Raw genomic sequence first — 273,196 nt, forward strand, 5'->3', positions numbered from 1 at the left:
TGGGTGTGTGCGTATGAAGGGGATAAGTCCATACCTGCCTGTTCCCAAGAGGGGAGTAGGCTTCACATAGGTGTAGGGAAAAGGGGAAGAAGCTGCCTTGTGAAATGCGGCTGGTGTGTAAGTTGTTTTGTGGAAGCGTTCCCATGTTAGACATCCCCACCCCCGTGACCCCAGTGGATAGTGTCCTTCCCTCAGATGGTGGCCTGGCCCTCATTTTTCTTCTTTACAGGATACCAATACATCTCTAAATGATGTATGGTTTTCCTGATTTTCTTTCATTTGTTTAGTTTTTGAGGAGTGGGATGGGGGGAGCGGTGAAGGGAGAGCAGGGTTTCTCTGTGTAGCCCTGGCTGTGCTGGGTCTTGCTCTGTAGACCAAGCTGGCCTCTAATTCACAGGAATCCACCTGCCTGTACCTTCTGAGTGCTGGGATTAAAGGTCTCAGGACTAACAGAGTGGTGGTTGTCCACGCCTTCAATCCCAGCATGTATCCCTAACCACAATGGGATGGATCCTCCTGCCATCAATTAGTCTTGCCTGCCTACAGGTACATCTAGTGGAGGCACAGTCTCCATGGGCCCCTCCTCTCAGATGACTAGCTGTGTCAAACTGACATCACACTAGCCAGCACAGCCTTGTTCTGGAGAGGGCTTCTTTCACTCACACTGTGGTTTTGAGAGTAAGCCCTGTGGACATTGAAGGTGTCACTCACATGTCTCAGCGTTAGACTTTCTGTTCTGTGAGTATTCAAAATGGACAACGGGCTTGGAGCTGTTGTCTGGACAGTATGTTGAGAACAGAATTTCCGGCCACAGCACAGGTCTGTGTCAAACTTCACTAAATGCAGAGTGTTGCTTCAAGACAATTACAGCCTGCTGGCAGGCCTGAGTGTCGCTGATTGCTTTCCTCACTCTGACTTCGAGTCCACACTTGGCTTGAGCAATCACTAGATTTTAGGGAGCCACTGGGGCATTTTCTATCCTCTCTTCTGTGAGGCGCCAACTGTAGCCTTCGATCTTCTTTTTAGGAATGGTTTGTCCTGGCCTTCCTGACTTGCCGTGTGGCCTAGGTACCAGGAGCTTTGGTGGCAAGTTATTGAAGCTCCCAGGGTATCTGCAGTCTATTCCAGGCTTGCTCGGTTGGGCTTATGTCTGTAAGTACAGTGAACTCATGGGATAGTCCCTAAAGGCCTGTGGTTGGCTGATAGCAAACCTTGCATCCATCTGGATAATGCTTGTGTGGGGGATGGGAGGGAACAGCTCTAGCTCATGTTTTCCTGTGTGAAAACTGGTGTTCCAGCATGGCTTTCAGGCTGGCCTGTGTGTACTGAGTGCTCTGTCCCCATCCCCCATCTCTGCCTGAGTCGATCTCAAATGTGACATCTGCTTTGGAGTCTCTAGGACCCTTTCACTCAGCCCATGGAATCCATCCCCAGTGCTTTCAGACAGGTCTTGACTTGAGGGAAGAAACACCCTCTCCCTACTACTTCCTTTTTTGATTTGTATTTTTTACATGATTGGTTACTTTGGTTGGAGACAGGGCCTCATCCTGTTGCCAAGACTAACCTCAAACTCACAATCTTATTTCACCCTCTTGGGTAATTAGAATTACAAGTGAGGCCTACTATGTTGTACTTTGAAAATAAAATGGGAGAGGGCAGCAGCTGGAGAGATGGTTCAGTAGTTAAGAGTGTGTACTGTAATCCCAGCACTCGGGAGGCAGAGGCAGGCGGATTTCTGAGTTCGAGGCCAGCCTGGTCTACAAAGTGAGTTCCAGGACAGCCAGGGCTATACAGAGAAACCCTGTCTTGAAAAACAAAAAAAAAAAAAAAGAGTGTGTACTGTACTGTTCTTCCAGTCAATCAGAGTTCCCATCATCCCTGTGAGGGGGCTCACAGCCTGCTATCACTCCAACTCTGAGGTGTCTGATATCCCCTATGGCCTCTGAAGGCACTCATTTCACACGCACAAACCCATACACAGACATACATAATTAAAAATAAAAAAAATTAAATTCTAAATTAAAAAAAAATAAAAACTTCTCGGAAGCCTTATTATAGGAGCTAGAGAGATGACTCGGTAGTTAAAAACACATACCAACTGGAGGAATGGTGCACACCTTTAATCCCAGCACTCAGGAGGCAGAGACAGATGGATCTCTGTGAGCTCAAGGACAGCCTGGTATTCAGAGTGAATTCCAGGACATCCAGGGCTACATAGACAAACCTTGCCTCAAAAAACAAAACAAACAAACAACCCCCAAATCCACATATGGCTCTTGCAGGGGACCCATGTTCAATTCCCACGGGCCACACCATGACTCCCACTGCCTGTAACTCTAGTTCCAGGAACCTAATACCCTCTTCTGACCTCTGCAGACTCCTGCACACATTGTTCACATATGTGCACTCACATATGTGTGTGTGTGAAATCAGAGAACAGACTTATGGAGCCAGCTCTGTCCTTGTATTGTGGCACAGAGGACTAGAAGTCAGGCCATCAGGCTTGGACAGTGTGGGGGACAACTCATGAGTTGTCTCATTGGCCCAACTCTCAGATATTTTTTTCAACACAATAATTTTATTGGGCTGGAGAGATGACTCAGCCTGTAAGAGCACTGACTGCTCCTCCAAAGGTCCTGAGTTCAAATCGCAGCAACCACATGGTGGCTCACAACCACCCGTAATGAGATCTGACGCCCTCTTCTGGTGCATCTGAAATCAGCTACAGTGTACGTATGTATAATAATAAATAAATCTTTTAAATAAATTTTTGGGCCGGAGCAAGCAGGAACTGAGCGAGCAGAGTTGACTGGAGCGAGAGGAGCCAACCAGAGCGAGCAGAGGTCCTAAAAATTCAATTCCCAACAACCACATGAAGGCTCACAACCATCTGTACAGCTACAGTGTACTCACATACATAAATAAATCTTTTAAAAATTAATAATAGGCCGGGCGTGGTGGTGCACACCTTTAATTCCAGCACTTGGGAGGCAGAGGCAGGAGAATTTCTGAGTTTGAAGCCAGCCTGGTCTACCGAGTGAGTTCCAGGACAGCCAGGGCTACACAGAGAAACCCTGTCTCAAAAAAACAAACAGACAAAAATTAATAATAATAATTTTATTTCACACTATGTGGTACACCTAAGGAGTGTTCACCTTGCACGTTATTGAAATGGTTTCCAAATCACAACCACTTTGATGTGTGTGAGAGTTTATAAATGCTCGGGCCAGGGAGTGGCAGTATTAGGAGGTATGGCCTTGTTGGAGTAGGTGTGTCACTGTGGGTGTAGGCTTTAAGACCTTCATCCTAGCTGCCTGGAAGTCAGTACTCTATTAGCAGCTTTCAGATGAAGATGTAGAACTCTCAGCTCTGCTTGCACTATGCCTGCCTGGATGCTGCCATCCTCCTACCTTGATGATAATGGATAACCTCTGAACCTATAAGCCAGCCCCAATTAAATGTTCCTTTATAAGACTTGCCTTGGTCACAGCATCTTTTCAGCAGTAAAACTCTAATTAAGACAATGTTCAAGGGGGCTGGGGAGGCTGGGCAAGGTGGCGCATGCCTTTAATCCCAGCACTTGGGAGGCAGAGGCAGGCAGATTTCTGAGTTGAGGCCAGCCTGGTCTACAGAGTGAGTTCCAGGACAGCTAGGGCTACACAGAAAAATGCTGTCTCAAAAAAAAAAAAAAAAAAACAAAAAAAAAAAAAACAAAAACAAAAACAAAAACAAAAAAACCCCAAAAAACAAAAAACCTGTCTCAAGGCAAACAATCAAACAAAAACAATTTTGAATGAGCAACTCCTAGAAAGGTGGAACCAGGGGAGTTGGGCAGGGAAGTTGCTTCCACAACTTGGGACATGTGCCCTATTGCTAGAGGCTTTCCCAGATGAGCGGGAGTGAAGTCCTGAGTTAAAGGGTCTGTCTGCAGGCATTCAGAAGGGTCTCTCAGTGTGTTTAGAAAGTACAGGCAGCAGTTAACAGGTGGGCTGTTCTCAGTGGCTACATTTGTTTCAGTGACACCCAGGAGTTTGGGAAGGTGAGCAGGTGTAGGCATAGAGAACAGGCAAATGAGTTGGCAGAGTGGGGAGGCATCCTAAGGATCTCCCTGGTCTCCAGGGGGTGCTCCTCACCAGCCCTGAGACAGGCTTCTGGGTTAAGAATGCAGCAACAGGGATTGGAGAGATGGCTCAGTGGTTAAGAGCATGGACTGCTCTTCCAAAGGTCCTGAGTTCAAATCCCAGCAGCCACATAGTGGCTCACAACCATCGGTAATGAGATCTGGCGCCCTCTTCTGGTGCATCTGAAAACAGCTACAGTGCACTTATTTATAATAATAAATAAATCAATAAATCTTAAAAAGGAAAAAAAAAGACAATGTTCAAGCACACACTATTCTTGGGGGCTGGTGAGATGGCTCTCAAATTTCTGGCCTCAACTGATCCTTTGTCCTCATCTGGGGTCACATGGAGTAGTCCCCCAACGCTCGACTTACTAACAATGATTGTTAAATGTCACCTTGTTAGAGCCTTAATGCTTCTGTTTTATGTGTTTGACTGTTTTTCCTACATGGTTTTATGCGCACTGATGGTATACAGTACCCTTGGAGTCGAGAAGATGACCTTGGAACCCTGGAACTGGTTAGGAGCCACCGTGTGGGAGGTAAGGTCCTAGTGAGAACTTAGGGAAGTGGGAGGCAGGGAGGGTTTAAGGTGCGAGCTGTGGATGAGCTGGTGTACTTGGACCCACACCCTGTAAATAGCCGTGTCCCTCTCACCCGATTGTATTATAGGGTGGACACTGCTTCTGACTGGGGACTCTTACCTGGCACTGGAAACCAGGAGGCATGCAAATTGCCCTTCAGATAAAATTAACTGAGCCGAGCATGGTGGCACACGCCTTTAATCCCAGCACTCGGGAGGCAGAGGCAGTAGGATTTCTGAGTTCGAGGCCAGCCTGGTCTACAAAGTGAGTTCCAGGACAGCCAGGGCTATACAGAGAAACCCTGTCTCAAAAACCAACCAACCAAACAAACAAATTATCTGGACTTGCTGCGCAGGCCCTGGGGATTCCCGGTAGCCCACAGTACAGAGCAGAAGCTGCAGAGGACAGACTCTCCATGGGACACCCCTCAGTGGAAGAGTTGTTGGACTTCATGACGAGCTAGCCTGTGGAGGCCAGCAGCAATTTTGGGAACTTTTCTTGGAACTGAGATGCACTGAATGAAGGCTGTGGTAATCCTGAAACTGGAGCGGGATGGACTAAATAATTTCTTTTTTTTTTTTTTTTTTTTTTTTTTTTTTTTTTTTTGGTTTTTCAAGACAGGGTTTCTCTGTGTAGCCTTGGCTGTCCTGGAACTCACTTTGTAGACCAGGCTGGCCTCGAACACAGAAATCCCGCTGCCTCTGCCTCCTGAGTGCTGGGATTAAAGGCGTGCACCACCATGCCAGGTTTGGACCAAATTTCTTGAGGGAGGCCATGGGAACTCTGAGGAAACACCCATGCCCACAGGAGTTCCATGCAAAAGGGAAATAAATACCTGTGATTTGGGCTTTGTCAGCCAAAGAAGCCTTCTCCTCCCCGGGTTGCTTTTGTGCGCTATGTATAATAACCCTAGCTAAAGCAGCAAATTCTTTTTTTTTTTTTTTTTTTTGGTTTTTCGAGACAGGGTTTCTCTGTGTAGCCCTGGCTGTCCTGGCACTCACTTTGTAGACCAGGCTGGCCTCGAACTCAGAAATCCGCCTGCCTCTGCCTCCCCGAGTGCTGGGATTAAAGGCGTGCGCCACCACGCCCGGCTAAAGCAGCAAATTCTTGATTTAAAATTTTTCTTTTAAAAATTAGCAAACAACAACCCTGGGTGGTAGTGGGAGACACCTTTCATCCCAGCACTTGGGAAGCAAAAGCAAGCAGATCTCTGTGAGTTCAAGGCTAGCCTTGTCTACAAAGCGAGTTCCAGGATAACAAGGACTACACAGTGAAGCTGTCTCAGGGAAAAAATAAATAAGACAAAATGATAAATAAGCAAACAAGTTGGATGTAGTGGCGATACTCCTGGAATCCCAGATCTCAAGGGCAGGTGGAAGGTTCAGGAACTCAAAGCCAGACTCACCCAAGTAGGAGCCAGGCTGGGATACGGGAGGCCTTTTTTACACGTAAGGAAAGAACATGTAATGGACTGACCTGGAAGTGGTTTTCTGGAGTTTGATTTATTTTGTGGGCCTGGACACGTAAGGACCCTCTGCGCTTCACTGTCAGTTGCCTCTTGGAATTCTGTAAATAGGAGTGAATATAAAAAGTAAGCAGAGCCTGAGAGCTAGGAGTAAGGTTCAGGGCTAGCACAGAGGAGGTTCCAGGAGACAGGAGAGAAGGGTCTGAGAGCAGAGTGAGAAGACAACTGATTACTGCTAAGCCAGGAGACACTGGACTGAGCTACAGAAGAACCCAGACAAAGGGAAAAGGAAAAAATAAAACAGAAAAGCTACAGTTCTCTGTCTCTGTCTCTCTCTCTCTCCCCCTCTTTCTCTCCTTTTTGACATTTTTTAAAAAGTAAGTAGCAATATTAAGAAGACACAGAATTCCAGGCAATGATGTCCTTTAATCGGGACCTTTAATCTCAGCACTCACGTGGCATTGAAAGGTTGATCTCTGAATTTGAGGCCAGCCTGGTCTACAGAGTTCCAGGACAACCAGGGCTACACAGAGAAACCTTGTCTGAAAAACCAAACCAAACCAAACAAACAAACAAAAAATCAGAGGCACATGGTCACCACTAAATGTGCATCAACACACCATCATGCAGGGCCACCACCACACTTGGCTATCTCTTGTGTGTGCTTGCACACCCGTACAGTGACATGGGTTCATTGACTCTGTCTCATACATGAGCGGTCTCAGCTCCTTAAAGATTCCCTGGGTTCCAACTGCTGGCACCGTGTGAGGCCCCAGCACCCGTGACCTTCTTCCTGTTTCCATAGTTTTGCCTTTTGCACAATGGTGAAGGGAACCATTCAACACACAGCCTGTTCAGGGGGTTTCTTGCACCTTGACATATATATTTGAATTTCCTCGACACCATATCTTTGAATTGTCTACTAGCTCATTTATTTTCAAATTTATTCATTTGTTTATGTGCGTGCCTCAGAGCCAGCTCTCTGGAGTTGCCTCTCTCTGCCCACCATCATGTGGGTACCAGGCTCTGAGTTTGACTTTATGTTTTCATGCATGTTTTGAGGCAGCAGTAGATTTTCTTTGTCAATCAATAATGTAATTCACTGGAAAAAAATATTAGAACAGCCTTGTGTTCTTCATGACTAAGCAAAGTTGAATGTGGTCGGAGTGGCTACAGGACAGGGACAGGTGCTTTCTTTCCTCGAAGAAGAAGAAAACCCTGTTTGGTTTTTATCAGGATTAGGCTACCTTCTTACAGTTACTTTCTGGGAAAAGTGTGCTTAGTATTGGGATCTCTAGTACTTGGATTTATGGTATGAATGCCAGTAAAAATATGTGCAGGCCTGACATAAAATTCTTGGCACAAAATTTTAACTATTAAATAATAGTTTATTATTAAATAATAATTTATCCTTTCAGTTTCTTTGGTGGTTATATGGCTAGCTAGGTGCTCAATTTCTTCTTGAGCATTGATTTTATATTTTTAAGAAATTATCCTCTTTTTTAAAAGATTTATTTTTTTTTAATGTATATGAGTACACTGTAGCTGTCTTCAGACACACCAGAAGAGGGCATTGGATCCCATTACAGATGGTTGTGAGCCACCATGTGGTTGCTGGGAATTGAACTTAGGACCTCTTGAAGAGCGTTCAGTGCTCTTAACCACTGAGCCATCTCTCCAGCCAAGAAATTATCCTTTTGAAATGGATTGTTACTTGCCTGGTGCCTAAGGAGGCTAGAGGGCTTTTGGAGCCCTTGAGATTGCTGTGCTGGACAGTTGTGAGCCACCATGTGGTTCTTTGGACGTTGCTAGTGCTCTTAACTGCTGAGCCATCTCTCCAGGTCCCCTCTTTCATTTTCAAATGATCCCGTACGCATGGGTTCCAGAGACAATGCCTCTTGGCCCTCTGATGCCTCACTGGTGCGGGTATCTCATGCAATGAGAGGACAAGCGTGACCAAGAGACTAAGGAGGAGCTTGTTTGTCACCAGTCATGACAAGTGCGTGCACAGCTCTTATCACAGGACAGCCTTGTATAAGCATTGCCTGCCTCACTGTGACAGTCAAGCACCCCGTGACTAAAAGGCCTCTCTCACCAACCTTTCTGGCTAAGCCCAGGCCATCTCCTGCTCTTAACTCCTGATGCCTTTATGTCTATGGTATTTCATGATGGCTGCATAAATGGAGTAATGCTTATAACAGTAACCAATACTGTGCTGGATAGATTTAGGTCAACGTGACACTAACTATAGTCAACTGAGACGAGGAAACTTCTATTGAGAAAATACCTTCATTAAGATTGGGCTGTGGGAGCCGGGCGTTGGTGGCGCACGCCTTTAATCCCAGCACTCGGGAGGCAGAGGCAGGCGGATTTCTGAGTTCGAGGCCAGCCTGGTCTACAGAGTGAGTTCCAGGACAGCCAGGGCTACACAGAGAAACCCTGTCTCGAAAAACAAAAAAACAAACAAAAAAAAAAGATTGGGCTGTGGGTGCCGGGCGTGGTGGCGCACGCCTTTAATCCCAGCACTCGGGAGGCAGAGGCAGGCAGATTTCTGAGTTCGAGGCCAGCCTGGTCTACAAAGTGAGTTCCAGGACAGCCAGGGCTATACAGAGAAACCCTGTCTCGGAAAAAAAAAAAGATTGGGCTGTGGGCAACCAGGGCAAGATAGCAAATTCCTTTAGTCCCAGAAATCTGGAGTCAGATCTCTGAGTTCAAGGCCATCCTGATCTACAGAGTAAGTTACAAGACAGCCAGGGCTACAAAGAGAAACCCAATCTCAAAAACCAACCAACCAAAACAAAACAAACAACAAAACAAAACCCCCAACAACAAGGAGACACTCTCCAGAACAGCTGGACCACCTTATGGAGGAAACTATTTGTCAGAGCCTCACAAAGGCAGAGAAAGGCGACAAATGTAACCTCCCCAAAGCAGGTCTACAGCTGGGCAAGATAATGTTGCAACTTTGAGCTCAGAGGCCATGTAGAAGCAAGGCTTGTTCCCCTCTGGGAATCTTATCTTTTAAGACCATGGTCCTAGTAGATGACAGTCACTTACTCATGTGATAGAGGACACTGTGCTTTACCTAGAGCCCACTGATTTAAATATTAATTTGGTATTAATATTAAAGCAGTATTTGACCAAATAACTGGAAACCCTAATATAGTCAAGTTGACAAGCAATTAAAACCATCATATATAGAATATGAAGTTTAGTGAGTTTATTTTTTTAATTACTTTATTGCTATTACTATTATTATTAATTGTGTGTATATATAACAGGGGACACGTGTGCCACAGTGCATTTGTGGAGGTCAGAGGACAACTTGGTGAACTTGGTTCTTTTACACCTTACACAGGTTCTGGTGTTGAAGCTAAGGCAGTTCGGTGTGAGAAGCAAGCAAGAATCAGGTCAACAGGCTTGCACAAAAAATACCCTCAACCACGGAGCTGAATTTTAGTCTTTAAAGCAATTACCAAACTATTCTGCATGGTTGCAGCTGGCTCTGGGAACTGAGGATTTCTGAAAAGTGATGCCACGTGCACAGCTGCGTGTGAATGACAGAGCTGCTCTGCTTCCTGACCAGCGTGCCACCTGACCAGCGTGCCACCTGACCAGCGTGCCACCTGACCAGCGTGCCACCTGACCAGCGTGCCACCTGACCAGCGTGCCACCTGACCAGGGTGCTTTGGTTTTGCTAGTCTCAGTCAGGGCTTTGTGTGGCTCACTTCTTCCCAAGCACAAGTGTCTGTCTGCACATCCTCCTTGGAGGGACAGCTATGCCCACTGAGTGCCCCAAGAGAGATTCCAAGTTATCTTCCTAGAGAATCGCTCCTTGTTTTTTTTTGTTTTTGTTTTGTTGGTTTTTTTTTTTTTTGGTTTTTTTGAGACAGGATTTCTCTGTATAGCCCTGGCTGTCCTGGAACTCACTTTGTAGACCAGGCTGGCCTCGAACTCAGAAATGTGCCTGCTTTTGCCTCCCGAGTGCTGTGATTGGCTTTTGCCTCCCGAGTGCTGTGATTGCCGGGCTTTTTGGTTTTTTTGTTTGTTTGTTTGAGAATCGCTCCTTATTATTAGGTAGCTGCCATGTGTTATGATTGGTAATACCTCTTGCCTAAAAACCTATTTGTTTACCCAGCATGATGGTGGATGCCTACAGTCCCAGCACTGAGGAGGCCTGGGATTCAGCCTCTGCTCCTGCTTGTGTGGAATTACACTAGGCCCACTCTGATTTCTCTTCCTCCCATTTCATCCTTTGGAAAACATACACCACGTGATTACTTGCCTAGTTATCTCAACAGACATACTTTGTGCAGCAAGTGTGACCAGGGAGGACAGTCCTGGAACAAGAGTGAGGCAGAGAAGCATCTAAATCCCAAAAGTCTCATTTTGAGGCCAGCAGGGTAATTCCTCCATATTCTCCGCCTGCATGCCCCACGGCATGTAGCATCGTGACCTCCCACCTGCTTAAGGAAGGCAGTAGCCTCTTAGCCAAATTACAAGTTGAAACACCTGGAGTCCCCCTTCATACAAAGGAAGTATTCCTAGCACCTCAGTCCCAGCCAATAATGTACTCTCTCCCTGAACCCCCCCCCCCCGCCTACTCCCCAAGGTTTATAAAGCCCTTGTTACTCCTGAGTAAAGAGAGCTGCTGTTTTACAGACTGTCATCTAAGACAGCTGTTACCTTCCATCTCACATCTGTGGAGATGTAGCCTTAACTGGCACACCATCTTGTTTATAACAACTTGAACACCTGAAGGACCTGTCCCTAGTCGTTCCTCCTTGCCACACCTTGCTTGGCACTGTAGAGATCACATTAGTTTCATCTTGCATTTTCCCACAAGCTAGCACTGCTGCTATTAGGCAGTGCTCAATAAGATGTCCCTACTTTAACTACTCTTGTGTGCAAGTTTTAACTTTATGCATATATGTGGTATAAGTACATGTTTATGTGTATGTTGCACATGTGTCAAGAGATTTACTTCAGGTGTCTCCTACTGACTTAGAACTTACTAGTTAGGCTAGGCTAGCTTATCACCAAGCCCCAAGGTCATTCCTGTCTCCATCTTCCCAGCACTGGGATCACAAGCCTGCACCACCACTCACAACGTTTTATGTGGGTGGTGGGGATTGAACTCAGGTCCTTGTAACATGCACCTTACCAACCGAGTCATCTCCTTGTCCTGTGTGCAGGTTTTCAAACATGTCCATAATATTAGATGCCTGGCAAGGGTGTAGCATGATTTATTTTCTGTGCCTGGCCCTTTAAAGGTTCCCCAGTGGCTAGTCAACTGACTCTTTGGGAATGCTTAGCTGTTAGAACTTCTAGACCTTATGACCTTCAGGGACTCCTGGGAGCTGGAGTAAGGTCCAGGAGACAGAGGAGGAGGAGGGTCCAGGAGACAGGATGAAGATCTAGGGTCAGAAAGTAGGGTTAGAGAATATAGCTGAGGAAGAAAGAAGATCGAGTAAGGCTAAGGAAAAGGAAGAGGAGAAGAGAGGGGAGGAGAAGGGAGGAGCCCAGAGGGGAGGGGAGAGCGGAGGATGGAGCAGAGCAACAATGGGAGAGGGTGAGCCAGGATAAGAAGCTCAGCCAAGCCAGAGAAGATACTGTTAGGAAACAGAAGAACCCACACAAAGTAGCAAAGAAAAAAAAAATACAGAAAAGCTACATGGCCCCACCTTGGGGGGCTGGGGTCTAGGACAGCCTACCTGATGATATAGGAAAGACTGGCAAAAATAAATAAATAAATAAATAAATAAAGCTACAATGGAGTCCAACCCCCCCTAAGTCCTTAATGAAAAGGGCTAGGCTTTGGGACTCAGTTCCCATTAATGTCTGTTATAGTGCCCTGCAGTTTCCTTGGCTAGACTAGCAAACAATTCCAAGTCTGAATCCTCAGGCCCTCCACCCACAGACACCATATAAAGTTTTTCATAGCTGGGTGTGGTGGTATATGACTTTAATCCCAGCACTTGGGAGACAGAGGAAGGCAGATCTCATGAGTTCAAGGCCATCCTGTTCTACAGGATGGGTTCCAGGACAACTGTGGCTGTTACAGAGAAACCCTGTCTCAACACATAGGTACATACATACAAAAATGGTGTTTTTTTTAAACCACAGGGGTTCATGTGTTCTACAACCCTCTGGTTTTTTGTTTGTTTTTTTTTGTTTGTTTGTTTGTTTTTGTTTTTCTAGACAGGGTTTCTCTGTGTAGCCCTGGCTGTCCTAGAACTCACTCTGTAGACCAGGATGGCCTCAAACTCAGAAATCTGCCTGCCTCTGCCTCCCGAGTGCTGGGATCAAAGGTGTGCGCCACCACGCTCGGCGCAACCCAGTTTTTATCAATTAATCTTTCCTGAGTTTTACCTTCCTCCTGACCCAGCCACAGATTCCCTTTACTGATAGCCTTTAGGTGGTAAACTTCCAATTTTGTTTGAAAATGTTTTGGGTCACTGTGCTGTAAAGATAGCATCTCTTGGTACACTTTGAAGTGAATACTTACATTGTTTTGGCTTTTGAGTTTTTAAAGTTAATTTTACATTGCTATCTAAAAATAATGGGTTTTGTTTGCTTTGCTTTTGAGACAGAATCTGGCTATGTAGCTCTGACTGGCCTAGAACTTAGTGACATCCATTTGCCTCTGCCTCCCAAGTGCAGGTACCCTACTGTGCCCTTTAGTTTGTTTTTTATGTATATTAGTGTTATTCCTGCTTGCATGTGGGTACTAGGAACTGAATCCGTGTGCTCTCAATAGGCCAGAATCCAGCCCAAATAATGGATTCTTAATGGCATTTCTATACATATGCGTCATTATTCTGTTTGTTCTCAACGTCCCCTGTCCCGGCACACACTGCCAGCACTACCCCCCCATACCTGCCCCCAACACTGCCCTCCTAGAGGTCCCTGCTCCTTCTGGCTAGTTCTCTTTCTTCCTTTAGATACGTCTCTTCTGCTTTCATTCCAGTCTGGTGGGTTTTTGATGGGTGATTTATCTTTGGTCATTGTATTCCTTTTGTGACCTTGTAAAAGCAAGATCGGGTTTCTCCTTCTCCAGTTACTGCTGGTGTTCTTGATGGTCAGAGCTGATGATGGGCTGGCAAGTCTAACCTTCTTGACATCAGAACGTGATGTCATCTACAAGATGCCACTCGAGATTGAGTTCTAGAAGGGGGGGGGAGGGTAATAAGAAATCCCACCAGATGAGACCAGGCATGTTCAGAGAGATACAGCCATGGACAAAACACCAAAAACTTAGGCTTAAAGTAAGCTCACAGTTTCATCTTGAGTGGTATTCAGAACTATCCATGCCTCCACACAGCCCACGATACTCACAGGGCTGCAGACACACGGAATACTTCTGTCTCCGATACCCAGCCTCACCCATCAGCCAAGGTCCTGTACCTCCCCCGGCTCCCCCTCTGTCCTTGCCTAGGGTTGTCTTCTGAACAGCTTCCTAGCCTTTCTGGAAACGTAGTTCTTTTCTGGCTGGAATGAAGGGTTTTGTCTGATGCTTACTTCATTTGGGGAGACTTTCACTTGCAGTGTTTTTCATTTCTAGAAGTTCTATTTGATTCACATTGTCTGACATCCTTCTACTCTGTTGAAAGGTAACACCTTTTGCATCCGCTATTCCTTATTCACATGTTTAAGAATCCCTTTATCACTTTAGCTAAAGTGTCGTTACTGTTTACTGTGCCCACTCTAGTGCCCCAGCGTCCCCCCTCAGATCTTGTCTTTTGTTGGTTTCTGTGACCTGTGATGTTTTGTTTTTTAAGCCTAGAAAAGCTCATCTCCTTAGAACTTACTGCACACAAAATGCTTGAAACCTGTTTGTTGTATCTGTGTTCCTCTCAACTAGGGCAGTTTCCCCTGAGAACAGTGAAAGATGTCTCTATAGACAGTTGGTGTTGTCACAGCTGGGAGTATATGTGCATGACCAACACCCAAGGGTCAAGTATGCAGTTCCCCTTAGAAAAGACAGGTGAGCCTGCAGGAGAGACTTTCCTATTCTATACTACTCTGTCTGGGGCTCCATGAGGATCTGCACTGGCCTCTGGCAGTGCCCCTCAGCCTATCAGGACCACTTAAAACACTGCCTTGATAGTGGTGGCAAAAACCTTTAATCCTTACTCTTGCTGGGCAGAGGCAGGTGGATCTCTGAGACAAGGCTGGTCTATAGAGTGAGTTCCAGGACAGCTAGGATTACACAGAGAAACCCCGTGTCTGGAAATAAAAATAAATTCTCCCTTGAGGACTCTAGGGCCTCCCAGGCAGTCTGGCTACAGGCCACAGACTTCCAAGAAACGACAGTATTATAGAAAGCACAAGCATGTGGCTTTCACCTCCTTGGGATATCAAGGCTGTGAGGCTATGTTTGCTGAATCCCCATCTGTGTCATCTTGTTTCAATATACCTCCTGGCACGTGAGAGGTCTCCCAAGGAATGTCACCCTGGAGCAAAGGCTATGTTGTTCCATCTCTTCTTACCTCTGACCCTGTAATGATGTCAGGAGGGAAGGCAGCTCTTCAAGGTGTGACAGACACTTCAGAGGACGAGCTGCCCATCCAACTGTATGTGAGGGCTTGAGACAGGGTTTCTCCGTGCAGCCCTGGCTGTCCTGGCACTTACTCTGTTGAGTAGGCTGGCCTCAAACTCAAAAGATCCTCCTGCCTCTCTGCCACCCCAGCCACCACCTTTGTCTTTCTGCTGTGTCACGTGACATGAGCAAATTTAAATAGGGTCTAGCGTGCAGAGAAAGGATTCTATTTTGTAGATGGAATAGCTAGCTTGGGCAAAGCCAAGTACGTGAAGCTGTGAATCTGAGGTGGCCTGGCCATCTGAAGAGCCTGGCAAGGCCTAGACCTTGCTGAGACCTATCTCTATGGGATAGGCAGAGTCAGCCCCAGTCTGGAGACTAGCCAAGTGTCTCTAGGACCTGAGGGACAGGAGTGCCAAGCCATGGAATGGAAGGGTACAGAGGTAAAACAAGGAACACAAAAAAGGCCATGGGGGTGGAGGGGCAGACCCAACCTGTTGCCATGGAGACCTGTCTCTAGAGGCACTGGTCTAAGGCAAGTCCACCTGGGTAAACTGAGCTTGCAGAATACAACCACCTTTTAGAACTAGCTTTCTTCCATGCCCAGAAACCACTCCAGTTCCTGAAGAAGATGGTCTGGGTGTTGGACTAACTTGTACTTCATCAGGTCCCTTTGCTAGCCAAACACAATGGGTTCATATTCCACAGTGGAGTCTTCAGGCCACAGAACTCACCTGTGATGACTCAGTGCTCCACCAGAACAGGCTAAATAGGTTCTCCTCACCCAATCTGTGCCCACCCAAGCTGCCAATGGGAGGCATAAGCAGAGAAAGAGTCACATTCTCAGGCTCAGCTTCTTCCCATCCGCCTGGGTTGCTTTCCTGTGGATAAGTCAACGATGGCACTGCCGAGCCAAGTAGGGCATTAAAAGATGCAGACGTGCTGGGTGTGGTGGCACACGCCTTTAATCCCAGTACCAGAGAGGCAGATCTCTGAGAGTTTGAGACCAGCCTGCTCTACAGAGAGAGTTCCAGGACAGTCAGGGCTACACAGAGAAACTCTGTCTTTAAAATAAATAATAATAAATGATGTATTCTGCCCACAGTGTACTGCATGACTTGGCTGGGAGGCCCAAACTTATCTATTTGCGGGGATAGGACCTCCTTAGGGGGATGGCCACAACCTGAGCTAACTTGATGCCATCTTTCCCCAGACAGTTAGTTTTGGTAAGGTGGGTAAACCAAGTTATTGGCTTCCTTCTAGGAACCACACTAGCCTGGTCCAGCTGCAGCCAGATTTTTCTTCTCAGCCTGTTACACACAACCCCTGACTTTGTGGCTCTTCCAACAGGCATAGAGCCCTCTATTAGATAGCCCCATCCTGCTCCCATTCCATGTCTCCCTTCTGCTCCTATCTGAGCCAGAACCACCTTTCTATAGTGCCCCTGGTGGACAGAAGGAACCCCTAACCTCCTAGTCTCTGGGCCTCCTAGCCCACCCTCAGCTCAAAAATCTATTTGCTCACTCACTCAGTAATAATACCATGGTGAGACAGGGCAGAGGAACTAAGCTCAACTAGCGGCCCCTGCTGGGCATTATGAGAAATACAGCCCAGTGTGACCAGTACTTTTTACTAAACACCAGTGATCCCAGGAATCCCTGCCGGAGGGATCAGGACAGATGTAAACATGCCCCCTTCTCTGTAAGGGCTGCCTGAAATCAGGTAAATATGAGGATGATCCTCCGCCACCCACTGACAGTGGCAAGTGGCAGCTTCCGGCAGAGTACATCTCTAGCAGCACCCAAGTCTGGAGGCAGCTGCCTCCTTGAGGGCTCTGAGGTCTAAGCCCTGGTGGTCTTCAGTCAGAAGACAGGCTCCCGGCAGTGTCATGGAGCTGAAGCTAAGTCTGTGTGCACTTGTCCTAGAGAGGTACAACCAACTAGATGAAAGTGGAGTCCAGAGGTCCCGAATCCTGCTGGCTGAGCGCTCGGGCCTCAAACAGCTGCTTGATGAGTGCAGACTTCTCCTGCTCCAGCTGCGTGATGCGCTCACTCTTATCAGTCACCTCCTGGGCAGGCGAGCAGGCAGGCAGGCGGTCAGGGTTTGCTGGGCCTCCAGCCCCAGCCCCATCTTCCCACACCTCACCTGAGTGAGAAGCCGGTTTTGTTCTTTCAGCATGAGGATGGTCTGTTGCTGCCAGACTGGAGTTGAGGGTGAGGGAGGGCCCAGGGGCCCTAAAGAGGACGAAGGCAGAGCCTGTGGAAGTACACAGTGAGCCAGACCTTTCCTGGCATAGCATCCAGAACAAGGACAAGGGATGCCAGGCAGCCTCCAGAGCACTCACTCTGCCAGAGCAGGCTGCAGTCAACAGCTCCCCCAGGCACCGGGCCACCTCCTGTACTTTGGGCAGCAACCTCCCCAGTGGGCGGGGGCTTCCTTCAGCCCCAAAGTCCTGGAAAAGAAACGGGACCATGGGGAAGTCCCCGAACCTGGCACACCTGTTCATCTCAAGTCTCAGCTCAGAGCCTCAAGGGAGCCCACCCCAGGGCAACTTGGGTCCTGTTGTCAGGGCTGGCCTGGCACTCACTGCAGCAGCTCTGCTCTGGCTCAGGCGGCGCTGACATTCCTGCACACGCTGCAGCTGCTGCTGGTACCAGTCTCGGCCCCGTGCCATCATCTCCAGGCCCTGCAGAAGCACCTCTTGTTCCTGGTCTAACTCCTTCATCTGCTTCAACTATAACACACATGTAAGCATGGAAATGTACTCAGGACAGCAAGCAGACTGGCTCTATGCACACCTGCACATACCTGTGTGCTCCAGGAGCTGCGGGTGTGGAAGCTGAGACCTGTGCACAGGCAGACTAGCACACAGATACAATGACATCAGCACCTGTGTAGTCTGCCAATGCACACACGACGGAAAGCACCCAGCTTATCCAGGGAAGGTTCCAATGTATGCCTTGGAGAACATAGCCTAGTTTCTCCTCTTTGGATGATGGTGATACTGGAGACTGGCCTCTCAGCCCCTCTACTGAGGCTTCCCCAGGGCAGCGGAGTGACTGAACAGACTCAGCACTCTAGCTTAAAGTAATCATACTCTTTGTGCACTAAGCTGGCCTGCAGACGTGAGCCTACCTGGTAGGCAGAGCAGGGTCTCACACTCTGTCTCCAGGCATCTCTAAGGAGCCTCTTCTCCCTCTGCCTGACTTTGTCTGTCTTCCCTTAAGCCCAGGAAGGGAAAAAAAAAAAGATTCATAGCTGACCAGTTCTACAGGGATTCCCCAAGTAACCAGGCCCATGGGTTCTCCCTGGTTTCCAACCTTCTGGATAACACAGAGTCCCTCAGAGTCCTGGCCCCTCTTACCAGGCTGCAGTCCACACCATTGGTGATGGTATGCCTTCGGCGCTCGCCTCGGGCCCGTGGAGCCTGCCGGGCTTCACCTGTGCCCTTGCCCAGGGTCTTACAGGCTGCTGCACCTGTAACAGACAGTCGGGGACATAGCTTAACTCTGGGCAAGCCTAATGGCCTCATAATCTCATCCTGGTTCCCCAGCCCTTCCAGAATCCTCCAGCTAACTGTGACAGTACAAACCCCAGGGACCAGGCCTGTAAGGGAACTTCAGTCAGTACTAATTCCTGAGTGTGCTTTTGCTTTCTCTGTTGACTTTGTGCCTAGCTAGGACTTGGAATCCTCTTGCCTGCCCTGAGAGGTTAGGGATGGGGGTGGGGGAGCAGGAAGCAGGGGCAGGGAGTCACCCAGTGCCCGACAAAACATATCAGATACCTATATCAAGAATATCAAAGAGTGAAGGGCAAAAGACGAAATGGATAGGCCCTGGTGTGGTGACCCACAGCTTTTGAACTTCTCTTGGGCTCTCCAACCCTATCCATGGCATCAGGGTCACACACACACACCCCCCCCCCGAGGCTAAGCCATCTGAGTGAGTGACAGAGATACAATAATTGGCTCAGATGCCCATGACAGAGACTCTAGCTCCAAGCAGGCCCCAAAGTTCCTGTCCCATCCTGCTGTGCTGAGTGGCCTGCAGGTTCAGGGTGAGGCAATGAGAGCTACAAAGGAGGCTGCCTTCAGAGGGTGGGGCCAGAGCAGGTACTGGCACTGAGTTTCTAGGAAGGACCTGGGACGTTTGCACAGAAAAGAGGCATATATCATAGGATTGGGCATTTGAGGTCATATGTGTTCATAGGGAGCTAAAGAGGTTCAGCAAGTATAGCAACATCCTTATCTGGACCTTGGCTGACCTATAAAGAAGTTAGAGCTAGAGCCTGGCTTTAGGCTTACAGAGCAATGGCTAAATATTGCCCAGTCATGGGCCCTGAGCACATGGCTTTCAGAGGGGTAACTGACTCAGGGCCACACAAGGTAAAACAGAGCTCTACCACAGACAAACCCGGAGCCTGTCCATTATATACAGTCCCATGCCAGGGCTGACTTCACTCTCACAGCCACCAAGATAACCAGCTATGCCTAGAAGCTTCCCCTTCCACAAGAACAGGGAGTCAAGGCTTGAACCGCAAGTAGAGTCGAGTCTCTCTCTGTCTCTGTCTCTCTGTGTACTAAAATGAACTGGCAGCTGCCATGAGTGGGCAGCCCTGACGGGGTAGTACACAGGATAAATGGGGAACAGGGTTGGAAGAGGGGCTTAGATTCCTGAGAACCTGCCTCCAGGCTCAGGCATAATGCAGGTCCTGTTCTCAAGGCAGACAGGGGGCTATTCAACAGTCTCCTGTCCCTGCCAACTAGACCGGAAGGAGGGAGAGGAGCCTGCTGGATTCCCCAGAGACTGTGGTCTGTGTCTGGCAGTGTATCTGCAGCAGCACAGCACAGCAGGTGCTGTGGGAGACACACACACACAAACACACACACACACATACACACACACACACACCATCATACATACACCCAACCTTCTTCAGCACTTGTGCCAGGTGCTCCTGTGCTGCCTCCTCTGCCTCCTGGGTGGAGAAGCAGGCCGGGTTGTCTCTGCAGGGTGTCACACTGAGAAGAGCCTTCAGAACAGGTTAGGACATGAGAGCATGAGCACTTTTAAGAAGAAACGTTCACAAGCAGCCACGCAGAAATGAGGATGAAGACCCAGATGTCCCCAGGTCTAGAGCAGGTACAGCAGGCAGATGCCTTCTCTCACGGCCACAGACGGCTCCAATGCCTAGCTCAGGTTTGAGACAGATTGGGCTTCTCCTGAGTTACCCCGTACCTCAGCACTCAGGCACAGGCCAAAGCCCCTTTCCACCCAGGTGGCTCCAACCTCCCTTAAGGGGCTGCTCACAGTCGTCCCCATCTCCATCCCTCTGACAAGACCCTGTGGGTCTCCAGATTCTAGCACAAGTCCCTGGAATTACGAGGTATGACTAGGGACCCAAACTCACCTAAATCCGCGCTGGGGATTTGCTCCAGCGCCTTGCTCAGGGGCCGCTCGGGCTCTGTGGGGCAGGACGCCGCCTCCACTGGGACACATAACAGCTCAGGGTTCCGGGAGGTGCCACTGGGGCCACCAGAAGCAGGGCACGCACTCAGAGGCAGAGGCTTCCTCTCCAGGACAGTCCGCGGCTCATCGGCCGGTGCGAACATCAGGCGCTGCTGCAGGGACGACTGGTCCCCAGGCCGGGCCGCGACGCGTGCCTGATCCCGCGGGCCGCCATCGGCTTTCAGCAGCGAGGTGCGCAAGCCCGCTACGAAACGCTCGAAGGTCAGGTAGCCATTGGCCGGGGCCACCTGGCGCAGGCCCTCGAGCACGCCGCACGGCAGCTCGCGTGCGTCTGCACCTTGCCAGCGGGACTCGATCTCCCGCAGGTGCACGTAGCCGCGTTGCCGGTCGTCCAGGATGTCGAAGAGGGTGCGCAGGCTCTGGAGAAAGGCTCGCGGTAGGCCCTCTGTACTAGGAGCGGGTGCAGCGTGCGATAGGCGGCCACGCTCGGCCATCGCAGCCACGGCCATGGGCGCCCAGCTTCCACTCGCGTCGGTCCCCGCAAGACCAGATGGCAGAACCTGCAAGGCGACGCGCGCTCCCCACGGCGACAATAGCTGCTGTTTTTGAATGAAGAGCTGCTCGCCGCCGCGTCAGCTTTCATTAATATTCTCAGCGGTTATTGGTCGAAACTGGCCCATCTGCTCCGGGATTGGCTCCGCAGCTACCAGTCCCAGTTTGATTTCTCCTGCACTAGGGGCGGGCGCCCACACCATCCGGCCCCGGGAGACTTAACGAGAAACGGGTAGAACCAGCCAGAGTTCTTACGGCTGCTGCCTACGATCCCCCTGTCTTCACGTCCACCATCCCTCCTGCCTCCGTAGAGCCTTTTCTCTGGTTCATATGCGCTCCGCCTTCCCAGCCACTTCTCTGAGGGGCGGAGCTTGGGGCCCTTCACGGATCTTGTACCCCAAGTAGCCTCACAAGTAAGGATAGAATGTCTAGCCCCTCCTGTTCTCTTCGGTCCTTTACACTGAGGGTCCCCTGGGGCCAGGCGCCAATTGACTCTGGGGCTACCTTCTCTTGCATTAAGAACGCCCCAAGAGGATTATAGGCTCCAGACAGTTGGGCGCTCTCCTTCACTGAGGCCTCTGTCCCTACAACTGCCAACTCTACCTTTGGTCCTTTGGGACAGACTGTCTTATCCTGCCAACTATAGGACAAAGCCAAGTTGTCTTCTGTCCCCAGATGCCCATCCGGTGACCAGCTCCATTGGTGCCCTGGTCCTGGTCCCCTGCTCTGCCCCCCACCCCTTTTTTTTTTCTTTCGAGACAGGGTTTCTCTGTGTAGCCCTGGCTGTCCTGGAACTCACTCTGTTGACCAGGCTGGCCTTGAACTCAGAGATCCACCTGCCTCTGCCTCCCAAATGCTGGAATTAAAGGCGTGCGCCACCATGCCCAGCTATCTGGCCCTTTTAAGGGACATCTCTAGCTGTCAATCTGGCCCTCACAGCCCTGGCCTAGCTCTACAGTGGGACCACTCGGCCCTTCTATCTAGGCTTTAGCCTGCTGCATTCTTAACCCAGAAGCCTGTCTCAGGGCTGGCGAGGAGCACCCCCTGGAGACCAGGGAGATCCTTAGGATGCCTCCCCACTCTGCCAACTCATTTGCCTGTTCTCTATGCCTACACCTGCTCACCTTCCCAAACTCCTGGGTGTCACTGAAACAAATGTAGCCACTGAGAACAGCCCACCTGTTAACTGCTGCCTGTACTTTCTAAACACACTGAGGGACCCTTCTGAATGCCTGCAGACAGACCCTTTAACTCAGGACTTCACTCCCGCTCATCTGGGAAAGCCTCTAGCAATAGGGCACATGTCCCAAGTTGTGGAAGCAACTTCCCTGCCCAACTCCCCTGGTTCCACCTTTCTAGGAGTTGCTCATTCAAAATTGGTTTTGTTTGTTTGTTTGTTTGTTTGTCTTGAGACAGGTTTTTTGTTTTTTTGAGACAGCATTTTTCTGTGTAGCCCTAGCTCTCCTGGAACTCACTCTGTAGACCAGGCTGGCCTCGAACTCAGAAATCTGCCTGCCTCTGCCCCCCAAGTGCTGGGACTAAAGGTGTACTCTACCACACCCATCTCACCCAAAGTTGTGGTTCATTCATAGTAAGGTATTTTTAGTGGGCCCAGAGTTCCATGGACCTTAGCTACCTACCCTTTTGGGGACAGACCTGGTCAAAGACCCTCTGATGTCTCATATTTTAATTACTTCTTGTCTTGCCTAGTCCTCGGGGTGTCCATCCATGCTCCCTTTCTTCCAGGCCCTGGGCTACATGAAGAGGGCTAACCTCTGTATTGATTATGTATTGATTGATTGCTACGAACCCTTCAGACTTAGCCCAGGCACCTGCTTCCTCTGCCCCTGCCCCCAAATCTTAGATGTTTTTACCTTACATGTCTGGCTGTAGTGACTGCTTACCTTGAATTACTGCGATGTTTGTGAATAAAACTGAGCCATCCCAAGGCCTAGCATTGGTCTGAAGTATAGGCACTCAGTGGAACAAATGCATAGCTAGGTACAGGAGTAACCACCTACATAAATGAAACCAGCACTGCTCAGCACAGCAAAACGAATAAGACTCAGCCCAGGGCCCTGGTCAATTGAGGCAACTCGCAAAGAAGATAAGAGCTGGTGGGTGCTGGGGAGGCCCATGAGGCCCAGCCTCTGCCTAGGTAGTGATAGGCAGCTAATAGTGTCTGGGGGAAGAGAGTCTTAGTCCTTAGCAGTGAAGCTTTGCCTCCAACTGACCTTCATGCTGACAGTTCTGATTAAATGCAGTGGGACACACACACACAGACAATGACATCAGAGTGTGAGGGGCCTTGTTAAGAAGAAAGGATTTGAGAAGAGGGAATGAGGGAAGATGGTGGGGGAATATGATCAAGGGACATTATATACGTATGAAGTTGTGAAAGGATTCATTTCAAAAAATAAAAAATAAAAAAAGGGAGCCAGGCGCGGTAGCGCATGCCTTTAATCCCAGCACTTGGGAGGCAGAGGCAGGTGGATCTCTGAGTTCAAGGCCAGCCTGGTCTACAGAGTGAGTTACAGGACAGCCAGGGCTACACAGAGAAACCTTGTCTCGAAAAATAGATAGATAAATAAATAAATAAATAAATAAAAGGGCATAAGGGCCTCTCATTGTCCAGAGCCCAGGAGAAAGTAGCTGAGGCTAGCCATGGGTCTCTGGGCTTCCCTATGACTGAGAGTGGAATCAGTGCTTGGCTCGGAGCTCAGGACAAAAGTAGGCAACCCCATGTCTTTTCTGGCCCTGTGGCTTTCAGTTTTGCTGCCACCCCAGGGAACTTGCAGAATTCCACCAGGGATTATGTTCTCACTGTTCTACGTGCCTTGGAGAGAAGTGTGAAGGAGTGCACACAGGTTAGCAAGACTCCAAGGCTCTTGATGCGGCTCACACTGCTCTGGAAAGCCAGCCCTGTTGCCTAGTCCAGGCCTGCCCTAGGTTTTTCTGGTCTCTGCTCTGGCCTCTGGCCTCAGTCCTCAGCCCTTGACCACAAAATGTCAAAGGGGAAGACCCTCCTGGCAGGTGGGACAGGAATGGGTCTAGCGGAACTTCGCCAACCTCAGCCATCTGTACCCTCGTCTTCCCTGGAAGGCACAGTCTTCTGATCCTGGAGATGCTTTCAGACATTCAAACCCGGGGGATCTGACCAAGGCTCTTGATCCTCACTGTCTGAGTCAGGGTTTCTATTCCTGCACAAACATCATGACCAAGAAGCAAGTTGGGGAGGAAAAGATTTATTCAGCTTACACTTTCCACATTGCTGTTCATCATTAAAGGATGTCAGGACTGGAACTCAAGCAGGTCAGGAAGCAGGAGCTGATGCAGAGGCCATGGAGGGATGTTCCTTACTGGCTTGCTTCCCCTGGCTTGCTCAGCCTGCTCTCTTATAGAACCAAGATTACCAGCCCAGGGATGGCACCACCCACAAGGGGCCCTGCCGCAACCCCACCCCTACCCCACCCCCGCCTTGATCACTAATTGAGAAAATGCCTTACAGCTGGATCTCATGGAGGCATTTCCTCAACTGAAGCTCCTTTCTCGGTGATAACTCCAGCTTGTGTCAAGTTGGCACACAAAACCAGGTATACACCCACTCACACCTTGAGGCTGAATTTAGGGGCCCATAGGGCATGCCTGACCTGTCTTCCTAGAGGCTTCCTTACCTGCCTAGCCCCAAAGCGATAATAGCTGTTGTGGAGTGGACTATGGCCTGTGATATGGAGTTTTTGCTGCTCACCTGACTGCCCTCACCTTCCACATGCATGGAAGGGCAGCCTATTTGCTTATTCATTCAGCCATCACTCTCTAAACATTTTGCTGTGACCCAGTCACAGTGGCTTGGGATCTAACACTCATTTGCTCAGCAGACAAACATGTTCCCGTGTGTCTGCTATTCGTGGCAGGTGACAGAGGAAGAGCAATGGACCAAACAGTACCCTGCCTCCCAAGTTTACTTCTCATGGAGTAGTGAGGCAGAGAATGTAAGAAAGTGCTGTGATTGAGGAAGGGAGTTCGGATGGGAGAAAAGCCATCCATTGCAAAGTCTAAGAGATCCAAGAGAATTTCCATCTGAGGTGTTTGTGGAGGAGGCTGTGTGCTGAAGTTGCCTGCCGAAACACATCAGATCTTAATACGAGTTAGCCTCTGTCGACCTGAGAAAGGTGGTACTTTTTATTTTGGATCTTAAAGCATCATTTAAACTTTGTTTTCCCTTCAGATTTATGCACCTTGTTTTCCATGTATGAGTATCGACACATCACACTCATGCCTGGGGAGATTGAGAAGAGGGTGTCGGCCTCTCCTGGAGCTGGAGCTATGGATGGTTGAGAGCCATCACCTGGCTGCAGAGCACAAGAGTTCCTATGATGATCTTACCCTAACTCTCCAGCCTCACCTTTGAACTTTTTTTCCTGTTTTCCTGTTTGTTGTTGGTGATGATTTGAGACAGGGTTTCTCTGTGTAGCCCTGGCTGTCGGCTGTCTTGCAACTCAAAGATCCACCTGCCTATGCCTCCCTAGTGCCGGGATTAAAGACCTTTGCCACCATACACTTTATCTTCAAACTTTTAGAAATGGCTTTTGTAAATTTTTTAAAAGACTTACTTATTTTATGTGTAAATACACTGTAGCTGTCTTCAGACACACCAGAAGAGGACATCGAATCCCATTACAGATGGTTGTGAGCCACCATGTAGTTACTGGGAATTGAACTCAGAACCTCTGGAAGGGTAGGCAGTGCTCTTGACCACTAAACCATCTCTCTAGCCCTGCTTTTATACTTTTTACAAGAGGTTTTATCTATACCAGGTGATGATGGTGCTCACCTTTAATCCCAACACTCAGAGGCAGAGGCAGGCAGATCTCTGAGTTTGAGGCCCATCTGGTCCACAGAATGAGTTTCAGGACAGCCAGGACTACACAGAGAAATCTCATCTCAAAAATAAAAAACCACACACACAAAACAACAACAACAAAAACAAACCAGAGGCTTTATGAAAAAGCAAATTAAAGCGGTAAGGGGATACAAAGCCAGTCTGGAACAACTGAGTTCCTAAAGGTAGGCAGGTGAGGGGAGGTGGGCGCAGGTTGAAGCTAGCCTGGCTCTGCCTGCTGCCCCCAGGCTAGCAGTGGGGGTTCTAGGTGAATGCTTCCAGGATCAAGCCGACTCCTCTCAGGCTCAGCTTCTAAGGAGAGAGGCTCCCAGGCCACTGTCTTGGTTCGGGGTTGCTCAGAGGATTAGTCAGAAGAAAGAGAGACACTGACACGTGACAGTAATCAGCCTCTCTCTCGTGGGTTGGAGGCTAGCTGCTTCCCAGAAGTAACTTTTCCCAGTTTCACAAAAGGCACCTTTAACAAGTCAATTTCCACACACCAAAACCTTTTTATCTGATCTAGGGGCTGTCTGAAGGAACCATCATCTAAGCGATTCTCAGCCATTCGAGACTTCCTGGTTTGTCAGGTATGTCTTGGGACTAAGTTATGCTAAGGCTACTTCAAAGCGTAAGTGCCATCACTCCGGAATTCATGCCACAAACAACTTCTCTGCAAAAAGTCTGCTGCAGACAACCCTTCTGGCTGTGGACAGGCAGGAGGCTGGGTTATGTCTGGTCAGCCCAGTGAAGGTACTTCTTTCTTCCCCGGGGCAAGGACAGAACAGCTTTATTCACGTGGTGGGAGTTACTTAGGAGAGAAATGCCTAGATCTTGGGGTACTAGGAAGCCCGATCTGGACCGTACACCTTGAATGCTGGGAGGCCAGATCCTAGGATTCAAGTCCGGGAACGCGCAGGGGAAACTGTATTAAAAGGGTTAAAGATAGGAGAAGCCAAAGAGGACAGAACAGCAGCCCGAGAGGAAAAAGGGGCGGGGTCCTGGGTGGAGGTGCTGCACCCTGGGCCCGCCCCCTGGGATCTCAGCCCCGGGCCTGGTCTCGTGACACTGGTCAGAAAGTCACGAGTACAGGCTGAGACTGCCGCTGCAGTTGCAGTATGGACTCGGAGAGGGATGTACGCGCACAGCTGCAGCGTGCGGGCCAGGATCATCTCCTGCGCTTCTGTGCCGACCTGGCTCCGGAGGCCCGAGCCGCGCTGCTGGCGGAGCTCGCCTCATTGGAGGCGGACGCGCTGCGTGAGCACTGCCAGCGCGCCGCAGCTGCGGGAGCGCTAGCCCCAGGTCCTCTGCCGGACCTGGCCGCGCGCCTGCAGCCCCTGCCCCCAGAACGCGTGGGCAGCGCGATCCACTGCGACCAAGAGACACGCCTGCGGTGGGAAGAGGAAGGTAGGCAGCGCCGTGCCAGGCTGGGGTTGGGCAGGTCCGGCCCGTTGAGGCCGGAAGAGTTAGAGCCTACGGGGGTGGGGGCGGAGTGGAGGACACGGACTCGGGAAGTGCAGCAGAGAGTTATTTGCCTTGCAACTCCTTCCTCCTGTGCCTAGTAGTCCCCGAAGTCGTGCTCACTTGTGGTTCTCCAAAGTGAAAGAGGCCTTATCTCACGATGCACCTCTCCTCCAGGTTTCCGACAGATTTCTCTGAACAAGGTAGCTGTCCTGCTGCTGGCCGGTGGGCAGGGCACTCGCCTGGGCGTCACCTACCCAAAGGGCATGTATCAAGTTGGGCTGCCCAGCCAGAAGACCCTGTATCAACTGCAAGCAGAGCGGATCCGGCGTGTCCAACAGTTGGCTGACCAGCGACAGGGGACCCACTGCACTGTGCCCTGGTGTGTCCTCCATGCCAGCCTCCCCAAAAGGCCACCCCTAAATTGACCCAGGCCTACCCCACACGAAGACCTTAGACCCAATCTTAGCACGGCCCTAGACAGAGCCCAGTACTTGCCATTACTGAACCCCTTCTAGACTTGCCAGATTGAGCTGGACTCCCCTGGAAGCAGCTCACTGCTAGGACATTTACAGGTACATCATGACCAGTGAGTTTACCCTGGGACCCACAATCAAGTTCTTCAAGGAGCATGACTTCTTCCACCTGGACCCCACTAATGTGGTGCTGTTTGAGCAGCGCATGCTACCTGCTGTGACCTTTGAGGGCAAGGCCATCCTGGAACGGAAAGACAAAGTTGCCATGGCCCCAGGTATGGCCCACACCTTGGACAGGAACAGGTTGCCCGACCTGGGCCACAGAGTACAGCTGTGGATCAGGAGGCCTGACTCCCAGGGAAGATGTACTCTGGCAGGCTATGTGGCTCTGGCCAGTCTGGAGTCACAGGCTCTTGGTTTGTGCACCTGCAGCACTTACTAAACCGAGCAGGCGATCAGGCCGCAGTCCATGGGTAACCTACTCCTTTCTCCTTTCTAGATGGCAATGGGGGTTTGTACTGTGCACTGGCTGACCACCAGATCCTGGAGGACATGAAGCAGCGGGGTGTAGAGTTTGTGCATGTGTACTGTGTAGACAACATCTTGGTGCGGCTGGCTGACCCAGTCTTCATTGGCTTCTGTGTGCTTCAGGGAGCAGACTGTGGGGCTAAGGTGAGCCCCAGGCTTTTATTTTCCTTGGCACTTGGCTCTGCTCTTGCTAAATCCCATCCCTCCTACTTCCGGCCCTCTAAGTCGATGCCCGGTGGCTGCAGGTGGTGGAGAAAGCATACCCTGAGGAGCCAGTGGGTGTGGTGTGCCAGGTGGATGGTGTCCCCCAGGTGGTGGAATACAGCGAGATCAGCCCTGAGATTGCTGGGCAGCTCGGGGCTGATGGGGGCTTGCTCTACAACGCAGGCAACATCTGCAACCATTTCTTCACCAGAGGCTTCCTGGATGTGGTTACCAGGTATGTGACAACAGGTGGCTGTGATATCCCAGACTAAGCTGAATTTAAAAATGCCATAGTAACTGGAGCTGCCCTAGCCTGAGCCAGGCCACTGCTGCTCCCAGTGGCAAAGGCTTGGGTCTAGAGAATTCCTGTGTTACTGTAAACAAGTCAGCTGCAATGAGTCATGCTCTGTGCAGACTGTCTGAGGCCCTGGTCACAGGTCTCGTATGTGTGTCGGCCCCACCTCTGCCCTGTCATTAGCTGGGAGGAGGGGTAGGGGGTGGGGGTATTGTGTCTGGTGGGTCCCAGGAAGCGCAGAGAAAGCCTGTGTCCTTCCCAGGGATATAGCCAGGTCCTTGTGCTCCTGCACCTGGCTAGGTATACAGAAGTGCGGACAGGTGTGCCTGGGTGTACCCTATCTGAGCCACACGCCCTTTGTCCTCTTGCTGCCAGGGAGTTTGAGCCCTTGCTGAGGCTGCATGTGGCCATGAAGAAGGTGCCATACGTGGATGAGGAGGGAAATCTGGTAAAGCCGCTAAGACCGAATGGGATAAAGATGGAGAAGTTTGTGTTTGATGTGTTCCAGTTTGCTAAGTTAGTGGTGGAAGTCACTTATTTTCTCTTCTTCCCTCTCTCTCTCTCTGTTCTGGGATGAGCTTAGAGGTCCAGCAGGACAGCAGGGAAATGACAGCTTGTGAGGAGCAGGTGGGCTGGGGAAAGCTCAGGTCAGGTTTTGGAGTTGCTGGGTGGGTCTGTCCTCTTCCTCTGGACATGTGGTAAGTGAGAGTTGGAGGATAAGGTTTCCTAGGACCTCAGAGGGAAAGTAAAGGTGCTTTTTGTGCCTTCAGGGACCTAGATCACCAGGTCACTGAACTCGGGAACAGACTCCCAGTTAGGGAAGTGTGGTCTCTCCGCGGCTGTCTGAGCAGGGCAGCTGGCTGGCATGTATGTGGGGTGGAGGGGAGATCATGAGCCCTTCTTCCCACCAGGAACTTTGTTGCCTTTGAAGTGTGTCGGGAAGAGGAGTTCTCCCCTCTGAAGAATGATGACACAGCCGACAGGGACAACCCCTCCACCTGCAGGAGAGCCTTGCTGGCTCAGCACTACCGCTGGGCTCTACAGGCCGGAGCCCACTTCCTGGATGTACACGGGGTCCAGCTAACAGAGCAGTCTGGGTGAGGGGCTCAGGTTAGCCTGGGCGGCAGTATTCTCATCCCAGGGTCCTATTGACACTGTCACTGTCCCAGCTGGTTTCTGACCCAGTGCCACCCCAAATGCAGACAGCTATCTCCCCAGCCAGTGATCGTTGGCTCAGCTTCTTAGACTTGGGCTCTGCTCAGGGAACCAGGAGGGCAGGGTCTCAAATGACCCCCAAACACACTCTCATAAGCTTTGAAGATGAGACCTAGGCCTAACCCTCAAGAGCTTTAGGACAGGACCTTTGGTGTCTGTCTTCCCTATTGTCTGTCTTCCTGAGGTCTGTGCAGGGTCCCTGTGTAATGATTTATTTAGCTAGGCCAGAGCCTGGCAGATGGCCTCATGGGCTTAGGCTGTACACAGGGAAGACTTTGCGGTGGAGGTGTGACTGGTGCCTGGCATTCCTTCATGCTAGGCAGACACCAGTTCATGTCCTGAGGGAGCTGGGAGGGTCCCTGCATTCACCTGAGAGGTAGGTGCTGATCATTGCTCTCCCCTAGCTTGCTCCCAAATGGAGACCCTCCAGCCATCTGTGAGATCTCGCCCTTGGTGTCTTACTCTGGAGAGGTGAGCGTGTAGTTCCTGTCCAGGATTTCATGACGTCTGGTTTGTGTGTGTACTGGGGTAGCAGGTTACAGCCCTGCTTCAGTTGGCCAGTGAAGTGTGAACTGAGAGGTCTGGAGGCCTTTGCCAATCTTCGAGGGTGTGGGGTACAGGAAAGAATCAAGGCTGAGACCAAGACTTTGGGGAGTCTTCCTGAGGGAGACACTAACCCTGTTAGTGCTGTCCTTTCCTGACAGGGCAACACTGGAATGCTGTTTCAGGGTGACTAGAGGGGGTATGGGCAGACAAAGTGGACACTTAACCACTGTCACCCCTTGTTTATAGGGGTTGGAAATGTACCTGCAAGGCCGACAACTCCAGTCTCCATTCATTCTGGATGAGGACCAAGCCAGGCTGCTGCGGCCACAGGACTGCTAACCTGCCAGCTCCCAGGGTTTTTGGCCATGGGGTTCTATAGGGTGGTGATGTGGTTCTGAGTGGCCATGCTAGCCTTCAGGACACTGAAGCAAGTGTGCTAATTGCTCTGAAAGGTTGGGACCTCTTGGATCCCCCCCATGGACTCTGATTGTCTGTCTATTTTTTGTTTTGTTTTTGCCTTCTTGCTGGCTCTGGGGCTGAGCTGAGAACGTTGGAAAATGGGGCTAAAAGAGGCTACTGGGTAGAGGGAGGAGGTGATGTCTAAGAAGGCAGCACAGGAGATGCCCTTTAGCATCTGTCCTCCCAGCACACAGGCCAGCCACATGCTCAACTGACAGTGAGCTGGGCCTTATGGAGATGTAGTTAAAAGACCCACCCCTAGGTAGCAGAACCGTAACTGGAGTAAGGCTGAGCATGTCACCCCACGTGCCAGACAGGACCAGCAGTTGAAGTCTGATGCCAGTGGTTAAGAATCAGTTGGAGAACTCTGATTGGCATAGCTGAGACAAAAGGTGAAGTCTCCCTGCCTTCCCTAGACCTCGCCCACAGCCTGAGTCTCCCAGTCACACCTGCAAGTGGGCCTGGCTGCTGTGTCCTGAGTAATTTCCTCCCAGAATGAGAGATCACACTGGTTGCCTTCTGCAACTCATTTTGACCCAGTCAGAAAGATCTTGGTAATCTGCTTTTCCCAGCTTAGAGCAGATGCTCTGGGATGGAGATGCAGCTTCTGTGTGAAACTCGGCTCTGCTGCCCAGCCTTGGTCTGTCACTGACACAGCCGACAGCTGTTGATCCACAGCTGTTTTCCCGTGATACTGGCCCTTCCCCTGTAATTAGTGGTCAGGACAGGCAACCTCTGCAGCCGCCTACCCCCAGATATATGGGCCCCTGCTCATTCCCATTGACTTTCCACAGAGGAGGTCAGTGGAAGCAGTGGACACAGGTCTGGGGAAGATGCGGGGGCAAGTCTACAGCTGCCATTGTTAGGCCAGCTGAGCAGAAAAGCAACCATAGAACTTAGAGCAGGGGTGGACAGTTAGAAAGGAGGACAGGACCCAATACCACTTCTAAATCTTTAGGGGATCATATGATAACCAGATGGTAAGTATCAGTCAAGACAATTATGACAGTAGTGACCTCTGGATCTACACAAGTGCAGAAGCTGGTGACACTATTTGGAAACATGACAGTGTGTGATAGTGCAAGCCCTGGTGTAACACTAGACTGTATAAACCATAAACGTTTTAGAGGACTTCACAGTGGAGCAGAGTGAGAACAAGTAGAGCCATGAAAAGATTCTATCTACACTTCAGGAAGTTGTGTTACCCACTGGCAAACACTGCACACAGTGGTCATGATTAGCAAGCAAACCCACGAGTGCCCAGTCTTGCCTATATTCCCAGCATGTGGAGGAGGCAAGAGGACTGTGAATCAAGTATATTTTGTTGTTTGAGGCAGGCTCTCTGTCTGTAGCCCTGGCTGGCCTGAGACTTACTGTGTAGGCCAGGCTGGCTGTAAACTCACAGAGCCAACTGCCTCACCTGAGTGCTGGGATGAAAGGGCACATTACCACACGTGGCTCTTCACATTTATTTGAGAAATACCTTTGACCAGTGTATGGGTTATGAAAGCATATAGGATTTCTGTCTGGCAAGAGACCTAGTACAGCTAGTGATGTAATGTGTTTGCTTCCCTAGATAAAATTGAGTCCCAAAGAATGGAAGGAGTCCAAGTGGTGAGAGATGTGTTACTTGATAGGATATGTAGCAGTGGCACGGGCTTCAGTGTCAAGCAGGGATCCTCACATATACTTGCTATCATTAATTCTGAGAGCAGAACATACCCTTTGCCAAAGCGAGGTCTGTGTGGGCCTAGCACTTCTGAGTGAAGAACACCAGCCTCAAGAGCCTTGGACAATGTGGACTTTGTTGGGCAAGGTGCTCACTCTGCACAAGATGCAAATCTCAAGACAGAGGTCATCACAGTCAGAAAAATCCATGACTTAAAAAGTTAGACTCAGCCGGGCGTGGTGGCGCACGCCTTTAATCCCAGCACTCGGGAGGCAGAGGCAGGCGGATTTCTGAGTTCGAGGCCAGCCTGGTCTACAAAGTGAGTTCCAGGACAGCCAGAGCTATACAGAGAAACCCTGTCTTGAAAAACCAAAAAAAAAAAAAAAAAAAAAAAAAAAAAAAGTTAGACTCATGATATACGAGTGGCAAAACCTCATGGTCACACAAACGGGCACAGAATATAAAGTAACGGCAAAGACCAGAGGTCACACCAACATCGGAAACAATTACAAGACCCCCCCCCCAAAAAAAGCCAACATCAAAGTCACAGGTATCCATCTATCCAAAGGATAATTTAGAAACAACTAAATACAACCATCTGTAATATAGCTTGATGGAAGAGTGCTTGCCTAGGTTGAAGCCTCAGCATTCCACCAGTGTGGTGGTGCATGCACGTAATTCCAGGATGTGAGAGGCACAGACAGGATTGCTGCAGGTCCAGGTCAGTCTGCTCGACATAAAAATACCTGATATAAGCCGGGCGTGGTGATGCATGCCTTTAATCCCAGCACTTGGGAGGCAGAGGCAGGCAGATTTCTGAGTTCGAGGCCAGCCTGGTCTACAGAGTGAGTTCCAGGACTGCCAGGTCTACACAGAGAAACCCTGTCTCAAAAAACACAGAAAACCTGATATAAGTAAATCAGTGGTTAAGAGCTTTGGCTGGTTTTCCAGAGTACCTGTGTTCAAATCCCAGCCCCACAGGTGGCTCATAACTATCTAACACTAGAGATCTAAGGATATGAAGCACCCATTTCTGGCCTCCACGAGCACTGCATATACATGGTGCACAGATATACACACAGGTAAAACAGCCATTTCATAAAATGAACAAACTCTAACATTTCAAACTTAAAAGTATGCAAGTAGATGTGCACTATTAAGAAGTATGAAGGTGGGCTGGTGAGATGGCTCAGTGGGTAAGAGCACCCGACTGCTCTTCTGAAGGTCGGAAGCTCAAATCCCAGCAACCACATGGTGGTTCACAACCACCCCTAATGAGATCTGATGCCCTCTTCTGGTGCGTCTGAAGACAGCTACAGTGTATTACATGTAAAAAATAAATAAATCTTTAAAAAAAAAAAAAAAGTATGAATCGAGGGGCTGGAGAGATGGCTCAGTGGTTAAGAACACTGACTGTTCTTCCAGAGATCCTGAGTTCAAATCCCAGCAACCACATGGTGGCTCACAACCATGTGTAATGGGATTTGATGCCCTCTTTTGGTGTGTGAAGAAAGCAATGGTATACTCATATATACATAAAACAAATTAATTAAATAAAAGAAGTATGAAGGGAAAGGGTAAGCTGCCTAACTCAAAGACGCTGATAACCGAATACACCTTAACACCTTACAACACTTGAAGGGAGGGTCGGCTCAGTGGTTAGAAGTGACCGCCTGTGACTAGTTCCAGAGGTTTCAGAACCCATTTCTGGACCCCACGGAAACCAAACATGTATGTGGCAATACATATACACGGGCAAACACATAAAATAAATATGACTAATTCCTTTAATTAAAAAGAGGAAGATGACTTACAGAAAATTCCCAAGATGCCAAACCCTAAAATAAAAAAGGAGAAATGCGTGATTACAAAGACCTGTGTGTAATACCATAGGAAATGCCATTTCTGCATTCAAAGGACATATGGGGGTGGGCTGCATAAACAGGTGACAGGCAGGAACCACAAAGTGACATGGCATGAAATTCAAAAGGAGATTCAAGGACAGGAAGAGTGTGAACATTCCTTGACAATGTTTAAACGCCAGCAGATACACAAGCCACATAGAGGTCACGCCACAGGTAGGTCTTACTGAACAACACAACAGTGACACCCTCCAAAATATGCAATAGAACACGAAGACATCTGTCTTAGTCAGGGGTTTCTATTCCTGCACAAACATCATGACCAAGAAGCAAGTTGGGGAGGAAAGGGTTTATTCAGCTTACACTTCCACATTGCTGTTCATCACCAAGGAAGTCAGGACTGGAACCCAAACAGGTCAGAAAGCAGGAGCTGATACAGAGGCCATGGAGAGATGTTACTTACTGGCTTGCTTCCCCTGGCTTGCTCAGCCTGCTCTCTTATAGAACCCAAGACTACCAGCCCAGAGACGGTCCCACCCACAAGGGGTCTTTCCCCCTTGATCACTAATTGAGAAAATGCCTTACAGCTGGATCTCATGTAGGCATTTCCTCAACTGAAGCTCCTTTCTCTGTGATAACTCCAGCCTGTATCAAGTTGACACAAAACTAGCCAGACAACATCGAAACAGCATTAGGAGTTCCCTAATCTGTGGCACAGCATTCCACAGCTCTAGGCTGTGTGTCCCACTGGACTGTGGCCATGCTGGATGGACATGTTCCACTCACGGCCAGCCAGTCCAAGTCACCAACTTCCGTGGATGTCTCTCCTCTTCCAGACCTGGGACTAGGTGCCAGAGAGAAAACTGGTTCTTTCTTCTCTCTGCAATGAGACACTCTGTGCCAATGAGGTGGAGGGTAGCTTCCCACAGAAGCCCCGCCCCTCCATCTCCCCCATTCTGTTTGGGCTGTGGGCACAGTGCCAGCAGTGGGGAGAACCGAGCAGCTCAGAGATTCCCAGAAAGTCCAAGGTCCTCTCTCAGAGACACTGTCCCTCTGCAACAACCCCCCCCCCCCTTCCTGAGGCCACTGTCTGAGGGCAGACAAATGTTCCAGTTTCCCTGGCTCTGTAATTATGGGCCTGTCTGGTGATGACCAGAACTGAGGACTGGGAGCAGAGAGGTCATTTTGGCCGAGTACCTGATGGTGATGCCCAGGGCTGATTGAGTAGGTAGCTCTAGCAGCCAGTGGAACATGTGGGGCCTGCAACCCCTAGGGACTTTAACATCCTGCGGTATCCTTCCGTGGGAGGACCCTCCCACCCATCACCTTGTGGTACTCAGTAGCTGGACACTTGGGAGATCATACAGTCCTGATGAGCCTTAGCCACCTCTCTGCTTCCTGGACCTCCACAGTATCCATCTCTGTGGAAACAAGAAGCCCAGAAGTTTGGAGGGACCGGGAAACTGAAGCAAGAAGAGTAAGCTGATCCTCCAACCAGAATCCAGCCACAGTAGGACAGCCCCCGCCAGGCTATCACGTGATGCCGCCCCGCCCATCGTGTCAGTCATGTGACCAAATCACATGACAGTCAGCGCCCGGCTCAGAATCAAGCATGAACTTCCAGCCTTGTTACCCTGTGGACCATGGTGTCCCCTCCTGGATCCTGGTCCTGCTGCTGTCACTGGGACTGTGCAACCTCCAGGCCAGAGGTGAGTACAGACTGGCTGCCCTTCCTCCTGACCCGCCTAGATCCCTGATGATCCCAACCAGCTCCTGAGTCTCTGCACCTGCCCTCAGCCGACAGAGTTCTAGACCCTGACTTTCATGAGAATTATTTTGAGCAATACATGGACCATTTCAACTTTGAGAGTTTCGGCAACAAAACCTTTGGCCAGCGGTTCCTAGTGTCAGGTGAGTGCTGGCTCGACCACATGGGTTCCTACCTGCGTTTCCCTGGCTTTACGGAAACTCATTTACTTCCCACAGATAAATTCTGGAAGATGGGCGAAGGTCCCATCTTTTTCTACACAGGGAATGAGGGGGATATCTGGTCCTTCGCTAACAACTCTGGCTTCATGGTGGAACTGGCAGCCCAGCAGGAGGCCCTGCTTGTCTTTGCTGAGCACGTGGGTACCTGTACAGTGCCTGGCAGTCCCTGAGTTGAAGGAGGTGGGGAGCACCGAGGAGTGGTTAGCCATCCCTTCCTGCTTCCTGCAGCGGTACTATGGGAAATCACTTCCATTCGGTGTCCAGTCCACACAGCGGGGATATACGCAGCTGCTGACTGTGGAGCAGGCGCTGGCCGACTTTGCTGTGCTGCTCCAGGCCCTGCGGCAGGATCTTGGGGCCCAGGATGCCCCCACCATAGCCTTTGGAGGGAGGTGGGTCCTTGACCTCCCTTCATGACAGATCTGGACCCATGAGAGAACCTAGAGTCCTAATCTTACCCTACTCTAAGGCTCCACCCTGTTGTGCGAGTGACACCCTATATGAGGAGGGCCAAAGAGATGTCTCTTACATTCTCAACATCCTCTGCCTACCCCCATATGCCTACCCTACATGTGGAAGGGCGGGGTCTAGCTTTACCTCCTTCTGGAAGCCCTCCTTGAATGCACCTCATAGGCAGTGTATGCTATGTTGTTCACACTAGTGGGACAATTTCTTCTGATTTTGTCTCAGCAATGTTTTCATTGCTGGGTCAGGCAGGGCACCCACAGGTGCCTTCTCCCAGTGAAGCCTGTTATCTGCCTTGGCCCTGGGATCAGGGTGTGTGGGCCTGACAGTTTCAGGTCCTTCTTTCCCACGCTTGGGACTTCTGAGCAGGGAAAGAGCAGCCTAGGCGCCTCAGCCTGGAGGACAGTGAGGCTGCTCGCCTGAGTTGTGGGCAGCTTCCCATAACCATAATCCTGTGCCCTGTACCCCCAGTTATGGGGGGATGCTGAGTGCCTACATGAGGATGAAGTACCCCCACCTGGTGGCTGGGGCACTGGCAGCCAGCGCTCCTGTTGTAGCTGTCGCAGGCCTTGGGGACTCCTACCAGTTCTTCCGAGATGTCACAGCGGTGAGTGAGGGGACTTGGGTACCCCAGGCCAGTGCAAGAGTGGCAGCAGCAGCAGCAGCCTTGGTCTCTTCTCCAGGACTTTTATGGCCAGGGTCCCAAGTGCGCCCAGGCTGTGCGGGATGCCTTTCAGCAAATCAAAGACTTGTTCCTCCGGGGAGGTGAGGGAATCTTTCCTCACCTGCTGCCCACCTTGGGCATTCATTCTTGCCCTTCACATTTGCCAGCAGTTTCCTCAGCCTTTTCTCCTGGCCACTCTCTTCCCAGCCTATGACACCATCAGCCAGAACTTTGGTACCTGTCAATCACTTTCCAGCCCAAAGGACCTGACTCAGCTCTTTGGGTTTGCCCGAAATGCATTTACTGTGCTCGCCATGATGGACTACCCGTATCCTACTGACTTTCTAGGGCCCCTTCCTGCCAACCCTGTCAAGGTGAGGTGGCTCTCCTGGGGTGCAGGACCCAGTGCTAGCCTGGTCCAAGAGCCTTGTAGCTATCTGCTTTCATGCCATCAGACACTATTAGGCTGTTGTGTCCTGGAAGCTAGCAGCCCTGACCCATGCTTTGTGAAAGGGGTCTCTACTGAGATATTCTGCTGCCTTTCTCTAGGTGGGCTGTCAACGGCTGTTGAATGAGGGCCAGAGGATCATGGGTCTACGGGCACTGGCAGGTGGGTCTACTTCTTGGCCTTCATAGGGCAAGGGTAGTGACTCCTAACAGTGACACAGGGCTGAATGAGGAAAGGACCATGTCCCTGACCTGGGACTTGGTCTGGTATGCTATTTGAGATGCAGTAGGGGACCCACTATAGCTTTTGAAATTATAGGACCTGTGTTTTGGGAACTGGGCATAAGCTGAAGTGGGTAACATGACTTTCCAGTCATCCTAGGAACAGGCATAGCTACCCGAGGGTTGCTATGGGGCCTTTGGAGTCCCTAGCCACAAAGCTCTGCATGCCTGTTCTGCCCTGTTGTGGGGTAGGGTACTGGGGATAATAACATAGTGTCTCTGGGCTGTTGAAACAGCCAGGCCAGCTGGTGGCACATGCTCCAAAGCCTCCCAGTGCTCACTTTTCTGTGGCATGCCTATCTTAGCCTTCCTTCCAAGGTGGATGGGTAGTGGCTGGAGCTCGTACTGGCTGGCTGGCTGCTGGTCCCAGCACTAATCCCATCCAGGGCTGGTCTACAACTCCACTGGCACGGAACCCTGTTATGACATCTACCGGTTGTACCAAAGCTGTGCTGACCCCACTGGCTGTGGCACTGGCTCTGACGCTAGGGCCTGGGACTACCAGGTTTGTGGACAGAGAGGAGCTAAATTGCCAAGCATAGGGGTTGGGTGTGTGGCTTGCCTGTCTGACTTATTTTACTATGGGACACCTACAGGCCTGTACGGAGATCAATCTGACCTTTGACAGCAACAATGTGACAGACATGTTCCCTGAAATCCCATTCTCTGAAGAACTCCGCCAGCAATACTGTCTGGATACATGGGGCGTGTGGCCTCGGCAAGACTGGCTGCAGACCAGCTTCTGGGGTGGTGGTAAAGGCCTGGGCTGGTGTTTGAGAGTTGGATGCTGGGAAGGATCCTGTCCTCTGTCCTGAGCTGGTTCTGCAGCGCCCAGATGCAGCTCACATTTGCTGTGTTCCTTTTAGACCTTAAAGCGGCCAGCAACATCATTTTCTCCAACGGTGACCTAGACCCCTGGGCAGGGGGTGGGGTAAGTCCAGGCCTGGCAGCTGCTGGCCCCATGTGGGTATTCTGGGCAGTGCTTGAACTGCATTGCTAGGCTCCTCATACAACTTTGCCTTTGCAGACTGACACTCAGGTTCACCTGGCCCGATTCATCTGTTGCTCCAGTCCTCATTATTTCCTCTTCTCTTTTGGGTTGCTTTTTTTCCCTACATCACTTGATGTAGTCTAACATCTGACCCATCACATTCAACCTTTTCTTTCCAATGGAGCTATCTGAAACTGTGCAGAAAGCTCATTATTGCTTCAGTTGCATCCCAAAGACAGTATTGGCATCTATGTCAGGGTGCAAGGGTGGGACAGGGCTTGCCTACCTGTGGCTTAAAGCACAGACTACATGCCTTAGATTCTTCCAACAGATCCAGAGCAACCTGAGTACATCAGTCATTGCTGTCACCATCCGGGGGGGAGCACATCACCTAGATCTCAGGTACAGTGTAGTGCAGCCCACCTCGGACCACTGTTGGGCTGTGGATTAGATGGGCATGATGCTGACCCTGTATGCTTGCCAGCTGAGTATCTTATCTGTCTGCTTCTTAGAGCATCTAACTCAGAAGACCCCCCATCTGTCGTAGAGGTGCGTAAGCTGGAATCTACCCTCATTCGTGAGTGGGTAGAAGCAGCCAGACTAAAGCAACCAGCAATGCCACGGTGGCCTGGGCCTAAGAAGCAGCACCCTTCCAGCTAAGATGCAGCAAACCCCAGACATCCCTTGTTTTATGTGATCTACAGTGGTGTGACAACTTGCCTTACATCTGATGGACTGTCCCGACTCATGGTAGATGGAAGAAACTGAATAAACACATGTTGATGTGTCCTTGTCTAGTAGGATCCATGCGTGGAAGGATGAGTAATTGGAGATATGCTCTACACAAAGTAACACTGCACACAGCCTACTGAGACCATTTAGACATTTAATTAAGCAAGGACTCTAGCTCTCAGGTTTCCTGCTTTGGAGGAGGAGGGAAACCAGCCTCTACTGGGCACCAGCCTCCCCTCCCAGCTTTGTGGACATTACCCAGTAATTACTCTGATCCACAGTACCTCTTCAGAGGGCCACGGGGCAGTTGCTGTCCCTTGACACCAACCATAGTTTGGCAGGAGATGGAGAATACACTTCTCAATGCTTCGGCCCTGGCTGCCACCTGAACCTGTCCATTCACAAGCCTATGGGGCTCCAGTACAGGAGGACAGCATAGGGAGAAGCTAACATCAACCAAAGGGCTACAACTGATGGGGGGGGGGGGGGGGGCGCCAGCGGCAGCTTCTACCCATAAACTCGAGGCCTAAGGATATGTGACCAGCCAAGTCCTTCTTTGTAAACACCTTTGGTGTTAGAACTGGCTTGGGAGCCAGGCATGGTGGTGCACACCTTTAATCCCAGCACTCGGGAGGCAGAGGCAGGCGGATTTCTGAGTTCGAGGCCAGCCTGGTCTACAAAGTGAGTGCCAGGACAGCCAGGGCTACACAGAGAAACCCTGTCTCGAAAAACCAAAAAAAAAAAAAAAAAAAAAGAACTGGCTTGGGGTCCACATGTTTGACAGGAAATCCCCAGCGTAGCTACTGTACCTCAGAGGCACAAGGTGGCTGCCACTGAGATGCTCTGAGCTGCAGATGAGTTAGCATGTCAAATCTCCAGATCTTGGGATATACAGGGAACACAGGCCCAGAGCCTTGAGGTCCTTTCTATTCTGTCCAGTTTGCCCTATGCTGTGCTGCATGGAATTGGATAGGAGAATCCTAGCCAAGGCCCAAACTACCACAAACCTATCAGCCGGCAGCAGCATGTGATCTTCACAGGCTCTTCTGAGACGGCACAACCAAGCATCCTAGCCTGTTTGTATAATGGCCCCAAAGCCTGCCCTTCCCAGCTCTTCCTACCTGAAGTGGACAGGAGCTCTGACTTTAGAGGGTAGTTAGAGATGTTATCCAGAGAACCTGCTGTCCCCTTAAGGTCAGTCTAGATAGACACCACCCCTTCCCTCCTCTCCACAAGAACCATTACAGTGGGACCAAGTCCACTTTCTTCTCAGCTGAGAGATCACATTATACCAGGGTATCCTGGGAATAAGACAAATTTACTGTTCTAACCCCCGCCAGCCCAGTAGGGTAGCCAGGAGGATCCCTGAGTCCAACCCGTAAACACTAGAGCCACAAAGACCTTCAAGGTCACACTGGCCCAGTGGACCCATGGGTCAGTCAGGAGTCAGGGCTTTCACAGGCCATGCCCAGCACCTCACTGGTTTGGGCTATCACTCTGAACTCAATACAGGCACTGGGGTCCTGGGTGGTCCCAGGAGGTGATAAGAAGTCTTGGGACTACCATGGGGCTGCGGGTAGCCAGCCAACAGGGTCATTCAGGTTTGGGAATCAGGAGCCATGATATGAGGTTTCGAGGAAGTCAAAGGCTTGGTAGACTCTCCAGCCTAAACCCCAGAACCCATACCTGCTAGTCTGACTCCTGCCCCTCCCACCACCTTCATGAAAAGCTGAAACTGGCGGGACCTACAACTGGGCAGGAACATCACACTTGACAGCTGCCCAAAACTATGTGGGCCTTGTGAAGGCCCAGCTCAGCCTCCATCAGTGCCCAGAGCAGGCGCTCTTCTCCTACACAGGAGCCCAGATGGGGAGGGGATGGGCTTCTGTGTTGAACACACAGCTGTCCAGACTGAGCAGCTCCAGGTCATCAGAAAAGAGCAAGTACAAGTACTTCAGGGTTTCCCCCACAAAGAAGCTCTCCATCTTGTCCCTGGGCTCAGGCTTGTGGGAATTCTGGACGTTGTTGATAGAAGAATAGCCACCTGAGGGGACCTGCATAAGAGCCAAAGCCTCAATGACACAGGTTGAGCCAAGCCTTGTGAAGAACTTCTAGCTAGACGTGTCACTCAGGCTACTTGTTCAACCCCATATATATGGCCCCAGGGTAGGCTCCATCCTAGCAACAACCTAGGTAATGTCCAAGGTCAACCACAGTTCTACAGAGGACCCTGTAAAATGCCAATAACCCCTGAGTGGCCAGAAAATACCTCCAAAAAGGGTACAGCTACAGGACATGACCAGGGTCTAGCTTGTTAAACACAACCCAGGGCAGGCACAGGCAAGAAGCTGGAGTTGTTGAAGTCTGGAGCAAAGAGCTAGGTGTCACACTTAGACCACATCTAGCTCTATAACCTTTTCTGGCCATGTCACAGTAAGAGAGAAGGCAAGGTAGGCCATGGACCGCGGCTGGGGAGGGGTAATGTGTGAGGTCAGTACTCTGCTCACTGTGAGTGTTTCATAAGCCAAGGGTATGACAGGGCAAGAGAACAAAGACCCCTCTCAGAAAAGCTTGGGTCCTGAGAATGAGCCTGCAAACACTGGGCATCTCTAAGTCTGTAAAGACAACAGGGCCTTGACACCGCCAAGCTCAGTAGGATGGCTACACTATCAAGGTCACAGACAACTAGGGAGCAGCTAACTGGAGGCTTCAGAAAACTGACTCTTCACAGTCTGTGCCACAGCAGTCTCAAGGGTAGGTCCAGCTACAGCTTTGCAGGGACCTAGCTGTGTCTGTCACCAGCCAAGACCACAGAGAGGCATCTAACAGCTCACCCGTGTGTACTTATTGAAGCTCTGCAGGATTTCCCAGCCCCAGTCCTGGTACTTGCGGTCCCTTGTGACACGGTACAGATAGAATAGGCTTTCCACCGTCTCTGGCCGCAGCAGGTTGTGCCTGTCAGCTGGCTAGGGGTAGAGCAAGAGGCTCAGGGAGGATCCACCCTTGCTGGTATCACCCCTGTCCAAGTCCAGCCCATGCCCAGGCTCACCTTGACCTCCACATCTTTATGATCTGCCCGAGGGTACATGTTGAAATGTGCAATTTCAGGGCTCAGACCTGTCTCCATCTGTTGGTTCATCTGGTAGCAGGTCTCCATGAGGGCCCGAGCTAGATCCATGTGGTCAGCTGGCAGGCCATGGTGGACACCCAAAGCCAGCGTCCCCGGCAGGAAGCACACTAAGTGGTCCTGAAATCAAAGTATCTCCTCACATTTGGGCCTAGGCCCATGCTGCTTGGCCAGTATCAAGACCAGTCAACCTAACTGGAGGAAAGAAGCCCCAGGGGCAGTGCAGCTCAGCAGCACTTGTCACATGCAGACTCAGGGCCAGGCAAGGCACTCTGTGCCCTAGAGTCCAGGGAAAAAAACTACAGTGCAGGTTCTTACTGGGGCCTTAACGACCCAGCTTTCTGGGTCCCCTCAACCTGCCTACAAACACCTTCAGAGATCTGCTGCACTTCAGGAGCCACAGAGAGGACAATAAGGAAGGCAGCTGTACCAGCTACTTTAGGGTATGTGGGGCCTCTGCTTGGGCTGTCATGAGAATAGGTCAAGCCAGGCAGCAAAGGTCAATGGCACCCAGCTGATGACTAGATTTCCTTGTTACTGGCAAACAAAAGCTAAGATCCTGAAAGTCACACAGAGAGAAGCAGTTTCCCAAAGGCTCTGCCAGTCCACACAGCTTACCATCTTGGCACTGAAGCGGCCGTGGGCAAGTTCTCCCACGAAGGTGAGCTTTCTGGGCTGAGACTGCCGAAGCAGATGTGCTTTTATCCCCTCAATGGCTTTAACATAGTCTTCCAGCAACCTGTGAAGAGCACATGTCAGCTTACTCTGAGCTCTGCCACGGTTCTGTCTTCCTCAGAGCTACAGGACCAGGAGCTTCATTCACTAAGCTTGACCCACACACAAGCTCTACAGACCTGGCCCTGCTCAGGAAGCACATAGTGCACACAGCCCAAGTCAGCTCAGGCCCTGAGCACTGCCAACACAAAACACCGCTACAAGGCAGGCCGTGCTGACTGAACGGCCCCCGCCACCTGGGAGGTGAGTTCCTGTAGAGGAGCCAAACCACCTGCATGACTAGTGCTTCTAGCCAAGGGTGGGGACAGAAGCTGGGGGCCCTGCATCAAGACAGTGGTCAGGCCTCACTGTGTCTCCTTCTTGCCACCCTGGATCCACTGTTTCAGCAGGTATTCGTAGTAGCTGTCAGCCCTGGCACCCAAGGTGAACACTCCTGGGTGGGTGAAGAGGCCGCTGTTCGTGTTGATGAACATAGGCACCAGCCCGTCTTTCTTCCCAGACAGGGAGTGGATGTGCTTTGTCACTTCCTCCACGGCCTCCTGTGGCAGACAAGGGGAAAGTGGGCTTACTCCAGTCAATTCTTCTCAAACTTCAGGAAGTGGAAGGGAACACATTCTGACCTGTCCCATGAAGCCAGCAATATCCTAGTGCCAAAGCCACAGGAGAGCACCCACAGGAAGGACGCTAAACCAGTTTCTTTACCAAATGGATGCAGGGATCCTCCCTGGCATGCTAACAAGGCAAGTCAGCAGTATGTGAAGCTGTCTGCTTCATGACTCAAAATGCAATGATGTTCAGCACGTGAAAATCACTAAACGTCACACATATCCACAGAATGAGCATCTCAATTGGCTAAACAGTATCAGATCAACCAATGAATAACAGCCCAGGCCACAGACTAAGTCCCTGTCTCAGAGAAACATACAAACAAATGAACAAACAAAAACCCCAGAATCATTAGAAGGAAAAAGATTCTTCCCCTTTCCTGATAAAAATATTCAACACCACCACCACACTCAACCAATGAGAAACAAAAAGGACCAACTTCAGGTTTGACTGTGGCTTGGTGGTAACTAATATGCATGGGGCCTTAGATTTACCAATCTTTAACAGCACAAAAAGACCAAATAAACCAAAAAAGGGGGACCATCTGCACATAACAAAAGCTGTGAGAAAAATCACAGATAAAGAATAAATGGAGTATTGAGAAACCAGCTGCTCCCATTAGAGCAGATGAAGTTGGAAGACTTACTATCCTTACCCAAAACAACCAAAGCAAAGCGGGCTGAGAGGCAATGCAGGGACAGCTTCAATGCTGGGGGCACGGAGCAGAGGTGTGCAGGGCCCAGAGTTTAATTCTAGAACCTAACACAAAAAGAACTCAAATAGATCTTTCTCCAGAGCAGTAACATAAGCACAGGGAAAGATGCTCATCGTCGGGAACACTGAGAAACACAGGTCAAATCACAATGAGATGCTGCCTCACTCCAGCCACACTGACCGTTCGTTCATAGACAGTCTGATCAAACAAAAGTGTGCTGTTGAGGATGGAGAGAAACTGGGGTCTTGTGACTACTGATGGGAAAGTAAAACGGTGCTGTCCCAATGGGAAGCGTTATGCTGCTCCTCTCAAACAGTAAGCACAGAATTACCATGTGACCCAGCAGGTTCAGTTCAAGTGAAGAAGTTCAAGGATTCAAAGTGCATCTCAAACACCTCTCTGTATGCCACATGCAGAGCAACGTCCCTCAGAGAGCTAAGACCTAGAAGCAACCAAATGTGTACATCAGCAGCACAGCAGTCAGACCACAGTGAAGTCACCCATGTGTGGGCTGATTATAGCAGGAAAAAATAGGAACCCCAACAACTGCAGCAGGAGAGAGGAGGCTGAGTATAAGATGCCACCAGGAGATGGCAGAATATGGCCTCTACTCACATGAGTCCCTTGTACATACCCCTTCCCAGAGACAGAAGCCTGGAGCTGTCAGGGGCTGAGACTAGAAGCAGAGTTTTTAACTGGCACAAGTTTGCACTGCACAAGATGAGGAAGGCTATTAATAGATGGTTGTATATAACAGACATATTGAAAATCAGTAAGGAACAATCAGGTGGCCCAGCAGGTGGAAGCATTTGCCATGCAACCTAGAGATCTGCAGTTGATCCCTGAGCCCAGTTATATAAAGGTAGAGAGACAGGACAGAGTCCACCTTAGTTTTAGTTGTCCACACACACACACACACACACACACAAGTACAGCCCCGTACAAATAATTTAAAAATGTTTAATTAAATTAAAAAAAATAGGCCGGCAGTGGTGGCACTCGCCTTTAATCCTAGCACTTGGGAGGCAGAGGCAGGCAGATTTCTGAATTCGAGGCCAGCCTGGTCTACAAAGTGAGTTCCAGGACAGCCAGGGCTACACAGAGAAACCCTGTCTCGAAAAACAAAACAAAACAAAACAAAACAAAACAAAACAAAAGAAAGAAATGTACACAGCAAAACAGTATCGCAATTATCCTCATGGAAGCACTCAGACCCAGGGAAACCATGTCTAGCTAGAACCTGCCCTTCTTACCTAAAATTGTTTTTTTTTTGTTTTTCCTCTCTGAGCCTCTCTGAGATTTTATTCTTGTTTTATGTGTATGAGTGTTTGTCTACATGTATGTGCACCACATGCATGCCTAGTGCATATGGAGGCCAGAAGAGGGTGTTAGACCCTCTGGAACTGGAGTTACAGAAGTTGTAAGACAACTGTGTGTGGTGGGTAACAACACTGTAATTCCAGTGCTCTGGAGGCAGACAGGTGGATTTCTATGGTCTATGTATTGAGTTTTAGTCCAGCTAGGGCGATATAATGAAACTCTGCCTCAAATCCAATAAACAACAACAAAAAAGGCACAAAACAGAGGGCTGTGAGCGAGCCACCACGTAGTTTCTGGGTACTGAGCCTGGCTCATCTCACAAAAGCAGCAAGTGCTCTTAACCTCTAGCCCCTACCTGGAATTTCTTTATTCCAGTAAGACGAGAGAGCTCCCGGAACTCCAACTGAATGCTCGTCACTTCTGCCACCGTGCTGTCTGAAGTCCACTGGGGTGAGTGGGCAAATCCAGTGCCAATGTTCACATCAGAGTATGGGATCTTGGAGGGCGTAGTGAAGGCAGGCATCAGCCTTTTTCCAAAATCTTCCTAGCGTAAAAGCACCAGAGATCCAAGTTAGAGTGGTTTTCCACATTTCCCCATCTGCACCCAACCAAGTAGTGAAGCATATTTTGGTGGCACAACTATTACACAGCAAAACTAGGCAAAGCATCAGCATCAAGAACTTCCCTATACATCACAGCAGCAAAAAACAGTACGACGGCAGCTCATACACACCAATGCAGAAGAAACTCGAATGCACTGGAAGAGGAAAGCAGAAATAATTTCTCCAATTGCACACACCAGGTCCCAGGAAGTCTAGCCACGAACACTCACAGCTTTGGTCAGGAAGAGGCTGTCCCCCGACAGGTGGTAGGTGCTCAGCAGGCCCCCTAAGATGCGAATGGTGCTCTCAAACAGGTTGACATCAACATTCTTCTGAAAGTCTAAGTTCTCGGCTACCCATTTCCTGGCTTGCTTAAATTCTGTGGAATGAAGAGTGAGAGCAAGAGAGCAAAGTCCACACCTGTCACTCTGTGGTGGAGCAAAGTGCAGGGGCACAGGCCTGTAATCTTAGCGCTTGGGAGGCTGAAGCAGGAGGACTGCCTGAAGTTCAAGGCCAGGGGCTACAGAGTACCGTTTGGGACACCACCTAAGATCCTATTTCTTTCTTTATTTTTTTGTATTTGGGTGTTTTGTGCATGTATGAATGCGTGTATGTATACAACGTCTGTACAATGCCTCCAGAGACCAGAAGAAGGTGTCGGATTCCCCTTGGAAATGGGGTTACAGATGGGTGCTGGGAACCAAACCTGGGCTCTCTGGAAGAGCAACCACTACTCTTAACTCTTAAGCCATTTCTTCAGTCCTCCTGTTTAAAGTATATTTTGTCATTTTATTTTTATTTTATATGTATGGATGTTTTGCATGTATGAATGTCTGTGTGTGCGCATCAGGTTCTGTTAGCTGCCCTGTGGGTGCTGGCAACAGAAACCTGGTCCTCTGAAAAGCAGCCAGTGCTCTTAAACCCTGAGCTACCCCTAAGACACTGGGTTTTTAGAACCAAAACAACAAAAAAAAAATAGTCAGGTATAGTGTAGCATGCCATGGAAGCAGGTATTTTCAGCTATACATCGAGCTCAGGGTCAATCTAGGCTATCTGAGACCTGCCTTTAAACAACAAACAGGGCAGGAGATGGTCAGTGAATAAAGGCACTTACCGCCAAAGTCTGACAACCTGCGTTCAGTGCCCAGAACCCACAAGTTGGCCTCTGATCCCTGCAAGTGTGCCATAATACACTCAAGTGCACACACACGTACACATACAAAAGAAAGGAATTTAACAAACAACCCCTAAACAAAATGCCTTCTGCAGGAAGGGTCTCCTGCGGAGCAGCCCTGGTGAGCACAGTCCCTCCAGGGCCACAACACAAGCAGCACTGAATGGCTCATGGGCAGCCATCAAGCTGCTTAAGCAATCAAGTAAGCTAAGCCTGGGGCAGGAGTAAGAGCTTGTAGGATTGCTGTCAGCACCATAAAGACTCATAACCACGTGTAACTCCAGACTGAGAGGATCTGATGCCTCTGGCTTTGCAAGGGCACCTGTGCTCATATCATGCACATACCTACATGCAGGTATCCCTACACATGATCAAAAATAATTATGTCTTTTAAAATAATAAAAATTAAAATAAAAACAATTATCAATTTAGAAATTACTAAGGGGGCTGGTGAGATGGCTCAGTGGGTAAGAGCACCCGAATGCTCTTCCGAAGGTCCAGAGTTCAAATCCCAGCAACCACATGGTGGCTCACAACCATCCGCAACGAGATCTGGCACCCTCTTCTGGAGTGTCTGAAGACAGCTACAGTGTACTTACATATAATAAATAAATCTTTAAAAAAAAAAAAAAAAAAAGAAATTACTAAGGCCCCACACTACCAAGCTAAACGGAACCTGAATAACCTCAGTAGGGTATCTTGGAGCTCCACAGTCAGAGCAAGCCCTGCCCTCTTAACTGCATCAGAGCAGTCCACGGCCACACTCAGTTCTTCAGGAGGTAATGGACAGCTGCTCTGAGCAAGTGCCTGGATGAGAAACAGGCCGTGAGCACACCAAGCACACATTTTCCCATATCTAGGACAAGAGAAACCAAAGTCCAATGGAGCAGCATTCTTGGCCCACATGGAGGGAACTTTCACATGCTGCTTTGGCTTACGTGTCACACATGGAAACCCAGTCCAATCAAAAAAGGAGTCCTGAGCTGGAGAGATGGCTCAGTGGTTAAGAGCACCCGACTGTTCTTCCGAAGGTCCAGAGTTCAAATACCAGCAACCACATGGTGGCTCACAACCATCCTTAATGAGATCTGATTCCCTCTTCTGGAGTGTCTGAAGACAGCTACAGTGTACTTACATATAATAAATAAATAAATAAATAAATAAATAAATAAATTTAAATTAAAAAATGGAGTCCTGTACTTACATATAATAAATAAATAAATAAATAAATAAATAAAATAAAATAAAATAAAATAAAATAAAATAAAATAAAATAAAATAAAAAAATGGAGTCCTTACCTTGCTTCAGACCCAAAATCCACATGGTATCCAAGGCATCGATCAGGGTGAGGCCCAGGCCAAACCACTCACTGAAGGTTTTGGACACAGGTTTTAGTTCATCATGGCCCCAAGCAAACTTTTGGTAACCCTTCCAAGCATGGAGAAAGGCTTCAATCACTCCCTTCTGGCGCTCATTCGGGGGGGCTAGAGAAGAGAAAACATGAGTGGCAGGAACAGTCCCACTCTTGGGGCAGGCAAGGCTCTCAAAGGCCAGCCTTCAGTTAATGTAGCAAGACTGACTCTGGCCAGAAGCAGGAGTTACAGTGAAGCAGGGAAGGCAGGAGGCCAAAGCACAGGTTAGACCCTCAGTGATACAGTGACAAGGAGGCATGTCACCTGGAAGCCACACTCAACAGTACTAGGACCTCAAGGGGAAGAGGGTAGCATTCCTATGGCCCGCAACTACACTGCAGACAATGAATGTGGGACCTGGCCACCAATGTCTAATGTGAACTTAGGGATAAGCAGGGACCAGTGACTGGGCAGACTGTGGTAGATACACCCTAAGTGTACATGTTCTTCAACCAAATGAGCTTCCAGAGTCCCACGGGAATAACATCTGCACTTATGTGGCCTCCTTGAGAGTGCCTCAACCCCTCGTGGAGCTTTCTTCTCCTAAATTAGGCAGCACATAGCAATCTGTGGGGTGTCACACCATACACCTCTTCCCAGTAGGTTCTAAGGTTCAATGTGCGAACATCTCTTACCTCAAAGATTATATAATAAAAGAAGCAGGCCAAGCACACAGAACGCAAGGCCAGGATCAAGCACATCTCAGTAAACAGTGCTACATGGCCCAGAGACCTGTGAGGTCTAGAAATAAGCTGACACATCAAGGGACATTGTGCCTCTTCTGTCCATTAACAAGACTTTTTTTAATTGATGCTGGCGGTGGTGGTGCACACCTTTAATCCCAGCACTTGAAAGGCAGAGGCACACAGATCTGCCTCTACAGAGACCAGCCTGGTCTACAACAGATCAAGTTGCAAGACAGCCAGGGCTACAAAGGAAAAAAAAAAAACCCTGTCAGAAAAAAAAGAAAAGAAAAGACCCAAAAAGAATGATTAAAAAAATACTTGGATTGAATCTTTATTATCAAAGTGTATAACTTTAATTTTGTGTATATTCCCATGCTTAGGCACAACCTGGACCAGGAGCAGAACGGCAAAAGCAACCTCTCTAACAGAGCACCCTCTATGGCTGCTCAGTGCTCTGACATTCATGATGCTGTAAGAGGTATGTGGACAGAGCATAGATGCTGAAGGGTGAGCGGCAGAGGGATCAGGCAGGAGGTCATGACCTGGATGCATAGTGCCAACCCCCAGGCTCTTGGGCACAGGTTCTGGTGAGGTAAGGGGGCAGGAAAACTCACCTGGCTCTTTCCATATCTTGGATGCCAAAAACAGAGGTTTGATGGAGGCTTCAGCTCTTTTGTAAGGAAGTTCAGTGGCCTGTTCAGGCTCAATCACAGCTCCCCGCCAGCTTGAGGGGGAGAGGAGAAAGCAGTCAGCTAGATCAACCCTCCAAACCCCACACTATGCCTAGGACAAGGCCTTCCTGGAGAGGAAATCATCTGGTAGGAGCAGGGCATTTAGAATGACAGAAAAACAACCGGGCAAGTCAGGTAGTGTTGGCACATGCCTTTGATCCCAGCACTTTGAATGCAGAGGCATGTGGATTTCTGAGTTCAAGGCCAGCCTGGTCTACAGAGTGAGTTCTAGGACAGCCAGGGCTATACAGAGAAACCCTGTCGAGAAGAGAAGAGAAGAGAAGAGAAGAGAAGAGAAGAGAAGAGAAGAGAAGAGAAGAGAAGAGAAGAGAAGAGAAGAGAAGAGAAGAGACCAAACAACAACCAGGCAGTCCTGACACACACCACACTATTTTTGAGACATAGTACTCTTTCTGGATACAGCCATCTGGGTGTGGAGGAGATAACTCCAGGGCTGCTCTAAGAAAAAGCCTTGATCAGAGAGACCTAGCAAGAGGAGTTCCTGAGGTCTGTAGGGAATCTCGTGGAGCAACCCTGAGGAAGGATGCAGCTGCCAGAGGCTGAGGCTTCTACAGCAGTACTGTAATTGACTGAATAAACCCAAAGTGAAGTAGGTAGGTGCAGGAGTCAGGGTATCCTCCTAGACTGGCACTGTAGATGCGACAACTAGGGAGTCTACCTAAGGTTCTGTGTGATGACAAGCACACCAGGAACAGGCAGAGGTTTGCCACATGACACAAATAAGCATGGACCTAAAGGTATTCTTTTTTGGTATTGCTATAGTCTATCTTTCTCTTCTTGGCTGTCCTGGAACTTCCTCTGTAGACCAGGCTGGCCTTAAACTCACAGAAATCCCATAGACATCTCTCCAGTGCTGGAATTAAAAGTGTGCACCACCACCTCTCAGGAGCATAGTGCATCTCTTTTAATTTTTCATTTGTATGTTATGTATATTGAGTGTTTACCTGCATGTATGTGTACTACCTGTATGCCTGGTGCCCTCAAAGGTCAGAGAGGAGGTCAGGTCCCCAGCAGCTGTGGTTATGGATTATGGGAGGAGCTCTGTGGGTGCTGAGAACTGAATCTGGGTCCTTTGTAAGAACAAATGTTCTCAACCTCTTATCTATCTCTCTAGCTCCCCACTTGTTTCTTGCTTTTGTTTTGTTTTGAGTAACCATGGCTAGCCTGGAGCTTCCTATGTAGACAGACTCTACTCTCTACTTTTTTTGGGGGGGGAGTGAGGGGGGATGGGGAGTGAGGAAGATGGGATGGGTTCAAGACAGCATTTCTCTGTATAGCCCAGGCTGGCCTTGAATTTAGAAATCCGCCTGCCTCTGCCTAGCAAGTGCTGGGATTAAAGGTGTGCAGCACCACTGCCCAGCTCTTTTTTTTTCTTCTTTTAAAGATTTATTTATTTATTTATTTAATGTGTCCCCTCCTTCAGACACACCAGAAGAGGGCATCAGATCCCATTACAGATGGTTGTGAGTCACCATGTGGTTTCTGGGAATTGAACTCAGGACCTCTGGAAGACTAGTCAGTGCTCTTAACAGTTGAACCATCTCTCCAGCCTCTACCTCTTAAGTGCTGGGATTGAAGGTATGCACTAGCACAACTGGCTTTTTTCTTTATTTTCTATAATATAGGCTGCTTCACAGATTTGCATGTCACAGGGGTCAGGTTAGTCTTCTGTGTCATTCCAACTTTAGTACATGCTGCTGAAGCAAGAACACAAAGGATTGCTTCAAAAACCTGAGCAGAGGACTGTAGGGATGGCTCTTGGGTTAAGGAGCACTGACTGCTCTTCCAGAAGTTCTGAATTCAATCCCAGCAACCACATGGTGGCTCACAGCCATCTGCAATGGAGTCTGGCCCCCTCTTCTGGTGTGTCTAAAGAGAGCAATAATGAATACCTAAAATTAAAAATAAAAAAGCTTTAAAAATACCTGAGCAGAAGTGGGCTCAGCTACTGCCCCTCTATTCTAAGAGCTTCTGTCCTTAAGAGCATATCATAAGCAACCCCAAGCTGGCTTGGGAAGCACCCTTTCCTCCTGCACACGTGATCAAGAGCTTCTCCCTAGATCTTTTTTCTACACTGCTACTTCCACCCTGTCTCCTCGTGTGCTTATGGATCTAAAACGTCCGGTTCCGCATCCTCAGAATAGCTGTGCAGGCTTAGAGCTTAGGCCACTCCTGATGCTTTCTGTCTTCTTTTCTTCTTCTTCTTCCTCCTTCCTTCTTCTTTCCTCCTCCTCCTTCTTCATCTTCTTCTTTTTTCTGAGACAGGGTTTCTCTGTGTAGCCCTGGCTGTCCTGGAACTCATTCTGTAGACCAGGCTGGCCTTGAACTCAGAAATCTGCCTGCCTCTGCCTCCCAAGTGCTGGGATTAAAGGTGTGCGCCACCACGCCCGGCTTCCTGATGCTTTCAAGTGTGGCACTGAGAAGGAAATAAAGCTGAAAGCCATCTAGGCTGAGGTGTCGGTAGGTACTGCAAGCAAGAAACGTGCTGGGCTGACAAGTGCCAGCTCAGTCATGGGGTCCAGGCCACACCCTCTCATTCTGCTCACTGCCAAGCCAAAAATAGCTAGAAAAGGAGGGGCCTGTCAACCATTGGTCACTGCCACACCTGCCTCACAGAGGAAGGCTGAGTCTCTCTTTCCTCCTTACTCCACTCCCTCTTGAAACTCTACCCTCAAGTTCCTTAAAACAGCTTTGCTTTCAGACAGACCGGCACACCATGAGAACAGGCCATGGGCCAAATGTGGCTCTGAAATCTGACAGTATAATGGAACTCACTGAAGCTATCTTTAGAACACTGTCTGTTTCAAATGGGAAATATGACATAGACAAAAATGAGTTTTCATTAAAACCAAACCAAACCAAACAAGCTGGCATCAGATACTGCACATTCAGACCCATCTCCTGCTAGCGGTACCTGATGACGGTTCTCTGTGTGTTTTCTTCCTGCTGAGCCTTCCCCAGGGCTGCTTCTCTCTCCTTAGCATCATCCTGCATCCCATCCTTGGAGACTGTGTTGGGGGGTCTAATCTGCAGATGGGGAGGGCCCCGCCGAAAATGCCTTTGCCGCTTCTAAACCAAAATCAGAGTCACATGTGAAAATATATCACCTGTCACAGCCTGGGCTTCTCTATATGTGTAAGATTCTGTCCCTCAAGTGTGTATCCATACCCAAAGAGTGCAGTGGAGTACTGTGCTAGCCTTGAGGAGAATTGGTTTCATGTTTTAGCAGTCTGAAGTTTTGAGAGATGAGCTGCTTAAGAACTTGGAGAAATACCAAATAACTAGTACAGGTCTGGATAAAGAGTTGAGAGCCCTCATGGGGATATTTTAAGACTGAAACAGTCCCAGAAATAATTTAAGAATGGCAAAGATAAGGATGCTGTGGATGACAACTCTCTGACAGGGTTATGCACTCTCCATCTGAGAAAGTGTAGAAAGCCTTGGGTTCTCATTAACATATCAACAGGGTTGAAAATGACAAAGTTGGATGCCCCCTGCCACCCTCACACGCAGGGCAGGCCAGTCAATAGGATGACGGGTACTTCCCAGATTCCTAAGTTTCCATAGCAACAAGCACAGAAATTCACTCTTAGCTTTATTTATATCCTCAATAAATAACTTGATAAATTATGGCAAAACATACATGCAGTGGATGACCCAGCTGTAAGAACTAACATGAGAGAAGATACCAAAAATTCAGGATAAAAATACACATGATGGAGGGGCAGGGTGATGGTGGCACATGGCTTTAATCCCAGCACTTGGGAGGCAGAGGCAGGAAGATCTCTGTGAGTTTGAAGCCAGCCTGGTCTACAGTGAGTTCCAGGACAGCCAGAGCTACATAGAAGAACCCTGTCTTGAAAAAAACAAAACAAAACAAAACAAAAAAACAGAGCACATAGCATATACCTAATGCCAGCACTCTGGAGGCAGGGTCAGGTGAATCTCTGAGTTGGAGTCCAGCTTGGTCTACAAAGTGAGTTCATGATAGGCAGGGATACACAGAGAAACCCTGTCTCAAAAACTTAATCAACTAACTAACTAGGTCCACATGACAGCTATCCTCAATTGTGTTCAAATGTGCATATGCAACTAAATCTACAAAAGTACAACAAGTATTTAGAAAGCTGTCTTGAGGCCAGGCAGTGATGATACATACCTTTAATTCTAGCTCTTGGGAGGCAAAGGCAGGCAGATTTTTGAGTTCAAGGCCATCCTGGTCTATAGAGTGAGTTCCAAGACAGCCAGGCTATACAGAGAAACCCTGTCTAAATAAATCAAGCAAGCAAGCTGTCTTGAGTAGGGTGACAATGGTGCCTTCAACTGACACCTGTCCTAGCATTCCAATTACCTCCTTAAACAGGTGACATTCAAGTCAGTTAAAGCCTAGACATTTCAAAGCTCTTTTCTCCTTGTAGACAAAAGCCAGAGGCTGAGCACCTGACAAAGGCATAAGGCTGTGGAGGGCAGCACACTGAACCACTGGAGAAACTCACAGTCCCCCCTCCCACCTGGCAGCCCCACCACTGAGGGGAAACTCCACAGACTGAAATATTCCATCCTGCAGGAAGATCCTTGAGCAGAAAAACCCCTAAAACTGACCAAATTCACTAGGATCCTCACTGTCAGAGTAAGCATAGGCTGAAAGTCCCTCTGAAAGGGCTTAGCTGCAATGAAGACCTTCAGACAAGCCAAGCTACAAAGACTGAGACCAGACCAGCTGCCTGAAAGAGCAGAACACAGCCGAGCTTCCTGGAAGAGGGTTAGACCACCTGGAAAGGACACTCTTTGACCTGTTGAGCTGCCTGCAGACTATTCAGTAGCTTCAGGTTTCCAGCTCTGTGAGCCCACACTGGGTAGGCTTCGGTCATACAGCTGTCTTTGAGTCACTTCTCACACATATTCCTGTAAGTAACTCCAATAAAAGTCACTGGTTCACCAAGTTGGACTTTGGTGATATTCATACTTTGGTCTGTCATGGGTTTCCTATCTTGGGGTGAGTAAACGTGTGTTATGCCTCTCCAGAAAAAGTTTTATCACACAAGACCCCTGAATTCTTTCTCTTAGGATAGTTCATGAGCTAGAGGCAAAAGAACACAAGGAAACAGGAAGCAGCATCCATCCCCATGGGGAAACCAGCCTGTGCACAGGCCCTGTCTCTAGAGGCAAGTGTGCCAGCCAAGCTATAGGAACAGCTCCACAGGGATGGGACACTCACTGTCCTTTTGCAAATTCTCCCCTCTCCCCATTATGGCCTGACCAAGACACTTGCCTGTCTTTCTTGTACTTTCTAGTGAGCATCTAGCAACTTAGAAACAAGCTTTTTGAAGAAGAAAAAGTACAACACTCCCTGATTAGAATGAAGGCACTCCTAAATTCACCAGGACTGACATCCCATGCTTAGATCCCAGGCCAACCTTCATCCATTGTTGACCTGGAACCAGTATTGAGGAGACATTTTTCTAGAGTGGCAATCTGCAGAGGTTTCCTGTTTGTATGATACCCTATAGTCTTCAGGGATATGAAACCTCCACCTCTGCCCAAGACTACCCATAGAAGAAGTTGAAGACTTGCAACATCTGCTAGTCTGGCCCTATCACAAGTCAGCTCTCAGCAACTGGCTCTTTTATTGCCTCTGACCTACCTCTGGGCTCCACTCCATCTGCCCCATTTCCACAACCCTAAGCTTCTCAGACGGAGTACTCCAGGATGAGGCCTGCCTGTTCCAACCCCTTCTAGACAAACTACACTACCTCTCTACGCAGGATTCCCCAGAACTGCCTCCTCTAGCAGGTGATTCTAATACCACCCACCCATAACGGCCCCACGATGCCTGTTAGGTACAACACAGCATCAGATGGAGCTGCTCAGTGTTCCTTGGCTCTTACTCATTTCTCAAAGGTGCCTCTGTATGGGGACCCTCACTCTTTTCCACACCGCAACTTCCCTGGACAGCATCTTGCTCCATCCACTGTGCAGTACCTCTGCCTGGGCAGTCTCCTCTCCCTCCTCAGCTCTTCCTGAGCACACTGTCCCTCAGGCACGACAAGAACCACAAATGGACAGATCCCAGTTCCGACACCCCAGCCTGGCTCCACCAGGTCACGTTACAAAGGTCTATTTCCTTCAGCCTTGCCCTGCCCACTTAGAGACAGGAGCTTCTTAAATGGAGGCAGGGGTGGTTCCACCTCTCAACACTGATCTGTACTCTGACACATGCCAACCAACTAACTGTCTCATCTATTTACTGCTGGCCTCTCACCTGCCCTTCCTATCAGCTTCTGTGGTTCCTCCAAAGAGGAAAGTCTCTTTTCTCATCAGTGGGCAGCCAACACCTGCCTGACACAGGAGCTGAATCATGTCATGGTGGCGTTCAAAGGGAATGAAGCAAATGTCTACCTCTTCCTTCCCCAACTTCATACATACAGCCTCACCTGAGCTAGTGTGAGGCTGACTGTGACAGGGAAGAGAGGGTAGCATTTACCAACCTAGAGTGCTCTAAAATAGACCCCAGTGACAACCCAGAGCCTTTACGGGAAATACCTGAGAGAGTATGTCTGCAAACCCTTCTGGTTCAGCACGTTCCTTCTGAGGCGCTGGTAAGACAGGCAGGACTTCTAGCTTCATCTTCTCTACTTCTGCAGGTCTGCCACTCAGAGCTGTGGAAGCAAACCTTTTCACCTTAAGGCCCATACAGGCTCCAGAATAGATGTCTAAACAGGTGCTATTTGTTTCAGGTAGTGAGACCTCCAAGAAGCACTGAACTCACCCAGAGGAATCAAATCTGGTATTAGTGTTATTGTATTTTGGAGAGAGTTTGTCTGTGGAGCCCTGGCTGTCCCAGAACTCACTTTGTAAACCAGGCTGACCTCAAACTCAGAGAGTCACCTGCTTCTCCCTCCCAAGTGCTGGGATTAAAAGCGCCACCAGCTCCCAGCTTGAGCAGGGCTTTATGTAGCCCAAGCTGGCTTCAACTCCTGTTCCTCCTACCTCTATTTCCCAAGTGTGAAGACCACAGTCTTTGCCAGGCTGACTTCTTTTACAAGCATTTGGCAGAGTGTGTCCTTAAGCACAACATACAACAACCCCCTCAGCCCCGCAACATATCAATTTAACAGTGCCTAAACAGGCAGCTTGACTTGAGCAATCTGAAGCAATGTTTGGGTTTCCAACCTTAAAGCAGCCCAGAAGGAATCCTAGGATCCTCTCAGGATATCCACTGGTCCTAGGCAAACACACTGTACCACGTGGTAGGGACATGTGATTAGTGCTGATCTGCCACTATTGACTGATGGGGAGGGGAGGGGCAGCACTGTTGGCCCAAAGGCCTACACACACGGTCACCTGTACACCAGATGGTCATACTGGGTTCCACATTTCTCCCTCTGCTGTATTTCTTGTCAATCTGTCACCACATGCCGTGTGGTACTGTTTTATCCGGATTGCAATAATGTATCTGACCTCAGCCTGCATCTCCTCTGCCCGAGCACCACTGATATTTCATACCTTTCCACTGGTCAGCCGTCTGAAGAGAATACAGTAATCCACAAAGAATCAGAAAGCCCACGACGAAGAGAATCACATTCCGCTGTAGCCTCGAAAGCTGCTTCCATTTCTAAGAAAGAGCCGGGAAAATGACACTTGTCACAGATTAGGTTAAGAGAGCAATTCAGAGAGACCCTTACGTAAGGCATGTCCTTACTTGAGGGCAGGTAAGTTCCCTCCCAGCAAAGTTTACATTGACAGGACAGTGCTAGAAGTGACAGAGCACACCATCCCATACATGGCACAAGATCTGTACACCATGTGTCCAGCTGCACGTGCACTGGAGAAAAACTCCTGAAATCCCCATGACTTGGCTCAGGCGTCGTCGGGCCAGACGTGCTGTGCTCATGCCCCCTCAGCTCAGGATCCCCAGGGCACCTGGCATTAGGCAGGGGAAGCAACAACACCGAAACCCAAGCTGCGAGAACCAGACGCAGCACAGAAACTTCTGGACGCTGGAAGTGACACGAACGCTCCAGCTAGGCACTTCCCTCGGTAAGACTTCTCCAGCCCGGACCCCGCCTCACCCTCCAGCATGAGCGCCGCCGCCGGCTCTTGCTGTTGTCGTAGCTCTCGCCCAGGCTCAGCGTCACCGAGATGAAGTCCCGGTGAGGCGCCGGCGGCGGCGCCGGCGGTGGGTACATAACTGCGAAGTCGGCCCAAGAGACCTCGCTTGCTGGAGGCGTCAGGAAGCCCAAGACTGAGAAAGACCGCGGGCTGCCATAACGAAGGCATCCACACCCCGCCCATCGCCCTAAACACCAGTGCGCACGCGCCGCGTCTTATCGGTCGTTGCGCAAGCTCAGAACCCTAGTCTAAGCACCGCGCCTGCGTACACCGTTGGGCTGGTATTTCCTGGCGGGTCGCTGGCGTCAGGATACCCGCCCCTGTACTGTTGACGTTATTTCATCGCGTCCTTACGTCACTAAGTCGCGCGCATCCGCTCCATTGCAGGCGTCCTGTAGACTCCCTGTCGGGGGCGGACTGACTAAGGTTTGGAGACGTGTTCCTTGTTGCAGTTACGTCTGGCTTAAGTTGCGGACTATCACCCTTGCCGGAGTCCTGCGCTCGATCTCGGGGAGCAGGCGTCACCCTGGCGCGCCTGGAGGTGAAACACAAAACTCCTGACCGGAGGAAGGGACGGCCCTGCTGAGGCTGAGTCCTGGGGTGGCTCTGCGCCCTGAGGCCGCGGCCTGGCCTTTCTAGTCGCTCCGGCCTGGGAGCGACCCTTTCTACGACCATTCTGCTCCGAGCCCTACCTACGTACTCGGCAACGGGTTTAAAACAACCGCACTTTTCCGGGCGCGTGGTTCCCTCGAGGAAAACATACAAAACGACAAAACTGCCCACTGTCCGGTGGGTGAAACTGCTGCTTCCCAACAACTTACTCGTGGTATTTCTGAGCATGTGGAGAGTTCCTACGTTGCGATCATTTAGTTTGAATCTCCTACAGAAGACGTACCTGATCCCGCGCCCCTTCCCTACTTTTTTGGGGGGGAGGGGGAGTCGAGACAGGGTTTCTCTGTATAGCCCTGGCTGTCCTAGAACTCACTCTGTAGACCAGGCTGGCCTCAAACTCAGAAATCCGCCTGCCTCTGCCTCCCGAGTGCTGGGATTAAACCACAGCCCCTTCCCTATTTTTAAGTCCTCACTGATCGCTATTACAATAGTGCTCTCAAATGTAGGTTTTCAGAACCACGGCAATACAATGACTTTGAGATCTGCATATCTTCCAAAATGAAGGCGGAGTTCTTGTTGGCTATTCACGCCAACTCAAGCCAGGTCTACACATTCCCAAGTTCTGCTACTGCTTATGATCATGAGGTGGCAGTTGGCATACCAAAGGGCTAGTTAGAGCTCTACGTTAAAAAATAAACCTTTGAGGGAAGAAATAGGAAGGGTTTGTTAGACCAAAACAAAATCTGGAGCTGAAAATCTTCCAATTCAAGCCAGGCAAGAATGATAAGCCACTGTGGGACAAACCCTTGTCAAGGTTCAGAATCTATTGACCTTGAAGGGGTTGAAAGAGGAAAACCAAGTCAGCCACAGAGAGCAATGATAAAGTAACCAAGCAATGCAACACCTGTCTGTGCCCATATACAGAATCTTATCACTGCAGAGGTAAGGAAGTTAACATAGTTCCAAGCCAGCCTGTGCCCCAGAGTGAGTGAAGTCTTGTCTAACGGTACTCAAACAATGGGAAGCTATACCTTTAAACACACAGAAATTCATCATAGGCCATATATAAGACCTAAAAGAAGTCTAAATAAATCTGGAAAGATTTTGGTCACACAACATTTTTAGCCATATTTGGACTAAAAAAGTGAGAAATCAATAAATATTTGAGGGCTGGTGAGATGGCTCAGTGGGTAAGAGCACCCGACTGCTCTTCCAAAGGTCCAGAGTTCAAATCCCAGCAACCACATGGTGGCTAACAACCATCCTAACGAGATCTGGCGCCCTCTTCTGGAGTGTCTGAAGACAGCTACAGTGTACTTACATATAATAAATAAATAAATCTTAAAAAATAAATAAATATTTGAAAAGCGTAAACACCATTTTAAATAAGAGGGTTTTTTTAAAAAAAAATCACAAACTAAATTAGAAAATAATGTTGAATCAAATGAAAAGGGGTGGCTCATTGGTTTGAAGGAGTGTACTATTGTAGAGGACAAGGGTTCCCACATCAGGCACCTTACAACCACCTGTAACTCTAGACCAAGGGTGCCTCTGTGAGCATCTTTATGCAAATGTACATACACACATACATACATACAATTAAAAGTAATATATTTTTGAAAAATTTGAAACTTTGATTATAAACTTTCACACTAAAAGTGATGGAAAGCCTTAACTGTTTCCACATTAGCAGACTTGAGGAGCTAGCTGTAACCTCACCTGTGCTTTCAATACTCAGGGGGCTGACACTGGAGGATGTCAAGTTCAAAGTCAGAACTGAATGAGACCCTGTAGGGGAGGATGGAGGCAAAAGGAGGAAAAGAGGAAGAAAGGGGGAGGAAGAGAGAAATAGATTGTAAGAGACATAAGTCTTTTATATATCAGATCTTTTTTTTTTTTTAAAGATTTATTTATTATAAGTACACTGTAGCTGTCTTCAGACACTCCAGAAGAGGGCGCCAGATCTCGTTACAGATGGTTGTGAGCCACCATATGGTTGCTGGGATTTGAACTCTGGACCTTCAGAAGAGCAGTCGGGTGCTCTTACCCACTGAGCCATCTCACCAGCCCTATATGTCAGATCTTATATGAGGCCTATGATGAACATTTGTGCGTTTGAAGGTATAGCTTCCTGTTGTTTGAGTGCTGTGTGATAGTTTCAGTTAGGCCACATGGTTGCCAGCACTGAACAGCGAGATACAAGACATAGTGTGCTCATAAATCAAGAAGCTGAGGTAAAATAGAAAAATTCTTAAGGTACAAGGTGGTAAAACCAACTCAAGAAGTGGGAAATGGAGAAAGACCTATAAAGAAATTTACTTTAGAATCTGTGGCACACCCTACAGTCCCAACACAGTGGAGGTTAAGGCAGAGGGATTTCACGGTCAGAATTGGTGGTTGAGTTGGGAGAATTTTTGTGAGCTTGAGGTTAATCTAAACTACACAGTGAGTTTAAGGCCAGTTTGAAATGTATAGGAAAGCACCCTCTCAAACAAAACCACCCACCCACCAACAAAAGGGTCTGAACCGGCCGGGCATGGTGGCGCAGCCTTTAATCCCAGCGCTCAGGAGGCAGAGGCAGGCGGATTTTTGAGTTCGAGGCCAGCCTGGTCTACAGAGTGAGTTCCAGGACAGCCAGGGCTACATAGAGAAACCCCGTTTCAAAAAACCAAAAAAGGAAAAAAAAAAAAAAGGTCTGAACTCTATATGTCTGCCTTCTCATAAGGCCATACCAGCATTCGTCCAGCTACTTGAGCCTATGAACTTTGGAGTTATTCTTGGGCCCTCATCTTTCTTTTAGGACAGGGCTCCTCTGTCCCTGGCTGTCCTGGAACTACAGAGCAGGCCAGCCTCAAACTCAGGGAAATCTACCTGCCTTTGCCTCTTGAGTGCTGGGATTAAAAAGGTGTGGAGTTTTATCTAAACAACAAAAGTAACTAATACTGAGCCATGGTCCTTAACACTTCTTTAGACTGGATTTAACATTAGAGAATTTATCTTGTGTAAAACCCTAGGACTATAAAGAACATGGTGAGGTCTTTAAACCTCAATCCTTAGTCAGGATAAATGAATTCATATTTGTAGGAACTACATGTAATTACTCTGAATGGGTAAGATATGTATTCTCTTTATAAATGTAAAAAGTAGAATAAAGCCTTTGCTCAGACCTCAATCTCCCTCTCCCTCTCCTTCTCCCTCTCCCTCTCCCTCTCCCTCTCCCTCTCCCTCTCTCTCTCCCTCTCGACTTGTGGAAGTCAGAAGTCAACGAAGGTCTTCAAAGGTTTAACCTGGAGCTTGCTGTTTCTGCTACAGTGGTTGGTTGGTGAACCCCCCGTCTGCCTGTCTCCACTCAGCTCTGTAATGACAGATATGTGCTGTCATGCCTGGGTTTTATATAGGTCTGTGTTATGGAGTTCCTGATCCCTGAAAAAAGCTCAGAGACTGAATCCAATTGTAATTAAAAGATTGATTGATTATGGCTGGCAGAACAACAATCTCTTGAGCCAAACCTGAGACTAACATGAGAAGGATTAAGAAAGGATCATTTTTTGTTTTTTGGTTTTTTTTTTGAGATTTTTATTTTATGTGTATCGGTGTTTTGCAGGCGTGTATGCATACCTTTTGTATTAAGTGTTCATGAAGGCCAGAAGACGGCACTGTTGCCCCTGGGACTAGAGTGACCAATTGTTAACCATGTAGTGTTCGTACTGGGATTAGAACCTGGAAGAGCAGTGTTAATCACGCAGCCATCTCTTCAGCCCCTGAGGGAAGGACTTTTAAAGATGAAAGCCTGAAAAACTGCAGGAAACCCTCCAGTGTCTGCATAAGCAACTCAAGAGCTGTTTTGCTCTGCTGCATAAGCAAGTTACAGCAGCAAACAAGTAGTTGGTCATAACACGTAGCTGGTCACTGCCGTAGGTGTGTGTGGGGTTTCGGGGATGTCACTGAGTCCAGGTGACTGGGAATTTATCTTCTAGGGACTGGAGTCAGAAACAAAGACAAAGAGCTAGTGGGTGCCAAGCTGGATCCTAGCATAAAATGGAGTTAAAGTAGCCATCACGTTGGGGACCCTTCAGATGCACAGTGCTGGCTCTTTACCGCTGAACCCCTCACACCTCAATCATAATATACAAAAAGGATTTTTATTTTTGTTGAGACACGGTCCTGTTGCATGGATCTCTTGATTTTTGTTTCTTTGAAGGAAAATATTTAGCTGAACCCAGGTGTAGTGGTGCACACCTTTAATCCCAGCACTTGAGAGGCAGAGACCAGGTGGATCTCAGTGAGTTCTAGGCCTGCCTGGTCTAAAGAAAGAGTTCCAAACCCAGCCAGAACTACAGCTCTGTCTCCAAAAAAGAAAATTCGATTGAAAGACACAAATTTAAGTATACGTTTATTTAACAAATGGAAAATCAAAGCAGGAAATCCAAAGAGGGTAGAGTAGGTTCCACAAGCTGGAGAGGGGAGCAACAAAGTCCTGTTGGGTGGATTTTTAAAAGACTTTATGAGGTAGGTAGCGGTAGGGTAAGGTGACCCTTTATAAGTGTGTTAGGGAAGTCCCTCACCCCTTCAAGTCTCAGCCAGTTTTTAGGAGAGTAAAGAATAAAACTTGAGCAGTGCTATCTTTGCAAGCACTGGGTCAAAGTCTTCCGGAGACTGACCTCATGGTTAAATACAATAGAATTTGTGACCTTTGTTACAAAAAGAATGAATTCTATTGACTGATAAACAGAGCTTGGGGCCTAGAGCAGTGATTCTCAACCCTGAAGAAGACTTGGGGCTACATTGGGATCACAAATACCCAGTGTAGTCCACAGCTGGCTAATAAAGACTTTCTATTGGCTTAAATCCATGTTTGGGCAGTCTTCTCTGCTAAATACCCCGCAACAGTACATGCAGGCAAAGCACTTATCCACATAAAAAAAATTTTAAAAAGACCCGTAAGTAAACAACCTCAAAACCTAGTGGCTAAAATATAGCAAAGGGCCAGGGTATAGTTCAGTGGGAGAGCACTTGTTCAGCGTGTGCAAATCCCTGGCTCAATCTACAGCACCATCAAAAATTGTTATGAAAACCAAAAACTAGGCATAATGTATATCTATAATATGAAGGTGGGGAGGACCAGGAGCTCAAGGTCATCTTGCTATATAGCAAATTAGAGGTCATCCTGGGCTCATTGTGACTGTTTCAAAACAAAAAACAGCAAGACGGCCTTGCTTTACCACTGAACATTCCAGCAGACCCAGTGGAAAACGCACCTCTTGCTGCCAGGCTGCTATGAATCAGCCTTATCCCTAAGCCAGCCTCGACCTGTGTCGTTTGGTGTTTCCTGTGTGATATATCCAGTGAGGGTTCCTCTCTTGCAGCCCTAGGCTTCCACCCATGCTCAGCGGCTCCAACAGTGAAGATGATTGGCCCTAGACTTCCCAAGGAGTATCTGCCCTCCATCGCAGGGCCACGGCTAGTGGTGAGGGATTGATTTCCTATTTAACCCTGAGGAGGACTTACTGCTCCCAGGGAAAAGGAGGCTTGCAAACTCTCCCTAAGAGACCAAGAAGTTCATGTGACTCGCAGGACTGCTTCACTCACCTGAGCATTATCTCTGAGTTGCAGGGATAAGCATACATTTTTACATGAGAGGTGGAGCTGAATGCAGTGGTTGTAAAACACTTATCAGGCCTGAAGGGTTTCTAAAAATAAATTTGCTGGGCGTGGTGGCGCACACCTTTAATCCCAGCACTCGGGAGGCAGAGGCAGGCGGATTTCTGAGTTTGAGGCCAGCCTGGTCTACAGAGTGAGTTCCAGGACAGCCAGGGCTATACAGAGAAACCCCATCTTGGAAGATAAATAAATATTCAAAATCAAATACATAATAAATGTGGGTATTTCTGGTAATGTTCATCCAGGTTACACAGTGTAAATTCACTGAAGCCTTAGGTAACAAACAACCTGTGTGCTTTATACTTCACATGGTGTCACAAATATTAACAGGCTACCTGCAAAATGTTGGCTCGGAGTTGGGCAGTGGTGGTGCACCAGCCTGGTCTACAAAGTGAGTTCCAGGACAGCCAGGGCTATACAGAGAAACCCTTTCTTAAAACAAAACAAAACAAAACAAAACAAAACAAAACAGTTGGCTCAGACATGAGTTCGGATTCCAGGGTTTGCACTGTGTATACCAAGCTCTCTCCCTCACAGGCACAGAATGGTCTAATTGTATAAAACAAACACTTTATTGTTTTACTACCATTATTCCTAAACATGTGTCAAGTTACTATATCTTTTGATTGTATCATGTAAAAAAAATTCTGTTTTTTAAAGTTTCATTTGAATTTCTTTTCTTTTTCTTTCCTTGAGACAGGGTTTCTCTGTATATCCCTGGCTGTGCTGGAACTCACTCTGAAGACCGGGCTGGCCTTGAACTCAAAAATCCGCCTGCCTCTGCCTGCTGAGCACTGGATTTAAAAAGGGTCACTATGCCTGGCCCTTCATCTGAGTTTCTTGAGTTTCAAAACAATTGTTAAGTGGAATTTGCCTTGGAATCAGAACTGTGTGTGTGATTTTTTTTTTTTTTTTTGGTTTTTCGAGACAGGGTTTCTCTGTATAGCCCTGGCTGTCCTGGAACTCACTTTGTAGACCAGGCTGGCCTCGAACTCAGAAATCCGCCTGCCTCTGCCTCCCAAGTGCTGGGATTAAAGGCGTGCGCCACCACCGCCCCGCGTGTGTGATTTTTTTTTTAAAGATTTATTGATTTGTTTTATGTGTATGAACACACAGTAGCTGTGCAGATGGTTGTAAGCCTTCATGTGGTTGCTGGGAATTGAACTCAGGACTTCTGCTCACTCTGACCCAGAGATTTATTTATTAAAATATGTAATTACACTGTTCTTATATGTAAGTAGCTGTCTTCTGATACACCAGAAGAGGGCGTCAGATCTCATTATGGTTGCTGGGATTTCTGAAACTCAGGACTTTTAGAAGAACAGTCAATGCTCTTTTTTTTTTTTTAATTTATTTCTTGTTATATGTAAGTACACTGTAGCTATCTTCAGACACACCAGAAAAGGGTGTCAGATCTCATTACGGATGGTTGTGAGCCACCATGTGGTTGCTGGGGTTTGAACTGAGGACCTTCAGAAGAGCAGTCAGTGCTCTTAACCGCTGAGCCAGCGCAACAGCCCAGTGTCTGACTATTTTTAAAGTGGTCCTAAATATATGAAGCAGTAATCTTAGCACCAGTGATGGTACAATCAAAATGCCAGTCAACTCTAAAAAACATTAAAGATGTTCTGCAAACTGCAGAATCTGATAATTCAACCAAGACATAATTCCTTTTTTGTTGTTGTTGAAGATTTTAGAGTGACATGATTTGTTGACAGAGATCAGTATGGACTCCTGTCATGACACACGTGTAGTGGGCACAGGATAACCCACTGTATGGATCTCAGGGGTTACACTCAGGCTATCAGGCTTGACAAAAGCACCCTCACTTGCCAAGCCCTCTCACTGACCCGGGATTTAATTGATGTAAAAATTGACATTGTCCTCACAGTGCCACACACGTTTAATCTCAGCTCTCATAAGGCAGAGTGCAGATTGAGCTCTGTGAGTTCAAGGCCAGACACGGCTACATAGAAAGACCCTGTCTCGAATGTTGTATTTATTTTATTTGTATGAGTTTTGCTTGTACGTGTGTATGAGCATCACATGCATGCCTAGGGTCTGTGACAACCAGGAGAGGGCTGGGACTGGGGTTAGAGATGGTTATGAACCACTACATGAGTTCAGGGAACGGAACCAGTCTCTTCTAAAAGAGCAATAAGAGCTCTTAAGCACCATCTTAAGGTTTCTATTGCTGAAATGAAGCACCATGGAAAGGGTTTACCTGGCTTCCACTTCCACATCACTGTTCATCACTGGAGGAAGTCAGGGCAGGAACTTGCTCTGTACCTCTGCCACCACACCAGTTCTGCTCCTCTCCATAGCACCTCTTTGTTCCTGTCTGTCACCTATTCTTTCCTGCAGGGGGCGGCTTATCTTCTGGAGCTGGCGGGGGGGGGGGGGGACACACATTTGTGGCTAGTCAGCCACAGGCATTTTCTTTTTTCTTTTTTTTATTTTGGTTTTGGTTTTTTTGAGACAGGGTTTCTCTGTATAGCCCTGGCTGTCCTGAAACTCACTCTGTAGACCAGGCTGGCCTCAAACTCAGAAATCTGCCTGCCTCAGCCTCCCAAGTGCTGGGATTAAAGGCATGTGCCACCACGCCCGGCTGACAGGCATTTTCTTAATTGAGGTTTCCTCCTCTCAGATGACTCCAGCTTGTATCAAGTTGACATTAAACTATCCAGCACAACCACTGAGCAATGTTTTCATCCCTAGAGGAGGAGAGAGCCCCTGGAAAACTCCAGGAATTATGGGAGGAGCAAAAGGACTTTAAGAGCTTATACACTAGGAGCACAGAGTAACATTGGGTCATAATCAAAAGTGTGGTTGGTTTTCGTGGGAGTCCTGGCAGTTTCTTCTAAAGCTGGGCCTGAGCACCACTTGTAAGTAAACCTAATGCCCAGCTGTGCAGCATAACAGTGGACCCTTGCTCCTGGCTCTAGGGGAACCCCACCCATACCCCTTTCAAAGAGAAAGAGGTTGTTGGAAAATTTTCCCTTAATCAGCATCTTTTCCCAGAACCTAGATGCCAGGCATTAAAGCACAAACATTTGTTTATACAGATTGCAACTAAACTCAAAACATCGATGCTCCTGACCTACTTATAAGAACAGCTAGAGGCTAGGGATCTAACTCAGCCAGCCAAGAGCTGGCTCAGTTTGGATTCCAGAACCACATAACAAATAAGGCCATGCTAGCCTGTAACCCCAGAGTAGGAATGCTCGGTTCAGGAAGATACAGAGACTTGCTGGTCAGCTGGTCTGCTCAAACTGTGAGGCAAAGTGACTTGCTGGGTACAAGTCCTTGTTGCCAAGCCAATCCCGATAACCTGGGTTCTATCCCTGGGGTTCACACAGTGGAAGGATAGAATCAATTTGCACAAGTTGTCCTCTCACCTCCACATGCTTACAAAGGATATATATACACAAATAAAAAAATAATGTGGAGAGTGGTTGAGGAAGACACCATATGTTGACCCTGACCCATATGCACTCACACACACACTTTTGTATTCATATACATGAATACATATACAACACACTACACGTGCACCCTACATATAAATACTGTGTGTGTATATGTGTGTATGTGTGCATTTGTGTATGTGCACGTGTGCATGCATACATGCAAGTGTGCTGGGAAAAAAGTGGCCTTGATATCTTTGTCTTTTATTTGGTAGTCTTAACCAGAGAGGAGAGGGGTTCCAGGCAACCCTTAGTAGGACATTCTTGTCTAGCTGGATGATTTGACATGAGACATGAGGAAGGCAGCCCAAACCACAAGTCTGCAGTAGCAGAGAGCCTCACATGAGACCTAAAGACTGAATCCTAGCCGGGCGTGGTGGTGCACGCCTTTAATCCCAGCACTCGGGAGGCAGAGGCAGGTGAATTTCTGAGTTCAAGCCAGCCTGGTCTACAAAGTGAGTTCCAGGACAGCCAGGGCTACACAGAGAAACCCTGTCTCAAAAAACAAACAAACAAACAAACAACAACAAAAGACTGAATCCTTTGCTCTACATTTCCTTCAAAGTGTGTGGTAACTATAAGCTTGACATCTGGAGCACTTAAAGTTCTGGAACTTTCTTCTCCACATTCAGTGCCAGGGAGGACAGCAATGGGGACGGGGAAGAGGGGTGGTGGTGGAGGCAGGTGGTGGGACAGTGGATAATACTGTAGGTCAGGAGGTGATATAGGCTGCCTTAGAATTTCTGCTGGTGACTGGCTGTTCTCTGTGAGGCCCTTGGCTACCCTAGGTCAAGCATAGAAGCCCTGACCCAGTCACTTTACCTGGTGGCTAGGCCTAATGCTGGCCAGTCCCACTCCCCAGACTAAGCAGAATCAGCACCTATCAGTTGAACACTAGGTAAAAGCCTGTCATCTGACCATGGGGCCAGTATATAGAGAGAATCTGCACACGACCTACCTCTCCTCTCTTTTCCAGTTTCCTCCTTTCAAACAGCTTCCACTTGGTGAGAATGCACTCATTAGGCCAACCCTGAGCCTGGGTCACAAGGATTCATTCACCTCTAGAGAGGATGCAGAGTCCAGTTCTTTCCCAACTTCTGATCTGAGATATGAGGGCAAAGCCTCATGTGTCAAAGCCAATGTGCCAGCCTGGGTGGGTTAGCAATCCATATTTCACCAGGCAGTGGTGGCACACACCTTTAATCCCAGCACTTGGGAGGCAGAAGCAGGCAGAGCTGTGAGTTTGAGGCCAGCCTGATTTACAGAGTGAGTTCCAGGACATCCAGGGCTACACAGAGAAACCCTGTTTTTAAAAAACAAAATAAAAACAAAAAACAAAGCAACAAAACAAAACAAAACAAAAAAACCAAAAAAACAAAACAAAAAAAAGCCACATTTGTCCATGAACTGAGGTCAACGAGTCCTGTCTTAACCTAGGAGTTGGAGAGGGCAAACCCCTTCACAGTTGGGCTGCAATTGCTAGAGCAGTGGAGGAGCATGGGTAGACGCATAAGCATCCACAGTCTCCTTTGTTGATGCTCTTTACACAGCAGAGCTCCCTATACTGGCTTGGGGGCAGAACTGGGCCTCAATCCCATCCAGGGGTCCCACCACAGGACAACTCTGAGCATCTTTGGTCATGTTCCCAGCCTTTGCCTCCCCAGGACCCAGGGAGGTCTCAACCCAAGACAGTGTGTCAGTCAGTCTGTTACTGCAGCAGGCAGAAACAAGATTGGTAGCTTGTATGACTGTAGCCAACCAAGCCCCTGAGGAATAAGAGGGAACAGAGTCAAAAGAGATGGTGGGTCGAAGAGGCTCTGCCTCCTCCTTGCCCTCACTATTAGACCCTTTCCAAGGAATTTAGACCTAAAGATTGAGGACCCACAGCCCAAGAAGAGCCTAAGAATTGCTGGCAAATGGGCTCCCAGGAAGGGAAACTGTGTTGCGTGACAAATCTTCCTTTGTATAAATAAGTAGCTCTACCATGGTCAATTTCAGATTCCTACATAGGAACAATTGCCTACTGATCATTGAATATTCAGCAAAAAGATCTAACATGTCAGTAGGAACAGTCTTTGGTTCATGGGGTGGATGGGTGGTTCCTGCCCTATCATGGAGTGACAGAGCCCAGGCCCACCCCTATACAGCCTTCAGGCCCTGACTTGTCAGAAATCACAGATGTCTGGAGATGGCCCCAACAGGTGTGCAGATGGTGCCAGCTCTGGGCCTCCTGAAAGCTGTTAGAGCATCGAAGCCATGAGGCTGAGCTCTTTCCTCTGTGTTCTTCAATGCCAGAACAGAGAGTGTGCAGACATGGAACCTCCGGGCAGCAGAGAAAAGAAAGGGAGCCAAGACAGGGGTCTTAGACAGTGCCACAGGCCTGCCTGTCCTCTGCTCTGGAAGACAGCTTTAGCAAGAGGACTCAGGAGTGTGAACGTGTGGGTCCAGGATTCTCCCCTGCACTGCTCAGCACATAGGTGTGAAGACCTCCTCCTTTGTCCCCTAGGAAGCATTTACAGGGGAGCCTGCAAAATCCTGGTTGCTATTGGAAATACTGATGTCACTGGCAGGGGTGGAGCTTCAGCTTTCAGCTTTTTTTTTTTTTTTTTTTTTTTTTTTTTTTTTTTTTTTTAATTTGGGAAAGGCTGTACTTTATATGGCAGGAGGGGGACAAAGAATTAGGATTGCCAGACTGAGAAACAAGGAGAGCTCTGGGAAATGACTGCTGGGAGCAAGATCCAGCTCACACTGGTGAACAGCCAAAGAGAGGAAGCAGGGAATACAAAATAATCTAACTCAGAGAGTGCTGCCTGATGTCTAACCTTGCTTTAGCTGCTATAAACAGCTTCCTCTGTCCTTGGTCTCCTTTAGGTCTCCTAGAAGGTACCACTCTATAGTAGGGGAGCCAATTTCACACCTATTTCTTTTTCTTCTTTTTTTATTTTCTTTCTTTTCTTTTCTTTCTTTTTTTTTTTTTCTTTTTGAGACAGGGTTTCTCTGTATAGCCCTGGCTGTCCTGGAACACACTTTGTAGACCAGGCTGGCCTCGAACTCAGAAATCTGCCTGCCTCTGCCTTCAGAGTGCTGGGATTAAAGTCGTGCACCACCACTGCCCGGCCGTCACACCTATTCTTAACCTCCAGAAGGGAGTCTAAGTCACGGATCCAAGGTGTGGTGTTCCCCTCCCTCCAATTTGGTTTTATTTATTTATAGACAGATCCTGTTACTCACTATGTAGCCCAGGCTGGCCTTGAACTCTAGCAATCCCATCTCACCCTCTAGAGTGTATCCAACTCTCTCCTATAATACTGAGCTCTATCAGAAGGAAATCACCAATATCTTTCCCCCAGCGGTATAGAGGGACAGGGCCTCTTCCTGACCTTGGAAGAATCAAGTCCCAAAATATTACAAACTGTAGGTAAGAACTTCTACTTGAGCGCGGATACTCAAGCATTCACAACGCATTCCCTCCTGTTTAAAAACACTTAAGAGTGCAGGTGCACGTGGTGATAAGAAACCCGGCTCAGCTATCGCAGGTCGGGACCACACGGATGACTGTCCCTGGTTCTCTGTATGCTAACGCGCGTGCACATGCCCACGTGGGCGCGTCTCACTCGCGCGCTCCAAGCATTTACGCCAACGCAGGCGCGCGTCGGGAGGCGCGCGCTCGACTCCGCGTCAGGAAGCGGGGGCGGTGGGAGGGGTAGAACGCGTAGGTCCCGCTCACGACTCCGCAGCTGCTGCAGTCGCCGCAGCATCAGGACCAGTCGCACAGTCCAGGCAGCTGTCTTTTTCGCCTTTTCCGCGCGGGTGTTCGAGCGGCGCCCAATACGCTTCAGCACCTCGGACAGCGCCCGCCGCGCTCGCCCTGGGCTCCTGAAGAATCCGCGGGTGCTTGACCGCGCGGGGGCCCGGGGGTCCGTACATCGCGAGGTGGTCGCGCTCGCGCAACCCAGAACCAGGCCCGCTGTGCCCGAGGCTCATGAGCACCATGCACCTGCTGACATTCGCCCTGCTTTTCTCCTGCTCCTTCGCCCGCGCTGCCTGCGACCCCAAGATTGTCAACATCGGCGCGGTGCTGAGCACGCGCAAGCACGAGCAGATGTTCCGCGAGGCAGTAAACCAGGCCAATAAGCGGCACGGCTCTTGGAAGATACAGCTCAACGCCACTTCTGTCACCCACAAGCCCAACGCCATACAGATGGCCCTGTCAGTGTGTGAGGACCTCATCTCCAGCCAGGTGACCACTACTTCCTCTCTCCCCTGCTCCTCCACCATCCTCCACTGCCCCAGTTTCATTCCATCCTTCCCTGGTCCTTCTCAGTCTCCTTACCAGATCACCCCAAGCCAACTGGTCCCTGGAAAGGCCTGGGACAAATGTCTGTGTCTGGTGGTTCCCCCTGGACTGGTCCTCAGAGGACCATGTGTGCTGTCATGTGACTATCATTGGTGATCTGTTCCATCTAGTCAGTGTGGTTCTAGACATTTTGAGCACAAGATGGAGGAGCACTTCAGGGAACTGGCTGGATGAGGCCTGGGGCTATCTTTGTTTCGTTCCTTACCTCTCTTCCCTTCCCCCATTCATGGGTCTGCATAGATGGTCCAGGTGCCAGAGCAAACAGGCTCTCCTCTGCAGGGGTTGGAGTGAGGACTGCGCATGCCAGAGACACCAAGGCACAGAGTGGGAGCTGAGTGCAGTGTGCTGCAGGGAGGACATGCTGCTGGTGAAGCTGTCCTCCCCTAGCTGAACTGGCTGCTGAATTCCAATGAAGCCATGAGAGTCACTGCAATGCACCATCTTATGTAAAATGAGGACAGGGACAGAGACTGTGCCAAGTCTATTCATACTTGCTCTTCAAAGGACATCTACATCCATGAACATATCTGCTCACACACATGTTCATGCACATGGCACTAGCACACACTGCATCTGAAAATAACACAGTCAACTGCACATGCTCACTCACACACATCTGCATATCCATGGACACCCTGCTTGATATGGTCAGTGCACATAGCAACGCTGCTTCCATCATGAGAGTCCTATATAAACATAGACACACTGGTGTGTACAGTGCAAACATGCTCCAGCCGTTGCTCACGAATACCTACATACCTTCATACACATGCATACCTACATACAATGTGACCTAAAGGGTGCAGGCTGGGGATCATGGTGAGGGTAGTGAGAAGCAGTCCTCACATCGCAGAGTGTAGAGGCCATGCCAGAGTTTTGTGTCCCCCTTCCCACCCTGCCTCACTTTATAAGAGGTGAGCCCTGGTCAGAAGAGAGGATCTACCAACTGCATGTGCCTCTGTGTGGGTGTCTGTGTGTTGTGGTGTATGTGTGTGGTATGTGTGGTGTGTGTCATGTTGTGTGTGTGTGTGTTGTGTGATGTCTTGTGTATGGTGTGTGTGTGTGTGGCATGGTGCGTGTGTGGTGTGTGTGTTTGTGTGTTGTGTTGTATGTGTGGTGTGTATGTGTGTGTCATGGTGCATGTGTGTTGTGTGTGTATATGTGTGTTTGTGTGTGTGTTGTGTGTGTGTTGTGGTGTGTGTGTGGTGTGTATGTATGCGGCATGGTGCATGTGTGTTGTGTGTGTATATGTGTGTTTGTGTTTGTGTTTGTGTGTGTGGTGTGTGTGTGTGGTGTGTATGTGGTGTGTATGTGTATGGCATGGTGCATGTGTGTAGTGTGTATATATGTGTGTTGTGTGTGTGTTGTTTGTGTGGTGTGTTGTGGGGAGTTGGGGGGTGGTCTACATCCCTAGATCTTGCTCAGTGCTGCACCTTCTCTACAATGGGTGGCTCATTCTCTTGTGTCTTGGATGTGTGGGACTTTGAGCACAAATGGCATCACCTGGGCCCCTGGCATGCTGCTCCAGCTCTGGCTACTTGGGATCTCAAATCCTAATACAGTGTTCCTCCTACGCCACAGAGCTGACTCTGTCTCCTGTATCCACAGGTCTACGCTATCCTAGTTAGTCACCCGCCTACTCCCAACGACCACTTCACTCCCACCCCTGTCTCCTACACAGCTGGCTTCTACAGAATCCCCGTCCTGGGGCTGACTACCCGAATGTCCATCTACTCTGACAAGGTAAGCCGTCAGAACCAATTATCTTCCTCACCCTGTGGCCAGCTCCAGGCAGCACATAAGTCACACGCTCACTCAGAAGCACACAGACATACCTCACACGAGGTCTCACAGACATACCTCACACGAGGTCTCACAGACATACCTCACATGAGGTCTCACAGGTACTGGTATAGAAGTTATCCATACTCAATCACACTGATATCCATCCAGGCCTGTGAGAAGTTAGTCACATACATGTTTATGTGTGTTCACACTCGGTCACCACACATTAGCATTCACACTCAAATCCCAGTGCTCATGCTCTCACACAGTCCCACACACTCTTTCATGCAACACCTGCATTCTCACAGATACTCATACAGTCGCATGCACTCAGGATGGTTCCTAATGACAGGCAAAAAGAAACAGTAACACCCCCTTTGGGGAGAAGAGGGCTTTGTGGGCTAAACAAGGGGCGACAGGGAACTTCCTAGGACAAGTAGGCTTTGTATGCAGTAGCAAAAGAGTTGGAGAGAAGTTTCTAAGAGCAGAAGGTGCCTGGGTGGAGAAGTACTCAGGTAGACAGGGATGCTGTGGACCCCAGTCTTGCCAACTGAAGTGCACATAGGAGATGGAACACAGGGTAGACAGAAGAGGCAGCTTGTGGCAGGAGACTGCAGGTCTCAGGGACTAAAGGATCTCAGATCAGCATTCTGGAGAGCTCTTGTGGCCTAAAGGCTGGGCTAGCCTCCATTCAGTTGGGTCCAAAAGCAGAAGAATAGCTACTGAGTTATAGGAAACCACGACCCAGAGACACAGAAAACTTGCTCTAGATCATATGATTTTTAATTTTTCATGATGTTGTAAGACCCTATCAACTGGGATGCAATCCAGCTACCCTTTTGTGGTATGCGTTTTGGGGTCCAGCTGTGGTTCCAAGTCTTCTGCTTCCTCCTTCTCAGGGTGTCCAGATGTTGCTTCACACTGGGCTGGAAGGATAACATAGAACCCCAAGTGAAAGGAGTTCTGCAGGATCCCAGTCTGACTGGGAGGGAATGGGGGGCGTTGAGAGGGTGTGGGAGTGGGGGGAGAGAGAAGTCTTTTCTGTGGATCTTAGTGTTACAGCTCTTTTAGGAGAGGGACTTCTTCCACGATCATCAATGAAATAGCTCTCTAAGATGATCTTAGCTTGTGTATAAAGCCCACCTTTATTCAGGATGGGCTTGTATGCATACACTTTATTTGGGGGGAAGGGAATGAGAATATCCAGGATGGGTGTAGATCACTGAATGAAGGCTAAGGTACTGAGATACTTCATTAGCTTGGGAAGGCGCTCCAGGAATCTCAAAACATTTCTACCTAACCTTTGTCAGGTAAGTGGTAGGGTCCTGTGTCCCCCGAGTAGAGAAGAGGAAGTACCGCTAATCTAGTAATGTCAGACTTCAACCTCTAGCATCAGGGTTTCTGGATACCCAGTGGACTAATAAACACCATAGACTTCTCCCTGTAACCTGTAGACTTGGACAGCCTACAGCTATCCGGGAGCCACAAGGAGACAACCAGCCAGTGCCTGGGATCAGCCAGAGGGCTGTGGGCTGCGCAGAAATCCCCAGGCCCTCCAGAGTCTTCCTGTCCAGAGCCCACAGTTCTTGAAAAATCTGTCTTAAGGAAGGGAGTCTGGCCATTCAGACCCAAGCATGTGGTGGGTTTGCCATTTGGTGACAAAAGGGACTCAGAGAGGGCTGGAGAGATGGCTCAGAGGATAAGAGCACTGACTGCTCTTCCGAAGATCCTGAGTTCAATTCCCAGCAACCACATGATGGCTCACAACCATCTGTAATGGAATCTGATGTCCTCTTCTGGTGTGTCTGAAGACAGCTACAGTGTACGAATGTATGTTAAATAACTAATTGTTTTAAAGAGCCTCAGAGGGAGGACTTGTAGGAGGGCCTGTTGGGAGAGGATCAGACTGAGGTCAAGAGCCTCACATACCTAGGCACCTCAGCCACTCTTTGTATGCCAATGAGGAACATGCTCTCAACCTATGTCTCTTGGCCATTTGTCCTCTGGAACACTTCTGCCCTCGTGTATAAAAGAAAGTATTGACCATAAGAAGTGAAGTAGCCAGGACAAACAATAAACCAGGAGGTCCCATAACACAGCTGGACCACAGGCCAACCCACTGGGCCTGTGCAGGGCCAGAGGTGGGGCCAAAGATCACAGGTACACTCCAGCCCCTGATGGCTCCAACTCAAAGTCAGCCCTCTGCCCATCACACAGGCCAGAAAGAGCGAGTCACAGCACCAAAGGTAATGCAAGCCGCCTGCAGCCAGCTGCAGAGGCAGTGAACATTCTATCCCTCCAAAGCACTGCCCCAGACCACCAAGAGGGAACTGGTAAAAAAAAAAAAAATAACCTAGAAGCATCAGAGAACCAAGAACAGTGTAAGTCACGAGAGCATAGAAGGAGCTGAGCTCACTCAGACAGACATAGACAGGCCCTGGCAGCTAGGGTCATTTGAGCAGCAAGGCACTAGTAAGCCACAGCCTCTGGCTCAAGGGAAGAAAGGCAACATTTGACCCCAAGGCAGAAAACTTACAGATAAATGTAGTTGTTATTTTCTTTTTTTAAATTTATCTATTATTACAAGTAATACATTGTTGCTGTCTGTGGACACACCAGAAAAAGGCATCAGATCTCATTACAGATGGTTGTGAGCCACCATATGGTTGCTGGGATTTGAACTCAGAACCTTCAGAAGAGAAGTCAGTGCTCTTACCCACTGAGCCATCTCGCCAGCCCCAGTTGTAATTTTCTTACCAGCTCCTTGGACGGAACCCAGAGCCTTGTTTGCACTAGGCAAATGCTGTACTACTGAGCTATACCCCCAGCCCAAAATACAGTTATTGAAACTGGGGAGAGCACCATGTGAGACCTGTTGAGGTCTTGGGGGTGGGGGGAAGCCTCTATGTCAGCCTTTCTAAGGGAGTGCTGGTTGTAAAGTGGCAACCACCCTAAGAACTGAGACTTCATTCACCTCAGGGTGCTACTGAAAATGCCAAGGATCTCCTCTCACAGGAAATGCTACAGGGGAGGAGGAAGGGCAGGTGGGAGGAAGTGACCCCATCAGTGGGAGAGGGGAAAGCAGACTTAGCCTGGTCCTGCCTCAGCCTCTCGGTCGCACCCACAGAGCATCCACCTGAGCTTCCTTCGCACCGTACCACCCTACTCCCACCAGTCCAGCGTCTGGTTTGAGATGATGCGCGTCTACAACTGGAACCATATCATCCTGCTGGTCAGCGATGACCACGAGGGCCGGGCAGCGCAGAAGCGTCTGGAGACATTGCTGGAGGAGCGTGAGTCCAAGGTGAGGCCCTAGCCCTGAAGAGGTCCTTGTCCAGCAGGAGCAGGCGGGCCATGCCATGTCTGTGGCTCCTTGTGAACACTCTCTTTCCATCTTGCATGCTCAGCACCACTGCGTCTGGCGGCGCCCGCCCCGGCCTGTCCTCGGCTCATTTCACTTGCTTTTGCCATTAGTCGAAATCTCCTTCGTGTCAGTCCCTGCTGCGCGAGGGCTGGACCACCTGGAGCTCTGCAAACACCCCTGTCCCGCCCCCCCACCAGCCTCAGGCCTCCCTGGCCCCAGCTGATGCCCCAGTTAGACTCAGCTCAGGACCATCCCAGCCCCTCTCTGCCAGATGCCAAGTCCCATCTACCTTTCAGGAACACTGTCTACAGTCTCCTCCCCAGAGCACTGGGATACAATCCATGTCCTCACAGAATCCATATCCTCTAAAAGCCTTCTGTCTCATGGCTGTCCATGGCCCTAATTGAAGCCCCACTCATCTGCAGCCCCATCTCCACCTTGGCTACTCAGGCTCACACCGTGTCCCTACCTCCCTCCCACCTCAGGGCTTAGCTCTGCATCCCTCAAGGGACTATGTAGACACCGATCTCAGGATACACATACACTTCCATCTCAGCCTGGCCCCCAGTGTGTGGAACTGCCAGAGACCAGAGCTAGGATTTGAGGTAGAGGGGGTCAAAGTGACCCCTATGCCCTTCCTTGCCAACACCCATGTCGGCCTAATAAGGACCTGGCCCATGACCCCCCTCAGTCCCAGGACACAGAGCACCAAGAAGCAGCTGGTTGGTGCTTTTCAGGTAGCAGAGAGGAGGAGGCTCAGGCTGGGGAGGGGCCCCAAAAGACAGATGGGGGAGGGGATGGGAGGGAGCATGTTCTGCCTGCAAAATCATAGCTGGCCTCATCATACTTAGCACCAACCATTGTCCCCACACCCAAGGTGCCATAGGTCTCTGGGGAGGAGTAGAGGGCATGGGTCGGGGTGGGAGTTGAGGATAGAGACAGGCCCAGGGTGAATCTTTTAGGGTGATCCATTGAGTCTGGGAAGGAGGGCTGGTTATTGGCACCAAGGGCTCCGCCTCTCTGCAGATAGTTCCACTCTCAGCATCTGGCAGGTTCCTTCATACTTCTGCTGTGCCTGTCAAAGCCACACATACTATCAACCTACCCACATGTTCATCAGCCTGACCCCTGCACACTCAACCACCTGCTCACAGACCCACAAGCACACACGCACGCACACACACACACACACACACACACACACACACACACAGAGTTATTCGGTTCTTGGATATTTTAGTGGCACACCACACCTTTTGGAAAGACAGACCTCAGTCATCTCCGTGCATTTCTGAGCTGCACAAGAGGATCATATACAAGTGCTTCCTCTGTGACCCAGCTCACCCTCACTTGTAACCACAAGCTTAAACACATATTCACGTACACGTGCACACACATATGCTTACACTATACTGCCTGCCCTTGCGTCACTGACTGCCATAGATTTACCTTCTGTGCAGGAGCATATCACCTCTGTAGGCATACAGATACACAACCAGTCTCAGACACTATTGTGTGCATTTGGGTGTGAGCATTCGGGTCAGTGAGATGAGAGCAGGAGGGCGGAGAAGGGGAAGGAGTGGGAGGGTCATAGAGACAGGGCCCTGCAAGCTGCTCCTCTTTCACTAAGAACTGATGCGGGTGTGGGTGGGTACTGCTGGGGCCACACAGCAGGTGCATGACAGGGGTGGGGGTGGCTTGCGGGAACCTCAAGGGTGGTGTGGACAGGGCTGCCCTCTCTTCTGAAAAAGACTTTCCAAGAGTATAGCTCCAAGGCAGGGAGCCTCTGTGGCCCTTGCCCCTGTGTCCCCTCCCCCCTCAGCTCCACCTCTGTCCCTAGCCCCACCCCGGGTCTCGGTGTTTGCGAGCTCCAGGTACGTGCCCGTCTGCAGACGTGCCGAGGAGGTGGTGTGATTGCTTTAGCGCCGTCATTTTCAACCGTTTATAATCTTCTTCTGTGTCTGCATATTTTCTCTGTGCACATTATTCATCAGAGTAAAAAAAGGAACTATGAAAACCTCGACCAACTGTCCTATGACAACAAGCGCGGACCCAAGGTATATATGCATGGACGTGCACGCCACCCACCGACTAGCGAGCCCCGGCCTGCGGTGCCTCAGCCACTGGGTGCTTTCTGGCCCCACCGCGCCGAGCCGAGCCGCAGGCCTGAGCAGTGAGGAGAGACAGGTGGTGAGGCAGGCAACAGGCAGGCAGGAGAGGGCAGGGGTGGGCGGTGTGGGTGCCCATGGCCCACCCGCCGTGACCCTGGCCCGCATCCTCAAGACAAGCACGGTCACAGGAAGCGCTGCTCTGGGAAGTGCATGAATCTTCAGGTCCGCCAGGGTTTCCTAGCGGAACCCAGGGAGGGAGCCTGCCCACCTGGTCACTTCAGAGTCTGGGCCGCTCCTATAGGAGCACGAGGAATCAGGTCTGAGCTGAGATCTCCCAAGGTTTTGGAAAAGTCAGCCCCATCTCTGTTCCTAGTTGCATTCCAAAACTTTTCTATTTCCTGTTCGCTGCACGTCTCTTTCTAAGTCTCCGTCCACTTCAGCTTGCATGCTCAGAGCAAAAAATAAATAAATAAATAAATAAAATTAAATGAAAAATAAAAAAGAAACAAAAAACAAAAAAACTGAGGACAGGAGTGAGATGGAAACAGACCTGGAGAAAGCAGACTGAGAGAAGAGCAGAGCTTGAGTGAGCACAGGACGTCCAGCAAGCTGAAGAAGAGACAGGCAGCAAGGACAGGCCACACAGAGTGAGGAGAGTGAGGAGGCAGGCGCAGAGTGCAGGTGGCAAGGACAGGCCACTGCGGCTCTAGCTAAGCTGCCTCGGGGTTTCTAGCAGCTTTGGCCCAACTCTTGCCACTGAGGCACAATGTTCCCTTTCCCAACTACTTGCTAATGCTCCTGCTCATACCACAGGCAGAGAAGGTGCTGCAGTTTGACCCAGGAACCAAGAATGTGACGGCTCTGCTGATGGAAGCCCGGGACCTGGAAGCCCGGGTTATCATCCTTTCTGCAAGGTGAGTAGGGCTGGCTCCCTCATCTCATCCTTTCTGCAAGGTGAGTAGGGCTGGGCTCCCTCATCTCATCCTTGTGATTCTGCCAGGGAGCCAAGGCCGCCATCTGGTCTAGGTTTGGGGCACTATTGAGCAAAACAAGTTTCAATTCAAAAAAACAAAAACAAAACAAAACTTCACTTGGGAATGGCGAGATGGCTCATTGGGTAAGAGCACCGGCTGATGATTAGGGTTGACTTTCCAGCACTCACATATCGGGAACTGTCTGTAGCTTCGCTTCCAGGGAATATGGCACCCTCACATAGATATACACACAGGCAAAACACCAATGATGTAAAATAAAAATCTTTTAAAATATAAAGATTGGGTTGGAGAGATGACTCAGTGGTTAAGAGCACTGACTGCTCTTCCAGAGGTCCTGAGTTCAATTCCCAGCAACCACATGATGTCTCACAACCATCTATAATGGGATCTGACAGATGCCCTCTTCTGGTGTCTGAAGACACCTACAGAGTCCTCATATATGTGAAATAAATAAATAAATAAATAAATAAATAGTTCTTAAAAAAAAAATAAGATCTTTACCAAGGAGAGCTGTACCCTATCCCACATTTTTTCTTTCTCTCCTGGAACCTAGCCAACTCCCCATCCTCTGTTCATTCCTTCCTAGGTTCTCCCCCTTTTACTGTACAATATCACCATTTGCCATTTGCCCTAAACTCAGCTTTAGGGGTTGGAGCTACAGTGCTAAGAAGCCCATAGACTGGGAGACATAGCTATATAAATATTCTAAGGACTGAGGACAGACAAGGAGCTCCGCAAAAGTCACATGCAGGTGAACAGTTGAGCCAAAACCACTAATGAGAACTCATGAAAAACAAGCTGGTCCTGGACAGGGCCTGCCTCCCAGCCCATTTCAATATTGTGAAAGTGTAGACAGTAAAATCTCCCTATTGGCAAACAACTAGGATTTCTGGTAAAGGGGAAGACTAGAGCCTAACACCCACGGAAAGGAAAAATGGGAGCATAGCATGGCAGTCCTAGGGACAGCAGAGAGGTCTAGGTGGGTCCAGTCCATAGTCTGCCCAGCTCTGCTGTGCTCCAATAGGAAAAACAGCATACATCATCCAGCTTTGGGAAAATACCCCAAATCCTGCTGTCCTGCTGGCAGGAAAGGTACAACCGTGTTCAGGTTCAGGATAGATACCTATTTGCAGATTTAATCAACAGACTGTCTCTCTATACATAACCAGATGTACACTGCCCATTGTTCACAGATTGCTGGGTAGGGCAGCCAGGATCCAGTCTGGAAAGCAGACCATGTCTTCACTCAGATGGCAAGGCTGGAACTAGCTGCCCCACTCTGAGGATGATAGTGGTCAGATGTGGTGTTGAATAATATCCTCAACTTCATCACCTCCCCCCTGGAGCATCAGAAAGCAGGTGCCAATTGTCCCATTACCAGTACACACACGCTGTGGCAGGCACGCAGTAACGCACAGCCACGCAGCAGAGCCACACCGCAGAGCCACACGGGCTGTGGCAGGCATGCAGTAATGCACAGCCACGCTGCAGAGTCATGGACCACTTGTCTTTGCTATTCCTCTAACTCGGTGCTTCTTAACCTGCCTAATGTCAAGACCCTTTAATACAGTTCTTTATGTTGTAATGATGTCCACTGGAAAATTAGTTCATTGCTACCTCATGACTGTAATTTTGCTACTGTTATATAAACTGTAATGTAAATATCTGATATGCAGGGTATCTGATATGCGACCCTGAGGGTGGTATTAACCCACAGGTTGAGAACCACTCATTCTAACTGCATACTTCGAGTGAGAATGGTCCAGGGCTCCTAGAGAATGGATTAGAGTGTGTCCGATGAACTACGGATGCTGCTGGGTTGCTCAGAGCACCTACCTTGCCTTAACAATGCCCTAGGTCCAATCCTCAGCACCACATAGAACCAGGTATGATGGTGCATACCTGTAATCCCAGCCCTCCAGAGGGAGAAGGGTCAAGAGTTTAAGATCATTCTCAACTACCTGGCAAGTTCAAGGCCAGCTTTGTCCACATGAGACCCAATCCGAGGTAGGGAGAGAGGGAGGGGAGGAGTGAGGGAGGGAGAAATATGTCCAGAAAAGAGAGCAGGGCCGAGAAGGCTCTTGGAAAGCAAGCTCAGCCCTGGTTGACCAAGGAAAGCCGTGCTCAGGAAAAGCCCCCACCACGCCCCCCATTTCTGATTGATTATACTTCTATTAGAGGGCTCGAGGGTGATTTGTTCAGTTTGGAAAAGACTGTTTGGGATGGTGGGCAGATGAGGAAATAAAGCAATCCAGCCAGGAGACTTTCCTGAGCCATCCTCTTAAAACCTACCTACTCTCAGGCCCTTCCATAAGGGGCAAAGCCAAGTACCACTGCTTGACTTCCGTCTTACAGTGAGGGCGAATAAGTCACAAGGCAGAGGACAACCATTCACAGAACCCCACCACACCCAGGCTCCAGCAGAAGAGTGGACACCTGCCACTTTCTGGCTAGTAGTTCCCAGTACTAACCACTACAGCTGGAAGGAGTCTCCCCTTTCTTGGGACATTGGGCAAGAAGGGCCTCCTCCATGTTGACAACCCAAGGAAGGGTTAAAGACAGGCTTGCCAAACATGGCTCTATCAAAAGAAGTCATCGGAAGAAGGGTCATGGTGGTTAGAGATACTAACATGAATTTGAGCTGCCTGGATACCACCCACAGCACAAACATGCACACACCAGCATTCACCAAATTCCTACCATTATAGCCCACGTGAATATACTGTATGATACATGCATATTGAGTTATAGCCACAAGTCACACTGCTTTTTAAATCTCAAAGAGCCCGTGAAACCTCAAACGTATGCATGCCAAGAGTGTAAGGCCCCCATTGCTGAGTGCCCTAGCCCTCCCCACACTTCAGCCCCTTCCTCACCATAGAGTTTGTTTTCCAGACTTCATTTGTCTACAGAATGCACAAAACTCATCTGCAAAGCTTTTTGTCTTTATTTTCCTCACCCTGTCTTCACTCGTGTCACTATCTCTGTAAAATGGCCCGATGAGGTTTGATGGATTGATAAGACCTTTTGTCTATAACCATTTCATTGATCACAGTCATTCCACCAAGTGACATTGTATAGGTCTGAGTTGTGTTGGGAAGATGGGGTTCTCTGTCAGATATGTGGGTACAGCTGATGTCAGATATGTTCCTGGGCGTGTGTGCTGCTGGGTGATCCCTTTCATGCTCAGCGCACAGCACCTCTGTCACATATTATCTTTGGTTCATTTGTTTGTTTTTGAGAAAGATCCCCTCTATCCCTCTATGACCTTGAGCTTGTTGTGTAGACCAGGCTGGCCTTGAACTTGTGGAGAGTTGCCTGGCTCTACCTCCCATGTGGTGGGATTAAAGTCATTGCTACCACATTTGGTTCTGTTGAAGTACTACCTAGGTTTGTGTGTGTGTGTGTGTGTGTGTATCTGTGGTGTATGTGTGTGTGTGTATCTGTGGTGTATGTATGTGTGTGTGTATCTGTGGTGTATGTGTGTGTGTGTGTATCTGTGGTGTATGTATGTGTGTGTGTATCTGTGGTGTATGTGTGTGTGTGTGTGTATCTGTGTGTGTGTGTGTTGCTTACATCACCAACAGCATAGTCATTTAGAGCATTTGTTTTGGTTAATTAATCATTCAGAAAGTTTCAAGCAGGCTTCTCAGGGAACTGGAGATTGTCTTGGTTAGGAATCAACTGGTATAAAAAGAAGCCAGTAGGGCTGGAAAGGTGGCCTTGTGCTCACAGCGGACCTGAGCTCCGTTCTCAGCACCCACAGTGACTCCCTTCGTAACTCCAGTTCTAGGAGATGTGACACTTTCGTCTGACTGCCACAGGCACTAGGCACATAAATGCACGGAGGCATCACTAGGACACATAAAATAAATTCCCTCGAGATAACATTTTTAACAAGAAAAAATAACCCAATACCAGGTAATCCACCTGGCTTCACCGTAGCTTTCAAATATGCACTGTAGAACCAAAGTGCCAGTCGTGGTTGAGCCTTGAACAGAAGAGTCTGACAAGTGCAGGGTAAGAACGGAATCCTCGCTAGCTAAGGGAGATGAGTGAAACCCCAGAATCATGGCTATGACCTGACAGCTCCATTCTCAGGCAACTAGGTCCCTTCTTTCACTGTCCAGAGGAATTACTTATGAGGACACCTCACGCACTTAGGCCATGTTCCTGTAAAGTGAGGCTTGTGCTGGTGGCCCTGGCCTTGGGTGTCAAAGGCTTATACCTACCTGAGGAGCAGTCTCTCTTCTGCCCACTAGTCTCTTCAAGATGCTCAGCTTAGCAACTAGAGCACTGGGTCCTACTCAGCCCAGAGCCCCACCTTGTCGTTTCACAGCCTCAAACATAGAGGTCCACAAGGCCTGTGGTTTGCCTAGAGCTTACTGGGTCGCAGGTGCTAGAGTGGACTACCCAGGCACTACCCTGCCACTTACCGCTATGTAACCTGACCTTTTAAACGTCTTCCGGTAAGGATGCTGAGAAGGTTCCAGCATAGTATCTGGAGCACAGAGCATGTGCCCAACAATGAGCCATCAAGAGTTCGGGATGTCATCTTGTACCTTATTCCTGCCTCCTAAAGGCAGGAGCCCAGCAACTTAAGACTGGAAAGGCCCTGGGTCCAATCCGTTCTCCTGTACAGACCTCCTGGTCTGGCCGCAGGAAGGGTTGTGGGCATAGGCACCCAGAGAACACGAGAGGGAGAAACTATGGTTGGGATAGGGAGACCTGGAGTCCTGGAGTCACTCGGGTCTGCCCCACAGTGAGGACGACGCTGCCACCGTATACCGCGCAGCCGCGATGCTGAACATGACTGGCTCTGGGTACGTGTGGCTCGTCGGGGAGCGCGAGATCTCTGGGAACGCTCTGCGCTACGCTCCTGATGGTGAGTGCTGGGCTGTGTGGGGTTGCCTGGGACTGTAGGCCCGTCCAGTCTCTAAGCTGCAGGGTTCCGCGCAGGCATCATCGGACTTCAGCTAATCAATGGCAAGAACGAGTCGGCCCACATCAGTGACGCTGTGGGCGTGGTGGCACAGGCAGTCCACGAGCTCCTAGAAAAGGAGAACATCACTGATCCGCCTCGGGGTTGCGTGGGCAACACCAACATCTGGAAGACAGGACCACTGTTCAAGAGGTGGGCGGGGTTGCTCTCAGTAGGTGGGTGGAGTCATCGTTTAGCTGCCTTAAGGGGGGGGGGGAGGCGGGAACGGGGGCGGGGCTCACTCTTCCAGGGGTGGTCCAGCCGGTCTTATCTGGGACAAGCTATATGGTTAGTCACCTCCATCACAAATCCATATTCCTAGCACCTCATTTTCTGTCTTTACTGTGATAATCATCCCCTTTCTCACCACTGCCCTTACCTCTTCCGCTGTCACTGAAGTTGTGGCTGCCTCCACTTCTCCACGCCTTCCTGTCCATACTGCAGATTTTATTTCACTCCCCACCATGCTTGGTGCTCCAAAAGGAAGTTCTTGCTGCAGGTGCTGCCTGGGATGTTCTAGGAACACAGAAATTCAGAGTAGGCATCCAAGGACAATAGAGATTCAAGGCTGATCAAGGGAATGGCTGCCAGAATTCCAGAGTCACTGTCAACAGTTTCCCATGTGTCTGTGCAGTTACAGGCTGAATCCACATGCCATTGAATGCACAGAAGCATGACATATGTATGCCACAAGCACACTCATAGGGGTAACTCTATACTTCAGTTGCATGCACACTGGCTCACTGATATGCTCCACTGAGCAAACATACAGCCAGGCAAGCCACCCAGAGGCTAGAGCTAGGTACAGGCTCCATCTACTTCCCCCATTTGATGGCAAATGGGCCTGAAGTTCTCTGGGCTTCTGCCTTCCCTGTAAAACGAGGGTGGCAGCTATGACAACCACTTGTCCTAATCCAGAGATGTCTTTGACGTAGCTTCGGATGCAGTGGCTGTGCTGTCCATCTGGTGCTGGCAGGCAGACACCATGGCCTCCACTCTGGCTGAGGAGCTACCATCTGCTAATCTTTCCTTTCTTGAGACTAGGGCAGAGGAATGAGAGCTTGGGCCACTTGGAAGCCAGTAAGAACAGGTGTTCTTGATAAGTTTAAGCTATCCTCTCTTCCCAGGGTGCTGATGTCTTCCAAGTATGCAGATGGAGTGACTGGTCGTGTGGAATTCAATGAGGATGGGGACCGGAAGTTTGCCAACTATAGTATCATGAACCTGCAGAACCGCAAGCTGGTGCAAGTGGGCATCTACAATGGTACCCATGTAGGTGGGGGTCATGAGGGGGTGGGGGCTGGGGCCTTAGGGTCCTGGGGCCAAGACCCCTGCGTGGCCACCCTCCATCTCATACTCCCACCCCCAGGTCATCCCAAATGACAGGAAGATCATCTGGCCAGGAGGAGAGACAGAGAAGCCTCGAGGATACCAGATGTCCACCAGACTAAAGGTGGGACCCCACACTCCCCAACATTGCCATCTGTGATGTTTCATCTATTCCTTCAGGCTAGGAGGAAAGGGGATGAAGTCACAGAGCACAGATAGATGAGGTGGAGGCTGTGCCAGCACCTGGCTCTGGCGCACATGGCAGAGGAAGCAGGTGTGGAGGTGGGGGAAGGAGGAGCAGCAGTTTCTGCCCAACAGGATCTTTGCAGTACTCTATCCTGGCCCAGCTCTAGTCCAAGGAAGAACTGGCAGAGGCAGAGGGACAGTGAGTGGGTGCTCTGGGTCCCAGTGCAGAGTTTAGCTTAGAACTTGCTGTCTCAAGTGTCCCATTTCTCCTTGGGCACCCAGGAACCCCTTCTTAAGCTGGCTTCTTCCTGTATAGTCTCTTTTCCTCAACCTGATTTACACTTTCCTTGGGTTCATCCATGGACCCCTCCCTCTGCCTAAGGGCTATTCTGAGAATTCCTCTTTACGATGAGCCACAGTGTTCCCAGCTCTGATACTGTAGATCACCAAAGGCAGCCTCTGCAGTGCCAAGTGCCTAGCCAACCTTCTCTTAGTGCCTTTATCAAATGTCTCAGCCCTGCTAACTCTCTGAGCTCACCCCTGCAGTGGTGGCTCATTCTCCAGTGAGTACCTGCCTGCAGTTCTCACAGAACAGTGAGAGTGTCGCCTTGCAAGGCCTATGTTGTAACTGTTTGCAGTTCAGGCACCTTGTGTTGAAAAGTGTGAGAGTGCAGGGAGGTGGTGGCATGTCCCTTTAATCCCAGAGGCAGCGGCACCACAGATCTCTATGGGTTTGAGGCCAGCTTGGTCTACACAGCTTATTCCAGGACAGCCAGGGCTACACAAAGAAACCCTGTCTTGAAAAGCCAAGGGGGAGGGCTGGAGAGATGGCTCAGCACTTAGGAGCATTGGCTGCTTTTCCAGAGGTCATGAGTTCAATTCCCAACAACCACATGGTGGCTCACAGCCATCTGTAATGGGATCCAATGCCCTCTTCTGGTGTGTCAGCGATAGCATGTTCATATATATAAAATAAATAAGCCTTTAGAAAGAAAGAAAGAAAGAAAGAAAGAAAGAAAGAAAGAAAGAAAGAAAGAAAGAAAGAAAGAAAGGAAGGAAGGAAGGAAGGAAGGAAGGAAGGAAGAAAAGAAAGAAAGAAAAGAAAGAAAAGAAAGAAAAGAAAAGTCTAGGGGGATAGGGGGTCTGAAGGCTGTAGTCAAACATCGATAACCAGAAGCATCCATCACGATGCCAGTGGCTGTTAGGAATGTTTCTGGCCTCACTGGTTTGTTCAATTTGATTTTATATGTATGAGTGTTTTGCCTACCTGTATGTGTAGATACCATGTGCTCTCCTGGTGCCCACAGAATTCAGGATATTGGATGGCCTGTAACTGGAATGGATGGTTGTAAGTCACCGTGTGGGCGGTAAGAACAGAAACCGGGTCTCCTGTAAGACCTCCGGGTGCTCATAACTGCTCACCCACTTGTCTAACCCCATCACTAATTTTTTTTATAGCACTAGCAAAAACACATAATAGAAAAATATGGTCCTGCCTCCTTCTCTCTTTCTTCTCAAGACTCCCAGTGAGGGCCCCTCCTCCAGTGCCTGTCACCATGCCTTGACTTGCTGTCCACTCCTGCCTGGGCTGCCTACCCCTCTGTTTTTTGCATTTGATATAGACCGTCAGAAACCAACTGTGTTCCACTCTGGCATCCCCCAGACTTCTACCTGTCCCTCAACTATGAAACTGTAGACCCTAGAGAACAGGGAGGGAGAATGTCAAAGCTGAAGAGGCAGCCTTGAAAGAGAAACATTAACTAGGCATGGTGGAGCATGCCTTTAAACCCAGCACTTTGGAAGTAGATGAACAAGAATCAGAAGTTCAAGGTCCTCCTCAGCTAAAAGCAAGCAGGGACAGCCTTGACTCTATGAGGCTCTTTCTTTTTTGTGGGGGGACATCAAGAAGAGTTCATTTGGCTTAGACTTTCATATTGTGTTCCATCATTGAAGGAAGTCAGGACAGGAACTTAAACAGGGCAGAAGCCTGGAAGCAGGAGCTGATGCAGAGGCCCTGGAGGGTTACTGCTGATGCAAAGGCCCTGGAGGGGTGCTGCTCACTGGCTTGCTCCTTATGGCTTGCTTGGCTTGCTTTCTTGTAAAACCCAGAACCACCAGCCCAGGGTAGCTCCACCTACCATGGGTTTGCCCCTCTCTCGTTCAATGGCTATTTAAGAAAATGCTTTACAGGCTGGCCTATAGCCTAATCTTATGGAGGAATTTTTTTCTATTTTTTAAAATTAATTTATTACTCTCTAGTGTATTACATCCTAAATGTACTCTCCCTTCCATCAGTGAGGCCCTGTCTTAAAAAAAAAGAAAAGAAAAGAAAAGAAGAGAAGAGAAAGAAAAGAAAAGCATGCCAGGCAATGGTGACACACACTTTAATTCTGTCACTCAGGAGGCAGAGGCAGGAACAGATAAATCTCTGTGAGTTCAAGGACAGCTTGGTCTACAGAGCAAATTTCAGGACAGCCAGGGCTACACAGAGAAACCTTTTCTTGGAAAAAAACAAACAAACACAAAACAAAAAAACAACAAACAGGAGCTGGAGAGATGGCTCAGTGATTAAGAGCACTGACTGCTCTTCCAGAGGTCCTGAGTTCAATTCCTAGCAACCACATGGTGACTCACAACCATCTATAATGAGATCTGACGCCCTCTTCTGGTGTGTCTGAAGACAGCCACAGTGTACTCACATACATAAAATAAATAACTCTCTAAAAAACAAACAGAATGCTGAGTTGGTAGGACATACCTTTAATCCTTGTATTCAGTAGGGAGAGAGGGGTGGAGCTCTGTCAGTTCAAGGCCAGCATGGTCTACAAAACAAGTTCCAGAGCTACAAGGCAAAGATATAAGACCCTGACTCAAAACAAAAACAAAAACAAAAAAACCAAAAAACAAAACACCATATGGGGACTGGTAACCAGCCCAGTGGGTCGCATGAATGTGGATCCCAGCACCCATGTAAAAGTCTGGACATGGCTGCACACTGTGCCCATCATAACCCTGTCCTTGGTAGAAGGAGTGGGCAGAGACAGGTTGGTCACTAAAGCTGGCTGACTAACCAATGCAGCCAGTTACTGTGCTCCAGGCTTAGAAAAAAACTTGTCAAAAATAATATTAGTGATAATGATAACAATAATAAAAAACAGTGGGACTGAAGAGATGGTTCAGTGGTTTAGAGCCCTGGCTATTCTCCCATAGGACCCAGGTTCAAGTCCCAGTACCCACACAGCAGCTCACAACCATCTGTATCTATAGTTCCAGGGGATCTAATGTTCTTTCTGGCCTCTGTGGGCACTGTATGCACCTGGAGTACAAACATGTATGCTGGCAAAACACCCATACACTTAAAATAGAAATAAGGGGCTGGTGAGATGGCTCAGTGGGTAAGAGCACCCGACTGCTCTTCTGAAGGTCCAGAGTTCAAATCCCAGCAACCACATGGTGGCTCACAACCATCCGTAACGAGATCTGGCGCCCTCTTCTGGAGTGTCTGAAGACAGCTATAGTGTACTTACATATAATAAATAAATAAATCTTTAAAAAAAATAGAAATAAATAAATCTTTAAAGGAAAATAAAATAGGGGCTAGGAAGATATTCTCTCAGAGGTTAAGAGTACTTGTTGCTCTTCCAAAAAAACTGGGCTCAGTTCCCAGCACCTACATGGTAGTTTACAACTATGTGTAGCTTCAGTTCTAGGGGGTCTGACACCTCCTTCTGGTTTCTGTGGACCCCTGCATGTATGTGATACACATACATACACTGAGGCGCACACACACACACAAAATAAAACAAAAGATAAATATAAAAGTAATAAAAGTGATAGAGAAAGACATGGGGCATTATCCTCTGTCCTCTGTGTGCATTTGCTCATATAAATGAATACACGGGAACACATACATACATACATACATGCCTCAAAGGTAGTTTTTTAAAAGATGGGGATCAAAGACTGAAGGCTACATGCCAGTGGAGGCCAGGGTGGCTTTGGAAAGGACACAGCCTTTCTGCTCCCTGATTGGTCCGAGAGAGCGCCTGGTGCACACTTCCTGCACAGTAGCACTATGATAGAATAATGTATAAGGGGGGTGGAGAGATGGCTCAGCGGTTAAGAGCACTGACTGCTCTTCCGAAGGTCCTGAGTTCAATTCCTGGCAACCACATGATGGCTCACAACCATCCGTAATGAGATCTGGCGCCCTCTTCTGGAGTGTCAAAGTGTACTTACATATAATAAATAAATTTTTTTTTAAATCTGGAAAAAAAGAAAGAATAACGTATAAGATGCAGCCTGAGAGGAAGGGGCCACAGGAGAGGACGCAGTACTGCAGGATACATTTTTGATGAATCAGGGCAGGTGGCTGTAGATGTCTGAGCCCCGCCTCAGCATCACCACAACTCCAGACCTGGATCTGTCCCCCAGGGTAGCAGGCAGGCAATACTAGCCATGTCAGAAGGATGTGGACTGACTGAAAATCAGAGGGAGGCTTTAGGCTTGGGATTTACTGCAGCACTGGAAAACATGAAGAAGAAGAAGATCACTGCACGCTGAGAAGCCAGCACCTGGAAATGACCAAGGCCAGGTGGCCCCGGCTAGTTCTTATCTTTCCGTGCAGATAGTGACAATCCACCAAGAGCCCTTCGTGTATGTCAAGCCCACAATGAGTGATGGCACATGCAAAGAGGAGTTCACAGTCAATGGTGACCCTGTCAAGAAGGTGATCTGTACGGGGCCTAATGACACATCCCCAGGAAGCCGTGAGTACTAGGCAAAGTGTGGCAGGGTGAAGGGACTCCAAGTCAGGAACCCACAGTTAATATCCCCTAACTGCTCACAGCACGTCACACAGTGCCCCAGTGCTGCTATGGCTTCTGCATTGACCTGCTCATCAAGCTGGCACGGACCATGAATTTTACCTACGAGGTGCACCTTGTGGCAGATGGCAAGTTTGGCACACAGGAGCGGGTATGGAGTAAAGGGGCTAATGGGAGAGTCCTGTGAATTGAGAGGGGAAAGTCTATGGGCTGGGTGGAGCCTTTTTAGCGGGGGGGGGGGGGTCTGGTGGTTTGGGCTGGGCTTTAGATGTGAGGTAGACCTGGAGCAGGAGACAAACGCCCCATGTGCTAAGTCTACTATGGTCCATGAGTTCTTTTTCAAGGAGTTGTGATCATTCCATCTGCAGCCCCACCGGTTCTGTCTCATTGCAGGTAAACAACAGCAACAAAAAGGAGTGGAACGGAATGATGGGAGAGCTGCTCAGTGGTCAAGCAGACATGATCGTGGCTCCACTGACCATTAACAATGAGCGTGCGCAGTACATAGAGTTCTCCAAGCCCTTCAAGTACCAGGGCCTGACCATTCTGGTCAAGAAGGTAGGCAGGGACCAGGTGGGGATGGGACGGGGCATGGAAGGCCCAGGTGACACCGACCATTGGTCACCTGCAGGAGATCCCTCGGAGCACACTGGACTCATTCATGCAGCCCTTTCAGAGCACACTGTGGCTGCTGGTGGGGCTGTCAGTTCATGTGGTGGCCGTGATGCTGTACCTACTGGACCGCTTCAGGTGAGCACATGCAGAGAGCCCGACCCCTGCATGTGTAGGGGGGCAGAACTAAGCAGGGCTGGGCAGAGCTGCCTCTCCTGCCCTCTCTCCCGCCTTCTCTTTGCCCTCCGCAGTCCCTTTGGCCGATTCAAGGTGAACAGTGAGGAGGAGGAGGAGGATGCCCTGACACTGTCCTCTGCCATGTGGTTTTCCTGGGGCGTCCTGCTCAACTCTGGCATTGGGGAAGGTGAGGTTAAGCCCAGGGCCTGCATGGCTGCATCCCCAGCTTTCCAGGAACTGACCCAAGTCTCTGCCCACAGGTGCCCCCCGGAGTTTCTCTGCTCGTATCCTAGGCATGGTGTGGGCTGGTTTTGCCATGATCATCGTGGCTTCCTACACTGCCAACCTGGCAGCCTTCCTGGTGCTGGATAGGCCTGAGGAGCGCATCACAGGCATCAATGACCCCAGGGTGAGGCCTCTGGACTGCAGGTTGTGTGTGGGGGTGTCAAGAGGTTAAGAGGGAGTGTCTGTTTCTTGTGGTGCTTGGGGAGCAGCCACAAGTTGAGGTCTCTGTCCCTGCAGCTCAGAAACCCCTCAGACAAGTTCATCTATGCAACTGTAAAACAGAGCTCTGTGGATATCTACTTCCGGAGGCAGGTGGAGTTGAGCACCATGTACCGGCACATGGAGAAGCACAATTATGAAAGTGCAGCTGAGGCCATCCAGGCTGTGCGGGACAAGTGAGCAGGCAGACCAAGGGCCGCCCTGGCTGGGGGGACAGTAAAGGGACAGGCAAAAGGGAGCCCTCTCACCCAGCAAACACAAGTGAAGACTGTCTTCTGCAGTGTGAGCAGGGTGGGGTGAACAGGCTACGTGGGGCTCCTTTGACCCTGACTCTGCCGGCAGCAAGCTCCATGCCTTCATCTGGGACTCAGCTGTGCTGGAGTTTGAGGCTTCACAGAAGTGTGATCTGGTGACCACGGGTGAGCTGTTCTTCCGCTCTGGCTTTGGCATCGGCATGCGCAAGGACAGCCCCTGGAAGCAAAATGTTTCCCTGTCTATACTCAAGTGAGTCTGCCCCATGCTGGAAACCTCCTCTCCCTTCTCCACTTTGCTCCAAGAGCCTCCCACAAAGTTGGGAGTCCCCAGTGCTCTAGCCACAGCACACCAAACTACTCCACCCCTGGCCTGGCTGACAGCTGCTAACTAGATACTGTATAGTGTGGTGCAACAGCCTTAAAGGATCCACTCCACACAAACCAGGCATCAACCCCATGGGGAAGCCTTCCTATTACCAGCCCAGCCCAGGCTACTGACCTCCCCAACTCTAAAAGCCTCATTTGGACTGCAAGTCCTGGTCCACAGTGTTGCCTCCCCTGTGAGTCCTGCCCACTCCCAGTCCTTCCCCCCTGAATGACCCACCTATTCCCAGCCCCACACCTGCTTCCAGCTTTGCCTTTCCTGTTCCTTTCCTTACATAGGTCCCATGAGAATGGCTTCATGGAAGACCTGGATAAGACATGGGTTCGGTATCAAGAATGTGACTCCCGCAGCAACGCCCCTGCCACCCTCACTTTTGAGAACATGGCAGGTGCGCCTTCCATGCTGCTGTGATCCTGGGATGGATTCTCTTGGGGCTCTAGCCTCTGGGCAGGCTGCTGAGGGTCCCTTCACACAGGGGTCTTCATGCTGGTGGCTGGAGGCATCGTAGCTGGGATCTTCCTCATTTTCATCGAGATCGCCTACAAGCGACACAAGGATGCCCGTAGGAAGCAGATGCAGCTGGCTTTTGCAGCCGTGAACGTGTGGAGGAAGAACCTGCAGGTAGGACAGGCCACCCTCCGAGGCCTGGCGTCCAGGGCCCCGCCAGGCCACGGCCCTACTCTATCCCTACAGGCCGTGGCACTGGCTCTGGCTCATGGGCAGGACTGGTGCTAGGAGCCATGGCCAGGGGCAGTGGTGAGTGTTCCCAAGGCACAGGGGCAGCACAGGCAGGGGCTGCCTGCAGGTGGCCACCCACTGTCAAGCTGGGCCAAGGGAAGCCATGCACCCTGCTTCAAGCCTCTGCCTGGCCCCTCTGTCTCCAAGGTCAGCTACTGGCACCCAATCCATAGGAAGGCAAGCAGGCAGGGTAAGACAAGGGCCCTCCTGTGTATATATAGCACGTGAACCTGAGATGCATTATCTTCTATCATCCAAGCACCTCTGACACCGTCTGGGGACCCCTTTTCATGCTGTGTCTTGCTTTGTGACTCCAAATCTAAATGCAGCTGATCTGCCTCAGGCCACATCCATGTGGATTTGTGGTTAGCAGGGATGAGGCTGCATGTGGGATGGTCAGAGTCCACCAGGGAAAGGGACAGGGTGGGCAGTGAGGCTCACACAGGCCTGAAGACTAGTAGCCAATGGTCAGGTTCCGATTCACTTGTCTCTTCTCTTTCTCTGGGTGTCTTCCTGGAGCTGTGTCCTGAGCTGGCATTAACATTGCAATGAGGGCTATGGGCGGACAGGGCTATTGGAGCCCCCATACCTCTCATCCACCCATTCTTGCTTTTGGCCCTACAGGTCCCCTGGGGACCTGGCCACAACTGTCCAGGGCCATGCTGGCCATCAGACTCCAGGCCAGCGTCCCCGGATCTGCCTCTGTCTATCACTCCAACTCCAACAGGACACTTCCTCGGGTCCTTGGCCTTTTCCTGGTGTGTGCCCTTTGGGGTCAGCAGCCTCTGAACAGAAAGGCTGGTGTGGCCTGAGGGGAAGCTCTTCCTGTCCTCAGAGGCTCCTCCTCCTCAGGATGCCTCTAAGCCAGGGCCACCCAGGAGCCAGGGAGCCAGGCGGACATCCCAGGAAGAGTGCCGTCAGGACCCCCAAGCCCAGACCCAGCACAAGCAAGGACAGGCCCAACCCCGGGCAGAAGAGGCCACTCTTGAAAGTCTGGCTGTTGGTCCGTCTTTTCAGCACAGTGAGGCAGGCAGGAGTCAGGGCCTGAATGACCTGCCAGGCCTGGCAGCGGCCCCAAGGAGCAGGCAAGGGCAGGTGTGGCCGCCACCCTTAGTTGTCTAATCGCTTATACATATTCATTTTAGGATAGAAAGAGTGGTAGAGCAGAGCCCGACCCTAAAAAGAAAGCCACATTTAGGGCTATCACCTCCACCCTGGCCTCCAGCTTCAAGAGACGTAGGTCCTCCAAAGACACGGTAAGGGGAAGCACCCCAGTCCCGCGTCTCTGACTCCTCCCTTGCCCCATGTCTGTCTCCCTCTCCCTTACCATCCCACCCCTGCCCCCATCTTCAACCCTGGCCATCTGTGCCAAGTCAGTCCTTCACCCACCCTCCACCCATTAAAGGGTGCTGTCCTTTAGAACGCTCCAGACCTCTCCTCAAGCCCTCACTTGCCCTCAGCTTCCCCATGTGTCTCCACGTTAGTCTGCCCACCTCTCTCCCCATGCCATGACCCACACACCATCTGGAAGCTGTGTCATGTTGTTGGTCAGTCAGTCAGCCTCACTGCCTCTCTGGGCTACCCGGACCCTGGGAACCAGAGTAGCCCTGTCCCAGGCTGCCCCTGCCAGGAGGCCACACCACGTCTGTTTCATCCCTGTTTCTCCACACGGGGCTTGATGCTTTCATTCTTGCCCTGCAACAGCCCTGCAGGGTGTAGCTGTGATGTCCCATCCGTCCGTCTGTCTGGCCACTGGCCCCGCCCCCCAGACACCTGTCTCACCTGTCTCACCAGAGCCATGCGTGTTGCATCTTCCATGTGGTCTCTGTGTGGGCCGGGGGCTGGGGGCCGGGCCTGGGTCCATCTGGGTGGACGACTGGGGCCTAGCATTGGCATTGACCCTTGGTTACAGGGAGACTGTCAGGTGGGGAGTGGGGTGTTGCCATGGTGAACAGGTCCCTGATGGAGGTGTGGCAGCAGCACCCAGGTGATCTGAGCATGGATAGAGTGTTCTTGAAAGGCCTGGGGCCTGAGCACCTAAGGCAAAACAGGTTCTCAGGAGGAGGCCCGGGAAGGGGAGGCTAAGAACTGTGCTCCCGCTCAAACCCCCAAGCACTGCCACGGGCCACTGTCAGAATCAGACCTTCTGCCTTCCGAGCCAGAAAATGGTTCCCTGTCTTGGGCAGCACCTCACGTCACCGCACCAGCAGTACATGCTCAGAAGAAAGTCCTCCAGCAGGCTCGCTTTTTGCTAGAGTCACCCTGACCCTATGACGTTACCCTTTAATAGGCCCACAGGGAGCCCTATAACCAGTGGGGAGTGTCACCCACAAGGGGCTTGTGTCCCACAAGGAATCTGGATCTATAGTTACGCTCCTATGCCCAGGAAGAAAGGCATAATGACAGGATTTGGCACAAAGCAAAATGTACTAGGGTGCTCCAGAGAGACCCACAAGGCCTGGCTGCTCAGCTCTCCAAAGGCCTTGGTTCAGAAAAAGTGGATGAAGAGTAAGGATCTGTGGTTTGCACCAACTTGAGGCTCCAGGAGCTGGTGGTACAAACACTATCTTTAGGGTCACCCAGACCAGGGAAAGTGGGCAAGGTCTATGTTACAAGGTCTGAACCAGAACCCCCACAAGGGGGCGCAGGGGTGAAAGAGCAGGGCCAAGGGAGCTGTGGGCTGGAATTTGTGTGGGGAAGGGGAAATCTGACAAGGAAGAAGAAGATCTGTACTTTTGGGGCCAGGGGCCATAGTGGGGAAGGTACAAAAGTCCTGCAGGTGGCAGGCCATTTTCAGTGGATGTCACTAAGTCTTGGGGCTCCATCTGGAGCTGGCCAGGTACAACTCAGAGATCTACGTGGTTCCTTTCTGGGGCCTTGCTCTCAGTTCAATCTTTACCTGAGCCTCCCTGGGCACCAGGGACCCGTTCTTCTGGGCCATCTGGAGCTGGCCCCACTCTGCAGGGTTGACCTCTGGGGGTTGGGTGGGGGAGGGAAGCCCAGCTTCCACCCTGTCTCTGGGTGCTGTTCAGAGGGAGGCCTGGGTGGGGGCTCCTTTGGGTGGGGTGGGGTCGGTCCAGCTGCTGAGATCCTTTGCCCCTGTCCTGTGGCCGGTCCGGGCCAGGGCAGCACTGGGCGCTCAGGGCTGGGATCCCTGGTGGCCGGCGGGGCCAGCAGGTATTGATTGTTGGTTCTTATTTATAGAGCACCGGGGGTGGACGCGGCGCTTTGCAAAACCAAAAAGACACAGTGCTGCCGCGACGCGCTATTGAGAGGGAGGAGGGCCAGCTGCAGCTGTGTTCCCGTCATAGGGAGAGCTGAGACGCCCCGCCCGCCCTCCTCTGCCCCTCCCCCGCAGACAGACGCACGGGACAGCGGCCTGGCCCACGCAGAGCCCCGGAGCACGACGGGGTCGGGGGAGGAGCACCCCCAGCCTCCCCCAGGCCGTGCCCGCCTGCCCGCCGGTCGGCCGGCTGGCCGGTCCACCCTGTCCCGGCCCCGCGCGTGCCCCCGACGTCGGAGCTAACGGGCCGCCTTGTCTGTGTATTTCTATTTTACAGCAGTACCATCCCACTGATATCACGGGCCCGCTCAACCTCTCAGATCCCTCGGTCAGCACCGTGGTGTGAGGCCCCCGGAGGCGCCCACCTGCCCAGTTAGCCCGGCCAAGGACACTGATGAGTCCTGCTGCTCGGGAAGGCCTGAGGGAAGCCCACCCGCCCCAGAGACTGCCCACCCTGGGCCTCCCGTCCTCCTGCTCTGCTGCCTGGCGGGCAGCCCCTGCAGGACCAAGGTGCGGACCAGAGCGGCTGAGGATGGGCCAGAGCTGAGCCGGCTGGGCAGGGCCACAGGGCGCTCCGGCAGAGGCAGGGCCCTGAGGTCTCTGAGCAGTGGGGTGAGGGGCCTAAGTGGCCCCGGTCGGAGGAGCCTGGAGCAGAAATGGCAGCCCCATCCTTCCTCCAGCCACTACCCCAAGCTACAGTGGGGGCCCATGGCCCCAGCTTGCTAGGTCACCCTCCACCCCTCCTCCAGCGCCTGCTCTCTGCAACCTAATTTCCACCTCTCTCTCTCCTGCTGCACAATCCTCCCACGACCCTTCCCACCCCATTCACTGGGCTGGCTCCGACCTTTCCCAGGGCTAGCCTTCACTGCCCTAGTGGCAGCGCTTCCCAGGGGTGCTCTCTGGCTCCCAGATGTCTAGGGCTCCAGACTCCAAGAGGGCTGAGCCTTCTCTTCTGCCTGCAGCCACAATAGGCTTCCTCAGACGCTGGCTTGAGAGGAGCCCCGCACCTTGGGCACCAGGGAGTGCCATCCGCCTCCCAGTCCGGTGTCACTCACCCAACCTTGTACATGACTAGCTCTCCCAGTGTCCAAGCGCGTGCCTTCCCCGAGCCACTGGGGCGCAGCAGCGTGCTGCCCCTCTGCCCCAGGGACACCGGGCGCGCATAGCCACCCCTAATCCCGGTATTCAGTGGTGATGCCTAAAGGAATGTCAGAAAATTTCCGGGTTTTGTCTATTGTTGACGCCTACAGGGAATGTGAAGGGAGGATCAGGGATTTGGGGAGAGTTTTCAAAGTACGGAGCACTTCAGGAGCGCTAGAAACAACCTGCAGTCCCCTTAGGCTTGGATAGCTGCTGTTGCAGGGCTCCCACCATCCTCTAGGGAGGGTGGGCCCTCGGGGTCTAGCTGTCTCCTTAGAAAGTGGCGCACCGTGGTGCGGCGGCGGCGGCGCCGTGCACCACAAGCAGTGAGCACGGAGCCCAGTGCCAGGCAGATGGCCAAACTAGCAAGGAAAGAGACCGGCCCGAGAGCGTAGACCACCGCCAGGTCTCGCGCTGCTAGTGACTGAGTGCACTGTTTGAAGGCGGCATCCGGAAAGGCTGTCAGTAGGCTGAGCGTCTGGAGTCTTGGAGACACGCAGAGCAGGGTCTCAGTTTCTGCGGGACACAGGAGCGGCGTCAGATGGCAGTAATTGCACCAAACATTATCCGTCCTGCGCCCCAGATGGCTCACCTGAGGCTGGACGCGGGTGCTTACGCAGCCAGGTGCAAAGGGGACGCAGCGCGCAGTTGCACGTCCAGGGGTTGCCATGCAAGCGCAACACATCGAGGGCAGGCAAGTTATTCAGCAAACCCGCCTCGATTGCCGATAGTGAATTATCCTGCAGGCTGAGCACTCGCAGTAATGGGAGTGGGCCCAGGATCGAAGGCTCCAGGAGTGCCAGCCGGTTACCCGCTAGGGAGAGGAAACTAAGCGCGCGCAGCGGCGCGAAGGTGCCAGGAGGCAGAGTTTCCAGCTGGTTGGAGCTCAGGTCCAGCCATTGCAACACTCCCATACCCCAGAAAGCTCGTGCGTGCACCGACCGAAGCCGGTTCTCCCTCAGATCTAGGTATAGCAGCGCGCCTGCATTGGCGAAGGCACCCGGAGGCAGCGCGCTCACGCGATTGTGATCCAGCAACAGTGAGCGTACTTGCCAGCTCAGGTCCGCTGGTACCGCAGACAGCGCGAGTGCGGAGCAATTGGCCTTGCCGCCTAGAGAACATGAACATGCCTCGGGGCATTCGGGGGCCACCGGGGATTTGGAAGGGGCAGTTCCAATATCCTCCTGGGCCCAGACTCGCCTCAGCGACAGCAGCAGCAGCAGCAGTAGAGAGAGTTGCGGCGGAAGCCGCGAGAAAAAAGAACCCCGCATGTGCGGCCTCCGGCTTCGGAGTCCAGGTGCCCCAAAGCCGTCTCAGCCTCACCTGCACAAGTATTAACTCTCCTGCCCTAACACAACAGTTTCTGTCCCTCTGCTGGTTCCTCAACTTGGGCGGGGGCTAGGCAGAGAGCCAATGCCCAGCACTGCCAACCACCTGTCCAGAGCTCCAGTCTTGGCTTGGCCTTGAGCCTAGAATAGAGCTGATGTGACCATTGGCCTCCCCACTGAGACCTAAAGAACAGAATCAAAGCCACCAGTTCTGCATAGAATGCAGCCAGCAGTGCCTTACTCCATACCCTAGACACAATCCCATTCCTATTCAGCAAAAGGACCCCACAGATCCTAAAAGGATCTCAGTCTCTGGAAGCTTGGTGAAAGTATAAACAGGTGATGGAGCCTAACCACAGAGGGAAAGACCTGGAAGTATAGGAGGGAAACGCATCTAAGGCAAAAGAGGGAGTATAGGAAAGACGTTGCTTCAAGCCCTGGCAACCCTTGAGGACAGAGCCAGTGGAAAGGGCACTGGCCTCAGTCTAGTCAGTGCAGCTCCCTTTTGCTATGCCAGTTTACAGGCCCTGTCTTGGGGAATCTGGGACGGTGGAAGGGCCCAGGGTCAGTCATCTTTGTAAGACCAACAGTAGGAAAGTGCAGGAAAGAGCTGAACTGGCCACCTGGGCTAAGAGCTAGAAACCCCAAGGGTGTGGCTCAGTCACCCAGGATGGGGACACCCACCATGACTCATGCACAAACACTACCTCTTGAGGGACATGCAAGAAGGACAGCACATGATCACTAAATACTGTTTAATTCTCCACCCTAGCTGCTCTCCACTACTGTGGAAGTGGGGGAGGAGGTGGAGGGGGTGGAGGTGGCTCTAGAGGAGCAGACATGGTCATGAGGCCTTGGCCATCCAAGGTCTGCATCATGGATACATCCAGATCAGGGTCCATGAGGTGGGACTCCACATGTACCGTGTGCAGGTCTATGCGATCTTCCTGGACCCCATAGGGCGCCACCAACCTGCATGATGAGCTACATCAGCATGATCCAACAAGACCTTGGCCACCCAGGGGAAGCCAGCCCTTGAAGACATTGCTCTCAATACAACTGTGAGCTGCACTTCCAGAAGGGGGCAGAGAGAGGACACAGCTCACCCTTGAGACTTCCTCTGACACACTTACCTGTTTTGCGAGTGTCCAGGGCCCGTCTCACTGAGGGGGACAAAGGCAGGTATGAACTCTGGAGAAATGCTCAATCCACATGCCTGAAGTCCCTGGAACATCTTCCTACAACCCTCATACCCAGCACACACCATGGAAAACACTATCCCCAGCCTCTCGTGTCATACCACCCCAGGAAGAGGCCCCTCAAAGCATGACTAACAGCCCAGTGTCAGTAGTACGGCCTCACTCCCACTATGCCCAATCCCAAGCTCACGCACCCCTTGGCCCGAAAGACACCAATCGCCACAACAACGAGGGCACAGAAGCAGCTGGCACTGACACCAGCCAGCATCACAATGAGGGCAATAAGGGCCTCACGGCTGAGGCCAAGGCTGCATTCACAGTAGGTTCCAGCTGCAGAAACAAGGCCACAAGACCAGGGGCCAGTCACCTCCCTGTGGAGGACCTCAGGTCCACCTCCCACCCTGTGGCCCTTGGAAGGACACAAATGGCTTGCCCTGTCTGGAAAAGGGAGGGGCTTTGGCTGGAGGGCTACTGGGAGGAGGCACCTGAAGCAGGGATGAGCAAAAGGGACAGACATATCAGGCCAAGGGGGCTGCCAGCTGGGCAGGACTCAGGATGGGGACAGGGGGCCATGTCCAGCCCCCAACCCCACCACACACCTCTAGACGGAACTCATTGGAAGGTGCTGACCTCACAGTGGGACTGTGAGGCAGAGAGTGTGGGGGCAGGGCCTCAGAGCACTCACTTCAGACTGACTTGAACTTCATTCGTATTTGGATGCTGGAATTCCAGGAATCCTGGGACAGAAAGCTTGGATGGAGCAGGTAAAGGGGACAGGGTTGGTAAGCCCTGGCTGGATCTGAGTCAGGGGATATTAGGGCTACAGCTTTAAGGACAGATAGAACTTCTAGTTAAATGGGTGAGAAACCTACTTTGCTGTCTGTCTGGTGTTAAGGACCATGGTCTCAATTTCTTTTTTAACATCAGGACTGCAGATCTCTAAGTGGAGTCAGAGTTCTACCAACCTCCCTGCTAATAAACGTGTCCCCAGATTGAGGCAAGCAGAGGACAAGGGGGCAGTGGGAGGTGCGTGGGTACATGTGTTCAGGTGCCCTTCTTGTTTCGGAAGGCTGAGCTCATATAGCCTTTAAAGCCCAGGTTAAAGTGCTACTAGTGTCCTAAGAACTCCTTGAAAATCCACTGGGATAGGAGAGTCACTGGCTCCATTTGGATACCTCGCCATATCCTTATAACAATCCCCCAGGGAGCAGATGGCTCATAACTGACTGCACTCTCTGGCTACACATGCTGTGTTAGAAGTCAGAGCTCAGTGCTCTGAGGGTCTGTTGCCTTGGAGACCAGACAGTCACTACCCAAGGAAGCAAGTTGGCCTATATCCTGGCATGGTCAGGGTTAACCTACATCTCTGTACTGAACTTGGTGACCCAGGCGGAGAAGCAGAGCAGCCCCACCCTGCTGCCACTCTCTTCTATAGGGGACCTGCCAAGCAAACTAAGAGACAGAAAGAGGAAATGTCAGCTCTGTAGCTGACTGAGCCCAGCCTCTTGCCAGCTGGAGCCAACAGGGAGTCAGGAGGGGAGCACAGTTTGAGCCCAGTGTCCCTAATCACAAGGACATCCCTGCCAGCAAACACACATACCCTTCTAGGGTTGGTCTTTAAGGAACAGCTAGTAGTTCCTGATATGGGCTTCAAATTGGTTGAATGATAATGAGAACCAAAACTTCTCTGGTCTTTAGGACACATGCACAAACTTAGTCCAAAGGAACGCAGAACAGAAGGTGTGCCTGAGGCCCAGGGCTGGCACTGTCACCCTGCCAAGCCAGCCTAGCAAGTTTATATCCTGGTTAGGACAAAGACACACCCGTCTGTGGCCTGGTGGTATGAACCAGATAGGAACACTTGGTGGTGGTGGTGGGGGGGGGGGATCGTCAGGGCCTCTGCTGCTACCACAACAGGGAGGAGCAGTTCTTGTAGCAATGGCACTTAAGTGGGGGTGGGAAGCAGGGTCTCAGGACTGGCAGCTCGAGGAGAGCAAACCTTATTTCTGAAGTACTGTGAACAAGGCTTCCTAGGTTTCTGGGAAGCCTTAGGCTATGACCAAGGTTGTGTGCCTAATGCCTGCCTCCACCCTTTAAAATCTGAGGCAAGATGGTCTCTGTAGAACAGGAAGGGTGAAGTGAGACCTTTGAAGGGGACTACTGCTCAGAACCCACACCAGAGCTAGTAGCTAATGATGAGAGGTGGTGGTTCTGCATCACAGACTGGGCTTGAGGGGACTGGGAAGGGACTAGGGGCAGTGGCAGCAGCCCAAGCTAGGTGTGGCTTGTGGCCTGGGATCCACCTTGGGCAGGATCTGGGTATGCAAGCAATGATTCCAATGGGCTTTTGTTTCCTTTGAGAATGGCCCCTCAGGTCAGTATTTCCTGACTGAAAGCAGCTGTTCTGGGACAGGGACACAGGGACCCATGCTGTATCCCACCAGGTTGTTGTCTAAGGCCAACCGGTCCTCAACAGGTGTCTGGGCACAGCCTGCCTACAAGGGTAGCTGAGCCCTAACTTGGAGGAAAAGGATTATTAAACTGTGTCCTGGGTTCTCTTCTTGCCCCCGCCCTCTTCCTGTACTTCTGACAGCAACTCTGGGGGACCTGAAAGAGTCTGAGTACATACTTGTAAGCTCCAAGAAGTGTGGCCAGTAGAGAAAAGAGGATAAAGGACTAATACGCCCCTGGCTCCCAGCGTATGTCCTTAGGCAGGCCTTGACTGCTAGACACAGGTGTGCACTTGACTCAGGTTGCCTCACCTGAGGATCTCATGGAGTGCAAATGTACTAACAGCACAAAGCCTTACATTGATTCCACAGATGCCACACACAAGTGAAGGTCCAAGAGTTCCTTTTAATGGCCACGAAAGCAGGATGGAGCCAAAGTCTAACTCAGGAGACTCTGAGCTGCCAACCCTATTCACTCTTGCTGAAACAGGTCCCAGCATATTCTAAGACAGGCTACAGAAGATAGCTTTAGGGTAATCTATTGCCCACACATACAAGCTTAGGCTGGGGTAAGCCTGGCTTCTTGGGTGGCTCAGTTACCTGATGCTGGGAATCCAGGCCCTGTAGGGTTATGGTTGGGTGGCTATAGAGGGCAAACCTGTTTGTATTCATGGGATCCAACAAAATACATGAAAGGATGAGCCAATATGCTTTAATTTATTCTGTGGGTGTTAGGCAGGGAACGGGTAGGGGCTAGGCACAGGAACATGGAAATAGAAGCTGTCCATCTAGGGATTGCACAGGCATGAGTGCTGTAGTCAGAGCCTGGAAGGGGAACATCAGTTGGAATTCTTAGGCAGGCGGTAGACACCTGCAGAATAGATGAGCTGCTGGTCTCGGACCTTCTTCTGCAAGTAGCCCTGCAGCTCCTGCAGGTCAATCTCAGCCAGCGCAGGGCCAGTCATTACAAACATCCGGAGCATGCTGTAGATGCGCTCCAGAGAGAGGCTCTCTAGGTTGGTTAACATGGCCTGGATGTATGCCCAGAAGAGCTGGGGACAGAAGCCAGGCGTGGTTAGTTGTCCACTTATTTGGCCCACCCCAGCCCAATGGGGAAATGGCCAACCTACCAGTAGCTCCTCTTCCTTCTGGTCAGCCTGGGAGGCCATGCCTGAGTCACTCTCATCATCACTGTCAATCAGCACCATGTTGTCCCTATCCTGAGGCCGCTCTTCCTCAATGACAGAGAAAGTGCCTGGAGGTTCCTCCCGCAGCACACCCTGCTGCAGCCACACTGACATGCGTCTTCGAAGCAGTGCCACAGGCATCTTCACCACCTTGCTCAGCTCCTCCAGGGTCCAGCTGGCTGTGTGCAGAGCCATAGGATGCAGGTACAGGAGATTATACCTGCTCCAATACCTGTTAGCCAGCTGGACCCCCAGACGCACGTGGATTGTCCTGTGTAACTCACAGGTAAAAAGAATGGTTGCTACCCCTACACTCTGCTGGGGGCTGGGGAGTCAGCATGTCACCTATAGCCCATCAGACAGCAGTGCCTAGCACTAGCCCCAAGGTAGTGTAGTCAAGGCAGAGCAGATGTGGTTCTAGGGACTCACCTTGGTTCTGGAAATACAGCAAGACCACTGCCTGTACTGGGGTCACCGCAACAGACAGGGTGCGGTCAGCAAGCTCCACATCCATTGTCACCAGGCCCAGGGTGTGCTTCCAACTAAGTGTCCGCATAGCCTGGGCAGGAATCATCAATAACAGTCCAGTGGGTTCCAGGCAGGTCCAGATGAACAAGACATAAGCTCATATGCCATGCTACCAGGCAAGGAATGGCTCTTGCACCAATGGCTTGTACCAATGCCATTCCTGGCAGGTAGGTAGTCAGCAGCAAGACCAGGAGACCTGGTTCGAGTCCCTGGCTCCTGAACAACCATGATATAACTGCTGATAAATTGTGTCCCTCTCATGTCTCAGTACCTTGGAACATGAGCTATTTGCAAAGAGAGTTAATGTAGATGTAATTAGTTAAGAAGAGGTCATCCTGGAGTAGGGTAGGCCTTAAGGCACAGAAGGGAGTGGTTATGAGAGGCATAAAGTATGCTGACATACCAAAAGCTGGGAAAGCTAGAGTAGTCTTCTAGAGGCAGCAGGAGGAGCACAAGCCTGCCAACACCCCGACACTGGACTTCTATTGCCCAGAACTAAAACAATATTTTTCTGTTGTTTAAAACCTCTCAGCCAGTGACTTTGTCTGTCTGTCTGTCTGTCTGTAAGACAAGGTTTCTCTGTGTAGCCCTGTTAAAGAGGTCATAATAAGTGAAATTTCTGCTGTATAGATGGCGCACGCCTTTAATCCCAGCACTCGGGAAGCAGAGGCAGGCAGAGCTCTGTGAGTGCGAGGCCAGCCTGGTCTACAGAGTTAGTTCCAAGATAGCCATGACTACACAGAGAAGCCCTGTCTAAAAAAGAAAAAAAAAAAAAAAGGATGATTCTGGTTCTATGTAGGGATACTGCTCTAAAAATGCCTAAAATATAGTTGTTTGTACAATGGGGAAGCACATAAAGGTTAAACCTTAGGTTGCTACAGTTAACTGGCATAACATGGAAGATGCAGATGATGCTGGTGAAGGCTCAAGGAAGGTAAGAGCTATTGCTCATACTATGGAGAATAATGCTGGGAGAGATGAGGGCATTGAGAGGACCTGCTGCTGAGAGCTCAGATGGAAACGACAAGCAAACACTAGACACTGGGGAGCTGGTAGAGAACTACCAGGCTGTAGCTAGATGTTTGCTGACATGAGTGTGATTTGCAGATGCACCCGGAACACGTAGCATATCCAAGAACATACCCCTTCCCTCACTTTCTTTTCTTCATTTTTTTAATAAAAGGCAGAGCCTTCCTCTATAGCTGAATTGCCTTGAAACTTGCTATATACAACACACTAGCCTCAAACTAGCAGTGCTGCTGCTGTGTCTGCCTCCCAAGGCTGGGGTGACACTCGGCTCAGGATCACAGTCACTTGATAAACTGGATACTGTATACTTCATGGAAAGCACCAAGGTTTTGAGTGTTATGTCAGCAGCAATGCTGACAGTCTGAATGCAATGACAGAGGTACAGGAGAGTGCATACAGGGCTGCCAGGAAAGCCAAGGGCACCACCAAGGCCTGAGCCAGACTGTGAACTCTGCTTTCCGGGTTTCAGATTTGCTTTAGGCTCATGATCCTTCTTGCTGCCTTTGGGAACGCCCTCTTCTGAACGGGGCTTGTTTTAACAATGTGCTTTGGATCAAAACAACCTCACAGCATCAAGGTGGAGATGAAACCTACTTCAGATGGATACTTTTTTTAGGGGGGGTGTTCTCACTATATAGCTAGGCTATATAATGAACCACCACCCTTCTGCTTTAGTCTCCTGAGTGCTAGGATCATAGATAGGCACCACCCATCTAGATTAGAAGAGATTTTTAAGAACTGATGCTGAAGTGGTTAATTTTAGAGATATTGGCTAATTTTCTCATGCAAAGACTTAATTTTAGAAACCACAGGCTGCCATGGGCCAAACTGTATCTCTTCAAAGAGATAGTAAGTAAAGGCCAGGACACTGACTCTAGTGACACTATAAGTCCTATCTCCAGATATGCCCTTATTTGGAAACGGAGTCATTAAATATATAATTTGCTAAAATAAGGTTGTCCTGCAATAGTTAGGGTCCTTAATCTGATATAACTAGTATCCTAAGAAGAGGGAAACAGACATAGAGAAAACTTGGACATAAAGATATGCATTTACCACCTGGGCAGTGGTGGCTCACACCTTTAATCCCAGCACTTGGGAGGCAGAGACAGCCAGATTTCTGAGTTGGAGGCCAGGCTGGTCTATAGAGTGAGTTCTAAGACAGCCAGGGCTACACAGAAACCCTGTCTCAAAAACACAAAAACAAAATAAAGAAAAAGGCCATTTACTTAGATCTGCCAGGGCTACTGCAAGAGGCAGGAAGGATTGTTTCCCTTAGAGCATTCTGGGGCAATACATTTCTAATCTGGTAACCCTGTACTTTGCAGTGTCTCATTGAGGTGGCACCCGGGACACTGATTCCTTTGCTCTAGTGGCCACCTGATGGTCTGAGACCCTCCAGGACCCCTGTAGCTCTTAAGGGAGAAGTGTACCAATAAACTCACTTTACAGATAGAAAAGGAGCCGGGCATGGTGGCACACGCCTTTAATCCCAGCACTCGGGAGGCAGAGGCAGGTGAATTTCTGAGTTCGAGGCCAGCCTGGTCTACAAAGTGGTTCCAGGACAGCCAGGGCTACACAGAGAAACCCTGTCTCAAAAAAACAGATAGAAAAGGAGGCAGTACCAGTGGCTTCCCCTGATTTCAGCCAGTTTAGCTTCTCTAACACTGGTTCTAAAGCCATGACCTGCAAAAGGGTTAAGGCTGCACAGTCGGTCACTCACAGACCCAGTCTGATCCTTTAGGAGCTTGGCTGATAAAAGATAGTGGAATTGTTGCCACAGGCCTGACCTCTTAGCACAGGGGTTTGCCAGAGCCATTCCAGTATCAGCAAAAATTAAGATAAATGACATTAGCATATGGCCATCCTATTTGGATGTGATCAACAAGATGTGACTAAGCCGCGGCACGCCTTTAATCCTAGCACTTGGGAGGCAGAGGCAGGTGGATTTCTGAGTTCGAGGCCAGCCTGGTCTACAGAGTGAGCTCCAGGACAGCCAGAGCTACACAGAGAAACCCTGTCTAAGATGTGACTAAGCCATGTCTGGGACCCAGGGCAAAAACTTGGCAAAGCCAACAAGTACCTCATACTAAAATAGGTCAAAAAAACAGCAGGAGAGGATACTCAGTACATAGTACTGGCCACTCAGATGTCCTCAACCAGGAAGTGGTAGGGCTGTGGTACTCAGTAGACACACTGCCATGGCACGGACCAAAATAGAACATACTGGTGACCAGTAATCACTTTCACCTGGTGTCAGTAGGGCCACAAAGACCATACCTAGACTCTTTCAGAAACAAAGCCAGGCAGTGAGGTTCTCACAGCTACTGACAAAAACACTGCCCTTCTTTAACTTCCCCAGTCAGGGCCTTCCATCTGGGTCCTACTTTGTCACCCCTCAAGTACTCAAAGGGACTCATCTAGGGGCACAGATCCTCAGCCCGAAGCCAAGTAAGACCTTCCTGATTACAGGAAGGAACATGAGACTCACACTTTCCTCATCAGGAACAAGATGCTGCAGATGTTCCCGTGGCACTCCTGCCTGTACTTTTTACCTAGTTGCTACTAGCTGGACCCTAACAGGGTCCCACATGCTTTTTCAGTTAAGAGTCTGCCACCTAGATGCCTGCATCCTACAACCTTCTCACAGCATCCCTGGTCCAGAGAACTCACTGGGAGACACACACACACACACGGTCTAGAGTGGGACTCTCCACCTGTGTGTCAGATTCTGGCCTCCCATGCCATAATTGACGACAAGCTCAGTAAGGATCCTTGAACTTGGCCTTATCACTCACAGAATACCAGCTTCTACAACACTAGGGCTCAGCTATGCTACCCAGACATGGAACATATGGGCTAATTCTATTGTGGGGTCTGATGGGATGACCAGAGATACATATTACCATTGGCTACTGGCTTTACCTTCAGTTTCTCATACTTCTTGCAGTAAACGTCTAGGGCTGCCCTGATGTCCTCAGGGACCTCCAGCTTCTCATCTTTGAAAGGAGGCCAAAATTCACTGGACAATATGACAGCATAGACCCCAAATGGTGGCTGTTCTTCCACAGGCCGCTTCTCGTCCTCCTCTCGGATATTGGCATTGATGCGGCGGGAGTCTGCCATGTCCTAAGAAAGGATACCTCATCAAAAGCCTGGGCCTCCTGGTGGTGGCAGGCGCGACTGCTGAGGCAGTCCTGGGTATTACCTTGAGCATGACCTCACAGAAGTGCATGGGGGCTTCACCAAAGCGCAGCTTCAACAGCTCCACATTACGAATCTCCCTGGAAGGACAAACATTTGTCCTTGTTTCTGGGAGGGGCTGCAGTATGACTCCATTTCAACCAGTACCCTAAGCAGACAGCTTGGCCAGACAACCCACCCGCTCAGGATACCCTGGGCTGAAGGGAAGGCAGGAAGCACAACACTAAGGCCAGCGTGTGGTCATTTTGGCTGTTTGAGGTTTGGTCTTTTGTTATGTATTGTAATGCTAAATACTGTCGTCGTCGTTGTACCCACCCGCCGCCCCCAAAATCTGCTAGTCTCAGGGATGAGGAGATACTCATAAACACGGATGATAAGTAACTTTAAAACTATTAAGTAAATTTAAAACTATTGAATAAAAGGTGCCTGCAACCTAGGGCTGGGCAGAAGAGAGGTAGACAAGGTTTCAGTTCCTGAGCTTGGAGTCTGAGGCAGGACCATGAGGAGGGAAGAGAGGAGGAGGTGGGGAGAAGATACCAGATGAGTCATAAAAACATGGCCATGAGAGCTGGCCAATAGTAGTTAAGAATGTCCCAGATAGGGGCTGGTGAGATGGCTCAGTGGGTAAGAGCACCCGACTGCTCTTCCCAAGGTCCAGAGTTCAAATCCCAGCAACCACATGGTGGCTCACAACCATCTATAACGAGATCTGGCGCCCTCTTCTGGAGTGTCTGAGGACAGCTACAGTGTACTTACATATAATAAATAAATAAAAAAAAAAAAAAAAAAAAAAGAATGTCCCAGATAAAACATGGCAAGTTATAACTCACGATTATTAATAGGGAAGTAGACATAATAACTTAGAGTTGATATCTGCCCAGCTCTAGTGTTTTAAAGACTGTGTGTGTGTGTGTGTGTGTGTTGTATGTCTTTTATCTGGGAACTGAATGATATAAGATGAGGTGGAAACTCCAAATAAGATTAATTATTACCACAACACTTGGCCAATAGGGGCAGTACTAGTCATTTGTTTTTCTCCAAATACAGAATGAAGGCTTTAGGCCTCAGCGCCCCCTGGAGGTCAGCTCCTTGTCTTACCTCTCAGGGCTGAAGCTGAATTGGTGGAGGAGGCGATCTGCAAGTAGCGAGCGGTACTCATTGATAAAGAGGTCTTTGCTGCCATAGATGCTGACCAGCAGGCTGATGATGTCTGAAGAACGTCGCTTGGAACTTGACTTCACTGCACAGTGTAGAGGAACCTAGTGTATATCACTAGCACTTTGACAAGGACAGTGACACCTTAGAGTTCATCTGCTGGATACAGCAGTCTCACACAGCCTTAAGGGCTTGCTCTCAATGTCCCAGACAGCTGGGAATAATATGTCTCCAGCAGAGCTAGGAGGTTGGTTCCTAAGGAAACTGTTCTGATAAACAGTGCCTCCTATTTCACAAGGATCCTTAATCAGCCATAAGGAATAGAACAAAGGTCCTTGGATTTTCCTGTAAAAGGTTGAAGATGCTGTGTTCATGCTAAAACTTAAGCAGGACAGAGAATCCATAGCCTATGATAACCCAGCAGAGTATGGCCAAGCAAAAGACGGGACCTGGCCAGAAAATGCTACCTTAATACATAAGAATCAGGACCAAATCACAGACAGAGTGGGATATGCAGACTTCCCATGAATCTGGTCTCTCAGGTATAACCCACAAAGGCACCTTCTATAGCCAGCTAAGGTAGCCAGTGAGGAACATAACAAACCAGCTAGTGTTAAGCAAGGGCCTCTAAACTCTGCCCGCCCCCCCCCCCAAGTTTGAAGCAATGGCTACTTCTGATATAACCAGGGTTGGGTAACAACATACATAACCAGAACCCACTGACCACCAAAGAAGCCCAAGAAAAGGCAGAGGTGAAGGCGATAGGTAAACTAACCTGGATCAGCATCCACAGGGTCAGGGACCCAGTCCTCGGGCTCGCCAGAATCATCCTCACTGTCCTGACCGGTCTCCAGGCAGGCAGGGTCAGTCTTAGACAGCTCAACAGCCAAGTCTCCAGTCCCATCTGAGTCCCCGGTTAGCCCAGCAACAATCTGCCGTACGGTGTCCTCTCGTGTCCTGCCAGGATTGAATGTTGCTGTCCCTGACAGTGTGCATGGGCATCATGACACCTGCTACAGCCCATGCTATATAGCTGTACAGCTAGCAGGTACTAAAGGCACGCCCATCTGGATTCATAAACATAAAAAGCCCAGCACTACCCTGAAAAAAGCAGAGGCTGAGATACTGAGAAGGGCTTAATGACCAGCTTTGCCAAGGACTCTACCAGGGCAGCCACAGAGGTTCCTAAGGCTGAAGCTTTACAGAGACCGGGCCTCTTCACATTGTTAGGTTTGGTCAACAAGGCTGGGCCCTGGATAAGCTTCTCTTTGTGTGAGGGTAGGGGAAACAGCCCCCATCTTTCACATTCTCTCTCTCTCTTTTATACATATACACACAGCTTGACACTGTGAAACAGTGGACAACTACATAACACTAGCAAAAGGAAAAAGGCTCCCTACCCTGAGTCAATCCAGCCCTACCCAGGTAGAGAGAGCCTCATGTCTATGGCATGTCAAGGCTGACTGCAAACACCAGAGGTCAGCAGAAAGAGCCAAGTACCAGTGGCACTCACCTCAGGTAGCGACGGATGGGCTCACAAGCCACTTCCAGGATGACCATAGAGGGATCTAGCACACGTAATGCCTTGATGGCAGAAATGTAGAGAGTGATGATGTCACATGTGTTGACACCTAGAGAGTAAGAGCCAGACATCACACAACGGCCTGGACAGCAGCCTCCTGAATGCCAACACCTCCTGCATGGGCAGCTAGCAACATGGCTGGGTGATCTAAAGGTTACCATGTGCTCATTCAAGCAGACAGCAGTGAGTTACCTTCTTGCCTTCACCCTATCTCCATCCATGTATAGACACAGTCTCTAGAATTTTTTTTTGGTTTTGAGACAGGGTTTTTCTGTGTAGCCCTGGCTATCCTGGAACTCACTTTGTAGACCAGGTTGGCCTCGAACTCAGAAATCCACCTGCCTCTGCCTCCCGAGTGCTGGGATTAAAGGCGTGTGCTACCACACCCAGCCAGTCTCTAGAATTTTATAGAAGCAGTCTGTTATAGTTTGAATTTAGAATGCCCCCTACATGCTTTGTTTCTTTTTAAGATTTATTTATGTATGTCAGTACACCTGTCTTCAGACACACCAGAAGATATTATCACACACACACATTAGATCCCATTACAGATGGTTATGAGCCACCATGTGGTTGCTAGAAATTGAACTCAGGACCTCTGGAAGAGCAGTCAGTGCTCTTTACTGCTGAGTCATCTCTCCAGCCCCCAGGCTTATGTTTTGAATGCTTGATTCCCAACTTGCAGTGCTATTTTAAAGGCCCAAGAGTCTTTAGTATGCTAGGTGTGGTGGTGTACTCCTTTAATCCCAGCTACTAGAAGGCAGAGAAAGGCAGATCTCTGAGTTCAAGGCCAGTCTGGTCTACATTAAAGAGACCCTGTCTCAGAAAAAAAAAAAAAAAAAAAAAGGAGCCTTTAGAAACATAAAAAGTAGTAATATATAAACGTTGCCCTTAGGAAGCAGCCTATTCTAAAAAGACCACAAACTTCCCCAGACCAAATCATGCTCTGACTTCCTCCAAAAATAAAGCTCAGCGTTAGCCCGGCTTTCCCAAGACTTTAAAACTGTTTAATAACATGCTCCTTTCTCAGGCCTACAAATCCAGGGCTAGGAACTGTATGTGAGCCCTGAGGGCTATTTGAACGGCAGGCCACAGTGGCCACACAATACCTGGGTGGAGGAGTCGAGTCTCTAGGGCCACCTTGAGGGACACAAGGAGTTGCTGCCTCTGATCTGTCCTCTCCAAGCAGTACTTAAGGTCTTCAATGGCTGGCCGGGAGTCTGGGAAGTCTGAGAGAGAACCATACAACAGGGATAGGTTAAGTGGAAAGGTGTACTAAGCACGAAAGGACATACACAGTACAAGGTACACAACCTGGCAGGGCTCAGACAAGAGCCACCTATCAGTACAATCAATACAAAATGTTCTGCTGTCAGGGTAACTGTCATTGGAGGCTAATCTGACCATAGATGACTCTCTCGTTTGATCTGAATGACTGCTTCACTGAAGGAACACTTTGCTAGGCCAACCAACTACTCTCTCAATCCACTGTGGATCATTAGTGCAACATTAATGTGTGAGGTATAGTAACACTTAAAGCTCCAACAGCTGCCCTGACTCACACACCAGTCATCCCTCCCATGGTTTACAGTTGTAGATAGCTGAATTGTCCCAAGCTGTACTAGTTCTTGGGAAAATAGAAATAAACAGTGTTGTCAAATGACAGTTGCAATAAATCAAAAATGCCTTCAAATCTCATTTTCCCCCCTCCTAGTTTTTTGAGACCACTGGTATCTCTTTGTAGCTCTGGCTATCCTGGAACTCGATCCGTAGACCAGGCCAGCCTAAAACTCACAGATACCCATCCACCTGCCTCTGCCTCCCGTGTGCTGGGATTAAACGTGTATGCCCCAACACCTGGCCGCAAACCTTAATTTTTAAGATGTAAAATGTTTCTATGTGTATTTGCTTTACAGGGACTGTTTGCCTGCCTGCCGATATGCATAGGTTCCATGTGCATGCTCAGTACCAGTGGAGGGCAGAAGATAGTGCTGGATCCCCTGGAACTGAGTACCAGTGGAGGGCAGAAGATAGTGCTGGATCCCCTGGAACTGAGTACCAGTGGAGGGCAGAAGATAGTGCTGGATCCCCTGGAACTGAGTACCAGTGGAGGGCAGAAGATAGTGCTGGATCCCCTGGAACTGAGTACCAGTGGAGGGCAGAAGATAGTGCTGGATCCCCTGGAACTGAGTTACAGGTGGTTGTGAGCTGCTAAAAACAACCCGAGTATTCTGTAAGAGCAACAAGCCATCTTAGCTGGTGAGCCATCTCTCCAGCCCTACCCTACATTCTTCTATATATTGACACTTGATTATAATAACCACACATGACATGGGGCCAGTCCTAAGTAGGAACCAAGATGAAAGAAACAAGAGTGGATACCTAGGGGCTGGTGAGATGGCTCAGCGGTACAGAGCACTGAGTGCTCTTCCAGGGGTCATGAGTTCAAATCCCAGCAACCACATGGTGCTTCACAACCATCCATAACGAGAAACAAACAATACCTATGGGCCGGAGCAAGTGGGGCCAGAGCTAGAGGGAGAAGAGAAGGGGGAGGCGGATACCTAGAAGCACCTGCTCAGTGATGATCTAGACTCTGAGCCACGTCAGAGCAAGTCTACTATGCTCCGCTCACCACCCTGCCAATAGCAGAAGGGAAAGCGAAGGCAATCACCGGGAAAGGTAGCTCCTGAAAATTAAGAGGCAGGACCAACCTCGGATGATGCTGAAAAGCTCCTCGATGCGTAGGGTGGCATAGATACGGTAGAAGAATCTTTGTACGTGGCAGCGCCAACGACGCAGTGTGTTCCCAGCTTCTGGAGAAGTTGGTCTGGTGGGGTTGTCCTGAAGGAATACTTTGCCAAGCCAACCAACCACTCTCTCTATCCACTGTGAAAGATCATTAGTGTGTGAGGTGTAATAACATTTAAAAGCTCCATTCTGACTCAGTAAGCACACACCTTTGGCAGGACCCTAGAGGTGCCCCAACCTGTGTGTAGAGGCCAGAAGTATCAAGTCTACACTCTACTGCCCAGGAGTTTCCAAGTTCATGACTCTAGGCCAAGACTGCTGGGACACCCACTTTAATCACTCCCCATCACAGCTAATATGCATCCACAGCAGATAGATACTTGAAGAATGGGAAGTACGGAGTGAAGCAGAAACAAGGTCTATGGCTTCATGGGGCTGAACCTAGCTTCTTCACAATACAAACCATACCTCAACAATATGGGCAACCAGAAGCATTCACTGGGACACCCTAGCTCCATGCCAGAGTGTACACTGGCTATAGGTTAATCCTAAAGGGAACTACAGGCAATGGGAACTTGTAGGCAGCGGAAAGAAATGGGTCTGGTAGGCCTGTCTTGCCATACCTACCTGAGGAAACTCCTTGTAGCCACCTCTGGTCCAGGATTTAAAATTTTTATTTTAAATGCACTACCTATTTAGTACATACGAGATTTGTTTTGTCATCAGGGTCCAGGATTGGCTTCTATAAACAGCACCAAGATAACCTCAACCATCACCACTCCTGGTCAACTTGCCTACTGTTTGGTATCAAGTCTACCACAACTCCACTTTTGCCTTTAACAAGAAACAGAGGTGATTCTCACCTTGTGGAACTCACGCAAAAAAGAGCGCTCATACTCTCCTCGGCAGCGGTCTTCCATCCTTTCCCGGGTCACCTGATGCAGGGTGGTTGTCACGGCCTCAGCACAAACCCGCTCCAGCAGACTGAGCCTATGCCTAGAGGAGATCCCCGCTCATGGAGAACCCACAACACACATCTGTCCCTTACCTAGGAGGGCTCTCCCCATAAAGATACTGCACATACACCCTATGCCTACGTCCAGGACAGTATAAACGTGATAAAACAATAATCCCTGGTTACAAGTATGGGCAAAAAAGACATCACCAGTTAGTCTATAAGCTCTATTGAGAGGTCTTTTGAATTCAGAACTAATGAGGCTTGCAGAGAAACTGCGGCATGGTTAGGAAGCAGTACTTACAGGACCTGGCTCAGCTGGTTGAACTGCTCCAGTGCCTGCCGGCACCAGCACTGCTGCTTGTCACTGCCACATCCTGCGCACAGAGGACTCTGCAAAAGTCGGTAGTACCTGCGGCGGGCATACCGGCTATCTAGCTCACCCTCTAGTTCCGGGTCTGTGCCCCCTTCTCCTTTTCTCTTGCTCTGCATATAGACTCTCAGGAAACGACCATAGAGGCGCTGGACCATCTCCTGGAATGTCCTAGGGGTGGAAAAAAACAGGACTCCCCGCAACATAGTGTGAACTTTCTCCCGAAGCCCCTGAGCTCCAGCGCCCATCAGCAAGCCCAGACGAGTCCATTTCTCTAGGAGTTCTAGGCTATGCAGATAGGGATCCAAGCGGCTTTCCAGCAGACCGAACGCATCCAGGAGCAGCCCAAGGCACTGGGGCTCATCGACAGAGTTTTCTCGCAGGGCGACGGCATTCCAGAACTCCGTGGCAATATTGCCTTGAAGGTCGTTCTGCAGCACTTCCACGAACCACTCCTCCAGGACAGAGTGCAGACCGTGTCCCCTCAGAACCTCCACCGCTGCACGAAGCTCTTCCTCCTTTGGTGGGACTGCACCGCTGGTCCGGGAAGACGCCTGGAGCACGGAAAACCGTGAGCAAAGGGGCGGAATAGGGGTAAAGGGAGAGGGGCATGGAAAAACCCAGCAGCAACCGAAGAGCTGCCAGGAAACCAAACAAATCAGGTAGCTGAGGAAGGAGGCAAGCCCACTACAGGCAGGCCACGGAGCTGTGAGGCCCCAAGGGTGGACCCCCTAAAGTATGCAAAGTCCCGGGAAATCTGCACAGGCCCGACAACCTTTCCCCGGCCTCACCAGCCCCAGCGCGGCCGGCGGCACCAGACCGGTGCTCACAGTATTCCAGGCAACCAAGAGCTCCTGTCCAGGCCTAGAGTCGCAGTCATCGGAAGCGATAATTGTCGCCGCCGCCGCCGCCACCGCCACACCCTCGGCCTCCATCACTGTCCACAAAACAGACCCGCCCAGTAGAGCGCACGGTGATGACGCAAGCGCGGACCTGTGGCGCAGCCGTGACGTTCGCCAGCCCGCGCGCTTTGGGGGCAGTGCGCAGGCGCGGACTTGGCTGTGCAGGCGGCGGTTGAGGCTTCCGGACCCGGTGCAGACCATGACCCAACAGGGCGCGGCGCTGCAGAACTACAACAACGAGTTGGTCAAGTGTGAGCGTCGGGCGCTGAAGGCCGCGGGCCGGGGCCCGGCCGACCCACTCGGGAGGCTGCGTGGACATGCCTCACGAGCCCCGCTCTGCGGCCTGCCCCTCTGTCATTGCTGGTTGGGGTCCGAAGCTCACGAGTCCCCACCCACAGCTCTGTCTTCCCACCCACCCTAGGCATCGAGGAGTTGTGTCAGAAGCGAGAGGAGCTGTGCCGGCAGATCCAGCAAGAGGAGGACGAAAAGCAGCGGCTACAGAATGAGGTGAGGCAGCTCACGGAGAAGTTGGCCCGCGTCAACGAGAACCTGGCGCGCAAGATCGCCTCTCGCAACGAGTTTGACCGGACCATCGCAGAGACCGAGGCCGCCTACCTCAAGGTGGGGCTTTCAGATGTGCGTTGTCAGGTGCCTTACTACCATCTGAGGCTAGGTAGGGCCCATTGTGGTTCAGGCTGTAGGCGGAACAGTGGGCTGTCTGTGGGTTCCAAGAATGAGCAGTGGTGTGTTGGACAGAGTACACGGTGTGGGCCTGAATTAACCCAGCCTGGCTTTGCAGGGTGGAAGAGCTCTCGAACGGGTGCAGGAGGGAGGATGGTTTTTTACCACCCTACCATCCTCCATAACTCGTTGGCTACAGCACAGATGGCCAGATTGAGATTTCCATCCTCCTGTATTAGAGCCTGAGGCAATGGGACCTTCCTACCAGAGAAATAACATCCTTTTATTTCTCTGGCCCCAGATCCTGGAGAGCTCTCAGACTCTGCTTAGTGTACTCAAAAGAGAAGCTGGGAACCTGACTAAAGCCACAGCTTCAGACCAGAAGAGTAGTGGAGGCAAGGACAGCTGACGAGTGCCTGCTTCAGCCGTGGCCTATGACTGCTTAGTCCTCAACATGTCTGTCCTAAAGCATCTTTGTTCTTTGTGGCCTCAGATGTCTTTTATCTCTGGTGCCCAGAGGGGCAATTTCTGACCTCCACCTGCCTAGACAAGAAAAGCCCTAGGACAGTCCAATGGAAAAGGTGTTCCCAGCTCTGTACTCACATGTGCTGTGGGGACCGTGAGCAGCTCCATGAGGGGCTTCTTTCTGAAGCTCCTGTATCCCTTTGGGCTACCAGGAATGTCCTGGTCCTAGTCTGAGTACTGTGGGAGCCCCTTACTTTGTCTCCCCAGCCACTAGGGCCCCAGGCCAGACATGTTGAAGAAAGAATCTTGACTCCAGAACCAAAACCTTAGGGCCCATCCCCATGGCCCCTGGTGTTTCAATAAAGGTTGTTTTGCAAGATCTGTGTCTCTAGCTACCATGTATCCTGTTGGTAAGGAGACCTGCAGTTTTTCCCTGACTGTCTTATCTTCAAAACACAAAATGCTGGAAGTACTCACCTCACATAGGTCAGCCCTAGCCCTTAACTCTCTTTGCAAAGGTGCTGGTGTTTTCCCCAAGTCCAGAACACAAACCACTTTTCTGTGAGGGGCTTTGCTCTCTGATGGCGCTCAATACAGAACCTGACTCAGAGATAGAGACAGGGACAGTAAGTTCTGTTTTGTCCAATCTGATGCTGCTGCTGCTGTTAGGACCCAACCATATGTGTTGCTTACTTCCTATTTCCATGTGCCCATGACCCAGCCCTTTGTCACAGCTTCTGGGGAAAGTTTGGAAGTATTTGGTGACCAAAAAGATCCAGAAAACAGCTGTGGTAGTTTACACCTGTCATTCTTCGTTGAGGAAGAAGGATCGCCTTAAAATCAAGGCCATTCATGTCTGCATAGTAAACTGTAAACCAGACTGGGACATAGTGTGAAACCCTTTCTTAAACAAACAAACAAAAAAGTACCTATAAAGCTGGGCTTTTACTCTCTGAGAGAAACCTACTTCAACACTCTCCTTAACTCTGGTCAAGCAGTGACAGGAAAAGAAGACACATTCGGTGCCTGCAGATGGCCTTATCTCTACACTGGCTGCCAAGGCCTCTGCGAACAGTTTCCAAGCAGGCAGCTCTGCATCCCCCTAGCCTTTTGGGAATCTCTGTTGCTATAGCCTTGTTACAGGCTTATAGGTTGGGAGGTATCCAAATCAAACATGAGAAAAGACCTCCAAAGTTCCATTTAGCCCCATTCCTGTGTGATACACCACTAGCTACTTTACTAGGCTCCTGGCCCTGTGCTGAATCCTGTCAATTATAACACTAACCTTCCTCCCATCTGGCATCTAGGCCCCTGAGTCATGGGAGTTGCAGAGCCCAGAGATTAGGTCCACTTCCCACAGTACTAGCTCTAAGAGAGAGAGTAGCAGACTTGCAGTGGGAAGAGAACAAAAGCCAGAGCCAGACCAGCAAGCTCAAAGTGTGACAGTACCATGCTGAGGCCCTTTTGCTTTTTTTGCACACAGGTGCCAAGTTAGGACTGCACCTTGTTCTCAGGCTGAGGGCTGTGTAAAGAAGGCAAAAGCAGCCTTGTTACAGTGCTGTTTATTGAATCCAATATCAGGGGAGAAAAAAAAGAAAAAACACCCTGCCATCTTTCATGAAAAGTAGCTGAGTTCGCTGAGGGCAGGAGCTTGGATTTCAGCAAAGAGCAAATAGCTAGGGTAGCCTCTCACTCCTCAAGGTAGGAGCTGAAATGTGCGACAGCACTCTGGGACAAGATCTGCTCAAGGCCTCCACCTCATCACAGATGAGATAGTATGGACAGATGTCAGCCTGTCCCACAGGCAGTTCCCACCTGTTCATCCTTGGTGTGAGATTCAGATCTGACCCTAAAGGCAAAAGGAGGTAACAGAGAGAGAAGGCAGGGAGAGCCAGGTAAAGGGGCACAGAATACAGTCAGGGCTCCTGGGTATTGACTGGCTTCCAGGACCACCACACCTGGGGCTAAGTCTTGGCCATCCTGACAGTTGCAGGGGTCAGAAATAGAGGGCTGGCTCGCTGCGGAAGTCCGAGAGGTCGTTCTGACTGGCAGGTGTGAGCTGAGAGAAAGAATAGAATATAGCCACTAAGGCTTATCCAGGCTTCAACCATTCCCCAAGCCAGTCAGCCTCCTTTGGTGATCTGGGTGTTCACCCAGCACCCTCCACCTGGCTTACCATGACCTCCTTTGGTGGGAGCTCCACATCAGTTGGAGTCTGCACCAGTGTCTGTTCCTGCCACTTGCTGAAGGCCATGGAATGCTTTGGAGTGTAGCTGGACAGACCTGTGAACGGAAGACAACAGGCATGGATACCTGCAAGTGTGGTCCAGACCCCACTCCCAGGGTGCCCATTCCAATGGCTGTGATTACCTGAGCTGCTCTCAGGTCCCACACTGCTTACAAATGTGGCCCGGGGCAAGAAAACCTTGAAGGGTTTCTCTGAGTCAGGCCCCACTTCCTCCTCTTCACCATCTTCCTCTCCTTCTTCCTCCTCCTCCTCCACCTCTTCCTGTGCCAGAGAGCTCTCAGAAGGGTACTCAAATGTTGTATGCAGGCTCTTGTCATTGAAGGAGATCTTCATCTAGGAGTAAGAGCCATGTCAGCAGGGGCCCTACCACCCAGTTAGGCAGAGGTGCTAAACAGGGAGAGAAGACTCTTCTACCAAGAGTTATAGGATCCACCTATCCCACCCTCTCTCTACCTGTAGCAGCTCTTAAAGCTAATGTCATGTTCTGGGAAGAATCCTAGTACCAACCATCACTGTCAGGGGCTGCTTAAGAGGCTAACACCCATCAGTTGGGCTGTTGGTGCTAAGTACCACCTATTTTTTGGGCTACTGGGGAGTCCCACTTTTTATTCAGAGTAGGGTAATAGCATCAGTGATTCCCAACTCCTACCCTACTGTGTGCCTCACTCACTGGCTCCAGAATTTCATAATCAAACAAATTCTCCCTTTTCTCCTAGTGGCCTGGTTTTAAGGGACAGAAAGCTGTGGGCAACCCTCTGTCATGATCTTCCTGTCTGCTACCTGGGCTGGGAGCTCCATCTCCACAATCAATGACTGCTGAGGTTCCCTGGTCCTCTCAGCTGAGCTCAGCCTAGTGGGTTGGGAATGAACATGAGCACTTGCCTGCAGCAGATGGGGCAGTCTTGCTGGGCTCGAAATATTAAACTCCTAGGCACAGGACACCAACAGCCAGCTCAGGTTCCCCCTCTTCTCCTGGAAGGAGCCAGAGGCCCAACAGGATGGAAGACTAGCCTGGCAGGAGGGTTGAGCCTGTCCTGAGGCAGCAAATGACCCTGGCACACACCACAGAATGGACCAAGGACCCACAAAAGCAGGACGCCTAGACTTTGAACCAGCATCCTGCTTGCTTTCCCTCTCAATCAATGGCCACTTGCCCACATGACTCTCAATACTCCTGAGCCCTCTGCCCACTGGAAGATACCCTGACCCAGGTATCTGCCCCACCCCAGGGGGAAAAACCCCAGGAATTGGAGCTCCTCGATTTTCAACCTGCTCAGAGACGTCTATTCTCCCAGGCCTTCCCTACTTTGGCCATCTGCACACATTAACAGGCAAATTGTGAAACACCCCAGGTCAGGCAAAACAGAGATGTTCACTCCTGTCATAGGAAGACATGTTGGTTGTACCCTGCTTTGACCTCAAGGCCTATCTTGTCCTTGAAGACTAGATCCCATTAGGTGGAAGCTGAGGGATGATGTCACCTAGCCTTCTGAGATAAGTTCCCTAGGAGGAGCACAGGATAGTATAGGGCCCAACATACCTGAGCCTTCTATAGCAAAGTGATGCCTGGATGGAGCCTTTGAGGCCCATCCCTCACTACTGAGAATACAGGACCAGCTGCCAGGGCCCAGCTAGATTAGCACACCCTCATTAGTCTGCATAGTTCCCAGCAGGGAGGCTGAGGGGATAGACACATGTAGGTACGGTGCCTGGCACGGCCTGGCCAGGCTGGGGGTGGGGAAGCAGCTCATAAGCCTGCCTGTCTCAGCTGGGGCCCAGTCCCCCCAGTAACTATCTCCCTTGTCTCCTCTGGCAGACCAGTATTCATAGGTCTCCTTCCTACTTACAGCACAGGTCAGTGGGTCCCATGTAGCTCAGGCTTATAACCCCTGCCAGGGGTGGAACCACCAGGGCATGTGGGGAAGGTCCAGACAGGGATTGTCACTGTACATATCTGGTCACCAGTATCTGGGGGACTTTACCCAGCACACCTAATATGGCAGGCAGGTGATGGAACCTCTGAGCTTTCACATGGCCCTGGGTGGCAGAACCTTCCAGCTTTTACAGGGCCCTTTTGTTCTCCCTCAACCTGCCCTACCCATACACACCCAGCTTGGGTTACCAAAAGGTGTCCACCCTGGGACTCAAAGCGAGGAAACTGCTCAACTGGCCCAGCTGGAGGTCATGTTTAGCCAAACCCTGCCCCCAATCCCTTGCACACAGCCTGGCGCCCATCCTCCATTTGGCCCCCAGCCAAAGTTCCCAAGGGTAACAGGACAATAGATCGGAGCTACCAACTGTGATAGCCACAGCTGCTACACCCCCACCCACCCACCCAGGGTACACCCTGTACCAGTGAGGTTTCATGAATAAGGGTTCAGTCTCTCTCTGGGGATCCGAGCTCCAGAAAGACCATCTAGGGGTCACCCATGAGAAGAGTTGGGTGAGAGAGACTGAATCAAAAGGAAAGCAGGTGAGAGGACATTCAGGCCAGCTTCAACTAGGAAAGGGAGGTGCAGACTGGAGGAAGATGATGGTGCTGGAAAGGGCCAAAAGGGCAGACCCGCCTTCAAATGGGAGCCAGGCTGAGGGCCATAACTAGGTCACACAAGTGAGGGTGGAGTGCCGAGCCCTGAGGACACTATCATGCTAGGGTGTGACACAGGAACAGGAGGTAGGAAAGAGGAAGCAGCAGCAGGACGGGTGGGAGTCACTAGTCAAGGTGGGGAGGGGAACCAAAGTGTGCAGTTGCCCCAAGGCCCTCTGGGACCACCTGCTCCCACAGGAAGAAGCAGGAGTCTGTGCCAGGGCAAAGACTTGGGTTTCAGAAGGAGCACCCTGGGGTCTCCTGGGGCTACAGGTAAGAGAAATGTCAGGGAAGGACAAAGAACATGAGGGCCTCACCCTGCACACTGCTCTGAAGGTTGGGCAGCTTTGTGCCCTGCCCCCTCCCACTGGCATTCTGTGTCTTGCTGGGCAGGGCAGCTGGTGCATGCATAGGCAGGCCAGCACAATCAGCAGGCTCTACTGCTACAGAAAACCCTGCCCAGGCCACTTGGCCATAATAAGCATCATCCATCTGGACCCCCAACTCCCTCCGTCTGGCCCAGACAGCCAGGCTGCTGGCCAGGGTCCCACTCCAGCCCCCTGCTAGTCTTTAGGCCTTGCCCTGCTTTCGTGTTTGAGATCTACATGAACGACCGTACCTGGCAGCCCTGCCCTCTGACTCTAACCCAGCCAAAGGTGATTCTCACACTTGTCTCTAGTCAGGACAGGAGAGCCAGGCAGCTTTTCAGTTTCAAGAAGCCAAGTATCCCAGGATAGGAGCAAGGCGCTAGAAATAGGAACCTGGCCTCAGCTCCGGTCCTGTGAGTTCCACGGCCTCACGAACCCGCCAAGCCTCAGCTTTCTCAGCTCTACAGGAATGGCCTTCATCACGCCCACTTCTTGGACAAGCATGGGGATGGCCCCATCAGAGAGACATCAGGATCAAGAAGCAGGGGAAGATGGGGGAAGGGCCTGGATCACTCTGTCCAAGGACTCAGGGTAAAGAGCACAGGTGAGATTGAGAGAGACATGGTCTCATGTGGCAAAAAAAAAAAAAAAAAAGTGTTATAGCTCTGAGTCTCCTTCCTCAGCAGAATCCACACCAAAGTCACCATGACAGATGGAATTGGCTGGAGTTGATGGCCAGACCACTGTGACAGGAAGTAAGATGTAAGGGAAAAAGAGTGAGGAGGTAAGGTGGCATGGCTCAGGAAACTGAGGCGGAGGGCACAGCATTAACCTGGATAAACCTACATTCTAGCTGTTGTAGCGTAGACACTGCAGGTGCCATCTCAGCAGAAGGGAAAGGTGCACTTCCCTGTACCAACTGACTAAGAGTCATGTGGGATAGGTCTTGGAATTTGCCCCAGGGGACAAACACAGACCCTGGAACAACCAGGAGGAATCTGAGGAATGATTTCCTTGTGCCCAGAGGGTTCCAAGCCACTGGCCAGAGCTGGCTAGGAAATATGGCTCACCTTAGTCATTTGAGCCTCTAGGGGATTATTCTTGAGTTTCTCTGCCCAAGGCCCTCTTGACCATGTCTGGCATGAAGCCTGGGTGTTCAATCCATCCTTGCAGAAGGCAAAGGCCTGCCAAGCTCTGACTCCCGGACCTTCCAGGGTGCTGAGAACTCCCTCCAACTAGCTCATGGGATGTGTGCCCAGACTGACCTCAAAGTCAGGAGGACCTGCAAAAGAATGACTGGCTTTCTTCCTCCCATTTACATCCAGGCTCTGGATTATCTGTCCAAGCTAAACTAAACTGCACAGGAATATGCCAGCTACCTCCAAATCACAGGCCAGGCTAGTTCCTGAAGGTAGACCTGCAATGAGTTGGAATTACCCATTCCAAAGGGATTCTGGAGCCCTGCACTACTTCCCCCAAATCTCTGAAGTAAACAGTAGGCTGACTAACCCAGCCTGGGGCTGTCACAGTTCACAGAGGCCCTGGACCTGGCCCAAGCGCACAGCCCCACTCTCCTGTGATTTATGGAGAAGACCTCCATGCCAGCAGCCTTCTCCTTACCACTTACCTTTTTTCTCGAGGAGCCAGCTTTGATGAGGCAGGACTTCTGCAGGGCCAGGTAACCACCAATCACCTCGATCTCATGCACAGTGGGGTATCGTTTCTTTAGGGTGTTCTCCAGGGTAGTATGGGGTCCTGAGAAGCTATCAGCATCCTGTTCCTCTGCCCCTTGCTGGGCCTGACCATTGGTCTGACTTAAGTGTGGCTCCTGAAGGGTCCCTGGCTTTCTCTTGGGCACTACTGTGAAAGTGTTGCTACCTCGGTTCAGGAGTTCTGAGGTGTGTTCAGGCCTGGCAGGGTGCAGGTGGTACTGGGAAGGCACACCAACTGCTGAGGAGGGCAGTTTGGCTTCTTGAAAGGCCTCCTCCTCTGAGTCTACTTCATCAATGAAGGTGACTGGAAGTCCTGGCCTCACAGGCTCCTGGCCATTCTTGGCCAAGCCAGGAACCCCCAAGCCTTCAGCTGGCTCAGCTTCAGCTGTGGCTGGTAGAAATGGAGGTGGCGAGGCTGGTCTCTGCCACCTAACACACTTGTCTGTGTCAGAAATTGCTGGCTTGGGGCAGGCCCCCTTCCTAACTGCCCACTGCATCTCAGCAGCCAAGGGACTCTTCTCTAGGGCAGGTGCACCATCCACTGTAGACACCAGCTGGGATCCGAGTCCCTGGCTCTGAGAGGCCCAGCCCACCTCCCCCTTTGGCTCCTCAAATTGCCTCCCCGCCAAAGGATAGTTCCCAGGGGCTTTGCGCTTGGGGATCAACACGAAGGAGTTGCGGGAGTTCACTCGGAGGTTGGCCAGGGCCCTGGCCTGAAGGTCCCCGATTGGGATAGTTTCCATGTCTGGCTTGGAGGATGGCCTTATTTCAAAGGAATCATTGGCGCTGGTGGCAGAGGAGACCCACTGGCGCTGACTGGGAGTGGCACTGGCTGGGCTGGGCGCTGGGAAGGCAGGGGGCCCAACTGGAGTGGCACTTGGAGTCCCAGGGCTTGGGGACGGGTGGAGAGAGGGTTCCTTTGACTCCACCTTTGGCTTCCACTTTCCCGGTACAGGCGGAGAGCCTGACAACCCATTGGCAGGGCCGGCAGGGGATTCCTGAGTCATGGGTCCATTAGAAAGCGAGCGATTGACCGCACTGCGGGGCAGGCCCCGGGGGTGGACAGTGAAGGAGTTGCTGCCGGTCTTCTGTAAGAAGTCGCTACGCCGGGCCCCGGGGCCGGCAGTGCCGTCGGGGTGCGCGGGCTCGCAACAGGCAGAGCGCTGACCCGCGCGCTGGGCAACGGGAACAGGCGAAATAGGGGGTGCGGGCTGGCTGAGGAGCACCGGTGAGGCAGGAGCCAACGACCGACTGGTAGGAGTGCGCGTGGCAGCAGATGCAGACGCCACGGGAAGCTGCGGGAGCGCAGGGCGGAAGCGCTCTGGGCTCCCGCGACGGCAGGGCGCAGCAGGCGAGTCGAACTTTTCCAGCAGGCGGCTGACACGGCCGGGCTGTGGCGCCTCGTACACCACTACCTCGGCAGCGCGGATGCCCGCAGCGGGCGGCACAGCGGGTGGGAAGCCTGGCGCTGACTCGATGATGAGGATGTTGTCCGCTCGAATGGTCCGCACGCCGGGCACGCGACAGTACAGCTCCAGCAGCTGCTGAGCGGGCCGCGTCCCGCGCCGCCGCTCCGACTCAAGTCGCATAAACGGGTTCTGGCTTAGTGGACCCAGACTCTCGGCCAGCACCAGCCGCTCGTTAGGCCCATCCGGCGCCGCTCCAGATCCCTGGCCTCCGCTCAGGGCGGCCAGTTTAGCTCGCCTCCGCTCAAGGATCTCCCGTTTCCAGGCGGGCATCACGGTTCGCGGCCCCGGGTCGAGCCGCCCCAGGCCGGCCATGCTGCGGACGCGCGGCCGCCGACAGGACTGCACGGCGACCGCGCGCGGTACAGACTCTCAGCTACCTGCCTCAGTACCGCGCCGTGCCACGCCCCCCTTGGTAGCCTCCAATTGGGCAAGCGCGCTCTGACCTAAGGGCAGAACTGCCTACCTATAGCAGAAGCATACGGCCCAGTTGACTGGAGGATACCCACTAAAACCCTCCCCTTCAGCGTTCTCATTGGACTACGACAGGCAGCAGCCAGACCCTATTGGCGGACCCAGTGAAGCGCTGCTCAATGGCTGCTCCTCACTTCCGCCTCTGCGCTCTGGACCCGGGATCCTGGACCCCAATTTAAGCAATGGTGGTAATTAAAGCAGGTGTCGCCTTGCGGACCCTTGCGACCTAGGTGACCTTGGCACAGTTCTGACTTCAGTACACAGGCTGCACGGGCCTTCCACTTTTAGGCCCAGGCTCCGTTCCAATCTGGAGTCCTTGAACCGCTGTGGACAGGCCGCCAAGGTCCCCTTTCGGACCTAGAAATGCTGCTTCTGAGATCCACCCGGGGGAAAAAGAATCTATTTTCGAGAATCTTGGTTTTGTAGATCCCAGATCTACTATGTGTGTGAATATCTGGTGCACAGCTTGCCGAGTATCCATTGTGTGTAGGAGGCACCAAGCCTTGTTTCTGCGCACACACAGGTTACATATAAAAACTGAGCCTCACACATTTAGGCAGTTCTGTCATGCAGAAAAGTACAAAAACAAGGGTAAAGGTCCCATTAACTCCTGTTGAAACACCAACTTCCAAGAACGGATAGGGGACTAGTGACCCTGAAGGGCCATAATCTCATGACAGATAAGTCTTGAAAAGTTTCTTTGGGTATCGCTGCATAGTGTGCAATATATACCCCTCCCCAGCATACACAGTAGGGCAACTGCTTGGAGGCATTAGGAAGGTGGGGGCTACAGACTGGTGGTGTGTTTTTCCTTTGTCTGCCTTATAGACCACAGCCAGCTGAGGCCTGGCATTGCTGCCCCCGGTGCCACTTGCCTTCCAGGGGGCTCTGTTTCATGGAATGTGGGTCTCTGCAAAAACAAGTTCAGCCTAGGGATAGGTACCTTTAGGCTTCTGGGTTGCATGGCAGCCTACAGCTGGCACCATCTTAGCTAGATCTTTAACTTACTCGCTGGCGCACTCCATCAATATAAACTGGCGATGATAAACTGAATTTCAGCTTTCCGGAAGTCTTTCCCAAGTCAATTATTTATTTACCCTTGGTAGTACCGGAGATTAGACCCAGAGCCTTCTGAAAGCACTCTACTACTGAGCTATAGCCTCATCCCTCAAATCACTTTTTCAAAGGGAACCTCTAGGACTCATGGCTTTTTTTTTTATATATTTTATTTTTATTAGATATTTTCTTTATTTACATTTCAAATGCTATCCCAAAAATTCCCTATACCCTTCCCCCGTGCTGCTCCCCTACACACCCACTCCCACTTCTTGGCCCTGGCGTTCCTCTGTACTGGGGCATATAAAGTTTGCAAGACCAAGGAGCCTCTCTTCCCAATGATGGCCATCTTCTGCTACATATGCAGCTAGAGACATGAGCTCTGGGGGTACTGGTTAGTTCATATTGTTGTTCTACCTATAGGGTTGCAGACCCCTTCAGCTCCTTGGGTACTTTCCCTAGCTCCTCCATTGGGGGCCTTGTGTTCCATCCTATAGATGACTGTGAGTATCCACTTCTGTATTTGCCAGGCACTGGCATAGCCTCACACAAGACAGCTGTATCAGGGTCCCTTCGGCAAAATCTTGCTGGCATATGCAATAGTGTTTGGGTTTGGTGGCTAATTATGGGATGGGGTAGTCTCTGGATGGTCCATCCTTTCGTCTTAGCTCCAAACTTTGTCTCTGTAACTCCTTCCTTGGGTATTTTATTCCCTATTCTAAGGAGGAATGAAGTATCCACACTTTGGTCTTTCTTCTTCTTCTTGAGTTTCTTGTGTTTTGCAAATTGTATCTTGGGTATTCTAAGTTTCTGGGCTAATATCCACTTATCAGTGAGTGCATATCTAGTGACTTCTTTTGTGACTGGGTTATCTCACTAAGGATGATATCCTCCAGATCCATCCATTTGCCCAAGAATTTCATAAATTGTTTTTAATAGCTGAGTAGTACTCCATTGTACACATTTTCTGTATCCATTCCTCTGTTGAGGGACATCTGGGCTCTTTCCAGCTTCTGGCTATTATAAATAGGGCTGCTATGAACATAGTGGAGTATGTGTCCTTATTACCAGTTGGGACATCTTCTGTGTATATATATATGCCCAGGAGAGGTATTGCTGGATCCTCCAGTACTATTATATCCAATTTTTCTGATGAACCACCAGGACTCATGGCTTTTATACTCAGAATTCCAAATTCTAAATTACCAAAATAAAACAGGAAAACACAGAACAAAATCTAAGAAATGTTACACTCCAAAGTTCAGCCTGTATCTTGCTTTAAGAAAAAAATCTGCCCAATCCTGGATTGGAGACATTTTTTTCTAGCTGGGGGCAAATGAGACAAGTCAGGCCTTGACTCATTCCCTCAGCGTCAGTCAGCATGTGACATGACTGAGGAGGTGTAAGCTGCTGTACTCGAGCACAGACCAGCATACCTGTTCTGCAAAGGACCACACTAAGTTATTAGTGATTCTAAACAAGGACAGTTCTGTCACAGGGAAGCATGGCAATGTCAGGATGAACTTCTGGTTATTGCAAATGAAGGCTGCTACAAACAACCAGTATGGAAGGACCAGGCACACTACAAACCTTCTTACATCCTCAGGACAGTCTCTTCTTCATTCAAAATAAATGGTTCAGGGACTGGTAAGGTGTTAAGAACACCTGCTGCAGCTGGGCAGGGGTGGCACACGCCTTTAATCCCACTTTAATCACTTCGGAGGCAGAGGCAGGCGGATTTCTGAGTTCAAGGCCAGCCTGGTCTACAGACCAAGACAGCCAGGGCTACACAAAGAAACCCTGTCTCCAGAAACCAAACCAAAGAAACAAACAACACCCCCCCCCAAAAAAAAAAAAGAAAAACAAAACAAAACCAAAAACCCACCTGGCTGCTCTGTAGAGAGAGAGGGCCTGAATTTGGATCCTAGCACCTGGATGGCTGTAACTTGTTCCTGGGGTTCTAATGCCCTCTTCTGGCCTCCATGGACATTGCATGTGTGCTGCATATCCTCACAGAATTTTGTTGTTGTTGTTGTTGTTGTTGTTAAAAAAAGACCTAGTCAGCTGCTTGGGGGCACATACCTTTAATCCCAGCACTCAGGAGGCAGAGGCAGAGACAGGCAGATCTCTGTGAGTTCAAGGCCAGCCTGGTCTACAAAGGAGTTCCAGGACAGGCAGGGCTGTTTTTATACAGAGAAACCCTGTCTCGAAAAACAAAACGGAAGAATGATCCCACTCAAACAGTTAAGCATAGTGAGGAACCCTGTATTCTGCAGGTCACATTTGATCTGCCAACTATTAACTTTTGTTGATGTTCCTTTAGACTTTCTCCTGTCTCCCTGTCCCCCTCTTCCCCTCCTGCTTTCTCTCTTTCAGGCTGGGTCTCACAGCTCAGGCTGGCTTCCAGCTATGAAGCCAACTGTCACATGCTCTACAAAATACAGCCCATTGTCTTTAGCTGGGGTGGGTAGTAGTGCAAGTTACTCATCTCCTACAACAAGAAACAGAGATTTTCCAAAAATAGTCTAACACCCAAAGTGCTCTAGCCATGGTGCACTAATGACCCCAGCCCTATGATCCCCTGTCCACATGGCAAAGGGCATCTTAGCATTCACCTGATGCAAACATTGAGATGCCTAAATATATATTGTTAATTTCAGGAAACATTTTTTCCATCAGCAAATGGTCTCATTTGGCACACAACTGACATGAACTCAAAGACCGTAAGCTAATAAACTTCAGCTGTAAATGTATCCACTTCCATGAGCATGTGAGCACCCGTCCTAATGTCTATGCTTCCTTTTCTAGGTCTGTCTGTCTCAAGTGTATTAATGACGCCTGCCACAAGGTGGTGGGAAAGTCCGTGAAACTGCAATCGGTTGAGCCAGGAAATCAAGCAATGCCTTGAGAGCAGAATTTTTTTCTCAGATGGCAGATACCCACACAGGGCCCTATTCATGCTCCTTCTCAACAGTCTGCTTTCTCTTTGTGAGGTGGAATGAACAAAAGGCTAGTCTTTGGCAGAAAAGAGGAAAAGGGATGCCAGCCCTCTTTATCAATCCTATAAGTCTGGCCTGGACAGATGAAGGGATATGCTCTGAGGTCAGTGCTGCTGTGTGAACAAGCTCATTTATAAAGGGGGCACATCACCATGGGAAATACTCAGAGCCTAGCAGGATATTTTACTTATATGCAGCCTCCAAATGCTGGAAAAGTTCAGTATTGACTGGCAATTCAGAGCATGAATAACTGGAAATAAGTTTTAATAAACGAGGCTTCACTTGTAAGTTTTGCTCGAGGAAACCATCTTATATATAAAGAAAACTGGACAGTAAACTGGGCACAAGCAAACACTGATTTCTGACCAAAGCTCCACCAGTGTGGCACCAAGTTGGGTCAGGACCGGGAGGTCCAGAACTCCAGCTGCGCAGTGCTCCATTTCCAGCCACTGCAAGAGGCTAGTTGACGCGACAGGCCCGGATCATGAGCAGCTGCAGGAGAATGAAGACCGGAGACGTGATCAGGCCGAACCAGAGCTCTCGAGTCTGCTCCACTAGCTTCTGGCACAGCAGCATCTCAAAGACAAACTTGAGGCTAAGGACGGTGAGAACCCAGAAGAGGCGCAGCACAGCCAGTCGCTTCTCCCCATCTTGGAAGAGTCGAACGGAAACGATGGTGGTGAAGTAGGTACTGAGCCCGTCGGCGGCGAAAAAGGGCACAAAGACGTTCCACCAGGAGAGGCCCGGAGTCAGGCCATCCACTCGCAGTGCCAACAACACGGAGAACACCAACAGGGCCAGCAGGTGCACGAATATCTCAAAGGTGGCGAAGCCCAGCCACTGCACCAGCTCCCGCAGCGAGAATAACATCGCGCCTGCTTAATACCGGCCACCGGTGCCCCGCACCGGGCTGTGACGTCTCCGACCGCAGACCTGGCGACCGCCTGCTGCCGCCGCTGCACACGGGAGGCAGCAAGCAGCCCAACCTGGCCTGGACGCCGGCCCCGGGGCCCTGCGACCCTGAGGACCCCAACACCGGACCCGGAACCGGAGGATAGTAGAAGCCCGCGGTGTGCAGAGGCTATCCCCGCCCCTCCCCGCTGGCGCAGCTGAAATGCGTCATTTCCTGTTGACAGCGGAAGGGGGAAGTTAGTGAGGTGTGCGGTTCTGGCCGGGGTGTGCGGTAATGCAGGTTCCACAGCTCCTGGTGCTTTTCGGCAGCCAGACTGGCACAGCCCAAGACGAAGCGGAGAGGCTGGGCCGTGAGGCCCGGCGCCGGCGGCTAGGTTGCCGCGTGCAGGCTCTGGACTCTTACTCCGTGGTGAGACTCGGGCGCTGCGGCGGAGACCCTCCACCGGACTTCGCGCCCTCGGATGGAGGACGTTTGAGTGCGGCCCTTTGGGCCCAAGCGGATTCAGGGGAAAGGGAGGCACGAGGCTGAGGCCTGAGAAAGCAAAGCCTGGTAGCCACTGGGAATAAGTGTCCAAACACTTTTACTCTGTTCCCCTAGGTGAAGGTGGTGGTGGTGGGATGCGGTGCAGGGAGGGCACTGATCAGGGCTGCCAGAGACCTTACATCTACTTGTGTCTTGTCCTTGAGGCGAATCTCATTAGGGAGCCCCTGGTGATATTTGTTTGTGCGACCACAGGCCAAGGAGACCCTCCTGACAACATGAAGGTAAGGTTGGCCAAATGTGTACCCTCATCCTGTTTTCATTGCTGTATAAGAGTCCCAGCGTGCACAGAAATAGCTTCCCTTCAACGCGTGTTGAGTATGAGAGGTGCCATTGAGAGAGATTCTTTGTATAGACCCGAGGAGAGAAATAGCTCTTAAAACTACACCTGGTGCTAGGGAAAGTGCCAGATGTTCAGAGAGTTCAGAAGGGGGTCCTGAAATCGTACACAACTCTTGGGAAGGAAGGAGCACACCTTTAATTCTACCTCTTGGGTGGCAGGAGCAGATGGAGCTGGCCAGGGCTACATAGGGAGAACCTGTCTCTAAAATAAATTAATAAAAGGAGGGGCAGGTGGTAGTGAGAAGCAATCTGTGTAAAGGGCAGAAAGTTGAGGATTCCCCAGCCATGAACTGTGCTGACAGAAAAGGGGAAGAAAGGTTCATTCAAAAAACCTGGATAGCTACAGTGAAACGTCCTATTAAGATGAAAGCTATAGGGACTATGGAAGTGACACAGTGATGCTGTCAGTGTAGCAAGACCACCGCCTATCTGAACATGGCAAGAATAATGCTAGGCAATAAATATATCCACGTAAGCAGGAGGTGCACACGTGCCCTGAGCTGGGTGGTGGCCCAAGGCTGAATAAATCAGGCACATTCCAGAGATCCCAAAAGGTAGACTCAGCAGGGTGTGTAATCAGAGGGATATAGAAGATGAGGGCAGAATCACAGCACAAGAATCCAAAGTAAAGCCAGACTTGGTTGTGCACGCCTTTAATCCCAGCACTCGGGAGGCAGAGGCAGGCAGATTTCTGAGTTTGAGGCCAGCCTGGTCTACAAAGTGAGTTCCAGGACAGCCAGGGCTATACAGAGAAACGCTGTCTCAAAAAAACAAAAAACAAACAATCCAAAGTAATTCCACCTGTGGATTGAGAGGACCAGTTAGGGCAGGTGCCAGGAGGTACCTAGAGGAGCTGCAGTTAGCTGTGCAGAACTGGGAAGGTCCTGGCACAAGCATCATTGTTGAAGCACCCAAAATAAAACTGAAAAAACAGCCCCTATCCCTCAGGCCTGCCATCTAGCATGGGCAGGGTCAGAAAGGAGGAGTTCCCCTTCCCAAGGTCAGTGATAGGGTGGGAGGCTTGAGAGACGTCTCTGGGCTCAGTAGAGACTGCGAAGGAGAGCATTCTATGGGGGGCAGACACTGTGATCTCCAGCACTAGAGAAGATGAAGTAGGATCAGGAGTTCAAGGCTGCCCTCACCTACATGTTAAGAAACTATATCAGCTAGGTATGGTGATATGCACCTGTAATCTCAGCCCTCCAGAGGCTAAACCTGAAGGACCAAGAGTTTGGGGCCAGCCTCAAACTAGTGTCAACCAAAAACATGTATCAAAACAAACAACTCATCAGGCAGTGGTGGCACACTTGGGAGTCTGAGGCAAGTGGAGTTTGAGGCCAGCCTGGATTACAGAGGGAGTTCTAGGACAGCCAGGGCTACAGAGTGAAATCCTGTCTCAAAATAAAAAATAGGAAAAGGACAAGGAGGTGAGGGAATAGTGATCTCCCTCAGGTTTGAGGTGTGCTGGTCTGTGGATACCCCACGTAGGAGCAGGAGTCAGTAGTTACTGTCTCAGTCACAACCGGAACTGAAGTCCCTTGAAGAGGCTACAGACCCAGCATCCCAAAACACATCCAGCAGTGTGGTCCCTCAGGTCTGCAGGGCAGGAAAGCCTTGGCCTTGGCCTCTTTGCCCTAATCCTCTTTAAAAACACATTGGAGTTATAGGGGGAAAAAATCCAGTAACTGGGTCTTTGCTTATCTCTTTCTGGTGAAATCTACTGTGATAGGCATGTCCCAAAGCTTTTCCAGCAGCTTCTTAAGTACAAATAGGTCACAGAGAGTCAAAGAGGCGAGGGGAGGGAGACAGAGAGAATGGATGAATGAATGAATATGTTTGCTGGAGTGAAGACTCTAGTGAAAGGCAAAGACAAACAGAACCTAGAATTCAGTATGGATGCAGCCATTACTGGGCTAAGAGCAGCGTCAAAGGAGGCTAGACAGAGATAGGGAAGCAGGGAAAAAATTGCAAAGTATTGGAAGATATAGCTGAGCAGTTCTCCCAAGTGTAACACAGAAATTGGACAGTGGAGGAAAATAGTCAACAGAACCTAAAGATCATGTGAGGAGTGACAAAGTAAGGAAGGGGTAGAAAGGCAGTCAGTAAGGACAGTAAAGGTGTTACACAGCTGGGTGGTGCTGGCACAGCCTTTAATCTCAACATGCCACAGGCAGGTGGAGCTCTTGAGTTCAAGGTCAGCCTAATCTACAGAGAGAGTTCCAGGACAGCCAGGGCTACACAGAGAGACCTTGTCTACAAGGAAATAAACAATGTCACATAATGGAAGGACAGAACTACTGCCTGAGACAGTGACCACATGCTTGCAAAGGGGCACCCAGAGAGGATGAGTTTAACTATTGGGGATAATAGACAACATGGCCTAATGGCTGACAGGCCAGAGGGCAACAAACTGGAAAGGTCATTATAAACTCAGAGTTCGAGGGCATGAGTCAGTGACTCAACACCTTCAGAGAATCAAAGCACAGCCCATCTCCCTTCTTTACCCAGAAAACTTGAGTGAGAACTTATAGCTGGCCTCTCCCTTCTTATGGCCGTAGACTGGCTGGTCCACCACCACAGTAATAGAGAAGCAGCTGGAGGGTGGTAAGCGAGTTCACCCCTAGACCAGATCAGGAAGAATACTGCACTGAGTGTCCTGCAGGGGGGCAGCAGGTAATTAATTGGGGCACTGAGCTACAGGTTACCATATATGAGAAATACTTACACAGTTGGGATAAGTTTTCTTTGTGCGCAGGTTCCTGGTCTATAATTTTGTTCCATGTGAAGGAGAGATGTCCAGATTGGTCAGTGTACAGTTCTGGGCTCTAATGGTCTTCCTTCCACACCATCCTCTCCTGTCCCTGCTGGGACCTCAGACAGAAAACTGGCCTGCGCTACGGTCCTAACAGTTTTCCTATGGCTACAGAACTTCTGGAGGTTCATATTCCGGAAGAGCCTGCCGTCCAGCTCCCTCTGTCAAATGGATTTTGCTGTCCTAGGCCTCGGGGATTCCTCATATGCCAAGTGAGTAGGGGGTGGACTTGCTGGAGACAGTTATTAAAGTCAAGGAAGAAATGAAGCAGGCAGCTGGTACCCCAGGTGCCCATCCGTTGTAGACCATGTGACCCTACACTGTGTTGGCTCATCAACCTTATGCACAGATATTCCCTAGTGGTCACACTAATCTTTGTAAGGACTTGGCATAGAGAAGGCCACCACTGGGGAAGGAACAGGGTGGCAGAGTACCACCATGGAATTCAGGGCATGGTGAGGCTCAGACCAGCTAGCATTACATTACAACATCCAGTCTGTCCCTGTTCCTCACTATGTTCCAAACATAGTCTGAAGTATTAACAACTTGAAAAGAGCCCTGAGGTGAATAGCTTACCTTTAGGTAGCTTATTAGACATGCTCATGGGTTCTCGCTGTCAGGGTTTGAGGCATTGTGTCCCTAAACAAGCAGTGCTGTGAGCTTCGTTTACTTCCTGCAGTGATGATGAGGGATTTCCACGCAAAGGTGCAAGTAGCTATGTAATACCTAAGACCTGTTTTCCACAGGGCCCAGTGTCATCCAGCACTGAGGGCCACTCCAGCCCCCTAAAAAGTTGTGTTCATGGCAGGGTTCTTGATTACTTTAGATAAAAAGAACAGAAAATGGGGCTGGAGAAGATGGCTCAGAGAGATCGAGAGCACTGACTGCTCTTCCAAAGTCCTGAGTTCAATTCCCAGCAACCACATGGTGGTTCACAACTGTCTGTAGTGGGATCCAATGCCCTCTTCTGGTGTGTCTGAAGACAGCTACAGTGTACACATGTAAAAATAATTAAAAACCAAACAACAGAAAATGGAAGCTGAGCATGGTGACTTACTACCTTACCATCCCAGCACTCAGAAAGCAAATAAGGGAGAATTGCCACAAACCTTGGGTAGGACTGGATCCTACTACATCATAAAGCAGAGAAAATAGGAAGATGGTGGTGGTGTGACTTGCTTGGTTAGAGCTTTTGCTCACTGGCACTATGGATACACAGAGAAGGTAGGATAGAGCCCAACTATGGATGTGGTTCCCAAAAGGACAAGCTGATGCAAGGACCAGTGAGTCTTTTACAGACCAAAGAGGGGAATATTCTCACAGAAAAACACGGTTATCTGCTCTCCGCCCAGCCCCACCTCCAATAGCAGCTGTGTAGCCCTGGCACAGGGAATCCATGGTCTTGATCACTTCAGAGATATGGGTTGATAAAATGAGACTGTTGTCCATGTGGTAGCTTCTTGAGATCAAGGGACTTACCATTTGTGGTTATAGCTGTTGCTCCAATCTCTCATCCCCTGCATGCTGAAGTCAGTGTGCACCATCCTGCACTGCCCAGGAAGTTGACTGCACTATCGCCCCATACTGTTGGTTAGCCCACACTCTGGGCCTGCCTTACTGTCTCCACCCACAGGTTCAACTTTGTGGCCAAGAAGCTACATCGTAGGCTGCTGCAGCTAGGAGGCAGTGCCCTTCTGCCCCCATGTCTGGGTGATGACCAGCATGAGCTGGGGTAGGTGTTGGTGTCAGTGTTCCTCTGTGGTGACCCTTCTTGGCTCTGGCCCACTGAGGCCAATGCCTGTACTCTTTCCTAGGCCTGATGCTGCCATTGACCCCTGGGTAGGAGACCTTTGGGAGAAGATAATGGTTATGTACCCAGTACCCCTTGACATTCCTGAGATTCCTCATGGAGTCCCGTGAGTCTGAGCCTTGGGTATATGAATATCAAGGGACTTTGAGCTGTTTTATGCCCCCCAGGCCACCCAACTGATAGTTCCACTTTCCACAGCTTGCCCTCCAAGTTCATCTTCCAGTTCCTTCAGGAGGTCCCCAGCATAGGGGCTGAGGAGCTCAACATAGCCAGCTCAGCCCCTCAGACACCCCCATCAGAGTTACAGCCTTTCCTGGCACCTGTGATCACCAATCAGAGGGTCACTGGCCCCCAACACTTTCAGGATGTTCGGCTGATTGAATTTGACATTACAGACTCAAATATCAGGTAAGGAACCCAAGCCCTCAAGCAGTCAGGCAGGGTGCCCATATGTTCCTAGGAAGCTAGTGTGGTCAGGGAAAAGGTAAGCAGTAGTTAGGGCTTCACAAGGGTATGCCAGAGCCAAAGGCCAGGCAGTTCTGAGAGCTTGACCTCCAGCCCACCTCCATCTCCTTAGTACCTTCATTCCCCCCACAGTACACATCCCTTCTGTCCCCTCAGCTCCTCTGTCCTTTCTACGCCATCCCCACATTTCTGGTGACTTTTTCATACAGTTTTGCTGCTGGTGATGTTGTATTCATTTTGCCCTCTAACTCGGAGGCCCACACCCAGCAGTTCTGCCAAGTGTTGTGCCTGGACCCCAATCAGTTTTTCACACTTAAGCCACGGGAACCAGGTGAGTGCGGGAGATGTACCAGCTCTGAGCTCCAAGGTGCCACCTAATGACCCGACCCACCAAGCCTCCATGCCACTCCCGCAGGTGTCCCTGACCCACCAGGGCTGCCCCAGCCCTGTACTGTGTGGCACCTCGTGTCGCAGTACTTGGACATTGCCAGTGTGCCCCGCCGTTCCTTCTTTGAGCTCCTTGCTTGTCTCTCCCAACATGCGCTGGAGCGAGAGAAGCTGCTGGAATTGAGCTCTGCCAGAGGTCAGGAAGAGCTCTGGGAGTACTGCAATCGGCCCCGCAGAACCATCTTGGAGGTGGGCCGGCCTGTGGGCAGGCAGGTGGGTATGGGCTGCTGAGGTGTGGTGTGCACACCAGCACACAATAAGACTCCATTTATCCAGGTGCTATGCGACTTCCCACATACAGCGGGCGCCATTCCTCCAGACTACCTTTTGGACCTAATCCCTCGGATCCGCCCACGGGCTTTCTCCATTGCCTCCTCCCTACTGGTGAGGGGCTCTGAGTAAAACTGAAGACTGGCTGGAAAAACTGGGACTGGGTAGGGCGTGTGTAGATGGGGGTTGCCTCTCTACCAGGGACTGTCCCTCCTGGGGTTGGTAGTAGGCAGGAGTGCTTTAGCAGGGCAGTGCCATCACTGTGTCCCTAGGCTCATCCCAGGAGGCTACAGATCCTTGTGGCTGTGGTAAAGTACCAGACTCGTCTGAAGGAGCCCCGCCGTGGTCTCTGCTCCTCCTGGCTAGCATCCCTGAATCCTGGGCAAGGTAAATCCATAGTTCTGGGGTTGGGGGTTGGGAGAGAATATAGCCTCAAGTGCCTGTCTTCCCCTGTTCCTGCTACCCCAGGAGCTCAAGTCCCAGTGAGCACCTTAGCACTGTCTTTGACCTCCTTCATGTCATTTTCCTTCTGCAGCAGGACCTGTCCGGGTGCCTCTGTGGGTACGTCCTGGGAGCCTCGTGTTCCCAGAAACACCAGACACACCCATTATCATGGTGGGGGCTGGAACTGGTGTGGCCCCCTTCCGAGCAGCCATTCAGGAACGAGTGGCCCATGGCCAAACTGGTGAGTACAGGAGCTCCAAAGCAGTGTGACCTGACCACTGAGCCTGGTCTAGCTGAATTTCTGCATCCAGACGGGGACTGCCCTATGTACCCCAGGAAACTTCTTGTTCTTTGGCTGCCGCCAGCGGGATCAGGACTTCTACTGGCAGACTGAATGGCAGAAGCTAGAGCAGAAGGGCTGCCTGACCCTGGTTACAGCCTTCTCCCGGGAGCAGGTGAGTATATTCAAGTTAGATAGGACAGGAGTTGGGATGGCTGAAACTTAGCCTCTGACACCTGCAGGAAAAGAAGGTATATGTGCAGCACCGGCTTCGAGAGCTGGGGCCACTTGTCTGGGAGCTGCTGGATGGCCAAGGTGCCTACTTCTACCTAGCAGGGTGAGCAAACTTGGGAATGTCGGGGAGTGGACCAGCCTTTAGGGAAGGGAAGTAGTAAGGGTTGGGAATCCGGGATCACTGAGCTTTCTGAGGCCTGCCTTTCCAGCAATGCTAAATATTTGCCTACGGATGTTTCGGAAGCCCTTATGTCCATTTTCCAAGAAGAAGGACGACTCTCTACTGCAGATGCATCTGCCTACCTTGCTAGGCTCCAGCAGACACTGCGCTTCCAGACTGAGACCTGGGCCTGAGGAGCCACTTGCTAGCTCACACCCACATTAACAGCTGCATTGGGGAGCCTGCTGGAGTCTAGAAGGCCCATCATTACCTCTTGCCTTCTAATCCCAGAACACTGGGTAGACCCACAGTTTCGCTTTTTTGGTCCAGCTGACCAGGAGGGCAGTCCCTGCGTACAGCCAAACTCAGTGAAATCCATTGTCCCATACGTAGCCCCAGCCCCGGTGCAGCCAGCACTCCTAGTTTTCTCTCAGACCCCTTCATTCTGCCCCAAATCTGTATTTATAGTCCATACCACCAAGGGCCTGCTAAGCCCTCCAAAGGGCATAGAGCTGTGCAGGCTGCACTGCCCGTCTGACCCTGTGCTATTCCCATTAATCCCATAACACCTGTGCAGCTCAGCTCAGTTGAAAAGCCACCAGTGACCAAGTCTCCTGAGCGTTGGGAATGGGCAAATCTGTCTGTCTTCAGGTCCATAAACATGAGTTAACTGCCTGGGTAGCCACTCACTTCTCTTATTGCTTCTAGGTTTGAGAGTGGTGGGTGGAACATGGATTATCTGCATCTGCTAGTGGTGGGCAAAGACCCCTCCAGGGCATGAGCGTAGGCTTGTACTGACAGCTTAGCCAAGCTAGTCCCCTTCTCTGATGGCCACACAACTCAGCCAAGCTCATATACCCTTCTCTCATGGCCAAGCAGAGAGGGCTTAGAGAGCTATTTGGAAGTCCCAGCCAAGAGCCAGCTTGCACTATTCTTTCCAAAGAACTGAAAGAATGATCAGGTGGAGGAGGTGTGATTTGTGTTGGCCCGCCCATGGGCAGGGCCTCCACTGCTGGGAAGAAAACCCTGTTGGAGGAGTCAGACAGGTCCAAGGGCAGCTGGGAGCTAAGGAACCTCTGTTCTGTCTGTCAACTTGTGGAACAGGGACCAGACCAACACCACTCTTAGGCCTGAGATACCAAGAGTTGACATGCTGCGGGGACCCAAGTGAAGCTTACTTCCAGTGAGGTCAGCAAGCCGAAGGGTTAGCTAGAGGTTAGTGCTCAGGTGAATGGGTGGAAGCCAAGCTCTGCCTGACTCCTGAGGGCCACACCTTCATTTCTGCAACAATCCCTGCTGTCATCCTGGAGTCTCAGTCTACGCATCCTGACCTCTGTTCTGGTGGCTCTAACCTGGGACCTAATGACACCAGCTCTGTGTCTACTAGTTCATCCGGTGCTTCTCTGGGTCCTGAGCTCTTGGACCCACTGTGCCAGCTGCCAGCAGATGAAGAGGATGATCTCAGGGCCCCTCTGGGTGCCAGAACTCCAGACAGTAAACCGGAACTGGAGGCCAGAGACCCATCCGCTGCCTGGGCCCTGGAGTCAACTGTGGAAGAGCAGGAAGGTGAGGGGCAGGTTGTGGAGGAGGAGGAGTGTCCCATCTGTGCTGAGCCTTATGGGCCTAGTGAGCACCACCTGACCCTGCTAAACTGTGGTCACAGCCTGTGTGTGGGCTGCCTACACCAGCTGTTAGGCATGACCCCCAGAGCTGACCTGGGCCGTGTGTGCTGTCCACTGTGTCGTCAGAAGACACCCATGCTAGAGTGGGAGATCTGTCAGCTGCAGGAGGAACTGCTTCGAGCTGATGGACCCCAGCGCCCAATGCGGACTGCATCCATCACAGCCCTGCATCCTGGCCCTTGGCCCTGGGGTCCCTTAGAGCACCGCTACCAGCTGCGTTTCTTGGCAGGACCTGTGGGAGGGCGGAGCTGTCTCCCCTTCCTGCCCTGCCCTCCCAGCCTAGGCACCTGGTTGTGGGCACTACGGGAACGTGGCCCCTGTGCCCGCCGCTTGTCACTGCTGAGCCTGTTGGTCCTTGAACTGCTCGGGCTGGTGGTCATCTTCATGCCGCTCCTTTTACTAGGGGTACTCTTCATGCTGCTAGACCGTTCCACCCACTAAGCAGAGCCCAGAATGCTGGCCAAGCTTTGAAGTCCATGCTCGGATTCTGGTAATCAGCAAAGACTTGTTATCACCAATACCAAGACTATACATGCCTAAGAGCCTAAGCCAGTCAGAGTGCTTACACACCCTTGCAGCCTAGATACTAGCTAAAGCCAAGGACACAAGGACAGCCTCTGAAGGAGCTTGGCCTGGCAGGAAGAGCTGTGAAAAGAGCCCTATGTGCTCACTATGGGCGGTCATCTCACTGGCCACAGGCAGAAGCTGGGCTATACCGCCAGATCGTAGTCCAGCTGGTGAAAGTGGACACAAATGTGTGATTCTAACAGTGATTCTGTTTATCCTGAAATCTGTTCATTGGAGAAGGCAAGGGCTCCAGACTCTCACCTGCACCAGACAGAAGCTGGTGTGTGTCCTGAAGGCAACAGCAGCAGCCACAGTAACTACCAGGAGAGGCCTGCATTGCACAAGCCAGCCTTCAAAAGCTCCCACCCAACCTAAGCTACTCACCAGAGAAGGTAGCCCAGAGGAGCTGGGATCAATATTGCCTTTGTTTTGCAAGGGCCCATCCAGACCCTGAAGCCTCCAAATGCCCAAGGTCTGTTGGGCTCTGTTCCTAATTGACTCTGAAATTCATGTCACTGGACCAGGAGCCCTCACTTGGGAGATGCAGACAAATGCAAGCTCACTTCATGGCTCATTGGTGACACAATGTAAGGTGAAACATTTCAAACTGAGTCCTATATAACAAGCATAAGAAAGGCTCTCAGACCGGGCAGTGGTGGCACACACCTTTGATCCCAGCACTCGGGAGGCAGAGGCAGGCAGATTTCTGAGTTTGAGGCCAGCCTGGTCTACAGAGTGAGTTCCAGGACAGCCAGGGCTACACAGAGAAACCCTGTCTCAAAAAAAAAAAAAAAAAAAAAAAGGCTCTCAATAAATAGTTGTTAGCTATTCTATTATTACCTCTGCCATCCTCATTATTACTCCATCTCTGCCATCCAGGCACTCTCCTCACAACCCTTCAATGGTTCCTGTTCCAGTCATAGGCAGATCATTTAAAAGACTGCTGGGGCCGGGCGTGGTGGGCACGCCTTTAATCCCAGCACTCGGGAGGCAGAGGCAGGCGGATTTCTGAGTTCGAGGCCAGCCTGGTCTACAGAGTGAGTTCAGGACAGCCAGGGCTACACAGAGAAACCCTGTCTCGAAAAACAAAAAGACTGCTGGGTCCTTGGTCTTAGCCAGCTGTAAGCCTCTACATATGCTGTCCAGAGGCTATTTCCATACATCCTTGGCCAGAAGAAAAGTTTGAGTTTTTTGGACAGGATCTCTCTGTGCAACCTATGCTGACTTCACAACCCTCCTGCTTTAGCTTCCAGTGTGCTGGGACTACCAATGAGCTTCACCACACACAGCTAAAAGTCCTGTCTCCCTAGCTGGGCCCCATCTCCATGTACCAGTGTGTTCCCAGCTAGTCCAGACCTCCTAAGCAGTACACTCCGGCCAGCTTGCCCTTCCACAAGCAGAGCAAGCCAACCTTGAATGGAGCTGGTTCACCCTCTGGCAGCTCCTGGTTAGACCATGTTGGACTATAGCCTTGGGAATCTACCCTAGGCCCAGGCATGGGGATAGCCCACAGGAGTTAGCTTCAATCAGTGAACAAGTGCAAACTTTGGCAAAGAGTTTTAATGGCAAAGTTGGCTGCAGCGACAATGCCACGCAGGGTAGGGCCAGAAGCCACAGTGGGCAAGAAAGGGTCAGCGGGCAACAGGACAAAGCCAGTTCCCTGAAGAAGCGGCGAGCAAGGACCTGCAGGCAGTAGTGGGCAGGTGGACACTACATGATGGAACAGGCAGATAGTGGGTTCCGCACATGGCAGGTGCATGCAGCCCCACAGTACTGCCGGAAGGTCTGGTAGCAGCTGCCTTCAGATTCACCCCCCCACTGTCCACCGGATGGGGCAGTCAGGGCTTCAGGTGGCAAGCGGCTCAGGATGGATGTGTTGACAGCCAGTGCAGCCAGGCCATAGTCAGTGAAGAGCACAGTCTCCCGGTGGCAGGTGGGACAGGAGATGAACTTGTACTTAGGGCAAGACTCATAAAGAATCTGCAGGCACTGCTCACACACAGAGTGCAGGCAAGACAGCACACGGGGCCGCCGCTGAGTGACGTTGTATGTGTGCCCACAGGTGGGGCACTCCAGGGGCTCACCTGCTATCACTGGCCCAGATGATGAAGGTGCAGAGGCTGTTGGGCCAGGTCGAATCACATACTGATTTACAATGACCTCATCCACTGGTGCCACCCGGGGGAAGCCCAACTCAGAACTGCCCTTGCGGGGCCGCCTTGGCAAGGGTGGAGTGTGGGATGCTCCTTCCAAGGTAGGCATGTCCCCCCCACATGCCTGGTTGACAATGATCTCTGTGTCTGAGGGCCAAGCACGCTTGGGTGCCAGAGTGGGAGTGGGCCTGGGTGCAGGAGGGAAGCAGGGGGTGGCCGCCGGGAGCTCAGGGAACTTTTCAGGGTGGACAATCTTCATGGCCTCCATTTTGAGGATGACATGGGGGCCTTTCAGGCAGGACATGAGGAGGCCCGGCCATCCACTGCCCACCTCAGGCCCAGGGTCAGCTGGCATCCGGCTCTCTACAGTCAGACTGGATGTTGGCACAGGTGGGGGTGTTGGGTGGGGCCGTGGGGGAAGAGAAGGGGCTGCATCCTGGTCCTGCCAGGCCTGGTGAGGACCACGGTTACTTTGTGGACTGCAAGGGGCAGCCGGTGACAGCTTGGAGGGCAACCCCCCTCCCAGTGGCCACAATGGCTTATCTGATTCAGTCCGAAGAGGAGGAGGAAGAGGAGGGGGAGGGGGAAGCAGGCGGGGACAAGGGGGTATGGGTGGCTGTTTGGGGCTCTGGAGCTCACCCAGGGTCTCTGTCTGCTGAAGCTGGCAAGGGGGCGTGGAGGGGCCTCCTCCTGTAGCAGAGGTCAGCAGTCCCTGGGCCGGGACATCTGGGCAGGCAGGGGCTAGGTGGGCCCCATGGCTCCAGGACAGGGCGCCCAGGGAAGGCAGCTAGCCTGATCCCTGGCTGCCAGAGGACCTGGGCTGAAGGCTCCGCGGCAACAGCAATGGAGAGGCCTGCACCAGGCCTGAGCTGCGGGTGAGAGACAGCGTGAGGGCAGCACGGGGCCCACCTCACTCTCGCCCTTGCCCTCGCCCCCATCCTTCACAAAGGACAGGGTGCCCGACCTCTGACCCTGACCTCATCCGTGGGATCTCCACGGAACTCTGAACGCAACCCCCTCCCCAGTATACTCTCCGAGATCCGACTCACTGTCCGGAGGACTATGAAAATGGAAAGGGGTGATGTCTCTGGCCCCCGCCCCTCCCCCTCCTCCCCCTCCCACCCCCGCTCACCTGCCCCAGCCTGGCGTTCCCCGGCTGCGCCGCCGCCGCAGCAGAGGTTGTCTCAAAGGCAGGCCCGGATGCGGCGCTCACACCTTGCTCTAGTGACTCCGATAGCTCCCGCGGCTCCAGTGGAGACCTCGGGCGATGGCGGGCGCAGACGGCACCCAGGGCGCGAGCGCTGGTGCTGGACGCAAGGCTCGGCGTGGTGGCGGCGACAGCGGCGACGGCGGCGGCGGCAGGTGCGTGCGGAGCGTGGCGCGCTCTGCGGCGGAGGCGCGGGGACCGCAGTGCGCGCGGCGCCCGCCCGCGCCCGCAGCGCCACCCCCTGTCTGGGGACCCGCGCGGGGTCCACGGGGCGGGGCCAGTCTCCTAGCCGCCCCTCGATCCACGCCTGGTCTGGCGTCGGCTCCCTGTGTCGACCTCCCAGCTAGCTACCAGCTGGTCAGAATCCCCGTGCGGACAAGATTCCCTTGCCTCTTGGCTGATCCCCTGAGGGGCCAAATCCTCCCCCCCCCTCAATTTTGTAAGGGAAATCTTCATGTTTTACTCCCTCATTTTGAGCCTCACAATGCCGAGCGAGCAGGGGTTCCAGCGTTCCATTTGTGTATCAGTTACCTTTCAAGCTCTGAAAGGGCAGGGTCCTTTAACTTCAAACCCCGACACACCCCCTGTGTGAACGCCGGGAGTTTTCCAATTCACTGACGTATCCACACAAGGATTCGTCAAAGAGGGCGTTGGGACAGCAAAAGGGACAAGGGTTTTTGAGTGGATACCAGAAGAGTGGACACACAGGGAACTGGGGCAGTCACAGGAAGCTCAGAAGTTTCATGGACTGGAGATGGAGACTTGGAAATACCAGGTATAGGTTGGCAGTCCGCGTGTAGGGTGGAGGGCCCACTGTGCACACTCACCTGCCTAGGGTGGGGTAGCCCTTTCTTGGATCTCATCAGGTCAGCACGTGCTTCTATGTCTCACAGTTATGTACTAAACTGACCCCACCCAGCAGAGGCCCCATTCCTTTCATCCTCCTCCTCCTACCTGGTCCTCTTCTACCTGGGCTACACCTTTGCCTCGGGGTGGAGGGGTGTGGGGGGGGATCCGTGAGGAAAAGACTAAAGACACACTCTGATGACATGGTGTTTACATGTTCAGAATGCCCTCTCATGGCCACCATGCATAACACTGAGTCCTATGCCTGACCCTGGAAAGTCCAGATTTTCTTCAGGCTACAGCCCCTTTCTGTACAATTGGACGAATGGAACAGTGTTCCTTGAGAGCCAAAGCTGGGCCAGACTTTACAGTTCTGCGGAACCATTGGTCCACTTCAGGGCTCCTTCAGCAAGACAATGTGAGAGGAGGGGTCAGGTGCTGAGTTGTAGAGGGGAGGCGTTCCGTGGAAACCTGGCACGCATGCATGATGTTGGCCAACTCAGATAACTGCGGACAGAGAAAGGAGTGAGCCAGCCCACCGTTCCCCGGAGGGCTCGGCTCACTTACCCATTCACTCAGCATGTGCGCAAGGCCACCTACCGCCCCACCCTCTGCCGAGGGTCCCGCCCCATGAAACGAAGCCACGCCCCGTAGGAGAATAAGGTTCCCCTACCCCTACCCCCCCCAACTCCACGGCCGTTCTGAGCTGAGCGGTATGAGCCAAGGATCAGTCCAAACCCGGTCCTTAGGAAACCCTGGAGCGCGGAGGCTTCTGGGGAATTAAGTTTTCCACTGAGCACCTCGGCCTGGTTTACGCATGCTCCCGGCTAGGGGCGGAGTCTAAAGGGGCGATGAGCAAGATTAAGGGAGCTTGTGTAAACTCTGGTTTTCTCCTTTATTAAGCTTGTTTCCCCCAGACCCATTTCCTTTTACTTGCTAAGTTGCTCGAACTCTTGTCTCGACCTGACTGACTGGCTCTACGCAGTCTTAATCAGTCACCCTGGCTTGCAGACCCTGTCCTACTTGATGTCCTTCCTGGTGTTTTCCTGACTGGAGTCTGAGCCTGTCCCGCTGGTTGCAGACCCAGGGAAGCCCACTGTTGTCTCTACCCTAGCCCCACCGTCACTCTTCGTGCCCTCTGTGGGCAAGGAGATGAAGCTGCAAAAGCAGAAGGGTGCCAGGGCCAAGAATGGGTGCTGGGAACAGAAAACGGCACCTGGGGGGCGGCGGGGGGGGGGGGTTCTTTCATCCCAACTAGCAACACAAAAAAGGAGCTGAAAATGTCACTGTATCTGAAGTTCATGTAAGATAAGTAAAGTGTATCTGCGAAGTTGTGTCAAACTTATTATTATTATTAAAGTGGAAATCTTCCAAGTAGTTTTAATTGTCTTGTGCACTCAAACATCTCAGTATGTGTTGGTGGCAAGGAGGAGCTCAGAACAGTGGCAGAAGAGATGTAAGTCATGGCTGGGTAGCCCCAGCACCTCTGAAGACCCCAGAATCTGAAGGCCTGCCTCTACTTCCTTTCTGGGGCCATGACCCAAGGAGGTTGGGCATGCTCAGATGAATCGTGATTGAGTCATCCCAGATTGGCAAATGCCCCTTAAAGTCCAAGCCTTGGCCTCCACCCATCGGGGAATGAGGGGTGACTGGCTGTTGTGCTCTAGTTGTTGAGGCCTCTTAGGATCTTGGGAACCCCATCTTTAAGCTCCACCCCAAGGCCCCACCCCTCTCTAGGAGGGAAAAGGCACTTGCTGGTAGCTCTGCTCACAGGCACTGAGACCTGGAGCTGGAGGACTAAGAAGACAGACGGCTGCTGCTTGCCACAGGTGAGTCCTTGTCTAGATACTGACCTGTACTTTACAGGTTCTTCCTGGGCAGCCCCTGCTCTCCCCTGGACGCTCATTAGTGCCTTCTAGCCTTTTGTCCCCATTCCAGCTGCATCCTGGAGCATTTCTTGGATACTTGATGGAGGGTGGTAACTGGGTACTTGGGCCTACCTCCAATACACATAGGCCTTGCACATAGATGCCTTCGGGATATGGCTCTCCAAGGGCAGACTCCTCTTAAATGGGTGTCTTCTTAGGTGACAGGCTCTCAAGCAGCTTTTTTCTTTCTGCTCACCCCTGCAGCCTGGACCATGGACCCCCATGAGATGGTTGTGAAGAATCCATATGCCCACATCAGCATTCCTCGGGCTCACCTGCGCTCTGACCTGGGGCAGCAGTTAGAGGAGGTTCCTTCTTCATCTTCCTCCTCTGAGACTCAGCCTCTACCTTCAGGAACATGTATCCCAGAGCCAGTGGGCTTCTTACAAACTACTGAAGCCCCCGGGCCCAAAGGTATCAAGGGCATCAAGGGTACTGCTCCTGAGCACGGCCAGCAGACCTGGCAGTCACCCTGCAATCCCTATAGCAGTGGGCAACGTCCGTCGGGACTGACTTATGCTGGCCTGCCACCTGTAGGGCGTGGTGATGACATTGCCCACCACTGCTGCTGCTGCCCTTGCTGCTCCTGCTGCCACTGTCCTCGCTTCTGCCGTTGTCACAGCTGTTGTGTCGTCTCCTAGCTGACTATTGAACCTCCAGGGCTGTGCAGCCCAGGTTTCTGCTCAGTGCCAAAGTGGTACTGGACATCAGGAGCAGCCGTTGTCATGAGCATCAGCCATTTCCTGCCCTGAGCAGGGGAGCCTGTCCACCAGGAAGGTTCAACTGGAGCCTTCTGGAATAGGGTTCCAGCCACTAGCCATGTTGGCAACAACAGGGACACCCTTCACGTCCTGCAAGACTTTGGCAATAAAGCAGGATGAGCGTTGTGCCCGTGACTGCTTTTTGTTTTGTTTTGTTTTGTTTTGTTTTCAAGACAGGGTTTCTCTGTGTAGCCCTGGCTGTCCTGGAGCTCACTCTGTAGACCAGGCTAGCCTCGAACTCAGAAATCTGCCTGCCTCTGCCTCCCAAGTGCTGGGATCAAAGGTGTGTGCCACCACTGCCTGGTCGTGACTGCTGTTTTACAGAGGCCCTTTTGGGAGAGGGTCCTAGTCTGGACAACTACTTTCATCCTCAACATATACAAATAAAATCTCCCCAACAGGCTCCCAAACTCTGTGGGATCTTCCAGAGACTGGAAAGATTTAGAGACTGCCTCATGATACCCATAATTTATGGACCTGGCAGGTCTCAGTCTGCCCAGGGGCTTGTAGGTGGCAATATGTCCACTGCCCTGAGCCAGTTCCCTGTACTCCCTAAGGCTCAAGCTGAAAGAGTAAACAAGGCTAACCTTGAGTCACAGGCAGGAGGGTGCCATGCATGCCACTGCTGGGGGCCCTGAGAAAGTATTCTAGAGGGGAATCAGATTGGAGGACTCTTGGTAGGTGGAGCTGATGTTAGCAGGTTTCAGGGAGTGGGAGCACAAGGGTGCAGGACCCAGAATCCAGCCCTGCCCAATGTGAGTCACCTCCCAGTCCCAGCCAGGGCATGCTCCTGTTTCCCACAAAATGTAATTCCTGAAGTCTAGAGCTCTGTTTCTGTCATAATTTGAGTGATCTATACTAGACCTTGAAGATGAGGCAGGGAAGGGTTGAGGGGAATACTCTCTTCTTGTCTGTCCAAGCAGTGTAAGATGTCTGTTGGGGGCCATGAATGAGATTCCAGGATAGGGAGTGTGCCAGGAAGCCAACCCTGGCAGCCAGGTGTTTCCGGGGCAGGGCAGAGCCACACACCACATGGAGAGGAAGAGCTGGCCTCACAAGACAAACTAGTCCTCTCGAAGTCGGCCATCCCCTGATTGCAAAGACAGGTCATATAAGAGGACAGCCTAGATGTGTAGTGTGTCAAGGTCTCCAGGTATGAGCAGATAGGTCATAGCCCCGAGTCACCTTTCCAAGCTCTTTGTCCCCTGTTCTAGTAAAGGCCAGTACTGGAACCCGTTTGACCAGTCTTAAAGGCAGACTGCCAAGGGAGTGGGTAAAAGTGAGTAAGGAGGGTTGGTCTGCCCTTGGCTTTCTTGTAGCAACCCCTTTTGTGCAGTTCTAGAGGCCCTGACAACCTATCCCAACACAAGTGTGTCTCCCTAGTTCTTCACTGTCTTCAGGCCTCATCATAGGGAAGGAACACCAAGGCCGCTTCCCTGAACTGTCTTCCTGGACTATTGCAAAGGCTGTGGGTCTGAAGGGCAGCCAACAGGGAGGTGCTTTTGATGAGCAGGGGGAGTGCTGTGGGGATGATGGGTGTGAACACTTTGTGTTCAAGTGCCACCTCAGGACCAATGGGCTGGCTACTGCCTGGGACATCAGAGTAGAGCCATGCTAGGGAGAGAGGAAGATGATGCTGAGAGGTGCCACAATTTACCAAGAATATGCATGCACTCTACTCTGGAGTGGGTGGGGCAGGCTCCATGAAAGGTGATGTGAGCTGAGAGGCTAAAGAGTGGGCTTCGCCGGACAGTGTGTCTTATGCCTTTAATCCCAGCACTTGGGAGGCAGAGGCAGGTGGATTTCTGAGTTTGAGGCCAGCCTGGTCTACAGAGTGAGTTCCAGGACAGCCAGGGCTACACAGAGAAACCCTGTCTCAAAAAACAAAAAAAAAAAAAAAAGAGTGGGCTTCACTCTGGCAAAGCAGGAAGATATTACAATGTGGGGATCGGACGAGAAGAGGCTGATCCTGGGAGAAGAGTACAGAACGGGAGGACTTAGGTGTTGGGGACAGCTAGGGCAAAGAAAGACAAAGGCAAGTCTTTAGGAGTTATGAGGGGGAGTGGTCTGGGCAGCATCCTGTCATGAGGGGGCTGGCTCACCTTATCTCCTGCCCAGTGGGTGGTACATCAGATCCAGTTGCAGACGCTTTGTGACTGAAAGAGGAGCCCACTCTAGCTTGATGCTGCCACCACCTGCCTCCTGCCGTCTTGCCTGTGTAGATAGTAATGCGAGCCCAAGGAGGGAGCCATGAGGTGTCCAGGGTCCCCACCCCCTCCTCCAACAATCCTCTAGCTTGGAATAGCTTTCTGGTGAAGCGGATGCAGGTAAGAGAAGCCTGGGGTTCAGGAAGGCTAGGGGTGGGGGTAAGCAGGAGGGGCCACCGAGGGGTCTCAACAGTGGGATAGAGTGCTGTTTCAGCCAATGACCACAGAAACAAGAGATATGCCCAGACTTTATGAGAGCCTAAGACTACCACCTTCCCCCCAGGTGTGTAGGCACTGACTTTCTGGGGAGGCATTCTGGAGGCCAGCATGGGTCAAACTGTCACATAGGTGGTCACAGGAGAATTGTAGCTTGTGTTAGTGCTCTGTTGGTTCCCTCATACTGTCCCTAGGATGCTGCAGCCTGAAGGCCTCTATGCCTTGGAGGAGGGGACAGCCCTGACAGCCTCACGGAATGACTGCATCATCTGCTACTCTGCCTATGACCTCTCAGTACACTTGCCTCGACGTCTCTACTGTGGCCACACCTTCTGCCAGGCATGCATGCAGCGGCTGGATATGCCAGCCCACGAACAACACTGGATCCCCTGTCCACAGTGCCGACAAAGTACCCCTATGCCCCGTGGAGGGGTGACCATGTTGGACCTGGACCTGGCTGCCTTCTTGGCAGTTAAAGCTGAACGGGAACCATCAAAAATAGAACCCAGGTCCTCTGTCCCCCTCAAAGTCAACACTACCATCGCTCAGCAGCCAGCTGGACTCTACCCCACCTTGCGCCCCCAACCCCACTTCCCTCAGCCTGGATGCTGCTGCTGGGGTTGGGGAAGACTGTGCTGGTACCCCCCTGGGAACCCCGAAGTCTAAATTCTGGCCATCTCCACCCCCACAAAGGAAACTCTGCTTAGTAGTTTATCTACCTTGGATAGTACACAATGCAAACAGAACAGCCTGCTAGCAAGACAACTCTCCTATGACTGTACACAACCAAATATAGTGGTGTCACCTTGACCAGGAATATTTCGAGCCATAGCCTAAGGTCAGAGTCAATGGCCATGGTGCCATAAGACTGCACACTAGGCTGGGGAACTCCCATTCTACTGGCCTAGATTCTCGTACCTCAAAGTAGTCTGACCCTGGTTAGCCAGCATCCTGCTGTCTATGCCTCTTGTAAACCCAGGACTCAGCTGAGAGAATGGCTCCCAAGAGTCTGTGGGGGTGAGTGTATGGGCCTGGGCAGGGCCAGGCTATGGGTGTATGTAAGTGGCTGGCATCAGAGTAGGTCTTCCTCTCTATAAACATCCAGAGGTATGAATCAGGAGCGAGGGCAAGTTATCTCCTCTATCCCTGGAGTCTCATGTGTTACTGTCTATCCAACAATGCTCACTGAGCTCCTACCATGAGTCAGGCTCTGTTCTCTGTCTGCAGCACAGGTACCAAAGAGGGGTGCAATGGAGGGCTAGCTCTGACAAGGGGTCTTGACTGAGATCTCACTGCTCATTTTCCTATCTCAAGACTCTAAGCTTTCATCTACCACTGGTGACTATAATACAGACCCTTTAGTAGGTGATAGAGGCTACAGATGGCTGACAACCCCAAGACCAAAGCTGTAAGCTTCCATCCTGCTAGGAAGGCTGTATTCAGGAGGCCCTGGGAGGAGCCTCCTGGGCAGTGGGTGTAGGATGGGAGGCTAGAGAATTTGCTGAATAAACATTAAGAAGACTCCTTCCCTGGGCAAAGTCCCTCAAGCAGCTAGGTTGGGCACTGAGCAGAGAAGGCTGCTGGAACTTGCAGGGGAGGGCCTAGTCCTCATCCCAAGGTCTGGAAAGGGCCTGATCCACAAAAAGGGACATTTCACATGCATGTGCAGACAGGACAGTGCTCAACTGGGAAGAGATACTCAGATAAGGGTCGGGCAATGAGCTCTGCCCACCTCTTTCCATGCAGATAGAGATTCCAAGTCCTGGACCCCTGCTGGGCTCCCCAGAAAGCCCTTCTAGATCTGGCCCCACCCTTAAACTCAGATTTGAATCTGCTGACCTCGGAGCCTCCGTGCATTCCCAGGCCACCTGAGGAAATCCATCTTCCACACCCACCTGGTGCAAAGGGCTTCTCTCTTGTCTCTGTCAGGTGCTGAGATGAGCATGATAAGGTTTGCAGAGTTTGCAGCACAGAAAGAAGGAGAAGGGCAACTTTCTTGTGGGGTTTCTAGGCAGCCCCAGCCAGAATGACAGCATCCTGCCTGGGTGGTGTAGAATGTCTATTAAATGTATCCAATGCCTACTGGTGGCTGCAGTGTCTAGCTCTCTTTTGCTCCTGGCCAAATGTTGCCCATCTCTGGAAGAAGTTCCACCCTAAGAGAGTTGGGCTGGGGGCTCAGGACTCCTAGCCCTAGGATGACAAGGGTCTGAATAAGGAAGGCCTTGGGCCAGGCAGGGTCTCCCCTTGGGGGCCCCAGCTCCTGGGTAAACATTAATGGGGCTCCACACATAGCAGGTCATGTGCGCACCCGACAGATCTTTGACCTGCAGCTGTTCCCTCTGTGCCTCCTCCCTGCTGGTGCCCCCTCACCATACATGCAGGTAGGAGCTCCTAGAACCAGACCAAGCTCTAGGACACTGAGCCCAGAGCTTAGTGAGCATCAGGTCCAGGGTTTGGGCATCATTCTGAAACCCTAGGACCTTAGGGCAAGTGAGAAGAGCCTAGAGGCAGGTTGGAGGGAGGGGACACAAAGGACCCCTGGGCCTGAGCCCAATCACTGTGGAAGGACCCAGGGTAGACTAAGATTCAAAGAGTTCCAGAACCAGAGCCCATGGGGCCAGAGCTGCCAGGAGGGCCCTGACATGGGCAGGGGGCTCCCAAACTCTGCTCCTAAGTCTGGGGGGTGGGGCTCTTATCAAGCAAAGGCGTCACTTGTTTGGTATCAAATACCAAAGTCTAAGCTGGGACCATCTGCAGTGTCCTTACTGACACTTGATAGGCGAAATCCCAGGGTTCTCTATCTAGTCAGCGGCTACTTCCTGCCAGTGCCCTAGAACCCTGTACCCTTAGTCAGCTGTCAAACTTTCTTTCAGCAAAGACCAGTGAGGGAGCTGGGAAGCCAGTGTCCCATTTCTTCTGCCCCCTGAAACTAGACTGGGTTTGTCTGATAACCATCCGAGGTCACCGTATCCATCTGTCTGTGGTCAGAGGAAAAGGAGAACCACCAAGACCTGCAAGGTGTGGGGGGTGTGGCGGAGCAGCAGCTGCGGTTTCAGGTCAGGGGCCTGACTTTAGTCGGCTTGGTGGGATAGAGGGTGGAGTAAGAGGAACAACCAACTTGTACTGCCTTGCCCGCAGCAGAGCTAGGATTGGGCCTGGATCTTCCCCTTCTTGAAATCCATGCCGAATTCCCTCGCCGGTGGCCAGGTCCCCAACCCTACTCTGGATGCCTTTGACCTGGTGGACCGGAGTCTGAGAAATGCAGGTATTCGGTGTCCCTGGGTTCCTATCTCTTAGCAACTACCCTAGGCAAAAATGAAATTTCTCTAGCTTCCCTCTGGACATAGAGAGGTCTCTTTTCACCTCTGGCCTGAGCAGACTCATTTGATCCCTTCCCTATCCCTGCCTCTGCTTCTATACTCACCCATGGCCCCTTGGGTTGCCCCAGTCCCCTCCACTTCTCCTTCCTTTTGTCCTTCTCCTTGGGAATTCTACAAATAGCCCTACCTGACCTGACCCCTGCAGGAACCTCCGGTTCCATTCCAGGCTCGGAAGAGAGAGGTACAGACCCCTGGACCTTCTCTCCACTGAAGAACACTGACCAAATGAAAGGTAGGACCGGGGGTGTGACACAGCATACAAGCAGGCCCCAGCAAAGCATAGTCTGGGACTTAATAGAACCCACCTCCTAGAAACCCACATTGAAATGCTTGAGGAAACCTCCCCCAGCCAGCCGCTTATCTTCCTTTTACTCCCTTTCGATGGCTCCATTTCTGGGACTCCCCTTTCAAGGTCATGGGCCAAGTTATATGACAAAGGAACAAGGGAGGACAGAGAAAGGGACACAGTCTCTGCCTTGGGGAACTAATACAAGGGAAGATGTGGGTCCCTGCCCAATGGGACAGAAGGGAGATCCTGTGCTCTGCCTGAGAGGTGACAGAAAATATGGCCCCTGTTCTCAGAGAGCAAAGTGTGTGTGTGTGTGGGGGGGGTGTTGCTGGGCAGTAGTCAGCTGGTCAAAGATAGCCCTATCTGATGTCCCTAGAGGTTGGCATGGCCAGCAGGCTTCGCCGGGTGGTCAGCAGCTTTCTCAAGGCATGTGGACTCCTGGGAAGCCTCTACTTTTTCATCTGCTCCCTGGACATCCTCAGTTCTGCTTTCCAGCTACTAGGCAGTGAGTGGCCAGGGGGGAGGCCAGGGTAAGGGTGGGAGGTCGGTTCTTTACAGCCTTGTTGCATCTCCCTGTGGGGAATAGGCAAAATGGCTGGAGACATTTTCAAGGACAATGTGGTGCTGTCCAACCCTGTGTCGGGCTTGGTCATTGGTGTGCTGGTCACAGTCCTTGTCCAGAGCTCCAGCACATCTTCCTCTATCGTGGTCAGCATGGTGGCCTCTAAGTGTGAGTGCACCTCTTTTTCCCAGGGCAGCGGGGTGGGGGGTGAGGGCTGGTGAGCAGGAATTGCTGAAATGGCACCCCTACAGTGCTGACTGTCCAGGTGTCTGTGCCGATCATCATGGGCGTCAACGTGGGTACTTCGATCACCAGCACCCTGGTCTCAATGGCGCAGTCAGGGGACCGGGATGAATTTCAGAGGTGAGTACTGGCTGAAGAGCCAGACTGGTTCTGCCTTGGCCTCGGCGGAGGCTGCTTAGGCAGACAGCCTGCCCTGTGTGACTGCAGGGCCTTCAGTGGCTCGGCCGTGCATGGCATCTTCAACTGGCTCACAGTATTGGTATTGCTGCCGCTGGAGAGTGCCACCGCAGCATTAGAGAGACTGAGTGAACTGGCCCTGGGTGCTGCTAGCCTGCAGCCAGGGCAGCAGGCCCCCGACATCCTCAAGGCACTGACTCGGCCTTTCACACACCTCATCATCCAGGTGAGGACAGATGTACCAGAGGAAGGTACCTGTGCCTGGCTGATGGAGCAGGGCAGAAGCCCTGTGCCGGATGGGAGCAGAAGAGGGTTTAGGCTTTTATAATAGGCTGAGGGATAGGAATGCCTGACGACACATAACTGTGCCCCCTTTGTCTACCAGCTGGATAGCAGTGTGATAACCAGCGGTGTTACCAGCAACACCACTAACAGCAGCCTGATTAAGCATTGGTGTGGCTTCAGGGGGGAGACGGTGAGGTGCCTCTGACATGCTGAATCGTCCCGCCCACTTGATTGTGAGCCTTCTGAATCTCTCTCTGTCTTCCTACTGTGAGCCTGGCCTGAGTCCTCCCTATCCCTCAGCCCCAGGGAAGCAGTGAGGGATGTGGCCTCTTCAACTCTTGCACAGAGAGGAACAGCTCAGCATATCCAGAGGAGGACAGATTGCTCTGTGAGTGCCTTCCACCTGTCTCACCCCTACCCCGGTTCCAGGTCTGCCTCCCTCCGACTCACCACCGTCCCCTGCTACAGGCCATCACCTGTTTGCGGGCTCAAAACTCACAGACTTAGCTGTGGGCTTCATCCTGCTGGCGGGCTCGCTGCTGGTGCTCTGTGTCTGTCTGGTCCTCATCGTTAAACTGCTCAACTCTGTGCTGAAGGGTCGCATCGCACAGGCTGTGAAGACTGTTATCAATGCAGGTGGGTGTAAGGGTGCCCTGGGCCTGGGCTGGAAGACCAGGCAGGGATTTAAGAATGACCCAGCACCCGACCATGCACACCTGCAGATTTTCCCTTCCCCTTTGGCTGGCTCAGTGGCTATTTGGCTATCCTCGTTGGCGCAGGCCTAACCTTCTTGCTTCAGAGCAGTAGTGTCTTCACAGCAGCCATCGTGCCTCTCATGGGTGAGCCAAGGTGGGCAGTGGGCTTGGAGTTGGGGGAGATGAGCTGGGCCTCCTAGTAACCCTTCATTCCTCCAGGGGTTGGGGTGATTGACCTGGAACGGGCCTACCCCCTCTTCTTGGGTTCCAACATCGGCACCACCACCACAGCCCTGCTGGCTGCCTTAGCCAGCCCTGCAGACATGTTAATCTTCGCAGTTCAGGTACTAGCCTCAACCATTTCCTTTTTCACAGCACAGCCCAGGCTGGCTACGTCCCTAGCTCTCCCTGGGCTCCACTGACTGACCACAGGCCTGCAGCTCTACCTCTCAGACCCAGGGGGACATTGCAGGACCCCACAGCCTGAGTCTTAGTTCTTCCTTTCCACGACTGTTTTCCCAGAATGCCCTGTGGCCATCTATCATTAACAATCCCACAGATTCCCCGAAGGACCCCTGCTCCTCTGGCCCCTCCTCTGGTCCATACCTGCAATGTGATTCTTCCCAAATTCCCGTTTCTCCATGGACCAAGCTCCTGTCTTCCCAGACTCTGTCCTGGGGATGTTCCAGCTCAACTGTGCTAGCTTCATCATGCCGCCTGAACTGAGATACAGTTTTGCCTCTAAGTTGTCTCTCCCAGACCTCCCAGCTCTGGGCTTCAATCCTTTTCAAGCTCAGACTCTCTAAATCACCTAGTCTTTGGTCCACTGCCCCCACTCTAGATTCCCTCCTGCCTGGGACAGGATCAGGTTCTGAAATCTTGGATTGCATTGGCTGCTGCTATAGGGAAAACTGAGCCTAGCTCTCCCTGCGTCCCACTTGCATCCTTGTATCTGCCTCTGTATTATCTTTGTCACTTAGACCCTCCTGAGCCTGCACCATCCTCTCCAAGCCCCCTGGATTGTGCTCATTTACAGAAAGGCCATATGTCGTGCTCCCTACCAACCTCCCATTGTCTCTGATAGCAGCAGGGTTTTGTTACCACACACAGGTGCTGACACAGACCCCTATCTCCTAAAACACGGGCAGGAGGAATATGGTGAATACGAGCCTAACCTGGCTAGACGCTGCTGTACTACATGATCTGTCTGAATCACTCAGCAGGACACAGCAGACAAGCTTCAGACTTGACCAGAGCAGGAAAGGATAGTTTCTAAAGAGCCCAGAGCCCAGGTAGTCCAAGCTCCTTATGCCCTCTTGCCTTTCCTGCCTACCAGGTTGCTCTCATCCACTTCTTCTTCAACCTGGCTGGCATACTGCTGTGGTACCTGGTGCCTGTCTTGAGACTGCCAATTCCACTGGCCAAGCGCTTTGGAAACCTGACTGCCCAGTATCGCTGGGTGGCCATTGTCTACCTACTATTCACCTTCCTGCTGCTACCCCTAGCAGCCTTTGGACTTTCCCTGGCAGGGGGCGTAGTGCTGGCTGCAGTAGGGGGTCCTCTGGTGGGGCTGGTGCTCCTTATCATCCTGGTTAATGTCCTACAACAACACCGACCATCTTGGCTGCCTCGCTGTCTTCAATCCTGGGCCTGGCTGCCACTCTGGCTCCATTCTCTGGAGCCCTGGGACCGCCTGGTGACTGCTTGTTGCCCCTGCAGGGCCTGCAGCAACTCCCATATGAGCAGCAAAGTGGCTCACTGCTATGAGAACCCACAAGTCATAGCTTCTCAGCAGTTGTGAAAAGTGGGTACCATAGCCAGCTCCACTAGCTTCAGGGCACTGGAGGCGGGAGAGACCGCCTGCCAGTCCTCGCTAAGACAGAGGAGCAGGGCTCCACATGGATGTTTTAGTCTCTTGTATTCTCTCCTTTTCAAATAAACGAGGTGACTATTGAGGAGTGTCGACCTTCTCTCCTAGATGGGGTTGCCTATCCCGAAGCTGAGTGGAGATGGCCAAGCAGTGCCATGCTGCCCCTAGTGGAGACTAGAGATTAGGGTATTCCCCCACCCCACCCCACCCCAAGCCTGCAGCTTGTTTATTTCTGTAGTGGCTGGTGACAACCGGTTTACAGGAGCCCTTCCGGAAGAGCTGCCTGGAAAGGCTGGTCAGGGCAGAGAGCCCAAGTTCACGTCTCGAGGGAGCCTGAGATCCGCCAGCGATGGGTGTGAGAGAGCTGCAGTTAAGTATATGACTTTTATGAGTACATGAGTTGTGCAAGAGGCTGACTTTGCCATCTGCCGGCAAGCTTCATCAGGCATGGTCTCCCTAGCCACCAGGGGGCACCCTTCCTCCTGCCGGGATCCTAAACAGTGGGTTTGGACTAGGCCCTACCTCTGCCACCTTGATGCCCAGACTTGTCCAGGTAGCCTCCTAGGACTTGCCCATCTGGGTGAAAGGATATAAGGCCTAGACATCATTTTCTTTGCCTAGGTGGCTAAGAAAGGGCTTGGGAGAGGATGGGGCCCTGTTTGGAGCTCCTGCCCTCCTCCTTCTCGCCTCCTGCCAGATGATCTGGTTTTCAAACTGAAAGGTTTGTCCTACAGCCAACAGGTAACTGGACACCAGAGAAGAGGTGAAGACCTCTCCCCACCTCCTACAGCTTCAGGCTGTTCACAGCCTGAATCCCACCCCTCCCACACAACACCACCAAAAAGAAAGCAACCCGAAACATGTGGCCAACAGGACACACCGGTGTGAATTTTCTTGGCCTAAACTTTTCCTTGCACCCCCCAACCTCCAGGTTCACCTAGCTAGACTCTGAGTCAACAGGTATGGAGTCAGGGAGAGCCCGGAGAGCCATCCATTTATTGCCCAAGGGTTCTATCCTTATTGGGGTGTGTGTTGTTTTAAATTACTTTAGATTCACATGTATGAGTGGTTTTCTTTGGCTGCATTTTATGTATGTGTAGCACTTGTGCCTGGTGACATTGGAGGTCAGAAGGTGTCAGATCACCCAGATAGAGGAAAGGTTGTGGACCACCAAGCCTTCTGCCAGAGTAACAAGAGCTCATAACCACTGAGCTTTGTATTCCCTTCGACCCCCCCCCCCACACACACACATTGTAGGTGCCTCCATGGTCCTTTCTGTCCTTTTAGAACTTCCTAGGCCCTCTTTGTCCTTAGCCTTTACTGTCACCCAGGTTCTGTTCCATTTCCTACCCTCAGCTCCTAGGCTTCCTAGGACTAGAATTTATTGTGTCCACTAAGAGTCGAGGACTTGCAGAGATGAGCTCCAACAGGGACAGAGCCAGGTCTGTACACTGCAGCCCTAGTTCACTCACTCTTGTGACCCACTGAAGGCTTTTACACAGCCTTGTGGTGTTCTCTGATGTTCTAGAGGAGGAGCAGAGCCAGGCTGCATCTCTGGAAGACCCACTGAGGGAGTCAGTGAGGCCTAGTCCACAGGGGAATCACCTTGGCACCTCTCCTTCCGGGGTGAGGGGAGGCCTTTCACAAAAGCTGACTACTGGGTCCTTTAAGGCCACAGAGACTGTCTGCCTGCTGCTCCTGCCTGGCAGTAATGCACCCTCCCAGTGGGACCATGGCCACCAGTAAACAGAGCCTTCCTTGTGCGGCCTCCAACAGCTGCAGACTGGGCTGGGAGGGCAGGCACCCGATGCTCCCACAACCCATTCTGCCTTGCTTCTCTGCTCCTCTGGCCAGCTCTGTGCACACCCTCTCAGGCTATAGGCTACGGGACCTCTTGATATACTGGGTCTTCTTTCCCTGCTGGCACAGGGGAACTCTTGGGTCACAGTAAAGACCCAGAGTATCTTCCCGGCCAGCTGTGGGCAGCCACTGTCCTTGGTGGGCTTATGCTCAAGAGCCGCTGTCTTTTGCTATGTTGTTTGTAGTTACAGCCCAGCTTGGGACCCAAACATCTCCAAGACACCCAGGAAGCTCTTTGTGTGTTAAAATACAGAACTTCTGCTTCCTTCTCAGGTGTGTGCTATGAGATTCTAGTGGTTGACATCTTGGCAGCTAAGCTACTCTGTAGAGTCCAGGATCTTTAACTCAGAAGATATTTCTAGGTACTGAGATAACCTTCAGCATGCCAAAAAGTGACCTGGTACCTTACATACATTTAAACCTCCTGCAGTATGTATGGGTCCTGTCAGTGTGGTCACAGAACTCAGCCCTCCCTTCCTGAACTACCCTTCTGGGGAAAGGACCAGACAGATCTTTCTGGAGATCCTGGTTAGTATAGTAAATATGAACACTAGGACTGCATTTTTGTTGTTTTTTGTTTTGTTTTGTTTTTGTTTTTGTTTTTTTGAGAGAGGGTTTCTCTGTATAGCCCTGGCTGTCCTGTGTCCTGGAACTCACTCTGTAGACCAGGCTGGCCCCAAACTCAGAAATCTGCCTGCCTCTGCCTCCCAAGTGCTGGGATTAAAGGCATGCGCCACCACTGCCCAGCAGGACTGCATTTTGTATATAGCAACAGAATGCCGCTGCTCAGGATACAGGACTCTGCTTGTCCTGGTGGGGTTTTTTTCCTGTGACATGGTTGGTTGGTACGTGGATATCACAACCAACAGGGATTGCCTAACACCCTTAGTTTTGAAGGTAGTTCATCCCAAAAGCCAGACGTGGCTAGACTGAGACAGACCCATTGTATAATATTCCTTTAAAAAGTTACACATCAGACATGAAGGCTAAGAACTGTAATCCTTGCATTCTGGAGGCTAAGGCAGAATTAATTCCAGGTTTCAGGCCAGACGACTCTGCCTCACACAAACAATGGCGTAGAGAAATGACCAACTAGACCATTTCGTGGGCAGAAAGATATTGGGGATCAAAATGCCAAGGTGGGGGGAGCAAATGGAGAAAAAGGATTGTTTCGGAACTACTTGCCTTCAAGAGGTAGCTGATTTGGGAGGGAAGGTTAAAGTTAAGGTGAACAGAAATCACTTTAAGAGACCTGATCTTCTGGTAAACAGAAACTTTTAAGCTTGTTTACCTGGTCAAGTCCTGTTTAGGACAATGTCAGCATTACCATTTTGGGGGTAGGGGTGCTTTGGACCTGACCCTGGAAAAAAAAAATATGTACATGTATTGCTCTCCATTACAGGACAGGGACTTGCACACGTTTGTTTGTTTGTTTTTCCCTCTAACAGTCATGGCCAGGCATGCCCAGCCCTGTAGTCTCCATGCAGCTCTGCGCGCACTTGGAACTCAGGCTCCAAGGAAACCGGCTCTAGGCCAGCAAGTTTCCACAACATCTAGGGAGGCCGAAGGGGCGGAGGGATGGCCCTCCCAGGGGTGGGGTGGGGAAGAGAGAAGGGGGGGAAGAGAGGGGAGGGGGAGAGAGAGAGGAGAGAGAGGAGAGAGAGGAGAGACAGACAGAGGACCCCCGCGCCTTGCCCAGTGCGTCCCGGAAGGGCCCGGCGCCTCCTCCAGAGTCTATTATTGTTAGTGTTTCAATTCGCCTCAGCTTGAGGCTTGCAAGGTGTGTTCCGGACCGACACTGCCTGTCCGCATCTCCTTTCTCTCCCCGCAGCAGCTGCCAGACCTGCCAAGCCGCCCGAGCCCACAAAGCTCTGAAAAGACGCCCCCTCCCTTTCAGCCGGAAGCTGGCTTTCCACGTCCCACCCGCGCGCTGCACTGCGGCGGTTACCAGGACGCCAAAACAGCGCAGCCAATAGAGTCAGGCTCTCGGAGTGCTCCTAGGAGGCAGCCAATGGAAGTGCAAATCAATCATTTGAAACACCCAATGGATTGAGCACTGCGGCGCCAGGGCGGGGATTGTGATAGGGGGAGCCGTAGGCAAGCGTGACCAATAATGAGCGTGTATTGTTGGGAAGGCGGGCCCCAGACCGCTGGATTGACGGAAAAGTAGCCAATCAGACAAGGGTAATTCGTGGCCTCGTTCTGAAAGCCCAATCCTGTGCTGACGAGGGCGGGTCATAAGAGGTATATAAATGTTGGCAGAGCGTCGGTTGTAGCACTCTGTGCGCCTGCTCCTCCCGAAGTGCTCCTCTTCTACAGCTGTTCCGCAGTCGCCGCCGCCATGAGGGAGATCGTGCACCTGCAGGCTGGGCAGTGCGGCAACCAGATTGGCGCCAAGGTAGGAGGCTAGGTTTCTGCGAGCCAGACGCCACTGGGACAGCCAGCGGGGGAAGATGGCGGAAGCGGCCGGGAGCGTCGCCCTTCATTGCGTCCTGGATACCGGCGTACGCTGGGCCGAGACCTAGCGCCGGTGGCTGGTGTCGGTGGGGCGGACGGTGCGCGGCCCTTGGGGATTCGTCGCCCAGGCGCTCCTGAGACCGGAGGGAGGGGGAGGGCCTGCCGCACCCATCCGGGGCGGGGCTGCCTTGGAGCGCACCGGCCGGCCGGCGTGACTCAGCTAACGCCCGACTCCCTTGCAGTTCTGGGAGGTAATCAGCGACGAGCATGGCATTGATCCCACTGGCACGTACCACGGAGATAGCGACCTCCAGCTGGAGCGCATCAACGTGTACTACAACGAAGCCACCGGTAAGGCTCCCTCTACCCCATCCATCCTCCTCACCACCCTTCCAGTTTGAGCACTCTTGACGTCCCCCTGTCCCAACCAGGTGGCAAGTATGTGCCCCGCGCCGTGCTCGTGGACTTGGAGCCCGGCACCATGGACTCGGTGCGTTCAGGGCCCTTCGGGCAGATCTTCAGACCTGATAACTTCGTCTTTGGTGAGTGTGGTGGAGGTGTGGACGGATTTGCCACCCATGAGGCTCAAAGGTCAAGGGGCTGACCTAAAGTTCCTCCTTAATAGCCACCAGGTGTACACTTTCTTGCCCTCTGAGTCACTCAATCCCTTGACTGAAAGCAGCTTTAGGAGGAAGGTCCAGCTGACTTCGGGTAGACTATTTGCTAGTAGAGAGAATGAGAAAACCTGACCTAGTGGCAGGGCCCCTGTACTCTCCTTGAACATTGGCAGGGGTGCCTTTGGAAGTATTTACGGTCTTAGCTCTAGTGTGTTCTGTACATCTGCGTCTGTGTGCCCCCCCCCCCCCCATCCCCAATCTATGTATCCTTGCCTGGCTTCTAACTGTAGACCAGGCTGACCTTAAACTCAGAACTACCTGCCTACCAAGTGCTGGGATTAAAAGCCTGTGCCATTATGCACAGCGCCCCCTCTCCCCTTTTTTTACATGGCAGATTGTTTTGGGTCTGTACACTTTATTCAGTGTCACCTCATGTCATTTGGCCCCTTGGGCACATAGTGACCTACTGTTTTCTCTTACAGGTCAGAGTGGGGCTGGGAACAACTGGGCCAAGGGGCACTACACAGAAGGTGCAGAGCTGGTTGACTCCGTGTTGGACGTTGTGAGAAAGGAAGCTGAGAGCTGTGACTGCCTGCAGGGCTTCCAGCTGACCCACTCCCTGGGTGGGGGGACTGGGTCTGGGATGGGTACCCTCCTTATCAGCAAGATCCGGGAGGAGTACCCAGACAGAATCATGAACACCTTCAGTGTGGTACCTTCCCCCAAGGTGTCGGACACAGTGGTTGAGCCCTACAATGCCACCCTTTCAGTCCACCAGCTGGTTGAAAACACAGATGAGACCTATTGTATTGATAATGAAGCACTCTATGACATCTGCTTCAGAACCCTAAAGCTGACCACACCCACTTACGGTGACCTGAACCATCTAGTGTCCGCCACCATGAGTGGGGTAACCACTTGCCTGCGATTCCCTGGCCAGCTAAATGCTGACCTGCGGAAACTGGCTGTAAATATGGTGCCCTTCCCTCGCCTGCACTTCTTCATGCCTGGTTTTGCCCCCTTGACCAGCCGGGGAAGCCAGCAGTACCGTGCCCTGACAGTTCCTGAGCTCACCCAGCAGATGTTTGATGCCAAGAACATGATGGCTGCCTGTGATCCAAGACATGGGCGCTACTTGACTGTGGCTGCCGTGTTCAGGGGCCGCATGTCTATGAAGGAGGTGGACGAACAGATGCTTAATGTCCAAAACAAGAACAGCAGCTACTTTGTTGAGTGGATCCCCAACAATGTGAAGACAGCTGTCTGTGACATTCCACCTCGGGGCCTAAAAATGTCCGCCACCTTCATTGGCAACAGCACCGCTATTCAGGAGCTGTTCAAACGCATCTCTGAGCAGTTCACAGCCATGTTCCGACGCAAGGCCTTCCTACACTGGTACACGGGTGAGGGCATGGATGAGATGGAGTTCACCGAGGCTGAGAGCAACATGAACGACCTGGTGTCCGAGTACCAGCAGTACCAGGACGCTACAGCTGAGGAAGAGGGAGAGTTTGAGGAGGAGGCTGAGGAGGAGGTGGCTTAGAGCTGTCTTAGTCACTAAAGCATGGGAGCAGTGTGAACTCTTTATTCATTCACAGCCTGTCTGCTAGCCATGTCCACTGTGCATTTGCTGTCCTGTGTCCTGACATCACTTGTACAGATACCACCATTAAAGCAATTCATAGTGTGTGGCTTCGCCTGTCCAGTTCCTTCTGATAGGCTCTTCGGGTGCTGTTACCGAATGTCAGTGCATAGTTGTCCTGCATGGCTGCAAGGAAGAAAGGCTTAAGCTGAGTACCTGTGGTGAGCACACTGGAGAGGTCAGAGCAGCTTCTCTACATTCTAGGCATGGAGGTAGCCTTGATGGCCTAACAGGAATGACTAGTGAGCCCCATACTGACTGGGTGGTTAATCCAGGTTCAAACTGGGACTCTGGCCAGTGGGCTGACAAGTGTGGAGGATAAAGCAGGATCATTTGACCCAGTCACAGGTTTGGTGTGTCATATAAACTTGTCCTTTGGAAGGAAGTGTGGGCTTCTGGTAGGGAGCAATACTCACATGGGATAAAGCCCATGTAGAAAGGAATCAGGCCTTGGCTTCTATAGATGGCAGTGTTTGGCCAGTGGGTCCTAGGCAGCCTTTCACCCAGGGCACAGACTGGGTGTCTGAACACGAACTGGAGAAAAGAATATGTGCTGTTTGCCCACATTGTCTCTGGGGACTCTTCCCCATCTGACTCCTCCTCCCCCCTTTCCCCTCCCCCTACTAGGGTAGGGAATCAAACCATATTACTATGTGCACATCCCCAACCCTCAACAAGCTTGGCTTTAAGGGAAAAGATCCTTAAGGTGGGAGTGGGAGCAAGACTGCGGGGAGACCTGACCTAGTTGAGGCATGTGGAAGCCAGGTTAAGACCATGTTTTCCTACCTGGTTCTTGTCAAAGTCATCCATAGCTTGTGTGACGCCATCACGGTAATTCATCCCCATTACCCAGGCAAACCGGGGGACGAAGCCGGCATAGCCTGGAGATGGGTGGGTGGTAGGTAGGGTTAGGGCATATCTTCTACACGATTCCAGGTGTGTCAAATGCTGAGCCCCTTTATCCCTGAAATTTCAGCTGTTAAGCCCATTACATACCTAAAGGTTGAGCCAGGCTGTGGTAGTGCACACCTTTAATCACTCAGGAGGCAGAGGCAGGTGGATATAGGCAGTTTTGAGTATAGCGTTTACAGAGGGAGTTACAAGCCAGCCAGGGTTACACAAAACCCTGTCTCAAAAAACAAAACAAGGGGCTGGTGAGATGGCTCAGTGGGTAAGAGCACCCGACTGCTCTTCCGAAGGTCCAGAGTTCAAATCCCAGCAACCACATGGTGGCTCACAACCATCCACAACGAGATCTGGCGCCCTCTTCTGGAGTGTGTGAAGACAGCTACAGTGTACTTATATATAATAAATCAAAAAACAACAACAAAAAAAACAAAACAACTCTTTGGAAATGGCTGGGTTGGTTTAAGAAAAAGTTAAAACCTGTTTTCTGTGTAGGACAGGGCCCAGGTAGCAAACCCTCAGTTATCTTGTCTGGACCCTTGGGAACAGCTCAGGTATCCAACACTTACCTGAGATGGCCTTGCGTTGGATTAGGTTGGGGTGGTCTAGCTGGGGCAGTCGTTGAAATCTGCCTACATCTAGTGTCTCCTGTGGGGGATGCGGAGGCAGGTACTCATCCCTCCTGCAGTGGTATAGCTGGGACAGGGAAGTGCAAATTACCACTACTCAGCTTCCACATGGGGAGGGCAGTGAAAGAAGCCCCAGGCCAGAGTGTATCCAGTTACCTGGTTGTTCTTCCCTGGGGTATCCTGAAGAGGTGCTGCATCCTTCCAAGCCTCTTCCCCATATGCCAGCAGTAGACCTGGATGGCCCAGGTCTCTAGCTTCCCCCTTTCTGCCTGGGGGGCATGCTGGGTAGGGTGGATAAGGCATGAAGCCTGCAGTCAGTGGTCCCTGTCTGTTCTCTACTTGTGGCTGCCCCTGGGTGTCCACATCCTGGCTTGGGAGCTGGCCTAGGATCTCAAAATTCTTGTAGGGTTTCAGACCTGTACAGACAGGGTAGCCCTTGAGCCATGTAGGGAAGGAGAGTAGAACCCCAATGGAGGCAGAGCTAGGTCTGCCTAGATCCCACCCTAGACGTGAAGCTCACTGGTATAGTGGGGGATGTAAGGCTCTCTCAGGTCCCTGCAGGGAATCCATGGTGGCTTGGGTTTGCTGAAGTCCTCAATGAACTTGGGCTTGGTCATAGGTGACAGAACAGAGCAGGGGCTCTTCTGTACGCTGGGATCTGTGAGCAACCGTGCAGTGGTGCGGCCATAGGTGTTTCCTACCTGGTAGCGCAGTTGAGGATAGAAACCAGCATAACTGTGGGGAGAAGCAGGGGAGAAACCACTCCTGCAATTTAATTAGCAGCCATTGGACACGGCAGGTTACCCAGCCTCTGCTCACTTTAGACGAAGGTCAGGGAAGCACCTGATTTCTGGGCCTCCTGAGACTCCGTTAGCATAAGCCACATCTTTACTGACATTACTACTCTCAGATTGTCCTCTACAGCAGGGCCACATACTCAGCAATTCTCTCAGTTTCTGTGCTTAGGTGGTTTGCCTGCATGTGTGTCTGTGTTCCACATGTGCACCTAGTGCCTGTGGAAGTCAGAAGAGGGGGATGGAACCCCTGGAACTAGAGTTACAGATAGTTATGAAGCTACCATGTGGATGCTGGGAATTCAACCTACATTATCTAGAAGACTTGCAAATGCTTTTATTTTTTTATTTTTATTTATTTTTTATTTTTGCAAATGCTTTTAATAGCTAAACCATCTCTCCAGCTCAGCACCCAACCATTCTCAACATTCTCCATCCATGAGCTGGTGAGATGGCTCAGAGGGTAAGAGGTCTGACTCCTCTTCCAGAGGTCCTGAGTTCAAATCCCAGCAACCACATGGTGGCTCACAACTACCAGTAATGAGATCTGACACCCTCTTCTGGTGTGTCTGATGCAGTGTACTTACATATAACAATAAATAAATCTTTAACAAAAAAACAAAAAACACTCTCCATCCCTCACCCCACGAACAGCTCCAAAAGAGACAAATTTTAAAAGGAGGTATATAGGTCCTTCAGTTAATCCCCTATCTTATGTGCTCTAATGTTGCACTTAAGTCTGTGTAGGTATGCACGCACAGTCTTTGGAGTTTTGGGTTTTTTTTTTTTAATTTATTTTGCAGTGCTGGAGATTTTGCATGTGTGTGCTAGGCAAGCACCCTACCTCTGTAAGGCTACATCTGTCTTGTCTGTTTTTGGGCTTTATTGGCTTACACTTATCCCGTCTCTAAACCACTTCTTCCTATGGAAAGAAAGTCTAGCATCTGCTTATCCAGTTTCTGCCAGCTATTTACCTGCCACAGTTTTTGCCCTTGATAGACATGCATTCAGGTTGAGGCCACAGGGAGGGGCAAGGCCCAGCCTTCCTCTACAGTTCCACCTCAGAGTTTTCCTGTCCCAGAGCTCTTCATCCCTGGTGATTTCTATTCCATCCTTAGTAGCCCTGGCTTTGGGCCTCTTCAGCATTGGTCCTCATCCTCTTGGAGTCCAGGAAGCCCCAGCCCCACTGCACATCCCTTGCCCAGCCCCAACCTTTCTGTAGAGCTCCCACTCTTACCCAGGGATGTAGTGGGGTTCTGGAGTGAAGAGGTTGTGTTTCTGTGTAGCTGTCATTTGCTCTGACTCTGTCCTTGCTGGTTCAGCCCTTTCTGTGTCCACCTTCCTTCCCTGAAGAGACCTGTTGCCTGGTAACCATTGTGAAGGGGGGCAGCATTATGGACCCAGCCATCTGTTAACCCTGTGAGCACTCCCATCTCGAGGCATCTCTGGTTCAAAGACCAGCTAGAAAGGACCTGAGCAAGGTAGGAGGTCCTGGAAGGAAGCCCTATTCACCCAGAGTTCAGGAGCCAGGAATGGGAAATGGGTGGACTCTCACCACCCTCAGAGGTCAAGACCCAAGTGAAAAGCAGCCCCTACTTCATGATGGGGTCTTTACCCTAGTCCTTCTCCACTGAGGAAGTCAGTACTGAGTCAGGTTTCTCAGATGGACAGCTGTGTGGACTCTCCAATAGATTTGTTCTCCTGTAGTAAGATATTTTCAGTACTTAACAAACCCTCATTCTATTTTTTAATGTAGAAAAACTTTTGGGACTGAAATGGCTCAGTGATTAAGAACACTACCTGTTTTTTCAGAGGACCCCTGTTCAAATTCCAGTACCCAATGGTAGTTCACACCTGTCTGTAACTCCAGTTCCAAGGGATCTGACACCCTCACACAGACATATATACAGGCAAAACTCACCAATGAACATAAAAGAACTTTCTTTGATATTGGTGAGATGGCTTGAAGGTAAAGAGTGCTTGTCATGAAGCCGGATGGCCTGAATTCCATCCCACAAATTCACCACGTGAAAGAGAACCCACTTCCAAAAGTCTTTAGACTTCTAACATACTCTAGCAAATAAAACCCTATTTAATAACAAAAATCCTACATGAGCAGATGTGTGCAGCGCTCCGTGGTTATCTTCCAGTATTCCTCGGGAACACTGTCAGCGTTTTCTAAGGCAGGTTCTCTCATTGGTATCTGAGATTTACTGATTAAGCTGGCTAACCATCAAGCCCAAGGATCCACCCTTCTCTACTTCCCCAACACAAATTTATGAAACAAATTTTTACTGGGTGTATATGTGTGCTGTGGCCTCCTGTGGAGGTCAGAGGTCAGCTTTGGGTAACTGGTTATCTCATTTGCCTGTGGGTTCTGGGGAGTGAAGTCAGGTTGTTAGAACCTAAGCTTTTACGTGTATGCTGGTGATGTAAACTAAAGCTGAGCTATCTCCCTAGCTTTTAGATAGAACTTTATAACCACAAAATGAATATAACATAAAGGGGGAAAAGTAGCAGATTCTACTCCATGTCAAATCAACATAATGGCAGGCAGACTAAACTTTGCAACAACTGTTATGAATAGATAATTCCTCATATAAGACTTGTGAAGGAGCTGGGCAGTGGTGGCGCACGCCTTTAATCCCAGCACTCGGGAGGCAGAGGCAGGCAGATTTCTGAGTTCGAGGCCAGCCTGGTCTAAAAAGTGAGTTCCAGGATAGCCAGGGCTAAACAGAGAAACCCTGTCTCGGAAAAAAAAAAAAAAAAAGATGGCTCAGTGGTTAAGAGCACTTGTTACTCTTCTAAAGTACCCTCACACTTGACTTCCAGCACTCACGTGAGGTATTTCACAACTACCAATGCCCCTGGCCTCTAATCATCTGCACCCAAGTACATAAACCTACACACAGACAGACACACACACATAGTTACAAATACTAAAGATAAGGGATGAGCTAGGCATAATGGCACCCAGCAGTTGGGAGGCACCTAGCAGTTGGGAAGCAGAGGCAATCTGATCTTTGAATTTAGCCAGCCTGGTCTACTGAGAAGAATTCCAGGACAGCCAGGAAACCCTGCCTGGAAAAAACAACAATAAATAAATTCAGGTGATTTTTTTTTAGTTACATTAAAAATAAATATTTAAAAAATCTTATAAATGAGCCGGGCGTGGTGGCACATGCCTTTAATTCCAGCACTCGGGAGGCAGAGGCAGGTGGATTTCTGAGATGGAGGCCAGCCTGGTCTACAAAGTGAGTTCCAGGACAGCCAGTGCTACACAGAGAAACCCTGTCTCAAAAAACCAAAAATAAATAAATAAAATCCTATAAAATATTAAAAATTAACCATCCAATACTAAATGCAAATATAAATACAAGTGTTTGAAAACAAAACCAACCCCCAACCTTTAAACACAGAGAGAGTACAGTTCTACATGAATCAAATAAGCACGGCTCCAGTGCTGGCAATGGAAGTTCCCAGTGCAGGTTGCTGAGGTACACCCCAGAGCACAATTTGCTAATATAGATCAAATCTAAGCAAGACACTGCCTCTGCCACTAAAAGAAGTGCTCTGAAATTAAACAAAGGTGCATGTTAGTGTGGGGCTACAGAGGTGTCTGAGAGCACTTGTTGATTTGTAGAAGATCCATGTTCAATTCCCAGCACCCAGATGGTAGTTCATAACTATATGTAACTCCACTTACAGGGCATCTGATGCCCTCTTCGGACCTCCACATCACCAGGCTTGCATGGTACACATACATATATGTAGGCAAGACACAAATATCAATTTTTAAAGCAAAAACAGATACATGTGTAACACCATCACGACTGTATCTAGTTTCTTCTTCTTCTTATGTAGCCCAAGCTGACCTTGAACTTGTAGTGATCCTCCTGCCTCAGCCTCCCAAGTTCTGCAGTTCCAGGTGTGGGCCACCACGCCCAGCTCTACAGCAGTATGAATGTGTATGCTAGAAGCCAGGGTTGATGTTGGGAGACTTCCACAATTGCTCCATACCTTAGAGTTTTTGAGATATGGTTTGTCTCGAAGACTCTGGAGTGCTTTGGTTCAGCTCAATGTGCTGAGGAGTGAACTCCAGGGATCCTCCTGCCTCTATCTCTCCAGATCTGGGACTGCAGAGAAGCACTGCTGGATTTTACTGCTCCTGGACATCCGACTCAGGCTGTCAGGCCTACACACCCGGCAGGCACTTACTTGACTCATCAAGCCTATCCCCACAGCAGTATTTTCTAAGGGAAGAACTGGAGTCACATAAGTAGCAACAATTGCTCCTTTAGAACCCTACACATCAGGTCCCTTAACACCACCAATTACATTCTCAGAGGACACTGCACAGTGCAGGAGGAGGCTCCAGGCAGCCTGTGGTCCCTTTGTCCAGATCAAACTTGTTTCCTCATGTCTCCGTCTATCCAGAAAAGTGTCAGTCAGGGCCAGTGCTAAAGGGAGAGAGCCAGAAAGGAATAGACCCAGTCATGGTAGAAGAGGGCTGGAAGAGGTTTTGTGGGTAAGGTATTTTTGTCTGAGGCCTGCTTGGGTATGGCTGGGGCTAAGGTCAGTGCTAGGACAGCCAGACAGCCAGGATCAGAGGCCACTCAGTATTCCTTTGTGTCATCTAGGCACAACCTAATTTACCTAATACATTCTGGCCTTCTAGCTTTTGTGCCTGCAGGTAGAGGCAGAAGACAAGTTCTTATAACTAGCCCTGCCTGGACTGCCAGTCCAGTAGCCAGGCCTCAGTTGCTTTGCTGTGTTTCCCCATGATGGGGTTTGCTGCTCTTCCTGCTCCTCAGCTGGCTTTCTCCCTATTCCCTTTCAATTGGCCCTCACATGGAGCCATCTGGCAGGGCTTGGCCTGCCCCTTCTCTACCTAGGGTGGGGTCCCAAACTTCCCAGAAATACTGTTAAGAGTGGACCCAAGAGCCCACTCAGGAATGACCACACTGCTTTTGCCGGACAGTGGTGGCACACACCTTTAATCCCAGCACTTGGGAGGCAGAGGCAGGCAGATTTCTGAGTTCGAGGCCAGCGTGGTCTCTGGTCTACAGAGTGAGTTCCAGGACAGCCAGGGCTACACAGAGAAAACCTGTCTTGAAAAACCAAAAAAAAAAAAAAAAAAAAAAAAAAAAAAAAAAAAAAAAAAAGAAAGAAAGAAAAGAAAAAGAAAAAGAAAAAAAGAGAAAAAAACCTAAGCCCCTAGTAAAGGGAAAAGGGGTTGGGACAGGTTAGAACCTGTTCTGACCAAGGCTGACCTGGGTGACAGTCTCAGCAGGTAAGGAGGGGGTACTAAGGATGGAGGCCCTGTGGGAGAGCCCCTCCTGATCTGGACAATGTTCCTTTCCTAGGGAGCTCCCAGCAACAGAGGGGAGGGGCAAGATCCAACAGTGAGGTCACAGAGCCCAGCAGTGCTCTCTGGCCAAGGAGCCCAAGCCCCAGAATGAACTTTGATCAGAAGGCTGTGAAATTCCTGGCAAATTTTTACATCAATGGAGGCAAACACTGGACTCGGGGCCCCCTGAGTCAGAAACCTCTTCATCCCACCCAGTAATTTCAGAGGGTAGTGGATGGGGGTGGGGTGGGAGTGGGGGTGGGAACGACAACCCAGTGGGAAGACCATTGGGATGGATGAACAGTGGCTGTTGGCTTTCTTGCAGGCCCAGTGCTGCTGTGTTATGGTGGGACCAGGAGCTGGAGACTGCCTGGGATGAGATGTGGCCCCCAAAGATGAAGAGATCCTCAAGTGGCTTCAGGTTAAGAATAGGCGCCCCCAATGAGTCCACACCTATCAGCACAGGGACTCTGAGAGAGCTGTGTGAGTGAGGGTCTTCACTCCCTCCCCAGGCCAGAATGGGGGCTGGGGAAATAGCTTTCTGCGAAGAAATGGGTCAAGAGCTTGCCTTTTGCATCAGGGCTAGAGAGACGTCCTCCAATCCTGATGGACCTGGATGTCCCTGGCCCAGCCCAGTATGAGGTGCCCAATATGTCTCTGCGAGAGGCCTCTCCACACCCCCAATACACCATCGGTCGCAAGTACCCGGGTCGAGGTGCATGCCCCCACAACCCTGCCTATACCGGGGGAATGGGAACCTCTTGCCCTGAAAACCTCCCCACCGACCATCCGCCCCACTGCAGAGGGTGGTGGCCGCAGGGCATGGCAGACCATGTGGCTCCAAAGTGAAAGCCCCTTCATGCAGAAGACCGACTTCAACCGAGAGACAAAGGTAGGGACACTATGTGGGCCAGGTAGAGGAAAAATAAGAGAAGGGTCCGCCTTGAGGAGGTAGGGGTGTTGAAGGTGAGGAGGAGGTGAGGAAAGGAGGGGTCAGATGGCCTATGGGAGGGGCTACATGCCTGGGTTTGGCGTAGAGGGAGAACCCGGAGCTAGGAAAGCACAAAAGCATGGATCAGGCCTAGGAGGATAGTAAGATGAAGCTGGGCAAGGAGGTTGCAGCGTCCTGACTCTTCATAGTGGCCATCACCCGCCGAGTACACGCCGCTGAGCCAGCCTGCCTTCCCGGCCTTCAGCTTTGGAGGCCACCGTCGCTCTGTTGTCAAAATGCCGGAGAGTCGCTTCCGCCCAGGGATGCTCCGAGCCCGAGGTCCTTGTAGCTATACCCCACTCTTGCCTACCTCAAAGCCCTCTGGCGAGAAGCGACCCAGCCCCAACACCTATAACATCCTTCCTGGGTACCGTCTGCAGAGCACACGCTCACCTGCCTTCTCCATGAGCCGTTCTCCTGCGTTTGCATCCTGGGTCAGCTCCTGTAAGGAAGACCTAGAAAAAGAGTCTTGGCCTGCTTGGGGTTGGAGTGGGGCTTGGGCCACAAGGGAGGGGAGGGATGCTGGGGTGATGACTAGGGTCACCTCACTCTCTCTGCAGCCGCCGGAACCCCAGGTCCAGCTGCCTACTACGTGGAAGACTGCTACAACTCACGCTTCCCATCTTCGCCTGGAGTAGTTATTCAAGGAGTGCGCAGACCCAAGCGCCACGACACAGGCCCTTTCTGCACACTATAGGCCCATCGGGTATAGGTTGCAAAGCTGACCTCTCTTGAGGCTTTCCTAGGCTTCCTTTGGAACTCTTTGTCTATAGCCGGCTTTCTGACCCTCTAGACACCCCTCACCCACTCTTCTGGCTTAGGCTGTCCAACAAGAAGAGTCTTCCCAGAGTCCCCTTTCACCCCACTATACCGAGATGCAAATGATTCTTCTGAACTGTGGTCTCTGGTGTGCCTGGTTGCCCATCCTTTGCCCAATGGGCTGTCTTGAATATGTGGCTTTCTGCTTCCCTGGTATTTCTGGCTTTTCTCTGTTCCTGCATGGTGTTCTTTTCTTCAGGATTGAAATGGCAGTCTGGGAACTAACCCTAAGCTTTCTGACCTAGGGTAGAATAGGAAAAGGACCCTATGGCAATGTGGGACAATCTAATCCACTCACCTAAGGTCCAGCATCTACCTGAGGATCAGGGATGCTTGCTGGGCTGAGGAACTATTGGGATGGGATGGGAAGTCAGAATCTGGGGTGCAGACACCTGTCTGCAGACAGCCTTGCCTAGCCCACTGAGGTAGGACCCAGGGAATCAGCTCACCAGACCCTGGCCCTACTCCTCTGGAGCCTTGACCTGAAGGGTCAACTGGGTTTGGTAACTTGTGTTCTGAGAACCCACGCCCAAAGCCTTCCCACCCTAGCCCCTGCCCAATGATGGTTCCCTCAGCACCGTTGATCTGCCTTCCTACTTAGAAGGAGCCCCCTTCAGGAGCCTCCCCCTGCAGCTAGTAATAGCAGTTTCTCCAGAGCTCTCTCCATACTTTCTTCCACACCCAGACACAGATCTCACTAAAGAACGTTTTAAACATGTATTTTATGTGTATGGTGTTTTGTTTGCTTGTATGTATGTGTATGTGTGCTTAGTACCCAGAAGACATTAGATTCCTTGGAACGGATGTTACAGAGCTGCTATGTAAGTGCTGGAACTGAACCCAGGCCCCCTGCAATAAGCAGAAAACGTTCTTAACTGCTGAGCTATTTTCCTAGCTCTCAGAGCTGATTTCTTTTTTTCTTTCCATCCTCCCCAGACAGGCCCTGGCTGTCTTGGAAGTTACTGTGTAAACCAGGCTAGTCCTGAACTAACAGAGTCTCCTGGTTCTACCTCCCAAGTGCTAGGATTAAAGATATGCATCATTGCCAAGTGTGACAGCACAAGCCTTTAATCCCAGCAGTCAGGAAGCAGAGGGTCTGAGTTTGAGGCAACCAGATCTAAAGTGTCCATGTCTCAAGGGGGAAAAAAAAATTGTACTACTAAGCCCAAACCAGAACTCACTTAAAAAGTGACTTCATTTATGCATTTAAATGCATGTATGTCTGTATACCCCATGGTGTTTGTGGAGGTCAGAAGAGGGCATCAGATCCCCTGGAACTGTCGTAGGTTCTGGTTCCCAGGGAGCAGACGAACTGAAAAGCTGAAAATTTCATCGTACTGACAAGAGCGCGGGCTAGAGTGGCTAAGGCCTCCGGAGATGGGGTAACTTCACATCCCGACCCCGCCCCTTGAGCACGTTCTCACGACCTCTCCCTGGGTAGCAAGTCGCTGCCCGGAACCTGCGGGCGGCGGAGGCGTTTTCCCGGGGCCTATTGGTTGCTGGACCTAGGCAGTCAAGGGCGGAAGTGGGAGGTGTGGGTCCTTGCAAGCTGCTCTGCTGACGCGATCTGGCCACGCTGGAGGCGGCGGGCGAACGGGGCTTGGGGGGTCCTCGTGGCACCGTGGAGAGGGCTTCTGGTGCTCCGTCAGGGTCCGCTACGGCTCCAGCGGAGCGCGGCGGGGATGGGGTACACAGCCGAGCGTCTGCCGGAGCCTCCGCCATGTTCGCGGGGCTCCAGGACCTGGGCGTGGCCAATGGCGAGGACCTGAAAGAGACCCTGACCAACTGCACCGAGCCTCTCAAGGCCATTGAACAATTTCAGGTGGGCAGAAGGGGCCGGGGCAGCTAGGGAAGCTGGACACAATTCGGCGCGCTCCCGACGCTTGGATGGAGGCGCTAAAGGTTCTGAGCTAGGGACCCGCTGAGTAACTCTGGGTGTTTTCCCTTTTCCGCTGTTACTATGGCGGACCCTAGTACTCAGAGCATCCGTGGTGTCCGTGCTGACTTGGCTGCGGCCATGCAAAATGCGTACGCGTTTACCCTCTGCTTCTCCAGACAGAGAATGGCGTGTTGCTGCCTTCCCTGCAGTCGGCCCTGCCCTTCTTGGATCTACACGGGACACCGCGGCTGGAGTTCCATCAGTCAGTGTTTGATGAACTACGTGACAAACTTCTGGAACGAGTGTCAGCAATTGCCTCTGAGGGAAAGGCAGAGGAGAGGTGGGTCTCTACCAGAAAGCTGCTTATCTTTGTGAGTAGCATTGATGGTCTCCATGGCAGCACAGCCCTACTCATAGATACAACCTGGAATGGAATGTGTTTGAGGGATTCCTCTTCTCTGTATGTTCAGTATGTGGAGACGCACTTCCTCAGCTGTGCAAATCTGCGCAGGTACAAGAAGCTGGAAGACCTTCTGGAAAAGAGCTTTTCTTTGGTCAAGATGCCATCCCTACAACCAGTGGTGATGTGTGTTATGAAACACTTGCCCAAGGTGAGAACTGTGGGGCCAGCCTCCCAGACTGTGTGTTTAGTGCAGGAAGTTGCTTAGCTCTGGGAAAGTTAGATGGACTTGCCCTCCAGTAAGCTCTGGGCACCTTCTCTGTATCACACACTTCCCCTGGTTGAGCCAAGTGGAAACATTTATCCCTTGAAGTACAGGGTAGATCTTTTGTGGGAAGAGGACTGTGGAGATTCTGGATGCCTGAATTCACCTGCTAAGAGTTGGAGGTCCATCACAGGCTGGGCTCTGTAGGGTCTGTGGGCAGCTGTGTCCTCATGGCGACACAGGCAGGGCTTGCAGGGAGCTGTGGTGTTTACTGTGTAGGTTCCTGAGAAGAAGCTGAAGCTGGTGATGGCTGACAAGGAGTTGTACCGGGCATGTGCTGTGGAAGTGAAGAGGCAGATTTGGCAAGACAACCAGGCTCTCTTTGGTGATGAAGTCTCACCACTGCTGAAGCAGTATATCCTAGAGAAAGAGAGTGCGCTCTTCAGCACAGAGCTCTCTGTGCTGCACAACTTCTTCAGCCCGTCCCCCAAGACCCGGCGCCAGGGAGAGGTGAGATGCCTCCCAGGGCTGTGTGGCCAGCCCTTCATTCCATGCCTCTTCCCTGTGTGTAGCTTAGTTTGTTTCTATGAGCATGAGCTTGTCTATGCAGCCTGGAAAAAGTTGGTTGGCAGAGGTTGTGGCAGGAGGATTGCTGTGAGTTTGAGGCCAGCCTGAGTAACAGCAGATCTCATCTCAAAAAAACCAACAACAACAAAAAAAAAAACAAAAAGAAAAAAACTGAATTAAAGTTTTTACCTATTATTCTAACCTCTTACTGATGTTGGCATTATTCTAAATTCACATTTTCCCTAAGTGGCTTACTTATTTATTTTTGAGACAGGATTTTCCAGTGTAGCCCTGACTGGCCTGAAACTCCCTATGGAGCTCACAGAGATCCACCTGCGTCTGCTCCCAAGTGCTGGGGTTAAAGGCATGGCCATCATGTCTGGCTCATAAGTGGCATCTCTAAAATGTTTTAAATTCATTTTAATTACTTGTTTGTGTCTCTGTACGTGTGTCTACAGCATGCCCACAGAGGACAGAGGAGTGGGAGGGATGCCCATAGTACTGGGTTCTGTTTGTGAGGTGCCTGACGTAGGCACTAGGAGAGCAGGATGCTCACCACTGAGCCATCTCTCCGGCCCATAAGCATCTTTTTGTTGTTGTTGTTGAGAATTTATTATATTACATTCCTTATGTATCTGTGTAAATGACCATGTTGTGTAGAGATCAAACAACTTCAGGAATCTTATTTTGTTATGGTTTTTTGAGACAGGGTTTCTCTGTGTAACCCTGGGTGTCCTGGAACTGGCTTTGTAGACCAGGCTGGCCTTGAACTCTGCCTGTCTCTACTTCTTGAGTACTGGGATTAGAAGCATACACACCACCTCTGGCCACCTTGCCAGTTCTTAAGTCAAGACTTTTTAGCTAGTTTACTTTAGGCTAACACTGTTTAGTAGAAAGATAAGGTTATATAAGTCATTCAAAATTTTCTAGTGTCTACTTTGACAAAAATAGATGAGCTCTTTTTTTCTTTAATATGGAACAGTTCATGAATTTGTGTGACATCCTTGTGTGGGGACCATGCTAATCTTCTCTGTGTTATTCCAATTTTAGTATATGTGCTAGAAGGGAGGAAGCGGAGGCAGGGGAATCACTGAGACTTGAGGGCCTACCAGTGTCAACAGAATCAAACAAGTAAAACCTGCAGGTTTAGTGAGAGGCCCTTCCTCAAGTGAGTAAAGTAGAGAGTGGTAGGACAGACTTGCAGGTTGGGCTTGGGTGCATGCGGTTTGAGTTGCTGAGCTCCCAGTGGTGCTCTGGCTTCTTCCTTGCTTCCCCAAGCTCTCAGGTCCCTGCACTTCTGCTTTGACATGTCTCATTCAGCCCAGTGTCTGTCCTGTGTTGATGGGGCCATTTCTTACATCCTCCTGGTCTCCTTTCTCTTTCTTTCTTTCTTTCTTTCTTTCTTTCTTTCTTTCTTTCTTTCTTTCTTTCTTTTTTTTTTTTTTTTTTTCCGAGACAGGGTTTCTCTGTGTAGCCCTGGCTGTCCTGGAACTCACTCTGTAGACCAGACTGGCCTCGAACTCAGAAATCCGCCTGCCTCTGCCTCCCGAGTGCTGGGATTAAAGGCGTGCGCCACCACGCCCGGCTCTGGTTTCCTTTCCTTTCCTTGGTTTCATTCCTGTTTGGTTGGGGTTTATTACTCCTGATGAGAGCTTCCAGAGCTGACACAGCGGATGAACTCCTGAGCCAAATGGCTAGATTTAGAATTACAGTCCTAAGTGCCAAAGACCTTTCCTGATGTTCTCCATTGTCAGATTTTGCAGATGAGTCTGATTTATGGCACTTTGATGCTGACCTGTTTCCTCTTGGAGACTTTGCAGACTCCTCTCAGTGCTCTGACTTTCCAGCACTGGGGACAGGACTAGTCTTGGCTCAAGCTGGCCATGTGGGAGGCAGGTACCCTCTGTGTCAGGGTCACTTAGTGTCTGTGGTCTGTACCCAGTGAATAGCAGAACTTTGGACCATTCACATGGCTTAAGAGATGTCAACAGTGAAGATTTTGTTCCTGAGACGAAGATCCAGGTCAGTCCAGGAGTTCTTGGCAGGCAGGGGTCTTGGAGAGTGAAACAACAGACCAGCCACTGACTCCTGCACCCTTCTACCTCCTCCCACTGACCTTACTCCTTGTTGAGGCTAACCTGATGCCTTTGGGCTTCCTGTGATATCTTCATTCTGGACTTACCGCAAATGTTTCCTTGTACCATAGGCCTGAGACCCAGTTAACCGTGGTCAGTTAGTAGCTGAGTGAAAAGTTCTTTGTGTTGAAGACTTTTTTTTCCTCCCTAGGACAGGGTTTGTCTGTGTAGTCTGAGCTGTCCTGGAACTCCCTCTAGACCAGACTGGCCTTGAACTCAGAGATCCTGCCTGTCTCTGCCTCCTGAGTATTGGGGTTAAAGACATAGCTCTACTCTCTAATCCCCCCCTCAAGCTATTTGAGCTGGATTGTTTGGTTTACCTTTGTTGGGTACATGTAAGGTGGGTGACGCCTGCCAAAGGAACAGGCATTTGTCCTTGCATGGCTCTTGCCTAGAGTACAAGGCAAGGAAGAGCTGGATGTCAATGTTTATGGTTTTAACACTAGAAGACAGGAAAGCAGAGAGCCCAGTGTAGCCTGATAGGCTTTAGCCTAGGCTCAGAGGCAGTGGCCATATAGCCTGAGTGTCCTGTGTTGGGCCCTTTCTTCAGGTTGGCTCTCAGCACTGCTTCTAGAATGAGTCACCTACCTCTTAACCTGGCAGGCAGATGCTTGAAGTACAGTAGATCACAAACCAAGGGCCTTTTAGGATATCCTTGGGTTAAGTGTGGATCTACCACTTTGAGTAGCCAAATCTGGCCCCCTAGAATACAGTGCCAACATTTCATGGCAGAGAAAGAAATATCTCATGCCAAAAAGAGAGAGGCCAGCTCTATAGCCAGGACTGGGGCACTTGTATTTGTTGCGCTTGAGTGGTGCTGGGATGAGCATTGATGTTTTGTTTTAGTTTTTTTTTTTTTTTTTTTTTTTTTTTTTTTTTTTTGGTTTTTCGAGACAGGGTTTCTCTGTGTAGCCCTGGCTGTCCTGGCACTCACTTTGTAGACCAGGCTGGCCTCGAACTCAGAAATCCGCCTGCCTCTGCCTCCCGAGTGCTGGGATTAAAGGCGTGCGCCACCACGCCCGGCTTTTGTTTTAGTTTTTTTTGTTTTGTTTTATTGTTGTTTTTTTGTTTTGTTTTGTTTTGTTTTCGAGTCAGGGTTTCTCTGTGTAGCCCTGGCTGCCCTGGAACTCAGAAATCCGCCTGCCTCTGCCTCCCAAGTGCTGGGATTAAAGGCGTGCACCACCACTGCCCGGCCTGTTTTAGTTTTTTGAGACAGAGTCTTTTTATGTAGCCTTGGCTGTTCTGGAACTTGATCTGTGAGTTCTAGTCTGGCCTCCCAAGTGTTAGGATTACAGATATGTCCACCTCTCCTTGTCCAGGCATGGGGCTTTGGACTCCGTTTGTCTGTCTTGCCCCTAGGTGGTGCAGAAGCTGACGCAGATGGTAGGGAAGAATGTGAAGCTGTACGACATGGTGCTGCAGTTCCTGCGCACACTGTTCCTGCGGACCAGGAATGTGCACTACTGCACGTTACGAGCTGAGCTGCTCATGTCTTTGCATGACTTGGACGTCAGTGACATCTGCACTGTGGATCCCTGCCATAAGGTAGTGTAGCATCCCATGCCCACCTGTGCACTTCTCCTGTGCCCTCCTCCTCTGTATTCATGAACCTAGGAATGGATGCTGACCACTTCTAAGCTTGCTTCTCAGACTGCCAGCTTTGTGTTCTTCAGCTCCACTGGGAGATGAACAGGTCCTTCAGACACCTGGCTTGTCCTTGCCTCTCTAGCCTCTGCTCTATAGCTGGAAGTGGCAGGCCCTGTGACCATCTTTTTATTGGGCACCTGGCTTCTCCTGCCCCAGAACCCTCAGGGCTTCTTGTTGGCCAGTACCAAAGTAATATAGGAATGAGGTTTTCTGCACTTCCTTCCCTCTATCCCCCACCAAGAACACAGGAAATCTGAGTCCACCTCCTGGGTACTATGTAGTCCTGCTTATTGCTAGGCACTGAGCAACACAGCATATCTGCGATAGCTTGTCCATCCATCTGCCAGCCCTGGTTAGCTCCCTTTCAGGGAGAATAAATATGCCTCTTTTATGTACTGTCCTGATCCTTGGTACTGTTGAAACCTAGAGAGGCCTCCTGCTCCCTGTAGGCCACTGGTCCCCCATGAAAGCTCACTGGTATCTCAGTCCCATGCATGTTGCCTTCTGGGAACTGTGTTTGTTTTCCTTTGTTAATACCTTCTGATCGAGTGCATGGATTGAGTGCACAGCAAATGGTGGTGTTGGCTGTCTAGGCCTAGAGACTACTGCTGCTCAGCCTTCAGCATGCCCCCCTTTTACTGATTGCATTTTCCCTGTCCTCTCCAGGGACCCCTTTCTTTCTCTATCCTGGGTTTGCCCTAGGGTGGGGACTTGGACCTGGCCTTGTTTTTATCTTTGCTTCTCTCCTGTATTTGGCCTTGTGGTTCCCACAGCCATTTGGGTAGTAGCAGAGTTTGACTGAGGAGCGAGAGTCTGGGTGTACCTAGATTGTATATTTCCTTCCTGTAGTTCACCTGGTGCCTGGATGCCTGCATCCGGGAGCGGTTTGTGGACAGCAAAAGAGCCCGGGAGCTGCAGGGATTTCTTGATGGTGTGAAGAAGGGCCAGGAACAAGTTTTGGGGTGAGAGCTCTTTGAGGACCCTAGCCTTTAATCCCTAAATAGGCATCGGTGGGGTTTGCTGTTCACCTTTGGTAGTTGGAGCCTATTCTGGTATGTTTGGGACAGTCATGCTTGGTACCAGGCCCACTGTTAACAGGGTGCTAACTCATTACTTGGAATGAGCCTCAGTAGCAGGAGGATCAATACCTGTGCATAGAGTTTGAGGCCTGCTACTGGGCAGCCAGCATAGGGAGCTTAGTCAGGGAGGGGATTGTTGTCTATGGCAAGTTGGGTGTAAGCTGAGGGCTGGATTAGATACTCCAGCCTGATTCCCAGAATCCTTTGCCTGGCATGAAGACATGCAGCTGCCACAGCCTTGCCACATTTCTCTGTATTCTCCCACCGGCTAAACCTAGGGTTGAAGCCAGGCATTTGTTTCTGTTTTGAGACAGGGTCTTACTTTGTGGCCAAGCTGACATGAGATTCACTATGTAGACCAGGCTGACCCCAAACTCTCTCTGTCTCCCTCCTGAGTGCTAGAATTAAAGTCACATATCATCATTGCTTGCCCCTGAGTCAGGGTTTTTCAAACAGTATGAATTTAGTATGCTGGGGTTTAATTTTTTTCTTTAACTTTGTAGTTTAGAAGATCTTTGAGTAAGTTATGGATAAATTATGAATTCAGTACAGAGAGAGGCTGGCTATCTGAGGTCAGTCAGTCACCAAGCCCTGCATCCCTTGCAGTCTGTGGCTGTCCCTTTAGTGGGCCTGGCACTGTAGCTATTAGAAACAGAGTAACCAGGCTTCTCAATTTATACCAAGGTCTGATTCCTTCCAGGGATTTGTCTATGATCCTGTGCGACCCCTTTGCCATCAACACACTGTCCCTGAGCACCATCAGGCACTTGCAGGAGCTGGTTAGCCAGGAGACACTGCCCAGGGTGAGCATAGTCATGGCTGCTGGCTGTGCAAAGTGCATACTGTCCACTTGTGAAATTGAGTTTTACTCCATAGGTGGGTACTGGCACATGGGTGCCTTATGGTCACATGTTCCTAGGGTCCTGGCTCTGGAAAGCAGAGAGGCTGCTTTACCCAGTGAGACCAGAAGATGGCATGGTCTTTGTGAGCTCTTGCTAATGCCTCTGTCTTCTTTCAGGATAGTCCCGACCTCCTCCTACTACTTAGGCTGCTGGCACTGGGCCAAGGTGCATGGGACTTAATAGATAGCCAGGTCTTCAAGGAGCCTAAGATGGTATGAGGTCTGGTTTCCTCCTTTTCTTTTAATTATGGTTAGTGGAAGGGTGGGAGGCCCTCTGGTAGGAAAACTCTACTCCTAGAACACCTATGAAGGATGTTTGGGTATCTTGGTGAACTGGCTGCAGGGTGGAGCTAGTCCATGGGGACTGGGGTTCAGATGGGGCTTTGCAGGTGCAGCCATGATGGAGAATTCAAGAATATAGCACTCAACATGAGTCTCAGGAAACAGGGAGGAGGGGTTTGGGGAGGGGGACAATGTCCAGGAAAGCTGGATTTGAGACAAGTGTATTGGGTGGGTAAGGGTAAGGTGTGCATGACAGAGTAGGTTAGGGTGTCTATTGAGAGCAGCCAGGCTCAAGGGGACCTTAGTGGGCTCAGACTCTCCTTCTGCCAGGAGGCAGAGCTCATCACCAAGTTCCTGCCGATGCTCATGTCCCTCGTGGTGGATGACTTCACTTTCAACGTAGATCAGAAGCTTCCAGCTGAGGAGAAAGCTCCAGTCACATACCCCAGCACACTTCCTGAAAGTTTCACCAAGTAGGACTCCAGGGCAGGTGGGGGAGGCGCGAGAGTGGCGCTGCCAGGGAAGGGGCTGCCGGTGGGCTGACTGAGGACCATGGCTTCTTGTATGCAGGTTTTTGCAGGAGCAGCGCATGGCTTGTGAGGTGGGACTATACTACGTCCTACACATCACCAAGCAGAGAAACAAGAATGCTCTCCTGCGCCTGCTGCCTGGACTTGGTGAGTACTGATGGCGATGGCTGTACTTTCCTGTCACCTGTGCCCTGAGCTCTGGCCCTTTCTTCCTGCCTTCATCTCCAACTCTTGTAGCTTGGTTTCCATGTCTGCACTTTACTTCAGTAGACATTCTGTGTGCATGTTTATAAAGCAGGTTTAGCTCTGTTTCAAAGATGCCAGTAAATATTGCGATTTCCTACAGAAGGATTTTATACTTTTATAGCCAGATATGGTGGTGCATGTCTTTCATTCCAGCACTTAGGAGGCAGATCTCTGTGAGTTCAAGATTAGCCTGGTCTGTATAGTCAGCTCTCAGACTCTTCCACCTTTATGTGGGTTCCAGGCAATCAACTTGAGTCTCCTGACTTGTGTAGCTTTTCCTCACTGAGCCATCTCACCAGCCCTTTTTTTTAGGTTGTCCAGGAAAACCAAGGCTACATAGAGAGACCCTGTTTCAAAACAAAGCAAAAAACATAAACACCTTTTGTCTTAGTTATTTAGGGTTTTACTGCTGTGAACAGACACCATGACCAAGGCAAGTCTTATAAAGACAACATTTAATTGGGACTGGCTTACAGGTTAAGAGATTCAGTTTGTTTTCAGCAAGGCGGGAACATGGCAGCATCCAGGTAGGCATGGTACAGGAGGAGCTGAGTTCTACATCTTCATCTGAAGGCTGCTAGCAGAATACTGACTTCCTGGCAGCTAGGACTAGCTTCTTTTTTTTTTTTTTTTTTTTTAAAGATTTATTTATTTATTATATGTAAGTACACTGTAGCTGTCTTCAGACACTCCAGAAGGGGGCGCCAGATCTCGTTAAGGATGGTTGTGAGCCACCATGTGGTTGCTGGGATTTGAACTCTGGACCTTTGGAAGAACAGTCGGGTGCTCTTACCCATTGAGCCATCTCACCAGCCCCTTTTTTTTTTTTTTTTTAAGATTTATTTATTTATTATATGTAAGTACACTGTAGCTGTCTTCAGACACTCCAGAAGAGGGCGCCAGATCTCGTTAAGGATGGTTGTGAGCCACCATGTGGTTGCTGGGATTTGAACTCTGGACCTTCGGAAGAGCAGTCGGGTGCTCTTACCCACTGAGCCATCTCACCAGCCCCCTAGGACTAGCTTCTTAAAGCCCACACCCACAGTGACACAGCTAGTCCAACAAGTCTACACCTCCCTGGACCAAACCTATGCAAACCATCACATTCTACTCTCTGGCCCCCATAGGCTTGTTCAAACATGAGTCTATGGGGGCCATTTCTTAATATAGCATGATGCAAAATACATTTAGTCCAACTTCTAAAGTTCCCATAGTCTATAGCAGTCTCAACAATATTCAAAGTCCAAAGTCTCTTCTGAGATTCATCTAATCCCTTAACTGTAATCCCCAAAGTAAGACAGGAAAGCTTGGGTGTGCTGGCACACGCCTTTAATCCCAGCACTTGGGAGGCAGAGGCAGGCGGATTTCTGAGTTCGAGGCCAACCTCGTCTACAGCGTGAGTTCTAGGATAGCCAGGACTACACAGAGGAAACTCTGTCTTGAAAAACCAAAAAAAAAAAAAGACAGGAAACCAGTTGGACAAACTCCAAATCTGCTTCTCCATGTCCTGATGTCAAATATGTCTTCAGATCTCTAACTTCTTTTTCATCTTTGTTAAATGCAACAAACTTCTTTTCCTTGGGCTATTCCACTCCTTGTTAGCAGCTTTCCTTAGCAGATAGCCCATGGCTCTGGCTTCTCGAACATCTTGAGGTCTCCATGGTAACTTCAGTATTACAGTTTCTTGTTTCAGTGATCTTCTGGGCTCCTCCAAAGGGCTAGTGTCACTTCGCCAGCTCTGCTCTCTGTCACACTCTAAGCTCAGGTTGATCCACTTCACTGCTGCTGCTGTTCTTGGTGATCATCCCATGGTACTGGCATCTCCAATATGCTGGGGTCTTCTGCTGCAACGAGGCTTCACCAGTAGCCTCTCATAGGCTCTCTTCATGGTGCCAAGCCTCTACTCCTTTGCATGACCCCTTCAGTCCTGGGCCATCAACTGCAGCTGAGGCTGCATCTTCATCCATGGCCTTCCATGGCCTTAGCCTCTGGGCCATACTCTTATGCTTCTGCATATCCTAGGTGTTTGTCTGGAGGCTTTCTTTTTATGGAGGCTGATTCAGACCAGAGCCCTAGGTGTGGGCAGGTTACTGTACCTTTCTCATGCTCTAGCTATGGTCTTGCTTCTCTGATGAGAACCACAGACCCCTATCTACTTTAGCTGGTCAACTCTCTCTGCTCACCTGGGTCTTGTTCAGAATTTGGGACAAAGAGAGTCCCTTGAGGGCAGGGGCCGAGCCACCCTGTTCTGTTTACAGTGGAGACGTTTGGTGACCTGGCCTTCAGTGACATCTTTCTCCACCTGCTCACTGGGAGCCTGGTACTGCTTGCTGATGAATTTGCCCTGGAGGATTTCTGCAGCAGCCTCTTTGATGGCTTCTTCCTCACTGCCTCTCCGAGGTAGGACACGCACATTTCCTGCCAGTTCTTGTGTTTGACAGCTTGGGAGGAGAGTTGAGGCCCCATCCTGCTAAAAGACCACAGGTGGGTCTCTGAGCACTGAGACCTGTGCTGGACTGAGGAATTCCTGCATGGAGCTTGGGGGTGACCAGGGCTCAGTGCTGATCCACCTCTAGGTGGAGTGGGGGAAGCTGAAGCTCAGGGTGGGTTGTGCCTAGGAGTGAAGCAGGTGTCATGGCACCTCCAGCTCCACTGATCTCTTCCAGGAAGGAGAATGTGCACCGTCATGTGCTGAGGCTTCTCCTCCACTTGCATGCAAGAGTGGCCCCTTCTAAGCTGGAGGCATTGCAGAAGGCTCTGGAGCCCACGGGCCAGGTGGGTATCATCAGTCCCTACTTAGAGGGCATTGTTCTGTGAATGTGCTTGGTCAGTCCAGCTGTGGCATGGTGCCCTTGGTGCTTGCTTTTTTTTTTTAAAGATTTATTTATTTATTATATGTAAGTACACTGTAGCTGTCTTCAGACACTCCAGAAGAGGGCGCCAGATCTCGTTACGGATGGTTGTGAGCCACCATGTGGTTGCTGGGATTTGAACTCTGGACCTTTGGAAGAGCAGTCGGGTGCTCTAACCCACTGAGCCATCTCACCAGCCCTGGTGCTTGCTTTGATGGTGTTTTTCATGATTGGTCTTGCCTCTGGGTTCACTCCTCCATGTAGGCTCAGACAGACCACCTGTCTATGGCATGCCCATGTCTGGTTTTCCTACAGAGCGGGGAGGCTGTGAAGGAGCTCTACTCCCAGCTTGGTGAGAAGTTGGAGCAGTTAGACCATCGGAAGCCCAGTCCTACCCAAGCTGCAGAGACACCAGCACTGGATCTGCCTCTTCCCAGTGTGCCTGCTCCAGCCACACTGTGAGGCTGTGGGAAACTCTTTGACAGTGGTGCCCTATGGAAGGGCACCCTAGTTGGCTAGGGGTGTGTGTTGAGCTGAGAGGGGTGTTCTTTGGCAAGGTTCTCCCTCCTCTTAGTTTCTCCCAGGAGCTGGTCCCAAAGGGTCCTCCCTCAGTGGTCTACTTGCATATCATAGGGGCCCCTTGATGTCATGGTGGGACTTGGCCCCTGCTTGACCCTGGCAGAGGTGGATGGTGGTTTATAGGAAAAGCAGTGGGCAGAGGCCTGACTGACGTGATATTCAATCTGGACAAAGTCCAAGGTATGCTAGCTTCACCAAAGTAGATTTGTTGGGCCTGATCCCCAAGCACAGGAGTGGTATCCTCCACAGAAGCCAGGGGGAAAGTCTGCAGCAGGCCTGAGCCTGCTGATGTCAGTGCTGACTGAGGCCATGCTAACTGAGATCTGTAGGCAGAGCTCTGCCCTGTAGCTCCCTGCCTCAGTTTATCTTTGCAATACAAAGCAAATCCTTCCCCAGCTATGTGTTTTAGCCTTTGAGTAGGGGAGTTTTGGTGTACACATTGAATTTTCCACTTATGTAAATAAAACGGATTTTGATAAATCCATGGTGAGGAATCTATGTTTGTCCTGGGACTGGGTTCAGTGGTGGATGCCATGACCACCTTCACCACCTCCTCCTCTTCCTCCTCTTTCCTCTTCCTCCTCCTCTTCATTCCTTTCTTCCTTTTTTTTTTTTTTTTTTTTTTTTTTTTTAAATGTTAGGTCTCACTACCTGTCTCTGACTGTCCTGGAACTCATAGTATAGACTAGGCTAGCCTTGAACTTGGAGAGATCCTGCCTTTGCCTCCCACATGCTGGGACTAGTGTGTGCCACCACGCCTGGAGGGTGTAACATTCTGGAGAGTCAGTGCTTTGGCCTCTGTGCTGAGTAACCTGGTGTAGGGCCTAGCTGGAAGATCTCAGGGCCTCTCAGGGTGCTTTGATCTTTGTGTGCAGTCTTTCAAAATGAGAGATAGGAATTGCTATGAGGACCAAGGATAAGCCCTAGGTCAGAGTGATTCTGAACATCAAACTTTACAGCCCTGTGGCAGCTTAGACATCCCTGGGTGGCTAGGGAAAGTCCAGCTGGGCCTTGGGCGTTCAAGACAGGAACCACCAGAGTGGCTGAGCAGGGAAGCTGTCTGAGGCCTAATGAAAGCTCTCGTGCTGTGATGGGATCAGGCAGGTGTGGGTGTTTGCAGGGCCCCTAATCTGTGCCTAGCTTTTCCCAGCTGTGAATGAATGGTATGTACCTTGGCTGAACCTGGCTGTTTGTCACCAGGTGGGGAGGGGCAGGCTAGTGAATATATCCCTGAAGCTGAGTGAAAGGGAGGACGGTTTTCTATTGTAAGCAACACTATAGACTAGATGAGTCATAAAGTGTGTTTATTTTGGCTCAAGAACCTGGTCCAAAGATCAGGATGAATTTAATGATAGTAGCCTTTCTGACAGAGGTCTGAGGCATAGGGTACCTCAGTGATTGGGGGAAAGGGGGTGTACTGGCTAGTTTTGTGTCAACTTGACACAGAGTTATCACAGAGAAAGGAGCTTCAGTTGAGGAAATGCCTCCATGAGATACAACTGTAAGGCATTTTCTCAATTAGTGATCAAGGGGGGAGGCCCCTTGTGGGTGGTGCCATCTCTGGGCTGGTAGTCTTGGGTTCTATAAGAGAGCAGGCTGAGTAAGCCAGGGGAAGCAAACCAGTAAGGAACGTCCCTCCATGGCCTCTTCATCAGCTCCTGCTTCCTGACCTGCTTGAGTTCCAGTGCTGACTTTCTTTGGTGATGAACAGCAATGTGCATAGTAAGCTGAATAAACCCTGTCCTCCCCAACTGCTTCTTGGTCATGATGTTTGTGCAGGAATAGAAACCCTGACTAAGACGGGGACAGAGAGGGATGGGGAAGGGCAGGGAGGGAGGGAATGAAAATGTATGGGTCTGTTTTCTCTCTTTAAAGCCATGGACTGACAAGGTGACATTTTTATAACCTCATTTGATCATAACCACCAATCTTGAAGGCACAGCACAGTGGCTTGAATTTTCAGCCTCTACCACCCTCTAGGTGGCTGGGGGAGGCTTCAGCCTGTGACACCACAACTAGATCACTGTGGGACCACAGGAACACTGCTTAAGTTTCTAGCTGTGTAGGTCACAGGTCAAAAAAACACAGGCCTTCGGTTGGGGGAAGTGATGCCAGATTCTCCTGTATTATTATTATTATTTTATATTATTTTCTGTGACAGGGTCTCTGTAGCCCTGGCTGTCCTGGAACTTGGTATGTAAACCAGATTGTCCTCAGAGTCACAGATCCACCACCTACTTGTCAGCCTCCCAAGTGCCTATCAGGCCAGGCTTGGTTGGTTATTTTAAAAGTGGAAGAGACATGTCTGTGGGGTGATGGCAGTGAATCCATTAGTAAAGAGCTTATGACACTGGGACTTGAGGGTGTCATATCCAGGCAGCTGCTGCTTACACAGCACAGACATTTCAGGAAGGGCAGGCTGTAAGGACCAAATACAAAGGCTCTTGGGGCTGTTTTCATGCGCTTAGGATGGTGACTAGGGCTACATGGGGTAGACAGGAAAGGACTGGGCTGAGAACAGAAGCTGTGAGTGGACTGGATGCCAGGCAGGGTCACTGGGCAGAGCGAAGGACTGCTAGAGGCTGAAGCCTGGGGGAGACAAAAGGTCTGTGTGGCTGGATTCTGCTAGTGTGGGCCAAGTGTGCCTTCAAGGAGCTGTGGAAGGAAAGGGTGTGGTAGGTGAAGGGTCAGGTTTGGTGAGGTTGGATTTTACAGTAGGGTTGGGACCAGGGATTGGGCACTGAGGCTTGCGAACCTTCTGTCTATAAAAGCTTTATCCTTGCAAAAGGTAACTCTGTGGCATGAGTTCCCTGAATGGGTCACTTTATCAGGTCTTTTCCTTATTCCGGAATGGGACTCTGGGCCCTAGGGAGTTCCATAGATCAGCCTCTTGGAAAAGTAGCTGGCCAGCATTGGGCTTACCTAAAGATTATCCTGTCCCTGTATTGCAGGGCCTGATCCAGGACCCCAGGGCCCAGTATCCTTGGGTCAGGAAATTCTCGACTAGAAAACTAAGGTTTCTAAGAGCCTCTTCCCTCTAGGGCCTGCTCAATCAGCTGTGTGCATTGATATTTTACACGGTCTGTGAAGTGTAGATGGGGGGGGGGGTGTCATGGGCGAGGCTGAGTTGTTTAGAGGGCTCTGGAAACACTTATCCACTCTGGCCACTCTAAACTTTGTGAGAGTTCTGGAAAGTTCAGGATCCCAGGCTGGCCAAGGAAGCAACCAGCTCCCTTTCAGAATGGGAGGAGTCTGGGGCACGTCCCTTCCTGCATAAATGGGCATGGAGGTGGGCAGGGCTGCAGGCAAACAGGTTGCCATGAAAAGTCTAAAGCTTTTCTGTCTCCCAGTTCTTGGCCAAAGAACATTTTTAAATCTGCTCTCCCACTCCACAAGGGCTCTGAGACATAAGGGGTTCTACCCCTAGCTCTAGAACTTTTGTTTCTTGGGTCCTGCCCTATGAGCTGAATGGGTCAAGGGGAGGGTGGGCGGTAGAGTAGGGAAAGGAAGGGAAGTTCAGAAGAAAAGAATGGGATTAGAGGCACCCCGCTGAGCAAATGACCTGCTTTCTACTAGTTTACTAAGTAGGGTCTTTTGGGTCACTTCCTCAGTTTATCTGGGTCAGGGAAAGGGGTATCATGGCAGAGGCCATGTAAGTAGAGGGCAGACTGAGCCTTCAGGAGTCCAGGGAGCCTATGGGAAGAGCTGCTGGACGGGCTCCTCCCTCTCTGTGCCCTGGATAGGGGTTCTGGGCCAGTCAGCCAGACCTCCCCCCACTGGCGGTTCCGTTCAGCCCAAGCTCCGCCTGCCAGCACCCCTGACTCACTTCCTTTGCATCTAAGCGGAAACCTCCCCAGAGCTTCCTCTGCTCCGGTCCCTGGGGACCTGCAGGAGTTGCTACCCCTTCAAGCCTGAGTTGGGCCATCCAGACCCTGGCCCACCCACCTCACCGTTTGGGTGGAAGACTAGCGTTTCCTGCTTCCTGAGTTGCTGGCTCCTGGCCTTGGAAGGGAGTGGCTGAGCTGGAGGAGCCTGCGCAGCTGCAGGTAGGTAGCTGCAGATACGGAGCGCTCCAGGCCAGCCTCCTCAGAGGCAAGGCTTTAATCCTTCCTTGGCTCTTTTTGTTCACTTTTCTGCTCTTGTGTTCTCTGGGAGGAGGGTGAGGGACCCCAGATTTGGGCTTGGATGGGAGCTAAGGGTGGGAGTAGGTTGAAAGCCTAGGTTGTGACTAGGGACAGTGCTAGAATCCATTCTCAAAACCATGAAAGTTTGTCAGCATATTCCACCAACTGTCTTAAGTATGGGGAGAGCCTCAACTCTTAGGGGTACTGAGTCCGCTGGGACAAGGTGCCTACTTGGGACCAGTAAAGCCTTTGACAGTCTGATAGGTGCTGGGTGTGTTTGTGTAGGGTCCATTTTGACCATTCTGTACCCCTAATCAGTGACAACAAGCCTTCTGTTTATTCCTCTAAGAGGGAGGTCAACAGTCTGATAAATTATACACCTCGCCCCACCCCCGCACTTCCTCACGGCCTAGGCCTTTTCGGAGAGGACCCAAGAGATTTGCATGCGTTGGGGCCCTCCTGCTGAGAACCGGGCTTCCTGGTTAGTGGAACTAGGCGAGGCGGGGCCAGTATTTGGCCGGAAAGTACCTTAAGGAACCCCCAGAGGGTAAGATCGGGGACTCAAGAAGTCTTCCCATTTTCTTATTGCAGGGAGGGGAACTGCATGCCCAGCACAGGTCCTGAACCATGGACCGCGGCCATCCTAGCCTAGAGCCCCAGGCCAAGGGACCATGTGTGATAGCGCCAGTGCGCGCCGTGCTCCGTCTGCGCCGCCGAGTCTGCGTCCTGCGCAAGAGACGCCTCTTGCAGCCAGGCACTGAGCCGGACTCTGGGACTGGGACACTTGGGCCCACCGGCAGCTTGGGCACTCTACGTGCCGACCTAGACCAACCTAAATTCTTCACCTTCGACAGCCTGACAGAGCTGACTTCTAGGACACCCCGCAAGAAACGCAGGCGTAGTCGGGTAGTGCTCTACCCGGAAACCTCACGGAAGTGCCGACCCCGCACAGAGCGGCAGAGTCGTGCACAACGTTGCCTGCTGCTTCTTGTAGCCATTGTGGGGTTCCAGGTTCTCAACGCCATTGAGAATCTGGACGATAATGCACAACGTTACGACCTCGACGGGCTGGAGAAGGCGCTGCAGCGTTCTGTGTTTGGACAGCCAGCTGCTGTGGGCCGCATCATGGCCCTGCTGCGAGACTACCTGGCTACACATGTGCACAGTCATCCCTTGCTCCTGGCACTGCACGGGCCCAGTGGTGTAGGCAAGAGTCACGTGGGGCGTCTGCTGGCGCGCCACTTTCGCGCAGTGCTGGGGGATGGTGCTTTGGTTCTGCAGTACCATGCACGATATCACTGTCCAGAGCCACGCCCGGTTCAGGACTGCCGAAAGGAGCTGGCACAGCGTGTGGCAGATGTGGTGGCACAGGCTGAGGCCCAGGAGAAGACCCCTCTCTTGGTCCTGGATGAGGCTGAACTCTTGCCACCTGCGCTGCTGGATGAGCTCCACGACCTCTTGCAGCCTCAGCGCTCGCACCATTTCCACAATGCTATCTATGTACTCCTAAGTGGCGCTGGTGGTATAGAGATCACGCACTTTGTGCTGCAAAACGCGTCACGGATGTTGCCCCCACTCCGCCATAGTGCAGGCAGTACTCAGACTGAGGAATCTCCAGCCGAGGAGTTACACACCAGTCTTCGAGAGCTCCTGGCCCGAGAACACCCTCTGTGGCACACTGCAGCCATCGTGCCCTTCCTGCTACTGGACAAGCCGGATGTGATCAACTGCTTCAGAGAGGAAATGGCAGGGGAGGGCTTTTTTCCTGAGCAGGCACTGGCAGAACATCTGGCAGAGCAGCTCAGCTACTACCATGTTGCTGGACATGAATTTGCCATCACCGGCTGCAAGCAGGTAGTAGCTAAGGTTAACCTCTTACAACACAAGGCTGCACATGCTGGACACTGGCCAATGGACCCAGGCAATTGAACTGTTGAAGAAAACAGGAAGGATGTCAGGTGACTTGTGGCCCCCAAGCTGGTTCATCCCAGGAGCTAGGGCGGCTGATGCAGTGGCTTAGCTCTGAGCTCCACGTCCTCTTCACCCCTGAGCCTTGAGATTCCCTAAGGTCACCAGGAAAGCAGCTGCCTTCCTATATGGAGTCTTCCCCATACCCCCAGCTCCCACTATGTCCATCATATCCCAGAGACATGTGATAGGGCTTCCCATAACCCTAGGAAGTAGCCAGGGTTATGGTAGATTATCTCAGAGGGTGTGAGGCTGCGGTAGGATTCTGGTCCTCTGGAACATGTGGCAGCCTCCATGCCTCTCACAAACTCCCAACAACCCCTTGAATGCCTCCTTAGCTTAGAGGCTACAAGGTGGGGACTGCTTCTCTGTCTGTGCACTTCTCTGCCTGCCCCAGAAGGCAGTTAGATGTCTGCAAGCCAGTGAGTAGATCGTGGAATTTTTCAGATGTTCTGGGGCATGAACCTAAGAGGAGACCCACCCTCGTGAAACTGGCTGCCTGTTTGCCCCAGAGACAGACATGTAGAATGGCTTTGGAATCACCTACAATGGGTCCTGCTCACCAGAAGAGACCCAAGAGGAGGGACCTCTACCTCCAGGGAGATGATGTGACTTCACCAGCCTGGGGAGACCTCCTGGGAAACCACCAAGCTCAGGTTTCCCAAGAAAGGCTCACTGGACTCCAGTCTGTCCTACTGCTGAGGAACTCACTGGCCCCTTCCCTTCCCTGGCTCTGGAGTGACAGCGGTTAAATCCATAGCAAACTGGGAGCCTTGGAAGTGAACCCTGCTTTGAGGCTGACTCGCTGTAGGAAGCAGGAAACAAGCATGAGGCCCAGTGGGGTGGGGTCAGATGGGCAGGTGCCAAGCCTCTGCCTGTCTGTGCTGTCTGGTTGCCACAGTGACACGTGGGTGAGGTTCCCTGTAGCCTTTGGCGGTCCTAGGTTCAACCTCTCCATTGGCTTGGAATTTGCAAGGCAGGAAGGAGGCTTCTTAGTACTCTGGCCGTGTCTGTGCTGCCATCTTGTGGCTGCACCCAGACTTTGCCTGTGGATGCTCATCAGTCTGGGTTAGAAAGCGGTGCATTCCCAAAGTGTGGCTTGAGGGCACACAGGAAGTGGTGATACAAGAAGAGATTAAAGAGGAGGAACCCCTCAAGGGGGGTGATATGTCCTCGCCCACGCTTGGGGGAGACCTGCTGCAAAACTACCCAGGCTTAGGGTTCCCTAGAGAGGATTACTAGCAGGCTCCAGTGTGGTCCGGTTTGCCGTGCGTAGTCTGAGGATCTGGTGCATGACAAGCTGAGTTTGGATGCTGTTCAGTTCTTGCAGGATTATGCCAAGAAGGCCCCCAGGGTTGTCACCTGAAAACCTACCTGGAAGTGTCCCCTATGCAGCCAAGTGTTGCTTGTAGTCATTCACTTACCGTCTACTGGGCGACTTAGTGAGGGTACAAACCCGAGCAGCATCTCCTCTTTATTTATTTATAAAATCGTGCACTTCTAAAATAATTTCATGGAGGCTAATTTCAGGTCTAAAGAAGCCTGTACACTCAGCACTGAGCAGGTTGCATTGTGCCCATGAATAAACCGCAGCTCAAATCTACCCACCTACCTTCTTTTCTTTTCTGACTGTCTATGAATTGAGAAAGGGGTACTAAAACCTGTTAATGATAAATTCACCAACATCTCTTTCTAACCATCTATTTAATAATTCCTGATTCTGGAGACAGGTGTGCACCATTAGTCCCAACACTCAGAGGCAGTCAGGTCTCTGAGTTCAAGGCCAGCCTGGTCTACAGAGTGAGTTCCAAGGCAGCCAGGGTTACACACACACACACACACACACACACACACACACACACAAACCCTGTCTCAAAACCCTTGAACCATCCCTCCAAATTCGTGTTTTCAGACAGGGTTTTATATTCGTAGCCCAGGCTCATCTTGAACTTTTGAGCCTCTTAAATGCTAGAATTATATTTGTACACTACCATGCTAGCCAAATGGATTTTATAGGTTTTGTTATTTGAGGAATTCTGGAGGGAAGTATAGCAGGTAGCTAAAATTCATAGCTCAGCCAGCAGAACTGAGCAGGAAGTGTGCAACTATTATGTCTTTATTCTTTTTTTTCTTTCTTTCTTTCCTTCTTTTTGTTGTTGTTGTTTTTTTTTTTAAGATTTATTTATTTATTATATGTAAGTACACTGTAGCTGTCTTCAGACACTCCAGAAGAGGGAGTCAGATCTTGTTACGGATGGTTGTGAGCCACCATGTGGTTGCTGGGATTTGAACTCCTGTTCAAATTCAAGAGTCGGGTGCTCTTACCCACTGAGCCATCTCACCAGCCCTTGTTGTTGTTTTTTGAGACAGGGTTTCTCTGTGTAGCCCTGGCTGTCCTGGAACTCACTCTGTAGACCAGGCTGGACTCGAACTCAGAAATCCGCCTGCCTCTGCCTCCCGAGTGCTGGGATTAAAGGCGTGCGCCACCACACCTGCTGTCTTTATTCTTTTGACAGACTTGCTATGAGATCCTAGGTGATCCAGAACTCAGTACTCTTAAGTTTTCTCTTTTTGTTTTGTTTTTGAGACAGGATTTTGCTATATAGCCCAGGCTTGCCTTGAACTCCTTATAGCCTAGACTGGCTTCAGACTCTGAATTTTCACCAACCCTGCTGTGATTCACAAGCAGGAAGCTCTGGTGACACACCTTGATGAGGTCACACCTCCTAATCCTTCCCAAATAGTTATACCAACAAGGGACCAAGTATCCAAATGTATGAGTCTGAGAAGGCTGCTCCTACTCAAACTACCATCCATAGCCTCTACCAAAACAGATGTGGAGGCAGAAGCTGGGAGAGGAAACCATTTTATTCAAGTCAAAGTTTGGGAAAGTGGAGTAAGAGTTCCATGACAGAGGAAAAAAACTTCCATTTTCCAAAGTGGAAATGTATCAAGGGGTTGGTGGGTGTGAGGGGTGAAAGATTCTGGCACTAGGCAAAATTCTTTGTCTTCAAAACATGTTTTTTGACCTCTTGACCTGCATGTAAATCTGGAGGGGAGGTTTCTGCCTGTCTTAAAGCTTTAGGCGTCTTTGGAAACACATTAATTTTAGAAGTACAAAAAGGACCTTTAAGGGAAAGCTAATAGCGTCCTGAGAGTCGGAAAGATCACCCAAACCGCAGGGGGTCCAAGGCATCCCATAATTATAAAACAGCGGCTTCTAGTCTGTGCCTTGCCTTGGGTTATTTCATTTTACGAAGCAGAATTTGACTCCATTTTGAGAGATACAGAGGGTGGCAGGACAATTCTGCACTTCTCTATGCTTGTCCATACCACCCCCTGCCCTGCAGTACCCAGAGGCACATATAGATGCCTGTAGGTAAGAAGGTGCCATATGGACACATCAGTGTATTCAGAAAAATGATTAACTAATGAATACAACCAGATTAAGGAAACGTGTTCCACAGTCCCCTGAATCACATAAAGAAGAGGACACTTAGACCACAATGACAAGAGCTCCACTTGACCCCTCAGCTGAACACCACGGGGTCAAGGAAGCAGCAGGCAGGGATCTGGCTGCCACCCATTCAGCTCAAACCTGTCCCTTGCCTCGGCAGGTCTGATCCATCATGGGACTTGACTCCAAACCACAGTGAGCTTGGTTTTGTGGTGGTGTCCCTAGCAGCTCTCTAAGAACTTTATCTACCACCTGCCCTCCAACTTGGAGATTCTCTTTGTAGCCTCTTTTATCCCCATTGTAGCCTTTCTATAACCTGTATTTGTACGTAGATATAATCACCATGTGATGTATAATGTCTGGTCTGGGATTAATATGTGTCTTAGTCGGGGGTTTCTTTTCCTGTACAAAACATCATGACCAAGAAGTAAGTTGGGGAGGAAAGGGTTTATTCAGCTTACATTTCCACATTGCTGTTCATCACCAAAGGAAGTCGGGACTGGAACTCAAGCAGGTCAGGAAGCAGGAGCTGATGCAGAGGTCATGGAGGGATGTTACTTACAGGCTTGCTTCCCCTGGCTTGCTCAGCTTGCTTTCTTAAAGAACCCAGGATAGCCAGGCAGTGGTGGCGCACGCCTTTAATCCCAGCACTTGGGAGGCAGAGACAGGAGGATTTCTGAGTTCGAAGCCAGCCTGATCTACAAAGTGAGTTCCAGGCCATCCAGGACTATACTGAGAAACCCTGTCCCAAAACAAAACAAAACAAAACAAAGAAACAAAACAAAACAAAACCAGGACTAGCAGCCCAGGGATGGCACCACCCAAAATGGGCCCTCCCAACCTTTGATCATTAATTGAGAAAATGCCTTACAGTTGGATCTCATGGTGGCATTTCTTCCAAGGAGGCTTCTTTCTCTGTGATAACTCCAGCTTATGTCAAGTTGATACACAACACCAGCTAGTACAATATGGTATTGGCATTGGAACAGAAAATGTGTTTTGTTAGTAGACGACTTGGAGAACTTCAGCCACCGCAACTAACCTAGTTCATGAGTTTATGTAATAAACTCTTAACAATTTAGAAGAGCACGAATGTGGCCATCCATGCTTCTGATAGAGTATGCTCATGAACACAGAATAGCTATATAGCTAGACAGAAGGGACAAAGGTGGAGGCGGCAAGATTTTGATGAAGAGCATCAAAAGAAGACAGTTTCTTTCTCGTAAAAATTACTATTTTTGTGAAATAATTTTAAAGGTTTGTCATTATTAATTATTATTATTATAAAGCTTTATTTATTTTATGTGTGTGGGTGTCTTGCCTGGATATATGTCCATGCGCTACAGGCATGCTTGGTGCACGGGGTGCCAGAAGAGGAATTCAGATTCTTAGAGACTGTAGTTACATTCGGTTGGGAGTCTCCATGTAGGTGCTAGGAATTGCACTCAGGTCCTTGATGCGAGAAGCCAGTGTTCCTAACCACTGAACCATCTCTCCAATCCAGATTTTATTTTTAAAGAATTATATATTTATTTTATGTATATGAGTACACTGTTGTCTTCAGACACACAGGGCATCAGATCCTATTACCAATGGTTGTGAGCCACCATGTGATTGTTGGGAATTGAACTCAAGACCTCTGGAAAAGCAGTCAGTGCTCTTAACTGCTGAGCCATCTCCAAACCCTGTTTAAAAACATTTTTTTTTTTAAATTATGCTTATGCTAGTGTTGGTGTCCCCAGGGGCAAGAAGAGGAAGTTGGATATCTTGGAGCTAAACTGTGGATGGGCAGACATGGGTGCTGGGAACTGAACCAAGGTCCTTTGCAAGAGCTCTTAACCACTGAGTCATCCCTCCAGCTCTGTAAAATTTTTCATTCTTTTTTTAACTTTCAAAAATGCTGTTTCAAGCTGGGTATAGTGGCCCGCACCTTTAATTCCAGCACTCAGGAGGCAGAGGCACGGGGATCTCTGTGAGTTTGAAGCAGCTTGCAGTCTATATAGTAAGTTCTAGGACAGCCAAAGATACACAGTAAAACTCACAATAAACAAACAAACAAACAAACAAACAAGCAAAAGACATACTATTGTCTTTTCCCATAATGAACCCATCAACCACCCAGACAGAAGCCTGTTCTAGAGACTTTAAGAAATAAAAGAAGTTTGATGGTGGTAGCACATGTCTTTGATCCCAGCACTCAGGAGGCAGAGGCAGGAGGATCTCTGAGTTTGAGGCCAGACTGGTCTATAGACTTAAGTTTCAGGACAGCCAGGGCTACACAGAGAAACCCTGTCTAGAAAAAAAATCAAATGTTCCACACATGCCTAGTCCCCAAAGCTCTTAGGTTTTTTTTAGTTTTTAGTTGTTTATTATTGTTGTTGTTATTGATTTTTCAAGACAGAATTTCTCTGTGTAGCCAGGCTGGCCTCAAACTCAGAGATTAACCTGCCTCTGCCTCCCTAGTTCTTGGATTAAAGGTGTATGCTACAACCACCAATCTTAATATTAAATTATTTTGGGGGGGGGGTGCAGGTTTGAGGCAGGGTCTCTCTGTATAGCCATGGCTGTCCTGGAACTCACTCTAGATCAGGCTGGCCTCGAATCAGAACTTCTTGCCTCTGCCTCCCAAGTTCTGGGACTAAAGGCGTTCACCACACCTGGTTAAAAAAGTTATTTTTAATTTTTAATTTTAATTAATTTTCTCCAGACTGGGTCTCACTATGTAGCTCTGGCCTCCAACTCACAGATTCGGAGTACTGAGACTGTAGGCGTGCGACAGCTACCAAGCCTAGCTGTGTGCATGATGTGTATGCATGAGTGTGTGCCACAGCCAGTGTGTGGAGGTCACAGGACACCTGTGGAGCTGCTGGTCTCCTCTCCTTTTACCCTGGTCGGCAGGCTTGGGTAGCAAGTGCCATCTGGGCCATCTCAGCAGCCTTCAAAGGTAGGTTGTTTTTTTTTTTTGGTTTTTTTTTTTTTTTTTTTTTTTTTTTTTTTGGTTTTTTCGAGACAGGGTTTCTCTGTGTAGCCCTGGCTGTCCTGGCACTCACTTTGTAGACCAGGCTGGCCTCGAACTCAGAAATCCGCCTGCCTCTGCCTCCCGAGTGCTGGGACTAAAGGCGTGCGCCACCACGCCCGGCTCCAAAGGTAGGTTTTGATAGATGTATATCTTAACTACTTTTATATTGCTATGCCAAAGCAAATGAAAAGAAACCATTTTTTAAAGATGTTTTATGTATATGAGTACACTGTAGCTGTACAGATGGTTGTGAGCCTTCATGTGGTTGCTGGGAATTGAATTCAGGACCTCTGCTCACTCTGGTCAGCCCACCCTCTCCTTCCATCCCTGCTTGCTCCAGCCCAATAAGTACACTGTAGCTGTCTTCAGACGCACCAGAAGAGGGCATCAGATCTCATTTTGGATGGTTGTGAGCCACCATGTGGTCGCTGGCATTTGAACTCAGGACCTTTGGAAGAACAGTCAGTGCTCTTACCTGATGAGCCATCTCACCAGCCCAAAAGAAACCACTTAATTGCCAGCCAGTGGTGGTGCACCCCTTTAATCCCAGCAGGAGACTGGGAGGCAGAAGCTGAAGGAGCTCCACATTTGAGGCCTAGACTCAAGCTCCAGGTCTGCTGGGGCTACAGAACAGGGAGGAGGGGGACAGGAAGAAGGGAGGGAGGGAGGGAGGGAGGGAGGGAGGGAGGGAGGGAGGGAGGGAGGGAGGGAGGGAAAGCATTTAATTGGCTTATGGTTTCATATGCTTATCATTCATAAGGTTGCAGAAGGAGAGGCAGCTTACTAGTGCCAGCCACCACTGGCCCACAGAGGCTTGCCCACATGACTCCCACCAGAGGCTCCAGGCTCTACACTCAGAGGCACCCTCTAATCTATCCTAACGATCATTTGGAATGTGTCCTATATCCCCGGCAGCCATTAGAAGTGTGGCCCTTGGGTGCAGGGCTACAACTGTAGGAGTTCTGCTAATCGTCTTTAAAGTCTTGGGCCTTGGGATAACCTTTTTCCATTTGGTGAAGACCTAGGGACTGCAGGAGTGGTCCAGGGGTCCCAGTTGGGTAGTCTTCCCACCTAAAGCTTTACCTTCTCATCTGTTGCTTTCCTGTCCATCCCACAAATGATCAATCTTTCAATTTCAGCAACACTGCCAAGGCCCTCTGTGCATTCCTCCCTGGTCTTTCCCTTCCTCTTTCTCTCCATCCATCCTGCTTGTCATACACTTACACCATATTCCATTGCTTTAGCCTAGGCTGTGTAGTCAGAGTTGGCCTATCTGGTTCCCAGAAGTCTCCCTCTGTTCCAAGTCCTCCCACCTTGTCGGGTTACCACCCCTGGGGCAGACCCAGATGGTCATGCCTTTCTGACCTGTGCATGTCAGCTCTTGCCCCTTCATGATCTAAGCACTTCACCCAACCTTCGGTGTACATAGGAAGGTTGGAGTCCTGGGTAACCAGGTGCCCACCTCGGCCACACACCTAGCGTTCTTGGCGGGGACCACAGTGCAGGCGAGGACCACAGGGAGGCAGCATAATCTCGCAGGCCAGCCGCAGCCGCCCCCTTCCCAGCTTCCACTCCTTTCCCCCTAACTTGCTTTAAGCTCCACAGGAAGAACCGAGGTCATCAGGTCCAGACTGGGCAAGGCTCGTCCGGTACCCAGAGAGCCAGTTTTGCCCCGTCCCCCCGCCCTGTCCCTGTCCCTCCGTGCCGAAGGGGAACCCTGCCTGTTCACGGGGAGGTGACCGGAGATCTCTGCTCCTGTTTGGTCAGGACAAGACTCTGCTTGGGTCTCATCCAACCTCCTTGTCTTGGGGATGGCGGCAGTGTCACTCGCAGCCCTGCACATGAGTACCGAGAGTACTGAGAGTACCCGAGCCACTAAGAGAAGCGTCTGGGGGGTGGGGGTGGGTGGGTGAGGGCACAGGCAGGTCCTAAGTAGCTACGGGTCCCAGGCCGTGACCTCGAGCAGACGACAGCTGGTCTCTGCCCTCATACCGAGCCGGGCAGTGGGTGCTCGGGCAGCCGGTGCGCCGGAGGGCGCCGCTCATGGCCGCCTCGCCTGGCGGGCTCGCAGGAACTGCCCCGCTGGCTTTGAATGTAAAGATTCTGCCTTTGTGAGTGCTTGCCCGCCCCACCCGCCGCCGTCCTCATTAGCATAGCAGCTGCTCGCCGAGCGAGGACCGGCTCAGGAGAGGGCAGAGGCCTCCAGAATGAATGGGCCGCGGCTTTGGTGCGGGCGAAAGAAGAAAGACCGACAGACGGACGCGCAGGGGACTGTCGGAAGGACATCCAACCAGAAGAATGCGCCGCACGGGGGCGGGGCTGAGCGGTGGGGGAGGGCGGCCTCCAGAGACCCTAGAGCCCCAGGAAGGTCTTGCCAAGGCCTCAGAAGGAGCAGTTGCTGAGGTTCCCAGACCTTCGACAGCCCCTCCTATGACCGGTCTGAGCCCTTATACGGAGGGCTTGGACTTTGTTGCTTAGCAGTCCTAAGCACAAGGTCTCCTTTCCTGTCCTTCAAGGCCCATGGATGTCGCCTCTTTCCTTCAGGCCTCGTGGGAGCACCAAGACACAGCTGGCTTTCCCAGGTCAAAGGGTAGCTGTTCCTTCATCTGTAGTGCATGCCCCTGACCATTCTTGTGATGAGCTTTGGAGACAGACTGCCCCATAGCCACTTCTCTTTTCCCTTTCTGTCCTGCTCTGTGTCCTGGCTCTCCCCTGTTGGCTCTTCCCAGTCCACTCTTACGAGTGGACAATATTTCTGCATTTCTGGCAGTAAATGTTTTCTGTGTAATGGGTTAGATCAGAGATGGATAGGAGCCAAGCACTGAGAACAGGGGGCAGGCCTTAGCCCTTGTGTTCTGTGTCCCTTCTGTCTTCAGGGCTTCCCAAGTGCTGCTTCTGGTGCCCAGTCCTTGTCCAGGTTCGCTCAGTGCCTCTTGGCTTGGCTCACCTGGCAACAGGCACATCTGCAGCTCTAGAAAGCCAGGACAGAGGGGGGACCTGGATCATCTATAACTTCTTTTCACCTGCCCTAACCTGGACCAGTTTGGGAAGAGGATGGGAATTTACCCATCCTCAGACTCATCAAGTCCGTACTACGCCTGCTCCACTGCAGCAGGTACTTTGTTGAGCTGTAAGGACCACTGGCCACTGCATTCTAGGGAAATGGGGACCAGAATTATGGCAACCTTGACCTGGTCACATCTAGGGAGCAGAGACTTCTGTCTGCTCCCACTGCACAAGCGAGCTCTGTCATGGGAGCCATGCCATAGAAGTAGAGCACTCTTCCTGGGAAACTCGGGTCCCGAACATGCTGCCCACAGTACCCTTTAAGGCAAGATGGCTGGCTCTGTGCACTCGGTGGGACTGACTAACTGGCATTCTCGCCATAGTTCTGAGCCCACCAAAGGGAAGGACTATGGTGATTTAAGCGTTCAGCATGTGTCTACGTACCTGCCTCCTAGAGTACTGCATTGTGAAGAGGCTTGTGCGTTCACAACAGCCCAGACAGCATGGGTTCCTCTACAGCTCCTTCCTCAGCCATCTTTTTTTTTTTTTTTTTTTTTTTGGTTTTTCGAGACAGGGTTTCTCTGTGTAGTCCTGGCTGTCCTGGAACTCACTCTGTAGACCAGGCTGGCCTCGAACTCAGAAATCCGCCTGCCTCTGCCTCCCAAGTGCTGGGATTAAAGGCATGCGCCACCACGCCCGGCTCTCAGCCATCTTTTTTGTTTGTTTGTTTGAGACAGGGTTTCTCTGTGTAGCTCTGGCTGTCCTGGAACTCACTCTGTAGACCAGGCTGGCCTCAAATTCAGAAATCTGCCTGCCTCTGCTTCCTCAGTGCTTGGATTAAAGGTCTATGCCATCACACAGGTTTGCCATCTCTTCTTAGCTTCATTTCATTCATGGCACTGTGTGTCTGTTGGCTCCCTCCAAAGAGAACTTTGGTGAGTTGCAACCTGGAAGCCCTCGAGCCTCTCTTAGGTGGGGGAATTTTAAAGGTGCTATAAAGACAGTGGTTCTTGTTGAGCCTTCCCTGCCTCACACTCCAGGATAGTACTGGACAGTCTAGGGAGAGGGTGGGGACTAAAAAGACGCAACTGGCCACATCCTTCTAGCTGTGGGCTACAATTCCTGGCGCACACAATTCCTGGGGTGGGACTTCCTCAGGAAGATCACATCTCTCTGCAGAGTATCACATCATAGTGTGCTCAGAAGTTTAATAACCTTACTGTTGCTGAGGAGAAAATGTTAAAGTAGGAACCCAAGGGGTGTGTGTGTGGGGGGGACTGATGGCTGCTTGGAGTTTGTATCAGGAGAACAGCCACTTATACCATGGCTCCATTGGATCTCCTCTGCTGGTTGCTGCTATTCTGGTCCCATCAGGCACCTTCTCCCCTGAATCCCACGCAGGACCCAGGCAGGAGTGGGCTGTCGATGGTCCTCCAGTGCATTTTCTCAAATCACAGGCACGGGAACCCTGGATCTAATTCAGATCTGCTTTTTGGTGAATTTGGCTCTAGAAGCCCAAATCTCTAGAGGTGTTTTGCCTGTCCAGGAACAACAGGAATGTTCCCCCAAATCTAAAGAGACCCTCATCTGTGCAGAAGTTCCTCCAGGGTTTCAACTTTCAGGCTGGGTAGGAAGCATGATGAGCTATAAGCATATCTCTCTGGGGAGGTCTCAGCCACTCTGCCAGGAAGTAGCTGAGACACGAGCTACTGAGGTGGCATCTGGGTTCCTGTGGTTGACTTGGACTTGACAGCTGAGCTAGACTGAGTTCACATTTTACCCAGCTTGGTCTTTAGATTCACAACCCAAGCAGCCATCATTCATTAGCTGAAGGTAGGACGCCATGGCCCTTAGAGGGGGGATCCAGGACTTGTGCCAAAATTAAAACCAGTATTTTTTTAATATAAAAAGACCAATGAAAAATTTATTTATAAATTTTTCACGATGGGCTACAAGTCTATATCGTACGCTTAGGAGTGTGCCACAGACTTCATACAGATAGAAGAGACCTACCAGGACCCATCTGAAGCTTCAACATAGGCCCAGGAAGTTGTAACATTAATTAACATAATTAAAAAGGCATTTGCGTGTAGAAAAACCATACAGAACTCCTTTTGAAGTAATCTGTGCTTGTCTCAGTGTCTGCCATTCTCATGACATTATCACTATTCCTCCCACACTGGTTCATAAAAGCGCAGAAGACCAAAGAATATGGTCAGGCGGCACAAAGGGCTCCACCCACCTGTGTCCTCAAGTGCTCCCCATTTTTGCACGCAGGGTCAGCAGCACTTCTACGAAGGGGAAACCTCATTTAAATTTGAATAATTCAGCCTCCCTTTTATTTCCCAGGATCAAAACAAGAAGGGGTATGGAGATGCATAGAAAATTGGAACCACAGAAACCAGGAAGTCTCCTTTCTGGGACAGCCAGTGACGCTCCAGCACCTCCTCCAGCCCTGGTCCTTGGCACAGCCCCTCCCTCATGGCTGGATCCTCAGATCATAATAGGGCCTTGGAGCAGGGTTTGAGGGTAGGGATGGGGATTGGGGAAGGCAGAAAGAGCACAGCAGCCCTTCCACTCATTCAGCAATAGTATGAGAGATTCACAGTCTTTATAGGAATTTTATAAAAATATAAATATGGGTACACAACAGCCTTCACAACGCTGGATACAACGCCCTTTAAAATTGGGTTCATAACCAAGATTCAAAAAATACACCTAAAACTTGGTTTAAAATATGTTAATATTTTATATTCTGTCATAAATGTTATGACATTTAATCGTGGCAAATTCATTTACTTTTTAAAAAAAGTGTGCAACCGACTATTAACTATAATAGAAGTCACTAGGAAGGGTACCATGCTCTCAGAATCCCCACGTCCCAGCCACGCGGGCTTCAAGATCCCTTTGGAACTTTGCTAAACCAGCCGGTGTGGGGAATGGTGGCCTCTCACGGGAGGGGAAAGGGAGATAGACCCTAGGCTCTCTAAACTCAGAATCCAGGGAGAGGAACAGAGGAATGAGGTGTGGAAGATTAGGGACTCGGTGGGGGAGGGGCTAGCAATGGGAAAACCATAGGGCTAGGCGGTATTTTCAGTGCAACCAAAAAATGGTAGACTCAAGTTTTTAGTTTTAAAGGAAAAAAAAATGCATCTTTCTCCCATAACCACGCACAATATTTCCAAACAAAAAACTCAGGCGCACAAACTTCACCCACAAATATACACACACGTGATAAATAGTTGAGGACATCAGGAACCCGGAGCGTCCCCTTCCCTTCCTAAGTGCGAGGGCGCGCAGATGGTGGAGCCCGGTAATGGTTGCTTGGCGGCTGCCAGCGGCGGGAGCCGCACTGTGAGCGGCCAGGTCTCACGAGCGGCGGCGGGAGCGCGAGTCCGCCCGCGCCTTTCACCTTCCGGAGAAAACATTTCAAGCGGAGGATCCGGTATCTCGGGATTCCGAAGTCTCCCGGTGTGAGACTCAAATTTCAAAACGGACTGGAGCCCGCGCCCCGCCCCCACCCTCTAGGCGGTCGGGGCCGTGGGAAGGCTCTGGGGCCCCGCGGGGCTCAGAGGACTGCCAAGGGGAGGCGCTCTTTTGCGGAGAGCCGAACCCTGGGGTCCACGGACGCGCTACTTTGGTCGTGGCCGCGGACGTAGAGACCTAGCCCGATTTCCACGCGGACCAGCAAACCTGGCGCACACCGAGGTAGTTGGCGGGAAGGTACAGCAGAGACGACGCGGGTGAGGGCCAGGGTCCGGAGCCCGGGTGGCTATCACCGGCCGCTGGCCGCGTACTTGGCCTTGGTGATGAGATAGAGCACGATGTCCTGGTGGCCCCCGAAAGCGGCGATGTGCAGCGCGCTCCAGCCGTCGCGGTTAGCTAGGCGGATGTCGGCTCCGAACTTGACCAGCAGCTTCACCAGCTCCAGGTTGCCGTCGATGACTGACTGGTGTAGTGCTGTCTGGCCCTCCGGCCCGAACGAGTTCACGTTGAATTCGCAGTTAGTCATGTTCTGCAGCAGCGACTGCAGCTCCTGCGTGTTGCCCTTGCGCACCGCTTCCTGGAAGATGCGCTGCGTCTGTGGCGCCGAGCAGGTGGACAGCTCGGCTTGGCTCATGTTGCCGCAGAGCTAGGGCCGCGAGCCGCGCCCCGGCTTAGCGCGGGCGGCGGCTGCAGTGCGGGCCCCGGGCTGTCTCGGGGCGTGTCTCGAGGTACGCCTCGGCGCATGGAGGGCGCTGCGCCCTCGGGCCCCGCACGCCGCCCCTGCGCACTCCGGGCGTTCGGGGCCGAGGGCCGCTGGCGCGGGACCCCTGCTGCATCCAGCCGCGCCCAAGCGGGCGGGCGACAGGGCTGGGTGCTGGTTCGCAGAACCTGGGGCAGCCGGAGGCCGCGACACTCGCAGTCGTGGTCCCTTCGAGGTTAGGCTTCGCTCCAGCTGAACTCCACCCGCGTCCCTTTGCAAAATAGTTCTAATTCGCCCGCCGCTTCTCGCCGTCTTTTTACGGTTCTTCTATTTGCATAACAATAGACGCTCTTGACGCGCACACCAGGGCTCTTTCGATTGGGTGGTGCCCACGTGGGGGCGGGGCGGAGGCGGGGTCGTGCTGCTGCTCCCTCCAGGATAGAGGGCGCTGGTCTGACCAGCACCAGGCTGGTCTGGCCAGGGTGGTCAGAAGGCCTCAGGGGTTTTCCAACACCACTGCGGGATCCTGGGTCCGGTTGCTCCGGTGTATAAGCTCCTTCCGCAGTTTTCTTCTTCGTTCATAGATGTCGGGAGTTGCGAGTTCCTCGCGCAGCCACTCCCAGGCCTGGACCTGGCGTTCACAGGTGGCAATTCCACGAACCGCTCGGTTGTATAGTCCTCCACCACTCTCATACTTTCTACTCAAGTGTAATTTACGGGGAAGCTTGAGCAGCAATTGCATTTGACTCCTCCATACTGACTGATGGAGGGAGCTCCATGCCCCTAAGTTACCCACAGTGTAGGTAGGGGTTCCTTTGGCAGGCTGGCACAGGCTCGCTCCTCTCTCTCTCTCTGTATCTCTCTCTCTCTCTCTCTCTCTGTCTCTCTCTGTCTCTCTCTGTCTCTCTCTGTCTCTCTCTGTCTCTCTCTCTCTCTCTCTCTCTCTCTCTCTGTCTCTCTCTCTCTCTCTCTCTCTCTCTCTCGGTGGCCAGTCTGTCAGTATTCCTCCTTATGTGTTTCCTTTGCTTAGTGTCAGCATGTAAGACACAGGGCTGGCTCGTGAGACCAACAGCACTGCCCTCTGAGGGAGTTCTGAATGACTCATTTCCAAGCCATAAGCCCCACGTTTTATTGACCACCCTTAACAACTGACCGTGAGTGAGGCAGGAGGTGCTGGCGCTGGCTGGGAAGGCAAGGCTCCACATTTCCTCATTATGTTTTACAGCTTACAGCTTCGCTGTGGTTGCTGGAAATTAAGGAGGAATGATCTTAAGACTTGACAGAGCAGGAGGCAGGGCACGTCAGGGCTTGATTTCTTCTGAAGCTAACTGGGAATTCCAAGCAGGCAACTGTAAGCCTCAGCTGGGCAGCCCACCCAGCCAGGCCCTCAGCTCCTTTGGTGGAGCTGCCCCAGACTCAGAACTGTATCATATTCTCCGGGGCATGGGCATGTCCCCAACCTTACTATGTGCACGGAGAGGAACCATAGCTAAATTGAATGGAGAAAGTAGGCAAATGCCCCCCCCCCCCCGTGACCACCAGATGTCTGCCCGTCGGGCCAACTTGTTTAAGGGTCACACTCCTTTTCTGCTAACCTGAGAACCTGAATCTCATGTGTATTCAGCTTGGAAAGCTCTCTAGTCTTCTTGGGATCCTTGGTCTATTGGGTTCTGCCTATTTGGTCCCCTAGCCACACCTTATGCTTCATTGTTCAGAGATTTTTTTTTTTTCCCGATACAGGGTTTCTCTGTATAGCCCTGGCTTTCCTGGAACTCACTCTGTAGACCAGGCTGGCCTCGAACTCAGAAATCCACCTGCCTCTGCCTCCCAAGTGCTGAGATTAAAGGTGTGTGCTACCACTGCCTGGCCACTGTTCCAAGATCTTGAGAGGAACCCTTATGGTTCTCTCCACCGTGCAGGTAGACTGAGGTGCAGTTGGGGATTCTGACCGATGCCCCAATGCAGGCTGTGTCACAGAACACTAACCCAAAACAAGGTGGGCAGGGAGAAAGGGGAGTTCTGGGAGCATAAGAGGACAGGATCTGCTTCCTGGCTGGCCCATGGTTTCATGCGTTTGCATAGGGCTTGGAAGCTTTAGTCAGGCAGGAATCAGAGACCACACCTCGGGGTGAGCAGAGCCTTACTTTCATCAAGCCCAGTGATGTTCCTTGAAGGTGAATGGGTCCCCGGATAGGCCCCTACCTAGGTGGGCTCCAGCCTGGCCTGAGGAAGGGCATCTGAGATGCTTGCCCAGAACAGAGCCTGGGAGAAAAGTCCTGTTGACATCCGCAGCAGGCGGCAGACAAAGGGGCCCTGTGTGAGCTCAGTGTGGGAACGCCAGGCCCCCACCACAGGGGCTGTGAGAGCTGGAAGGCTCAGCTAGTTCTTGCAGAATAGCATGGCTGGTGTGGCAGTCCTATCGTGGTAAAAGCTTATCCTGAGGACATTTTGCCCTGTGTCAGGCTCAAAGGACAGACAGATGTGCCTGGCGTGCCACCACCACTGTGCAGCTGAGACAGAGCTGGATGGCCAGCTTCCCACAGGACTTCTTAGGTGGTGGTTACAGGATTCCCGGCTTGCTCGTGCTCCTTCACCACAGCTATGCTCTGGCCCACACCCATGCCTTCCTGTCTCAGATAAGGAGGGGCTTGGGGGAAGGCTGTGAGGCATTTGGTTCCTAGTAAGCACCACCCAAGTGTTTGCTGGAGAACACTTCCAAAAGGTGGACATTTGTTCCCCGCTTTCAAAGAGAGGGAGGGAAGGGGGCTCCCAGAGAGTCTCAGGGGACCTAGTATTAAGCTCCGGTGTTTGTGATGCTTGCTTGAGATCTAGGAGACCCCCTTCTGGCTGTGATACTGGACTCTGACCTTTATTCCCTGCCTGATCCTAAGAATGCTGGTCCAGGAGCATCCTGACCACCATCTGCTCATTCCTAGAAGGAGACAGTGGGAAGGGCATCCTCCTCCCTCCAGATGCCCGGCTCCCGTTCCTGCTTAGGTGGGTGCTTAGGAGCCAGCAGCTCTGAAAGCAATGCTGTGAAGGGGTGGCATGTAGAGTGCTCTGGAATCTGCTGGGGAAATCTGGGTGGGGTAGTCCAGGCAATCTGAGAGGCCATAGGAGGACAGCACAGACGGGGCAGCTGGCCAAAGCTGGGCCAGGCCTGCAGCCACCTTAAAGGCACTGAGCAGGGGAGGGAGGCCAGTGGGCAGTGGGGGGCGGGGCTTCCAGCTAATTCATTAAAATGTGTTGGGGAGCGTGGGAAAGAGGAGAGTGTTTCTTCCCAGCAGCCCAGACACCTGGTAGAAGAGAGGATAGGAATCAAATAACAAACACTGAGCTCCAGCCAGCCGGCAGAGCAGAGGAAGGAGGCCGCAGGAACTGCAGCAGACGATCACTGTGACCAGGCTCCTGCCCATGCCACTCAGCATGGCAGGCCAACACTGGATGGACACCAGAGCTGCTGTGTCCATACCCACTCCTCAAGGCAACCTCTCTGTGGCAGCTGAGAAAGCCATATTGCAGCTAGTCTCCTAGGTTTGGTGCTTGCTTCCAATGCCTGAACCTGAATGGGGCAAACAGCCTCCAACCCCTTGAAGTGGCAAAAGTGGAAATGCTTCACCGGGCGTGAGTGAGCCCTGTGCTGGGCAGCAAAGAGGAGGCAAGGGCAAGGGAAACACATGGTCCAGTGGGCATGGTTGTCCCGAGAATCAAGATGGACAGCATGGTCAGGTCTTCTCCTCCCATTTCACCTTTGTCCTGCAGCTGCCTAGGATGCAGCTGTGCTGGGAAGCAATTAAAGGCTCCTTGCTGCTTCCTTGTAATCCAGGAGTGGGGAAGGATGTGGTCAGGAACTCTTCCAGGAGAGGGCATAGAGCTAGGGGAAGGAGGAAGCTAACACCCCACCCTGATCCCCTCAACCCTGGGATGCTCAGCTCAGGCTGCAAGGCTGCCCAACAGGTTGAGTGGAAGGTCTGGATTAGAGGTGGCTCAGAGGGACACTGGGAGTTGCTGCAGTCTCTGCCCAGCTCTCCTCATTTATGAAGTGTTACCTAGGTTGCAGTAGGCAGAATGGGCTGAGAGGCAGATCCCAGGCACATTTGGACCAGTGACATGCCATGGACTCTCAGGAAGCCCCAGGTGGGCTGTTCCAAGGGTAGTGGGCAGACACGGTCCTGATACCACACACCTGAATCTGCAGGCATTCCCTGCACTAGGCAGACATAGCGCTCAGGACCTTGTTGCCTGAAGGCATCTATCTGTTAGGTTCTTCGGCCAAATCTGAGCTGGTTTCCGCTTGACGCAGGAAGCAAAGGAAAGGGATGTGAGCAAGGGGTGGAGGTGGCACATTCCTGGGGAGTGAGCAAGGAGGAGGAGGCAGGCTACTAGAACACCAAGTGTGTTGGCTGCAGGCTGGCTGAATTCAGGAGCCTCTGTCCTCGTCCTTGACCTTCCCTTCCCTTCCTTCCCCTTTCCCTTCGTTCCCATTGGGCTTCCTACCTCAGCAATCCCCGACATCAGCATCCTCAGATCCTCTAAGGAAGCTAGCTTTGGTTGTGAGGGCCTCAGCTTCCTCAGAGAGCAAAGGCAGCAGCATCTACTTTTGGGCAATTGTGACTAGGGAGGGGCCCATCATCTGGGTGAGAGTCCTGCTGTATTAGTAGGTAGCCAGGTGCTTCCAGCCTCCCAGTAGGTTATAATGGCTGCTCTTCTCCCTCCCCAGAGAGCTACTTTTGCCTGATCCAGGGTGACAGAGATCTTATGGGTCTCACCTGGATCCAGGGCCATCTAGAAATCCATTTGTCTTTGGAGTCTGTAGCATCTTGAAGGCATGTGCAAGGGTTTGGCATTGGCATAGGGGATAGACTAAGCAAACAGACAAGGCTACAGCCTGAATCACAAAATGTTTTTTAGGTTTATTGTTTAGCTGTCTCTGGCTGTCTTGTCTTCAAAATGGTCTACTGGTTGTGCTAGGGGCTTGGCTTAGCCCATAGCAGTTGGAGCCCTGTCCAAGACCTTGTGGAAGTGTGTGATGGTGAGACCCAGGTGGGAGCTATCCCAGAAAAGCTTGCCACATTGCTAAAAGCAGTAGAAATGTTGCAGCCAAGGCTGCTTTAGCATGCCAGATAGGACCCCTTCCAGCCACAGTGCTGTGCCATTGCTCAGTGTAGCTAAAGTGTTGGCCTACATGACCCCCCGGCTTTGCCCAGTCTCAAGCAGGATCATAGGAGCAGCACTGCCCCTACCTCCTCCTCTGGGACCAGGTCTAGGGAGGGAGACAGTGCCTGCTTTCTCAGGTCGCTCAAGCCATCCACTAGCTTTTGCCCAAGGTTCCATTCTCTCTAGCAGCTTCTGTGGAGCTCATCTGGTACCATCTGGGTCCGTGCTCCTGGTGGCTACATCGCCTATTAAAAGATGATAGGGCCTGATGGAACTGTCCTAAGGGGCACAGAGTCACCTGTGCCCAGAAGGCCACTGTGAGCTGAATCTCTGTTATTTCAGTGCCTAGCTCACTGCCCTGCCCCCACCTCCTAAATGGAGAGTTCAAAGAGCAGAGGCTGAGAAGCCTTGGTACTTCTGGGTTCCTCCCCAGGGAACTTAAACTTTGGGCCATTCCTAGGGCTCAAAGGTCCCTGGGAAACAAGTCCTGGGCATGAGATCTGCTGATTAGGGATCCAGGGGCCTGAGAACCAGTGGGTGGGGGTGGGGCAGACCTTTTGTAGTGATAAAGAGATAAGCCCACTGCCAAAGAGCCCATTTCGAAATCAGCCAGTACCAGGGTGGGGCCCCCAGGGCCTCAAAAAACGTTGGGGATGGTTTTTGCTGGCCTTTGCAGGTCCTGGCCAGATTGTGAACAGAGGGTAGAGAGGCCAATGTCCAGCTGAGGGATTCCTGCAGGACTGAGAGCAACTGAAGGCAATCTGGGTAGCAGATGAGAGGGATAGCCTGTCCACTCCTGTGACCCCTTTATTTGTCCAACATTTCTTTACAGAAGGTCCCAGATCAACTATAGGTAGGACATGAATGGGTACAGTGGTTCCCCACAAGGTGGAGGAGACCATGACCTCTGTCTGGCTCACCTGCTCCCTTCCAGCCTGTGGAGCAAGCTCCACTTCTACTCTGCAGACCTCTGTGACATCAGCTAATCTGTCTAGCTGTCCTCTTGCAAGGAAATGCAAGATGGAGGTCTCAACTCGGGGCTACCTGCCAAGCCACAACTTGTGATCCCAAAAGGGGATAGTTTCACTCCGCCTACTCCCAGGTGACTTATGGAGAACTGAGAGCTAATGTAGACAGGCTGAAGTGTCTGTATACCTACGCACTGCAATGAGGGACAGGTTCTGTGTCCTGAACTTAAAGCAAGCAACTGGCCTTTGTCACTATGCCAGGCAGGTGGCAGTATGCGATGCATCCAGCAGTCTGCAGACCCACAGAAATAGAGGGGGTGGTTGACTTGACTCCAAAGGGATTCTGAGTGTCCCAGCTTCTTAATCCAGGATGGCATAAGGAACAGGCCATTGGGCCTCCACCCTTACCATGCCAGTCCCCAGGAAGGTCCACCTCTGAAGGACCCCCAGACTCCCATCTGCTTCTGGGACCCCCCTTACCTGTCCTGTTCCAGTCCCCTGATCACCACTAAGCTCTGTCAGTTGCTCCATCAACTCTCTGATCTCTAGGCCTGGGCAGCCAAAAGGGGTCGAGTCCTGCTTAGGACTTCCTTGCTATACCCCAACTCCAAACCCACGTGCTTGTAGTTGTGAGCTTCCTCACCAATAAGCGTGTGAAGAATGGTGTGCAAGGTAAGGGTTGAAACCCAGTGGCAAGCCGGGCGTGGTGGCGCACGCCTTTAATCCCAGCACTCGGGAGGCAGAGGCAGGCGGATTTCTGAGTTCGAGGCCAGCCTGGTCTACAAAGTGAGTGCCAGGACAGCCAGGGCTACACAGAGAAACCCTGTCTCGAAAAACCAAAAAAAAAAAAAAAAAAAAAGAAACCCAGTGGCCTATCCCCCATGCAGTTGACCCTGCAGACCAAGAAGCTGGGACACTCAGCACTCCTCTGTGGTTAAGTCAACCATACCTTCTGTTTCTATAAATTGACATGCACATAGGCCTGTTACTTTCCATTTAAGTTTAGGGCACAGGGCCTGTCTCCAGCCTATGTACTGTCTGGTTCTCAGGAGCCCTCCTTCACTTATGGCCTCTCTGGGCCATGAGCTGCCTCTTCCATTTCCCAAGGCCTTGGAAACTGCCTAGCTCACCTCCAGACCCAGAACCTTTAGGGAACAGCCATGTCTGCACCCTCCTGGCTCATGTGTGAGATGAAGGGTCACTGTGACCAGCTGTAGGTTTCCCTGGATCCTCTGTGCGCTGTCTATATTTATAACATCTGGAATAGCTGCTAAAGCTACAGGGTTCTGCTGTGGCCCTGAAGTCCATGGTGGGTCAGAAACAAACCCCACTTTGGATCTTTTTGGGGACCTTGGATATGCAGTGGTCTTCTAGGGCATCTGAGGGTCCAGTTAAGGCCTGTTAGGACTTCCTTGCTATACCCCAGCTCCAAACCTGTTAACCTGTGCTTGTTAACCTACTACCATTGACCAGGACAGAGAAGGTAGGACTTAGTCCCAGATGACCCTTCTCATGACCTCCAAATGGTTGCTACCTACGCAAATAAATGAGTTTGAGTTTCAGGATAAGCCTGGGTGGGAGTCCTGGGCAGGCATGTGTATATGTCTATGAAAGTGTGTACTTCTGGTTGTCAGAGCAACTGAAAGGAGGTAGGGTCCCTGAGTCACAAAGAAGGGCTACAGAGAGGTGACTGACAGCTTGCTCTCTAGTGATCATGCTGTGCCCCCGCCCCTCTTGGGGGCTTTGGGTGAGCCAGGCAGGTGTCCTGGAAGAACACATTTGGAGCCTCAGGGTGTGCCATGCTGGGCGGCACCTGCCCCACCCACACATCCTTTTCCCACGGGCCTTTCGACACCACAAGGTTGCATTACCTGTGGCTTAGCCGCCACTTCAGCTCTGCAGCCCCCGCTGGCCAGAGGCCTGGGCTGGGGCTGATAGGGAGCTAGGACCTGTCCTGCCTTTGCTCCAGCTCCCATCTTTCCCACAATGACGCCCTTTACTCATGGAGGGCATCTCCTTTGTCCCCATCACTTCAACCAGCCTGGTCTCGGGGTATAGGGACTTCCTTGGAGCAGCTGTGCAAGTAGAGAGCCAGGCATCTGCCTGATGGCTAGGCTGGGGAAGGCTGGAGGACTGGTGGGCACTTGAGACTCTACCACTGCAAAGGCCTCTGTTCTGCTTTACCCTTCAGTAAAGTTAAAGACTTCATGTCCTCTGTGCTTCTAGCCTTCCTAGGATCTGGCCTGGTGTGCAGTCTGGGTGAGGCAACCGGCTCATGCTGAGTCACCACCATGCAAACGCCTGGTGCTGTCCACAAGGACCTGGCCCCACCTTCGGGAACCACGAGTGCTGGTTTTCCCACGGCCCATTGCCCGCTCTTGGGCCTTGCTGTCACCCTTGTGGGGCCCAGGGAACCCTGCCCCCGCCTGGTCTGGAAAAGCCAGGTCTGCACTGTTCACAGCACCCGCCCTCCACCTTCAGGCTTGTAGCTCAGAAAAGGACCAGCCACCAGGGCCATCCTGACCAAGTACACACTAGGCCATTAAGATAGTGACCATTCCTGGAGAATTTAGCCTAATGCCGAGTGTTCCTGGCACTTGGGAGACCAACAGCCTCCTTTTTGCAGAGAGGAGGCTTGTAGCCATTGACTCTCTCAAACTGTCCAAGGCCCCACACCAGGATCCTTATATTGCCTCTCCACTAGTGTGAAGCCAGGAGCCTCAACTTTGGGATGTCACTGGGTCCTGTGGGGGTCGGGAGTGGAGGTTGGGGGGTTCAGGCTGAGCAAAGGCCTAGAACCTAGACCAGCTGTGTGCATGCCTTAGGCCAGCCTGACAGGTAGGGAAGAACACCTAGTGGGTGTGGGAGGGCAGAAGTTGGGAAGACTCCAGGCTGCTATGTCCCAGGAGTCTCTTGGCAGCTGTGAGGTACCAACAGTGCTCTGACTCAGGGTCCTTCTGCCTGTGAGTGTTGCTGGTAAGCCCTGAGCCACAGCCATGGTTTGTTGCCTTGTTGGGCACTGGCACTTATGGAGCCACAGCCAGACGTCAATTTGACTTTGCTCTTTGCAAAACCTGACAAGAATGAGAAAAAGAGCTCATTCAGATGTGTCCCAAGATGGCTCCTGGGAAGTGTACACTGATTCTTCAAGCAGTCACACAACCTCTCCTGTGGCCTCCAGGGTATGCAACAAGAGCCTGAAACACACAGTGCTACCCTGTGGCTCCATCTGGGGCACCATCTGCCTGCTCCTCCAACTGAAGGAGAGATTGTTGGATGGGGATATATTCCAGAGTGCTAGGATGGTACCATGAGTAGGCCTACTGTTAGCTGATGTCATAAGGGTGATCATGGCTGAAGGATCCAGAGCTGACCAGCTGTCACAGTCACAACAGTTGTCCTGCACTGTCCCAAGACCATGTATGCCTGGGTGACCACTTGTCCTTATGCCTTACTTGGTATATGGGCCACAAGGGAGGATTTTGTGCCTACAGGTATGTTTGCCCTGTGTCCCCCAAAAGTAGACAGATGGCACACAGATATGGCAAGCATAGGGAGCAAGCTCAGGAAAAGGCCTTAAGCCAGGGCAGTGGGTACAGGAGCAGAGCTGGAAAGGCAGCTTTAGTTGGCTCTGCTCTTTTCCCCAGAGTCCACCAGGCCTTCCCTAGGCCAAAGGCAACAGAATCCAAACCTGAAGAGGCCATTAGCCTCTCAAACATCCTCCAGCCCCAGGCATTCCTGAGGCCCCATGCCTTATGTAGTGGGGAACTGAGGGAAGAGTGGGGCATGAGCCCTGGTCCTTCCAGAATTGGATCGAGAGCCGTTTGCCCCAAGGTGCAGGGCAGCAAGTGGTGGCCTGTCAGGTTGGGAGCCTTTGCTAATGGGAACTGATCCAGGCATCTGTGGGGGTAGGCAGAGGTGACCGGAGCTTGCCTCCTACAGGAAGGCCGCCCCGGTGATTCCCACAGCCTGTTCTCCCTGCCCAGCAGGTACCTGGCACAGCTATGAGGTCTGTGCCCCACCTACCAGCCAGGGACAAGATGGGTGACCTGATGGCCTCTAAGGGGTTTCTCCCCAAGTCTAGGGGATAGGGTGAGGGACCAAGAAATCAGGGGATCTTAGGTCCTCCTGCCTCTGAACAAAGGGGCAGGTACATACTAACTTAGTCAGACCTGATGCCAGTGCTTCCCCTGCCAGCTGGACTTAGGCCTCACAAAGGGGCTGAGAGAGGTCTGTCCAATGGATACCCTGGACTGGGCATCCCCACTATCTCCACTGACAGGCCCAGACATAGGCTTGGCTCAGAAGCTCTTTCACTCCTAACCCTGGCCCAGAAGATACTTGGAACTTGGACACTGAGCACACACTCCAGAGTGGCAGGCCATTTCTGTCCATTTCCCACAATCTGGGAATAGCAACGCATAAAAGAACAGAGAGGAAGTGAGCATATCACACCCCACTGTCTGGCAGGAAGTCAATAGCAGATGCAATACCTGGACACACCCACCCTGGCAAGGGAATCGGTATAGCTCCTGGGTGAGGGGAACCTGTGTTGCTGCCAAGTCCCACAGGTTTTGATTGTCGCCTTACTTGCCCCTCTGACATGTTCCTAGGGACTTTCTGGACAGATGGCCTGACACCTTGCTAGACAGGGTGGGACAGGGCCCGGGGAACACAGTGAGGTGCTAGCCTGTGTGGTCTGGTTCTGCTTCACACCTCGCTTTCCCAGGACATCCTGGGAACCTCAGGGCCCTAATGTGATCTGAGAGTCACCTGCTCATACTCTCTCTCAAGGGAAATGAGTTGATTGCTGAGCCACATTTGACAAACACACTTGGGAGCTTAACAGCATGACTGATTTTCTGCTGGCATCAGGCTAAGGATAGACAGAAGGGTCTGGGTCCTAGGACCCTGGGGATATGGAAGGGTCTGCTTATGTGTGTGAAGGATTTGTCTAAAGTCTAGTCATAATGTCATACTGTTCTTACATGGTAAGCTATGCTGTCTACTGGGGGTGGGGGGGCTCACTCCTAGGGTATGAGTGTTTGGAGTCGGTGAAGATGGCAGCCTTTGGCAAGGGCTTTGCCCTCTGGCCCCTGTCCTGCCCCCTGGCTGAGGAAGGGCAGTTCCCACGGGTCTGACCCCTCCCCCACCTACCGGCTGCCCAGTCCTTTTGTGCAACTGGGACAATGTCTCCACAGACAAGTGGGGGATGGGCGGTGGGGATGTGCCTCTGCCTTCCTGGTGAGGGTCCCCTCAGGGGTCAGGGACAGCTGGGCTCAGCTGGTACTTTGGTGCTCAGACTGTAGGACTGTGGGGCTGTCAAGAAGGGAACACTGGTGTGTCTCTCAGGAAGGCAGGGTGAACGGGATGAAGGGCAAGGGTGCTTCAGAATCTCAAAAGAACCACGACCCGGGGCCACTTTTCCCTTTCTCCAAATGCGGAGATGGAAACTGGGGTCTCAGGTACATGCTAGGGCAAGCACTTGACTGCTGAACAACACACTCAGCCTGATGTCTGCATGGGAGTGCAGGGCTACACATGGAAGTCCATGTGACTGCACATCCTACACTAGGGGAGGCCAGCATCAGTCTGACCTCCTCTCTTGACCCTGCACCTGCCTACAGAATTAACGTTGATTCCCAGCAAGGGAATTAGGCCCAGTCTTCTTTACCTCACTGGAAAGCAGACCCTGGGGCCATGGCCCTGTGGTGGGACCCTTTATTCAGTCTTCTCTGGGCTCTTAGGCCTAAGTTGTGGGGGCCAGGGGTCTTACAGGTTGGGCCATTCGACTCCCAGGTTTGAAAGCTAGTGGCCTGCCTTGTCTGTGAACAGCATGTGAACCTAGAGCTCTGTACACTTCATGGGTGCTTCAGTCCCTCTGTGGATCAAGTTGTAAGACCCACGGTCTGGACAATGGGCCATACACAGCCCACAGGTTATCAGCTCCCTTCAAGAGCAGAACACTGGGCTGGTGAGATGGCTCAGTGGGTGGGAGCGCCCGACTGCTCTTCCGAGGGTCCTGAGTTCAAACCCCAGCAACCACATGGTGGCTCACAACCATCCGTAATGAGATCTGACGCCCTCTTCTGGTGCATCTGAAGACAGCTACAGTGTATTTAGATATAATAATAAATAAATCTTAAAAAAAAAAAGAGCAGAATACTGTCCCTTACGAATGAATCCAAGCAACGTGTGAACTATCTTAAAGAAAAACAAAACCCAGGGTCTGAGGTAGCCCTGGTTAGCCCTTGCTGTTTAGTTGAGGATACCCTTGAACTTTTGATCTTCCTGTGCGGGGATTACAGAGATGGGGTTTATGCAGTGCTTGGTGTGGGGGAGGGGAGGGGAGGGGAGGGGAGGGGAGGGGAGGGGAGGGGAGGGGAGGGGAGGGGAGGGGAGGGGAGGGGAGGGGTGAGGATTGTACTGGGGCCGGGCTTTCTGCATGCTAGGAAAGCACTCCACAGACTAAGCTCCATCTCCAGCCCTGGGGGAAACTTTGTTTTCAGGAATTCTTATCTAGAAGAAATCTGCATTTGCTAAAACTGGTCAGGCTTTAGGAGACCCATCCTAGTCAGTGGTCAGCGCAGGCGCAAGACAGTGAGTGTAGGTGGAGACTGGGGCCTCTGAAGACTGAGGCTCTGCTGCCCCGGGCCACTCTTGTCAGAGAAATAAAACAGGGTCTGGGCCACACAGGACGCCTCCTCCCAGGCCTGGCAGGGGCTCCCCCGCTCCACCCAGTTCACAAACGAAATACCCACCCACCCCCACTTCTTGAGGCCCCGCCCCAGTCCCTGGAACGCCATTCTCTGTGGGCTCTTGCCGCCCCCCCAACCCCGTAGGTCCTCCTTCTCTTCCATCTCCCAAGATTCTAGGGTGCCCCTCTCGCTGGTGCTTTCTCCAAGCCCCGGGGTGCCTTTCTCCCCACAGGTCCCGACTCACTTCTCCCCGGTGTTCCTGGGCACCACCCCCGCCCCCCACCCCCGCCCCCTAGTCCTTGCACGGAGCAGGAGGTTCCCAGACGGGGGATGGGCAGCGGCCGTGAGAACGCGCCGGACGGGCAGGCGTGGGAAAGCGGGAGGAGGGGCGCAGGGCGGGCGGGGCGCGCCTGGGAACGGCCCCCGCCCCCGTCACTGCCTTTGAAAGGGCCACTCAGGGCGCCGGCGGGGATTCAAAAGCAAACGGCCGCCACTGCCTTCCCGCCCCAGTCGCAGGGGTACGCGTTGCAGGCTGCCCTGCCTTCCACGGGTTGGGCACTGCCCATTATGGGTCAGGGGGTGGCCCCCCACCAGGGCCACCACCCGCAGCAGGTGGTAGACCCCACATAATCCCTTGCCAGGCAGTTAAACGGGCAGGGGTCTTAGACTTGTAGTAGGGGACCAGAGAGAGAGAGAGAGAGAGACCTACCAAGAATGGCTGAGGATTGTGAGGGGGTGGTGGCATCAAACTATCAGAAGCAGCACACTGAATCACAGGGGCTCGACCGAAGGCAACCACTTGGACCACTCCAGGGCTCCCCAATGCCGGAGCTGAGTAGGTGTGAGACCCAGAATAGAGATTGTCAGCGTAGTGGACATGTGACCAACAGGGGCCTCTCCTTTGCCTTGTTACAAACCCATATCCCGGAATCCTAGAGAGGCTGTCCTGTTTCCTTAAGGTGGCCATGGACATTTCCTGGGCAGAACTGGCTTAGAGGGTTCTAGAGACCCCAGATGTACCTGTCAGTGGGCTGTCTTTTCTGGGTAGACTCAGGGTCCTGTGCAGGTAGAATCAGTCTTTGCCTGCCTGCGTCAGGTGTCCATCCAGGTGAGGATGTGCCCCAGTGGCACAGCAGGCCTGGCCTTGTCACCCTCAGCACTCCCCTAGGCCTTTCTTCCTATCCCCCCCCCCCCCCAACCTCACTTTATTTTCAATCTCAAGGGATTCTTCCTTCCTTCATCATAGAGTGAAAGTATCTGGAGACTAGGCTCAGCCACCCAATGAGGGCAATGGGCCTTCTGTGTTGGGCAAGCTCTCTTGGATTCTGGGATCTCAGCAGTTTGGCCACACTGGGGATGGGGGAAAGACTGTGCTCACCCCCTGTGGAGGGCAGATCTTCCTGGTCAGAGGCTCTGAGAGGCCCCAAACTCCCTTCCCTTCCTAGTATCTAGAGCACAGGGAGAGTGGGGTCTTAGAAGCTGGCTTTTGACATTTCTGGCTAGTGGACATTATTTGGGGCACTGATAGGGTCTTCTGCTTGATGCCTGCCCTCTTTTCATTTTTGTTTTAAATTTTATGTGAATGGATGTTTTGCCTGCATGCGTATCTGTATCACATGTGCCTGGTGCCCACAGAGACCAGAGGAGGTTCCTTGGGAATTGGAGTTACAGATGGTTTTGAGTCCCCATAAGGGTGGTATTGAACCTAGGTTCTCTAGAAGAGCAATCAGTGCTCTTAACCCCTGAACTGTCTCTCCTACCCTGCCTACTGAATCTTGTTGTCTTCTTGAGACAGGGTCTCTCTTTATAGTCTTGGCTGTCCTGGAACTCGCTCTGTAGATCAGGTTAGCCTTGAACTTACAGAGATCTGCCTGGCTCTGTCTTCCAAGTGCCCACTGACTCTTACCTCAGCTTGAGGATGGTAGCACGCAGTATAATGGTTCTGAGTGACCATGGGTGAGTCCTGGAAAGGTCACCGGGTCAGAAAGAACCCTCCTAGCTCTGATTTGTTTCTCTTCCCCATTTCTCCACTTCTGAGGCTGACGTTATAACTGTCTCCGTCATGGGTAGCATAGCATGTATGCCTACTGTTGTCAGGGTGGCTCACTTGTCCCAACCGGCCCTCCCAGATGTGCTCGAAGGATCCCTCGGCCTAGACAACTCATGAGAGGTCCTTCACGGGAATAGTAGGGTAGGCCATGGAGGAGGCCTCCAGGTAGCTTTGTTGAAAACATGAGTAGTCTGCTCGTGACATTGTCGGGGCAGGACTAAGATTCAGGAAGGCCTGCCCCATGTCGTGAAAGCTGAGGTTTTGGGGTGGCAATGGGACACAGGAACAATTTCTTCAGTGAAAGGGAGATGAATATCTGCCACATGGGCCCAACAGTGCCAAGAGCTTTCCTAAAGTGGCTGGGGCCTACTCTGTGCCACCAGAAGCCAGGTCTTTCCCCAGCAGAGCCCAGGTGTAGTCTCCTGGGGGCTACCTGGAAAGAACTTAGGTTGGTCTTTGAGACCCAGGGCTTTAAAAAGTGCTGAAGCCATTGCTTCATCTGCACCCTGAGCCTGGGGGAGGTCCAGGTCCTAACTTTCGTGAAGCCCAATCTATGTCCTACACTCTCTAGGACCCTCACTGCTGGGGCCATAGCCTCGTCTCAGGCTGTTCCTTGCTCTGTAGACACCTCAGAGGATGCTTTGGTTAGGTTTTTCCTGCGCCCCTGGTCGATGAGACTCCTAGCTTGGCTCTGCTTCTTGTTTATTCCTGAGTCTTCTCTTAGCATAGGCACGGATGAAAGGGACCTCGGATCCTCTACAGGGTACAGTTAGAGCTGGCAGGAGTCTGTGCCTATGTGTGGAGGCTGGGGCAGGGAACATAGTCTCCCTGGCATCTCCATTGAGGACCCCCTCTTGTTCAAAGTGCCTGGTTGGACCCTTAAAGCCTGTTTCACCGACTGTGGCTCCTTTCAGTGGTGGGGAAAGCCCTCTGCTGGCTCTGTCTGAAAGCTCCCTGAGGTGGTAGGGTCACTGGCCTCTTGGGACACACACTTCCGAAGGCTTGATGTCACTCTTTCAAAACATACCCTCACAGGGCCACAGTCCATTCCCTAATCATGGGTCAGGGGACCAAAGGGACAGTAAAAATAGATATTACGCCAAGCCATTTCAGGCTAAATGTTTAGCTTATTTTTTAAAACTCAAATTTCTTTGATAAAATATTTTCTCATGGTGGACAGTACTGGGAATGTCCCTCTGAGAGACATTGCTAATGGACAGCTTCAGCCTCTACCCCCACTGTCACTCAGCTTCCAAGGCTGTGACTTCCCCAGGAGATGCTCTCTCATGCTCCAGCTCCCTCGGGCTTCAGGTTGGGTCTCCTCTGACCCAGGACTCTCCCTCCCATACCGACATTCCAGGCGATTGCAGTGTGGGTAACACAGCCTGTTTCTACCATCGTAACTGCTTGGCTCCTCCTTGGACCTTCTGCACCAGCCAGGGCATATTGCTCTGGGAATATTGCCTGTCAAAAGAGGCTTTTCCCCTTTGAGAATAGCATCAAAATAGCTGAAGGAAGAAGAAGAGAAGAAGGGCTAGTTGAAACTCTCCAGGGAGGTGGCCAGCTCTCGCCAATCCAAGGACTGAGCTGGGGTCTTGTGGGCCAGGTTCAACATGGAAGACACATACTTCCAGAAGCCAGGCTGGGGGCTCTGGGAATCGGCTTAGGCAAAACTTGTTGGTACAGTTCTCCATGGCTGAAGCCGTGTGTGTGTGTGTGTGTGTGTGTGTGTGTGTGTGTGTGTGTATGTGTGTGGTCACAGCAGGGGTTTGCAGCCATTTTGAAGACAGCCCCCCTACACAGTCTCTTTGGCTTCACCTTGAGACACTGTCCTAGGCTCTTCACTGGCCACTGGGGCAGGGTATCAGGGTAGCTGGTGCACGTGTTTAAGTATGTGATGCCCATGGCATTCCAAGCTGTCTGCTCTGGTCAAGATCCCAGGTCGGCTGGGAGTGCTGCAGCTGAAGGGTTCCTGAAAAGGGCAGTGAGGATGTAGTCCAAGGCCTGTGCAGACACAGAACTGGGAACAATGCCCCAGTACACATACTGAGACACAGCCTTGATCCTTCAAGCCCTGAGAGTCTCTTAGGATTCTAGATCCAGAAGTTGGCTTGCATACAGGCCTCTGGACTGTAGCCTGAACATCAGAGCCATCTATAGAAGACGCCCTTGTTAAAAAGCAAGGTCTGAGCCGGGCGTGGTGGCGCACGCCTTTAATCCCAGCACTCGGGAGGCAGAGGCAGGCGGATTTCTGAGTTCGAGGCCAGCCTGGTCTACAAAGTGAGTTCCAGGACAGCCAGGGCTATAAAGAGAAACCCTGTCTCGAAAAACCAAAAAAAAAAAAAAAAAAAAAAAAAAAAAAAAGCAAGGTCTGCTTGCCCCCTATGCCCAGCATCTTCACGGCTGTTTCTCAATGACTTTGATCCTACTCACTGGACTCCTACCATTGACCTGTGAGTCCCTGTGAACACCGACGAATACTTTTAAAGGCTGTTTCTTCCACCAGCAAGGGTCTTGATCTCAGTTTTCTAGCGTGGCTCTGTAGTGAGCTCCGCTCCCTGACCAGGGTAGTAGCATGAGCTCCTATGGGGTGCCCAAGGCTGGGCATGGGATCAGGGATGGGGCTGAAGAGAGCCACAGCTGGGCAGCTGGACGAGGACCGAAGCAGCCTATGAGCATCTTCTCCATGTTCTGACTCACTTTCGAGAATGGTTCCTCCAAGATGGTCCCCCAGAGCCCCTCACAGCATCTGTAACCAAAGCCCTCATACTGCTCTCCGCTTTGTGCTTGCGCCATGCTTATTCTCTGTCCCAGGATAGCCAGCTGCTGCCCCTTCTGGCTGGGTATTTGCTGGTCCCTGATTGGGTTGCAACATTGCCCCCAAGTTACCCCTCAGAACCTGTCCTTAGGTTTAAATGTAACTTTCTGCTCAGGCAGGCTGTGGGCTTGTTCTGTGTCTCTACACATTGTCCATGCATAGGTGCTGAGGAACATCTTCAAGTCTGAAGATCACCGGGCAGATCCAGACAGCAGGCTGTTGCCTGCACGCGGCTCTGGATCCAGTAGGGGTTTCCTCCCAGCTACCCAGCTTCCTGTTTTCTCAAGAAAAAGCAGCAGCGGAGGTTCTGAAAAGCTCATTAAAATGCCTCCCCAGGCGTCCCGGACATCCTGGGGTCTTTAAAACACTTGCCGGGCAGAGCTCAGACAAAGAGAGGCAGCGGACAGACGTGGTTCCTGTCGCCCCTGGAGCTCAACGCTGAAGGAAGAGGTTGGGAACACACTTCCTCACTGCACCAAAGTGCCATGGAGGGAGCCTGTCCCTGTGGGGCAGTGAAGCTAGCAGGCCAGTTTGCATCCCAGCTCTCAGGGGCAGGAGCTCCAGGAGCCTGAAGAGCGCTTCTCGTCCTGAATACTTTCAGCACTATAGGAGACTGCCAAGTCCAGAAACACAAAACAAGCTGCTGGAGGAGAAGAACCGGTTCTGGCTGGTCCCTCACCAGCCAGGTGAGCTAGTCTGCCCAAGTCTGGGAAGTGGGGCTGAGCTCTGTCTTGCTGAGCCAGGGAGGTGGGTAGGAAACCTGGTAATGGCCACCTGAGGGGCTCAGACTACTGCTCCCATAGAAGGTTTTCAAGTCCAGGGTCCAAGACAAATACCATTGCTTGGAGCTTCCTTACTGCTCTCTAGGGAGAATTCACATCCAAGAACCCAATTCCAGACCAGCAGGATCAGGCCCTTATATCTGGGAGCCAGAGGATGCTCCTCATCTTCCCTCCTTCACAGGTGGGAAGAGTGCTCCAGTATACATATTCAACAGTTGTGTGTGCTGGAGGTCCTCCAGGCCCTGAGAACCTGAAGACTTTGCACCGCGTTCTCTTGATTCATCCCAGAAGCCCCTCAAGGGCCAGAGTAAATTTCCCAAACCAGTGGCCATGGGGGCCACTACCTTGGTCATGCTGGCCTAACTGGAGTTCTGTAAAAATACTGGCCCAGGCTTCAGTGACTTCCCTGACATGCAGCCTGTGTGCAGGTGTCTAGGTAGGGATGGAGGGTGACTTGTGGCCACTGCTCCCACGAACAGAAACTCAGAGCACACATGCCCACCACCATCCAGGGACCACCATCCAGGGACACACCGGTTCTTGCCAACCTTCCAGGGTGCTTCCCACTTGGGGGGATGGGCATTCAGGACCCACCTGCCAGCGGCTGATGATACCTGCATGAATGACTCGTACACTGAAGTGCCTGAGCATGCCTTTGGCTTGCTGTTGGGCCTTGAGGGTACTGTTTACAGAGAGGCAGCGACCAGCCCCAACTTGGGCACAGAGCTGCAGATACATGACCAGGGACTCCTGGGGTGCACATATCCCAGAATCTTTCCTGGCTTCTTCTGGGTCTACCAGGGAAGGGCAAGCCCTCTCTCATGAAGTGCCTAAGGGAACCCATTGGGTCTGAGGTCCCTTGGTAGACAGATGGGGCTTAGACGGGAACAGGTCCCAACTCTATACTTGTGGTATGGCATGATGAAGAGGCCAAGGATGATCCTTCTGTCCCATCTGGCCACCTGTAATACCAGCAGGTAAGGCTGCCCCACTGTCCCTCTCACACACTCAAGGTTGTCTACTTTGTTAATTGGTATCAACCTTTGTTCCCACCAAGCCCCAAATCCTGGGGCCTGAAGCACATCTTGTTTTACAGATACACTTAAGAGACAGTACAAATACTGTATTTAGTTACAAACAAAATTAAACTTTAAAAGCAATCCCCAAAGACCTGAAGAAAATGACCAGCAAATGAAGAAAGATTATTTTGAGAGTCCGGAAACAGTTCACTGCTAAGGCAGTAGGCGACAGATGAAAAGCTTTTAAATGCCATGTGGGTGAGATCGCACAGTGGGCAAAAACATCTTCTGTACAATCATGGCAAATTGAATTTGATCCCTGAAACCTAGGAACAAGGAGAAAACCAACTCCACAAAGTTGGCCTGTGACTTCCCACTGTGGCACAGGTGTCCACATACATACATCACACACATATTAATCATAAAATGACACCCAGAAAGGCTGAAGAGATGGCTCCGTGATAAGTACTTGAGAGGACCTGATATGAATCCCTAAAATTCATGTCACTCTAGGCTGTGCTTGCCAGTGTTCCCACGGGGGTTCCCGCTGGCTCAGCTTCCCTGATGAACAACAGAGAGACCCTGTCTCAGGGTGGAAGGTGAGGATCAGCACTTCAGGTGCTACTGTGGTACAGTGTAGCCCTCCTCCCATCACACACACACACACACACACACACACACGCACACACATACACACACATACGCACACACATATATGCACACACACATACACACACACACACATACAACAATACCCACAAGTATCAGGGTTGGTGATGGTATTTATTGATCCTGCCATGCTGAAACTTCTTTTTTTTTTTTTTTTTTTTTGGTTTTACGAGACAGGGTTTCTCTGTGTAGCCCTGGCTGTCCTGGAGCTCACTTTGTAGACCAGGCTGGCCTCGAACTCAGAAATCCGCCTGCCTCTGCCTCCCGAGTGCTGGGATTAAAGGCATGCGCCACCACGCCCGGCTGTGAAACTTCTTAATGATTGTGTGTGTGTGTATGAGAGAGGCAGACAGACAGACAGACAGAGAACAAGAGTACACACACAAGTACACATGCCATAGAACTAGTGTGGATGTCAGAGGGCAGCTTATGGGAGTTTGTGCTCCTTTTTGTGGGTGCTGCGGTGTCAAGGTTGCCTGGCTTGCCTGTAAGCATCTGCCCACTGTGCCATCTAGCTTAATCCTATTTTTCCTCAGTATTAAGGATTTAAATTCATTTATTGTATGTATATAGATGCTTTGCCTACATGTGTGTCTGGGCACCACATTCGTGCCAGATGAAGGCGTCAGGTTCCCTGAAACTGCAGTTACAGATGATTGTGTACCGCCATGTGGATACCAAGAATCAAGCCCAGGTCCTGGCCAGAGAAGCCAATACCTTTAGCTGCTTTGACATTTCTACAGCCTTGACTATGGATAATTTTGTTGATGGTAGGGGCACTGGGGTTTGGAGCTAAGAGGAAGAGAATATGAATTAAGGATGTTATTAAAAATGTCCAAATCTGAATAGAAAATTTGAATTAATGTACACTGTTTTTATTTATTTAAGTAATTTGGGTCTTTTGAAACAGGATCTCTCGCTGTGTAGCTCTGACTGGTATGGAACTCACTATATGAATCAGGCTGGCCTTGAATTCGGAGAGATCTACTTGACTCTCTTTCCTGGGTGCTGGGATTAAAGAATTGTACCAAGCCGGGCAGTGGTGGCGCACGCCTTTAATCCCAGCACTTGGGAGGCAGAGGCAGGCGGATTTCTAAGTTCGAGGCCAACCTGGTCTACAGAGTGAGTTCCAGGACAGCCAGGGCTACACAGAGAAACCCTGTCTCGGAAAATCAAAAAAAAAAAAAAAAAGAATTGTACCACCATCCTGATTATTTTAAAATTTTGGAGACAGGTACCATGTAGCCCAGGCTAGCCCCTACGTTGAATTTCTTACCTCCTGTCTTTGTCTTTCCAGTTCTGGGGTTACAGGTGAGCACCACCAAGTCTGGGGTCTGTAGTTCTGGGCATCCAGGGTTTCATGCTATGCTAGGCAAGCACACTGTCAGACAGAGTCACTTCTCTAGCCCTAGGCTACATCTTAAACAAAGATGTCTCTCACCACTCTGCCCACCGCTGAGGCCTGGAAACAAGACAAACGCCTGTGTCTGAAAGCCTCTCTGCCTGCCAGCTTTCAAGTGTCTGTTGTGAGGAGAGGAGTCAGACCTTCGGGGAGGAATGGCTGCTTCCAGCTGCTGGAGTCAAAATACAGAAAATGAATGAGACAGGAACATTTTACTGCACCAAGCAACAAGGAAGTTATCAAAAATCAAAAATTCTGTGTGAGAGGGATGCACAAGCCAGGAGAGGGACAATGGGGACAAAGTGGTGGATACCATGTATCCATCAGTGAGGGGGCAAAGGGGGCAGGTGAGGAGGGCAGACACAGGATGTCTGTGTGCAGAAGGATCCCTTACAAGTCTTCAGTGATCTTTAGTAAACATGAGGCCAAATCAAGGCTGTGGAAATGATAAAGTCCTCAGAAGGAAACCGGGAGACTTCATGCCCCTGACCAGACAACAAGCAAAGACAACAGAGTGACAGACAAACCACCTTTCATCAAAATCAGAAGCTCTTACAAATCAAAAGCTACCTTCTGGAGAAGGAGAGAGAGAGCTGGAGACACAGAGAGTGCTGAGTTAGAACCTCAGTACTGTGGCTAGCCCACCCCTGTAGTTCTAGCACTGTGAGGTAGAAACAGGAAGGTTCGACCTTCAAGGTCATTTTGTTACATAGCAAGATCAAAGCCAGGATGTGTGGGACCCAGACTCATCTTAACCTCCTCCCAGACACGGGCATATGTGCACTCTCACTCACAAACACTCATGCCCATATTCACACACACACACACACACACACATCATATGCATACATGCACATACACTGACACATGTACACACAGTCTCTCTCTCTCTTTCTCTCTCTTTCTCTCACACACATACACACAGACACAGTGCAGATTGCAATTTGCAGATTGAACATCTGATCCAGCAGTGACATCCAGAATATAAAAGGAACTTCAACAGTGAAAGAAGAAAGTGCCCAATTTAAAAAGGACAAAGGGCCTAAGAGGATATTTGCCCAAGGAAGACATGCAAATGGCCACATACACAAAAAATACACTCAACATCATGTGGTGGCCTATACCTGCATTGCCAGCTTTGGGAAGCTGAGGTAAGAGGATTGATATGAGTTGGAGGCCAGTCTGGGCTGCAAAATAAACGAAGACAGTGTTTAAGAACCAGGGAACAGGGCTAGAGAGATGGCTCAGTGGTTAAAAGCACTGACTGCTCTTCCAGAGGTCTTGAGTTCAATTCCCAGCAACCACATGGTGGCTCACAACCATCTGTAATGGGATCTGATGCCCTCTTCTGGTGTGGCTGAAGGCAGCTACAGTGTGCTCACATATATCAAACAAACAAACAAATAAACCAGGGGACAGGCAGTGGGGTCACTGGACGAAGTATGATCATTCTTCAAGAAGGAAAACACAGAATTGTGGGACCTACCTATTAAAGGTTCCCAGTGTGTGCCCCAGGGAATCAAAAGCAGCCATGTGTACAACTCTTATTAACAGCAGCAGTACCCACAGTAGCCATAAGAGGGAGCTGATACAAGTGTTCACCAACAGCAATAAACACAGAAATGGCCTAAATATGCCAAGGAAGGAGACCCTGTCATATGACAGGGCGGGGACGAGTCCTGGAAATGTGCTGTATACAATGGTCACCTCCCCACACCCACAGGCCCTGCATCTGTAGTTCAACCAAAAACACACTGGAAGTGCTCTTTAAAACTTTCAGAGGGCTGCAGAAATCATAGCAGGTGCATCAAGCCCTCTGATGGATATTGTGTGGGCTCTCCCCACATCTACTGGGCTGCTGCATAGTTGTGGTTGTCTGTGTGTACCACCATGATTTCCTAAGTACATAGTATAGGGTTTCTGCTCTGTAAGTCATCTAGAGATACGATGATGTGTCAGACTGCCATCTATACAAGGGTCTCTAGTGACTACAGATTATGGCATCTGCAAGGAGTCTTGGGACCAATACATACAAGGGCAAATACAACATGGCTTCACTTATGCAAGGCCCTTGGATAGCCACATCCATAGCACTGAGCAGCACAACTTCTCATTGTTTCTGTCTAAGATGATGGAGTAGTGAACTCTGTTGGTTGTTTCATGCCATTGAATCAGATACCTACAAATGGTTAGAATGGGAACCTTTATTATTATTTATTGTTTTATTTACTATGTATAGAGTTCTACCTGCATGTATGCCTGCAGCCAGAAGAGGGCACCAGATGTCATCATAGATGGTTGTGAGACACCATATGGTTTCTGGGAATTGCACTTAGGACCTTTCAAAGAGCAGACAATGCTGTTAACCTCTGAGCTATCTCTCCAGCCCCCAAATCTCGATGATGATGATGATGATGATGATGATGACGATGTCCTTTTGAAACAGGGTCTCACTATGTAGCTTTGGCCATCCTGGAACTCTTTATGTAGACCAGGCTGGCCTCCAACTCCCTGGAGACAAACGGTATGTGCCACCATGCCTGGCTGGAAACTTTATGGATGTATATTTTGCCATGAAAATTAAGGAAAATAAACAGATACTCTGTGGTATTAGAAATACATATCCTAGCTGGGCAGTGGTGGCGCATGCCTTTAATGCCAGCACTTGGGAGGCAGAGGCAGGAGGATTTCTGAGTTTGAGGCCAGCCTGGTCTACAGAGTGAGCTCCAGGACAGCCAGGGCTACACAGAGAAACCCTGTCTCAAAAAGCCAAAAGAAAAACAAAAGAAATACATATTCTATGCATGGTGGCACACGCCTTTAGTCCTAGCACTCTTGAGGCAGAGGAAGGCAGATCTCGGTGAGCTCAAAGCCAGCCTGGTCTACAGAGTGAGACCCTATCTCAAAATTGAAAAATACACTTATATGATGAATTAAAAACAAAAATGAAAACAAACTTGGACCAAGGGTATGGCTCAGTAGGTAATGGCACCTGCTGCCACAGCTGGAGACCTTTGCTCTGTGTCCGGGACACACAGGTGGAAGAGACCTTTGCTCTGTGTCCGGGACACATAGGTGGAAGAGACCTTTGCTCTGTGTCCGGGACACACAGGTGGAAGGAGAGAACTGATTTATTCAGGTTGTTCTACAGTTTCCACCTGGTCATCAGGGCACATGCACACCAAAGAAACAAAAATGTAAAAATATAAAAACAAAAAGTCCTCAGCTTCTGCCGGCCTGCCCACAGAGGTGGCGACACCTTGATCTGAAGGGCAAATGAAGGCAGAACAGAGGGTCTTTTCAAGGCTCTGTGCATATAGTCTTCTAGGACAGCAAGCAGAGACTGAGGGAAAGTCAGACTAGTTCAAACACAGAGCAGGAGACACAGGAAGACATTTGCTGCTTAGAGGACAGCAGCACAGTCCCCAGAGAGCCACTAGCTCTAAATGACACCAAATGCATAAAATTAGGTATGGTGATGTCTGATTTGTAGATGTGACACACACACACACACACACACACAAAATCAGAGCATTTAAATGCTAGAAAATAACATCAGTTAAGTTGAAAGCTGAATTGTGCTATAGTTGAAAGTACTGACTTTATTTTAATTCTTTGAAACGGGTCTCACTATGTGAACCAGGCAAGCCATGAACTCACAGATCTGCCTGACTCGGCCTCCCAGTGCTGTGATTAAAGGTGTGTGCCACACCGGGCCTTATTTTAAGTTTTTGAGACAGGGTCTCGGGTAGCCTAAGGTAACCTCCAGTCTGTAGAGGGTGATCTTGAATTTATGATCATCTTGCCTCCGACTCCTAAATGCTGGGATTACAGACTTGTAGCCCCATGCCTGGTTTATGCACTGCTGGTGATTAAACCCAGGGCCTCATGCATGCTAGGCAAGCCCTCTAACAAGTGAGCTATGTCTGCAGCCAGACTTTAAATATAGTTCAAGTAAACATGAGCATTTCTGGTGTAGTTCCCAAAGAACAGAAACACAATTTATAAATTGCAGACTAACAGGGAAATCAGAATTAGTGTAAAAGCTAAAAGACTATCATGAAGAAGGAAAGGAGAACAGAAAATATTATAATTGCTCTTAGCCATAAGGGTGAAAAGTAATCAAAAGGCATGAATTGAAGGCTGGGTGTGGTGGTACACTCTTCTATCCTAGCAGAGGCAGGCTGTGAGTTTGAACTCTTGAGTTTGAGGCCAACGTGGTCTACATAGTGAGTTCTAGGCCATCCAAGGCTACATAGTGAGACCTTGTCTCAAAAACAAACAAATAAACAAATAAAAGAGCACAAATTGAGACACAAATTCCAATTTCCATCAGTTATTGTAATAAGTAGAATTTTAAAACTGATCTGTTAAAAAGAAAATACTGTCAAGACTTGAAATTAAAAAAGTAAAAGGCCGGGCGTGATGGTGCACACCTTTAATCCCAGCACTCAGGAGGCAGAGGCAGGCGGATTTCTGAGTTTGAGGCCAGCCTGGTCTACAAAGTGAGCTCCAGGCCAGCCAGGGCTCTACAGAGAAACCCTGTCTCGAAAAAAAAAAAAAAAAAAAAAAAAGAAAAGAAAACAAAAAAACCCCAAAAACAAACAAACAAAAAAAAAAGAAAAGTGAAGCCTTAGGGCAGGTGGCACACACTTGTAATCCCTGTGCTGGGAAGCAAAGGAACAGATAAATCTCTGTGAGTTCAAGGCCAGCCTGGTCTACAGAGCAAGTTCCAGGACAGCTAGGGCTACACAGAGAAACCCTGACTCAAAACACAAACAAACAAGAAGCCTTTCTTGAAAGGGCAGCTATGATGGACAGTCACAAATGATTAGAGCCTGAACTGTAATGAAAGATGATACGTCAAAGCTGCTGGTGTGCTGTGAAGACTGGGTTTCAGGGAAACTGCTGAGTGCCAATCACAAAGTGAGGGAGGCTTACCATTGAAGCCTTAGGTGTTCTGTTTGGGCCAACTCCCAAGAAAGCAGAATGAGGAGACCATAAAGGCAAGAACAGAAATGAACAGGACAGGGCCTGGGCTGACAGTCAGTGACAGAGCACTTTTGTTTGAGCCTTAGCCTTAGGTTTGGTTTGAAATTCTGACAGAAAAAAACTGTAAAAGGAAGGAATAACAAACCGAGTACAGGCCATCTCTTATGATGTGGGTTTTGTTTTGTTTTGTTTTTTAGTATAGAATAGAGTTTATTCAAGCATGGGGAGGGGCGTTAAGAGGGTAGCAGAGGCAGAGAAAGGCAGAGAGAAGGAGAGAGTAGAGAAATGGGGACTGGCCATGGCCACGTGGCGGGGGGCAGGGGCGAAGGGAATTGGGAATAAGGGGGCAAGAGGCAAGAAAGAGGGTAAGAAGAACCTCTTAAGACGTTTAATTGAAACACTAGCGGATGCTGTTCCACCTTCGCACTGTGGCATACCTGCTGATTTTCTTAACTGTTCTTGTGTATTCAATGCGCTCATCTGCTTTTCTTTTTGTAAACATTTTGTGTTATAAGCTGCATTCTTGCCTTACTGTATAGGAAAAGGAAGAAGGCTGGGTTTAATATTGCACATTTTAAGCTTTTATACCTTTATCTTGGAATGGTCAACTTCTGGACCAGATAGCCAGAACCACATGTCTGCTGTTAAGGGATTTTAAATTGTGCGTTTTTAACACTACAGTGAAATAATTTAATATTATCCTTTGTGTTCATAGTATGAGGGGCTATCTTATGTCATGTTGGCATAAATTATTTTGTAAAAGGGAAGGTGAAATGTATGTGCTGACATAATGTAAGTTACTACTTTGCACTGGGTGGTCTGGCCACGGAAAGAACGCCTTGCAAGGGAAACAGATCTCTAGGCATCATCTGCTTCACTCAGTTCTTCCCTCCTCTTCGTTGGTTTCTAGCTGAGTTTAAAGTGGCTGGGAATTGAGAGGTCATTGGAAGTGCACGTAGGTAAGCCCCAGCACATTATATAAAATGCTCTCTGCTCAATGCTGTGTTTAAAAATACACACTTTAAATCCCTCTTTACCAGACACGAATGTAAAAGTACATCTTCTGGATTATAAACATGTGGTAGTTCCAGAGTTTTGAATAGTCAATGTTAAATAAAAGCCAAAACTGGAATGTGCAGAAAATAGGGAAAGAAAAAAAAAAAAAACCGTGCAGTGGCGCGCCACGCCTTTAATCCCAGCACTCGGGAGGCAGAGGCAGGTGGATTTCTAAGTTTGAGGCCAGCCTGGTCTACAGAGTGAGTTCCAGGACAGCCAGGGCTACACAGAGAAACCCTGTCTCAAACAAACAAACAAACAAGGTGTTTAATTGCTCCTTCTTTGGATTAAAAAAAAAGAGGAGAGGTAAGCAAGAGCAAGAACGAGAAGAACGAGAAGAGGACCCCGTGAAGTGCTGCAGATCCTGAAGCAGGGCCAGCAAGCTCAGTGACCCTTTCCCTATGGGTGTGACATGACTGACATCTTCCAGGAAGATTATAAATTGACAACAGTGACTCGCAAGGGGCAGAGAGCTGAGTACCTGTTACTCGACACCAACACCAAGCCCAGAGCATTTGCCATCACCAGGCCTCCAAAAAATATTCTTTCCTAATCAGGAGTGAAGAGACAGCACCATCAGCACCACTGAGATCTTCACCAATGTTGTGAGATAAGAAAAACAGTAGAAGATAGGATTGGACAAAAAGGAAAAAGCCTAACTTTGTAGATGATACCTTTTCATGGAGGTGCTCCAGTGAGCTAGGGAACTTTCGCTGAAGCCACTGGGCATGAACAGGTCACAGAGGAGACAGCCACAGCTCTGCAATGAGCAGAAAACAAGAACAGTGGAGTGCATATAAAAGCACTGGAAAATAAAGTTCTTGGGAGAAAATCTTAACAAATGGAACACAGTCTTTCAGAAATTACTAAATGTGTTTGGATGGCGTCAGAGTAGAGATTGAAAATACTCAGTTCATGAGAACATTGCTTCTCCCGGAGGTGACTTCCAGAGCCACTTTGTACAGTCTCAACAGCTGTCCCCAGCTTTAGGGAGAGTGTGCTCTCTGCCCAAACCTGTGTGTCGGCAAGCTGAGGGACTCACACTGTCAACTTGTGCCAGTGGCTCTCACAGACAATCGTTGAAGGCCCTCAGGCTAACCTTTGGGTTCATCGCGTGGTCAGGAAGACACTGAAATGTCACAATTGACAAACAAAGTCAAACACAAGGAAAGATACAACAACATGCAGTAAAATAAAACCAGCATGCCTGGGAACACAGTTTACTAATGCCAACTATGAACTTAATTTCTGTTTTACACTAGCCAAGAATGGCTGTAAGTGACAAAGGACTTCCTCTCTCTCTGCCCTGTCATCCCCTGCTGAGGACCAAGACTAGAGGCACTAGAGACAAGCATACTGTCACAGCACTTAAGAGAAATTACTCTGAAGGCCTGGGATGTAGCTCAGTGTTTGCAAGCAGGTATGAGACCCTGGGTTTGATTCCTAGCACTACAAAAAGGAAAAGTTCCTTTTTGTTTGTTTATTGAGACAGATCTCACGTAGGCCAGGCTGGCCTTGAACTTCATATTTACCTAGCACTGACCCTGAGCTCCCGATCTTGTCTCTAATTCCCCAGAGCTAAGATTACAGACATATGCTAAAATGCCCAGCTGGAAAATTTTGAGACAGAGTCTCAGGTCACAGACTGGTTTCAGATTCACATTTATTTGTCACCATGCTTGGCTGAGGTAAGGTAACTTCAAGGCCAGTTCCTTCATGTGGAGTTAGGGCTAGGATGGCACAGTCAGGATCTAAGCTTGATACTCCCATGAGAGCGTCTGCAGGAGCAGGTACTGCTCTTTGATACTGACTGGTTCTTTGATACCCACTGGGTGGGGTTTTTCCTTCCCTTTCCCTTTGTTTTTCTTTTTTCTTTGAGACACGGTCTCACTGTGTAGCTCCAGCTGGCTTGGAATTTGCTCTTGTAGACCACACTGGCCTGAAACCCATGGGGACCCATCTGCTTCTGCCTCCAAAGTGTTGGGATTAAAGCCGTACACCACCATGTCCTGCACCCCCTGGAGATTATTGATCAACCAAGTTTGATCAATGTTCACCTCACCATATGTATTAGTCAGGGTTCTCTAGAGTCACAGAACTTATGGGTACTCTAATAAGGGGCCTGTTGATGACTTACAGTCTGCAGTCCAACTCCCAACAATGGAAGTCCAAGGATCTAGCAGTTGCTCAGTCCCACAAGGCAAGGAGGTGAAGGAGAGAGTAAATCTTTCTTCTTCCAATGTCCTTATGTAGGTCTCCAGCAGAAGGTATAGCCCAGATTAAAGGTGTGTGCCACCATGCCTTTAATCCCAGATGACCTTGAACTCAGAGATCTCCCTGTCTTAATCTGGAATTCATAGCCACTATGTCTCAAGATCTCCATGCCAAGATCGAGGTCAGAAAACTTCTATCTCCCAGCCTTCAGATTAGGATCACTGGTGAGCCTTCCAATTCTGGATTGTAGTTCATTCCAGATATAGTCAAGTTGACAACCAGGAATAGCAACTACACCACACTACACCATAGCCCACTAGCCTCTCTGCCTCTGGAAAAGGCTCTTAGTGCTTTGACACCTGATTTTGGCAGAAAGCTACATATGATGTCTACGCTTCCAAAGATCTATTAGCTGGAAGCTTGGTCCCTAATGTGGCAATGCTAAAGTTCTGGGCTTGAGAGGAGAGCCTGCTGGCAGGAGGCAGTCAGATGTGGGAGAACCAGCTATGGAAGGGACTGGTGTAGTTCCCATGGAACCCATGAGCTTCTTCAAGAGCAGGTTACTGGGAAAGAGCGGGCTGCCCTGCAGTTTTTGCCATGTGATCATTTCTTGTGCTCACCACCATGCTTTCTGCTTGGCTTGGTATTGCTAGAGGCCTTCATCGGAACAAACACGAGGCCTTTGACTGTCCAGAGCAGGGACAGGTGCATGGAGTGATACTTGGAGGAGGTCAGGAGTAAGGAACATGGGTGCCCACCGAGGCAAGGTCAACAGGCAAGAAGAAAGAGGCTCCTCAGCTGTTTTCTAGGTCATCCCTGGGACATAGGGACTGTGCTGCTGCGAAGCTGACCTTGGGCCCTGGGCTACAGAGCTAAGGGGTGAGCTAGAGTACTGCCCAGAAGTTTGTCATAGCAGACCAGGCCCAGCACTGTGATGTCTGCTATGGTTGTTGTTCACAGGCCATCAGTGACAGCTCCCTCTGCATCTTCTGGATTTCAGGTGGAAAGCCTCTCCCTGGTCACTGGCTCCCCACTGGTTCTTCATTCACAGGCCCTTACTGTGAATGATCTGTGGATGAGCAGGAGGTGTATTGCTGGCTGCAGGCATACATCATAATGACCCAGGACCCCTCTCAACACTCACTTCAGCTGCCCTGTGGTGCTCCTTACTGTTGTCCAGCAAACATATCTACATTTGCATCAAGACAGCAAGGCTCTGTGCAAGCCCCCAGAGCATGCTGTCACATATTACATGGAAGGCCCTGGCAGGGATCTTGTATATAGCAACTTCCCTGGTGGCCACAGACATCTGCAAAAAGTTCCAGCCATGAGTCACCTGTGTAGTGAAAGGTCAGCTCTGTTTATATAAGAGTATCACCAGCTTTATGAACTCCAGAATTCAGAAACACAGGCCAAACAAACAATGCTCCACAGAGGACCTTGGGTAGGTGCACAGAGTGGGAAGTAATGGAGGGGAGGGAGAAATTCAACGTCTGCCTTCAGGAAAGACCTACCATGATCTAAGGTAAAAGCTGCTGCCTTATGTCTGTGTGTCCCAGGCTTAGACACTGACTCCTTTCCCCATCAAGGAAGTCCTGAGTCCTGAGTAAGGAGCCTCAAGTACCTGCCTTCCTGGGGAGGGTTGCGGCCACCTGCGGTGTGGGCTCCTGTGATGCTGGTCTCTCCCTGTGTCTGGACTTCTGTCTCCTGCCCAGGTCCCCTGAGTGGCAGACGTGGTCAGGCTTTCTGCACAGGGCTGGGTGCACCTCCACTGAGCAGGAGGCATCTGCAGCCAAGTGGGCAGAGACAGCTTTAGTTGCAGTGTATGGAGAGGTGCCTTAGTTAAGGTCACTCTTGCTCCGATGAAACACCATGACCAAAGCGACTTGGGGAGGAAAGGCTTATTTGGGTCACACTACAGCAGTGTCATCACCATCAAAGGAAGTCAGGATAGGAACTCAAACAGGGCAGGAACCTGGAGGCAGGAGTGGATGTAGAGGCCATGGAGAGGTGCTGCTGCTTACTGGCTTGCTCAGCTTCTTTTTTATAGAACTCATGACCTCAGGGGTGTCACCCCTGTCAATCGCTAATTAAGAAAATGTTCTACAGGCTTGCCTACAGCCTAGTCTTATGGAATCATTTCTCAATTGGGACTCCCTCTTCTCAGATGACTCTAGCCTGTGTCAAGTTGACATACAATTAGCCTGTGAAAAAGGTAAGGAGGTGTGTGTGTGTGTGTGTGTGTGTGTGTGTGTGTGTGTGTTTACAGCCCTGCTCCGCCATTCTACACCCATATAGACAAGCTCCTCCTCACAAGTGGTCATCAGTACCAGTTGGAGAGCTGCTGTGCTTTGCTCAAGGGCTTGCCCCGTTCTTGTTATACCAGGAGGTTCAGGCCTCATGGCTCTCCAGTCTTATCCACAGACAATGTTGTGCCCCATCTGTCAAAGAAACCCTGTTGGGGTAAGGCACTGGCCCTGAAGGATGATGACTTGCCACACCAGCCTGTGTCATCCTATTCCTGTGCCAGTGAACCCCCTATCCCCTCCACCCTGCCATTGCAGAAGGAGGTGCCGGGGACACTGAGGATGGCTGTGTGTAAGCCACAGGCTGCAGCCACCAGTCACCAGCTTCCTAGGCCCTTCAGGGAAGATACCTGGCCTACTAGGGCTCCTGTTCAGAGCACACAGCCAAGAGAGTGCCTCACATCAGGAGGGTTGAGGGTGTTGTGCAGGCAGCAGGGACCTCTTCCTTAAATTCTGTGGATTTTGCCCTGCCCCTTGGGGAGCCAACTTGATGGTCATCCAGTCAAGGAAGAAGGGTCAAACAGATCATCCTACAGAGCCCACTTGGCCAGTTGCTTTTGGGGACACTTGGCAGCAAGGAGACGGTTTCAGGGTTAGGGAAGCATGGATGCTTTCCTACTTGTGCACCAGCAGGGGGTCTACACTGCCCGAGTCTGCTGTTCTGTGCCAGCCAGGGCAGGGCTGACATTGCCCAGTCTCTTCAGTTCTGCCCTATGGAATCTGGCATTCAGATGAGCTTGCCTGGTGCTTCCTAAGTGCACGTGGAGTGGAAGGGTGTGGTGTAGAGGTGTGAGCTGGGCAGGGGCTGAGGAGCTGTTCTCACCTAGTTTGGTGATACAGTAGTCTGAGAGAAGCTGGGACAGTAGCCTAGAGAAAGCCTGTGTCCTGCCCTCCAGGTCGGAGAGAGTTCAGGAACATCCAACAGAACACATTCCTTGGCTGCTTACAGAAAGGATGCATAAGGCTGGCCCAGCACAGCAAATGGAGATCCCTTCCACTCCAAGTCCACATTAATCCTATCGGGCTATAATGGAGAGAGAATAGCAGACATTATGGCCAGGGGTAGCACTGATCAGCAGGGACTATGACCCAGAGCAGCCAGAGGGATCAAGGCCCTGGAAGAGGCAGCCTTCCCAGCTGTGTGGCCAGAATGTAGGAGGTGCTTGTCTGTCTGTCCATAGGCATCTCAGGCCCCGGCAGGGGAGCAAGGAGGCCTTGGGCACTGTGATGACTGATACAGTCACCTTCTCATGATCATGCATCACTAGGGTACAAACCTCTAGGCATGTCTATGAGATAGTTTTTAGACTAGGTTAACTGCAATGGGAGACTCATCCTGACTGTGTGTGGCATCGCCCCATGAGCAGAGGTCCTGGACTGAGGGAAAAAAGCGTGAGCCTGAGCACCAACGCCCACCTCTCTGCTTCCTGATTGTGGATGCGATGACCGTTCTCCCCATACCCTGCCTGTCATGTCTTTGCTGGCATAATGAACTGTACCCTCTGTTTGTGAGCTAAAATGAGCCTTTCTCTCCTTAAGTTGCACATGTCAGGTATTTGGTCCCATCAATAAAAAGACTAATACAGGCACCTTTTGCAGGCTGTCATGATGGTTTATAAGCACTGGTACTCAAGAAGTCTGGGTGCCTTGTCAGCCTCAGAAAGTCTCTATTATTGTCATAGGGAACATGTCACCCTCACAGGGGGTCTGGAGGTAGAGGTCAGAGAGTGAGGTATGCTGTGCATGGTATAGAGGTCTAGCCTGGTCTACAAATACCATCCCCTAAGACCTCTACAGAGTTGCTAGTGGGTGGCATGTCCACAGTCCTAACCAAGGTACCCACCTGTAGCAGTGCAGCCTGACGCTTGGCCATGCCCTCCCAGGGAGCCAGGAAGTAGATGCTAGATGGGCAGCTGCTAGTAACCCTTCTTCATATTCTGCAGCTCCTTCAGGTTTGAATCAGTTTGGGTTACCCTAAAAGGAGCAGGACTGGGGACATTCTTGTCCTGTACCTTAACATGTGTCATGTCTCCCACATGTCCTGGGACAGTGGCATGCTTTTGGCTTGTTGACAGAGGAGACTCACAAGGTCTGTCTTCTTGGGCTTCTCCTTAGGGCTGGTAGTGGGGAGCACAGTTGGCCATCTATGACTATGAGACATCTAATGCTCTGGGGTACGTCCCAGCCTGGCCATGGATCTGACCATAGGACACATCCTATCCAGATAGGTGGCAGATTTGTGCCATTTGTTGTCACCACCCCAAGCAGAACTTCACCCTGAGGCAAGGTGCTCACCTCCCTTGGAGCCTGAGTTGACTCAGTTTCTCAGACACCACAACTGGCAGCTGCTGTTTGGGTAGTGAGAAATCCTGGGCGCACTGGGAGGCCAGAGTCTCTGCTTTACCAGGTCCTGTGAGGGTCATCGATGAGGAATTCTGTAGGCCTGGGGGGGTGGGCCTCAGCTGATCTCAGCAGCTCTGGCTAAGCCTTGCATGTCCACAGCGACCTCTCCTGTCCAAAGACCCTGAGAGACCAGGTTGCCATGCAGCCACCTCTACCCAGGCCTGTCTGCATTTCTTAAGCTGTAACTATACGGCTATGTGGCTAGCGATGTTCATCAGCCCTTCTGTCTGGTCAGAACTTTCCTAGTTTCCTGTTTTTTGTTTTTTTTTTTCATGGTGTCCCCTGCTTTTCTTCCCTCTGACCCTTGCCCTGTAGACAATATGCTGGACTTTCCCCTTCTTTATCCTCTGTGATCTCTCGGATCAGGGGGAGACCAAGACTGTTCAGGTAGCTTGTGGTTGGGTCAGAGAGTAGGACTCAGCACCAGCGCAGTAGTGAAATTCTCCTCATGAGCTGAGTCCTCCCAATTTGGCTACTCCAATCCAGCACCTTGTGCACAGTACAGGAACAGGAGTGTCTATGACCCTAGCAGGGCCCCTCAGATCTCTGGGAAATCTAGGACAAGGGTACAGTTGGGCATCATGGGTTTCATCAAGGAACAGACACTGTACAAGTTCAAGTCCATGAAGCCACAGGATGACTTAAGTGTGGGGACCCCCAATAGTCACAACTCCCTGCCCTCATAACCTCTGGCCTCCATGACCTCCATGTCCCTCAAGGAGGTCATGCTGGCCTCCACCGGGCTGCCTGCCCAGATGGCTTCAGTGCCCCCTGCATCCTGAGGTGTCTGTTTCCCCTTGGCCATGGGTTCCCATGTGGACGACAATATGTGGAAACTCCTCCGCATTCTTCAGGATATCCGCTGCCCTTCCGGCCAGCTCGGCCTTGGCACCCAGGGGGGGACCAGCCTTCCGGACCTCACCCAAGGGCTGTGCATTCCTCTCTGTTGATTCACTGTCCCTCCTTCCCAGTGGCTTGCTGCTGCTCTGGCTGGATGCCACCCTCTGCCAGGTTAGGGTGGAGGGCTAGTGTCACTGGTCAGCCATCCTCCTGTGTGTGTCACATCAAGAGCTCAAGAACTCCTCCATTCTCCCAGGATGTTGTAGCTGGAGACTAAGGACACCTTTGCACTCATGAGACAACTCTGGGATCTGACCCCAGGACCACCTGCACACCTAAGAATGGATTAAATTACAACACAGACACATCCACACAGAGCGGCTGCTCTTGGAAGATGTGTGTGCATATACCTGTCCTGCCTCTCCTTTGCACCCTTCATGGTTTCACACCAGCCCTGCAGCTACAGAGTCTCCATTGGCCTGTGAGCATCGGGAAAGCTCTCTGGCCCAGCATGTGCACTTCACCTGATGCTTATGGAAGACACACAGCACCCAAGTGCACACTGATAAACAGGAAAACACCTCCTCCAGGATTGCTCTAGGCCTCAGAGGAATTGGCCAGAGCTTCGAAGCAGTGTGGTATGTACAACCTGGGATTACTCTTCAGCATGTGGTCAGTCCAGAGCTTAACACATGCTTTTCTGAAGCTGTGAGCTGAGCTGCCCTCATCACAGGCCTGCATCTGGTCCCCTACATAGAACCATGTCCTTGGCACAGTGGCCCACATGCCCCTCTGGCCCATCATGGGCAGCCCATGTTGACCTTAGAGGTTCAGCTTCCTGGTGTGGAGGCCAGGCAGATATCAGCCTAGCAGATGGGCAGAAGTGCCCAGGTCCAGCCTATGCCTAGGGCTGCCGTGAGTGAATGGCTATGGGTTAGGTAAGATGCAGCCTCTCTCAGGCAGGTACCTCATGTGGCGGTGCATGAGTGTTGGCCTTCAGTGGTACTCGGTGTCTACCTGAGGCCATAAGTGGTGGTAGGGCTCAGCTGCTAGTGGAGGCTACCGCGTACTGACTACCAACTAGCCCAGGCACCAATACATACACCTCTGTGAACTACTTGTAGCACAGGTACCCCTAGGCACTGCTGAGAAATGACACTGGGACAAAGTGTGGAAAGAGAGGCAGGGGACTTTAGGACACCCAAAACAGGGCCCTGTCCTTCTGTGAGCAAAGACAGGAGGGGCAGCAGAGGTATGTGCCTTCCAACTTCTACCCTGGGCTGTACAATCTCTCCAAGCTCTCTCTCCTGGCTCAGTCCCACTAACCTCAGAGGCGGATCCTGCTTTGCCCTCCCGGAAGCCCACCCCAGCTTCTCCTTCAGACAGGCCATGGGTTATGTGCACAGCAGAGGCCCTTCCTTTACCTCTCAAACGGTGACCTGGGGGCAGCAGCCCTGCTAAGGGATTTTATGTCTCTTTTCAGGGCAGGGCCTTCCTGACATTGTGGCATGACTTCTGCTTGCTGCCTTCTCCCATAAAACAGTGATTCCTCCGTAGAAAGCACTCCGCAGTGGGTGAGTACTTTCTACTATGCCTGGATCAGGCCTCAGAGTAAACATCAAGGCCTGATGTTTACGTATCGATACTTGCTTCACTCTGACTCACTCCTGTCTTCCTCAGGGAGAGCATGGAGAACAAGCACGTCATACAACCCTGAGCCACCCCCACCCCTTACCTCTTGGTGCTGTGGCCAGCTGTCTTCACACGATGGTTGGTACTCACTTACCCAGAGGCCCCCTCAAGATTCTGCCCTTGCTTCCAGCCTTGACCCCCAACTCCAGACTGAAGGATGTCGTCTGAGGGTCTGATAGGATGTACACTACTTGGAGAAGGGGCCAGAGGCAGGGCTGTCAGGAGGGGATTGGGTATCTGTGCGTGGTTACCAGGATGGCAGTTCACAGCAAGGCTGTCCCTAGATTTCCCTAGAGCAGCCTCAGGTGTCTCTGCCTCCTCCTCCTCCCAGCCCCACAACTGTGCCAGCTTTCTAGACTATTACCAGTGGCTGAGGACACAGAGCCGGTTGATCCTTTAGGTCAGGAACAAACCTCTAGTTGGTGCTCAAAACCTGACAACAATGTCTGGAGGTATGAAAGAGGAAGAAGGAGGGGAGAGGAGATGCTCAGAGGAGAAGAGAAAACTCAAAGCTAAGGTCATTCACTCAGTTCTGCAGATGTCAGAGCTTGGCCTGGCTGGAAAATCTCGGCCCTCCAGAAGCAGACAGTGGTGACAGGGCTGGGGAGCACAGGGCATACAGAGCATGCCCCAGTGCCCTGGGCTCTTTGCATGGCAGGGTTGAGGGCATCTGTCTTAGTCAGGGTTTCTATTCCTGCACAAACATCATGACCAAGAAGCAACCTTGGGGAGGAAAGGGTTTATTTGGCTTACACTTCTATACTGCTGTTCATCACCAAGGAAGTCAGGACTGGAACTCAAGCAGGCCAGGGAGCAGGAGCTGATGCAGAGGCCATGGAGGGATGTTCTTTACTGGCTTGCTTCCCCTGGCTTGCTCAGCCTGCTCTCTTATAGAACCAAGACTACCAGCCCAGAGATGGTCCCACCCACAAGGAGCCTTTCCCTCTTGATCACTAATTGAGAAAATGCCTATTAGCTGGATCTCATGGAGGCATTTCCTCAACTGAAGCTCCTTTCTCTGTGATAAATCAAGTTGACACAAAACTAGCCAGTACAGCATCCCTCCTAACCCCTTCCCTGAAAACACTGGGGGGGGGGCATGTGGTATTGCTGCTGCAGAAGAAGCCAAATGAGGACTTTGGGGTTCAGCCTTTCTAGTCTCACAGAGGTCATCCTGGGATACTGCTGTAGGGAGAGAGTCTTGCCTGTCTGTTGCTGATGTCAAGTTACTATATTTTAAGGTTTTTACTTTCCTCAAAGTCACGCTCATGATCAGGAATTCTACAGAACTGTACTCCCTCCCCCTTCCCAAGACCCAGCCAGTGCAGGTCAACTTAGAGAGAGCATGCACCCAGTGTGGTCACTCTTAGGAGGTTTGAATGGCCCAAAAGTAATAGCAGGAAAGGTCCAAGTTAAAGCATCACACTGTGAGTGCGAACGTGTGGTACACTATCCAGCCACATCCTCCGAGCTAATTATTTCTGACGTGAGGTTTTCTCAGTCCACCAAGAATGGCCCATCTTCCTGCAAATGCAGCTTCATCTCTCAGGTTATGGTAAAACAAAGCTTCTAGACATATCTTATATACAGTGTCTGGGCTGTGGTGTCCATCCAAGGCATAGCTCCCTCTCAGGCTTCTCTGTGAGCTCGGTGGAGCTGTGGATACAGAGCTGAGATCCAGAATGTGGGGCAGCTCCTGGACACAGGCTCCCATGCGACAGGGAGTGAGAACCACTGCTACACTTGACCCCTGGTGTGACCTGCTCTTTTGGAACTTTGGAAGTTTTCCACATCGTGTTAAGACAGTTCATGATGTCGTGCCTAGGCAGGCCTGTTTGCTGGGCTCCTGCATCCTCTCCTAGAGGGCCAGTCTGACGATCTCACTCTTCTCCTGTGACTGATTTCTGCTCATTTTCCCTAAGGCTATCATTATTTAGATGTTTTGCTTTCTTGACAAAATTTGTAATAATAATAATAAAAAATCTTTACTTATTTTCTTTCTTTTATAGTATTTTGTAGAAGACATCTTCAAGTTGATTTTCTAAGTTGATTTTGTTAAGCCTTAGGGTTTGTTTTTTTTTTTTTTTTTTTTATACCAATGAGAAAGACAGCAATATTTATTTAGAGATTTCCTGTGTCTCTGTTTTCTTCTGCTTCCCCGGCTCCAGTTTGAGCGGTCTGTGCTAGTGCGTATAAGGTTGGCCTATGACCCTGAGGCACAACAACTGGTGCTCTGCAAGGCAAGGCCCAGCAGGAGCAACAGTGTCTGTCAGCTTTCTGCCCTCCTGGAGGATGGGGTGGGGGCTGGGGATCTCTTCAGGAACTTCCCAGCTTCAGCATGGAGCCTGCTAGGATTTGGATGATGGGTGTGTCCTGGAATCTTAGATTCTGGACTGGCTCTGCTGAGCTATGGAATTGTTGAGAGGTGGGGCTTGGGGCTGGAGAGATGGCTTAGCAGTTAAGGACACTGGTTGCTTTCCCAGAGGTCCTAAATTCCCAGCAACCATAGGATGGCTCACAACCATCTGTAATGTGATCTGATGCCCTCTGCTGGCATGCAGGTGTACATGCAGACAGCACACATGTACATAAAAATAAATAAATCTTAAAAAACAGTGCGGCTTGGTCTCTGGGATGGAGTTAGTTATAGTACAGCTACCATGGATGAGTGGCCCTTTGCTTTCCTGTCTGCTTCTCTGTGATGTTATGATGTGGACTGCAGGAACCCTCCCCTCCCCAGAGAGGTGCAGACTGCAGGAACCCTCCCCTCCCCAGAGAGGTGCAGACTGCAGGAACCCTCCCCTCCCCAGAGAGGTGCAGACTGCAGGAACCCTCCCCTCCCCAGAGAGGTGCAGACTGCAGGAACCCTCCCCTCCCCAGAGAGGTGCAGACTGCAGGAACCCTCCCCTCCCCAGAGAGGTGCAGACTGCAGGAACCCTCCCCTCCCCAGAGAGGTGCAGACTGCAGGAACCCTCCCCTCCCCAGAGAGGTGCAGAAACAATGGGGCTGCTGGAACTTGTCATTTCAGCCTTCGACGCTAACTTGAGGGACACTTCTTTTTCTTTGTAAGTGCCCAGCCTCATCCCTAGCTTTTCTGTCACCTCACCCGAGATCTTGCTTCCATCCTGGTTGTTCAAAAACAAAACAAAAACAAACAACAAAACAAAACAAAACAAACAACCCCCCCACAAAAAAAAAAAAAACAACTGGCTTCTGGTTCCTGAGTCCTCCTGGGCCCCATGGCTGTCTTGACATGTTCTTGCATATGTAGTCTTTGAAGTCAATGCCAGACTTCTTGCTTCCAAGTCTCCAGCCTCCTAATGGCTGTCACTATCACTCCTGTCTTAGAATTTTTCTTCACTCCGGGCAGTGGTGGTGCACGCCTTTGATCCCAGCACTTGGAAGGCAGAGGCCTGTGGATTTTTGAGTTCAAGGCCAGCCTGGTCTACAGAGTGAGTTCCAGGACAGCCAGGGCTACACAGAGAAACCTGGTCTTGAAAAACAAAAAACAAAAACAACAACAATAAAAAAAATTTTTCTTCACTTTAAAGTAGAGGCAATAAATGTTGTTTTCCAATCAGTTCTTTAGGCCTTAAGCACCATTTTTTAAGATAAATTATCTGTTGGGGCACAACTGGTCCATGGTAAGGTACACAAAATACAAGTGTCTATGCACTTGTGAATTTACTGTCTCAATATAAAACATCTATCCCAGTTATGGTTTTACTGCTGTGAAGAGACGACACGACCATGGCAACTCTTATAAAGGCAAGCATTTAATTGAGGCTTACAGTTTGGAGGTTGACACTATTATCATCGTGGTGGGAAGCATGGGCATATAGGCAGACATGGTGCTGGAGAAGGAGCTGAGGTCTGCAGGCAACAGAAGGAGACTTAGTGCCACCCTGGGCATAGTTTGAGCATATGTAATCTCAAAGCTTGTCTACACAGTGAAGCACTTCCACCAGCAAGGCCATACCTCTTTATAGTGTCACTCCCTATGGCCACAAATTCAAACACGTGAGTCTACAGGGGCCATGCCTATTCAACCCCCCAGCATTCCAGCACCACAAAGTTTCCAATGTCCAAATGCAGCGCTAATCTGTGCCATCAATCCTGTGACTACAAGTGACCATGCTCAGTCCTTTATAACTCTGTGAATGCAGTGTCCTCTCCATCCTATTTCTTCCTTCCTTCCTTCCTTCCCTTTTTCTTTCTTTTTTTTTAAGATTTATTTATTTATTTTATGCATATGCGTACACCACCATTGTTCTCTTCAGACACACCAGAAGAGGGCATCAGACCTCATTACATATGGTTGCTGGGAATTGAACTCAGGACCTCTGGAGCCATCTCTCCAGCCCTCCACTCTATTTCTGTGGACGTGTGAGAGTCTTTTGTCACTGAAGTTAAATTTGACAATTTCAGGTGGGTGTGGTGGCACCCACCTTTACTCCCAGAATTTAGGAGGCAGAAGCAGGAGAATCTTTGTGAGTTCAAGGCTAGCTGGTCAACATAGTGAGTTCCAGGCCAGCTAGGGATGCACAATGAGACTTTACCTTAAAACGTAAAATAAATAAATAAATAAATAAATAAATAAATAAAAGAATAAAAATTGCCAATCTCTTATGTTATTCTTCGTGCCTTTAAAAAGATTTGTTTTTATTACTTTTTTTTTTTGAGATAGTGTCTCTCTATGTAGCCCTGCCTATCCTGGAACTCTGTGTGTAGACTAGGCTGATCTTGAACTCCCAGAGATCTGCCTGCCTCTGCATCCCTACTCCTGTGATTAAGGGCATTCACCACCACATCCAGCTCTGTTTTTATTAACTGTCTGTACTTGTAGGTGTCTGTGTTTGGGCTTGTGCATGTTAGTTCAAGTGCCCTGGAGGCCGAGGGCATTGGATACCAACAGAAGTGGCGTTCACGCTCTTTGGTTGTGAGCCCTCTAACAACAGTGCTAAGACTTGAACCTGGGTCCTCTGAGAGAGTGATCCCAAGTCATGACTGCTGAGCCACCTCTCTGGCCCTTCTTCATACGGTTTTCTGTTGCCGTGAGGAAACACTATGGCCAAAGCAACCTAGGAAGGAAAAGCTCTATTGGCTTCTGCTCAGTATTGCTTCATTATCGAAAGAAGTCAGACAGAAACTCAAGCAGGGCAGAAACCTGGAGCAGGAGCATGCAGAGGCCATGGAGGGTGCTGCTTATTGGATTGATCCTCATGACTTGCTCAGCTTGCTTTCTTATAGAATCCAGGACCACCAGCCCAGGGATTGCCACACCCACAATGGGCTGGGCCCTCTCCCCTCAATCACTAGTTTAAAAAATGCCCTACAGGCTGTCTTCAGACACACCAGAAGAGGGCATCAGATCCCATGGTTGTGAGCCACCATGTGGTTGCTGGGAATTGAACTCAGGACTTCTGGAAGAGCAGTCAGCGCTCGTAAACACTGAGCCATCTCTCCAGCCCAGCCTACATTTTCTTAATTGAGGTTCCTCCTTTCACATGACTTCAGTTTGTATCAAGCTGACATAGAACTGATCAGCACAGCATCTTCCTATATAGTTCAGGCTGGATTATTAGCACTAATTGTGGAGCCTAAACTGGTCTCAAAAGCTCAGCAGTCCTCCTGCTTCAGCCTCCTAAGTACTGGTATTATATGTATATTCCACGAGAAAAGAAACAACTAATGTGTATATTGTAGACCAGGCTGGCCTTGAACTCACAGAAATCCACCTACCTCTGCCTCCGGAGTGCTGGGATTAAAGCTGTGCTGCTAGCAGCACTGCCAGCTGATTTTTATATATTAGCTTTACAGCCAGTCATCTTGAAGATTTATTTTTTTTTTTAAGATTTATTTATTTATTATATGTAAGTACACTGTAGCTGTCTTCAGACACTCCAGAAGAGGGCGCCAGATCTTGTTACAGATGGTTGTGAGCCACCATGTGGTTGCTGGGATTAGAACTCTGGACCTTCGGAAGAGCAGTCGGGTGCTCTTACCCACTGAACCATCTCACCAGCCCTTGAAGATTTATTTATTAATTCTAAAATATTATCTGTAGATTTTCTTCCCTACATATAAAATCATACCTTCTGATAAAAACATCTATTTCCTCTCACCAATCTTTATTTTTTTTAATTTCTTTTGCTTTGTGCACCAGGGCAGGCCCCCAGTCATTATTGTGTAAGGTTAGGGTAGATGCTATCATTTTTTATTTCCGCAGATGCTACGCCTGCATATCAGGACCAAGCGTGTCCTCTAGCCTGAAACAACTTGGAAAATGGCCCTAGCTTTGCAGAGACAGTCCTCAGATAAGGGCAGCAAGCAGCTTGGAACAGTGGTGCCTCATGCCCACCCACAATGGAGCACCCGCCTCTTCCTTCATCAGAGTTCTTGCTCAGAGTAGAGGAGGACGAAGTGCCAGAGATGCCCCAAACATCTGCAGAGGGTTCTCTCGAGAACTAACTTGAATACCAACTAGTGCGTTCATGTGAGGAAACTCTTAAGCTAGAAAAGAAGACCAAAGGGAACATTACCAGCCTTCCAAACACAAAACAAACAAAGACAAACTCAGAATATTGTGTCCCTAAGAGCCAGTATTTAGAAAAAAAATCATAATTCATAGAGCATTGATTACAGAACCAAGAAGCCTCTTGACTCAGAAATGGTCTATTCAACAATGCTCTGCTCATAGCAAATAAAGCCTACAGAAAGACAAGGAACATACACACAGGTTCAAAACTCATGAGTTTTTCTAACTGGACGTGGCACTGTAAATCTTTAATTCTAGAACTCAAGAGGCAAAAGTAGGTGGATCTCAGAGTTCCAGGCCAGCCTTGTCTGTATATCTAGTTCTAGGCTAGCCTGGTCTGTATGTCTAGTTCTAGCCCAGCCAGGGCTACACAGTGAGACCATGTCTTTAAAAAGAAAGAGAAGAAGGGAGGAAAGGAAGGAAGAAGGAAAGAAGAAAAGTAAAGTTAGTGTCTAGAGAAATAAAACTTTCAAGTTCCCCCACCCCCATCCCTGATGTAACACTGGGCTGACCCCCTCAGCTACCATCTAGACCCAGACCCAGGGTTTTGAGTTGCCAACCCTAACATCTATGAGTTGCTGATATACATGAGGGGCTCAGTCTTGTAGAATCAGTAGGATGTCCATGGCTCTGGGCAATGACAGGCTATCTGAGAGGAGTCTCGCCAAGGGTCTAGTATGGTGTAGCAGTGGCCAGGGACCTTAAATCAGACCAACAACTCCTTACAATGAACATTGCATGTTTGAGTAAAAGGGTATACTGTGTGACACACCACAGCTTCCAGTGTGACTACAACAAGTGAATATATGATGGAGAGGCGGAGAAGATGGAAGAGCAGAACAGTGCACGCGCAGAAGAGATGTGACAGCTATGGCAGATGTGAGAGAGGGCTCAGGTTAATGGAGGGGGCAGGTCGTTGCCCAGTGGGGTTGGTAGGATGACATGCAGCTGCCTGAAGCCTGCATGGACTCAGCCCCAAGATCACCCTGGCTCTGAGCGGTGGTGGCAGAAGGTTTGAGATGAAGAGTGGTCCATTTATTGAGTTAGACCTCCTCAGAACACCTCCATGGTCTGTGCTTCTCCCGGAGGCCACGCGGGTCAGTGGCCCGTGATTCAACAGAGGGCGATGATGATGTCTGTAGGCCATACTGCACGGGAGACCAGGCAGAGGTCCTTGGTTCTGTGGCTGGAGACTAAGTGGATGTTTGTGGTCTGTACTGTTGCTGGAAACCATGTAGAAGCCCTGGATTCATGCTCCCTCTGACTGTGGAGGGCGAGGGAGCAGTGACTGCAGATGCACAGTTGTAAAAGAGGGACATAAAAGACTTCTGTGACAACCCTCCACCCTCACTCTCACTCCCCAAATTGACATCCTAGAGAGGAAGCCACAAAGGAGAACTCCTAAAAATCATCATGTTGGGGATGCTGAGGTGTGGCTATCCACACTTGATGGCATCTGGCAGGGGTGCAGGTGGAGAAGGACTCAGCTTCTCTGCAGGGGACTGGACACTGGGAGTTTAAGCATGCTCCAGTGATCATGTGGACAACACAAAATGGAATCGTTTCTTCTTTTCTCCCATTTCTCCTCCTCCTCCTCTTCTGCCTCCTCTTTCTTTTCTTATTTTTTGGTGGGGGGAGGTCACAGGGTGAAGGAACAGATATGGAAGGACTGGAAGGTGAGCATGGTTGGGTGCATGATGTGAGATTCCCAAATAATCAATAAAAATATGATGTTAAACCCTCAAGCTTTTGGGTGTGTTTGCACACACTTTCAATCCCAGCACTTGGGAGGCAGAGGCGGGCAGATAGAGTTTGAGGCTGGTCTGATCTACAGGATGAGTTCCAGGATGGCCAGGGCTACACAGACAGACCCTGTTTCAAACAAAACAAAACAAAACAAAACAAAACAAAACAAAACAAAACAAAACAGACAAAATTCTCAAGCCCCAGTTGCAGAGATGGCTGAGTTGTTGCAGGAAACCAGGGTTCAGTTCTCATCACCTCACACTGTCCACAGTTCTAGCTCCAAGAGATCTGATACTACTCCCGACTCTGAGGGTGCTGCATGCACATACATAAAATTTAACAAATAAACATTTAAAAATATCAAGTGCCCTAAAGGCAAAATTTATGGTGTCTGTCCTCCAGTAGAAATATAAGGCATGAAGAAAAGGGAAAGAAAGTCCACAGAAACGGGGCTAGAAATGACTCAACCAAAGCATTGTGTGACAACACATGAACACCAATTTCAAACACTGGGGAGTGAGGAAGGGACATCCATACAGATCCTGCCGGTGACAGAAGGAGGTCAGGTGTGCCAGTGCACATCTATAATCCTAGGGCTTGGAGATTAGTAAATTTCAGGTCAGCCTAGGCTATCCAGAAAGGACTTGGCTGTAAATAAATTAAAAAAAAAAAAAACACCAAGGTGCATTATAAAGAGCTTAAAAGCTAGTGAATTTGACAATCCAGATTAAACGAGCAAGCCTTGAATAGCTAGAATATTTTTAAAATTGCACATTGTAATTAAAATTACAACATTTTACACAATCTCAGGAAATTAAAAATTGAGGATTGACTAGTCAGTTTTCTCTGGCTATGGTGAAACAATTTAAAAGGGTTAAAGACTCACTTTGGCTCATGATGTCAGAGGCTGGGTGACCCGTTGCTGTGGAACTATGAAAGGCAGGGTATACTGGCTGATTTTGTGTGTCAACTTGACACAAGCTGGAGTTATCACAGAAAAAGGAGCTTCAGTTGAGAAAATGCCTCCATGAGATCCAATTGTAAGGCATTTTCTCAATTAGTGATCAAGAGGGGAAAGGCCCCTTGTGGGTGGTGCCATCCCTGGGCTGGTAGTCCTGGGTTCTATAAGAAAGCAGGCTGAGTAAGCCAGGGGTGCAAGCCAGTAAGTAACATCCTTCCATGGCCCCTGCATCAGCTCCTGCTTCCTGACCTGCTTGAGTTCCAATCCTGATTTCCTTTGGTGATGAACAGCAGCATGGAAATGTAATCTGAATAAACCCTTTTCTCCCCAACTTGCTTCTTGGTCATGATGTTTGTGCAAGAACAGAGACTCTGACGAAGACACAGGACATTATAATGAGGATTGCATGGGGAGCAGAGATGTTCTTCATGGTGGCTAGCAGAGTAGAAAAGGAAGCAAATGAACCATCTAACAAGATACCTAGGTCCCAAGGACCCATTTCCTTTATCTGGGTCCCGTCTCTCAAGTTCCCATCAGTTCCAACAGGCCTTCAAGTCATGAGTCCATTAATGGATTAATCCATTGATAGGTCTCTAGTGTCTCCCAAAAGCAATTCATTGGGAAAGAAATCAGACACACATCATAAGAACAAATAGACAGGCCCATTGGACTTGCAAACTTTATATGCTCCAGTACAGGGGAACGCCAGGGCCAAAAAGGGGGAGTGAGTGGGTAGGGGAGTGGGGGGTGGGTATGGGGGACTTTTGGGATAGCATTGGAAATGTAAATGAGGAAAATACCTAATAAAAAATTAAAAAAAATTAATTTAACTTAAAGTATAACCAATAGTATTTTCCTATATTTTAAATAAATGTCATATAAATGATAAAAAAATGAACAAATAGACTTGTGCCTCACATAGAATATGAAAATTACCTAAAAATGAAAAATCTAAAGCCATCAGAATTCTAGAAACAAGCATAAATAAGGTGTTTATGCTTTGAAGAAACCACCATTAGCCTTCCTGTCTGCCTCTAGCTTTTCTTTTTCCAGAAGGTCCCCTGGTTAAAATAAAGAAAGCACTCAGCCTTTCAGATTGGCTTCTTTCAGTTAGCAGCATGTACTTTTTTCTTTCAGGGGCTTTTGATCTTGATAACTCCTTTAAAAAATGAGATTCGGGCCCCGTTCTGTTACCCAGGCTGGCCCCCTGAATTCTTGGGCTTAAGTCTTACAGGTAAGTGTAGCAGCGTCTGGCTGGAGTTCCTTCCTTTTCTTTGCCCCCTCCCCCTTTTTTTGTTTTTTGTTTTGTTTTGTTTTGTTTTTGTTTTTCAAGACCAGGTTTCTCTGTGTAGCCCTGTCTGTCCTGGAACTCACTCTGTAGACCAGGCTGGCTTCAAACTCAGAAATCCGCCTGTCTCTGCCTCCGGAGTGCTGGGATTAAAGGTGTGTGCCATCACTGCCCTGCTGTTTCTTCCTTTTCTTTTCATCACTAAGTAGTCTACCCTTCTGATAGACCATGCTCCACCAGAGGACATCTTGGCAGCTCCAAATTCAAGTGCCGGTTAAGGCGATTTGGCACATTGGGTTGGTTACAGGGAAATGGAAGTGTTTCCCCAAGTGGCTGTATGCGTCTGTTTTCTTGCCAACAGAGTGCAAGTTCCTGCTGTTGCATTTTTTGTTGGCAGCCATAATGTGATGGTTATTCTTGGTTGTCAACTTTACTACATCTGGAATTAACCAATACCTAAAAGTGGAGGGACACACCTGTGAGGGTTTCTCGTTTAATTTGAAGTAGGAGGATTTCATCCATAACCCAGGTCTTTGAGCAGTGAAGGCCCACCTCTCATCTGGACCACACCTTCTGCTAGAAGTCTATACAAAGCACATGGAAGAAGGAAGCTTCACCCTTTGCCTGTTTGGCCTTGCCTCGATAGCAAGTCCATTCCTTCCCTGGCATTAGGGCCTACTGCTCTGGGATTCTGGTATATACCGAAGACCAGCTGAGACATCCAGCCTCACAGACTGAACAGCTGCTGGGTTCTTGAGCCTTCCATTGATAGGCACCATTTTTGGATTAGCTGGACCATAGCCTGTCAGTCTGCAACTCCTTCTAATAAATCTTATATATATTAGAGCAGGAGAGAGAGAGAGAGAGAGAGAGAGAGAGAGAGAGAGAGAGAGAGAGAGAGAGAGAGAGAGAGAGAGAGAGAGAGAGAGAGAGATTCTATAGGTTCTGCTATGCTAGAGAACCCTGACTTATTCACACAGGGTTAACCCTATGATTTCTGTCATTCAGTCACGTGCAGTACTGTCTTGTTGTTTTAATTTGTAATTCTCTAATGTTTATTTTTCCCTGCTTATCATCTTATTATCATGCTTTGGTGAGGCGACTGCCCTTTGTCTTTTGTTCAGCTTTAAGTCGGGTTGCTTTGTTGGGTTGTAAGAGATCTTTGTATATTTTGAGCAATGGTCTTGTATCGGCTCCTGTCTTTGGCAAACATTTTAGATGTGAGTTTCTCTTCTTGTTCTGTGCTGATCTCTTTAATGTGTTAGTTGTTAGTTGACCCGTTTGCTAATTTTTTATTTAATTGTAATTTTTTTTTCTTAGAAATACTGGAATTTGGCTTTAGGGCTTCATGAAAGCCCTGTATGAGCTTGGCCATTGAGCTATACCTCCAGCTCTTTTGGTCAGTATTTTGGCATTTATATTCATGAAATAAACTGATCTTTTAGAAGTTTTGGTGGCTGAATAAAGCAAAGTAAAATTGTATCCTTTCAAACTCTTAAAAATCCTACCTAAAATTGGTGTGGTTTCTCTTTTCAAATATTAGAAAGAATCCACGCCATCTTAGTGTAGACTGTGTCTCCCTTTGATGCAGACAAAAGGTTAAAATTCAGATTCCATTCATTTAACAAATAGAACTGCTCAACATTTACCCGGCCAACTGTCTTTTAAATATTCAATCTCTTCTGTCAAATGCTTTTTAATTAAGCAGCAAAGGATGACCACACCATCATTTCGCCACCATCCCTCCCTTCTCTAACCCTGTATTAGTAATTTGGATTTTTTTTCCTTAACAATTTGTTCCTGAATCAATTGCTTCCTTGGGAGTCACAGAGAACACAGTGCCTGGTCATGCCTTTTCATTCATCGGAGACATGTCATAAGGCACTTTGCATTTCCCTTGCACACCGCCATAGATTCATGTAGTTTTAAATGTTCAAAGCACTATCACTTTGATACTCAGTCTATTCTACAGAGTCCCTGTTTCTTTTTCTGGTAACTAGCATTCAGAAACTCAGCTCAGTTGCTAGGCCCACTTGTCACTATGGGATGTCCTTGTATCTAGTCTTCTGGGGAACACAGCTAGGGAAAAATGTTAAGTCATTAACGCAACCAGCATCTATGATTAAATCTCCCCATGTGCCCAATTTGCAGACCTGTATCCCCTCTCTCCACAGAAGCTCTGGTTCCAGCTGATCAGCAGCAGGCTCCTTCCCTAGCTTTGCACTTTCTGTTGGCTTGTTTAATATGGTAAGTTAGCCAGGGCAGCCGACTATCTGCCTGCCTCAGGCTGGCCCTGCGTGCTTTGTCTCCTCCATATCAATCGTAGCCACTCCGTAGGCAACTATAGTGCCCCATTCTTAGGATGCAGAAACTTAGAAGTTTCTGCACCAATCCTAAGGAGGAAGGCCATCAAGAACAGGTCAAAGGAGGTCTGACGCTGGGTCCGACTTCCTTCCTTTTAAGTGAGATGCTGCATGGGCTTTAGACGGGTGTCTCACCACTGCTGCCTGACAGACAGTCATGGCACTTCAGACCTATGCACTACTCCCCTAGGCCAGCAATGAGAACACGGTGGGATAGTCTTCTCCAGATGCAGCAACCCTCAGAGGGCACCTCAGCTTCCTCTCCTGCATACACCTTCACACAGACACATCCTCACACATGTAAACACATTCACACAGGTACACAGGCCATAGACACACACATTTACACTAGATGCATGCATATTAACACACTAGCACATAGAGGCACATATACTGTTCTTCCACACACAAACATGCTCAGACTCATGCATGCACATATACACAGTACCTTCATGCTCATATTCTCTCTCTCTCTCTGTCTGTCACACACACACACACACACACACACACACACACACACACACACGACTCCAGTAAATCCACACCTATGGGCACACTGTCAATTTGCTGAACAACTAGACTGACTTTAAATACTGGGTATCAGAGAACACTTGATCTGAAAGAATGAAGGCAAGACTAGAAAGTGCCAGGGCTATCAACATGCCAGCCTGCTCTGGCAGTGCCCTGGGTGGAATGGGGACTCCTTCACACACTCATCCCTCTAAGAAGCTACTTGTCTATGCTCTCTGCTGTGGCCCTGACAGAGATGACAAGCTCAAGGTGAGAGTGTACAAACGTCTGCTGCCCTCATCTTGAGCTCGTAAGAGGCCACCCAGCATCAGCTGCTAGAACTTATGGGGTGTACTTGTCAATGCCCATGATGCCAAGGCCAGGCTAGCACCAGGAATCCATGAGGGTGAGCAGCTTTCTCCAGAGCTCTGGCAAGACAGCTGCATAGTGCTTAATATGGAGCAGCCGTGGGGTGCTCATTTGCAGAGAAGCACAACCTCAGGACCACGGCCAGTGCCACATCCCTCCTCCCACCCAGATGGTGAGAATTGAAAGAACCTGTGTATTGCCCTCATAGCAGAAGCCACTCAGTGTCTGTGACCCGGCACATGCACATCTGCACGTGTGGGCCTTGTCTCCAGGCCGATGCTTTCAGAGCCCTGTGGTCATTATGAGCCTGCTCATCCCATGACCAAGAATTGGAGATGTTCAGAGCCTCAGGTGCTACCAGCTCTGCTCACCAAGCTGGGCAGAGGTGGGGACAACACAGCAGTTGCTCTGGCAGCTAAGAGACATTTCCTTAAGGTGTATAGAGGACAAAGTGCACCCATCGGCTGCTGGAGAAGTCCCAAAGGACCCTTGGGCTATTTCCCAAGAATAAGACCTCAGTGGACCCCTTCCATGGGCTCTGCAGAGGGGCCCTGTTTGCCTCCTCCAGACCATGGAGACAGTGTAAAGCCTTAGAGGCACATCAGTGGGCAGGCTCCTCTCGTGAGGATCTCCAACCTCCAGAACACTCTAACTGGCCTAACTGCTACACTCAGCCTCCACCCTATAAAGTAAAAAGACAAAGCTCGGGACTTGAAATCCCACCAATCCCTGGTCTCAGCCCAAGTTCTGGACTTGAAATCCGACCAATCTTCACCCTAGAGATCTCCACCTCGAACACTCCCCCCGCCCCCAAATCCTGTCTTCTGCCCGGGTCTCTGCTGCTTCTCACTCGAGCAGAGGCAGTCACCCTCCAGCCATTATTTTCCCTCCTAATAAATGTCTTGAGTGAGGTTTGTTGTGCAGTGTGACTTTGTGGTATTCCTTGACTGCCAGGACACCTTTCTCCTCACAGCTGTGACACATACATTTTCCAGGCTACTCAGTTCACAAGGGACAGAGCCCCAGTCTTCGGGCCTAGATCTCACATCCTGGATACACCCCTTTGGATGCCCTCAGCCTCCTATAGCACTGCCATGTCCTCAGAGCTACTATGGGTGTGTGCTGGTGGGCATGGCCTAATGGCTTTCAAGACTACATCATCTGTCCCAAGGTGGCTGCAAGTCTGGACTGAGCAATCTTAAGCCCAGCCCACCTCACTTAAAATCTCAGCAGCAGCCATGTGCACACACACACAGGGTTTCTCTGTGCAGCCCAGGCTGTCCTGGAACTGGATCTGTAGGCTAGGCTGGCCTTGAACTCAGAGACCCACCTGCCTCCACCTCCCAAGTGCTGGGATTAAAGTTGTGCATCACCATGCCCAGCTAAATTTCAGGCTCTAGGTGACCAGCACTAGGTGACCAGCACTGCTGTGCCTGGTTGTGGCTTCCTTACAACAGGAAGCCAGCTTAGTGGCCTCTGCACACTATGTTGCAGACCACGATCAGTGCATTGGCTGGTACTTCTCGGCCTCCTCCTGGGCTCTGTCCTCCTGTTGCTCGGTCTTGGCGGCAGCCTAGAGCTTGGTGATGAGAGACTTTCCCCACCCCCTACCAAGCTCTGTTTCTGGAGACCTGAGCTTTATCCAAGTTTGAACCTAAATGATTTGCATGAGAAAGACATTTTTACCTTTTCAATAACCAGCCTGGGCTGCAGCTTCAACTTCATGCCCTACACAATTGCCTGGCAACACATAGTGCTTACACGTGCTCGGGAGCGGGGCACAGTGCTACAGAAAGGCTCCTATTCTCTCTACCATTGCTGGTCACTACAGACATACTCAGGGGCTTCCTATGTCCAGCAGTGTAGTTGCTGGGCTGAGACCCTGGGAATCCATGTTTCACAGTATAATCCAGTCTCTGAGGGGTGGAGGAGATGGCAGGAGAACTCACCTGTTACCCTAGTTCCCCTGAATTCTGCTCAGGGCTTGCAAGGGTCAGGCAGTTGGGACAAGAGATCCACAGTGACCTATGCACAGTGGCCCCATCTCTCGCAGGAGCTTCTACAGGTCTAGAAGGTCAACATAGCCAGTCCAGCATGCAGCAGAGGGGTAAGGCGCACCGCATGCCTTGGAGATCTGGGGGCCCACAGCAACTTCCTGTAATCCCTCAGAGCTTTATCTAAAGAGACTGGGCACCCTTAGACTCTCATCCAGCTCCAAGGAGTTGGGAAGTAGAAGGAAGTTCAAATGTAAAGACCTGTGGTCAGATCTGTCCCCAGGTACCCATGGTGATTTGAGATAACCAGACCAACTTCTTTGTAGGTAATGGTACTTGCAGCCTGGGAAGCATCTGATGGGGATTGGGTGTAGCTGAGAGGCAATTCCCCCCAAACCTGCTGTGCAGCGAGACCTTCCCACCGAGGGACAGAGCACATGCTGGCCCTGAGTACCAGCACGTACCGTAGCCGGGGATGCTATTAATAATTTCCATATATCGTACTCCCATTATGAGCAAAAATAACCAGCATGAGCAGCAGCAAAGCTATCTGGCACCCCACCCCCAAGGCTCAGAGAGCCCAAAATAGCAGCCTGGGAAAGGCTTGGCGGCATCTAGCCCAAGGGGTCCAGGCTGGGCTTTCCCTGTGCTGACCCAATGCCTCCATAGCTGGCTCTTATCCAGGGGGCTTGGCCTCGCCAGGTCCCATGGGGCACAGAGCGTGGGATGATCTCAGGGCAGGGGGAAGGTATGCATGGTTTGAAGAGAAATACAGAATACGAGGATAGTCTTAGGATCTGCATGCAGGGCTTAGAGGAGGACGGAACGTGATCACCAGGAGATACCTACAGCTTCACACAAGGGCCTTCTGGGTCACAGATCCTCCAGAAGCTGCAGGATCCAGGGAAACTAGGGATGTGCAGCACCCCATACACACATCATGTTAGGATCAGGCCCACTCAGAGTCCCCTAAGGCCCCTCCCCTGGGCCTGACCTGGCTTCATCAGAGACAGGGGAGCCAAGGACTGGGCTATTCTCTGTGGCTCGGGGAGAAGGAAGTCTGAGTGAGATGGTGAGGGGCAGTGGGTGAAGGGTCTGGGGCTTCCCACAACTTCAACTGCATTGTTAGTGTCCCATCAATGTTCCAGATGGTCAGTCTTCTCTAAGCCCTGCCCTTAATGGGACCCAAACCCCCTGGGAGGCTTGTCTCAGGGTGGGCTGTGCTTCTTAAGTGTGGAGGCTCAAACCTCATCTGTTAGGTAGATGGGCTGACCAGGAGCATCCTGGGAGCTAGAGGTGCACGTTTATCCTTTCTATATGGAGTCACTAGGCTAGTTTATATATGCCAGGCAGGCTCTCCCCACGCACATGGGCTGCCCTCTAGTGGCCAGGTGGCCTGGTGTGCGGCCAGCACTCCTAGGTTCAAAGTCCCATTATCCACAATGTGGATCTGTAGAGGCAGTGGGGTGTTTTGGAAGAGGTTTGTTTGTTTGTTTTATTTTTATAGCCTACCTGGGCAGGGGTTAGGGCAAGGAAGAAGCCTTCCCACTCCTATTTAGCTACTGTCAGCTGCCCTTGCTGGGTGAGGGGAGGCAGCTGAACCCAGAGCCACCTCCTCCAGGAAGGGCCCTGGCTTTGGCCTAGCTTGAGCTTCAGGGATCTTTGTGGCCTATTATTTTGGTCAGACCAGCCTAGGATGGGTCTCTGGCCATTTCTGCTGAATCTTCTCTGAGATCATGGTAGAACAGTGCTTGGGTGACCTGGCAAGCCCAGGCTCTCAGTGAAGATCCCTGCCTGTCCAGTACAAGGGCTTGGATACGGTTCCACAGGAGGGAGAGGTCAGGACTAGGCTAAAAACAGATGGAGGTAATAGGACCCCTTTCCTGACCCTCTGCTGCCCAGGTTGGACACTCAGAGCTGTACAGCCAGCTGGGTCAGAGTAGCCCTGAGGGAACCTCAGGAAAACAATCAAGAAATCCAGAGGGGCCAGGGTTGTGGCTTCTGGAAGTATAAGTTTCCCCTGCTCCCCCACTCCCTTGAACTGTAGGAGGGCTGGGCAGGTGCCCAGGCTGGCTTAGGACCAGACTGCATGGCTGGCCTAGGACCCCAGTGCCAGCCCATACTCCTACCTCTGTGCTGGCCTGAAGCCAAACACTTTTTTTTTTTTTTTTTGCAAAGCTATCTTTTTACCTTGATAAGCTGTTTTAAAAATGTAAATAAAATAACTCGGCAGACAAAAGCAGGCATTGATTCTGCCCAGAGCCAGCCGCTGCCCTCGACATGAAATATCGCAGCACATTGAGTCGTGAGTCCTTGCTAATCCAGGCAGACAAGCTTGAATGAGGCCCCTTTGGACGGGCGCGGTGGTGGGCAGTGGAGCATGCACCGCCTGCTGGGCGGCCCTGTCCTGGACAATGGCTTTTCTTCCCAGAAGGGGCCTGTGCAGGACAAGAGCCCCCTTTGTGTAGAATGTCTGCCTTGCAGAGCAAGAGAGGCGCATTCAGCAGCCCCAGACACTCTTTGAAAAGCTTCAGTGTAACAGAAGACACTGAAACACTAGCTTGCCTTCTGCCTCGCAGCACTCTCTCCAGGCACAGCCGCCATTCAGCCTTAAGAACGGGCGGGGTGGGGTGGGGGGGCATGTCAATGCCCAACCCCACATTGTTCCTGGCTGTGTGGCCATCTTGGTTTCTCCGTGCCCCTCAATAGTTATGAGAGGCAGGTGTGACAGGAAATGAAGCTATGTGAGTTGTGGTACTGCTGGCACATGGCCTTCTCCCAGGGCCAACCAAGGTCTACGAGGCTTAGGTGGCTGGCTTCTGGTGACAAATACCTAAATCACAGCTGTAGGAGTGGAAGCCTCCAGAGCACTGTTCTGTCCCTAACACGTGCTCATCTTTGACTCTCAATGGCAACAGGGTGGAAGTCATGATGCTGGAATGAGTGATGGCCTCATTGAGTTTAGCAGGCATGTGTGGGCCAGAGTCCACTTGAGGGATCCTCTAGCCATGAGCTGGGGTCTGTATCTCTTAGGCTGCATGACAGAACTCTAGTTGTGCAGTGACTGGAAGCCCCTCCTTCTCCAGGCACCTCACGCAGATCTGGTCACAGCCTGGGCCTCCTAGCTGGGTCTGGGACTCTGAATATGGAACCTTAGGACTAGACTGTTACAACCTTCTGGGCCTGCACCAAAGATGTCAGTGCTAACAAAGTTAACCCAGAAACCACAATGCCAACAGCACACAAGTTCTCCTCTGGAGACTCCTGCCCTAGGGTATCCGGGCAGCACAGGCTGAGCGGTCTCAGCCCTTTAAGTGTTTCTCTCTGGGGTGCTTGCCTACATACTCAGCAAACAGACAGGTTGATCAGCTGACAAATGGACAAAGGACAGGAGGGTGGCCTGCCAGCTTAGGGATGTTTGCCACGTGCTACACAGTCTTGCTGGAGCTCATCGGCAAGATTGGCCTGCCAGAGCTGAGAGGGGCTAGGAGGCAATCTCAGAAGGGCTCCTCTGGGCATGCAATGAACAGAGTTCTGGGTAGTGACATTGGGGTAGGATCTACACTTTCGTACCTTTTCTCAGATAAGGTAGTATGAGGGGCTTCTGAGCCCAGTCTCTGAGGCCTTAACTCTGGAAGGCCCACAGCCCCATACAGCCCTGTATGGGACTACAAATAGCCTGTCCTACTGAACACATGCACCAAGAGGCAGAAAAAAAGTGTCCCAGCCCCTTTTCCTGAAGGCTATGAGAGGCATGGAGAGTCCTCTTGTTGGGCTGACAGGAACTCTAGAGTGTGACCCCAGCAGCCTTGGGGAGCTCTCTGGGAGGACGTTGACTACATAGTCTGCAGATGTGCATGACTGCCCAAAACCCAGCTTCCAGTGAGACACTGTCCAGAGCCCATGAGGATGTGGGACTTAGCTCAGGGAAAGGCTTGGAGCTCAGGGCAGGCCTGGGCTGAGGGCTCAGATCCCCCAGGGTGGGGAGGCGGGAGTGGGTGGGCAGGTGGAAGAACACCTTCATAGAAGCAGGGGAAGAGGGATGGGATGGGGGGCTGGGGGGGACAGGAAAGGGGATAACATTTGAAATGTAAATAAAGAAAATATCCAATAAAAAAGTTTTTTGTTTTTTGTTGTTTTTTTTTAAAGTTCCTGTTCCCTACAGAAGACAGAGACCAGTTGCTGCAGGGGAAGATGCTCTAGGAGAGTCTGTGGTCCAGCTCTACTACCCCTGGGGTAGACCCAAAGAACAGTAAGTCAGCACACTGTAGACACTTGCTTCTCCATGTTTTTGCAACATCTTCACCATAGCTAAGGGCAGAGCCACCCATCAACAGAAGAATGAATAAGAACGCATGGCACATATCTACAAGGGAGTCTTATTCAGACCGTACAGAAGAAATGTTGTTACTTGCAGGAAAATGGGTAGCACTGGAGACTGTCATGTTAAAGCTACCATGGTGAGTTTGTGATCAGCCTGAGATATATGAAACTTTGTCTCAAAAAATATATAACTTCATCTTTGCAGAAAAACCGTTTTTCTTGTATTTTTGATATATACATTATTATTTTTAAACATGAAGAATTTTAAAATAGTGGTTCAATAACATTTAGCACAATATCATGCAAACATAGCCTCTTCTAGTTTCAAAATATGTCATCACCGCCTCCCCCCCAAAAAACTATTTCCATTAAGAACACCCCACCCCCAGACTCCACAAGTACAAAAATACCTCTTCCTGTAGACTTCCTGGTTCTAGGCAGGCTACTCAGACACAGCTGCACACCAAGAGACCCATGTCTGTCTCCTGTCACTGGACCTCATGTTCTTAGCTCTCGCCCTTGCAGCGACTAAGTCTTCAGCCCCAGATTGTACTCTGTGGTGTGGACGAACCATGTACTGTTAACCCGTTCATCGGCTCCTGGCTCTTTGGGTTGTTTGCCCCTTTTGATAGTTTTAAGCCCCTCTGAACATTCATGCACAGTTACTTGTCTGAGCATAAGGTTTGAATCATCAGGAACACATGGAGTGCTGGAGTTGCTCATGGCTCTTGGTCATGGAGCCACCTTCCTTCCTTCCTTCCTTCCTTCCTTCCTTCCTTCCTTCCTTCCTTCTTTTTAAAATTTCAGTGATTATTTTTCATATTTAAAGTTCCCTTTAGGAGCTCAGTGATTAAGATCTCCAATGCCTCTTCAAGAGGACCTGAGTTCAATTCCCAGCAGCCATGCTGGCAGCTCACAACTGCATTTAACTCCAGTTTCAGGGGATGTATTACCTACCCTCTCATGGACTCTCAAGACAATGGCACTCACTTGCAGACAGACACACATACACACATGTAATTTTAAAAATAATAAAGATCTTTAAGGTCCCTTTAGTTCTTTTGAAGTCAGTCCCTTTTTTGAATATTTTTAGCTATTTTGTTTGTTTGTTACTGAGACACGCCCTTGTTGGCTATGTAGCACCGTGGCCAGCTTGCTTCTTGGTATGATTTCTAATTGACATTTTTCCCTTAGTGGTACAGGCCAGGAAGTCTTTGTCAGTGGGTAAATAACATTTGGGCTTTTAATCTATAAATAATTATCACTAGAGAAGACTTCCAAGACCCCATGTACAAATGGGATTCCATGCTCCATGGTGGGATCCATGCCTACTGTGGTTTCCTTTGATTCCTGGAGTCCATGTAAGCAGGCACACTTCCCTTCTGCCCTCCAGGGTATCCATAGGATACCTATCCTCATATACTACCCCTGAGAGTTAATGCCTCCCCATAGCCTTGGGGTCTCTTCCATGCTTACATTATCTTGTCAGATTCTCCCTCCTGGTATGCAGCAGCCATTGGTAGGTGTTGATGTTGGAGCACAGGTGTCCCTAAAGTCTGTTTTATTGTCAAGATCGCTGCGATGTTAAAGCTACATTAAAGCCTTATGGGTACTCTTGGAGTTCCTTTGAAAGCATTGTCCCCACCTTGGGCACTGAGGACTACCTTCGCCATAGCAGATAGCGTGTGGCTTCTGCACTGGTGACAGCTTCCCTGACTTGCCCCTGAGTGTTCAGCTCCTGCTTGTGGACACAATGAGGCTTTTCTTACGGAAGGCATTTCATGGAGGTAGGTGACATCAGAAATCCAGATGAAGAAATGCTTTTCCAGGTAAGAGTTCCAGGCTTTGCCAAGTCCTGAGAGGCAGTCAGAGATCAGAAATGTGAGAGAGGCAGTGAGTGACCCTGGGAGGCTAGGCAGTGGCACAAGGCCCGGGTACCATTCAAGGTGTCTCTTTGATATTTACCTCCACCCTGGAGCCCTGTACTGCAATCATTGGCTCAGGGCAAGTTTTTGGCCTAGGCTTGGCTGCCAGTGGGGCCCTGGGGAAGCCACCAGAGACTATGTAGTGCCTCATTAGGACAGAGTAAGGAGACTTCTGAGCCAGGAGGAGGCATGTGTCCTTCACAGCAGTTTTAGGAACCACGTTAAGCGGTTTCTGTCCTGGGTATTAGAGTGGCCTTTCTCCAGCTTCTCCCCTCCCTGTGTTATAATTTCTATAATTTTTTTTCTTCCGAGACAGGGTTTCTCTGTGTAGCCCTGGCTGTCCTGGAACTCACTCTGTAGACCAGGCTGGCCTCGAACCCAGAAATCTGCCTACCTCTGCCTCCCAAGTGCTAGGATTAAAGGCGTGCGCCACCACTGCCTGGCAACAAGCTGCTTCTTATAAGCAGGTATAGAAAGAAAAGGAAAAGAAAGGAAAAGAGGAGAGAGGAAAGGAAAGAAAAGAAAAGGAAAGGAAAAAGAAAATAGAAGTGTGAATTAAAGTGTTTTAAAGATGGTATAATAAAGTCTGTAGGAGACTCATATTCTGTCTAATGTGGGCTCCACAGGAATTTTGGGTTTAAATCCTGACATGACAAATTAGAAAGGCCTAAATAGGGTAAAATGTGTGTGATTTTGAGTATTATGGTGGTTTTATTGTTCCTCAGGGAGAGAGGGCAAGCCACAGGTTTTCCTGATTATCAGCTGAAGGATTTGCTGATCTGGGGAAAAGGTTTTGTCTTTGTGTTTTTGGAAAAGGTGATTAAGGCATTTACACCTTCCAGAGTTATATGGATCAGATTTGACAGAGGGAGACACCCTGAGAACTAGGTTCCAGAGAATCAAACAAAAAGGTTATCTTGATGATAGTAATATTTTGTTTTGAGATTTATATATTACAGAATATACAGCCTTGGTGAATTTCATCATCAGACATGCTGAACTGACCTGCCTGAACTCCCAATGTCTTGGTTTTTCACCCAGATTCAGTCAGGACACAGACATCAGAGACTAATACAAACATTGGTGTGGCCTCAAGGTCAACCAACTCCCCCCATTTCCCTACCCTTCCCCCTCCCTTCAAAAATATCTCAACGCCCATATTCAGCTTGAAGTTATGAAGAGTCGTCATCCCAGTTCCCTAAGCTTTGGGGCTGGGGGTGGTTATTATAGGTTGTCTTTGATACTAAAAATTTTGAAGTACAAGGCTTAGACTCAGTTCTTCTATTGCTGTTATTATAAACAGATCTGAGATGTTTAAGCATGTGAGTTAAGGGACAAATAGGAAATTCATGGCTCTGAGTTTATTGTTAGTGTGCTTTCAGTTATTTTAATTAGAAATGGCTGAGAGTAGTTAACAGACAACAGTCTAGATTACTTCACATAGATAGTTGGTTTTCAAAAACATCAGAAGTCCACAGAATGTGATGTTTAATGTTATTTATTCACTTGTTGTTGAGACCAGTCTGCTTCTGACAGATTTCCCTGTCTTGGATTCAAAGAAGAAACTGAGCATCTTTGAGTTGCTCCAGTTGTGGTGAAACAGCCACTAGGCAAGAATTGCCTCATCATTTTATCTACAGACATAATACTGTCCAAAGAAAGGACACAATTACAGGTTAGGATAGCTTGATTTTGCCGAGACAGAGTAGGCTAGTCCTTAATATTCCTGTTTCTCTAAGTCTGTCAGATGACCCTGGCCAGTAGGTTGAAGACTGATGATCCAACGTGTTGAAGTAAGGGACTGTCCAGGTGATCAGCAGTCTCTATGGATTGGCTAAGTTTTGGAAGCTGTGTTAGGCTTTCTATATATTTTCAGTTAATATCAGTCGTTCCTGGATTTCTGATGGGGTTGAAACACTCCATAATCTCCTAGCCAACCTAGGCTTTTTACTTTGAGAGGATGGTTTTCAGATGGCATTCAATCTAAAGCCAAGACATAGGCAAATGTAGAATTATAAGGCTTTTAAGTAAGGATAGATGACTGACAGAGGTTCTGTTTAATTAACAAAGATAATGGACTGGGTGTTAGGTCTCTTGTACTTTATAAATCACAAAATAGTAATAGTTATATTCAGTTATATCTGAGATAAAATAGTCTTTTAATTGGACAGAAAGAGGGAAAATGTTGTGGATAGCCCTGGGGCTAATTGTATTGGATGTTAATTCCATTCTTTTGTGAGTGGCTGCGAACAAGGAATGAGTCAGCACTCAGGTGATTTCCTGTTGAAAGACCCACAACGTGAGGACTCCCCCACATTCTGACTCAGGAGAGGCGACACCCCAAAATCACCCACAAGAAACGGTCTTGCTGCAAACTGCAAGAGGATTTTTATTCAAGAGCGCTCTTGGGCCCACGGTCATACACCATGCAGGGGTAGAGGACCATGGCGCCCCGAGTAGCTGGATAAGGGGGTATTTAAAGGAAGAAACCACAACTCAGGGAAGTGGGGAGGGCGTTGGTGGAAAAAAAAATACCAAAGATACCAGTTAAGAGTCACAAGGAAGCCAGGCGTGGTGGTGCACACCTTTAATCCCAGCACTCAGGAGGCAGAGGCAGGCGGATTTCTGAGTTCGAGGCCAGCCTGGTCTACAAAGTGAGTTCCAGGACAGCCAGGGCTATACAGAGAAACCCTGTCTCGAAAAACCAAAAAAAGAAAAAAAAAAAAGAATCACAAGGAAGTGCAAAGTCACAAGTGTCACAAGGAATACCTGGTAATTCTCAAGACAGTTTCTAAGAGTCCCTAACAATCTAAGAGCCCCTAACAATAGCACATTTGCATTACAGGTTCTGGTAATGGTCAGGGTGACTTTCTTTGAATGAACACTCTTTGAACCCAGGAAGCAGGTGGGTAGAGGAATGTCGATATCTGTTTTATGACCAGCACACCTTGGAGCACTGAGCCACAAAGGCCACATTCCCAAGCCTGGGCCTAAAGGCCTAAAATTTTGTTTTTACGTTTTACTTCTTCACTGTAAACCTGCTTCCCACCTTAAATTGTAAAATAAAGGAGAGCTGATGATGGGGCAGATAAAAAGGAAGGTGGAGAGAAAGTGAGAGGGGAGAGAAGAAGGAGAAAATGGAAGAGGGAGAGGAGGAAGAGGAAGAAGAGGAAGAAGAAGAAAAGTGGAGCAGAAGCACATGGCCTGGAGAAACTGCAAGTTCTAAGGGATCTCATAGATGTGGAAGATGGTAGTGTAGCGGTAGATCTGCCCAGTCTAGGTGCACAGCGTGTATTCATATTAACTGTGTTGTGTTTTCATTGCTGGGGCATAATTAGGTTGGAGAGATTTACTGCAACAGAGTCTCTCCAGCCCTGAGGTAATCTTCTTGGTGTTGGTTGTTCTGGCTGGGGGAGGTGGAATCCCAGTGTACTCCTGATAATACATTTCTGATGGCTAAGCATGTTGAACATTTCACATGGATTTTTAGTTATTTTATCTCTTCTCTTGAGAACTGTGTTCAATTAATTTGATTATTTTGATTGGATTTTTGTTTAATCTTTTTCATTTCTTTAGAGAGTCTAGATATTAATCCTCATCAGATGTTTAGTTGTCAAAGATTTTTTTCTATCCTTCATTACTCTTCTTTATTTTTCTTTTTACCTTTAGTCCTGTGTGTGTCTGTGAGTGTATGTGATTGTGTGTGTGTGAGTTTGTGTGAGTGTGTGTCTGTGTGTGTATGTGATTGTGTGTGTTTGTGTGAGTGTGTGTGTCTGTGTGTGTATGTGATTGTGTGTGTGTGTGTTTGTGTATGAGTGTGTCTGTCTGTGAGGGTTGTGTGAGTTTATGTGTCTGTGTATGAGTGAGTATGTGAGTGTATGTGTGTTAGTATGTGTGTGTGTGTGTGGGGGGTTTGAACATGTAAAACCTGTGGAGACCAGAAAAGGATATTCAATTCTTTGGATCTGCAGTTATAGGAGGTTGTGAGCTTCCTGACGTGGGTGCTGGGACCTGAACCCTGGTCCTTGCATGAGCAGTATGCTCTGTAACTGATGAGGGGGTTGTGTGATGCCTCATGTCTCCCTTCCCCTTTGTCATCTTCTTGTTTCCTTTGCAGTGAGGAGGCTTTTTAATCTCATTCAGTCCTACATGTCAATTCTTGCTATTATGCCCTGAGCAGCTGGAGACCTTGACAAAAGGTGCTTGCCATGATGATACTGTGAATGCTTTCTGCTAATCGTTCAGGTCTTACACTAAATAACCTTGGTTTGAATGAATCTAATGGGAGCTGCCTCCCCTAGCCCCTGAAACCACTGCAGTAGCCCTCTCCCCAAGTCCTGTGTCCACAGACCTTCCTGGCCACTTCATTCTGCATCAACACCCCAGTAGCAGCCTGGATCTCACCCGCCAGAGTGTGGTCTGCATATCCTGAGACCTTCAGCTTCTGTCCTTATCCTGGCCATTTTAGAGCAATGTTGAAAGTTCCTTGCACCCTATCTCTGTAGTCTTGCCCAAACAACTATTCCTGCTCCCCTTGC

At 50.5% G+C, this 273,196-nt stretch overlaps 22 protein-coding genes and 1 non-coding gene across 48 annotated transcripts; 12 read left to right on the forward strand and 11 right to left on the reverse strand.

The window, feature by feature from the left end:
* Positions 1–16,366: 16,366 nt before the first annotated feature.
* Sapcd2 (suppressor APC domain containing 2) lies at positions 16,367–20,752 on the reverse strand. Its single transcript, XM_021156503.2, has 7 exons — positions 20,121–20,752; positions 19,641–19,742; positions 18,076–18,188; positions 17,299–17,445; positions 17,056–17,163; positions 16,857–16,967; positions 16,367–16,779 (listed from the first exon to the last, which is right to left on the reverse strand). Exons 1-7 carry the CDS (start codon positions 20,686–20,688, stop codon positions 16,651–16,653), a joined length of 1,278 nt encoding a protein of 425 aa, XP_021012162.2. The 5' UTR covers positions 20,689–20,752; the 3' UTR covers positions 16,367–16,650.
* Positions 20,753–26,667: 5,915 nt separating this feature from the next.
* Positions 26,668–30,816, forward strand: Uap1l1 (UDP-N-acetylglucosamine pyrophosphorylase 1 like 1). The gene is made up of 9 exons (XM_021153423.3): positions 26,668–27,017; positions 27,249–27,453; positions 27,647–27,822; positions 28,047–28,219; positions 28,321–28,514; positions 28,950–29,090; positions 29,486–29,671; positions 30,194–30,260; positions 30,582–30,816. The coding sequence occupies exons 1-9, from the start codon at positions 26,729–26,731 to the stop codon at positions 30,672–30,674; spliced, it is 1,524 nt and encodes a 507-aa protein (XP_021009082.1). The 5' UTR covers positions 26,668–26,728; the 3' UTR covers positions 30,675–30,816.
* Positions 30,817–35,887: 5,071 nt separating this feature from the next.
* Dpp7 (dipeptidyl peptidase 7) lies at positions 35,888–39,952 on the forward strand. Of its 2 annotated transcripts, none has more exons than XM_029474695.2 (13): positions 35,888–36,034; positions 36,123–36,236; positions 36,312–36,451; positions 36,543–36,706; positions 37,251–37,386; positions 37,463–37,544; positions 37,651–37,817; positions 37,993–38,053; positions 38,559–38,677; positions 38,769–38,925; positions 39,039–39,103; positions 39,482–39,565; positions 39,676–39,952. In XM_029474695.2, the coding sequence occupies exons 1-13, from the start codon at positions 35,938–35,940 to the stop codon at positions 39,682–39,684; spliced, it is 1,395 nt and encodes a 464-aa protein (XP_029330555.1). In that variant the 5' UTR covers positions 35,888–35,937; the 3' UTR covers positions 39,685–39,952. The 2 variants fall into 2 exon arrangements, with proteins under 2 accessions (XP_029330555.1, XP_021007216.1); XM_021151557.3 differs by having other exon boundaries at positions 39,495–39,565.
* Positions 39,953–40,032: 80 nt separating this feature from the next.
* Man1b1 (mannosidase alpha class 1B member 1) lies at positions 40,033–59,320 on the reverse strand. The gene is made up of 13 exons (XM_021156161.2): positions 59,098–59,320; positions 58,532–58,640; positions 57,569–57,684; positions 53,940–54,094; positions 50,888–50,997; positions 49,474–49,659; positions 47,231–47,379; positions 46,754–46,942; positions 44,106–44,296; positions 43,641–43,761; positions 42,945–43,142; positions 42,730–42,861; positions 40,033–41,949 (listed from the first exon to the last, which is right to left on the reverse strand). Exons 1-13 carry the CDS (start codon positions 59,212–59,214, stop codon positions 41,746–41,748), a joined length of 1,977 nt encoding a protein of 658 aa, XP_021011820.1. The 5' UTR covers positions 59,215–59,320; the 3' UTR covers positions 40,033–41,745.
* Positions 59,321–72,572: 13,252 nt separating this feature from the next.
* Positions 72,573–99,963, forward strand: Grin1 (glutamate ionotropic receptor NMDA type subunit 1). Of its 8 annotated transcripts, none has more exons than XM_021152095.3 (21): positions 72,573–73,117; positions 74,843–74,977; positions 78,147–78,323; positions 80,378–80,440; positions 81,308–81,408; positions 86,253–86,374; positions 86,449–86,623; positions 87,598–87,742; positions 87,840–87,923; positions 92,613–92,754; positions 92,835–92,962; positions 93,205–93,369; positions 93,443–93,561; positions 93,675–93,787; positions 93,861–94,009; positions 94,123–94,280; positions 94,447–94,608; positions 95,022–95,131; positions 95,219–95,364; positions 96,627–96,737; positions 99,042–99,963. In XM_021152095.3, exons 1-21 carry the CDS (start codon positions 72,860–72,862, stop codon positions 99,108–99,110), a joined length of 2,832 nt encoding a protein of 943 aa, XP_021007754.1. In that variant the 5' UTR covers positions 72,573–72,859; the 3' UTR covers positions 99,111–99,963. The 8 variants fall into 8 exon arrangements, with proteins under 8 accessions (XP_021007754.1, XP_021007746.1, XP_021007790.1 ...); XM_021152087.3 differs by lacking the exon at positions 99,042–99,963 and adding an exon at positions 98,686–98,995; XM_021152131.2 differs by lacking the exon at positions 96,627–96,737 and having other exon boundaries at positions 72,574–73,117; positions 99,042–99,962.
* A 14-nt stretch (positions 99,964–99,977) lies between these two features.
* On the reverse strand, positions 99,978–101,200 carry Lrrc26 (leucine rich repeat containing 26). Its single transcript, XM_021152159.2, has 2 exons — positions 100,497–101,200; positions 99,978–100,420 (listed from the first exon to the last, which is right to left on the reverse strand). Exons 1-2 carry the CDS (start codon positions 101,173–101,175, stop codon positions 100,101–100,103), a joined length of 999 nt encoding a protein of 332 aa, XP_021007818.1. The 5' UTR covers positions 101,176–101,200; the 3' UTR covers positions 99,978–100,100.
* A 785-nt stretch (positions 101,201–101,985) lies between these two features.
* Positions 101,986–103,036, reverse strand: Tmem210 (transmembrane protein 210). The gene is made up of 4 exons (XM_021152075.2): positions 102,917–103,036; positions 102,626–102,761; positions 102,366–102,395; positions 101,986–102,204 (listed from the first exon to the last, which is right to left on the reverse strand). The coding sequence occupies exons 1-4, from the start codon at positions 103,002–103,004 to the stop codon at positions 102,015–102,017; spliced, it is 444 nt and encodes a 147-aa protein (XP_021007734.1). The 5' UTR covers positions 103,005–103,036; the 3' UTR covers positions 101,986–102,014.
* A 2,535-nt stretch (positions 103,037–105,571) lies between these two features.
* Anapc2 (anaphase promoting complex subunit 2) lies at positions 105,572–118,619 on the reverse strand. Its single transcript, XM_021152064.3, has 13 exons — positions 118,437–118,619; positions 117,577–118,199; positions 117,181–117,313; positions 116,281–116,455; positions 114,676–114,795; positions 113,498–113,615; positions 112,760–112,941; positions 111,928–112,069; positions 110,834–110,909; positions 110,551–110,754; positions 106,498–106,627; positions 106,012–106,247; positions 105,572–105,933 (listed from the first exon to the last, which is right to left on the reverse strand). Exons 1-13 carry the CDS (start codon positions 118,578–118,580, stop codon positions 105,721–105,723), a joined length of 2,496 nt encoding a protein of 831 aa, XP_021007723.1. The 5' UTR covers positions 118,581–118,619; the 3' UTR covers positions 105,572–105,720.
* Positions 118,620–118,667: 48 nt separating this feature from the next.
* Ssna1 (SS nuclear autoantigen 1) lies at positions 118,668–120,072 on the forward strand. Its single transcript, XM_021155870.3, has 3 exons — positions 118,668–118,798; positions 118,969–119,168; positions 119,530–120,072. The coding sequence occupies exons 1-3, from the start codon at positions 118,747–118,749 to the stop codon at positions 119,635–119,637; spliced, it is 360 nt and encodes a 119-aa protein (XP_021011529.1). The 5' UTR covers positions 118,668–118,746; the 3' UTR covers positions 119,638–120,072.
* A 1,167-nt stretch (positions 120,073–121,239) lies between these two features.
* On the reverse strand, positions 121,240–128,477 carry Tprn (taperin). The gene is made up of 4 exons (XM_021155869.2): positions 126,524–128,477; positions 122,064–122,274; positions 121,870–121,976; positions 121,240–121,752 (listed from the first exon to the last, which is right to left on the reverse strand). The coding sequence occupies exons 1-4, from the start codon at positions 128,387–128,389 to the stop codon at positions 121,690–121,692; spliced, it is 2,247 nt and encodes a 748-aa protein (XP_021011528.1). The 5' UTR covers positions 128,390–128,477; the 3' UTR covers positions 121,240–121,689.
* Positions 128,478–131,735: 3,258 nt separating this feature from the next.
* On the reverse strand, positions 131,736–133,694 carry Tmem203 (transmembrane protein 203). Its single transcript, XM_021155829.3, has one exon. It carries the CDS (start codon positions 133,471–133,473, stop codon positions 133,063–133,065), a length of 411 nt encoding a protein of 136 aa, XP_021011488.1. The 5' UTR covers positions 133,474–133,694; the 3' UTR covers positions 131,736–133,062.
* Ndor1 (NADPH dependent diflavin oxidoreductase 1) lies at positions 133,657–141,995 on the forward strand. Of its 7 annotated transcripts, none has more exons than XR_003835951.2 (14): positions 133,657–133,924; positions 134,203–134,280; positions 137,325–137,422; positions 138,844–138,942; positions 139,025–139,126; positions 139,219–139,428; positions 139,695–139,816; positions 139,901–140,121; positions 140,209–140,316; positions 140,486–140,589; positions 140,741–140,887; positions 140,983–141,101; positions 141,169–141,263; positions 141,370–141,426. XR_003835951.2 is itself a non-coding variant. In XM_021156066.2 (14 exons), the coding sequence occupies exons 1-14, from the start codon at positions 133,790–133,792 to the stop codon at positions 141,512–141,514; spliced, it is 1,797 nt and encodes a 598-aa protein (XP_021011725.1). In that variant the 5' UTR covers positions 133,657–133,789; the 3' UTR covers positions 141,515–141,995. The 7 variants fall into 7 exon arrangements, 5 of the variants coding, with proteins under 5 accessions (XP_021011725.1, XP_021011726.1, XP_029329881.1 ...); XR_003835950.2 differs by having other exon boundaries at positions 140,738–140,887; positions 141,370–141,424; XM_021156066.2 differs by having other exon boundaries at positions 140,475–140,589; positions 140,738–140,887; positions 141,370–141,995.
* A 2,501-nt stretch (positions 141,996–144,496) lies between these two features.
* Positions 144,497–147,131, reverse strand: Rnf208 (ring finger protein 208). The gene is made up of 2 exons (XM_029474243.2): positions 146,855–147,131; positions 144,497–146,591 (listed from the first exon to the last, which is right to left on the reverse strand). Exon 2 carries the CDS (start codon positions 146,075–146,077, stop codon positions 145,280–145,282), a length of 798 nt encoding a protein of 265 aa, XP_029330103.1. The 5' UTR covers positions 146,078–146,591; positions 146,855–147,131; the 3' UTR covers positions 144,497–145,279.
* A 2,177-nt stretch (positions 147,132–149,308) lies between these two features.
* Cysrt1 (cysteine rich tail 1) lies at positions 149,309–150,537 on the forward strand. The gene is made up of 2 exons (XM_021157069.2): positions 149,309–149,604; positions 149,908–150,537. Exon 2 carries the CDS (start codon positions 149,916–149,918, stop codon positions 150,342–150,344), a length of 429 nt encoding a protein of 142 aa, XP_021012728.1. The 5' UTR covers positions 149,309–149,604; positions 149,908–149,915; the 3' UTR covers positions 150,345–150,537.
* A 2,545-nt stretch (positions 150,538–153,082) lies between these two features.
* Positions 153,083–153,553, forward strand: Rnf224 (ring finger protein 224). The gene has a single exon (XM_021155979.2). The coding sequence runs from the start codon at positions 153,083–153,085 to the stop codon at positions 153,551–153,553; it is 471 nt and encodes a 156-aa protein (XP_021011638.1).
* A 1,658-nt stretch (positions 153,554–155,211) lies between these two features.
* Positions 155,212–160,456, forward strand: Slc34a3 (solute carrier family 34 member 3). Of its 5 annotated transcripts, none has more exons than XM_029474178.2 (14): positions 155,212–155,268; positions 155,761–155,943; positions 156,029–156,152; positions 156,413–156,499; positions 156,933–157,061; positions 157,143–157,286; positions 157,370–157,481; positions 157,569–157,764; positions 157,924–158,013; positions 158,124–158,211; positions 158,292–158,459; positions 158,546–158,662; positions 158,738–158,862; positions 159,855–160,456. In XM_029474178.2, the coding sequence occupies exons 3-14, from the start codon at positions 156,068–156,070 to the stop codon at positions 160,317–160,319; spliced, it is 1,806 nt and encodes a 601-aa protein (XP_029330038.1). In that variant the 5' UTR covers positions 155,212–155,268; positions 155,761–155,943; positions 156,029–156,067; the 3' UTR covers positions 160,320–160,456. The 5 variants fall into 5 exon arrangements, with proteins under 5 accessions (XP_029330038.1, XP_029330044.1, XP_029330040.1 ...); XM_029474184.1 differs by having other exon boundaries at positions 156,434–156,499; XM_029474180.2 differs by having other exon boundaries at positions 155,761–155,905; positions 156,026–156,152.
* A 4,038-nt stretch (positions 160,457–164,494) lies between these two features.
* Positions 164,495–167,011, forward strand: Tubb4b (tubulin beta 4B class IVb). Its single transcript, XM_021156804.3, has 4 exons — positions 164,495–164,646; positions 164,948–165,056; positions 165,137–165,247; positions 165,805–167,011. The coding sequence occupies exons 1-4, from the start codon at positions 164,590–164,592 to the stop codon at positions 166,863–166,865; spliced, it is 1,338 nt and encodes a 445-aa protein (XP_021012463.1). The 5' UTR covers positions 164,495–164,589; the 3' UTR covers positions 166,866–167,011.
* On the reverse strand, positions 166,914–174,627 carry Cimip2a (ciliary microtubule inner protein 2A). 7 transcript variants are annotated; one of them, XM_085835106.1, is made up of 10 exons: positions 174,567–174,627; positions 173,632–173,753; positions 170,909–170,994; positions 170,531–170,657; positions 169,020–169,264; positions 168,656–168,915; positions 168,440–168,566; positions 167,751–167,845; positions 167,381–167,498; positions 166,914–167,090 (listed from the first exon to the last, which is right to left on the reverse strand). In XM_085835106.1, exons 4-10 carry the CDS (start codon positions 170,584–170,586, stop codon positions 167,002–167,004), a joined length of 990 nt encoding a protein of 329 aa, XP_085691232.1. In that variant the 5' UTR covers positions 170,587–170,657; positions 170,909–170,994; positions 173,632–173,753; positions 174,567–174,627; the 3' UTR covers positions 166,914–167,001. The 7 variants fall into 7 exon arrangements, with proteins under 7 accessions (XP_085691232.1, XP_029330036.1, XP_085691231.1 ...); XM_029474176.2 differs by lacking the exons at positions 173,632–173,753; positions 174,567–174,627 and adding an exon at positions 173,314–173,486 and having other exon boundaries at positions 169,020–169,234; XM_085835105.1 differs by lacking the exons at positions 173,632–173,753; positions 174,567–174,627 and adding an exon at positions 173,314–173,486.
* Positions 174,628–174,739: 112 nt separating this feature from the next.
* Positions 174,740–177,134, forward strand: Stpg3 (sperm-tail PG-rich repeat containing 3). Of its 2 annotated transcripts, XM_021156190.2 has the most exons (6): positions 174,740–174,858; positions 174,969–175,126; positions 175,224–175,358; positions 175,447–175,535; positions 175,784–176,078; positions 176,195–177,134. In XM_021156190.2, exons 1-6 carry the CDS (start codon positions 174,752–174,754, stop codon positions 176,329–176,331), a joined length of 921 nt encoding a protein of 306 aa, XP_021011849.1. In that variant the 5' UTR covers positions 174,740–174,751; the 3' UTR covers positions 176,332–177,134. The 2 variants fall into 2 exon arrangements, with proteins under 2 accessions (XP_021011849.1, XP_085687175.1); XM_085831049.1 differs by having other exon boundaries at positions 175,784–177,134.
* An 832-nt stretch (positions 177,135–177,966) lies between these two features.
* On the forward strand, positions 177,967–190,295 carry Nelfb (negative elongation factor complex member B). Its single transcript, XM_085835112.1, has 13 exons — positions 177,967–178,275; positions 178,509–178,672; positions 178,844–178,943; positions 179,277–179,507; positions 183,059–183,244; positions 184,196–184,308; positions 185,126–185,228; positions 185,444–185,539; positions 185,939–186,081; positions 186,179–186,285; positions 188,643–188,784; positions 189,051–189,159; positions 189,552–190,295. Exons 1-13 carry the CDS (start codon positions 178,174–178,176, stop codon positions 189,696–189,698), a joined length of 1,743 nt encoding a protein of 580 aa, XP_085691238.1. The 5' UTR covers positions 177,967–178,173; the 3' UTR covers positions 189,699–190,295.
* LOC115030420 (U6 spliceosomal RNA) lies at positions 180,532–180,636 on the reverse strand. The gene has a single exon (XR_003836025.1). It is a non-coding gene; the product is annotated as a U6 spliceosomal RNA (small nuclear RNA).
* A 3,330-nt stretch (positions 190,296–193,625) lies between the features above and the next one.
* On the forward strand, positions 193,626–198,104 carry Tor4a (torsin family 4 member A). The gene is made up of 2 exons (XM_021156779.3): positions 193,626–193,861; positions 194,531–198,104. The coding sequence occupies exon 2, from the start codon at positions 194,567–194,569 to the stop codon at positions 195,866–195,868; it is 1,302 nt and encodes a 433-aa protein (XP_021012438.1). The 5' UTR covers positions 193,626–193,861; positions 194,531–194,566; the 3' UTR covers positions 195,869–198,104.
* Positions 198,105–207,298: 9,194 nt separating this feature from the next.
* Positions 207,299–209,870, reverse strand: Nrarp (NOTCH regulated ankyrin repeat protein). The gene has a single exon (XM_021156393.2). It carries the CDS (start codon positions 209,507–209,509, stop codon positions 209,165–209,167), a length of 345 nt encoding a protein of 114 aa, XP_021012052.1. The 5' UTR covers positions 209,510–209,870; the 3' UTR covers positions 207,299–209,164.
* Positions 209,871–273,196: the final 63,326 nt, after the last annotated feature.

The sequence above is a fragment of the Mus caroli genome, unplaced genomic scaffold (assembly GCF_978045245.1).
Source record: "Mus caroli unplaced genomic scaffold, Mus_caroli_1 scaffold_2, whole genome shotgun sequence".
Lineage (NCBI taxonomy): Eukaryota > Metazoa > Chordata > Mammalia > Rodentia > Muridae > Mus > Mus caroli.

What these genes read in the sequence shown, in the direction of transcription:
- Nrarp (XM_021156393.2), bottom strand. Translation starts at nt 209,509, where the DNA reads ATGAGCCAAGCCGAGCTGTCCACCTGCTCGGCGCCACAGACGCAGCGC.
- Cimip2a (XM_085835106.1), bottom strand. Translation starts at nt 170,586, where the DNA reads ATGACAGCTACACAGAAACACAACCTCTTCACTCCAGAACCCCACTAC. An exon ending in TTACATCCCCCACTATACCA is followed by an intron (nt 168,916 to 169,019) that starts GTGAGCTTCACG and finishes CTGTCTGTACAG; the next exon opens with GTCTGAAACCCTACAAGAAT. An exon ending in CCAACGCAAGGCCATCTCAG is followed by an intron (nt 167,846 to 168,439) that starts GTAAGTGTTGGA and finishes ACCCATCTCCAG; the next exon opens with GCTATGCCGGCTTCGTCCCC.
- Tubb4b (XM_021156804.3), top strand. Translation starts at nt 164,590, where the DNA reads ATGAGGGAGATCGTGCACCTGCAGGCTGGGCAGTGCGGCAACCAGATT. An exon ending in GCAACCAGATTGGCGCCAAG is followed by an intron (nt 164,647 to 164,947) that starts GTAGGAGGCTAG and finishes ACTCCCTTGCAG; the next exon opens with TTCTGGGAGGTAATCAGCGA. An exon ending in GTACTACAACGAAGCCACCG is followed by an intron (nt 165,057 to 165,136) that starts GTAAGGCTCCCT and finishes TGTCCCAACCAG; the next exon opens with GTGGCAAGTATGTGCCCCGC.
- Cysrt1 (XM_021157069.2), top strand. Translation starts at nt 149,916, where the DNA reads ATGGACCCCCATGAGATGGTTGTGAAGAATCCATATGCCCACATCAGC.
- Dpp7 (XM_021151557.3), top strand. Translation starts at nt 35,938, where the DNA reads ATGAACTTCCAGCCTTGTTACCCTGTGGACCATGGTGTCCCCTCCTGG. An exon ending in ACCATAGCCTTTGGAGGGAG is followed by an intron (nt 36,707 to 37,250) that starts GTGGGTCCTTGA and finishes CTGTACCCCCAG; the next exon opens with TTATGGGGGGATGCTGAGTG. An exon ending in CTAGGGCCTGGGACTACCAG is followed by an intron (nt 38,678 to 38,768) that starts GTTTGTGGACAG and finishes GGACACCTACAG; the next exon opens with GCCTGTACGGAGATCAATCT.
- Uap1l1 (XM_021153423.3), top strand. Translation starts at nt 26,729, where the DNA reads ATGGACTCGGAGAGGGATGTACGCGCACAGCTGCAGCGTGCGGGCCAG. An exon ending in TTCCTGGATGTGGTTACCAG is followed by an intron (nt 28,515 to 28,949) that starts GTATGTGACAAC and finishes TCTTGCTGCCAG; the next exon opens with GGAGTTTGAGCCCTTGCTGA. An exon ending in TGGTGTCTTACTCTGGAGAG is followed by an intron (nt 30,261 to 30,581) that starts GTGAGCGTGTAG and finishes CCTTGTTTATAG; the next exon opens with GGGTTGGAAATGTACCTGCA.
- Rnf208 (XM_029474243.2), bottom strand. Translation starts at nt 146,077, where the DNA reads ATGCCAGCTGACCCTGGGCCTGAGGTGGGCAGTGGATGGCCGGGCCTC.
- Ssna1 (XM_021155870.3), top strand. Translation starts at nt 118,747, where the DNA reads ATGACCCAACAGGGCGCGGCGCTGCAGAACTACAACAACGAGTTGGTC. An exon ending in CAACAACGAGTTGGTCAAGT is followed by an intron (nt 118,799 to 118,968) that starts GTGAGCGTCGGG and finishes CACCCACCCTAG; the next exon opens with GCATCGAGGAGTTGTGTCAG. An exon ending in CCGAGGCCGCCTACCTCAAG is followed by an intron (nt 119,169 to 119,529) that starts GTGGGGCTTTCA and finishes CTCTGGCCCCAG; the next exon opens with ATCCTGGAGAGCTCTCAGAC.
- Tor4a (XM_021156779.3), top strand. Translation starts at nt 194,567, where the DNA reads ATGGACCGCGGCCATCCTAGCCTAGAGCCCCAGGCCAAGGGACCATGT.
- Ndor1 (XM_021156066.2), top strand. Translation starts at nt 133,790, where the DNA reads ATGCAGGTTCCACAGCTCCTGGTGCTTTTCGGCAGCCAGACTGGCACA. An exon ending in ACCCTCCTGACAACATGAAG is followed by an intron (nt 134,281 to 137,324) that starts GTAAGGTTGGCC and finishes CTATGGCTACAG; the next exon opens with AACTTCTGGAGGTTCATATT. An exon ending in GGGGATTCCTCATATGCCAA is followed by an intron (nt 137,423 to 138,843) that starts GTGAGTAGGGGG and finishes CTCCACCCACAG; the next exon opens with GTTCAACTTTGTGGCCAAGA.
- Slc34a3 (XM_029474178.2), top strand. Translation starts at nt 156,068, where the DNA reads ATGCCGAATTCCCTCGCCGGTGGCCAGGTCCCCAACCCTACTCTGGAT. An exon ending in GAACACTGACCAAATGAAAG is followed by an intron (nt 156,500 to 156,932) that starts GTAGGACCGGGG and finishes TGATGTCCCTAG; the next exon opens with AGGTTGGCATGGCCAGCAGG. An exon ending in GACCGGGATGAATTTCAGAG is followed by an intron (nt 157,482 to 157,568) that starts GTGAGTACTGGC and finishes GTGTGACTGCAG; the next exon opens with GGCCTTCAGTGGCTCGGCCG.
- Nelfb (XM_085835112.1), top strand. Translation starts at nt 178,174, where the DNA reads ATGTTCGCGGGGCTCCAGGACCTGGGCGTGGCCAATGGCGAGGACCTG. An exon ending in TTATGAAACACTTGCCCAAG is followed by an intron (nt 178,944 to 179,276) that starts GTGAGAACTGTG and finishes TTTACTGTGTAG; the next exon opens with GTTCCTGAGAAGAAGCTGAA. An exon ending in AGACCCGGCGCCAGGGAGAG is followed by an intron (nt 179,508 to 183,058) that starts GTGAGATGCCTC and finishes TCTTGCCCCTAG; the next exon opens with GTGGTGCAGAAGCTGACGCA.
- Tmem210 (XM_021152075.2), bottom strand. Translation starts at nt 103,004, where the DNA reads ATGGCCCCCTGTCCCCATCCTGAGTCCTGCCCAGCTGGCAGCCCCCTT. An exon ending in TTTGCTCATCCCTGCTTCAG is followed by an intron (nt 102,762 to 102,916) that starts GTGCCTCCTCCC and finishes TTGTTTCTGCAG; the next exon opens with CTGGAACCTACTGTGAATGC. An exon ending in CCTGGACACTCGCAAAACAG is followed by an intron (nt 102,205 to 102,365) that starts GTAAGTGTGTCA and finishes CTCATCATGCAG; the next exon opens with GTTGGTGGCGCCCTATGGGG.
- Tprn (XM_021155869.2), bottom strand. Translation starts at nt 128,389, where the DNA reads ATGGCCGGCCTGGGGCGGCTCGACCCGGGGCCGCGAACCGTGATGCCC. An exon ending in CTGGCTCCTCGAGAAAAAAG is followed by an intron (nt 122,275 to 126,523) that starts GTAAGTGGTAAG and finishes TCTTACTCCTAG; the next exon opens with ATGAAGATCTCCTTCAATGA. An exon ending in GGGACCTGAGAGCAGCTCAG is followed by an intron (nt 121,977 to 122,063) that starts GTAATCACAGCC and finishes TTCCGTTCACAG; the next exon opens with GTCTGTCCAGCTACACTCCA.
- Rnf224 (XM_021155979.2), top strand. Translation starts at nt 153,083, where the DNA reads ATGCTGCAGCCTGAAGGCCTCTATGCCTTGGAGGAGGGGACAGCCCTG.
- Grin1 (XM_021152087.3), top strand. Translation starts at nt 72,860, where the DNA reads ATGAGCACCATGCACCTGCTGACATTCGCCCTGCTTTTCTCCTGCTCC. An exon ending in AGATGTCCACCAGACTAAAG is followed by an intron (nt 87,924 to 92,612) that starts GTGGGACCCCAC and finishes CTTTCCGTGCAG; the next exon opens with ATAGTGACAATCCACCAAGA. An exon ending in CAACTCTGGCATTGGGGAAG is followed by an intron (nt 93,788 to 93,860) that starts GTGAGGTTAAGC and finishes CTCTGCCCACAG; the next exon opens with GTGCCCCCCGGAGTTTCTCT.
- Sapcd2 (XM_021156503.2), bottom strand. Translation starts at nt 20,688, where the DNA reads ATGGCCGTGGCTGCGATGGCCGAGCGTGGCCGCCTATCGCACGCTGCA. An exon ending in AATCCCCAGCGCGGATTTAG is followed by an intron (nt 19,743 to 20,120) that starts GTGAGTTTGGGT and finishes CCTGTTCTGAAG; the next exon opens with GCTCTTCTCAGTGTGACACC. An exon ending in CTGCAGCCTGCTCTGGCAGA is followed by an intron (nt 16,968 to 17,055) that starts GTGAGTGCTCTG and finishes GTACTTCCACAG; the next exon opens with GCTCTGCCTTCGTCCTCTTT.
- Man1b1 (XM_021156161.2), bottom strand. Translation starts at nt 59,214, where the DNA reads ATGTACCCACCGCCGGCGCCGCCGCCGGCGCCTCACCGGGACTTCATC. An exon ending in GACGGCTGACCAGTGGAAAG is followed by an intron (nt 57,685 to 58,531) that starts GTATGAAATATC and finishes TTGCTTCCACAG; the next exon opens with CTCTGAGTGGCAGACCTGCA. An exon ending in GCCTCTTCCTGACCAAAGCT is followed by an intron (nt 46,943 to 47,230) that starts GTGAGTGTTCGT and finishes CTTTTACGCTAG; the next exon opens with GAAGATTTTGGAAAAAGGCT.
- Anapc2 (XM_021152064.3), bottom strand. Translation starts at nt 118,580, where the DNA reads ATGGAGGCCGAGGGTGTGGCGGTGGCGGCGGCGGCGGCGACAATTATC. An exon ending in GCTTTTCAGCATCATCCGAG is followed by an intron (nt 114,796 to 116,280) that starts GTTGGTCCTGCC and finishes GTTCTCTCTCAG; the next exon opens with ACTTCCCAGACTCCCGGCCA. An exon ending in GACTCGACTCCTCCACCCAG is followed by an intron (nt 113,616 to 114,675) that starts GTATTGTGTGGC and finishes CTTACTCTCTAG; the next exon opens with GTGTCAACACATGTGACATC.
- Stpg3 (XM_085831049.1), top strand. Translation starts at nt 174,752, where the DNA reads ATGAACTTTGATCAGAAGGCTGTGAAATTCCTGGCAAATTTTTACATC. An exon ending in TCGCAAGTACCCGGGTCGAG is followed by an intron (nt 175,359 to 175,446) that starts GTGCATGCCCCC and finishes GCCCCACTGCAG; the next exon opens with AGGGTGGTGGCCGCAGGGCA. An exon ending in ACTTCAACCGAGAGACAAAG is followed by an intron (nt 175,536 to 175,783) that starts GTAGGGACACTA and finishes GACTCTTCATAG; the next exon opens with TGGCCATCACCCGCCGAGTA.
- Lrrc26 (XM_021152159.2), bottom strand. Translation starts at nt 101,175, where the DNA reads ATGCGGGGTTCTTTTTTCTCGCGGCTTCCGCCGCAACTCTCTCTACTG. An exon ending in GCACCCGCGTCCAGCCTCAG is followed by an intron (nt 100,421 to 100,496) that starts GTGAGCCATCTG and finishes TGTGTCCCGCAG; the next exon opens with AAACTGAGACCCTGCTCTGC.
- Tmem203 (XM_021155829.3), bottom strand. Translation starts at nt 133,473, where the DNA reads ATGTTATTCTCGCTGCGGGAGCTGGTGCAGTGGCTGGGCTTCGCCACC.